Source organism: Narcine bancroftii, chromosome 8 (genome assembly GCF_036971445.1).
Source record: "Narcine bancroftii isolate sNarBan1 chromosome 8, sNarBan1.hap1, whole genome shotgun sequence".
In the NCBI taxonomy this organism is placed as follows: Eukaryota; Metazoa; Chordata; class Chondrichthyes; order Torpediniformes; family Narcinidae; genus Narcine; species Narcine bancroftii.
Window position 1 is genome coordinate 146,183,659 of NC_091476.1, and position 267,030 is coordinate 146,450,688.

The 267,030-nt window shown below is 42.1% G+C and overlaps 2 protein-coding genes and 1 long non-coding RNA gene across 8 annotated transcripts; 1 reads left to right on the forward strand and 2 right to left on the reverse strand.

The window, feature by feature from the left end:
* Positions 1-48,213: 48,213 nt before the first annotated feature.
* On the reverse strand, positions 48,214-200,068 carry ptafr (platelet-activating factor receptor). Of its 5 annotated transcripts, none has more exons than XR_011343450.1 (4): positions 196,395-196,615; positions 82,352-82,577; positions 52,262-52,380; positions 48,214-48,294 (listed from the first exon to the last, which is right to left on the reverse strand). XR_011343450.1 is itself a non-coding variant. In XM_069895186.1 (2 exons), exons 1-2 carry the CDS (start codon positions 199,800-199,802, stop codon positions 183,817-183,819), a joined length of 1,239 nt encoding a protein of 412 aa, XP_069751287.1. In that variant the 5' UTR covers positions 199,803-200,068; the 3' UTR covers positions 179,838-183,816. The 5 variants fall into 5 exon arrangements, 3 of the variants coding, with proteins under 3 accessions (XP_069751287.1, XP_069751289.1, XP_069751288.1); XR_011343451.1 differs by lacking the exon at positions 196,395-196,615 and adding an exon at positions 166,171-166,254; XM_069895186.1 differs by lacking the exons at positions 48,214-48,294; positions 52,262-52,380; positions 82,352-82,577; positions 196,395-196,615 and adding exons at positions 179,838-184,935; positions 199,683-200,068.
* Positions 167,672-172,339, forward strand: LOC138741319 (uncharacterized). 2 transcript variants are annotated; one of them, XR_011343453.1, is made up of 4 exons: positions 167,672-167,858; positions 169,540-169,682; positions 169,755-169,898; positions 171,132-172,339. It is a non-coding gene; the product is annotated as an uncharacterized lncRNA (long non-coding RNA). The 2 variants fall into 2 exon arrangements; XR_011343452.1 differs by lacking the exon at positions 171,132-172,339 and having other exon boundaries at positions 169,755-169,920.
* Positions 200,069-208,445: 8,377 nt separating the features above from the next.
* dnajc8 (DnaJ (Hsp40) homolog, subfamily C, member 8) lies at positions 208,446-250,430 on the reverse strand. Its single transcript, XM_069895189.1, has 9 exons — positions 250,230-250,430; positions 238,935-239,036; positions 230,216-230,272; positions 227,495-227,561; positions 226,545-226,639; positions 218,912-218,983; positions 214,953-215,044; positions 213,239-213,314; positions 208,446-209,613 (listed from the first exon to the last, which is right to left on the reverse strand). The coding sequence occupies exons 1-9, from the start codon at positions 250,317-250,319 to the stop codon at positions 209,494-209,496; spliced, it is 771 nt and encodes a 256-aa protein (XP_069751290.1). The 5' UTR covers positions 250,320-250,430; the 3' UTR covers positions 208,446-209,493.
* Between the last annotated feature and the right edge of the window lie 16,600 nt (positions 250,431-267,030).

Below are 267,030 nucleotides of genomic sequence, written 5' to 3' on the forward strand. Positions count from 1 at the left end.
AAGGAAGTAGAAAAGTGATGGATGCGAGAAAATCTGTCATGAAGGCCGAGCCACTTCAATTGTTATAGCATTGACAAAGGCAAAGAGGCAAACCTTGCCGAAGAATTTTTACTTCAAGGATTCGGGGAAGCTACATTGGGTGGAAAGTCATGAGGTTCTGAAAGCCATCCTTAATGCAATGAATTTAACTTATTTACAATTATCTTTGGTTGTAAAGAATAGATTTACCATTGATGACGTCGAGAAGCTTCACTTTGAGTTTCTCACTGAATGCATTCATTGTTAGTAACTAGTGATCACCAGTGACTTTCTTGACAGCTGACACTACAGTGACTTTTTTTTAAATGTTAGATTCCATTGGAGAATGTCTGGAAGATTCCCATATAAACATCTCACTCACAGGATCAATGAACGAACAGCTCCAGGCGAAGCTGCATAGTGGTGGATTTTCAATGCATTAACTTGATCTTCCAGGTTGGCAGAAGGCTTTCAAACGGGCAGGACTAAATGCAGAAAAGTATCCCATCCATTACTGCATGTAATCAAATACTGCGATTTAGTTATGAGTTACAAATTAATGGGCAATGCAAAATGCATTCTGTATGCCTGTCCAGGAGGAACAAGTAACAACCAATCTAAACAATCCCTTAATTATAAAATTCTCATCATTGTTTCCTCTTTGTAAACTTCACTAGGCCTATGCAAGACCCTCTAACTTCTTCATTCACCCCAAGATTCCTTGCTGCCCCACAAGTGCAGTGCCCCAAGTTCTAGAGTTCCCCGTCTTATATCCCATTTGAAATTATTTCACACATGAGAAGGAATATCTTCTGTTTTAGCAGGAATAAATTACTTTTTGAAATGTTTCCAAAGCAGATGTTATATTGGTTATGATTAAAACACATGCTTGGCAGCAAATGAGAGATATTTATGAAAGCTATATGTTTGTCTGCTTTAAAAAACCCCAACTGTGATTATCTAAAAAAGATTATAGGAATGTAAGTAGGTAACTGGGGAAGTGGTGGGGAGAGTGATGTTGGGAGTGATTTCTCAATGCTATTCAACTTAATGCAGGCACAAAATGAATTTACCCTCTTGTTCCAGACATCCTGACTCCCATGAAAACATTATGAGCCACTGCCTAACTTGTTTGGAGTGAAGGTATTTTTATTGAAGCCAAAAGCAGATAAACACTCAAATGAAAACACTCAGCAGAAGAGATATAGGAGCATCAGAGCCAGAACCACCAGGCTGAGAACTATGGGCAGAGAGAATGCTGAACGACTGAATGAACTGCTCATACTAACCACCCCATCTTTGTCCTGCATATGTATCATTTGTCTGTATGTGTGTATGTCTGGTTGTATGTCTGCTGCTTCAATGGGTTGTACTGGTACAATCGGGTGATAATAAACTTGAACTTGAACTGGAAGAATTTGTTGGAGATTGACAATATGATCAAAAGACAAAAGCTTCAAGGATGCTTCTAATAATTCCATCCAGCTGCTGATCAACTTTTCCATTGTTCTAGGTCTGAAGACTTTCGTATTTTACTCTAATAGTTTTTGTTACTTGGTAGGAAATGTGCTTTGTTGCTTTGATTCTGGGGTGGATCCGCTGTCAATTCTATTTGTATGTGTACAGCTGGGCCGCCCCTTGCTGATTGTACCTGTGGCTTCTCCCCCTCGATTCCCCTAATAAAGGTGGCAATGCCATAAATCCTTCCCAAGAACAAACTCAGGTCTTGGGTCATCAACATGAGATGCGCCTTCTGTTTATGATAATAAAAGCTGATCAGTCAAGTAACTTCTAGTCTTTGGAATTATTATTGATAGCATCAGATACATTGCGTTTTTGTTCTTCATTCGTTTAGGAATCATTTGGGCTTTTGCTACTGATACGGTATTTTGGTTTCCAATGTGAATTTCAGCCCCTCAAAAGTAGTATCCTTGTAGACCCCATAAATTTAACATTAAAAACTGGTCTAGAAAATTCGACTTTTACACAGATATATACGGTAATTATAAAAAGAAAATTGTTCATCAGCCTTATGGGCAGCAGTGACACACAGACAATGCTTCTGCTTCAGAGTCCCAGTGACCTTGTGACAATGCAGAGATTGCATGCTAGAAAATGGGAAATGGAACCTTGTCCATCGCAGGCACTGACATCCCTTCCAGCGAAGTCATTTTACGTGAGGTGTGCCTCGAGAAGGCACCCAGCAGCACAAAAGACCCCCATCAGCCTGACCATGCTTTTTTTCTGGTTACTATCTTCAGGAAGAAGGTTCAGATGTCCAGCATCTCCAGGTTCAAGAACAATGTTTTGCCAACAGGTTCAGATGATACACGGAGATTCAAGAATCTGTCCTTGACTCTCCCACCCTTGGGAAACTACCTTCTAACTCTACTCTGTCCATGCCTTTGAACATTTGAAATGTTTCAATGAGATTCCCCCACCCACCCTCCCACCTTCATATGTTTCTAAGGGGTCTGGAAAGGGTGGACATTCAGAGAATAAGGCTTCAGGTGATACAGAGAGGTTCAAGAGGTTCAATGTTTTGCCAATAGCTTTGAATGATACAGGGAGGTTGAAGAGTCTGTTTTAATGTATTAAAAACGTAATAAGACCAGAAGACTGTAAGACATAGGAGCAGAAGTAGGCTATTCAGCCCATTGAGTCTGCCCCGCCATTTAATCATAACCATAAGGGCAGAACCTCAGGATTGAAGGGTGTCCACTTGGAACTGAGATGCAGAGGAATGTCTTCAGCCAGAGGATGGTGAATCTGTTGAATTTGTTACCACAGGTGGTGGTTGAGGCCAGATAATTGGGTGTATTTGAGACAGAGATTGATAGGTTCTTGGTCAGCCAGGGCATCAAAGGTTATGGAGAGAAGGCTGGGCAGTGGGGCTGAGTGGGAGAAATGGATCAGCTCATGATGAAATGGCAGGGCCAACTCGATGGGCTGAATGGCCTATCTCTGCTCTTGTGTCTTCTGGACTTTTTACATTTTTAATGTATTATGACATAACAATAAAAGAACCTTTGAACCAAGTTGGTGTTGGCATTACTCAATATTAGAATTTTGTGTATTATTGAATGCCCAGCTGTGAAGTTTACTGTGGGGGGGTGGGGTGGGGGGAGGGGTCTTCTCAACCCAGCGCTCCAGTAAAATTCATGGGAACCCAAGCATTTCGGCACTCTGCTGCAAAAAGCTGGAGGTTTCCACAATGGACTCCTACCTGTCTCAGATTTTGGCTGACATTCTTCAAGAAGCGTTGCACAGATGGTCATGCCAGTTTTAGAAAGGAGTGACATTTTTGGTATCTCTTCTCTCAGTTGGAAGGAAGGAATGCCATGGTATTATTTCCAGGGCACAATCTAAGATTTATCTAGCCACTGCTGTGAACAATGAGATGCCGGAGGAACTCAACAGATCGTGCAGCATCCGTGGATTGAAATGGTCAGTCAATATTTCGAGTCGGAACTATTCACATAGATTCAACAGGAGGTCCCTGACCTAAAGTCTTAAACAGATGCTGCCCTCCAGCTTCTCATCGCTTGCTCAACATTCAGGCTTTATAAAGCACTGGCAAGACCTCACGGAGTATTGTGAATGGTATTGGGCTCTTAATTTAAGAAAGGATGCTCTGACATTGGAGAAGGTTCAGAGGAGGTTCATAAGGATGATTCCAGGAATGAAAGGATTATCTAGGCCTGTAGTCGTTGGAATTTAGGAAAATGAGGGGACGATATCATTGAAACACATTGAATGTTGAAAGGCATGGATAGAGTAGATGTAGAAAGGTGGTTTCTCATAGTGGGAGAGTCTAGGACAATAGGGCACAACTTCAGGATTGAAGGGCGTTCACATGGAACATGGATGTTGAGGAATTTCTTCAGTCAGAAGGTGGTAAATCTGTGGAATTTGTTGCCACAGGCGGGTGCGGGCCAGGTCATTGGGTATATTTAAGGCAGAGAATAATACATTCTTGATTAGCCAGGGCATCAAAGGTTATGGGGAGAAAACCAGGCAGTGGGCCGAGTGGGAGAATGTTGAGCTCATGATTGAATAGCGGGATGGAAACGATAGGCTGAATGGCTTATTTCTGTTCCTATGTCTTATGCTCCTATTATTCCTGCATCTGCAGTTTGTGTTCTCTTTATTTGTTAGGTGTGTGAGCGAGCTGCATGTGCACAGCTTGCCTGTTGAAGTTTCCCGGTCTATCAGGCCCACAGACCATGCCACAGCAGTAACCATTCTCAGCTCTTGTCTGCTTTGACGCATAGATTATCTCACAAGATGGAAAGGGCTATATTGGCAACTAGGCTCAGTGCTAGCTGTGCCTGTTGGCCACATTGATGGATCTCAGACACTTGCTGCGGCCAAAGGCCTTTACACAATTTCAACTTGTCTCTTACGAGAGACGTTTGAATAGAGTAAGAATAAACTTAAAAAATTATTGAGGATTCAACTCCATAAGAACAATGAACTGTAGGGGTTTGACGCTGAAGCTCTGAGATTCCCAATACCGACAGGGAAAAATTCCGACAATTCCTTTCGGAGCAGAGACATTTCTCAGGAAATTCCAGCTCATTGGAACTTCCTTTTGAAAACATATTCCTGAGGCTGATTTGAGGGCATCAAAAAAACTGTTAAATATTGTGCTAGAATTTAACAGGTTATATTTTTAAACCAAATTGTATCCCAGAAATTAAATTTAAATTAAAATTAATATTAAACTCCTTACAGACAATGCCGGATGCGAACCCTTGTCGCTGGGGCTGTAATCGTTTTGCGCTAACTGCTAGGCTAACCATTCTGCCCAATCACAAAGCGAAAAGAATGCAACATGAAACACTCTGGAAAACCTCCACTCAAAATACACAAAATAAAATGTGACAAGGTCACTTCTTGGATTTAAACATTTCTTAAGATGGTAGGAGAGAACTCACCTCATTTTGAAACATAGCACAAAGAATGAAGTATTGTGAAAGGTTTTAAGTATATTTGAGCTGACCTTCAGTTGGATTAATTTAACCTGTTCATGAAAAAACTTAGTTGTTTGAAACTGCAGAACAGTAGTGCATAAGGCTAAGCAATTTTTATAATATCCAATTTTGCATAAATATGGTGATTATGTGCTGGATAAAATACAACTCTTTCTGTCAAAATGAGTGTGAAATTATGCACCATCATAAATATCAGGTTCGATTGATAAATAAATAGGCATAAAATATATCCCACAAATGGTGAATCTATCAGATGCTTCTAATAGGAAAATAAAGACAAGAATAACAATACATGTGGCAAAATGTGGGACATCAGGTCCACATTTAATATTATGCAAAGAAGATTCCTCTTCCTTCTCAAAGAGACAGCATGGTTGGTGTAGCAGTTAGCGCAACGCCGTTGTCTGTAAGGAGTTGGTACGTTCTCCCCGTGTCTGTGTGGATTTTCTCCAGGAGCTCCGGTTTCTTCCCATCGTTCAAAACATATCAAGGGTGTAGGGTTTATTGGGTGCAAATTGGGCAGCAAGTGCTTGTGGGCCAAAATGGCCTGTTACCGTGCTGTATGTCTAAATTTAAAATTAAAATTTAAATTTAAAAATATAAATTTAATGTAATTTTTTAAAGATTGGGTAAGGACTTGGCCCCTTGTGTAAATGTTAATCCGTTTTCCAAACAACAGTGCATACTTATTGCATTGAATTAAATAAAACATTTTATCTGAAAGCTACTTAAGAACATGAAGTACTATCAAAGACTGGGAGAGGAAAAAATGTTTTAATACAATACCTTTGTGGTAATATAAGAAACTGCAGATGCTAGAATGGGAAGGAAAAAGCAAACTGCTGGAAGAACAACGAAAGACATCATCTATAGGGAGGAAGGGAGAGAGGGGATGGGGGAGGGGAGGTGGGAGGGGAGGTGGGAGGGGAGAAGCAATAAGGGATAAGGGGTAGAGCATAGGGAGTGGGGCATAGGAGGTGGGGTAGCGATAGGGGTGTGAAAAGAGAGGAGGGGAGGGGAAGAATGTAGGTGAGAGGCGGAGGAGAAGGTTGTGGGAAGGGACGGGGAGGATTTAGGTGGGAGGGGGAGAGGTTAAGGGGTAAATGGGTAGGGGTAGGGGTGGCAGAGGGAGATAGGAATGGGTGTGGTGAGAGAGGAGGGGTGGTGGTAGGGAAGGGAGGAGAGGGTAGATGGGGGGAGTGGGGAGAGGGTAAGGGGTCACGGGTAAGGGGAACAATGTTGATGATTCTGCTCAAAGCCTGCATCAGGAATGAGAGTAAAAATGCTGGAGGATCTCAGCAGGTTTCACAGTGTCCATAGGAGGTAAAGATACATATAACCAATGTTTCGGGACTGAGCCCTTCTTCGAGTAAAAAGCAAGCAGGCACCTGAATTAAAAGGGCAGGGGGAGGAGCACAGACCAAGAGACAAAAGGTGATAATTGGACATGGAGAGAGAAGGCCAGAGAATTGATTGGGTGAAAGGGATATTGGCTCTGTGAATCCAGAATTGGGGGAAAGGAGACAAAGGGAAAGGGGAAGAGAGAAAGACTGAGCTAGAGGAAAGGAGACATAGGGAAATATGGGGGGGGGGGGGGAAGAAAGGGAGCAAATATAAAGAGGAGAAGGGGGATGGGGGTGAGGGTGAGAAGGCCAGTAAGTGATTGATGGACTGAATAGGGCTGAATGATGATAAACAGGCTGACTGATTATCTTTGTGGTCATATTTATTATTGCACCTGACTGGCATCACGGTCAGGTGTCACTCACTGAAAAAGTCTGACTTTTAAACGTAATTGAACTTAGGTTTAATCAACTCTTGGGCGGGAATGTTGCTTGTAGCGAATGTGGTTCAGTGTAAACATTCATAAGGCCAGCGCAAGGGGGGATGCAATTCAGAGCAATTTGTGATGAAGAATTATGGTGATATGACGATTTGATATTTTGAGCACATTGGCCGATTCAAGTCACTTGAACCACAAGAGAGCCACTAGACTCTTCCAGCAGGGGATGGAGAGGTGATGTGAATTGTTTCAATGATCTCACTTGCAAAGATAGGTCATTGAATGTATGCATCCAACACCATCACCATCCAACAGCTAATTACACCAGCAGGGAGATCCTCAACCAGGCATCAAAGGCTTAAAGTACCTCACCAGAATTCAGTGATACTTAGATCTGCACCCATGGACCTTGGTGAAGGGCTCCTACCTTCATGAAGTGTTTAAGTCCGAACATTGGTTAAGTATTTTTACCTTTGCTTTATAAAGTACACTGCTTGACCTGTTGAGTTTCTCCAACATTGCGCTTTTACTCCATATACTAGTTATCTTCCATCTCCACTCTCAACTATCTCCTGATAGTTGGTGCTGAGTTCCTCCAGCAATTTTTTTTAAAGCACTACTAAAGAGCTGATGCTTTCCTGCCACTTTACTCCCTCAGTTACATTGAGCTTTTCCTCTACTTGTCTTTGGCTTGGCTTCGCGGACGAAGATTTATGGAGGGGGTAAAAGTCCACGTCAGCTGCAGGCTCGATTGTGGCTGACATGTCCGATGCGGAACAGGCAGACACGGTTGCAGGGTAAAATTGGTGGGTTGGGTGTTGGGTTTTTCCTCCTTTGTCTTTCGTCAGTGAGGTGGGCTCTGCGGTCTTCTTCAAAGGAGGTTGCTGCCCGCCGAACTGTGAGGCGCCAAGATCCATGGTTTGAGGCAAGATCAGCCCATTGGCGGTGGTCAATGGGGCAGGCACCAAGAGATTTCTTTAGGCAGTCCTTGTACCTTTTCTTTGGTGCACCTCTGTCACGGTGGCAGGTGGAGAGCTCGCCATAGAACACGATCTTGGGAAGGCGACGGTCCTCCATTCTGGAGACGTGACCCACCCAGCGCAGCTGGATCTTCAGCAGCGTGGACTCTACTTGTAATGCAGTTTCTTTAATACCTGGTTTTTGCCTTCATCCCTGTGCCATCAGGTTCAGGAACAGCTGCTAACTATCCACCATCAGACTCGTCAATGACAAACTCAGAGACTCATTTAAGAACTCTTACCTGTGTAATTTCTTGATGTTCTTTTTGTTCCCTCTTTATTGCACAGTCAGTTTGTTTCGAGTTCTTTGTTTGAGTGTGGTAGGTTTGGTTTGGTTCTTTGTTTTGTTCTTTGTTGAGTGTAGTAGGTTTGGTTTGGTTCTTTGTTTTGTTCTTGGTTTGGTTATATGTATAACGCTGTGTGCAGTTTATTTTTTGCACTATTAATTAATGGTCATTCTGCCTCGCCCAGAGGAAAAAAGAATCTCAGGGTTGTATGTGATGTCAGGTAGGTACTCTGATAATAAGTCTGAAATCTGAAAAAATCTGAGGCCCAAAATGTTGGTTTTGTACCTTTGGCTTTGCTACATGAAGTACACTGTTTGACCTCCTGAGTTTCTCTAGCATTGTGTTTTTACTTTGACGATGGTGACTGCAGACTTTCGTGTTTTAATTCTGCACCTATGGAGACAAGCGTAGAAGACAATGGGTTAATTTGAGAAGGGTTATGCAAATAGCTGTGTCTATGTGCTAAATTTCTTCAGCTCTGTAACTCCCTGTTAACAAATTGAAATTTTTATATAGAATCTTATTGCAGCTGGTCGCTGACAACACTTCAGTGTTATTTCATCTTATTTTGGGATTCCTAAATCCACATGGTGCTTTACAGCACCAAAATATTCCAAGAAGACATTCAGATCAGAAAAATCAGTGAAGGTACCATTAAGAACTAATCAGTATTACTTCTGATATGTTATTGTACCAGACTCTATTGCTTGTCTAGAGTTTACTCTTTCACTGAAGGATATTCTTTGAGTTTGTTACTTGATTTTGCCTGCAGCAACAGTAAAGAGCTTACGTTGGTAATAGAGGAAGGAGCAACAGAACAACAACACAGTAAAAAGACAAATTCAACTTCACAGAGTTCATTGATATCTTTCTGGAGCCATTGACCTGCCTTTGCTTAAGCACTTCCAAAGCATAATCTCACTAACACCACCCAATTGCTGGAGAAAAGCGAATTGAACTTCACTCAGAAATTTGCCACCAACTTAACAGAATCCATTACTCTATTCAGAAATATTTCATTCTGGGTTGGCACCTCCTGGCTCCTGCTTCCCCAAACCCAGGTAAAGTTATTTTGCAAGCCTTAGGTGCTCAATTTTTGGCAATTAATCCCTGGCATGCTGCATAGTAACAGGCCCTATTGACCCTTGAGTCCGTGCCACCCAATTACACCCATTTGACCTAGAACATCTGTTCGATTCGAAGGGAGGGAGGAAACCCAATCAGCCAGAGGAAACCCACGCAGACACAGGGAGAACATCTAAACTCCTGACAGACAGCATCAGATTTGAACCCCAGTCACTGGTGCTGTAACAGCATTGCACTAACTGCTAAACTAAGCATGCCGCCCTTAATGTTGTATATTAATGATTTAGATTATGGAATGAATGGCTTGATTATGGAATGAATGTAGTGCGTCGTAATCCCTGCTAGGTTGATGAGCTTCTTATAGCAAAGTCACTTATGATGAGAAAGCCTTAAGGGCTCTAATTAATTTAGCTTTTGGACAGTTGTAATTCACACTGCAGACTAGTAGGTGAACCAAGATGTACACGCTAGGCACCACCTGTGTCTCCCATCTGACACAATGGCCTGGAGCATTGCTTCCTACCTCACTGAGAAAGACTGCAGAATCCTAATAGTTTGTTTTGCAATGACAATTATGCTTGATTGCTCACTAAATTACAACTCATAACCGTATTTTTTATTCATTTAATGATGTAGACTGATGCTGGTTGAATCCTAATCAGCTACATGTTCATCTAACTACTTGTGGCAAGACTGATTCTGGAGAAAGCCAAATGCACTTCATCAGGAAATGATTGGAACAAAGTTTTGCATAAAGTAAGCAGGAGATTAACTTGACATGAATACTCATTCCAAAGGATCATCGCATGGCAGCCTAATGGGTTTCCGTAGGGGAACTCGAGAGACTTTGTTCATGTTGGCAGATGTCTCCAGGAGAAGGAAATCCTGCCTGACCCACAGGAAAAAGAACCTCAGGGTGTATGTGATGTCATGCAACATACTCTGGGCGGCATGGTTGACACCAACGATTGGGACCGGGGTTTAAATTTTTCACTGTCTGTAAGGTGTTTGTATGTTCTCCCCGTGTCTGTGTGGGTTTTCCCTGGGGATTCCCAACATTCAAAATGTATCGGGAATGTAGGTTAATTGGGTGTAAATTGGGTGGCACGATCTCATGGACCGAAATGGCCTGTTACCATGCTGTATGTCTAAATATTTTTTAAATCTGAACTTTGAAAGATAGATTTAAAGTGATGAGGGTCAGGAGGAAATGAAACTCAAACATCTGTAGACACTGTGATTGTAGAAACAACACAGGAATGCTGGAGCAATAATTACATGATCCTCAACCACTATTCCCACACTTTCTTTTACACCCAGATGACCTGACTGTCTTTGGCCCCATGCGTGGCAGCTGTCATATCGTCAGGAAATGCTGCCAAGAGTCAGCCACCATATCCTTCCCAGAGGAATACGCAAGGGGCAATGAGAGTAGGGGGGTGGGTGGAAGAGAAGCAGAGGATCAAAGCAGAGATGTCATGTTCCTCCAATAAACATTTAGCATATTAACCAAATGTCCACATATACATGCTTAGGGTGTGCCTGCAAAGGTAGTCACATTAAAATCCTGTCCTCATCCTCTCTTTAATCTGCCTGGAATAGAAAATATGTCTTATGAGGCAAGGTTAGCAGAGCTAGGGCTTTTCTCTTTGAAGCGAAGAAGGATAAGAGGAGACTTATTAGAGATCTACAGGATTCTGAGAGGCATAGACAGTCAGCACCTTTATCCCAGGGCAGGAATAGCAAACACCAGAGGACATCTGTACAAAGTGTAGGGAGGAAAGCTTAGGGGAGACATCAGGGGTAAGTTTTTTACGCAGAGTTGTTGGTGCCTACAGTGCATTGTTAGATGTGGTGGTGGAGACTGGAACAATAGAAGCAGTTAGGAAACTCTTAGACAGACACATGGACCAAAGGGAAAATTGAAGGTTCTGAGGTAGGGAGGATCTACTCTTTTTGGCATATATAGGTCAGAACAACATCATGGGCCAAAGGGCCTGTACAGTGCTATTACGTTCTATGTTCTACCTCCCTCGTGAACCTCCTCTCCCTTCTTCCAGTGAACCTTCTTGCTGCAATATTGAACAGATCCACACAGAAGCAGCCTGAACATTTATCAGAACTTGTGGAACTCCAGACCACAGAGAATTGCTGAGGTCGGCTCATTAGATATATTCATTATTCTCCTTCACTGAGCATGTTGTTTCTCTTCCTGGCATCTAAAAGAAGAAGCATTCGGGTAGTATCTCTCTGAGTTGGTTATTTCATACATTAAACCTCTGTTCCTCAGGATGGTAAAGGGATGGTTCTGGTGGACTCTGGTGTATTTTTGCCTTTCAAGTTCCCTGCCCATTGATTTTAAACTGCAGGCACATAACGGCACAATCAAGGAATTTTTTCCACTACACGGGAAGTCTAAAAAGGAACATGCAGGAATTTTAAGTCAATTCCTGCACCACAATTTATCCTGCAGGAGCCCTGCAACTTTTTGGAGGAAGCCTGCAGTGTAAATCATGCCGGAAAAATTCATTATCGGTCATCCTCTCTACTCCACGGGACTGTTGCACTCAGGTACTTGCAGTCTAAAATGCGCCCAGTATGAATGACCACATGGGCAGTAATTATGTTAATTTTTTCCATGATTTTCTTGACATTGCAGTCAAGAAACCATAATAGATGCAAAGGGACATAAAGTGAAAATGTCTCCTTCAGGAAGAGATTATTTGCTTCAGATACAGAAGGAATTTGTTCAGCCCAAAGAGTCTTTGCCAGCTGTCAAATACTTCTATCAGTTTCAGCAAAACCACTAAGCTCCATGGAGTTCAACAGGAAAGTCTGCGAAACCTGGTGTTCTTCTGCAATACACAAAAGTGCTGGGGAAACTCAGCATGTCTCGATGAAGGTCTCAAGCTTGAAACATTGATTACCCTTTACTTCCTATAGACGCTGCCTGACCTGCTGAGTTTCTCCAGCACTTTTGTGTATTTCATTATTTCCCTGTAATCTATTCTTTCTCAGGGGCCACCTACCAACCAACCACACCGCCACCCAATCCCTCCCGTCAAGTCCCTGCTCATTATTTAAAGAGGGTGTGCAAAATCATTGAGGACCCCTTCCATCTTTCAGCTGCTCCCATCGGGAGCCAGCACCACCAGGCTGAGGAACAGTGAGACTGCTGAACAACCAAAGGAACTATTCTCACTAACCATCCAGTCTCTCATATTTCCCAAACAATATTTATTTATTTATTTATTTTTCTATTTGCACGTTTGTCCTGAGTAGGCATTGCTTGTCTGTATGTGTGTCAAGTCTGGTTGTGTGTCTGCATTTTTTTTGCACTGAGGACCGGAGAACGCTGTTTAGTCAGGTTGTATTTGTGCATTCGGATGACAATAAACTTCAACTTGAGGTCCTGACCCAGTTTAACACAGCAGTGTAATCTGAAGATACAGGACAGTAATGAAAGGACATTAAATGCATCCAATCTCTGAATTTCGATAACCCATATGGGAAAAGAATTGGGCCATGCATTGCACATCTGGAAAATTGTTGTCCAACTGCCAAGAGTCAATCCTGCTTGCTTAACACATCCCAGAGTCCACTACCCAATAGAACCCTGTTCCCAAAACAGCCCTCGACATTTTAACAGCCACCCATGCATATGTAATAGATTTCAAATATCTCTGACACTCAGAGACATGTAAACACTATTAAAATTGTAGAAAAATATTGAATAAAATAGCAATTATAAATTAAAAGATAAATCTATTTAGAGGCAATGGACACAAGTCACTTTATCTTTTTGCACTAATTTTTCTTTAGTTTATATTTACGGGACTGTAATTTATAGCAAGTTTGCACCTGTAATGCACAATACTGCTGCAGGAAAACAATAAAGTTCGTGATACGTTCATGATAATGAACCTGATTGGAATTCTGAAACACAAAGTATTAACATAATTAAAGGCAAGATATAAAAACAAAACAATCCAACACAATTAAGTTCTCTTTTTCTCTGCCTTCTGAACTAATGCCCTTCAATCTTCAGTGAAATACATTATGACATTGGTTCTGCACTAGGTTTGATGGTGCAACATCCAAGAGGGATTTGCAGTAACAATGAGTGGTAATTCTACCTGGCCCACAGGTGAAGAATCTCAGGGTTGTATGTGATGTCATGTATGTACCTTGACAATAAATCTGAAATCTCCCCACAGTATCGCTGAGGGACTTCACAGAACTGGTTTCCATCATAAGTGTGATCTGATTCAGCTTCTTGAACATTTCAGAAACTCCCTGACTTACTTTTGATTGATCAACTCAATGCCTTATCCAGTGACTCAGGTTGAAGAGTGACAAGGTCAGCTTTTTGACATTTTTTCAGATCAGAACTGAGAACCAAAATTAAAAATGAATTTAAGTTTCAGCTCGAGAAATCTTCATAGGAATGAACACTAAATTTAGCATAAGGGAATGTTTAAAATTAAGCCAAGAAATTCAGACAACTTTTTTTTTAACTGGTACTAAACAGTTGCCTAATGTCTGGGATTCTTCTTGCTGAAATTTAGAAGAATGAGAGGGGATCTTATAGAAACATATAAAATTATGAAAGGTAGGGGAGACCAGAACTAGAGGACATAACCTCAAGATTCAGGTTGGTAAATTTAGGACAGAGATGAGATGGAACTGCTTTTCCCAGAGGGTGGTGAGTCTGTGGAATTTGCTGTCCATTGAAGCAGTGGAGGTGACCTCAGTTAATATACTTTAGACAAGGTTGCATAGATTTTTACATAGTGAGGGAATTAAGGGATTATTGGGGAAAGGCAGGTAGGTGGAAATGAACCTATCCATCAGATTAGCCATGTTCACATTGAATGGTGGAGCAGGCTTGAAGGGCTGGATGGCCGAATCCTGCTCCTATTTCTTAAGCTCTTATGCTCTTAATGCAAGGTTGAGTCAAGAGGACTGCAAAGAGCACATTTAGAATGAAGGCCCTTCAGAAGATAAGTTGGTCGTTTGTGATTGAGAATGAAAATGACATGGGATGGGAGTATTGGGTATTGCCCTGTAATTAATTTCACTTGAGAGTTTTATACCAGAATGCTTTCCAGTGTTGAGAAAGATTCTGCTGGAAATTTAAGGGTTAAATTTCTAAACCACTAAAAGGCTTGAATTTGATCAGCTCGTCAAATAATGCCAAGGTTTTACTTTTTCAGAAATGTGTATAGAACTTTCTGAACCAATGAGTTTATGTGAATGTAATCTTTTATTCTGATATGTGGATCCTAGGACCAGCCTGAAACACACAATGATCTCAGTCCACCAAAAGGTTTCTCCTATGGCTTGGACAAATTTTTTAGCCATTGCAGATCCATAAACCAGAAGATAACCATATCTGTCAACTAGGAGACAATGAAACAGGGAGGCTGTTAAGATCATTTACTTTGGAGACAGCATTTTTGAGCCTCTCTCCATTAAACAGTGAAGTCTTATCTCCGACTCATAAATCAAATTGCGTCAATGTTGTACAGCAGTGAGTTTTAACCCCTTCATCTAGACCCTGGAGTTTTCACATTTAAATTAGAATTCTGCTGGTGGAATCTCTCGTGTTGACAAGCAATGGGAGGCATGTGCCAAAAAGTGATGCACGCATTGGGGGTTTGAGAAGTAATTTGCAGAACAAAACACAGCTCAATGTAAGCAAAGGTAGGTCTTTCCTGATGTGTCTGATGTGACAGAGATGTCACTAGTCAAAGCCAGCTGCATGTCAATGTTTAACAGTAATGACAGATTAATTTATTTCAGATATGAGTACGTGCACAAGGCATTGTAAATACTTAACGCAATCTTGTGCACCTGAAATATTTTATGACAGATACACAGGAAATGTCGTCTTTTAACATTGTTTGGGTAGGTTTTTTTGAACCCAGCCACTTCTCATACCAAGGAAAAGTAATATGAAACACAATCAATTTAAAAATAACACCAAGTGACAAGTGATGAGCCAGGAAAAGCATTGGCACAAATCTCTTTTTATTAGAAGTTTTATTTGTGGTTTATCTTCTTTACAAAACCATATTTCTTTTGCAATTCCGTCATGGCCTAGAAAACAAAGATAAGAATTCATCATGGAAATTATGTATAAAAGAAATAATAGATCTGAGTGGATACAAAATTGTATGAAGTGACAGATAATGAGTCTTTGATCCCAGACAGCATTTATTATGCTACATTTTCCTAATAAAGATAAAATAGCATTCTTGCAATTCCAGCACTGGGCAAATGAATTATAATGTGTTAATTTATTAATTATTCACCTTTTTTTGCCATAACTTGATTGGAGAGATTAAAATTGAGACAGAAAGCTCTCCTTTAATTGAAACCAGGAAGAATATCAAGAAAAAGCATCATTTATGTGTGAAAAGAAAAAAGTGTGTATCATGGCTAATGTGATTTATGGTGTGAAAAATAAAAAATTTTAAAAAAAAAGAAAAAGCATCATTATGTATTTTCACAGGATATGTAAACAAAGCTCACCCAGCTATATGTAACACGACTGAATGCACTCAGAAATGTGAGGAGTACAAACCCGCTTTTAATAGCTTAAGAACAATGGCCAGTAGGCACAATACTCTTCAGGTGAATCTGAGATACGGCGGGCAAACCAGAGTTTATATTGAGGTAAGTGAGGGTGGAGCCAGGGGAGGTGCCAGCCATCTGAACAATGCTTTTTCTTTGGCTTGGCTACGCGGATGAAGATTTATGGAGGGGGTAAAAGTCCACGTCAGCTGCAGGCTCGTTTGTGGCTGACAAGTCCGATGCGGGACAGGCAGTCATGGTTGCAGCGGTTGCAGGGGAAAATTGGTTGGTTGGGGTTGGGTGTTGGGTTTTTCCTCCTTTGTCTTTTGTCAGTGAGGTGGGCTCTGTGGTCTTCTTCAAAGGAGGTTGCTGCCTGCCGAACTGTGAGGTGCCAAGATGCACGGTTTGAGGCGATATCAGCCCACTGGCGGTGGTCAATGTGGCAGGCACCAAGAGATTTCTTTAGGCAGTCCTTGTGCCTCTTCTTTGGTGCACCTCTGTCACGGTGGCCAGTGGAGAGCTCGCCATATAACACGATCTTGGGAAGGCGATGGTCCTCCATTCTGGAGACGTGACCTACCCAGCGCAGTTGGATCTTCAGCAGCGTGGATTCGATACTGTCGGCCTCTGCCATCTCGAGTACTTCGATGTTAGGGATAAAGTCGCTCCAATGAATGTTGAGGATGGAGCAGAGACAACACTGGTGGAAGCATTCTAGGAGCCGTAGGTGATGCCGGTAGAGGACCCATCATTCGGAGCCGAACAGGAGTGTGGATATGACAACGGCTCTGTATACGCTTATCTTTGTGAGGTTTTTCAGTTGGTTGTTTTTCCAGACTCTTTTGTGTAGTCTCAATGCATAGAAAGTGAATTCCCATTCACTGCATTCGCCCCTTCCTTCAGAATTGAGCCTGTGGATGAAAAAAAAAAACTAATACTTTATGAATATTTACAAGTTAAGTCTGTCAGGGGGTCTGGAAATTCTGGTCGAGCGCGGCAGTACTGGAGGACTTTGGGCTTCCCGAACTTCCTGGACCCTTTGTAGTACTGGGTCAGTGGGTCTCGAGGGTTCCAGCTCAGGTCATGGAGTGAACTGGTCCACTTCCTGAGCACTGTCCTCCAGGATCCTGAGTGGGGAACTCAGGAGTTCCTGGCACACTTGAGGCATTGGACCCTCAGTTCTGGCAGGTGCCAGGTCTCTGATTGAGATGGTGTACTCTCTACTATCAGGGTATGCTACGTAGGCTAATGTTGGGTTGGCATGCAGCAGGGAGTCTGTCTTGCTCCTCCTCATGGAGCAATTTCACCCTTTCCACCAGGGGCTCGGTCTTGATTCTCCTCACGCACTTCTTGAGAAGGACTGGACCAGGACATGTGAGCCAGGCTGGGAGTGTAGTCCCAGATTCCGATCTTCTGTCGAATGTAAACATGAGCTCATGAGGAGTAGCATTGGTCACAGTGCAGAGTAGTGACCGAATTGAGTGGAGCACGATGGGGAGGGCATCCTGCCAGCACAAGTCTGGAAGGCCTTTTTGCTTCAGGGAAAGTTTGACAGCCTTACAGATCGTGGCACTTTTTCAACCTGCCAGTTCCCTCGGGGGTTGTAACTGGTAGTCCTGCTGGATGCGATGTCCCTCATCAGCAGGTATGGACACAGCTCATCGCTCATGAAGCCTGAGCCCTGGTCACTATGAATATAGCCAGAATACCTGAACGGGGTGAAAATAGAGTCTAGGGCCTTCATAACGGATGAGGCAGACGTGTCTAAGCATGGGATGGCAAACGGGAAGCAGGTGTACTTGTCGATGACCAAGAGAAAGTAGATGTTCCCATTTGTGGAGGGGAGAGGTCCCTTAAAATCGACACTGAGCCATTTGAAGGGCCTGGATGATTTAATCAGGTGCACTTCCGCGGAGTGAATAATGTGCGGCTTGCACTCAGGGCAGACGTGGCATGAGCTGATCATTTCCCTGACATCTTCTATTGAGTAGGGCAAGTTGCAGGATTTGACAAAATGAGCCATGTGGGTGGCCCTATATGGCCTGCAGTGTGTGGAGGCATAACATCTGGATGGTCGTTAAGGGCCCCTGGCCTGTAGAGCCCCAGGACCCTCCTGAAGCCTATTCATGAGCCCTACCTGTGTTGTAAGCTAATAAAAGCGTTTGTTCTCCCTCCAGTCGAGTGTGAACTTTTATCTATGCCACAATTTTATTAGCTTACAAACAAGGATGAAGGTGTTACTCAAGCCCAGTAGGCTGTTAATAGACCTCCAGTTCCCCGACGTGGCTGAAGAGTTTGCATATTGGCTAGACTTCTTCCAGGCCTACCTTAACATGACCAGGGACATCTTCCATACAAATGAGTTCATCTCAAGGGTATGGCCGTAAGGATATACAGTCGTCCGAGACTGCCCGATGTACGAGGCCACTGTTGAGGTGCTGAAGGCCCGCTACACAAAGGCCCCAAACGAGGTCCTAGCGAGGCACCAGCTCACCCTACGCTACCAAAGGCCCGGAGAGTCGATTGATAACTACCTGTTGGATCTGCGGACATTGGCTAAGGAGTGCAGGAAGATTAACAGATCCAGGACACTCTGGTTGCAGGGGTCTGCTCGAGGTACGTGAGGCAGCAACTACTTGAGTTTGGAAGGAAGGACCTCGCTACCCACAGTGAGCTGGCCAAATCTCAAAAATGATGACCTCGAGGCCAGCAAACTCTCTCTCTCGGGTGAGCACCTCCAAGGACCGACTGTCCCCACTCTAACAGCTGCCGTTTCTCGAGCCCGGGACAGCAAGGGAAGTGGCAAGGGACAGCACCCCCGTGCCCGCTGCCTGGCCAAAGACTCAGCGTGCTCCAGCTGAGGGAAGAAGGGACATTGGGCGAGGGTCTGCTGCGCAAAGGGAGGTCCAGGGAAGTCCATGGCCTGTATCGCTCTAGATCCAATTCCAGCCCCAAGCCATCTGCCCCATACTTGCCCGAGATCACCTGCTGTGCAACCCGCCACCTATGGAAACGGCGCGAAAAGGCTCAGTGGCCATCTTGCAGTGGCCCGATTTAGAATTCGGCACCATCATCATCGTCAGAGGAACAAGGAGGGCGGCCATCTTGTTGCGCCACGAGGTCGGCGCCATCTTACCTGCGCAGGTCGACTCAGAACAGAGGAGGCCATTCGAGGGAAGAACACGGCATCTCCAGCAACCTGGCATCACTGGTCCTAGACCAGAAAAGACCTCACCAGCTCAGCAACTCGTTGGTGACGGTGAAGGTAAACAGACATTCGACCAAGTGCTTGATTGACACAGGCTCCACGGAAAGTTTCATCGACTCACGGACTGTGCAAAAATATACCTTAAAAATGGACCCGCCTAAACCCCTCGGAAGCCTATTTGTGAACCCTACCTGTGTTGTAAGCTAATAAAATTGTGGTGTAGATAAAAGCTCACACTTGACTGGAGGGAGAACAAACATTTTTATTAGCTTATAACACAGGTAGGGCTCACAAATAGGCTTCAGAGGGGTTCTGGATTTAGACAGGGAACCAGGGTTATATACGGGCCCCAGGGGGAGGTGCTGGGAGGCAGGATCAGTCATTAGCACATACTTCTAGTGAATCCCAGTTCATTACAGTTAACACAGTCTCTGATGACAATGTACCCTTTGGGGCCGACTCAAGAGAAGTGCCGATCTCCGTTGACCATCTGAGTTGAAGACGTCTTGTGTGGCCGTCAGGTAGGTCTGGAAGCACTCCAGCCAGTAGGCGAATTCCTCTGAGCCCTCAGGGGACAGAGGGTCGATCTGGAGCATGCCTGGCTTTAACAGGGCTTCCATCCTGCTTCAAATGCACTCAGAGACAAATGAGGAGTACAAACTCGCTTTTAATAGCTTACAATCAATGGCCAATAGACACAATAGTCCTCAGATGAATCTGAGGGAAAACCAGGGTTTATATTGGGGTAGGTGAGGGTGGAGCCAGGGGAGGAGCCAGCCATCTGAACAACACACAGACAGTGAATTCCAGTTCACTGCACTCTAAACCACCATTCTTTGTGCAAATGGAATTTTCTTTCAGAATGCTGTTATTTTCGACTCATTGCGGCAAATTACTGCCTTGTGTTTGTTGACAATGAAATTACTGACCTGTCTCAGAGCAATTCTTACAGTCGAGATCTTCAAATTTTGATATACATTAAGATTTCTGTACAATGACATTAAACTTAATACCTCTGAATTTCTGCACAGTGCCTGTCTTTATATTGCATTCTTACTGAGGGCATTTAAATTTAAATTTAGACATACAGAACGGTAACAGGCCATTTCAGCCCACAAGTCCATTCTGCCCAATTTACACCCAATTTAAAACCCCTGGTTTGTTTTGTACGGTGGGAGGAAACCAGAGCCATGGGGAAAACCCATGCAGATGTTGGGAGAATGTACAAATTCCTTACAGAAAGCGCAGGGTTCGAACCCCGATCCCAATCGCTGGTGCTGTAAAGGCATTGTGCTAACTTCTACACCAACTGTATTGATAACTGGAACTCTCTACCCTGGAGGGTTGTTGAGGCTAATCGGGGGGTGGCCAACAATTTAATTTTTTATTTAGACATACAGCATGGTAACAGGCCATTTCAGCCCATGAGTACATACCGGGGGTATAGGTTAATTGGGTGACGTGGACTCGTGGGCCGAAATGGCCTGTTTCCATGATGTATGTCTAAATTAAAAATTAAAAGTTTGGCCACACCTGGGTTAGATCACTGGGGCTATTTAAAGAAGAAGTGGATACATGTTTGAAGATCAGGGATTCACTCATATTCCTTTACAATAAATGAAGAGGCAGTTCTGCCCACTAAGGCTATGTTGGCTCTCAAAGTAATCCCATCAATCCCATTTGTCCATCTCTATGTCCATCACCTTCCTCTTTCTTAAATTCTCCTAAGACCCATCTGCACCAGAGATTATTTATGGTAGCTATTTAACCAACCAACACCCACAACTTGGGTGTTGGAGGAGAAAAAAAACAGAGCACCAGGAGAAACTGGCGAGTTCACAGAGTGAGCCTTCAAACTACACTCAGTAAGCACTGGAGGTCAGGATTGTACCAAGGTTGGCTGGAGATATTAGGCGGCAACGCTATATGCTGAACCATGCTGAGTTCAGTTGAGATTCAATGAACGCTCAACATCATGCCAGTACTGACCGCATAGAGGAATAGAGACCTTGGCAAGGTGCCTGAAGGTCTTCAGAGCGTGTGTAAGTTGACTTGATCAAGACTTCATACATTGCAATAAGAGAAATGGAAATTAATGCTGGCAGCTTTAAGTGCAATTATAAGCAGACTTGTTTCCTCTCTAAACTGTTCTCAAACTCGACCAGATTGCGATGAGCTACATTTATTACAAAGTGGCGATTGGCCTTCTCTTAAAATCAAACATTCTTTGAAGGATGGCCAACTCTCAAGGGTGTTAAGCAACCTATATTGCAGAGACTGGGTTCTGTCAGATAGTTACTCAAGCAAGCTGTCAAAATCATTTGGCAGAATGCCTGATCAGGAGAAGATTCAAACAAGCACAAAGATCTGGCCCAGCTGGCTCTTAACGAAAAGCAAGAACATTAGCCCTACTGCATACCACTCCCAAGTCAACTGCAGCAGGGCTGAGACTACTACTCATTTTCTCCTGCAGTACAAGTTTGCCGAGGGCCTGGAAAGAGATGCGAAGATTGAATCCAAACTGCTGTATAACGCAGGATCCAGTGGTTACAGGCTCTTCCCAGGGACATACCACGGTTACCGCAGGCCAAGAGAAGATGGAAGGATTCAAAAGGTCAAGTAATATCCCTGGAGGGAACAGGACAGACATTTTTTGGTTGGGATAAAGGGTCCATACCCGAAACATTGACTCACCATTTCTCTCCATGGATGCTCAACAGGACCTGTTGAGTCCCTCCAGCTCCTCTTTGTTTTCTACTGCAAGACTGTTATCTCAATAAAAGGTGTCCTTGAATCCGCCTGGGACTGAATTGTCTTGCTTCTCCAGGAGCAGTACATGATTGAATGCCACACACAAGCATGCTCTAAGATCCAAGAATGCAGAAGTTGCATGCAGCTGTTTCAAACACTCATTGGGGAAGGGCCACAGTTCGCAGTCCTCATCCCTTCCACATGCAGGGCATCGAACCCAAGTATTTAAGGGGAAATTAATGTAAATGCCATGATATGGCTTGCATTGAAAATAGTCACTTATCCATATTTAAAATGATTTGCATTTGCACGCAAAATTATATTTTTACAAAAAGTTCTCGTGAATTTTACAAACATATTCTCTTATCTGGTATATCCAGGTATACCATTAAAATATAATTATAATCAAGTATTATGCATTATTTTTATATTTTTGGAATAAAAAAACCCTGTCATCCATAATTCAAGCCATAGGCAGGCTCAACCAACCAGTGGAAAATAAATAGGTAAAAAATACGTGTTGAAAACTGGTGCACCTCATCATTAGTTCAACAATCATGTAACAAGCAACCAGAGATTTCACTTATCCGGCATCTAGCAATCCCCAGTTACCAGGGGATGACTTTATGAATATGGATATATATTGCATTGTAAAATCTGTACCCTCAAACTATTCCTTTGTATGGAGACACCAATATTATTAAATGAATGATCACTCAATTAACCATCTGAGGGCATCCCTGGCCATTATCAGTAAATATCATTAACACAGATGATCAGATTTATCAGATTGATAACCCTGTTAGGGTTAAGGTTAGGGTTAGGGTTAGGGTTAGGGTTAGGGTTAGGGACTGGCCCTGTATGAAAAGCTTGTAGTGTAAACTATTTAACGGGAATCTAAGATCATGAAAGATGCAATACAACTTGGATTAAAGCAGAAACTCAGCAAGTCAGGCAGCATCTGTGAAGAGAGAAACAGTCAATGCATATAATTCAGAACCAGGAAGGAAAAAAAAACAAATAAATTAGTTTAAATTTACGGCAAAGATGGGAATAGGGGAATGATTAGGATAAAGGAGGTATTTGTGAATATCTCTGCAAGGTAATCAACCTGAAATTTAACATAAGATTCCAAATTGCTCCTTGCCTTCAGACTTGGCACCTTGTAGCCTTGGGACCTCAACATTGATTTCCAACAATTGTCACGCACATCATTCCACCATTTCTCCAGCTCCTCTGGGGCTTCAGGTTTCCAAACCCTGACCCTCAGCCTAACCCCAATGCATAGCACTGGAGAAGGCTGTTTCATCGACTTGTACTTATACAATCAGATGACAATAAACTACACTCGACTTGACCTGGTCCCATAACAAATTGTGCTCCTCCCCTCACAGTAGCCCTTTCTTGGTAGATCAGCAGGGAAGAAGTTCAAGTGCAATTCTTCCTCAGGAGTTTGCGGAGGAGCTAGTGGAGTTGTTCAAGTGAACCGGTACGTACTTGAAGGGCCGACATGGCCTGTTTCCGTGCTGTAAATGGTTATATGGTTATAACACTGTTTCAAGTAATTTTAAATTTTAATTTTAAATTTAGATTTGTATTTTTATTAAATTTAGACAGCAAGTCATAAAATTCATTTTTTTTTGGCGGAATCTCAGCGCAAACATTCATATAAACCACCTTACAAGAATAAATAAAACCAGTGCATGAAACCTCAAAGTAAGGCAGTGTCTTTGATTCATTGATTATTTAGGATTCTCATGGCAGTGGGGAAGGAGCTGTCCTTGTGTCACTGAGTGCTCCTCATTAGGCTCCTTTGTCTTTTTCCTGACGGTAGCAGGTAGCAGAGTGTGAAGAGGGCCTTGAGGATAGACCTGTCTCTTTAGATGTCTTCGATGGAGTGATGTGGTGACATGCTGAATCTGCTCAATTAATCTACAACACCCAACCCCCCATCCCCCCACCCCCATGTTTTTTAGAAGGTGAAAAGAAACCGGAGCTCCAAGATAAAACCCATGCAGACATGAGGAGAACTTTCAATCTCCTTACAGACCACGCCAGATTCGAATCCGGGTCATTGGTGCTGTAACAACAATGCGCTAATCGTTATGCTAACCATGTCTTAGAGTATTTCACAGATCTTTTACATGGCAACGATTGTAAACACAAAACTTTAATGCAGGTGAAATCCTATTTATGCCTGGTTCCAATAAGTTAAACTGAGCCAAGGTAAACAAAAACCCCAAGACAGGATTTGTAATCATTTGAAATGAACTCCCAATGCAAAGAGAACCGAGGACCAACCTGGGTTTAACAGATTAACAATTTAAAGCTAGATCTGAATAATATATTAGAATTTGTACATTGTTAAATCTGATCATAGATTTGGTGAATTTATTAAAAGGGACATGAATAGGCTGCAAACACACCAAATGTCAGGTCTAATACTTGTCAAAAGAAGGATCAGGAATTCATCAGTACAACTAACTGTAAGTCATGCTTGATGCACCATCAATAACTTCAAAGACGAGAGGTTGTAGAGAAACTGAGAGGCTTTTATTCACAACAGAATGGATGTCCATCCATGCTGGTCGACTGCCCTGGACTAAGGAGCGGGCTCTTGCAGAGTTGACTTTATGGAGGGGTCAGTGGGAGGAGCCTCAGTCACAGACAGTAAGGGGCATGTCCTAGTACATCCAAACATATATACAACATATTCAAACATATATACAGCACATCCAATCATATATACAGGTAGTTTACCACATTCACTCCTTGTTTTTAAAAAGAGTCTGGCGGGGTGAAGTGAATTAAAAGTTCTTACAAATTTAATCTTTTGGGTGGTCTGGTTTGCTGCTGTGACCATTATAGTACCAGCTGCACTGCAGGTGTTGAGTCTTGGTTGGTCTGGGACACCTGTATGTTACTATCAGCGATGGCTCAGTGAATATATGGTGCCAGATCTGACATGTCATCCACTGGGGCAGGGGTAGCATGCCATGACACTCGTGCATCGTGAATAGTGGTAGATGAAGGGAGTGTGGGGTTGTCGGTAATGGTCTCGGGGCCTCCTGAGGGTGCCAGATCCCGAATGGAGACCGTGCCCTCATGTCCATTGGGGTACGCCATGTAGGCATATCGGGGATTGATGTGAAGATGGACCCTTTCAACCAGTGGGACAGAGATTGCTCCTCATGTGCTTTCAAAGCAGTCTGGCCCTGGGTACATCAACCAGGATGGCAGTGTGGTCCCTGAAGAGGACTTTCTAAGGAAGGAAAAAACATTTTCATGTGGAGTGGCATTGGTGGTGGTACACAGGAGTGATCTGACTGAGTGGAGCACCTCAGGGAGGACATCTTGCCAGCAGGAGACTGGAAGGCCTCTAGACACCCGGGGAAGGAGGATGGCCTTCCAGACTGTAGCATTCTCCCTTTCCATCTCCCCATTCCCTCGGGGGTTGTAGCTGATGGTTCTGCTCATGGTGATCCCTCTGGCCAGAAGGTACTGTTGCAGCTCATCATTCATAAAAGAGGACCCCTAATCACTGTGGATTAGAGGTACCCAAACAGGATGAAGAGATTGCACAGGGCCTTGATAACTGTGGCAGTGGTCATGTCCAGGCAAGTGATGGTGAATGGGAAACATGATGTTGAAGAAGTACTCATTGAGGGTAGAGGAAGGGAGGGGTCCCTTGAAATCGACACTCAAGGCGTTCAAAGGGGCGGGTGGCCTTTATCAGGTGCACTCTGTCTGGTCAACAGAAGTGCGGTTTGCACTCCACACAGACCTGGCAACTTCTGGTTATAGTCGTGATCTCTTCAATGGAGTAAGGTAAGTTGGGGGCTTTGATAAAGTGGTAGAACCCGGTGACCCTGGGCTGGCAGAGATCATTGTGGAGGGTCTGTAACCAGTCTGTGCACTGGCACATTATCGTACTGGTACAAGATATCATAATTGTAGGTGGAAAGTTTGATTCTCTACCTCAATATCTTGTCATTTTTATGATTTTACCTGCTGCTGGTTGTTGAACATGAAAGTGACTGCACGTTGGTCAGTCAGCAAGGTAAATCATTTGCCAGCAAGGTAGTGCTTCCAGTGCCGTACCACCTGGGCCTGGGCCTCCTTTTCGACAGAGGTGTGTCAGATTTTGGGGCCCTGGAGGGTGCAGGAGAAGAGAAGGAGAGGGAGAGGGGAAGAAGATGGAGAGGAAAGAAGAGGGAGGGAGAGTTGTCTAGGAAAGGGGTAGGATATAGGGAGAGGGTGAGGGGAAGAGGAGAGGGAGAGGGGAAGAAGAGGAAAGGAGAGGGAGGGAGAGTTGTTGAGAAATGGGGAGGGATATAGGGAGAGGGTGAGGAGAATAGGAGGAAAGGAGAAGGAGGGAGAGTTGTCCGGGCCCCAGACAGTCAGAGTCACTACATAGTGGTCACAGATATCTGCCATTTGGGTCTTTAAGACCAATAAGACCTTGTGGTTTACTGGCCTTACCACGAGGGAGTAATGCTGCACCGTGTCAGGTTGGATGAAGCCCTCCATGCTCCCACTGTCAAACAGGCATTTCATCAAATGACCGTTTACCCTGATGACCATCATTGATTTGTGAGTTGGTGAGGGCTCCCCTGGTCTAGCCTGACAGTGTCCAGTGTTGGATTCCGTAGATACAGTGGAATGTTCAGGTATTTGGTTCCAACGTGGCGGCCCCCCACGGCCCGCACACGGTGCTGAGTTCAGAGGGTGTCCTGGATTTACACACTTTAGCATAGTGTCCTTTCTTCCCACAGTTAACGCAAACTGCATCTTTCACTGGGCAGCATTTTCTTGGGTCTTTTAGCAGGCCGCAGAAGTAGCACTATGGGTTCTCGTGGAGTACAGTGGCTGTGATTGGGTCACTGTCAGGTTGTGGCAGTGAGCCGCAGGCTTGCAGCCCTCCCACTTCCCAAGATGGCAGCGCCCACATTAATCATGAGGTGGCCATGTTATCTGTTGAGTACACATCCATGTTTTGGAGGGCCACCTCTAGAGTCTCTGCTAGCTTGACGGCCTTTGGCAGATTGAGCTCACCCTGCTCCAACAGTCTCTGCCGGATGTAGCTGGATCTTATGCCTGCGACATAGACAACTCTGATCAGGTCCTCCGTGTTCACCGCACCCATCCGAGAGCTCGCAGGCCCCGAAGGTGCTCAACTCCCCGGGTTAATGCTTACAGGTAGCCAAGAGGTACCTAGCAAAGACCTCATTTACCTTCCTCCACTACTGACTTTTCAGTTTGTCCATTGCTGCTGGGTATATCTGGCCATCCCTGATCATCGAATATTCCAGGGGACTGCAGCGGGAAGACAGTACTTGCAGCCTATCATCCTCTGATCAGACCTGCAGGAGGCCTGCAGGAATGCTTCGAAGCAACACAGCCAGAGTTCAAAGCTGTTGGATGCGTCAGGTGATTGTGGGTCGAGGTCCAGCTATTCTGGCTTCAGGATCTGCTCCATTACCAAAAAACTGTTGTGAATACAATTGATGCACCATCAATAACTTCAAAGACTAGAAGTTGTAGAGAAACTGATAGGTTTTATTCACAGCAGAATGGATGTCTGTCCGTGCTGGCCGACTGCCTTGGACTGAGGAGGGAACTGTGGCCCAGTCATCTTTATTCAGGGATTAGTGGGAGGAGCCTCAGGCACAGTCAGCAAAGGGCATCCAAACAGATACACACCAAATCCAAATGTATATACAGTGGTTTACCACAATGCTGTTGCAATAATTTGCTGTCGGTTGAAAGGTTGATATCTGTCTGCAATGTCAGTGTTTACCCTCCATGGCATTCTTTTCCGGTCACAAATCAAGCATGTTCTGAGTGTAATTGAATGTTACGTAGGTAGTAAATTACATGGAGTGTGTGTGTGGGCAACGGAAAATTCTCCATTCTGCCAGGAGGAATGCTTAATGGAACTGAGGAAAGTACAGTATAAACAGTCCAAATTGGAATAATTAGACAAATGAAACACCTTTGGGATTTTGCATGAATTGCAATATTGCTGCAAGTGGAATGTAACTGAGACCAACGAAAGCACATAAATGCTGAAGAGGTAGCAGGACCTCTTCAAAGGCATCCCTTGGGAGTCCTTAGTGTCTGTTGTAGTAGAAGCCACTTTAATCATATTGATCAAAGGAGTTATTTTATAATCCCTACACCAAAGCATGAAAGTATTGCCTGGGAGTTGAAGAAATGGTTAAGTGAATGTTTTAATGTTCAAAGTTAGAGATCATTTTTACACATTTATTGAATTGTCAATGTTGTGCATAAGGTTTATTTTTGCATGGGGAATATCTTCTATTGCTTCTACTAAATGTTAATTTGTTAAGTACGTTAGTTTCAATTCACAATATTTACCAAATTCTACAGCATCAAAATGTTCAATGAAGTTTAAACATCAATATTAACTCCTCACCTCCTTGCCAATTTAGCATGGGCAGGATATGGTTAAAACTGAGTAAAACACAAAAGTCTGCAGACACCATGGATGAAGTAAAAATGGAGAAACTCAGCAAGTCAAACTGTGTCTTTTATATAGCAAAGATAAAGATACATAACCAACGTTTCAGGCTTGAGCCCTTCATCAAAGAGTGAGTGAAATATAGGCAGGTTCATGAACAAATTGGTGTGGGAGAGGGGCAGGGGAGAAGCAGAGTCCCACATGCAGGAGATTAATAGATGGATAAGGGAGGGAGGGCACAACAGCAAACAATGGGGAAGGAGTATGGCTCTGTGAATGGAGTGGGAAGGGGTGGAGAAAAGGAGAAAGGGGATCAACAATTTTAAATCAGGACTGGCAAGGTCACCACCTCAAGCTGCTAGAATGCTCCATAAATGTGCAGGTTGATACCTAATGGATGTTCGACCCTTGATCTGCTATTTGAAGCTGAGCAAAAGAGAGAAACAATATTCCCTGAAGTAAAACCTGCCCAAAACAACTCAAAGATTAGTGGCAGATACACTATAAGAATTTTATTTCAGAAGTTCTTTTGCTTTGTAGAGCTAAGCAGCATGGTTGGAGCAGCAGATAGCACAATGCTTTTACAGAGCCAGCGATTGGGACCGGACCTGGGTTTCAATCCCGTGCTATCTATAAGAAGCTTGTACATTCTCCCCGTGTCTGTGTGGTTTTTGGGCTGTGGTATCCTCCCACCCTTCAAAAACGTGCCTGGGGTGTAGGTTAATGGGGTGTAAATTGGTCAGCAGGGACTCATAGGGCTGAATTCACCTGTTACGGTACTGTATGTCTAAATTAATTTTTAATTAAAAAATTAATGAAGAGGATGAGCCTCCTAACCAGAATTATTCTCACTGAGATGCAGCACATATCCAACATCAATAGACGGACTACACAACAATACAATTGCCAGTAAAGCACGTTGGAACATTCAGAAATAGTGAAAAGCATGAAATGAATGGCTTTTCCATTTGTCCAGACCTATAATTAAACAATACCCATGAGCGGATATCAAAATGACACAGGTAGATCTTGCAGAGAAATCAGATGTGTGTCATCTACTCATTGAATTGTGCTTGGTTCCCACAACTGCTATTTAGTTCAGGATTTGAGAGGTTCTGAGCACTCTTTGCCCTCAATTTTCCTGGGAGCAAAGGAGATCAAGATTAAGAGGAGATTGGTTAAACACACATGGGAACTGCAGATGCTGGAATCTGAAGCCAAACACAATGTGTTGGAAGAAATCAATGGGTCAAGCAACATCCATGGGAGAAACAGAATGGTTAAAGTTTCGAGACAAAACTCTTCTTGAGGACAGAGGTAACCTAATCAACATTAACGACAAGGCTATCGTGCCAGACTGGAGCTGCTCTTGGCAATCAATAAACACATCTTGAGCTGAATGAGCAATGCTGGAAATACTCAGCAGGTCAGAGAGCATCTGTAAAGATTTTTTTAAAACGTACATTAGGTGGCATGGTGTTTTTCAATTCTGGCGCTGTTATAAGGTGTTTTTATGTCATCTGTGTGGGTTTCCTCTAGGTTTCCTCCCTCATTCCAGAGAGGTACAGGTTGGTAGGTTAATTGGTCTCATGGATAATAATTAGGTGCCACAGGCTCGTGGGCTGGAAGGGCTTGTTACTGTGTTGTATCTCCAAATTAAATTAATTAAATTTCAGGTCAGTGACCTTCCATCACATGCAGAATCATGTATGCATATTTAAGCTGCCCTCAAGATACAGCCAAACTGAACATGGAGTTGCACACCAAAGCATCATGCCACAAAAGTTCTTTAAGGCATAAAGTGAAAATCTAATATGACACAAAATTATTCCACATCCCTAAGTGTTTTTATTACCCTGACTCCTTGTTTTGTTGCAATTGTTCTGATTTAAATTGTATTTTGTGCTGAGCACTTAAAAACCAATCTAATAACTGCAGTGTGATGGTGAAAAATTGGCCATGCAAAATATAAAAGCTAATGTAAGTTTCTATTTTCAACTCAGTTGATTATACCAGAGTATATTAAACAATCTAACAGCACAAGATTGACAATTTATGCTAAAAATCATAACACCATACATAAATTCACTGCACCATTTAGCTCAATGGCCTATGACTGATTAGTGTTATTGTGATTTAGGGTTGCCACGGTAACTGCCGCTTTCTGTACGGATGGAGCAATCCATGGAACTGTACAGTTATAAGCAGTGTCGTTGTGTTTATTAGGATAATTCACATGCTGCTAAAGATACATCCTAAAATAACTTTAATATAATAAAATACCATTCTGAGCCATTTGATTGCAGTTTTAGATGATGTAAATATTGTGTGGCTTCCTCTGTCTGTCATAGGGTGCAGATCAGTCTGTAAGGGTTAAAATGGAAGTTGCAAGGATAGTCTGCAACTGCTACAAGGTCCCTTCCACTGCATAACAACAGGAGGACACTTAGGTCTCCACAGACTCAGCTGGGAAGAGAGCAATTAAGATTGAGAAAGTTTGGAAATGAAAGAAAGAAAAGGTAGAATAATGAAACAAAATGGAAGAAAAATATAAAAAGGAAAAGAAAGCTCCTCAGCCCTTTCCCGCTCCAATCGTAAAGCTATTCCCTTCCCTATCACATCTCAGCATCTTTCTCTTCCACCCTATCACTCATATCCACTGACCTGTTGGGCTGTACTCCTCCCCCTGTGCCTTCCTGCCTCCCCCACCTTTTTATTTAGGTGCCTGCCTGCTTTCTGTTCATACCTTGACAAAGGGCTCAGGCCCAAAACCTTGGTTACCCTTTACTTCCTATAGATGTGGCGTGACCTGCTATATTTCTCCAGGATTAGCACGGTTGACTTCTGGCAGTCAAGGGAACACCTTTATAGTGCCAGGGCTTGGGACCAGGGTTCAAATCCCGCATTGACTGTAAGGAGTCTGCACATTCTCCCCGTGTCTGTGTGGATTTTCCCTGGGGTCTCCAGTTTCCTCCCACCATTCGAAACATACTGAGGTTGAAGGTTAACTAGGTGTAAATTGGGTGGCATGGACTCGTGGGCTGAAATGGCCTGATGCAATGCTGTATGTCTAAATTTAAATTAAAGATTGTATTAACAAAAATGTGTATGGTGTGCGAATAATTGGCAAAGCACCTTTCACAATATTGCACTACCATCAATGAAGTCAGATATTACAGGCAGAAAGGGTTTAGACCATGTTCCATGAGGAAGCTGAACATCACCAGATGAAGTCATTATGATTAAGGCATCCAGCAGCATTGGGATAAACACAAATCCTTACACGGATTTAATCAATAGATACTTTTTGAACTGGAGTATGCATTTTCCACAGCGTTGATCAAAAGGCATTTTTTTGTGAAGCCTTTGTTCTGGCTCTGATCTTTGTTGAAAGATTGATAGATCATTCGCCATCTGATTGTACCTGATGAATGAGCAGCTGGAGGGAGGTAGGTCTGAAAGGAAAGATCGAATATAATTGGTGAAGGTTCAGTCAAGTTCATTGACATCTGATTGCGCAAGCTCAACCCGACAAATATAGCGTTCTCCAGTCCTCGGTGCAAAATATGCAGTCACACAACCAGACATAACACACATACAATCAATCAATACATATGCAGGACTAGCAAGTATTCATAAATACAAATAAATAAATAAATATGAGTCTCAATTGGTTAGCGTGAGTAGTTCCTTTGGTTGTTCATCATGCTCACTGCCCATGGAAAGAAACTGTTCCTGGTGCTGGCTCCGATACTCCTGTATCTCTTGCCCAATGGGAGTAGTTGAAAGATTTTGCATGCCCTCTTCAGAGAACGATCCCACCAGATCATGGCTGGGTAGCACAGTTGGCGTAGCGGTTAGCACAAAGCCTTTACACCATCAGCAATTAGGTCCAGGGTTCGAATCCCACGCTGTCTGTAAGGACGTTTTTCCCGGTGTCTGTGTGGATTTTCCATGGGAGCTCCGGTTTCCTCCCACCCTTCAAAATGTATCAGGGGTGTAGGTTTATTGGGTGTAATTTGGGTGGCACGAGCTCATGGGCCAAAATGGCCTGTCACTGTGCTGTGTGTCTATATTTAAAATTTAAATAAATTTAAACTTAAATTTAAAAATCACATTAATGGAGATTCCTCTCTGCCCTGTGGATCGATCTACCTTCCTACTCCCTACAGAAATCGTACCATACTGTGATGCAGCCATTCAGGATGCTCTCAATAGAACTCCTGTAAAAAGTTGACTTAATAGTGGCCAGCAGCCTTGCCTGCTTCAGTCTTCTCAGCAAGTGCAGTTGCTGTTGCAATGGGGAAGGGTGGGAAATTGTGACAGATATAGGCCGCCTGCTCATAGCCTGATATTGTGCATCAACAAGAGATTGACTGGGGGTACAAGCAGATGACTGATAGCCAATCAATCTTGTATCAGCCTCCGTCCCGTACTTGTAAAGGTTTTCTATTCAGAATTCGCTATTAGCTCTTCCTCAGTTTTGCGATGTCTCATAAATACAAGCAACATTTAATAAAGCCAAACTTTCATAGAGTTGTTTTGTCAGGCTCAGTTTCCTCAAAAAGTGATTGTAATTCAAGCAATGACCTCATCCTCTAACAGCGACTCGCCACACTGAATTCAGAGGACAGATTCAAGCCACCGTTGAATTTCTGACAGCAACGAAACCAGCAAAATAGCTGTCATTTGGGGGAGAGAGACTCCAGTGATCCTCTCCGTCACTCTTATGTTCTGGTGGATTGACCTCCAATCCATTTCTCAGCAGCAACTGTACCACACTGTGATAAAATCGGCCAGGATGCTCTCGATAGAGCTCCTGTAGAAGGATGACATAATGGTGACTGGTGGCCTTGCCCATTTCAGTCTTCTCATGAAGAGCAGTCATCTGACAAGTGCACTTTCCTGACAAGTTGGGAGATGTTGAGTGTCCACGATAGGTCATTAGTTAAGTGAATTCCAGGGAACTTGGTGTTTTCCACTCTCTCTACTATAGAGTTGTTGATGTGTAGTGGCGGGTAGTTATTCCTGGTCCTCCTAAAGTCAATGATTATCTCCTTCGTCTTGTCCACGTTGAGAGTCAGGTTGTTGCTTTCACACTATATCATGATACACCATGACTGGTGAAGTTAACATGAACTTTGAGATTTTTGATGCATGGGCAGTTTAATGCAAAATCCTTAAACTGTTATCCAGCACCTTCGTGAGCTGCATTGTTTGCCATTTTCTCCACTGCACTCCAAAGAAAATAGCCTGAAATGCTGCAAACCTCACACATTTCTGAAGTGAACCTGTTGTAATATTCCTGAAAATTTTTACCTCAGGTGAAATGACCCTGTGTTAATTTTTAATGGTGCATCAGTCTATTTTAAAGGAACAGTGGTAAAGCATGAAAGTCTGCAGATGCCGTGACTGAAGTAAAAACACAATGCTGGAGAAGCTCTGCAGGTCAAACAGTGCGCTTTATGTAGCAATGATACAGATACATAGTCAATGTTTCAGGCTTGAGCTCTTCATCAAGGTATGAGTAAAATGGTTTGGGCTCCTGTCCACGTTTTGCTCATACCTCGATGAAAGGCTCAAGCCTGTTTCTCCAGCATTGTGTTTAAACTAACTGTATGGTTCTGAACATTAACTTATTCAATGTACTCAATGCTTTCTTTGGGAAAGTAAATAAAAATGTAAAAATGTACAAATAGAAAAGGAAATAAAAGTTATGACTCTTTCATTTGCTTCCCTATCTCTTACTGAAAGGGGTGTTGGGCTATACTAAAGGAAATTTTGTGTATTCTTTCATTTTCTGTTTAATTACATGACAAAAACAAATCTTGAATCATTTCCATTTCAATGTAATCATAACCAATCATATTTTATGCTTATCTCTTTATATAGCAAATTGTTTGTGCCTAGAAATTCTAACCTGATTGGTGACATTAAATGTGTCGGATTCTGCATCAGGTTCATGGTCAACATCACTGAACCTAGTTCATTCGTTAAGATTTATTTAAATTGTTGAATTTAAATTCATCAGGCTGCAACACTGTGATTTAAATTCATGCCTCCAAATATAATTTAACAAACCACTCAGATCCCATGCCCCAATAAATGACCAATGTAACCTCAAGGGCAGCATACTGGAAGTTCCCATGTGTGCATATCCTCACATGAGGTGAATATATAAATACCACTTACTGAAGGTGAAGGGATCAACTGGAGCAGAAACTTCCCAATGGGCCATTTGGTAGAATGATTTCATGATTAAACTTTCAAGCCTTGTTGGTGGTGTCCAACATAGCTTCTTTTACCTTGTAAATTTTTCCCCTTTGTTTCTAAATGCTCTACAACCCTCTTTATTTTGCTTCTTTATTAATTTGTAGGTAAAGGTTGTTAGTGACAAAATCATTTATTGGCCATCCCTAATTACCCTTCAGAAGGTGATTTACATTCTTGAACCATTGCAGCCCTTCTGTGCCTCCAGTATTGTTGAGTAAGTGCTATTTGATAAACACTATTGACCACATTTTCCATATCTTTGCAGGGGTTTGAGAGTAGATTGATTAGATTTGTCCTAGATTTACTTGACAAGATCTACCTTGTCAATGTTCTGCATATTCAGAGTTGTAAATGTCCTGAAACAGCCGGGCAAGACATGAGGCTAGGAATGGAGCAGTGGTCTTCAATACTACTGCCTGATCCCTTTGCTTATTTACCTTCTGTGCTCCTGTTAATTTCAGTGAAATATGGTAGGCTGCAAATGTTGTGATTGCACTAAAAACACCAAAATGCTGGAGGAACTCAGCTGGTCTTTTCTATAGGAGACAAAAGGTGCTTTTAAATTGCCACACCTGGGTAGCCCTCCTGGGACCCAGGTGTGTTAAATGGGTGAAAGATGCTCCCAGCACATTTCAAGCTGGGGCTGGATCACTCCAGTACATTCACCAACTCGATGATTTAAGGGTGATCCCGCCCCCATGATGACGTGATGACACACTTACCGGAGGTGCTACCTGAAGTGACAATTCGAGGTTGAAATGGCGACCGGGAATGGGAGCGATCCCCAGATATTGGATAACTAGCTCCTCTGTGCTGCATACAGCATGCAATGGAGGTGAACACGACTCTCTGGCAAACACAGTCATTGCAGCAACTGCTGGAGGTAAGAAAAGCACATTGCAATAGATGGCTGGATGATGATGCTGAGGATAGGCTTGCTGCCATAGGCAAACGGAGATGCAGGCAGCTGGCTTATGAAAGGTCCCTTCACCTCCTGTTGCACACCGGAGAGAGGAGGAAAGTAGACAGAGTACTGGGGTTAGTACAGTGGGGGACTCTTGAGTTAAAATGTAATGATGTGGAGTGGTGAGCTCATTTTCGAATGTCAAAGACCACCTTTAATATCCTATGTGACCTCCTCAAGTCAGATTTGAGGCCTTAGGTTATGAACTTTCGAAGAACTCTGGAACCTCCTGTTTGACCTGCCATTGCCCTGTGGTGGTATGCCACCCCATGTGAATATCGTGCCATCAGTGTTGTTTTCAGTGTAGGTTTAACCACTGCGTGGATAGTCATGGCAGAGATGATGCCATGCCCTGGGATGGACCCTTATGAAATGTTACATTCAGCTACCAAATGGGACATACCTGCAGGAGCCTATTAATGGGTTTGCCAAGAAAGGATGCCCAATGTGTGCTGGGGCTATCGACGGCACACATATTCCCATCATGGCCCCAAAAGAGCATGAGTCATCATACTATAATGGTAAGGGGTGGCACTTGATAATTCTGAAAGCTGTTGTGGATCACAAAGGATGGTAAGAGAGTTATCCACTCTCCTTTGTCTGCCTGCGGAGGTACAAACCCAGGGGGTTGTTACTCATTGCATTGCACTGTTTCCTTTCATAGAACTGTTTGTGGGATGGCCTGGCCGCACGCACAATGCTCGGGTGTTAGCTCGACCTGAAGACCCAAAAAACCTGCCCACTGTGTGGCTTAAACTATCAAAAGAGATGAGATAAAGTTTAAACTTTGGATGATTACAACACGTTTAAACCATGTTGTAAGGTCCCGTTCACTGACCTGCTCACAGTTTCTCCTCTACAATTGAACTTGGCACCCGGTGACGCAAACATGCAAGCCCTGACATCACGAGAATAACCGGGTTGGCCATTTTCGCTTTCAAGCCACGGGAGGACATTACCTAGGTAAGTTTTAATGGGTTCCCTGACTACCTCAAAGGTTGGGCAAGGACCCGGTTGATTTCTCATGTTAATAACCATGCCAGACCCTTTCAAACTGCCTTGTGAATGGGACACTAACCGGGCAAAATTTCCTGGTTAACCCCATTTTACAGAGCAGTTTGAAAGCACCTAAAGATACAATGCCAACATTTCAGGCCTGACCCTTCTTCAAGGAAAAAAAGCCCTTTTCCTTGAAGAAGGCCTCAGACCTCAGCAATATATCTTTGTATCCTGTTAATTTCAGAGCTTCTTCCCTGTGATGTTCACGATTGAGGATGACCAGAAAGCAGTTTTCTTGTCCATATTTGGCCTGATGCCGTGGAATCAGGCATCAATGTCAGGGTCTCCTTCCCATTTGCATAACATTGTATTCCCAACTTTTCTGGGTTCTATTGGAGGAAAGAAAGATTCTGGGGGTCGGGGAGGGGATGACTGTCTCAATTTTGACACTAGTCACTTGATCTAGGGTGCATGTAGGCCTATCCAGGTAAATTTAAATTAGACTTACAGCACAGTAACAGACCCTTTTGGCCCAGGAGCCCACACTATCAGTTTCACCCAATTGACCTGCAACCCCCCCCACCAGTATGTTTTGAACGGAGGGAGGAAACCAGAGCCCCCAGAGAAAACCCACACAGGCACAGAGTGAACATGCAAACTCCTGGCAAGCAGTGTGGGATTCGAGTCCGTTCCCAATCGCTGGCGCTGTAACAGTTACGCTGGGCTGCCCGTGAAATGTAGACTGATTCCACTGATGAACCATAGTGAACCAGATGAGGTTTCACCATAATCTGAAGGTTTCGTCGTCATCGTTGCTGAGAATGATTTTCTTGTTTCAAAGTACAAACTCCTTACAGTCAGAGCTGGGTTCGAACCCAGGTCGCTGGCAGTGTAATAGACTTGCACTAACTGCTATGCTAACTGTGCCGGTCTTTCCAAAATTTTCCATTTTGCTTTAAATTCACAACATCGACCAGTATTCTGCTGGTCAGGTCCAGGAAACTTCCTGTGCAGTTGTGGCCCTGGTGTTCTGAAGGTTGGATAATCATTGATGGGAACACAATTGAATGACAGCTCATTATCTAAACATGCTGAGCCATTCAATAAGCATTACAGCAGGTGTTTATCTTTCTCTTTGTCCTCAAAAGGAGATTTCTATTAATAGAATCTGATTTTTCCTTCCAAACTCGACAGTTTCTAAAGTTACTTCAGAATCAGAATCAGGTTTATTGTCATGAATGAGTCATGAAATGTTTGTTTTGTGGCATTACAGATGAAAATTGCTATAAAATTTTAAAAAACTACCAAAAAGGGAAAAATAGTGAAGTAGTGTCTGTGGTTCATTGCCCAATCGGATATCTGATGGTGGATAGGAAGATGCTGTTCTTGTACTATTGAGTGTGTGTCTTCAGGCGCCTGTACCTCCTTCCTAATGGTGTGAAGAGGGCATGGACTAGGTGGTGAGGGTCTTTGATGATGGAGGTTGCTTTCTTGAGACACCACCTCTTGTAGATGTCCTTAATGGAGTGAAGACTGATGCCCATGATAGTGCTGTCTGAGTTTACAACCCACTGAAACTTTTTCCAGTCCTTCAGATGAATCAAACTTTTTCCGAATCAAATGGTCTTTGCTCCTTCATCCGACACCAGTTGACTCCCATTCCTATTGCACTAACTCCCAGGGAACAAGGTTGCCATCATGTGGCAAGATGTCAGCAGGGGATCAAAGCCCAACTATCTGGTTCAATTTAACTTGTTTGATGGATCAATCACATTTGTAATTCTGCCTGGATGTTTTGTATTGATTTTCTGTCACTGTGGTATGGATATGCATTCAGATTCCAGGTTTGTCCTTAGTTTAAAAGGCCAAAATATGTAGTTATTGATGAAGCTGAAGTCTAGTCCTCAATCCACACTGTCAGATCGCTGGACAGGGCTTTTTTGATTGCCAATAAACACGGGCGCAGCATCACAACCATCAATAATCTGCGAACTTCATTGAAATTTTATTGCAATTGGTTTGGATAGAATTATATCACAAAGTTGCTATGTAAAGAATCCGAGTGAAAACAAAGAAATGCTGGAGGAACTCAGCAGGTCTCACAGCGTCCATAGGAGGTAAAGATATATTACCGACATTTTGGGCCTGAGCCCTACCTCACAGCAAGAATCCTATACCAACTGAAATCGATCAGTAACTGCAAGAAATGCACACAGCTGGTGAACAAAATTTCAGAGTGAGAATTATGTAGAGAGACTGCTGAGCAACTCAGTGAACTGCTCATACTAACAGCCAAGAATCGACTATTTATTAAACAATATTTATTTATTTTAGTATGTGGGCATTGAAATTTGTGCTATCCAACCCCCATAGGGATTGGTAGATGCCAAATAAGTGTATTTTCTGACTGCTTGAGATTCACTCTTACAATGCCTAACTAATAGACCTGCATTCAGAATGAACAGTTTAAAAGACAAAAGCACAGTACTGTACTTACACTGAGAAAACTTCATTTCATGAATATATAAACGTTAAAGCAGTTTATTTTATTTTCTTTATTTTCTGTCACAGTCTTCGAAAACATTTAGCTGTTGCTGCATCTACAGGTTCCTCCCTTCCATGGAGCTGCCTGTAGCATTTCCCCCCCCCCCCCCCCCAAGTTTACATATAAAGCCTCTGACCAGGGTGACTCTTACTAAGCATGAATAAGGAGACTCTTTAAGAGAATCACTCCAATGGCGAGCAGGATCAACCAGCTCTTCATCCTGGGCGACGCCATTGCTGTTTCACACAACTTTATTCAAACAGCTGCTATGAGCATCCAAGGCCCTCCGCTGGCTGAATATTTGCTCTCATCTTCACCAAAGGTTTATGTGTTACTTCAGAGAACATTGACTTTTACAATTTTACTTTCTTTTTAAATCTTTTTATTAAATTTCAGATTAACAGACATAAGAATGATACCAAGAGTTCAGGATTGCATTAACAATGGTGAACATACACCAACAAAGACATCGAGCAACAGATGTAAGCTGAGCCTTCCAATCTTGTAAAGGCCAAACATGAAACATGAAAAGGAATCAAATGTTATTACAAAACTATCTCCTTAACTAAGAAACAAAACAAAAAAATGAAACAAAAGCGGTTAAACAATTATTTTGTGGTTAATTCTGCTCCTCTACACTCACAAAAAAAATGTTGGAAAGGATTTGGAAAGTATCAACTTACATCATACGACAATGTTCAATACATGGCCTCCATGTTTCTTCAAGTTTACCACTTCTAATCTTTTTCTAAATTTAAACATGCTATAGTTTGGGGAAACCATTGAAACGTAGTAGATGGTTGATAATCAATAATCACAAAAGTCTGGAGCTCTGAAACTATCAAGTTTTTATTAACTAAAGACTGAAAGATGGAGACCCTATTGATGATGCTGAAAGGGACCCGGAGGAAGTGGTAGAGGCGGCCGTCTGCCTCAAACGCCGTATACTGGGTGGATCAGGAACTGGTGATCCACTAACTTCAAGTCAATCGTGGAGAATACCTGATATTGTGCAACCTGGATGACCATATCGGATATACGGGGAAGGGGGTAAGCATCTAGCTGCATGCACCAGTTGATGGTCTATGATCATCCTATTCCAATCTTGTTCTTTACCACGACCACCTGGGCCCTCCAAGTGCTATAACAGGCCTCGATGATGCCCTTACCCAATATGCGCTGAACGTCCACCTTAATGAATGCCCTGTCAGCTGCATGTTACCGTCTACTGCTGGTGGCCACTGGCTTGCAATTGGGGATGAGGTTGGCGAATTGGGAAGGGAGGATCGAGAGATCACACGTCACTTTCGGGGGGCTGTCTGTCAACTGTTCATTGCAGATAGTAAGGGGGAGAGGGGCCAATCGAAGCGCAGAATGACTTTCTTTTTTTTTTGAAGACTTTATTTAAAATTTTATAACATGAATACAATAAAGAATTACATTTAAAGAAAAATAGAAAAAAATTAAAAAAGGTATGATTACAATATTACATCAGAAAACTACACAAAATAATCCCCCACCCCCCGTTAATTGTAACACAATATTAATAGTCTAACTTAAAATTAGTCCAACCCTCCCCCCCCCCAAAATAAAGAGTGAAGAGTTAATAAAATTGACAATATTATATATGGAAAAAAAATACCCACTTACAAAAAAAAGAGATAAAACTTAACCTAAAAAAAAATTCTAACAACAACAAAAAAAAATTGTCAATACTAAAATATCACACTTAAACATATATTTAAATCAAACTTAAATGGATATAATTAGCAAACGGAGTCCACTTTAACTTATAAAAAGACATCTTATCCTGAATTGAAAAAGATATCCTTTCCATAGTCAAACAAAATTTCATTTCCAAATACCACTTATCTAAAGTTAGTATATTTCTACCTTTCCAAGTAAGTGCTATGCATTCCTTAGCCACAACTAAAGCTAAATAAATAAATGAAATCTGAAAATCCTCTAAACCTAAATCGATTAATGATTGCATGTTCCCTAATAAAAATATATCGGGATCTAATACAAGATGGATATTATATAAACTGTTAAAAACAGATTGAATACCTTTCCAAAACTGTTGCAATCGATCACAAAGCCAAACAGTATGCAAAAAAGTATTGGCCGACTGATCACATCGAAAACAAGAATCCAACTTACTAAAACCAAATTTTTTTAATTTCTCCGGCATTAAATATAGCTGATGAATAAAATTATAATTAATCATCGTTAGTCTAGCATTAATTAATTTCCGAATACTATTCTGACAAATTTCCATCCAAACTTCTTCAGCTATTTTATGTCCTAAATCTTTTTCCCATTTCAACTTATCTTTATCCCAGTATTTTGTACTATCAATTTCTTGTAAAATACAATACAAATCAGATATATATCCCTTTTTTGGTATTGAAAGTACATATTCTTCAAAACTAGATTCAGGCAATAAAATCATATGTCGACCACATAACTGTTTTACAAAAGATCTTAATTGATAATATACAAATATAGAATTGCACTAATACCATATTTCCTTTGTAATTCGTCAAAGGAACAAAAACAACCCTCAGAAAAACAATCAGATAAATTTTTTATTCCCTTCTTTTCCCATTGTTTCAAAGTGGCATTGGAAACCGTAAAAGGAACAAGTTGATTATTATATAATGGCATTCTTCCAGAATATATATTTTTAAGTCCCAATTTTTTTAAGTTTACTTGTCCATAAATTCAATAAATGTTTCAATATTGGCACATCGTAAGTTTGTAATAAATTTTTATTCCATCGAAACAAAAACTCATGAGGAAATTTTTCTAAAATAACCGCCATTTCTATCTTTACCCAGCTAGGTGGGTCGTCCATATTCATTAATGCACTAAGAAATTTGAATTGAGCTGCTTCATAATAATGCTGAAAATTCGGTAATCTTAAACCTCCAAATTGAAAATCCCACATCAATTTTCTCATTGCTACTCTCGGAAATTTTCCCTTCCATAAGAATTCTCTAATCACTTTATATAAGTGCTTAAAAAAACTTTTTTAAAAAAAAATAAGGAATTGATTGAAACAAATATTGTATTCTAGGAAAAATATTCATTTTTATGGTATTAATCCTCCCTAGTAAACCCAAAGGTAGATCCCTCCACCTAATCAAATCTAATTTAATCCTTTTTATTAAAGGAAAATAATTAATTGAATATAATTCTTGAAATTCCATATTAACATTAATTCCTAAATATTTAATTTGTGTAGTCCACTTCAAATTTGTAATATTTTTATATACTGAATAATCACCTTTACAAATTGGCAAAATTTCACTTTTAGCCCAATTTACTTTGTAACCAGACAATTGGCCATAAATTTCTAAACATTCTTGAATTGCAGGTAAAGAAATATCCGGATCCACCAAATATAATAAAACATCATCAGCAAATAAATTAATCTAATATTCCTCATTCAGAACGCTCATACCTTTAACATTTTCATTTTGACGTATTAATTGTGCTAAAGGTTCAATAACTATAGCAAATAAAGCAGGTGACAACGGACATCCTTGTCTAGTGGATCTTGTCAAACTAAAAGATTCTGAAATTTGGCCATTAACAGCAATTATAGCCTTCGGGCTATTATATAAAGCCTTTATCAACCCAATAAATGAAGAACCAAAACAAAATTTCTCAAGTACTTTGAACAGAAACTTCCATTCCACTCTATCAAAAGCCTTTTCTGCATCCAATGAAACCACTATTGGATAATTCAACTGAAATTTAGATTTATTTATCAAGGTTATTAACCATAAAATATTATCTGACGCATACCTGTTTTTTATAAATCCCGTTTGATCACCATGTATAATTTTAGGCAGATATTGAGCTAATCTATTAGCCATAATTTTAGCTACAATTTTATAATCTACATTTAACAACAAAATTGGTCTATAAGAAGAAACCTGTAAAGGGTCTTTATCTTTTTTTGGTATAACCGTAATTATTGCGTTAGATCAAGACTCAGGTAATTAAAAAGTATTGTAAGTTTGTTGTAATACATCCTTATAAATAGAAGATACATCAGCATAAAAAACTTTATAAAACTCTATAGAAAACCCATCTTCACCAGGTGCCTTTCCGTTCGGCATGTCTCTTATTGCCCTTTCTATTTCATCTTCTGTAAAAGGTTTATCTAACTCTTGTCTGTCTTCTTGATTCAATTGTGGCAAGTTAATATTTTCCAAGAAAGAATCTATTGCGTCTCCAGTTGCCTCTTTACATTCCAAAGTATACAATTGTTTATAGAAATTACAAAATTCCTCATTAATCTCCTTTTGATTAAAAGTAATACCTGATTTCTTTCTAATCACTGGTATAATCCTAGATAATTGTTCCTTTTTTAATTGCCATGACAAAACTTTATGAGCTTTCTCACCCCATTCATAAAACTTATGCTTAGTTCGATTCATTCAAACCGATATGTTTGTAATTCATTATATTTAAATTTTAAATAAGTTAACTGATTCTTTTGCGTTTCGGTAGCATGTTTTTAAAATTCTTTTTCAGTAGCAGTTATCTTTTCCTCTAAGTCTTCAATCTCTTTAATTCTCTCCTTCTTTACTTTAGAGGCATAACTAATAATTTGGCTTCGCAAAAAAGCTTTCATTGCATCCCATAAAACAAAATGACTAGAAACAGAATTACAGTTAATACCAATAAAAATTTCAATTTGCTGTTTTAAAAAACTAATAAATTCTGGTTTTTGCAATAGCATAGTATTAAATCTCCATCTTGAAGCTTTCTGGACATCTTGTGAACTCAAATATTCTAATAATAATAGTGAATGATCCGAAACCAATCTAGCCTTATACTCCACAGATGTAACCCTATCCTGCAAGTGTGCTGATATTAAAAAATAATCAATTCTAGAAAAAGAATTATGTCGCGAGGAATAAAAAGAAAAATCTTTCTCTGTAGGATTAACTCTTCGCCAAATATCAATTAAATTCAAATCTGCCATCATATTAGTCACTTGGATTGCCATCTTAGACTTCTTTATTACTCTTGGGTACTTGTCCAATAAAGGCTCCAACACCACATTCAAATCTCCCCCAATCATCACATTAGAGTTCGATTGTCCAAGTAATAAAGACATATCCACAACAAAAGCTGTATCTTCAACATTAGGAGCATAAACATCAAGCAAAGTCCATGCCTCATTAAAGATTGTACAATTTAATTTTAATAATCTTCCACCATTTTTCTCTTCATTCTGTAACTGAAATGGTAGATTCTTATGTACCAAAATTGCCACACCTTTTGCCTTAGAATTAAACGAAGAATAAAAAACTTGCCCAACCCATTCACGTTTGAGTTTCAAATGTTCCTTATCTGTTAAATGAGTTTCCTGTAAAAAAGCAACATCAACTTTTAATTTTTTTAAATAAGCAAGTACTTTCTTACGCTTAATAGGATTATTTAAACCCTGAACATTAAGAGAAGCAAACTTCAATTTAGACATTTATTACACTCAATAAAACACAACAACAAAAATCAACAAAAAAAGGAAAAAGAGAGAAAAAAAAGAAGAAAAAACATAAACCCTCCAAAAAAAGAAAAGAAGAAAAAAAACCCTTAATTCCTCTTTGAAATTACAACCAAAAACTAAAAAAACTTTAAAAAGTTATATATAATTTTTTTTTTAATTATTTAAAAAAGATAATAAAAAAAAGCTTCACTCCCTAACCAAAAGATTTAAAAGAAAAAAAACAGGTCAGAGGTCACAATTACCTCTTCCTGTTTAAACTGCCTAATGCGGTAACTCCCCCAAAATATTGGGTGTGAGATAACTCACATGCAGCTGATGACTTCTGGAAATTGGTGCCCACCCAGTTCCCTCTCCCAACTCCCATCACTATTTGAAATCTTCTCAACAAAAAATAATTTTAAAAAATTTTTTTATTTTTTTTTAATCAACTTTGCCATTGCGACCACCATTTCTTCCATTTCTTCCAGAAATCAGATTCCCTTCTTGCAGCTCTGCCCTCTTTGGAGACCGTGGAATTGCATAATTGGTAAAGACTGAGCAAAATCCATAGCTTCTTTAGGATTATCAAAGAACTTTGGTTGATATCCATCCTGAAAAATCTTCAGTACCGCAGAGTATCTAAATGTTGCCTTATATCCTTTTTTCCACAATAATTCTTTCACAGAATTAAATTCACGTTGTTGAAACATAATTTCCTGACTCAAATCCGGATAGAAGAAAACACGATTACTCTGAACCATCAAAGGAGATCTGTTTTGCTGTGCATTTCTAATAGCCATACGTAAAATAGTCTCTCTATCACAGTAATTTAAACAGCAAACCAGAACAGGTCTTGGATTCTGTCCTGAGAAAGGTCTCCTTCTCAAAGCTCTATGAGCCCATTCAAATATTAAACCTTCAGGAAACTTATCTTGTCCCAACACTTGTGGAATCATTCAGTGAAAAAATTTCTTGGATCTGGCCCTTCTATGTCTTCTGGCAAGCCGACAATTTTCACATTATTCTGTCTGGATTGGTTCTCCAAATAATCAACCTTTTTTGCTAAATTTTTATTCTGAATCTGTAGCATTTCAATTGTTTTATTCACATCTTGCAATTGATCTTGTACATCAGATAATCCTTGATCACACATCTCAAGTCTTTCAATAGTTTCGACTTTAAAAGTTCCATAATCAGCCATCTGTTGAGTATTGACATCCACCAATGCATTAATCTTAGAAGTAAGATTATTCATAGAATCACCTAAATGCATCATTGAAGAAAATATCTTATGTTCAAGACTCTTGAAAAGTATATCAACATCAGTAGATCCAGACATGGTGGGATCCTGCTGTTCTTGTGGAATCAGAGGACTTTCTATCCCTTCTTTTAATTTAGTAGCTTTTCTTGCAGTTTGACTCCATGTAAGAGCCCCTGCCACAGACCCCCCAGAAGTGTCAGGAGGCTGGTGATCAGAGTTATCTTTGATCCAAACCTCCTTTAAAAGCTTCGTTACGTCAATATCTGGAAGAGCTGTTGTAACTGGTGGTGTAGCAGTCAAATGACAACTCTTTAACTCTCCAACTGGTGGCGCCCCAGCTAATTCAGCAGTCAAAGTCTCAGTAACAGCACTCACAGTAGACGTTGTTTGAAATACTGGCACCCGGCCAACCCTTTGTTCTAAAGGCTGCTGAGAACGACCTTCAGAAAGACCTTCGGATTCAGAGCGGAATTCCAATGCCAAATTCTTCGCTTCTTTTCCTGGATCCATTTCATGCTGAGTCGTGGCTTTTTGTAAACAAGCAGGCTCAGAAAATTTCGGAAAATATAATTTTTTAACAATCTGTTGATGTTTCCTTTTACTTTTTTTTAACAAATGTACCATTAGGTATTAATTCAACACCTCATACTATTTATAAACTTTTTAAAAAGTTTTAACGGGCACTTAAAGACAAAATAATAAGTTAGAGTCAGGAGAGGACTGGAAGGCACGTCTGTTCCTTACGCCATCTTGCCACGCCCCCCCAGAATGACTTTCTGAAGTTGGTACTGGAAATCCAGCCCCAGTAGCAAAGGGGTCGCAGAGTTGTGACATAACAGGCAGTCTGAAGTGTTTGTACACTATGCCTCCAATAGTGAGGATCACTATGCAGGACCCCAGACTGGCTGCCATGTATAATTTGGTCACGAGTGATGGTTGGTGGGCCGAACTTTAAGTGATTGTCATTTAGCAGTATTGGAGTTGATGAAGCTTTCTCTACTTCCACTATTGAATAAACAGTTGATATCGCGCCTTTTTACTTGGACGTCCATCATGGACCTGGTGAGTTCATGCAGTGTCTCATGGTTCAAGGTGATGGAAGCCAGTACGGATTCTTTGTCTGAGTCTGATGGGTGCTCCTGCGCCCAATGGCTGCCCTTGGGTCCCAAGATGGCTGGCCTTAACCCCTTGTAGTATTGTATGCCTGGGAAGATGGCATTTGGTGCACAGTCCAAAATGGCGGCCCACATGATTTGCACATGGTGTCGCTAGTGTGCAAGGAAGATGATGCCAATTGTGCTCCCTGTCTGTAAGCGACGCTGCTAGATTTTGCGGATGGTTTGGACTAGCAAACTTTGGCGTAATTCCCCTTTATCCAGCACCTGGAGAACACCACATCCTTGGCAGGGTAGCGTTTCCTCAGATGCTGACCCTGCCTACAACAGCAGCTGAGGTCAGATCACTAGATCTGGTGTAGGGGAACAGTCTCTCATGGGACAGGACGATGCCCTATCCCAAGATAGAAGCACCCGCAGTGACCAAGCAACTGAGTAGCCATCTGAGTTCTGGAGGGCCTCCTCCAGTGTCTCTGTAAATTCAACTGCCCTTTGCAGATCGAGAACCTTTTGCTCCAATAGCCGTTGCCGTATGTACCCGGAGTGGATACACATGACATACGTGTCTCTGATGACGTCCTCTGCATTCTGGGCAGCTGACACAGCCTTACAGTCACACACTCTGCATAGGATGCGGGAGGCCCACAGGTACTTGGCCCTTGACTCACCAGGTTGCTGTAACCTTCCTGTGATACTGGGCCTTGAGGATCTCCATAGATGCTTGGTACGAGCTGGCATCACTGATCATCGGGAGCACTCGGGGCCGGTCACACAAGAGGAGTAGTCTCAGTCGGTTAGCGACCATGGTGGTGGCATCCGTGGCCACCGCCAGGAAGTTTTCAAAGCAGCGTAGCCAAAATTCATATGTTGTTTGGGGTGTCTGGTGATACAAGCTTCTCAGATTTCTGGTACTATTACAAGCTTTTTAAAAAAATTTTAGTTAATAAAATTGATGTACCATCAATAATCACAAAAGGCCGATATTGTGAAACTGTCAGTCTTTTATTAACTAATGACAGGAAAACCCATCAACCTCACTGACTGATCAAAGCAGAGAAAGGGGAAGCATGCAAGGGGCTATGGGTAGGATCGGTCTCAGGAGGTGTGTCCAGATGGCAGCAGCCAATAATGGCATAACATTGATTTACCACAGTGGTTTAGGGTCTTTCCATTTGAGTAAAACTGATCTCCTGGCTATTAGAGTAACAAATACAACACACAACAAGCTGAAGCAGATAAGTGGCCAGAGTCCAAAACTGGTCGTTCCAAAAGTGCAGTCATAGGATGAAATTGTAGGTCAATGAACAAAACTGCTGAAATAATATCAAAAATATCTTACCAATAATTTTTCAGGGAAAGGCAGGACCAAAACATATGTATCCGGGATTTTAGGGGCTTCATTCACCTTTGCACTCACTAAATTGAATAAACAAATGATGAATCCAATAGTTAGACATTCATTACAAATATGGTTTCAATTTTGTAAATTTTTTGGATTGAACAAATTTATCTTGTCAAGTCCTATTTATCCAATCTTTTCTTCCAACCACCTAGAATTGATCGAGCTTTTTTTTTATGGAATACGAAGGGAATAGTATGTTTTAGTGATTTATTTATGGGTAACTGCCTCGTCTTTTGAGCAGTTGTCAAATAGATATAATTTGCCGAGATCACATTTTTTCGGGCACCTACAGATTAGGAGCTTTTTAAATGTTACTTTTCTGATACCACATCAGACTGAAGTTACCAAGCCCCCAGGGAAAACCCACACAGACACGGGGAGAACATAAAACTCCTTATGTGGGACTCGAACCCTGGACCCGATCGCTGGCGCTGTAACAGCATAGCGCAAACTGCTGCACTAACCATGTCGCCCCAACGCTAACAATGTAGCAAGTCATCCCTTTCTAGCAAAGCATGCTAAACACATCTTCCCATGAAAGAATAACAGTAAAAAGAGCACCTGGAAATCATTTGAGCCTGGAAACAATACAGGGAAGATCAAAGGAAAAGATCCATGTGCCAGAGTTGAATTATTAAGAGGAATTTTCAAATTTAAAAACTAGAGAGAAGAGGCCACAGAAAAAAAAGGATAACTAACATTAATTAATTCAAACTTCTAAAATGGGTTAAGGAATGCAGGAAAGATTTGAGAATTATAACTTTGGGACCAATGTCAGAATTACCTTTTATCATGAGGAGTGTTGGGATTATGGATTGGTGGGCAGCTTCAAAACAGAAGGAAACCATTTGACTTCCATTCTCCTGAGGACCTGCAATATTTTCCCCTTGCAGATTACTTCAAATTCTCTTTTGAAAGTTATTTTTGAATCTGCTCCCAGTATCATTCTAGACAAAACAATCAGCATTTTGCTCTTTTCCTTCACGATGCTTCCATTCCTTTTTCCAGCTATTGTCAATCCAAAATAAAGCAGAAAAATCACTGGAAATGCATAGCGTATCAGGCAGGATCAAAGGTGCATCTGCCTATCTTGATGAAGGGTTCCAGCCCGAAATATCGACCACTCTTCTTTTTTTATTCTCGACCACTCTTCTTCTCCCACTGATGCTGCTCGACCCATCGAGTTCCTTCTGCAGAGTGTGTGTGCTGCTCCGGATTCCAACATCTGCAGTGTCTCTCTGGCATCAACAGAGAGTTCATGTATCAGGCCAACAAAATATCAAGTGACAAAAGGTCGCCAAACCCGAAACATCAACTTGATTTCTCCTCCCCTGATCTGCTGAGAGTTTGCAGCCTTCTGAAGTGGTTTTCTGGACTATTTTAGAGAGTAATGACAATCAACCACAAAGCCACATCCGAGGCAATGGCCAGAGTAGAAGCACCCTCCACAGAAGGACATCAGTGGGCTTCCCCTTGGGTCAATACACCTGCAAAACCCTTCTTATTTATTTCAGATTTCTAACATCTTCAGTACTTTGTGTTTGTCATTAAGATATGTTTTGCTGCCCTGACCCATCTAGCCCCAGTGATGGGTTTTCCCTTATTATATGACTGAATCTGTTCATGATTTGGAGCACACCTACAAAACCATCCATGAACACCCTAGTTTCTTCAGTATCTCCATATAATGTCATCTGGACCTAGTTCCATTCCCCAGGCTTAACTGGAGATTACAAGGGCTTCTTTCTTGATTTTGTACTCTATGCCTCTATTGACTTTGAGCAACATTTTGAACATCCACCAATTGGTTGAAGACTTGGAACCAAATGAATTCCTAAACATTTTTAAAATTTATTCATTTATGGGATGAGACACTTGCTGGTTAGACTGTCTTCCTACTGAGTGGTTTGCTGGATGATTTATGAGGGCATTGAACAGCCAATCACATTGCAAGACATGACAGAGTAGATATAGAGAGGTTGTTTCCCATGGTGGGAGCATCTAGGACAAGCGGCCACAACTTCAGGATAGAAGGGCGTGCACTTAGAACAGAAATAGATAGGATTTTCTTCAGCCAGAGGGCAGTGAATTTCTGTAATTTGTTGCCATAACCTATTGTGGAGGTCAGGCCATTGGGTGTATTTAAGGCAAAGATCAATAGATTCTTCATTACCTGGAGCATCAAAGGTTTTGAGGAGAAAGGGCGGCATGGTTGACATTGCGGTTAGTGCAATGCCTTTACAGCACCGGTGATCGAGACCAGATCCGATTCAAATCTGCTACCTATAAGGGGTTTATACATTCTCCTCATGTCTGCGTGATTTTTCTCCGGGAGCTCCGGTTTCCTCCCACCCTTCAAAAATGTACTGGGCTGTAGGTTCATGTGGTGTAAATTGAGCAGCATGGACTCATGGCCTGTTACAGTGCTGTCTGTCTAAGTTTTAAAAAAATTAAAAGCCGGGCAGTGGTGCTGAGTAGAAAAATGAATCAGCTCATGATTGAATGGCAGGGCAGACTCGATGGGCTGAATAGCCTATTTCTGCACCTATGTCTTATGGTCTGATGGTCAAAGTCGCAGTCAGACCCAAGAGGGTGTATCGTCCTCTGAAAGATATCAATGATCTTTTTATGCAGATGCCCCTGAACTCTATTCTTATTCTTGCATGTAATTAATATTTCCATACACTACAGCTGGAAAATTTACCTCCCTACCTCCTTCATTTTTAACCAGGAATTTAAATTTGATGATATTGGAAGGTGCTCAAGGAGAGAGACAGGAGTTGGAGACAAGTTGGACATTTCCTGCTCCTCCTTCGTATGCTTTATCTCTATTACTTTAACTGATATTACATTCTCTCCTTCCCTCGCTTTAAATCATGCATCTAAAAATGCACGAGTAACTTTACATTCCCATTCCTTCCCTCCACAGAAGATGAGGGAGAGTTTTTAGTTCCTTGATCTAACACCAGATTTCTCAGACACGCACGTCTCCAGCATGTGAAGGAGCAATTAGCTCCAGACTCTCTATAAAGCTGGCAAAGTACTAAATTGCTATGTCAGATTTTTTTTGGTTTCCTGTCCACAGGGTATTTCTACACACTGGGGCGATTTTTAGAAAATAATTTTATGGAAATGGAAATTTTTCCACCATGCTGTTACAATGGGAATGTAATGGAGTGTCCTAGCTGAGTTATAAAAGGTTTCAGCTTATATAAAACATACTGATGTAAGTGAATTCCAAGCTTAATATATAATTTCCTAATGTGAAGCAGTTCTAACCCTACAGCACAGTTGGCATAGCAGTCAGCGCAATGCCTTTACAGCGTCAGTGATTGGGTCCGGACCTGGGTTCAAATCCCACGCTATCTGTAGGGAGTTTATACGTGTCTGCGTGGGCTTTCTCTGGCGGCTCCAGTTTCCCCCCCAACCTTCAAAATGTATTTGGAGTGTAGGTTAATTTGGTGACATGAACTCATAGAGCCAAATTGCATGTTACAGTGCTGTATGTCTAAATTTAGTTTTAAATTTTAAAATATGAGAAGATGCTGATTTTGACTTCTAATCTTTGAATATTACATTATGCACCACAGCAGGCCACTCACCTTGGTGTTCCACTCATTAGCTCAAGAGAATGCTTGTCTTCTAAGCACTTAGTAAAGCTGAGAGTGAAATGTACCAGATGTGGAGGGAATGGGTGACCTTCCTTGGCACTGCCATTTCTTTATGCAGCTATTGCAAATCTTAGTGAATTCTAACAGTGACAATCCAAGCACTTCCCTTTTGTAGTGCAATTGCATTGCTGTAGATCGATGGACGCTCAAGTTTATTCTCTGGTCTTTTCAAATACTTCTGTCTGCAGACAACGGTTGACCTTTCAATTGCCAAAATTAGTCAAAATGTTCAAATTGACCTTCACTTTTGTCTCGTGAAATCTGTGCCCATGATAATCTTTGGAATTATATTTTTGCCCTTTAGGTTTACCGGTAATTTTGTTTATCTGAGAGATGGCTAAGTTGTTCCAGGATCGACAGCTAGCATTGTTCACCATACTTCTTGTTATCCTGCATGCGGGATGTGTGAATATGCCAACTTCCACAATGCTGGAATGAGAAAATAAATTGCAGTTTTTGAAGATTATCGGCTTTGCTTTTCTGAGACAAACCTCATGGGTTCATTTCCAGAAAAGACTGAGTAATAACCTATTCCAAATCTATCTATTTTTATAGCAATAAATATAGAAGAAACTTCACAGGGTTCAAAGTAAAGAAATATTCCTCATATCTTCAGGCAACGTAGATGAGTTTGGGAGACAAATGTGCCTTCGAATGGGTGATCAATCAATTTAAACACATATATCAATTCTCTGTCAGAGATATTAACACACGACTATTCCAATCAGAATTCTATCAGCTATTCATTTTAAACTCAGCACTGAGCAGCCTTGTGCACTCCCTCTTTCCTGTAAGGCAGACAGTGCCTTTCCATCCAAAGGGAGACGAAATTAGCAGGAAAAATTATGGATTTAAATGGGTTCTGGGCACAGTATTGAATAACAAGTAATTGGGGGACTGTTTGGAACAATAGAGTTTAAAAGTTGCAAATTGATGTGGACAAGGATATTTTTCAGCAACAAAAAATAATTTATGCTCATAAACAAAGAAATTGGAAGCAGAATGGGGATTGGGCATGCAAAACTATCCTTGTAATTCATGGTGATCTAGTGTAAGCTCATTTAGGAACCACTGAGGACCAGGACTCTTAAGACTGAGCATCAGGTTAGAAATTCGAAGTAATCTAAAAGATTGTCTACATTTGAACTGAAACAATGTACTCCCCAAAAAGGGAAAAGGTGGTTCACCCATGCAGGATACTGACTTGAAGCAGATGTAAACAGCCATGAAAGTGTTGTTTTGAGGACTGATTTACATCTTGCCAAAAAAAAATTCATCATTGAGAATCAGTCCTCAATTGTTCAACACACAGCACAACAGACTGTGGAGCATTTAACACATTGTTTTCTAAATATGGCAACACAAGAATATTTGATATCCATTAATTATTGGAGTATAGAAGACTGAGAGGGAATCTCATTTCGAAGGCTGAAAAAATTGGACAGAGTAGATGTGAATAAGATGTTTCCCTTGGTGGGTGAATCTAAGCCAAGAGGGCAGTCTTAGAATTCGAAGGTACCTATTTAAAACAGAGATGAGGAGAAATTTCTTTAGCCAAAGGGTCATGAATTTGTGGAATTTGTTGCCATATAAAGCTGTGGAGACCTGATCACGGTGGGGGGGAGTTTAAGGGGGAGATTGATAGGTATCTAATTAGTTAGGGTAACAAGGGATATGGGGAAAAGGCAACAATTTGGAACTAGATATGAGAACAGTTTACCTCAAGGTGGATTTGTGGAAAAGACTCAGTGGGTCAAATGTACCTTTAACTTGTGACCAGATTAATTATATATTTAAATATATAATGAATGTCTGTGAATATTTATCTTTTGTAGTAGTTTCTCTTTTTCAACTTAATTTACACTATTGAAGTTGGTTTTTTAAATTGCAGCAAGTAAGAATTTCAGTGCATGTGGTACATTTTTAAAATTTTTGTCATTAATTTATGATGAGGCAAAACTTTGGGATTGAACAGAGATGAGGATGAATTTATTTAGCCAGAGGGTGGTAAATCTGTGGAATTTGGTGAATTGTGGAGTCATTTGGCTGTATTTAAGGCAGAGATTGATAGGTTCTTGATTAGGTAATGGGTCTGAATGTGAAAATGGTTCAGCTAATGATTAAATGGCAGGGGAGACTCGATGAGCTGAATGGCCTATTTCTGCTCCTATGCCTTATGGTCTTATTAAGAACAGAGGATATGATGACACTATGCTTTCCCTCAGGCCTGCTCCAGGGCTCACGGCTAATCCTGTCATCCATGCCTTCCCACTTAACCCATAAATCCATTGATCCCTTCAGTATCAAAATCTATTGACTTCAGCCTTGGATACAGTCAAAACCTGAGCAATCACAACCCTCTGCAATAATTTCCAGACATCAGCCACCCTTTCAATTTCACCTCTCCACAGCCAACCATCCCAAAAATTGGTCAGTTTATTCACACTTTCAGTTCCCAGGAATCAATCTTCAATCCACAGCACTAACTTTATCCCAATCCCACCTGCTCAAATTTTCCTTTGTGACCCTTTGTTTGACATCCTATTGAAAGCCTTCTGACAGCCCAAAAGTAATCCATTTAGTAGTTCTCTGTTACTGCACCTCAGGCTCCTGTGGAAGTTTATTCTTTCTCATGTTCCCTGGCTGATTTCAAGTCAAGTCAGGTCAGGTTGATTGTCATCTAATTATACAAGTGCAACCTGAAAAAGCTGAGTTCTCTGGTCCTCGGTGCAAAGACATGCAGACATACAACCAAACATAACACACTTACAGAAAAATAAAAAATATGCAGGACTATCATTCTATCTATAATAAATAAATACATAAATATTGTTTTGTACAAATGAGAGTCTCAGATAGTTACTGTAAACAGTTCTTTTGATCGTTCTGCATACTCACTGCCCTTGGGAAGAAGCTGCTCCTCAGCCTGGTGGTGCTGGCTCTGATACTCCTGTATCACTTCTCTGATAGGAGCAGCTGAAAGAAGCTGTGTGCAGGGTAGAAGGGGGTTCTCAATGATTTTGCGCATCCTCTTCAAACAGGGATCCCAGTAGATCATGTTGATGGGGAGGAGGCGAAGGGAGACTCATGTGATCATCTCTTGTGGTTCTGTGGATTGACCTCTGGTCCATTTCTCTGCAGCATCCATAACACACTGTGATGCAGCCGGCCAGGACATTCTCGATAGACCTCCTGTAGAAGGTTGACATAATGGTGACCAATAGCCTTGCCCACCTTAGCCTTCTCAGGAAGCGCAGTTGCTGTTGCGCCTTCTAACAAGTGAGGAGATGTTGATCCTCCACGATAGGTCACGAGTTAAGTGAAATCCAAGGAACTTGGTTCTTTCCACTCTCTCTATTACAGAATTGTTGATGTGTCATGGAGGGTGGTCATTCCTGGTCCTCCTGAAGTCCACGATCATCTCCATCTTGTCCACGTTGAGGCTCAGGTTATTACTCTCACACCATTTCACAAGAGTTTCCACCTCTTCTCTGTAGCAACTCATCATTGTTGCTTTGGCCAAATACTGTTGGAACATCTGCCAACGATGACACTGTTGGAGCTAGATCTGGCGATATAGTCGTGGGTCAGTAGCGTGAACAGGAGCGGGCTGAGCACACATCCCTGAGGTGCGCCATTGCTCAGCGTGACAGTACTCAATATTCTGCTACTGACCTGGACAGACTGTGGTCTTTCTGTTAGCAAGTCCAGGAGCCAATTACAGAGACAAATGTTGAGTCCCAGTGAGGATAACTTCTCCACCAGCCTCTGAGGAATAATCGTATTAAATGCTGAGCTGAAATCAATGAACAGCAGCCTGGCATATGAGGTGTCATTCTCCAGGTGGGCCAGGATGAAGTGAAGTGACAAGGCTATAACTGTGGAATGGTTTCTTCTAGAGGCAAATTGAAATGGATCCAGCATCTCTGGGAGGTGTGCTTTGAAGTATTCCATCACCAGACGTTTGAAGCATTTCATAATGGTGGAGGTCAGTGGCACAGGGTGGTAGTCATTGAGGCCCTCTTGGGTACTGGGATGATGGTGGCTGTCTTGAACCCTATGAGAATGATGGACTGCTGCAGTGAGATGTTGAAGATGTCCTTGAAGACCTCCGTCAATTAGTCTGCACAGTCCTTTAGTACTCGACCAGGTATGTTATCTGGTCCCGGTTCCTTGTGTGAGTTCACCTTAGTTAGGGTTCTCCTCATCTCAGCTGTGGCTACACGGGTGGTCATTAATCAGGGGATATGGAGCTTTCTTTGGCTTGTCATCCTGTTGTTCTTATCAAACTGTGGATAGGTGTTCAGTCTGTCCGGAAGGGTGATGTCGTTGTCTTTAACTCACAAGGTTGACTTGAGATCCATTATAGTCTTGATCTCTTGCCATGTACACCTCGTGTTGCCGACCTGTGGATTTTCTGTGCATACCCTCGCTTTGCCTTCCAGATTCCACAGGAGAGTTCATCCCTGGCTAATCTTATTGCCATTCTATCCCCTGTCCTGAAGGCAGCATCACAAGCTCTGAGAAAGGCCCGGACATCTGCATCCAAACATGGTTTCTGGTTAGCCCTGATTGTGAAGCATTTGATCTCGATGACGTCCTCAATGCACTTGCTGATGTAGCCAGTCATTGAGCTCGTGTACTCCTCTATGTTTACATGTCCTTTGAAAGTGGCCGCCTCCCTGAAACAGCTCCAGTCCATGGAATCAAACCAGCCATGCAGCACTGCTATGGCCCCACTACCACCCCCCCCCCACACCCCTCCCCCACCTTATCGGCCATGTCCTATTCTCCCTGCGAACTGACCTAGTTTGCTTTTGCAGTGGTCTGTATGTCAAGGTTAGCAGAAAAAATGTGTGATCTGAGTACCAAGGTGGGGGCAAGGTGCAGCCTTCTATGCACCAAGAACATTGGTGTACACCTGATCCAGGATGTTCTCTATTCTGGTGGCAAAGATCACACGCAGTTGAAACCATGGTAAGACCATTTTCAGGTTGGCATGATTGAAGTCACCAGCAACAATCATGGCACCATTAGGATGGGAAGTCTGGGCTTCACAGATGGCACCGTAAAGCTCCTTCATGGCTTCATCCTCATTAGCCAAAGAATGGCCGAGAATTCTCTGGGCAGGTAGAAGGGTCTGCATTTAATCAGGAACTGCATGGTTCTCATTGATGTAAATGCACAATCCCCCTCCTCAAGTCTTACCAGAAGCAGCAGCGTCTCTGCCTGCCCTGAAGGAGATGAGGCTGGATCACTGAGGCTGGAATGGGGTCCTGGTGCCACATTTCTGTAATTACCAGAGCACAGCAGCCCTGCAGTTCTCTCTGGTTCAGATGCAGCCTCAGGTAATCCATTTTCTTTTCCACTGATCTGAAGGGGCTAACTCTCAGTCAAACCTGGATGCTGCTCCATTTTCCACACTTCTGCTTCCACACTTCCAATGGCCTCCCATGCATTTCCCATTATCCGCTCCACAGTTTGCAGCAGTCTGCATTCCCTGCTTCAGTTGGTTTAAACCGCACAGAATCTTACCAATCCGATCTGCTAATTTGAAAGTCTGCTTCACGTTTTGTATTTTGACGAGTTTCCTGATCATAGACACAAATAGTGGGTTGGGAATTTCACCGTTGTAAGGAGCCGATTTAGTCCACTTATATTAAACAAGGTTTCTCACATGGTTAGCTTTCTCACATATTTCAAGATTCAAGATTCTTAAGGCTAGAAATAGGAAGTTAATGCAGCTAAATTTGTGGCTAAAGAGAAGGTGCAGGTGGGAGGCTTCACGTTTCTGGACAATTGGGCTCTGTTTCAGGGAAGATGGGACCTGTTCTGATAGGACGGTTTGCACCTGAACTGGAGGGGGAACTAACATCCTTGCAGGTAGGTTTGCTAGTGCTGCTTCAGGTGGGGTTTATACTAGATTGGCAGGGGGATGGCAACCAGTGTGTTAGAGCAGAGAGTGAGGTGGAGGAGGATAAAAGTAATGCAAGGACTACATGTATAGACAGAAATCAAAGGTTTGTACATGATAGAAATGTTCTCAGATGCATTTATTTCAATGCAAGGAGTATTGTTGGAAAGGAAGACGAGCTTAGAGCATGGCACATGGGATTACGACATTATTGCTATTCCTGAGAATTGGTTGCAGGAGGGGCAGGACTGGCAGTTCATTGTTCCTGGGGTTCTGTTGTTTCAAACATGATAGAGGGGGAGGGATGAAAGGGGGAGGAGTGGCATTTCTAGACAGAGAAAATATCATAGCTTGCTTGGATGGGACAGCCCAGAGGGCTCATCTACAGAGGCCTTATGGGCGGAGCTGAGGAATGGGAAAGGTGTGACCACACACATAGGGTTGTATTAAAGACCGCCCAATAGTCAGAGAGAATTGGAAGAGCAAATCCATAGAGAGATAGCAGACTGATGCAAGAAACAGAAAGTTGTAATAGTAGGACTGGGACTCCCATACTGTAAAAAGGCTGGATTACTTGTGTTCAGGAAAATATGTACCAATGAGAGAGGATGCAATATTTGACCTTCTATTAGGGAACCAGAGGTCAAATGACAGAAGTATGTGTAGGCAAACATTTTGAGTCCACTGACCATAATGTTATTAACTTCAAGTTAATTATGGATAAGCATAGGTCTTCGAGTTGAGATTCTAAATTGGAGAAAAGGCAATTTTGTGAAAATGAGAAAGGATCTAGGAAGAGTGGATTGGGAAAACTTGTTTTCTGGCAAGGATGTGTTCAGTAAGTGGAAAGTCTTCAAAGGAGATATTTTGAGAGTGCAGAGTTTATATGTTCCTGTCAGGATTAAAGGCAAAGTTAACAGGCAGAGGGAACGTTGGTTTTCAAGGGATATTGGTGATCTGGTAAAGAAGAAGAGAGAAGTGTATTACAAGTACAGTAAGTCCCTGACTTATGATCGTAATGTGAACCAAAGAATTGGTCATACCTCAGAATGGTCGTAAGTTAGAATTGTGCCCAAGAACGTGGAGTACCGAAGTCTTAAAGCAAACTTTTTAATTAAATCTTTTTTTTCATCATAGATGAAAGCTTCCTGAATTTGTCGATCAACCTTGGCATATCTTTCCACATTCAGGTTCATGCTTACTTTTGTTAATTGGCCTTCTGGGGTCCAGGGGCTTGGTGTGGCCATCTTGATTTATGTGAGCATGTACAAGTCTTCGTCTGGCGCATGCGCGAGCCTTCAGTGGGTTTGGTCAGTTCATGCACAAAAGTTAAGTGCCCTTATGATATTGAAATTACATCCTTAGCTCTCATGCATCTGCCAACTGAACTCCAATATATGAACCCACCGCGCATGCGCCTACTGAAGACTTGCGCATGCACACAGGAATCAAGGGACCCCAGAAGCTGACTAACAAAGTAAATAAGCATATTTTAGCTCTTATATGCCCTGTATCCCTGTAATAGTTTGCGGAAGACATAAATTGAGTAAATTTTATATTTTATATAGTTTTTTTACAATTCGATCAGAGGTGCTGATGGTCATAAGTCACATAGGTCCTAAGTCAGGGTCTACCTGTATAGACAATAAGAAGCAAATGAGGTACTGGAAGAGAATAGAAAATGTAAGAAAATACTTAAGGAAATCAAGAAGGCAAAAAGAAGACATGAGGTTGCTTTGGCAGATAATGTGAAGGTCAAAGTAATGTTAAGAATAAAAGGATAGTAAGGGACAAAATTGGTCCCCTAGAAGATCAGAGTGGTCATTTATGTGTGCAGCCTAACGAGATGGGGGAGATCTTAAACAGCTTTTTTTGCATCAGTATTAACTCAGGAGACTGGCAAAGTGTATAAGGAAGGGAAACAAGCAGTAGTGTCATGGAACATATAGAGATTAAAGAGGAGAAGGTGCTTGTTGCCTTACAGCAAATAAAGGTAGATAAATCCCCTTGACATGATATTCTCTTTGATTTTGAGAGAGATTAGTGTGGAAATGACAGGGGCCTTGGCAGGGTGAAAGGGGAAAGATTTAGGAGGAACACTAGGGTGAACTTCTTCACTCAGAGAGTGGTGGGAGGGTGGAACGAGCTGCCATCTGATGTGGTAAATGCAGGCTCACTCTTAAGTTTTAAGAATAAATTGGACAGATATATGTACGGGAGAGGTCTGAAGGGTTATGAATGGGTGCAGGTCACTGGGACTAGCATAATGATATTTCGGCACAGACTAGAAAGGTCAGATGGCTTGTTTTCTGTGGTGTAGTGATCTATGGTTCTATTCAAAATTCCCTTATTGTCATGTAATAAAACAAGTGTAATATTACAGGAAAGTTGCTTTAGTCTGCTGTAAGGCAAACAGATTCACCATCCGCAGAAGTTGCCAGGCGCCTCTTACAGTCAGAGAAAGAGAAGCAAAATTGAGTCCCCCAGAATCATCGTGTCTGGATTCACCCCCAGCATTCCGGCAGCCTCTGCAGCCACATAGTCCAAACCATTGGCAACCTGAGCTCCAGATCCGAAACTCCAACAGCCTTCAGCACCCTTGGCAGTCTGTCACATCCCATTCCCAACACGTGGTACCATTTCAGCCAGTCTCAAGCCAGTCTCCACCAGTTGCTAGAGGGCAACAGCCTGCATGGATTCATCGCCTTGAGTCACCAACAGCACACAGCTGCCTGTGTATTCTTCAGCTGCAAAGCCCCTCCACCACTGTAGTCACCATCCGTCTCTTCTGCTTAATCCTTCTGAAACTGTGGGGGTGGGGAGGTGGTCTCGCCAGTTTCAGGTACTATGCATCAGTCTTTTATTCCCCAGAGTCTGCAACCCCTCGAGGCTGCTGCTAATCACAAGCGCTGTGTGTTGGGTTATATTATATATAAATATGTTTTTAGAAGAGATAGATTGTGGGGGAGTTTAGAGAGTAGATCACTTCACAAAATAACACCACAACTTATTTAAAATGCAAAATCTTTGCTGAAAGTGAGACATTGAGACACTAAACCTTTGCAAAACCTATAAAAACTACTTTGGAAATGCTTTGCTAAGGAACTTCAAAGCAGGTGCAAATGAAACATCCCACATTCAGAGACTGGGCCTGGAGAGAGAGAGGAGAGAGAGAGAGAGAGAGAGAGAGAGAGAGAGAGAGAGAGAGAGAGAGAGAGAGAGAGAGAGAGAGGAGAGGGAGAGAGAGAGAGAACTCAGTTCTGCAGTGGCTTTTGGAAGCTTGTTTGAAACCCCATTTTGGAAGATGGATTGTGAGTTCTGAGTTCAGCCTGTTCAAAATCCTTGTGGTTCATACAAGAATAAATGGCTGGCTAGAGTGTTTCTCCTGAAATAAGGGAAATGAGAAGAACTCTGCGGTGACCTGGAAGAAGAGGTTATCATTTGGAAAACCCTAATGGGGCAAGTTTTTTCCGCAAGCCACTGAAGTGACTGATGGAAGCAAATCAGCTTGTGTGTGTCCAACGAGGAAAGAATCTCTCTCTGAAACCAACAAGAACCTTCCTGAGCAGTAACCTTTAAGCACCAGAGCCTGGCGAAAATTCATAAATGTTAAAGTCTGTGCACAGCAGAATGAATTGCCTGATACCAGTGAACTTGGAGGAGTGAGAAGTGAGATTGGACTGTGAATCAAAGAAATTTCCTGAACATGCACACATTGCATACACGTGCGCTTAGAATTAGAAGGGGGTTAAGTTAGGTTAAGTTAAGATAATAGTGATAAGATAAAGTTTGATCCTGTTTTTTTGTTTAAAGATAATTAAAAGCAACTTTTGTTTAAGTAACCATTTGTCTTGGTGAATTTCTGTTGCTGCTGGGTTTTGGGGTCCTCTGGGCTCATAACAATTGCCATCTTGGACCCAGACTCCACGGTCGCAGCATTTTAAAATAAACCACAGTCGTCTCCTATAACGGAGCTCCAGCAGGGCCGCCAGTTTAGAGTAATAATTAGAAATTTCTCGTTTAATGCAAGTAATCCTGACAATTCGGATTCAGGTAAACTCGAAAATAAATAAAAAAGACAAATCATAGAAAATATGAAACCAGCAACAAAAGGGTAAAGTTTATTGTTTTAAAAAAAAAACTCCTATTAGAGCTTTGTCACATTGAGAGATTCCCTGAAGCTTATATCCAGATAAGTGAATATAGTACACAGCATGTTTGCATCATAAGATCACAGTGGGTCTTGCATTGCTTAATTCAAATGCATTTCAATGTAACATAATATTTAAATTAAGCATTTTCATACTTTCCTACTGCATTTTATTTCAGTTTGTGAAACCAGCCAGGCAATCACAGAGTGCAGAAGACAGCTGGAGAACTGGTGAGGGGATTTGGGAAAAAAAGAACATAAGAACAGCAAGGAGGGGTCATGGGCCTGCTCAGTCATTCATTTGGAATATGGCTGCTCCATGTTACAACTCTGATCTCCAGCCTTAAATCAGCATCCCTCAATAATGCTTTGCATACCAAAATCTCATTTTTGAAAAAGGTTGTACAGTCCTCCACCCCAGCAGCTGTTTTGGGCGCAAGAGCGCTCTATTTCTGCTCTCCCAAGCAGAAATTTAGTGCTCTCTCTCTCTCTCTCTCCCCCAAAACAGCTGCTGAGACTGAGGATCACACAAGGCTTTCTGGAGTTATGTTTTGAGCTGTCCCACACTAGAGAGGGTGGGGTTCACCCCCATCCATCTGATCATCACCTCCATTAGGTCTCCTCCTAAGCATCTCTGTAGGGGAGAATACGTGACCATCAGGGATAATTGATTAATCCTTTAAATACCCCACTCAATTTCAAGAATCTGCAGGGCATACATTTGGAGACCAAGAGATCTTTTCTGATGTCCACCGCAGTCACTCTAAGTCCCAGAGTAATTGTCATTGTTTTGTATTCTAGCTTCTTCAACGTGAAGGTTAATCCACTCTACAATCTCCTTGAGCCATTTTACATCGATGTCAAAAGTTCAAAGTTCAGATTTATTGACAAAATAATGTTAATTTATCCCACAACCATGAATGCAATAACAGGCTGAGTAAATGGGCAAATGTTCCAATAATCTTCATCTCAGTTTCAAAAGGCAAAACTTCTAAGATGGTTGCTTCACTTCTGTAGAAATATTCAAAGGAAATTTTCTTGAAATGCCAAATAATTCCTTAAAGGGATGTGAAGCTGAACTTATAAAGTTCATTGTCTAGTATACTGAGAAACCTTGTTTAGTGAGAAGTTCATACATACTACAATAAGTAAGACACTGCAGAGAGGAACAGATGTACTTAGAGAGATGCAGATTTCAGATTTATTGTCAGAGTACAGAGAAGATATCACATATAACCCTAAGATTCTTTTCCTGTGGGGGAGCCAGAATTGCCACTTATTGGTAGTGCAAAGAACAACTAAACACAGCATATACATGTGAGCATATAAATAACTGTAAATAGATAACGAATGGAAACAAACTGCAATGCAGAGAAAATTTTAAAAATCAATAAAATGCGCAAGTAAGAGTCCTTAAATGAGTCTCTGATTGAGTTTGTAATTAAGGAGTCTGATGGTGGAGGGTGAGCAGCTGTTCCTGAACCTTGTTGTGCACGTCTTGTGGCACCTATACCTCTTTCCTGATGGCAGCAGCGAAAACAGAGCATGTGTCGGGTGGTATGGTCCTTAACAATTGCTGCTGCTCTCTGACAGAGAGGGTTTTGCCTGTGCTTTTCTGAGCTGTGTACACTACCTATTACAGGGCTTTGCACTCAGGAGTATTGGTGTCCGCATACCAGACCTTGATGCAGCCGGTCAGCACACTTTCCACCACACATCTATAAATATTTTCAAGGGTTTCAAGTTCATACCAATCCTCCAACTCCTAAGGAAGTAGAGGCACTGACATGTTTCCTTCATGATGCCATTAGAGTGTTGGGTCCAGGAAAGATCCTCTGAGATAGTCATTCCCAAGAACTTAAACCCTCTCACCCTCTCCACCTCTGATCCCTTAATGGTCACTTGATTGTACACCTCTGGTTTTCCCATCCTAAAGTCAACAATTATCTCCTTGGTTTTGAGTGTGAAGGTGTTGGTGCACATTAAGGATGAAGACTGCACTCCACTGTGAAAGTCAACCCTAGTTATTGTTCAGTCTTTGACTTGCTAACTTTAAACCCTGGTAGTGACTTGGTGAGTGAATTAAAAACAAGGATTGTGTAACATCTATCTCACTTGCTATCTCTCCCTTGTTCAATTACCTATTTAGGGTGATAGACATTGATTAACTTTTCAGAAGGTCAAGGCCACTTCAAGAGGTGAATTCTCTGATTATATCATAGGTAAACACCGTGCAGTGTTATGCGACTCAAAACAGTCTTTAGGGAAATTCCACTGAATTGATAATACTTGCACCCAGCGGGATGCTGAAATGATCAGACAGAAGGGGTGAAAATTTGGGTTAAAAAATATTTGTGTTCTCAAACATAAAGACTCACCAGAGGATTGTAAAGCACGGACAAACATTCCTTTTTTTTCGCCTGTGTGGATCAATAATGATCTAATTTACTGGTTCATTTAGTGTAAATGATAACACAGCCTGGTAACAGGCTTGGGACAGATGGTACATAACATAACAAGACAGCCGGACCCGGCGCTGGTACGCGCCGTCTTAGTGAGTAACACAGAGGACATGCTGGTTATAGCACTCAATATTAGCAGGAGACTGCCACTATTCATTTGTTCATTAGCTGCGGCTTTGCAGAACTGTATACCTGCAGGCAATAGATGGCTGTTCAGGGAATCTTCAAGGACAACCATAAAATGATTTACTACTTTTCTACTCAATCTATTCTACTTGGTCATTTAAACCTTTCCACAGAAATATGTTGCTGCTTCCTTGCCATACCTTATGCCTTATTGTAGTTTTCTCCCAGTAGATTTTCCTTGGCTTTTCATCTTGCTGCTTGGCAGCTTTTGGAGAACAAAGTGATTGGGAGTAAGCCAGGTGTGTCAACATTCTGCAGAAGCTTAGAATTAATTTTAAAAAATCCTCCTCCTCTATTTCTGCTAGACCCTATGGTGTAGAGACAAGAATTTATACAATGGAAGAAATAAATCAGAACAGATGGGACAGCAGGGTGCAAATTCAGGCCATGCTCTCAGCTCTCTTCAAGTTTCCTCCTGGTTCCTGTACAATACTCTCTCAGCTGAGTGTTCAAATCCCACTCTGGGCTGGCAAAGCAGAGCTGCACTGAGCAACCACTGCTTCGTTGAAGAACCTCTCCTTCCGACGACATGCTAAATTGATGCTCTGTCTCTTCTCGGAGCAGGACATAAAGTGAAAGTGCTGAGGAGATTTACAGTGATGCTGCCAGGACTGGATAATTGTGTCCATGATGAAAGACAGAGTGAAACACGACAGTCTGCAGTCACTGTGATTGTAGTAAAAAACACACAGGAATGCTGGAGGAACTCAGCAGGTCCGTAGGAGGAAAAGATGTATTACCAACTGTTACGTCTCTGTGTTGCTTGGGAGGCTTCTTAAATAACTTAGAGATGCAAGATTCAAATAACAAAAGAGACTTTACTTACTGATGCCTTCCTTCATCTCAGGTAACAGTTCACACACTCACATACACATATACATACACCCCACAGTGGGGCACTACAGTTACAACAATGAGAAGAGTGTATTCTTATGTGGTTACAAAATAGTTCACATTATCCTGACTATATAACACCGATGTTTTGGACCTGAGGCCTTTCTCAAGGTGACCTTGATGAAAGACCTCAAGGACAAAAGAGATTGATGCACCATCAATAACTCCAAAAGACTGAAGGTGAACAAAAGAACAAAAGCACATCCATGCTGCACTGGGCAGGGGCTGTGGACCATTCTGGAGCCTGAGGGAGGAGCCACAGGCACAGTCAGCTAATGGGTGTGCCCAAACAAACAAACATATATATACGGTGTTTTACCACAGAGATAAAGGACTGATTTAACATAGTTGCATAAATTATGAGAGGGTAAAGACAAAAATAATCCTTTTCCTTCATGAAGAGGCCAATAAGTCATTTATTGTAATCTGATTGTTCAAGTACAACCTAAGGAAACAAGTGTTCTCCAGTTCTCAGTACAAAACACGCAGACAGACAGACAAACAATGCATACACAGGACAAGTATTTCATCTATACAAAAATAAATAAATAAATAGATTTTGTTTATGAATATGAGAGTTTCTGATGGTAAATGTGAGCAGTTTCTCTGGTCGTTCAGTATTCTCACTGCCCGAGGGAAGAAGACATAATTCAGTAACAGGGGAGTGAAGATTAAAATTGATTGGGAAAAAGATTAGAATGGAACTGAGAAAAAAAATATAATTTCATTCCTTGAGTGGTGGAGTAATGGAATGTACTGTTTAAAGCAGTGGTTTTCAAACTGCCCCCCTAGACTCACATTCCACCTTAAGCAATCCATATGCCATAAGTGTGATTAATGAGGGATTACTTAAGGTGGAATGTGAGTGGGAAAAGAAGGTTGAGAACCTCTGCTCCAGACCCAATGATTACTGAAATATTTTGCTTGAGAAAAATTGTCACTGGCCCATTTTCTTTAGTTATGAAACTGTGCACGTATCGAGTCAATTAGTACGATTAAAACAGTGGTTTTCAAATTTTTCTTCCAACTCACATACCACCTTAAGTAATCCCTTACTAATCACAAAGCACCTATGGCATAGGGGTTGGTTAAGGTGGAATGTGAGTTTAGGGGGACAGCTTGAAAACCACTGGTTTAACAGAATGAAGCAGAAACTTCCACTGCATTTGAAAAGTGCCTGGTAGAGTTCAGGACCTCAGGCCGAGACAAGGCCAAATGAGCCAAGGTCTCCCTTGCATGTAAATTGGTTCATGCCAGCATATTCAAGTCCTTTCCCACACCAGTCGCACTGTCTTCTCCCCCACAACCCCCCACCCCCAGCTCCACCCACCCACTTCTGTCAGATAGAAGAAGCATGAGCTTGAAAAAATGAATCACCACAGATTCAAGGATAATTTTATTCCTGCTGTTATCAGACTTGTAAACGCAAATACCCTTGTGCCTGCATTATTTGACCTATTTTACCACTACTCCCTACACCATTTATTAATTTGTTTATTTATTATTATTATTCCTCTAGCTGTTTGAGTTGATTTGCTTGGATAGTGTGAAAAATTGTTTTTTATTATCTCAGTGCATGTGACAATAAACAATTCAATTCAATGTACACATTGATCCAGATAAGTAACCAGTGGAATAAAACTTCAAGATTTTCTGATCTTAAAAGGAAAATCACAACACTCTATTAAGGAGGAGAAATTCTCTGGAAAATATTCATGCTTTAAATCCATCTTTCATGCCTCTGTTACATTCCCATCACTGGGAACTTGCTACATGCAAATTCACTACCACATTAGCTATAAGTGTGCTGACCAGTTACATCACAGTCTGGGATGGGGACACCAATACCCCTGAGAGTAAAGCCCTGCATAAAGTAGTGGACCCAGCCCATCACAGGCAAAACGCTTCTCACTATTGAGTACATCATCAGGGAACACTGCTGTTGGAGGGCAGCAACAATCATCAAAGACCCACAACGCCCAGCACATGCTCTGCTCTCGCTGCTGCCACCAGGAAAGAGATATAGGTGCAACAAGCTTCACACCACCAGGTATAGGAACAGCTCCACCATCAGACACCTCAATGACAAACTCAATCATTTAAGGACTGCCCCCCTAGACTCACATTCCACCTTAAGCAATCTATATGCCATAAGTGTGATTAATAAGGGATTACTTAAGGTGGAATATGAGTGGGACTCACATTTAAGGACTCTTACTCCTATTGATTTTCATTTTTGTTCTTTCTGTATTGCACAGTTCTTTGTTTACATGTTTACACTGTGTACAGTTTTCATTTGCACTATCAATCAGCGGTAATTCTGCCTCACCCACAGTAAAAAAGAATCTCAGCATTGTAAGTGATGTCATGTATGTACTCTGACAATAAATCTGAAATCAGAATCTGAAGTGTGATGGATTAATTGGCGGTGAATTGATCCTGTAACCACAAAACGCACCTTTGTTTTGTGTGATATTGTCCTTGCAAACATTCCTGTGCATCAAATTGCTTATTATTTCATAATATCCCAGGGCAATTAAAGCATTAAACACCAGAAGCCATGATACCTGTTCAGCTTCAGCAGGTAAGAATTTTGGTACAAATTTACTGTGACAGATTATGTTATGTTTTATATGGCATATAGATATGTTTTAAAGGAAATAAATTGTGGGTTTTTTTAGTGTAGGTCACAAACAAATACAAACACTTCAAAACAGATCTCATTTAAAATGTTAAGAGCTTGGCTCAAGCCAGACAGTCCAGGCTCCGAGTGCCTTTGCAAAAACTTTAAAGAATGCCTATAGAGACTTCACAATTAGGTGTTAATTGGACATGCTGTGGAGTAATGGATTATTATCTTGGAAAGCAACAGATGAACGGACTCAGAAGATTGGGTCTGGTGCCGCAGTCTGTCTGAATACTGTTTGCTGCTCTAAGAGGGTCATGTGGTTTTCTCTGAAAGAGAGAAAGAGAAGAAAAAATCAGTTCTACAGTTCGGCGGCAGCAGCTGGGACTGGAACAGGACAAGGTGGCAAGCTTTTTTTTTTTTTTTTTAATTTTTTATTTTTCACACCATAAATCACAATAGCCATGATATACACTTTTTCTTTTCCACACATTTACAGTGACTTTTTCTCCCTCCCCCCTCCCTCCTCCCAAGCCACCCCCCCATCCCCCCCCTCTCATCCATTTTAGTTATACAATCTAGGTTGCATTAATTCAGTTAGACAATGTTGTCATTCAACAAAAATACACCAGAAATTCTACTGAGTCCATTCTTTTCTTTTCTTCTCCTTCCATCAACTTAGGTAATGTTTGTTCCCGGTAGGTTTTCGCTATTGTATTTAATGTAAGGCTCCCATACTTGTTCGAATATTTCAATATTATTTCTTAAACTATATGTTATTTTTTCTAATGGAATACATTTATTCATTTCTATATACCATTGTTGTATTTTCAAATTATCTTCCAATTTCCAGGTTGACATAATACATTTTTTTGCTACAGCTAGGGCTATCTTAACAAATCTTTTTTGTGCATCCTCCAAGTCAATTCCAAATTCTTTATTTTTTATGTTACTTAGGAGAAAGATCTCTGGATTCTTTGGTATATTGTTTTCTGTTATTTTATTTAATATCTGATTGAGATCATCCCAAAATTTTTCTACTCTCTCACATGTCCAGATTGCATGAATTGTTGTTCCCCTTTCTTTTTTACATCGAAAACTTCTATCAGATACTGTTGGGTCCCATTTATTTAACTTTTGCGGTGTAATGTATAGTCTGTGTAACCAATTATATTGTATCATACGCAGCCTCGTATTTATTGTATTTCTCATCGTTCCAGAGCATAACTTCTCCCATGTTTCCTTTTTTATCTTTATATTTAAATCTTGTTCCCATTTTTGTTTAGTTTTACCATTTGTTTCCTCATTTTCCTTTTCTTGCAGTTTAATATACATATTTTTTATAAATCTTTTGATTAACATTGTATCTGTAATCACATATTCAAGGTTACTTCCCTCTGGTAAACTCAAGTTGCTTCCTAATTTATCTTTCAAGTAGGATCTCAGTTGGTAATATGCCAGCGCTGTATCTCCCGTTATATTGTACTTATCTCTCATTTGTTCAAAGGATAAGAATCTACTTCCTGAAAAACAATTTTCTATTCTTTTAATCCCTTTTTTTTCCCATTTTCTAAAGGCAAGGTTGTCTATTGTAAAAGGGAGTAGCTTATTTTGCGTCAATATTAGTTTTGGTATTTGGTAATTTATTTTATTTCTTTCTACATGAATCTTCTTCCATATATTGAGGAGATGGTGTAATACTGGAGAAGTTCTATGTTGTACCAATTTTTCGTCCCATTTATATAATATGTGTTCAGGTATCTTTTCCCCTATTTTATCTAATTCTAGTCTCGTCCAGTCTGGTTTTTCCCTTGTTTGATAAAAATCTGATAGGTACCTTAATTGTGCGGCTCTATAATAATTTTTGAAGTTTGGCAATTGTAAGCCTCCTTGTTTATACCATTCTGTTCATTTGTCTAGTGCTATCCTCGGTTTCCCCCCTCTCCATAAAAATCTCCTTATTATTTTCTTTAACTCTTTGAAGAATTTTTCTGTCAGTTGTATTGGCAATGCCTGAAGTAAGTATAGTATCCTTGGAAAAATGTTCATTTTAATACAGTTTATCCTTCCTATCAGTGTTAGTGGTAGCTCTTTCCAATGCTCTAAATCGTCCTGTAATTTTTTCATTAGTGGATTGTAATTGAGTTTATATAATTGGCCTAGATTTTTGTTTATTTGCACACCTAGGTATCTTATTGCCTGCGTTTGCCATCTGAATGGGGATTCCTCCTTAAATTTTGAGAAATCCGCGTTATTCATAGGCATTGCTTCACTTTTATTTACGTTTATCTTGTATCCCGACACTTCTCCATATTCCTTCAATTTCTTATATAGTTCTTTTATTGATAGTTCTGGTTCTGTTAAGTACACTATCACATCATCCGCAAACAGACTGATTTTATATTCCCTGTCTTTTATTTTTATTCCTTTTATATTATTATCTCTTCTTATCGATTCTGCTAGTGGTTCTATAGCTAGCGCAAACAATAATGGTGATAGTGGGCATCCCTGCCGCGTTGACCTGCTTAAGTTAAATTGCTTTGATACATGTCCATTTACTGTCACTTTCGCTAACGGTCCCTTATATAATGCTTTAATCCAATTAATATACTTCTCCGGTAAACTGAATTTTTGCAATACTTTGAACAAGTAATTCCATTCTACTCTGTCGAAGGCCTTCTCTGCGTCTAAAGCAACTGCTACTGCCGGTGCTTTATTTCCTTCTACTGCATGAATTAAGTTAATAAATTTACAAATATTGTCTGTTGTGCGTCTTTTTTTGATAAATCCAGTTTGGTCTAAATTTACCATTTTCGGTACCTGTTCTGCTAATCTGTTCGCTAATAGTTTAGCTATTATCTTATAATCTGTGTTTAGCAGAGATATTGGTCTATATGACGCTGGTGAGAGTGGATCTTTCCCTTGTTTTAGTATCACTGTAATTATTGCTGTTTTACATGAATCTGGTAAGTTTTGTGTCTCATCAATCTGGTTGATTACATCCAGGAGGGGCGGTATTATTAGGTCTTTAAATGTTTTGTAGAATTCTATTGGGAGTCCATCCTCTCCTGGTGTCTTATTATTTGGTAAATTTTTTATTATCTCTTGTATTTCTACTGTTCCAAATGGTTCTGTTAATTTATTTTGTTCCTCTATTTGTAGTTTTGGTAGTTCAATTTTAGTCAAAAATTCATCTATTTTCCCTTCTTTCCCTTCGTTTTCGGTTCGGTATAATTGTTCATAGAATTCTCTGAAGTTTTCCTTAATTTCTTTTGGATTATATGTAATTTGTTTGTCTTTTTTCCTTGTTGCCAATACCATTTTCTTAGTTTGCTCTGTCTTAAGCTGCCATGCTAGGATTTTGTGTGTTTTTTCCCCTAGTTCATAATATTTCTGTTTTGTCTTCATTATATTCTTCTCCACCTTATATGTTTGTAATGTTTCATATTTTATTTTTTTATCCGCCAATTCTCTTCTTTTGGTTGTATCTTCCTTTATTGCTAATTTTTTTTCTATGTTTATTATTTCCCTTTCCAACTGCTCTGTTTCCTGATTATAGTCCTTCTTCATCTTGGTTGCATAACTTATTATTTGCCCTCTAATGAATGCTTTCATTGCGTCCCATAGTATAAACTTATCTTCCACTGATTCCGTATTTACTTCAAAGTACATTTTTAATTGTTTTTCAATAAATTCTCTAAAATCCTGTCTTTTAAGTAGCATGGGGTTTAATCTCCATCTATACATTCTTGGAGGGATGTCTTCTAGCTCTATTGCCAATAACAGGGGTGAGTGGTCCGATAATAGTCTAGCTTTATATTCCGTTTTCCTAACTCTCCCTTGTATGTGGGCTGATAACAGGAATAGGTCTATCCTTGAGTATGTTTTATGTCTAGTCGAGTAGTATGAGTATTCCTTTTCTTTTGGGTTTTGTTTCCTCCATATGTCCACAAGTTTCATTTCTTGCATTGATTTAATTATAAATTTGGTTACTTTGTTCTTCCTGTTAATTTTTTTCCCCGTTTTATCCATATTTGGATCCAAATTCAGATTGAAATCCCCTCCTATTAGTATGTTCCCTTGCGTATTAGCTACCTTCAAAAAGATATCTTGCATAAACTTTTGATCTTCTTCGTTAGGTGAATATATATTAAGTAGATTCCAAAGCTCCGAATATATCTGACATTTTATCATAACATATCTCCCTGCTGGATCTATTATTTCCTCTTCTATTTTAAATGGCACATTTTTGCTAATTAATATAGCCACTCCTCTTGCTTTTGAATTATACGATGCTGCTGTTACATGTCCTACCCAATCTCTCTTTAATTTCTTGTGCTCCAATTCAGTTAAGTGTGTTTCTTGGACAAATGCTATATCTATTTTTTCCTTTTTCAGTAAATTTAGTAGTTTCTTCCTTTTAATTTGGTTATGTATTCCATTAATATTTAGAGTCATATAGTTCAGCGTAGCCATTTTATATTTTGTTTATCTTCTCTTTCCGTTTTTCCATCATTACCTTTCCTCCTTTTCCATTTCTGTTTTCTTATTTTCAACTCTTTACCAGACAACATTCCTACAACATCCAACAAGGTGGCAAGCTTGTGGAAAAATGCCATTTTGAAGATGAGTTGTGAGCTCTTAGTTCAGCCTGGTCAAAGCCCTTGTGGTCCGTACAAGAGGAGATGGCTGGCTGCATAATGTTTCACTTGAAATAAGGGAAATAGGAAAGGAACTCTGTCGTGACCTGAAAGAAAGAAGTTATCAGCTGGAAAACCCTGATGGGGCAAGTTTCTTCTTCAAAACACTGAAGTGGCTAATCGGAAGGAATCAGTTGTGGGTGTCAAATGAGCAGCAAATCTCTTTCTGAAAACCAACAAGAACCTTCCTGTATGGTAACCATTTACGTTTCAAGCACCAAAACTTGGTGAAGATGCATAAATGTTAAATTCTGTGCATAGTATAAGAATTGCCTGATACTGGTGAACTTGGAGGAATGAGAAGTGAGATTGGACTGTAAATCAAAGAACTTTTCTGAACTTACACACACATTACATACTCGTGCACTTAGAATTAGAAGGGGGTTAAGTTAATAGTAATAAGTTAAAGTTTGATCCTGTTTTTATGTTTAAAGATAATTAAAAGTAACTTTTGTTTAATAACCATTTGTCTTGGTGAATTTCTATTGCTCCTGGGTTTTGGAGTCCTCTGAGCCCATAACAGTACATGGTACAATGTATATGAGAATAAATTCATTCTAATTATCTTTTACAGAACTACAATGTTTGCATTATGATTGCTTTTCAAATATCCTGGGCAACAGAGCTGGAGCTGCAGCCAATATTTTATTTCAGGAATCTGGTCAGGTATTATATGAGGTCTTGTTTTGCTTGGAACACAGCATCCATTTAAATCCTATTTATACTGTAGCTCAATTGGTTGTGACCTTCCTCCTGGATGACATTAGGAGAAATGTCTTCTTGTCTTCTTCTCAGATGTAGGGTGGGAGCTGCATGGAGGGATGGGTGTCCAGATTATTGGAAAGATTATGTTTAATTTTTGTTCTTGCCATGGGTCTGCTGTGACGCAATATCATTTAGCTCAGGGGCTTCTACAATGTTCCTTTTCATTGTTACCCAACAGGCAAGGAGCCATTGGACACACAGCGAGGGAAATGGTGGGGATACAGTAGGGAGACACTGGGGAGGCAATGGAGAGACAGTGGGGAGATGGTGGGGAGATAGTGGGGAGACAGTGGGGAGATGGTGGGGAGATGGTAGGGAAACAGTAGGGAGTCAGTGGGAGAGGGTGGGGAGAGGGTGGAGAAAGGGTGTAAAGAGGGTGGGGAGATGGTGGGGGGATGGTGGGGAAATGGTGGGGAGAGGATGACGAGACTGTGGGGAGATGGAGGGGTCATAGTGGTCTAACTAACAAATTTTCCATCTGTAATGTCTGGGTCTCCAGGCAAAACATTGAGTAAATTATTTATTGTGAAGTGCGCCGAGGTACTGATCAAGGCAAGTCATCCTGTACATTGTACTACAGGGAATGCATGAATAAAAGAGTCTTACAATTTTCTTAAAATGCAGGGAATAGTGCTGTTAAATAGTGCAAAGCTTCAGCTTATACTAATGGGGGGTTCATTCAAGAGTCTGATAACAGAAGGAAAGAAACTGTGGTTTGATCTGGAGGTGCAGGGTTTAAAACACATCTATATTCTGCCAAAAAGGAGGATAAAGAAGAGAATGTGGCTGAGGTGGATGTGTCCTTTAATATGTTGGCTACTTTCCCAAGGCAGTGGGACATGAAGCAAAGACTGCACAGAAAATACATTTGCCCCAGCCTGTATTGGTGACAAATCTGCCGAAACTGCAAATTCAAGCCCTGCTATAGGACATTAGGGACACTTCTTTGTTGGTAGTCTCCCGCCACACATACCCCAATGTACTGCAACACGTCTTCCTTAACAGACTAACAGTGACCCCAGATTAATTTGTTCTGATCTCATTTGTTCTTTCTGAGATCTCAATGTGCAGGAGAGCAACCTAATCCCTCCATGATCCCTCCAAGTTCAATTAATGCCTGCAAAATTCTGGAGGATTTACTCAAGATTATTATACGCTTTATCAATGTAATTTTTTTCTTTCCATTTTGTAATGCGTATTAAATTTATTTAGTCAAGAAATACAAAATATATGGGATCATACTGAGTTACTGACTTATTAAGAAAAACAATTGCACAATAGTTTTAATTTTAATTAAAGTTCCACAAAAAAAGATATTTTTTTTTGGGAAATATACTCTATGAGTCATTAAATTATTTTTACATTATGTTTAAAAGAAAGAATGTTAATCACTGGGGTGGATATATATCTTGTACTCAGCAATAAAATGGGATATACTGCAATTAAAAATGTGGAAGAGCAAATTTTCAGCTTTCTCTGAGAAAAAGGCTGTATCATTTTCATAACATGTAAGGAGGCCATTTGACCCATCAAATTTTGACTGTCTCTTTGTCTAATCCTTTCAATCCCATTATTTTTTTGTAACCAATTCTCTCCCACAAGCACCCTCACCACCACCACACCTACGTGAAGGGGTCATTTACAGATGCCATTCATGCCATTCATCCAATTAGTGCATCTTTGGGAGGTGGGTAGAAACTAAAGTGCTCAGTGGAAACCCAATTATTCAAAAGGAGAACATGCAAAGTTTACACAAAGATCACCAAAAGTCAGGTTCAAGCCTGGGTCGCCGAGCTACAAGGTAGCAGCTCTTTGAGTTGCACCATTTTGCCAGCTTTTTACAAATGGTCATATGATTCCTGAATGAAGCTCACACTGGTAAAATTGTATACTTAATTAACTAATCTAATCTAATCAAAGGGAGTTGACCGGCCGCATCACAGACTGGTAATGGGGACACCAATACCCCTGAGGGCAAAGCCCCACAAAAGGTAGTGGACACAGCCCAGGACATCACAGGCAAAACTCTCCCCACCATCGAGAACATCTGCAGAGAACGCTGCCATCGAAGAGCAGCAGCAATCATCAAGGATCCGCACCATCCAGCACATGCTCTGTCCTCGCTACCATCAGGAAAGAGGTCGAGGTACCCCAAGACTTGCACCACCAGGTTCAGGGACAGCTGCTCCCCCTCCATCATCAGACTCTTCAACCACAAGCTCATTTAAAGATACTTAAATGTGGAAGATCTCTGAAATGCATTTATTTCAATGCAAGGAGTGTGGTAAACAAGGTGGATAAACTAATGATATGGATTGACACGTGGTATTATGATGTGATGGCAAAATTGGTTTAAGGAAGGTTGCGATTGGCAGTTAAATATTCCAGGATTTCGCTGCTTTAGACATGACAGAATTGGCGGGACGAGGGGGAAGATGTGGCGTTGCTTGTCAGGGAAGATATTACAGCGGTGCTGAGACAAGATAGACTGGAGGACTCATCGCAGGAGGCTCTATGGGTTAAACTAAAAAATAAGAAAGGTGAGGCAACAAATATAGGGGTATATTATAGGCCTCCAAAGGAGGATAGGGAACTGGAAGGGCAAATGTGCAGGGAAATAGCTGAGATGTGTAGTAGAAATCGGGTTGTGATAGTTGGGGATTTCAATTTTCCTAACATTGATTGGGAAACACAATCAGTGAGAGGGCAGGATGGCTTAGACTTTGTACAATGTGTTCAGGATTGCTTTTTACAGCAGAATGTTGAGATGCCTACTAGAGGGGAGGCAGTGTTAGATCTGTTGTTAGGGAACTTAATAGGGCAGGTGAAGGAAGTGTGCATTGGTGAGAACTTTGGATCCAGTGATCATGGGTCCATTAGCTTCAACTTAAAAATGGAAAGGGATAGGTCAGATTTGAGGTTGTAGGTCTTCGAGTGGGGAAAGGCCAGATTTGAAAAAAATGAGAAGGAATTTGCAGAAAATTGTATGGTCTGATCTTTTTTCTGGAAAGGATGTAGAGGAGATTTGGAGGGTATTTAAAGAAGAGATATTGAGAGTACAGGATCTTTATGTGCCAGTCAGATCAAAAGGCAAGTCCAAAAGTTCAAGGGAACTGTGGTTTTCTGGAAAAATTAGGAAGTTGGTTCAGGATAAGAGGGGGGCATTGCTAAATTTAAGAAGCAAAAAATGGATAAGATATATGATTATTACGTAGATGCAGAAAAAACCTTAAGAAGAAAAATAGAAAGGCAAAAAGAAGGTATGAGGTGTCAATAGCTGATAAGGTAAAAGTGAATTCTAAGGGTTTTTACAGATATGTAAATAGTTAAAGGAAGGTTAAGGATAGAATAGGACCGCTGGAAAATGGGAGTGGTGAACTGTGCGAGGAACCTTATCAGATGGCAAAGATATTAAATGATTCTTTCTCATCTGTGTTCACGAAGGAAAAAGACATTGGATTATGTGAGATAAGTGAGGCAAATGGCTTAGTTATGGAAAAGATAGGGATTAGTAAAGAGAGGGTTTTGGAGGTTCTAGGGTCAGTAAAAGTGGATAAGTCTCGTGGTCCTGATGGGATTTTCCCCAGGACGTTAAGGGAGGTCAGGGAGCAAATAGCAGAGGCACTGACAGTGATTTTTCAATGATCACTGGAGGAGGGTGTGGTGCCACGGGATTGGAAGGTTGCTAATGTAGTTCCATTGTTTAAAAAAGGCACTAGGTGTCAGTCAAGTATTTATAGGCCTGTAAGTTTGACTTCGGTGGTAGGGAAACTTCTGGAGGGTATTCTTAGAGATGGTGTGTATAAATATCTGGATAGGCAGGGATTGATCAAAAGCACCCAGCATGGGTTTGTGAAGAGGAAGTCATGTTTGACAAACCTTATTGAGTTTTTCGAAGAAGTGACAAGAAAGGTGGATGAAGGTAGGGCAGTTGATGTAGTCTATCTGGATTTTAATAAAGTTTTGATAAGGTTCCACATGAAAGGTTAGTAATGAAAGGTTCAGTCACTAGGATTAATAGAAAAATAGTAAGATGGGTTCAGAGGTGGCTGGAGGAGAGACAGCAGAGGGTCATGGTGGACAACTGTCTATCAGGATGGAAGCCTGTGATGAGTGGCGGATCTCAAGGATCGATGCTAGGTCCCCTGTTGTTCATAATTTATATTAATGATTTAGATGATGGGGTGGTTAACTGGGTAAGTAAATACGCAGACGATACAAAAATAGGGGGAGTGGTGGATAGCGAGGAAGGTTTTCAGGGATTACAGAGGGATTTGGTTTGTCTGGAAAATAGGGCTGAAAGATGGCAGATGGAATTTAATGTAAAGAAGTGTGAGGTGCTTCATTTCGGAAAAAAATAATCAAAATAAGACATATGTAGTAAAGGGGAGGACATTGGAGAATGCACAAGAACAAAGATCTTGGAGTTATGGTGCAGTAGTCCTTGAAGGTGGATTCCCATGTTGACAGGGTGGTTAAGAAGGCATTTGGTATGCTAGCCTTCATAAATCATAGCATAGAGTATAGGAGCTGGGAAGTGATGCTGCGACTGTTTAAGGCGTTGGTGAGGTCATGTTTGGAGTATTGTGTTGAGTTCTGGTCTCCAAATTATACGAAGGATACAGATAAGGTGGAGAGGGTACAGAGAAGATTTACAAAGATGTTGCCTGGCTTAAAATACCTAGAGTACAGAGAAAGATTGAAGAGGTTAGAACTTTATTCATTGGAACAGAGACAGTTGAGAGGGGATTTGATAGAGGTGTTTAAAATTATAAAGAGAATAGATAAACTAGATGCAAGTAGACTCTTCCCCCTGAGAGCAGGGGAGGTTGAAACAAGAGGACCCAAGTTGAAAAATTTAGGAGAAACATTAGAGGATACTTATTCACTCAGAGAGTGGTGGCTGAATGGAATAATCTTCCGGAGGAAATAGTTGAGGCAGAGTCAATTCTTTCATTTAAGAGGAGGCTGGATATATACATGGATAGGAGGAAGTTGGAGGGTTATGGGTGGAGAATAGTCAGGGGGAGTGAACCAGCATGGACTTGAAGGACCGAGATGACCTGTTTCTATGCCATAAACTGTTATATGGTTATATGGTTACTTGTGCACTTTACTGATTTTTTAATCTCTGTATTGGACAGTCAGTTGTTAACATTTCTTCATTTGTTTACATGTGTATGTTACATAGAGTTTTTGTTTTGCACTACCAATAAGTGGTCATTCTGCCTCGCCTGCAGGAAAAAGAATCTTAGGGTTGTATGTGATGTCATGTATGTAATCTGACAATAAATTTGAAACCTGAATCTAATCCCTCTCTGTACCTCTGCTTGTTTCTCTGCAGTGAGTTACATATATATGGAATTTTTAGCAGGAGTTCTCGCTAAACCAGGTTTCTTGCTGCACCTCAGTACACTTGACAATGAACCTGTCAAATTCAGTCCCACACTCCTTTAAGGGAATTGTTTGGCGTTGCAAGTAAATTCCTTCTGATTTTTGTTTTACAGAAGTAAAATGACCATCTTAGAAGCTTTACTTCCAGAAACTGTGATAAAGATTAATGGAACATTTACCCATTTACTCAGCAGTCCCACCATTATGATTGCCTGTTATTGCATTCATGTTTGTGGGATAAATCAATATTATTTCAAGTGAAATTAAGTTAAATATGATTTAAACTACTGCAAAATGTTGCACTTCAAATCTATTCAACAAATGATGCGTTTATTTCCATTTTGTGTCATACCTCTTGCTTATAAACTATACAAATGCACTGGGGGTATTGAAGGGAATGACAAGACAGTGATGCACCCTTCTCTTGACTTTACATTGACTTACATCTGATGGATAGATGAGGGGATTAATTTCATTGTCATGGACATTGAACTCCATAAAAAGACAGCCCCAGAGCTGAATAAACCTCCTTACAAATTAGTTTTTTTTTATTTTGTTGTTTATCCTCAGGAAGTCAACTCTGCCAAAAAAATATTCACATCCCATGAATGAATAAAAATGAGACTGCACAGACAGAACTCTGGCACGTGAAGTAAAATGTGCAGTAACGCAAGGTTACCCATTTTGGTCAGAAGACTAGAACAGTAAATGTTGGCAGGGAGAGGTTGTATGTTGACACGTACAGAGGTCTGAGTGTAGCTGCACATCAAACACAGGGAGTCATTGCTATTGTAAAGTGAAGGAGGCTTAAGGGGCTGTATCACCAACTCCTTGCGGTATTTCTTATTGCTCTCATTTATTCCCCACAACGGATGCCAGAGATAAGTGGCGCTGCTCCTTCATTTAGGGTGAAGGCATCCCAGTATTGCTACAGGACTCCTTCCACCCTGCACACAGCATCTTTCAGCTGCCCCCATCAGGGAAGAGATACAGGAGGATCGGAGCCAGCACCACCCAGGCTGAGGAGCAGCTTCTTCCCAGGGGCAGTGAGAATGCAGAACGATTAAAGGTACTGCTCACACTGACCATCTGGGACTCTCATATTCATGAAACAATATTTATTTATTTGTATAGATGAATACTTGTCCTGTATATGAATTTTGTCTGTACATGTATTACGTCTGATTGTGTGTCCATGTGTTTTGCCCCAAGAACCATAAAACGCAGTTTTGTCGGGATGTACTTGTGCGATCAAATGACAATAAACTTGACTTGAGTTAATCCATTGGAGATGAGGGAATAGCAAGAACATCCTAGTTACGGTGGGTGATGTGGAAGAAAATCTGGACGTGATACTCTGATGTAGCATCTGAAATTCACTGATAGAAAGAGAAAACAAAAGAGAATTCCAGGTCTGGTAGTATCCATGAAAAGAGAAACAGAGTTAATATTTCAAGGCAAAGACCCTTCACTGAGAGTAATTCTTTTTAATTTAGATTATAATCCTACATCTTTGTCTCCCTTGTTTGAGTAACAGGTGAGAAATGCAGAGAGTTTGGTCTCAGATTTCCACGTACTGCAGGGGCTTGATGAGATTCAGATTTGTGGTTTGACTAAGACATGGATCAAGGTAAACATGGCTTTTATCCGTGACAGTCTGTTTTCAACTTGACTATAAGCAACCTGTCAACCTTAACATGGCACATCCGCTAGCAAGTAAAAGACATACATCTCACATATCCAGTGGCGGATTAACTACCACCCAGGCCCCTAGGCTGAGTTTTAGTAAGGCCCCCCCTAGGGTCGCCATCATGGGGGGGGGCGTCATTTGCAGGCCATGCCCCAACTCACCTCCTTCAACGCTCTCTCTCTCCATCACATTCACTTGGAGTTGCGCATGCCACACCTTGTTGGCTGGTTTAGTGGAATCTTTACAGACTCTGTAAACTTTATGACAAGTCGGTGCGTTGCGGTGGTAAATTTAATTTTGGAAGAAAATAGGGAGGGAGGGGGGAAATTACTTTTAATGCTTATGCGATTTAAATGGAAGCTTCAGCTATTTAGAAGGAAGCTCTTATCGTAAGATGATTTTATATGGGATGTGGGACATGTCAGTTTCAATTTTTAAATCTGTTGAATGCGTTTCCACTCCTTTTGTGTTAGATTTTCCTGCTCATGGGTGAGTTAATTCTAAATGCACTCCCGCTCTCCTCCCCTCATCTTCACTCTCTCTCATTGACACCATTGTTCTCCATGGACACTCCCCAAGCCACGAGGCCTCTCCAGTTTTTCACAGGCAGCTGACCTGTGTTCCCCCTCCCTGCCCACCCATCGACCACTCTGCTCGGATCCACCACGACGAGCCGAGAACCTCTGACACCCCCCTCCCACTTCCAGCTGCCAATTGAAGAGCAGAGGATCCTCAACACAAACCGCAGCGCAGGGAAGACCTTTCAGCCTGCCATATTCATTGCTGTCTGAAGACCATGTTCTGCACTGCATGGTCTTCCATCCTATGCCATAGAATAGATGCTCTGTGGTTAGTAAGGGATTATTTAAGGAGGTACGTGAATAGAAAAATAGAGAACCACTGATTTAAATCTGACACGGAGAAGGATCCTGCCTCCACCAGCTTGACCAGAAGCCAACGGTGGAGAACCTTCCAGCATAGTTCTCTTTTCCACCCTGTTTACACTGTCAATGGCCCGGGAGGCAATAGCCCAGTGTGGGGAGGGATTGGGGAGATTGTGGGGTGCCTTTTTGCCGGTAGTAATTAGTAAATGCACGTGTGATGAGCTGAGCTCTACAGCAGGAGGCAAACGCCGCAGATCTCAGCTCAGACTTGCACGCGCTTGCATTGATTAAGCGAGTAGAGGAGAAGTACGACTCTACTAATATGTATAACATTGTACTTGGTACTAATACATAACATAACATGCATAATAAAAATATCATGAAGACAAGTTTATATGAATCAATTATAACAGACCTTTTATTCCATATGAGAGAATCATTAAACCATAACACTACTTCAGCATATAAAACAGACATAATAGAACCATAGATAGAACCATTAAACCATAGAATGAACACTACAGCACAGAAAGGCCATGATAGAACCATGAGGGCAACAAAAGCATGGGGACACCAGCAGTGGTCAGTGAGCAAGCCACACACAATTTGATTTGAAATACCCCTGCCTTTCAACCATTGCAATTTGCAAACTCTAGGCACAATACAATTTCCAAAAACTGTTCTCTCGTTCATAATTTAAACAACATGAATAAAATAATTAAAGTGATCACTTACTCCACTCTTGTGACTGGCATTCTGGCAGTCCAATTGAATCAGTTGTCCCCAACTTTTCCATGAGCGACGCTGGTGCATGCGTGCAGGAGGCGGACACCACAGATCTCAGGCTCAGACTTCCTCGCGCTTTTTTCAAACACGCAGCATGAGCATTGATTGACGGGTAGCAATGGGACTGGCAGAGCCCAAGACCCCGCCGCTGATTAGGTGAACGTGGCTTCTGCAACTGCAAGGCAGGGAGAAGTACGACTACACTAATATAATGTTGTACTTAGAACTACATAACATAACATGCATAATAAAATATCATGAAGACAAGTTTATATGAATCAATTTTAACAGACCTTTTATTTCATATTATTGTCCATCATAACTCAGTTACATCACGCTGTTTCTTTGCCGCCCAGATTATTTAGATGTTGATGAGGTGGTCACTTGGTTTATGGAGAAGCGAATGATTTGTTGTTGGGGCAGGAGGCATTGGGCATATGCTGGAATATTACAAGGAATAGTTTAGGAGCCCAGGACACCTCACATCCCAACAAGCATGACATGACCCAGGCTGGCAGCTGAGGCAGCGAACTACCTATGTAACCTATCCCAGAAGTGGCACAGGTAGTTCGGCTTGGGTCGTGTGGTGCTCGTCAGGACTCCTCCCCCTCCCCCCTCCCCCCCCAATGCTACACTTTCCCAACCACTAAGCTATTAGATTTTTAATGTCACTCCAACCGAATTGACGTTAAAAATCTAATAGTTTGGTGATGGGAGGAACTGAGGAAGGTGAAGGATTGGGGAGTGAGTGTCAGCCTCCCAGTGGGGTTGAGTTTTTAAAGCAGCTCGCCCAGAGCACCCGGAGCCCAAGTCGAGGCGGCCAGTTAGTTAAGTGATTAGTGACACTCTTGTGTGCACGGCGTCACTTGGCTGGGTCACTGTGTGATAATGAGAGGTCACCTCTCCGTGAGGTGGCCTGTCAGTCAATTTCAGTAGTGCCCACCAGAGGGCCACTAATTACTTAAGTGTCTCCCTCCGGGTGCTCTCTGGGGTGAGGCAAGCTGTTTATCAACCCGGTCACCCTCAATTCCACCACCTTCCCACCAAATTATTAGATTTTTAACATCAAATGCAGTCAGAATTGGATATTAAATATCTAATAGTATGATGGGAAGGTGGAGGTTTGTTCATTCCAAATAATCGCACACACGGGACATGTAACACACGCCGCAATTCGCAAAAAAATGCAAATCTTCATCATGCTGCCGCTGGCTCCCAGAAACTGGCAATGGCGCAACGACGACTCTTGCCATGTCCACACTACCGTTGCCCTCTCCCATGCAGGCGCTTACCCATGGGCCCCTTTGCTCTGTGGGCCCCAAGGCTTCAGCTTACTCAATCTAATGGTTAATTCACCACTGCAAATATTTGTGGAAGAGCTGATTCAAAATTCATTCATTATCATGGACAGAAAATCCAATATTGCACGAAATTGCCTTCAGTCTACTGTAAGACAGTCAAAGATTCGCCATCAGCAGAAATTGCCAGGCACCCCTTACGGTCAGAGAGAAAGAAGCAAAAGTGAGTCCTTCCAGAGTCACCTAGTGTCCGTGGATTCACCTCCAGCTCTCCCGCAGCCTTCACACCCACACAGACTTCAGTCCAAACCATCAGCAACCTGAGCTCCAGACCCAAACTTCTGGCACGATCAGGAAGCCTAAACTCCCTCTCACATTCCGGTTCCAATACCTGGTACCCCTTCAGCCAGTCTCCAGTAGTCCGCAGTCTGGTGTGAGTCCCTTGAGCACAGTCACCGGCAGCCCAATGCCTGCATGGGTTCCTCATCATGCGTCACCAACAGCCCACTGCCTGGCCACCCAGCACAAGTTATGTCTAAAGATGCAAGGTTCATGTTAAATCTACAAGAGTTTAATAATGAGTGGTATAGATAGGGTGGACAGCCATCACCTTTTTCCCAGGGCAGGAAGAACAAACACCAGAGGACATACAGTATGTACAAAGTGAAGGGAGGGAGGATTAGGGGAGACATCAGGAGTAAGTTTTTCACACAGAGAATTGTGGGTACCTGGAATGCCTTGTCAGGGATAATGATGGAGAATGAAACTCTTAAGAGACTCTTTGACAGGCACATGGATGAAAAAAAAATAGAGGGTTACAGGTTGGGGAGGGTTTAGTGTTTGTTTAAGGAATTATATGGGTTGGCATAACATCGAGGGCCAAAGGACCTGTACTGTGTGGTAGTATTCTATATTCTATGTTCTATCTACCCATCTTCAAATACATCTTGCTTTGGAAAATTATGAAATAGCTTTATAATAAAATGAACAATTCTACAATCTCAGCAATCCACCTAATAACAAGTTTTGTTGAGTCTTTTGCTGAATAGTGTGATACAGTAAGACCCCTGTTATCCAAAATTCAAGCAACCAATAGCCTCAAGCAACTGGCAAAAAAAAAATCAAGAAAAATTAATAAATGTTTAAAAATTTATAATAAACAAAAATATAAATTTAAAATTGTAAAAGTAAATGTTCTCTGAACTAACACAAAAACCTTTAGTGAAGATGGGAGCAAATATTCAGCCAGCGGATTGATTTGAACAGGCTTTGCTCAGAGCAGCTGTTTGGATAAAGTTGTTTTTGAATAAAATGGTGTTGCCCAGGATGAAGAGCTAGTTTATGCCACTCGCCGTTGGGGTGACTTTCTTTATCTTTATTCGTATAGTTAAGTATATTTATAAAGTTTTATTTTTAAATTTCGGTGAGGGTGGATTAATTATCTATAATGTTATTGTTCATCTTTTGGGCAACTCCATGGAGGGGGAGGAACCTGCAGATGCAGCGACAGTTAAATGTTTTCAAAGAATGTTACTCAAAACAAAGTAAAATGCTTTAAGGTTTATATATTCATACAAGTGAAGTTTGGCCTGGAAGTCAGCCTGAAGAAAACTGAGGTCCTCCATCAGCCAGCTCCCCACCATGACTACCAGCCCCCCCACATCTCCATCGGGCACACAAAACTCAAAACGGTCAACCAGTTTACCTATCTCGGCTGCACCATTTCATCAGATGCAAGGATCGACAATGAGATAGACAACAGACTCGCCAAGGCAAATAGCGCCTTTGGAAGACTACACAAAAGAGTCTGGAAAAACAACCAACTGAAAAACCTCACAAAGATAAGCGTATACAGAGCCGTTGTCATACCCACACTCCTGTTCGGCTCCGAATCATGGGTCCTCTACCGGCACCACCTACGGCTCCTAGAACGCTTCCACCAGCGTTGTCTCCGCTCCATCCTCAACATCCATTGGAGCGCTCACACCCCTAACGTCGAGGTACTCGAGATGGCAGAGGTCGACAGCATCGAGTCCACGCTGCTGAAGATCCAGCTGCGCTGGATGGGTCACGTCTCCAGAATGGAGGACCATCGCCTTCCCAAGATCGTATTATATGGCGAGCTCTCCACTGGCCACCGTGACAGAGGTGCACCAAAGAAAAGGTACAAGGACTGCCTAAAGAAATCTCTTGGTGCCTGCCACATTGACCACCGCCAGTGGGCTGATAACGCCTCAAACCGTGCATCTTGGCGCCTCACAGTTTGGCGGGCAGCAGCCTCCTTTGAAGAAGACCGCAGAGCCCACCTCACTGACAAAAGGCAAAGGAGGAAAAACCCAACACCCAACCCCAACCAACCAATTTTCCCTTGCAACCGCTGCAATCGTGTCTGCCTGTCCCGCATCGGACTGGTCAGCCACAAACGAGCCTGCAGCTGACGTGGACTTTTTTACCCCCTCCATAAATCTTCGTCCGCGAAGCCAAGCCAAAGAAGAAGAAGAATAATATTTTTGTCTTTCGTCTTCTGAACTGTTTATTCTTAAAACAGGTGTATTGGTTAGACATCGTAAGAGTGAGTCTCAAGCAACTGGAGAACTCGTTCATCCAGCATCTAACAATCCCCATAGGTGTCGAATACCATGGGTTTTACTGTACATTACTGAAGAATGCTGCAGTTGAAAACCATGGTGCAATCTAGTGTGACTCTGCACAGAAAATAATGCCACGGTGATACACCATGTAGTAACCATTCCACCTATTTTTTCTCCATTTAGTGCTCGCTATAGTGTAGTTAAAAGCATGTGACTGATAGTGAGTCTGACCTCTGTATGAGATACAATGGATCGATAAAGAATACACAAGCTAGTAATCCCAAAAGGATAAGATATATTTTTCCTTTTCACTCAGCCAGATTAATGAAGAAAGAAAATGTCATTCTGATCTTTGCTGATTTAGACCCTGACATTGAAATACAAAAAAGCAAGACTCATGAGATATGCATTCAAATCCCTCCAACCTAAGTTTAAATCAATTAAATAAATAAACTGAGAGCAAACAGCTGGCAGTGCTACCTTATTATCAAAAAAATAAATCTGATCTTTTAGAGAGATCTGCTGCTTTACCTGGTCTGTTGTAGATTCCACACCTAGATGGTGGGTTGTAACACATGCAAATATGTATGACATCATTTGTAATTCTGTGCATACCCTTGTTAGGTAAAAGGCACCTCAGTAAAATCTTTGCATAAATTAAGTACTCAGTCTGACCTCCTCATAAGAGACATAAGAATTAGAAGCAGGAGTCAGCCATCTGACCCGTTGAGCCTGCTCCGAGATCTAGCTGTGGACTCAGCTCCATGTACCCACTTGTTCCCCATGACCCTTAATTCCCCAATTCTTCAAAATTCTAACTGCATCATAAACACATTTATATCTTACATACTTTGGTCTAAAGTTCATAGGGGACTTCTTTAAACCTTAAGAAATCACTGCATACCGGAAGTTTACTGTGGACTATTATCCGAGATGTTCACCTTCTTCAATATGTGTGGCTTTCCCTCTACTGCCATCATCTCAGCCCTCACCTGTATCCCCTCTATTTCCTGCACATCTACTGTGGTCCCCTCCAGCCCGAGGGCAGGATTCCACTGGTCCTCACCTACCACTTCATCAGCCACTGCAACCAACATATTATCCTCCCCAATTTCTGCCACCTACAAAGTAATCCCACCACCAGGCACATCTTCTCCTCTCCTCCCCTCTCCTTCAGCAGGGACCGCTCCCTCCATGACTCCTTTGTCCCCTTGGCATCTCTCCCTGTGACTGCAGGAAATGCTCCACTTGTGCCCACATCTCTTCCCTCACCACCATTCAGAGCCCCAAAGCTTCACTTCAAAATCAGCAAGAGTCATCAACTGCATCTAGTACTCCCTCTCCTCGACATCGGAGAGACTAACGCAGACTGGGAGATTGCTTCATTGAGCATCTTTGCTCTGTCTGTATTAGGTGGGACCTCCCAGTAGCCAACCATCATTTTAATTTCCCCACACCAATCCCATGCCAACATGACTGTCCATGTCCTCAGGCACTGCCAAACTGAGGCCACCCACAAATTGAAGGAGCAACACCTAATATTCTATCTGGGCACTCTCCAACCAGACAGTATTAACATTGACCTCCAGTTTCCATCTCCTGTCTCTCTCTTTTCTAAACCCTTTCTCTCCTTTGCTCCAACTCTTCACCCCCTCCTTCTCCATTCAGAGAGCTATCCCCTCCCCCATCATCTCAGCGAAAATGGTGGTGTCACTATAACTGCTGTAACACCAGCACTGCTGCTAGTACGGACCAGCGGAGAGCGAAGAGCGGAATCATAGCTCTTCCATGGGGTCCAACTGCCCAGTCTGACAAAGCATCAGCGCTGTACAGGCTTTAAGCAGCCCGTTAAAGGAGCTGATGGTAGTTTATTTTAAAATCCCACGACCACAGCATCTGCGCCCAAGATGGCAGCACTTATGATCGGTAACAGACACGAGGGTTGGAGTCCCCAGGGAAGCAGAGGACTGTTGCAGGGCACCAGAAAAACAGGTAGACCACCCCCCACCTCTCATCTGAGAAGGAGAAACAGAGGATATGACCCTCAGGACGGTGACCACTGTGGCGAACCAGTGAGGGGCTCTGAGGCTGAAGAACACCCAGGCAGCTGGCTGTTGGTGACTTGAGGCGAGGAACCCATGTAGGCTACGGGCTGCAGGCGACTGCAGACGAGGTATTCACACTGGGATATGGACTGGTGGAGACTGGCTCAAGACTGGCTGAAGTGGTACCAGGTATCAGAACTGGGATGCAAGAGGGTGCTGAGGGCGCTGAAAGGTTCCTGACCATGTTGGAGGTTCAGATCTGGAGCTCAGGCTGCTGATGGCTTGGACTGGACTCTGTATGGAGCACTGGGGACATGGACAGTCAGTGACTCTGGGGAGAACTCTTTTTTGCTTCTCTTTCTCTGACTGTAGGAGACACTTCAGGCAATTTCTGCCAATGCCAAATCTGCCTTATGGCAGATGAAAGCAAATTTTGTGTAATATTGCACTGCTTTTAATTACATGATAATAAATTGAATCTAGAATTTTGCTTTTTCCTCTCCTGTCCTGCTATCCATGTCCACCTGTCTGTTGGCCTGTGCTCCTGCCCCTGCCCCTTCTTTCCTCCTCCCCCCACCTCTTCATTCAGGTGCCTGCCTGCTGCTCATACCTTGACAAAGGGCTCAGGCCTGAAACATTGGGGTTTTTTTTAGGCATGTATCGCAATAACAGGCCATTTCGGCCCATGAGTCCGTGCTGCCCAATTTACACCCAAATAGCCTACACTCCCGGCATTTTTTGAACAGTGGGAGGAAACTGGAGCCACCGAGGAAAACCCACGTAGACACGGGGAGAATGTACAAACTCCTTACAGACCAGGATTCGAACCCTGGTCCCAGTCATTGGTGGTGTAAGGGTGCCAACCATGCTGCCCAATGAATTTATGTATCTTTCCTTCCTTTTGGACATTGAATTTCTCCAGCATTTTTGCATATTAAAATATTTTACTGTGGTTGGCTCTTAACGTCTTGGTTCAGTTCCAAAGGAAATTAAAAGAGGCTAGCTATTCTAATCTTATTGGCAACATATAAGAATGAATTAAACAGCCTTCACCCTCAGGGAAAGTTTTACAAGAGATTCTCTCATCATTGATGAGATTATCAACCAAAAATAGAATCATTGCCTCTACACTTTACCAATCCCACCCTAGTTACTGCAGTATTGGTAGGATGGGAGATGCCTCATCAGGTATTATATCAGAAGGACGTAATCAAGGCAGCAACAGTATAATTGCTCAGCAGGGTGTTCTAATTCACAGATTTTGTTCAAGTTGACATATATAATTAATATATAATTAATATGTAAAATATATATATAATTTTCTCTTGCAGTTTTATTGTTGCAGATAATTACATTACCATTCACTGGGGTAGGCACCTGCCTACATTTTGTTCATACCTCGAGGAAGGGGTCAAGCCTGAAACTTTTTTTAAATTTAATTTAGACATACAGCACCCAATGGGTCCCTACCACCCAAATGACCTACAATCCACAGTACATTTTGAACGGTGGGAAGAAACCAGAGCTCTCCCGTGCAGGCTCGGGGAGAAGGTATAAAGTCCTTACACACAGCGCAGGATTCAAACCCCAGTCACGATCGTTGCCACTGTAAAGGCATTTCCCTAACCACTATACTATGCCGCCCCTGTGCTAACTGGGCCCCCCCCCCCCCACTTTGTTGCTTTAAGTTGGTTTTGAAACATTGGTTATGTATCCTTGTCTTTGCTACATAAAGTACACTGTTTGACTTGGTGAGTTTCTCCAGCCTTGTGTTTTAACTCTTATTCACTAGCAGCCAATTAGCCTATGAACCAGTCGTGGCTTTAGGTTCTGGCAGGAAACAGGGGAACAAGGGGAAACGCGTGCAGAACACAGTCAAGCTCCACAGAGACCGTAGCGGAGGTCAGGATTGATCCTGAGTCATGAAAGAGTGAGTAAGCTGCATTCCTGCTGCACCACTGTACAGCCTAATAAATTACGCTGTCGGTTGTCTTTATCTGCTGATATAAAAGTTCTCCATCAATGCAGGTAGATAGCCTAACTTAAAGGAAACCATCTTCACTCCCACAACTTTCCCTCTGGCCATGCATCAACCATGTGTTCTGCCATAGGATGTCTTCTCTGTGCTCTCTGGATGATTCACTGACGGCCTGTTGTGCGCAGAACAAAGAAGTTTGACGGGTCCCAAGAACAGTGAGTCTGAACACATGTAGGGAAGTCACAGCAGGGATAAAAGATACACACAAACACACACACTCGTCAGATTGTACATCAGATGTAACAACTATCCAACTATCCAATACTCACCCGCAGAGAGATATCTTTACGATCAAGTAATAAAATATGATGCCCGCCATCCTGTGATACAGTGCTCTTAGCTAAACTGACTGAGGGACAATGATTTCCAGACACACAGTACTACAGCTCCCTACCCTTTGTCAGTGCGCACCTTACCACACCTCTCCATTGTTCCCAACGTGGGGTGAAGCAGGGGGTCGTTCCGAGGTAAGAAGAAAAGAAACTGAAGGTCTATACTTGGTGGGTTTTATGGTGCCATTGGCTGGAAAGTGTGGCCCAAGTATTGATGAGGTCATTAAAGGGACCAATGACTAGGTGTGCGCAAACCTTTGGGTGGAGCTTGACTTGGACTTTCAACTAGGTACCTGCCAATAGGGACACATGAAACACGCAATCTTCCATATTACAAGACTCAACTAAATAATTCAGGTATATAAGCAATAGAGGAAGTCCCAGGTTGCAACAGGGTTCTGTTCTGTTTTAATTTTTAATTTAGGCATACAGCACAGTAACAGGCCCTTTTGGCCAATGAGCCCATGCCACCCAATTACTCTGCAACCCCGAGAAGTTTAGAAGGGTGGAAGGAAAGCGGAGCATCTGGAGGAAAACCATGCAGATATGAGGAGAACATACAGACTCCTTACAGAAAGTGCCGGATCTCAAATGTTCTTGAGAACTGGTTATAATCTAAACAGTTTGAAGTCATATAAGGACAAAAGCAGTGTGTGGGAGAGGATCAGTGAATCAGAGGTGATGGGAGAGGGTGTCAGAGCAGGAGGAGCAGTCGCCAGCCAGCCTCACTGACTCCAAGATCGAGTGAGCGAGACCGTTCATTGCTCCCAGCAGAGACCCCAGCCCCCAACTGCTGTGGCTTGAGGGAGTTGGGGAGAGAAGTGATGCTCTGGTCCCATCCAACAGAAGATGCCTGGAGCCCCGGGAGAAGTTGGCAAATCCATCCCTTCCATCCCTCCTGTCTCCCAGATGCTTGTCCTTATAGTACCTGTAACCCAGGGAGGACCTGTGAGGAGAAAACCTTAGTGAACCTGGCCCTCCACAAATCAAAGTAGAAGAGCTATTAGTGAGTCTTACAGAATGATAAATTGCAGAAGTTACACACCAGAGGAAATGCTGACCACCTTGTTTGGTGTCCAATTGAACCTGCACCTTAGGTTGTGAGCCCTGTTTTATTGCTTAACACAAGGAGCGCAGGTAATGAGCTAGAGCCTACCCGGCACGGTTGGGGTAGCGATTAACGCAACGCATTTTCAGCGCCAGCGATCGGGACAGGGGTTCAGATCTTATACTGTCTGTAAGCAGTTGGTACATTCTCCCCATGGTGGTTTCCTCCCACCATTCGAAATGTACTGGGGGTGTAGGTTAATTGGGTGCAAATTGGGCGGCATGGACTCATGGGCTGAAATAGTTTGTTACCGTGCTGTATGTCTAAATTTAAAATTTAAATTTTAAATTATTCTCAACAGGAGCCATACGGGCCCCCATGGGAGCCACAGCACATTTAAGGGGAGCCACTGACTGAAATCATAATTTTTTTAATGTTTTGTTTGTAATCAATAGAAGAGAAGTACAGAAGAAACCAAGAAAATGACTACTTCACAGGGAAGGGGACCCATAAACTTTGATCAGAATCCTAAGGGGGTCGTAGCCTCAAAAAGGTTGAGAATGTCTGAGGCAGTGCTAGCCAACCCATTGCAAATTCCACAAAGAAACCAAGATTATTGTTAAGAGAGCAAATGTAACAAATTGTTCAATGATAATTTCAACTGTTCTTTTCTAGGCTGTCTCCTGGCATTATGAAAGTGAATATGTCAATAATTTCAGAGTTAAATGGCAATCACAGAATTTGACCTTTTCTTCTTATTAACATAATACTTGAGTAAATTTCAATGGTTTGGATGCATCAGCCATCAGCTTCATTTCTCAATATATATCACACATGTTGTTGGCTCACAGCAGTAGTAAATGAATATGAGTAAAAAGGTCATTTCTCTTTAAAGGGGAAACAAAAGGGCGGCACGGTTGGCTTAGCAGTTAGTGCATCCCCTTTACAATGTCAGCGTTCGGGACCGGGATTCGAATCCCATGCCGTCTGGAAGGAGTTTGAACATTCTCCCTGTGTCTGCATGGGTTTTCCCCAGGGGCTCTGGTTTCCTCCCACTGTTTGAACCGTACTGGGGGTGTAGGTTAATTGGGTGTCATTTGGGCAGCAAGGACCCAAATGTTACTGCGCTCTATGTCTACATTTAAATTTATTGCACGAGCTGAATTGAGAAGCTGCTTTGTTTGGAGGCTTTGTCTAATCCTCAAATCAAAAAAATACAAGTGAAGCCATCAGCAGAAATTCAATTTCCCCATCCCACAAGAGACCCTCTTTCAGGCTGGACGGAGATAAACTGAACCACATCGCATTTAAAGGGATACCTATAAGGAGCTCCAAAGTGTGGGAAGCAGGGTGGTGAGCATCTTGGATATTTATGTATAACCAGTGAGATCAAGGTCAAGGTCAAGTTTATTGTCATCTGATTGCACAAGTACAGCTTATTGTTCTCCTGTCCTCGGAACAAAACATGCAGACACACAAAATCCCTGTTATCCGGAATTCAAGCAACCGGTAAAAGAAAATGTGGAAATAAATGTTTAAAAATACAGAAATTTTAAATTGGCACATCCCTCTGTAATGGGCAATCTCAAGCCACTGGCAAATTCACTTATTCTGAATCTGGGGGCTTTACTGTATTTAATCAGAATTAACTCCTCTTGATCAGGAGGTGATGAGAGGAAAGATGGGATCCTGGAAAGGCCAACAATGGGCATGCTCCTGGCAGGATCCCAAACACTGGAATTTTGATCCAATGTTAAGACCATAAGATGTAGGAGAAGAAATAGGCCATTTGGCCCATCGAGTCCACTCTGCCATTCCATCATGAGCTGATCCATGCTCCCACTCACGACCTCTCCCCATCCTTCTCCTCATAAGATTTCTACTCAGAAACTTGACTATTCAGATTCATATCAATCTCTGCCACCCAACGACCTGGCCTCCATAACTGCCTGTGGCAGAAAATTACAGAGGTCATCCATGCTCTGGCTAAACAAATTCTGTTTTAAAAGGGTGCCCTTCAATTCTGAAGTTGTACCCTCTTAACATTGACTCCCCTATCATGGGAAACAACTTTGCCACATGTATTCTGTCTAGACCTTTCAACATTCAAAATACTTCCATGAAGTCCCCGCACCCCCCCCCCCCCCCACCCACACCATTTTTCTGAACTCCAAGGAGCACAGTCAAAGAGCCATCAAATGTTTCTCATTTACTGATCCCTTCATTCCAGGAGTCATTCTTGCAAACCTTCTCTGAACCCTCTCTAATGCCAGTACATCCTTTCTTAAATCAGGAGCCCAAAGCTGTGTCCTGTACTCTAAATGAAACCTCACCAGTGCTCAAGTTTGTTACATTATTGCTTTATACATTCATGGAGATGTACATGGAGATTGGATTTGGATTAATTCTTTAATTTTTTTTGGGCTTGTGGCTGGCGGTTACCATAAAGGTTAACACAACACTATTATAACACCTGTGTTCAAATCCAGCACTGTCTGAAATAAGTTTCTATTTTCTTCCCGTGAGCATGTGGGTTTTCTCCGGGTAATCTGGTTTCCTCCCGCATTCCCACGAGGTTGGTAGATTAATTGGGTGTACTGGGCTTTCGTGTGTGCTGCATGGTTAAAAAAAATTTAAATTTAAACTTCTAGATTTGACTTAAAATTAGAAATAACAGATTGATTCAAATCTTTGAAACACAGGCCTCATTTTCAACAGCACAGCATGTTCAAAATGGAATGCAAGCAACGCTTGGTTTTAAATGTAACTTTTTAAAATTTAGATATACATACAGCAGGATAACATGCCCTTCTGCCCCACTAGCCCGTGCCGCCCAAATACTCCATTTAACCGACAACCCCCATATGTTTTGAAAAGTGAAAGGAAACCAGAGCACCCGAAGGAAACCCACGCAGACACAGGGAGAATGTACAGTCAGCGCCAGATTCGAATCCGCGTCACTGGCACTGCAATAGTGTTGCTCTAACCGCTACACTAACTACACAGCAAACAAAGACATCTTTCTTACTCCAGAAGTGTTGAGCTTGCAAATCTAGTAATAGCCTGTTACCTACATTCTGATTATTTTACCTTGTCATTTGTCAGTCACTAACATTTCACTGAACATTTCAATGATGGATATAAACACTTTAGCATTGCCAGGACTTTTATCTATGAGGAACAACTGGAAAGATTAGGTTGTTTTCCAAGGAACTGAAGGGAGAATGAAGTAAAATTCTGAGTGACTAAGATAAGGGGAAATAGGAAGATATGTTTCCTTTATCTTGAGGCTCAGAATGTGGGATACATAGATTGGAAATATTTACTGGAAGGATTAGAGGGGGGAAATATTAACATAGAGTCTGGTTGGGCTCCAGAATTTGAAATAGTGGTGAAAAAAGAAAGCGGTGAGACCTGTGGAGAAATGGAGCTGATGGTGGAACTGGGATTAGGCTGAGAAGCTCTTTTTTTGGACACAGTTAGTGAAGTGGTTAGCGTGAAGCCAGTGACCCAGGTTCAAACCTTGCGCTGTCTGTATGGAGTTTGTATGTTCTCCATGTGACTTCCATAGGTTTCCTTTGGATACTCTGATCTGAAAAGATTTTGCAATGTGTGTTATATATATTATATTATTGTGAATAAAATTTAATTTGGACAAAAAATGCACACCATCTGCTCCCAGGCATTGAGGGTCTGAGATTGGTGTGGAAGCCCGCCAAGCAATATACGGTATACTGTTGGGGACACATTAATGGAACAGTGATATAAACAGTTAATGCTACAGGTGCAGCAGAACACAAAAATGAATATAACATTGGGAATGTTAAATGACTCAATATTGTTTTAATTTGTGTTCTTTGAATATGACAATACAAATTTTAAAAGATGGGTCTGTGCGTAGAAGAAAGACACTTATTCCACCTTTCCCCAGCTGGATTACTAAATACTCGGTTTTTAAAAAGCATTAAAGTAGTTAAATAACAGTGATTTATTATGGCAAATAACGTGAAAAAATCTAAACATCAACTTCAGGAAAGATTACCATACAAAAGTGCAGAAGAACTGAGGCCTACCTGCATAGATGAATCCATGGAATTGTCGTTGAGAGTCTCCAAGCCTCAGAGGACTCCAGCCTGTTTGGGTTTGATCTCAACGCCAATCCTGCCTCCGCAAGATGGCGCCGACATTTTGGTGAGTTTGGCTGTTGCCGACCCGCATTCACGTGAAGCCGTGCACACGGGCGGCATGGCCAACAAGGGGACCCGCAAACCCGTGACCTTGCTGGGTGGCCCGGGGACATACAGTGTAGCGTCAGAGGATCCTCCTGCACGTCCAGCAGCTTTGCCTGGCTTGCGTAGGGCATCCTGGGTCCGAGAATTGCTGGACAAAGTATGGGCTGTCGGGGAGCCCTAAACGCCGACATCCTGAAGAGGTCGGGATGCCGGCGTCAGGTGTCCAGATCCACAGCCGTTCAGCTAAAGGATTTATGATGACTGAGGAAGAAGAGGAACTTACCTTATTGGAATTTGTTCAGGAGGAGGACCCTGTACGTAAAGGAGGTAGAACTCAAAAAGTGGAGTTGGAAACTGAAATGGATTCAGTGTTCTCTGTTTGGAAGGGATTGCTTGTCAAATGGACAACATGTCAAAACAAATATCAACTCAGATGAATCAAGGATTTATGGAGATGAAAATAAAAATGAATGCCTTGTTTGATGAAATGTGAACTATGAAACAGGAAATGACTGTAGTTAAGAGTGATATTAATAGTTGTATAAAATCAGTCGATACTGTGCAAGATAATTTTAAGAAAATTGAAACAGCCTTTTCTGAGTGTCAAAATCAGGTGGAACGTAATAGAGAAAAAATGGAAAAAGTGGGAGGTTCTTTTGTAGATTGGGGGATTCAAAGAAGAGACTTATTGAAGAAGATTGATTCGTTGGAAAATCAAAGCCGAAGGAATAATGTGAAAATAGTTGGTTTTCCAGAAGGCATTGAAAGTTCCGATCCATAAAAAATTTTTAAGCATTGGATCCCAGAGGTGCTAAGTAAAGAGTTTTTTCCTAAAGGCTTGGAATTGGATCGGGTTAATCGAGCTCTGAGAAGAAAACCACTTCCAGGGGAAACACTGAAGGCAGACTTGGTTCGTTGTTTAAAATACCAAGACAGAGAAATGATTCTATATATGGCGGTACAAAAAGCATGGCAGAGTCAGTCCCCATTAATGGTTCAAAATAATAGTGTTTTTTTATGCCGATTTGAGCCAAGAGGTTATTAGAAGACAACGAGAATTTAATACGGCTAATGATGTTTTGTGGCAAAAGGGCTACAAGTTTGCTTTTTGTTATCCTGCAATTTTGAAGGATTTTTATGGAAATTTTCAATCTCAATTCTTTAAGAATGATCATGATGCTTTGGTTTTTGCTAATTCTTTGCCGGAACTGCAAAGAAATGGGCGTTCTCCCCTGTTGTCTCCTAAGAGGAGGGTAAATGGAAATGGAAATGGGTATGGAAAGAATGGAAAGCATGGAAAGAATGGAAAGAAAGAAGAGTTGACACAAAGTCTTTTTGATGTTGAAGATCCGGAACAGTCGTTGGGCTTGGAATCATTGGGTTGAATATATGGACTATATTTGATTGAGTTTAATTAAATAATAAATATGTATCTAGCTGGAGGGGGTGGATGACACTGAAAACATTGATAATCATCTGCCACGAGTGGATTTTTAGGGTATCTTCTTTTAATTCTAAGGCAAGAGGAGTAGCAATTTTGATTCATAAAAAATTACCATCTGAATTGGAATCTTCAGAGGGGCACGCTGGCAGAGTTTTAAGAGTGAACTGTAAAATTTTTGTGTCAACTCTTCTTTCTTTCCATTTTTTCCTGCAGAATTGGCACCATTCAAATTCGAATGGGCTGGAGTCCTCTGAGGCTTGGAGACTCCCAACGATGATTCTGTGGATTCAGCTATGCAGGTAGGCCTCAATTCTTCTGCACTTTTGTATGGTAACTTTTTCTGAAGTTGAGGTTTAACTTTTTTCACATTAGATGCCATAATAAATCACTGTTATTTAAACAACTGTAAATATTACTTTTAACCACTTTTATGCTTTTTTAAAACCGTGTATTTAGTAATCTAGCTGGGGAAATGTGGAATACACATCTTTCTTCTACGCCATCTTGCCACGCCCCCATATGATTTCTCTAATGTATTTGGAGAAGTGTTAAATCAAGTTACTGAAGATCAGAAGTTACCAGAATCATGTTCAAGTGCTTTAATAACTGTTATTCCAAAAAAAGGTAGAGATCCATTAAAAGTGTCTTCATATAGACCTATTTCTTTATTAAATGTAGATTATAAAATTATAGCGAAAGTATTAGCTAATAGACTTGCTAAATATTTACCCAAATTGGTACATATTGATAAAACAGGATTTATTAAGAATAGAAATGCATCAGTCAATATATTTCGATTAATTACTTTGGTCAATGCATACTGAAAGCAACCTAACCATTAGATGGTTGCATTAGATGCAGAAAAAAACTTTTGATAGGGTGGAGTGGGATTTTTTATTTAAAGTGTTAGAGAAATTTAAATTTGGCCCTTTTTTTATTGGTTGGGTAAAGGCTTTAAATACAAACCCGATTGCTAGGGTGGTGACAAATGGACAGATTTCTTTACCTTTTAAATTGACTCATCCAACTCGGCTGGGCTGTCCATTGTCACCAGCCTTATTTGCATTGGTCATTGAACCGTTAGTTCAGGCTATTAGACAAAATGAAGAAATTAGAGGGATGAGGGTTAAGAATGAAGAATATAAAATTAACTTATTTGCAGACGATGTGTTGGTATACTTGACGGAACCTGAATGATCGTTGAAACAATTGCAAGAGTGTTTGTCGAAATTTGGAGAATTATTGGGATATAAAGTTAATTGGGATAAAAGTGAAATTTTTATCAATCCTGTTGGATTGGGAGATTATTCTGAATTTAAAACTATTACAAAATTAAGGTGGACAAGTAAAATTAAATATTTAGGTGTGTTTATGGATACTAATTATCAATCATTATATCAATTAAGTTATGTGCCTATATTAAGAAGGATTAAAGCAGATTTGATTAAGTGGAAAGATCTTCCATTAACTTTGATTGGTCGGGTTAATTGTATTAAAATTAATATTTTTTCTTGAATTAAATATTTATTTCAGGCAATACCTTGTTTACTTCAAAAGGGTTTTTTTTTCAAGATTTGAATAAAGCAGTGCGAGAGTTTTTATGGAAAGGTAAATTAGCTCGAATGGCATTGCATAGACTTACATGGAAGTATGCAATGGGCAGACTACAGTTACCACATTTTCAAAATTATTATGAAGCGGCCCAGTTGAAGTTTGTTAGTAGATTGATGGATTTAGATCAGCCTCCTAGCTGGGCTGAAGTGGAGATGGCATGTATTTCTAGGGTTGAGATACATGAATTTATATTTCATTGGAATTTGCTTTTATTACAGCAATATGATATGCCGATATTGAAACATTTGTTAAGGATTTGGATTAAAAAAAACAGGGTGTTAGGGTCGAAAGATAAATTATCAATTCTAACTCCATTGTATAATAATCAGCTTATTCCTTTTTCAATGCTTAATACTCATTTAAAGATTTGGGATTCTAAAGGTATAAAGACAATACAAGATTGTTTTGAAGAGGGGAAATTTCTTTCTTTTAATTAATTGAGAGAAAGATTTGATATATCTGTAAATTCTTTGTTTGTGTATTATCAACTTAGAGCTTTGATAAAAAATAATTATGGTAGAGAGATGATTTTACTTATTTTGTCAAGATTTGAATATTTGATTTCCTCTATACCGAAAAAGGATTATATTTCAGTTATGTATAATTTGTTACAAGATAGTATAGATAAGTCAGATTGGGAGAATCTAAGCTTAAATGGGAGAGTGATTTAGTATTTATTTTTCTCAAAGATGATTGGGAGACTATGTGTCAGGACATGTAATTAAATTGACTAATGTAAGATATGGAATGGTTAATTATAATTTTTTACATCAATTATATTTGACCCTGGAAAAGCTAAAAAAAATATGGGTTAAGTAATTCAGATTTGTGTTTTAGATGTGGCATGTATTGGAACTTTTCTACATGCCGTTTGGACTTGTGTTAAAGTTCAATCGTTTTGGCAAGAAATTAAAGTAGTTTTGGAAAAATTATATAATTTTATATAATCATTAGATCCAATGATTTTTCTGTTGGGAAATTTGTATTCATTAAGGGGAATGGGATTGGACAAAATTCAAATTGCTTTTGAACGTTTGGTGTTATCAGTAGCATGTAAATGCGTTGCTAGTACCTGGAAAGATGATACTGAGATTAATATATTACGCTGGCACAATGAATTGAAAATATGTTGTTATGGAAAAAAATTACTTATAATTCACATGATAATTATTCTTATTTTTGTTAGTAAGTGGTCTCCGTATTTGAAATATATGCATTTAGATATACTTTGAAATGTTATTAACATTAATAATATTTTCTTTTTATATATATCTATATAGATATATATAGATATATATAGATATATATATCTATATATAGATATATATATATAATCTTTTTTTTTGCTCCCCTTCAGGAAGCTGGCTGAAAGGGTGGGAGGGTAGGGTGGGTGTTTTTTTTTATATATATCTCTGTAAAATCTTTTTTTGATTATTACTATACTGTATGTCATGTTTTTTCTATCTTTTAAATAAAGTTTGAAAAGAAAACAAATTTTAAAAGATGTTGTGCTGTATAAATCTATTTTTTATTGTGAATAAAGTTTATTTTGAAGTAAACTTGGGTGGCACAGTTAGCACAGCACCAGTCACCCAGGTTCAAGTTCAGTGCTATCTGGAAGGAGTTTGACCATTCTCCCCGTGTCTGCACGGATTTCCTCCAAGTGCTCCAATTTCCTCCCACCCTTCAAAATGTACCAGAGTCATAGGTTAATTTGGATGTAATTGGGTGGCATGGGTTTAAATGGCTAGAATCAGCTTCTACGGTGTGGTAAATAAAATTTTAAAATTTACATTTTTTTTAAAATACACACAACTTGATGAAGGACCTCATGTTTGTTAAACTTTCACCAATTCTCTGTTGAGTTCAGTTGAAACATTGTTGATGCATTCAGCCAAATCGAACATGGACAAGCACACTCAAAGCACAGATTTGTCTGCAATATTTTAAATATTCTGAACAGAGCACTGGGAAAATAGAGAGCAATTGTCCATCTACTTGTGTTAGATGAAGAGCTGTCATATTAATGGTGCACTGAGATCTATTTGGGCTTGTTAATTTAGTTCAGGAGTATATTAATTGTATATCATGTACCAAAGTGGAGTTGTTTTTATTAATAATTCCTGCTTCAGCTGGAGCTGGCCAGACAGTCAGACATCGGTCTCCTTTTAAGTTTTTTATTGATAAGCTTTCTGTTGGAAAGTGCACAGATAACACTTAATCAGAGAGAGAAACTGAATCATGTGGTTTTCTTTCAAAACTCAGATCAGTTGGCATCCTCCTCCAGTAATCGTTCTCTGATCTACATCCATTCAAGATGCCTCATTTCATTTATACCTGGTTTTAAGACAGAATCCTGCTCTGGAGGGATTAATACGCCTATCTAGCACTGATTAAAATATCATTGTCATACAATTGTACAGCGCCATCACCGCAATCCTTGAAACACCCTCAAACGAGCTCCTGCTGTGAAAATGTCTTGCTGTTCTGCTGCCTCTTTCAAAGCACTGCAAGACTGTCATTTTTGTTTGCAAATTTTAGCTGTGTCTCATTAATAAAATTACATTTTATTAAATATTCATCTATTGCTACTAGTAACAAAGGATTTTATTAACTGCTCGTAGACGAGCCGTGCTCACTGTACCAAGTATAATGTGATTTTAATGGACTGGCTCTTTATTTTGGAACTAGCCCCTCCATACTAGACACTCGGATCAATGTAAGCTAATGTCCTGGCACAGAGTTCAATTATAGCATTCTAGTCAATTGAGAACTAGGTTCCCAATATTGACCAGCACTCAAACCTGGCTCTAAAAGTGATAAGAAAGAGAAGGAGGAGTTGTAACTTAGTCTTTCTTTGCCCACGCTGGATTTCCATCAGATCAAGGCTCATCTTTTACCCTCCTGCCACATTCCTGCACCGACCTCATGTCCCCTGGTTCTTTTAATATGTAATAACCTATCAGTCATTGCCAACGCAGCCTCCACAACGTGTTCCTGATTAATATGGCTGCGAGCAAGTGACGAGTGGTGCTATTCAAGCATAAATTATTTTTGAATGTTTTAATTTAATTTTTATATTATAATATTTTTGAACATTCATGGAACTGACAGAGTCTGTATTTATCCACCCCCCCCCCACCCTCATACACTGAAAGTATCATCAATTAAATGACCTTGATAGCAAAATGAAAAACAACCCATATATTCTCCCCCCTCCTCTTTTCCTCTCCCAAGTTATCTTTACCCCCCCCTACCACAGGCACCAATAGCTTTGTTATTGGTGCCATTCCCCCTGCCATTTTGAGACTTGCCCAATGCACACATCTACCACTTGTACCTCCCTCCCTTTCTTTGAGCTCCCCATATTCATTCTTACTTCTAATATACATTTAACTTTAAACATTAACATTATGGGAAAAAAGCACGTATCCCCCTTGTATTCCTCACAATTACAATATTTAGTCCATCTTTCCCCTGATTCCCTCTTTCTCCCTTATTTACATTTAATCCCAAAGCGGTGGCAGGGTTTTTACAAAGTCCATTGCCTCCCTTAAAAAACTTTCTTTCCCCTCCCGCCCTTACTGGCTTCAGTGTTGCCGGGAGAATGAGGAGAAACTCAATTCCTTTTTGTTTAAGGCTCTTTTTTCAGGGTCAAATTCCCTCCTGCATTTCAATAGCACCGTGCTTTTGTCTGGGTAGAATAAAACCTTCTCCCCCCCTCATATTCCACCGGAACCCCCCCCCCCTTCCCTTGCCTTTGCATCTGCTGACATGCCTGTAAAATCCTCTCTCTATCCTGATAGCGAAGGAGCCTTACCAGGACAGAACGTAGCCGTTGGTTTGCCCTGGGTGGGGGACATGAAAGACCGGTGGGCCCATTCTATTTCCAGGTTATTTCCAATTTGTTCCCTCCCCAGTGTATCTGCGATACACTTTTTCAGGAAACTCACCATGTCTCTCCCCACCTTACCCTCCTTCACCCCTATAATTTTAACCATATTCCTCCTGCTAATGTTTTCTGAGGTATCTATTTTCTCCCTAACCTGATCCCTTTCTCATGTATCCATTTCATTCTCTCTCTTATCCAATCTTTCTTCCATTCTCTCAATTCTCTCGTTCATTTCAGATACCCTTTCTGTCAGGTTTTTCATCCTTTCTTTGATTGCCCCCTGCCCTGCCACCAGTATCTTCAAAGTTTTTTTTATCTGCCAATCACCTCTAATGTCTCTAGCAAAGGGCATCAGGGCCTCTGCCCCCTTTATCTGAGTTTTACCTTCCTGTAATGTCCTTCTTTTACTCCCTTGTTCTTCCTCCTCCTCCACCTCGCTTTCTGACTCCAGGCTGTCCTGCCACATTTTCCCGCCAAATCCCCTCTGGCTGTGCTGCTCCTGGAGCCCTCCAGGCCCAACACCTCAAATGCCCTCTAGTGCCTTGGATCCAACCTCTTCATGCCACCTTACCTGGTAAGTCCTTGTCTTCAACTTTACTTTTTCTTACAGCCTTTGGGGTCTTTCTCCTGCCAACTCCACCTCATCTTGGATCCCCCAACCTTGGGTCCCTGACTCTCCCACGCCCATCAGTGCTCCTTTCGCTGCCCGTGCCACCATCCACTTCTCCTTGGTTTGCTTCCCCCAACTTCGAGCCCCCAAACTGTCCACACCCGACAGTGTGCCCACTGCCACCAGCATCACTGTCGACCTCGGGCCTCCGCCTCTGTCTCTCCCATGCCCGACAGGGCTCTCACCGCTGCCCACATTGCCGTCAGCTCCTCTTCAGTTCATTTCCTCTGACCTTGGGTTCCTGAACCATCCATGCCTGACAGCCTCCCATTGCCACCTACCTCGCCGTCAGCTCCTTGGTTAAGTTCCCCTAACCTTGGGTCCCTGAACCATCCTTGCCTAATAGCTCTCCCATCACCGCCCATGTCACCATCGACCTGGCCTCAGCTTGACCCCTGCAGCCTCAGGCCTCTATCTCTCCCGTGCCTAACAGTACTCTCATCACTTCTGTCATGTCCTTCCCCCAGCCCCCTCGAGATCCAACCTTATTGGGGCCATCCTGTCTCGTCCTCCTCGGGAAGCTTCAGGACTCCATTGACACTGCCACTGCTGCCAATGTTCCACTAGGCCCCGGGTCAGCCTCTCCACCTCCACCACATGGTGAGTCTCTTCTTCCATCCTGTCTTGGTTCTTTTTCACATCTTTTTTCTTTCCCTTCTCACTCTTTCTTCTTTTCGTATTCCTGGTTGTCTCCCTTCTTTTTGGGGCCTTTTTATTTTAGGGGATATTCTTGTATCTATCTTTTATTCTATTTTCCTCGGGGAGCTCTTGGGTCACCCTACAAGCCCCTCGCTGCCATCTTGGATCTCCTCAAGCATGAATTTATCTGAAAAATTAACCAATTCTTAAAATAGCAGATCACTTTAAGGAGGCATGGTACAATATTGCCTGCAAATTGGAGGAACAACACCTCATTCCCAGTCTGGGCACCTCCAAATGGATGTCATTAACATTGACTTCTCTGGTTTCTGTTAAATACTCCTCCCCCCCCCCCCCCACCCCATTTCCCATCTCTCTCTCTCGCTCTCTCTTTTCCCCTTTCCCTCTGTGTCACAGAGCCAAAATCGATTCTCACCTCTCCTCTTATCATATCCACTTAACACTACTTGTTGGTCTGGACTCCTCCCTCTACCAATCTTCATTCTTTATTCTGATTTCTTCCTGTTCTTTGCTTATACCTTGAAGAAGGGTTCAGGCCCAAAATGTCGGTAATATATCTTTACCTTCTATGGATGCTGCGAGACCAGCTGAGTTCCTCCCATGTTTTTGTGTATATTTAAGGTACAATATTTACTCTCCTCAATGTTGGAAAGGAAAAATAAGTCAAAGATTGAATAATGCATTATTAATAATTAGAACCTACTATTTCAATGTACTCATGTTAAGTTTGCTTTATGTACCAAATGCAAAATTTTTGCAATGAAATGCAACTTGACCTTACTATTCATTCAGGACTAGAAGGATGCGATACGTAGTCCACTAAAGATGATGGCTAAAGGGTGCAGACTGAATATTTCTGAAACATCCTTACATTTCAGTCAATCTTGATTTACACTTTTACATTCCCCTGTCTGTTCAAACAATAAGAACAGCTTTTACCTTCAAGGGCAATCTGCCTGTTTGATTTGTGGTGTGTGCATTGTGAAAACCTTTGCTGACACCCCCATGGAGTTGGTATGGTAGCTCCGTTTATTTTTATTTCTTCAATTTTCAAGATCTGAGCTTTGGTGCAAGGCCAGCATTTATTCCCCATCCCTACTGCCACTGGGTAGGCGATGGTAAGCCACCTCCTTACAGCAGGTCTAGAGAAGGAGCCCCCACCATGCTCTCGCAGAAATGGTTCCAGGATTTAGATCCAGCAGTGATGAAGGAACAGTAATATTTCACAATGCGAGAGTAGCCTGGAGAGGAATCAGCAAGTCAAAATGCTCCAATGTGCCCAAATAACACAATTTGGGCAGGGCAATTAGTGTAGCAGTTAGTGCAAAGCTCTTACAGTGCCAGCGATCGGGACTGGGGTTTGAATCTGGCACTGTCTTTAAGGAGTGTGAATGTTCTCGCCGTGTCTGCATGAATTTTCCTCCCACTCTTTAAAACATACAGAGGTTTGTAGGTCAATTGGGAGTAATAAGATTATCCAAAAGGGATTGTTACTGTGGTGTATGTCTAAATTTAACACACATAAAACATTACGCCATATTTCAGGCCCTTCTGCCCTTCAGCCCATGATGCTGTAAACCTAAATAAACCTACTCCACAAAAATTTAATTCTTTTCACACCCATAACCCTTTATATTTTATACAGCACTGTTACGCTGACCGCTGGTGCACCACAGGGCTGTATGATCAGCCCACTCTTATTCACACTACTGGCTAATGCCAGATCCAGCTCCGACTGTGACATCAAGTTTGCAGATGAGAAAACAGTAGTCGGCCTAATCAGCAACAACAATGAGTCACTCTACAGAGAAGAGGTGGAAAATCTCATGAGATGGTGAGAGAATAACAAACTGAGTCTCAACGTGGCCAAGATGAAGGAGATGATCATGGAATTCAGGAGGACCAGGAATGACCACCCTCCACTACACATTAACAACTCTGTAGTAGAAAGAGTGGAGAGCACCAAATTCCTTGGAGTTCACTTAATTAGCGACCTATCTTGGACACTCAACACTGTTAGGTCTGCTTTGTTCATGAATGAGTGAGACAAACACCAGACTGAGTCGAAATCAGGGTTCTTTGTTCTTTATTACCGGATTGTAACACTTGCAACTAACCATGTTAGTCGGAGAATGCATTCTGCCGTTATCAGCAAAATGGTGATTTTTTATACCCTTGGATACGTGCTTAGAACATCATCATATCATTACTTGTCCAATGACTAAAACTGTTGCTATCCTTTCCCTGCTAGCTTCCTGCCTCTCAATCCATCAATGTCTCTCTTATCTTGTAAGTACAAGGATGCATTCACATCTTGTTACAGCCCTGTACAGGGTAACTCCTTACACATTCCCATCTCATGATGTTTTACCTTACAACACCCTCCTCACTTGTCAGGAAGGCACAAGCAGTGAGTGCACTTCCTAAAAAGGCTGCTGGCCTCCATCACGTCAACCTTCTACAGAAGCTTTATCAAGAATGTCCTGGCTGGCTTCACTACAGTGTGGCATGATTGCAATATCAGAGGTAAGAAAGAGCTTCTTCCCACAGGCAGTGAGAATGCTGAACGACCAAAGGAGCTGCTCACACTGACCATCAGAGACGCTCATATTCATGAAAAAAGATGTACAAATTTATTCGTATATATGAATATTTGTCCTGCATATGTATTTTTATGTGTGTTATGTCTGCGTGTTTTGCACTAAGATCCAGAGAACGCTGTTTCGTCAGTGTGATCAGGTGATGAACTTGACTTGACTTGATTATGTGCCTGTCCCAGAGACCTTTGAGTGTCCCTATTGTGCCAGCCTCCACCGCCACCCCTGGCAATGCATTCCTGGTACCCACCACTCTCTGTGTTAAAACATTACCTCTTACATCTCCCCTAAACTTTCCTCCACTCACCTGAAGCCGATGTCCTCTGGTATTTGCTATTGTCACCCAGGAAAAAGGTCCTGGCTGTCCATTCTATCTGTGCCCCTGATAATCTTTCACACCTCTGTGAAGTCAGCTCTTATCCTTCACCCCTCCTGTTTCCATTCTTGGTGGGTGTTTGAGAGAGTGACTGGAGTGGCCTTGGTGTGTCCTGCAGGTGGTACACACTTCAACAGTGCACTTGTAGAGTGTGGAATAATTGCAGTAAGTAACTAGCAGCTTGCTTTCTTCTGCTTGCTGTCTAACTTCCCAGGTACTGTTGGAGCTACATGTACACTAGCAATAAAAATTCCACACATCATGTCATAATTTAAAATCAGGTGTCTGGATTAGTTGCCTAGTGGTTTAACATTGCACCATCACCACCATACCCAGCAGTTTTGTGACACATTCATGACTATTTCTATTTCTAAGCCCTTTCATACTTGCAAGGGATCCCAGGAATTAACGGCCAATTGGCTTAAAAGGGTCTAGTGTGAAAGGAAAATCTTCTCAATGCCAGCATGGGATGATGTCATCTCATGCTGGGGATAGACTGCCTCAGCCCCTGGGGCATTCCCTGGCGTCTGGAGATGCTAGCATTACAATCAGGCAAGTGTAGAATGGGCAAGTGCATTCTGGGGTAGAAATGACCCAAGTTTTTGCATGTGCAGGAATATGAAGGAATAAAAGATTAAAATGAAGGTATAAACTTTGCAAAGGGAAAGTCACAGTGAGAGAGAGAGAGAGAGAGAGAGAGAGGTAGAGAGAGAGAGAGAGAGAGAGAGAGAGAGAGAGAGAGAGAGAGAAGAAATAAATTATAAATAGCAATAGCGGACAATTTTTAAACAGCATGGGAAAATTGGTAGTACTATAGCGCATAATTTATAAAGACCATGGGAAAAAGTGATGGCAGACCTGACTTCCCAGAATGCCATGTGGCAGAGAAACCCCTCCGTGGGTGCTCCATGCATGCAGCCATGCACACAGCCGCACGGAATACTGAGAGGGCAGGCCTGCCATTGGTTTTTCCCACCGTATTTATAAATTGACCGCAATAGCACTACCAACTTACCCATGCTGTTTAAATTGTACGCGATAGCACAACCAACTTTCCCATGCTGTTTAAATTCTACACAATAGCGCTACCAACTTTTCCACACTGTTTAAATTGTACATGATAGCGTTACCAACTTTCCCATGCTGTTTAAGTTGTACGCGATAGCACAACCAACTTTCCCGTGCTTGTTAAATATTGTCCACTATTGCTATTTATTACTGGCACTTTCCCACAGTCCCTTATAAAGGTTTATATAGGTCGACAAAACAGCATAAAGCTTAATTGTGTTATAATTAATTTTGTTCAAATATAAGATCATAATACATTGATCAGGATTTAGGGCAGGTCCACCATCGCTCAATGTGACATGATGTCACCGGTAGAAGATAGAACAGTCCTAACCCCTGGGATGGCTCTTGCAAGTGTGAATGCGTGCAGTGTCTCAGTTAAAAGTGGTCAAGTGTGAACAGCAAAAACGCCATTCCTATCCTGGGACACTGAATCTAAAAGGGGCTTGAGTTACATTGTTTACACACAGAAACAGGGTGCTTGGTGTAATTGCAATTGATTATTTACCACAAGGCTCCTCCAACCAAGATTCAGTTCACCGTATCAAACATCTCACTGTATTAACTCTTCTCACCCTCTTATGGAAAGCTCTCGATCACTATTGCACTCTTCGTGTTCCTCTCACACATTGTACAGCCAACAAAGTATTTTGTTTGGTCTGAACTAATGTTGAGCCCTTAGGTTACAGACAGCGGAGGGCTGCACATTTGCAAGGAAACAAGGCAAACTCCCCTGCACTTTTTCACAGTGATGCCCCTGAGATCTTGAGTGGACTCCTGAAAAAAAATTGGATTTCAACTTTTGCAATGGTGACTGAACAATGAAAGATATGTTGTTAGTTATAATGATTTTGGGGACATTATTTCATTCTTTCATGTGGTTAACCAGCTGCCTCAATATTGCTATTGCGTACAATTTTAAAAGTCCCATATGGAAGGAACTTCCACGTTCCAACCACATTCTGGGTAAAGAGTTTTCATCTGAATGTCCAAATTGATATGACTATCTTTGCAGTTTGATGCAGTAAATGGTGAATGATATTCTCAGCGAGAAGAGGATTCAGGAATTTTTCTTATTTTATCTTTACATCAGGAAAACTTTCTCCCAACGTTGGTGGCATTGCAACGTTGGATAGTTTCCACCTGTTATATTTAATTTAAACCTTTTGGCAGTAATGCTGCAGTTATAATAATTCACAGGATTTGGATCAGACTTCACAATTCACCCTGGAAATTTGAGAATCTGATTTCAATTTGAAAAAATGAGAATGAATGCAAACGTGAATGGGCTCTTTTAACAATCCAACTGCTTCAACAGTAGCCCAAATCCTTACTCAGGTCTGACTTACTCCACAACCACATCAACGTGGCAGAGTGGAGTAGAGGTAGTACTGTTACCTTAAGCTGCTGATGTCCAGAGCTGTCTCTGTGGAGTTTGTACTTCTCCCTGGCGCTCCAGCTTCACAAGATCACAAGATAAAGGAACAGAAGAGGCCACTAGGTCTGTTCCGTAAATCTACACTAAACTACTCTACACTAGTTCCAATTTCCAGCCTTTTCCCCATATCCCTTGATGACTTCACTAATGAGATACTTGTCTATTTCTTGTTTAAATACTCCCAATGATCTGGCTTCCACTGCTGTATGTGGCAGTGAGTTCCACAGATCCATGACCCTCTGGATAAAGAAGTTCTTCCTAACCTCTAATTTTCAGACTGTGACCCCTTGCCCTCAATTCACCCACCAAGGGAAACATCTTACCTCCATCCACCCTATCTAAACCTTTCAAAATACAAAAAGCCTCTCTGAGATTTCCTCTCATTCTCCTATACTCCAATGAATACAACCCAAGAGCTGCCAAAAGCTCCTCGTACGTTAGCTCTTGCAATCCAGGAATCATCCTAGTAAATCTCCTCTGCACCCTCTCCAACAACCCTCATATTCTTTCTAAGATAAGGGACCCAAAACTGCACAGAGTACTCCAAATGAGGCCTCACCAGTGCCCCATAGAGTCTCATCAACACCTCTTTACTCTTGTACACTATTCCTCTTGAAATGAAGCCAACGTAGCATTCACTTTCTTCACTTCCAATTTCACCTAGTCATTAACTTTTAGGTTTCCCTGGACGATGACACCCAGGTCCCTTTGCATGTCTGAGGTCTGAATTTTCACCCCATCCAAATAGTATTCTGCCTGTTTATTTCCACTGCCAAAATGTAGAACTGTATATTTCTCTATGTTAAATCTCATCTGCCATAAGGGATTCCTCTCAGATCCTAAAGATACACAGGTTCGTAGGTTAACTAGTTGTTATAAATTGCCTCAAGTGTAAGTGGGTGGGAGAATAAAGGGAGCATTGATAGAACTGTGAAGAAAATAAAATTGAATTATTGTAAATAGATGCTTGACGGTCAGCATAGTCAGTGGGCTGAATGGTCTGCTACTGTGTTGTATGACTCAATTGTATTGTAGAACATTCTGGTGTGGCAGAGTGGGAGAATGGATTAAAAATTAATGAAACTTATAAGGTCATCTAAGGCTAGCTACAACATCATGGTTTGCAAGAAGGCACAATGTAAATGCTTTATAGAAGGAAACTCTCCCCCACCCCCATCCTGTGGAGAAGAAGCCCAGGAGACAGCCCAACAAGGAAGGTGACCATGGCAGTGGACCACTGAGGGGCTCAGCAGCTGAAGGACCCACAGAGGCTGCAGGCAGATGGCAGCTTGCGGTCAAGAGTTTGAACTGGAGCAAGGGCTGATGGTTTGAACAGGAGTCTGTGTGGCTGCAGATGCTGGAGGGGAATTCACAGACACACAGTGACTCGAAAGGGACTTCCTTTCACTTCTCTCTCTCTTACTGTAAGAGGTGGCAGGCAATGTGCATGGCAACTCTTTGTTTCCCTTATGGCAGATAAAAGCTGAAGTATATATTAAATTTTTATGCATTATTACATAATATGAAAAAACATTTAACCTTGAAGATATTAGTTAAATACAGACATGGACCAGAATAGAGACATTAGTGTCGCACAGCAGAACTGATGAAGAATTGTCTGCCACCTCTTATAAGAGAGAGAGTAGAATTCTGCTACACAGAATACAATCAGCACTGCAGAGCACGTCGAAAGAATCAAAGACTTGTTGATCCGAAACAAGGCTTTTATTAACAAAATAAATACATTATCTCATGTAGGTCGACCAATCCAGAATGATCTGAGCCTGGCTAGGAGCAACCCTTTAAGACCTGCCAATAGGCATGGCTACACTCTTAGCCAATCACAGCCATCCTATACGACAATATACACATATATACATCAGTGATAGAATCCGTACTATCACATTCACCCCTTCTTTCAGAACTGTCCCCGGGGTGAATGGAGAGGATGTAAAATAAAGGGGTGAGAGAGAAAGATTGGTGGGAGGTTAGGGGCTGTAATGGTCGGGGGGCCTGATCGTCCGGCACGACCGCTGTGGGGCTGGGATTGGGGCCGCTGGAGTAGTTTCGCTGGCAGGATTGTTGAGTGCGTACACCCCCTCGCTCAATTCCCCAACGGCAGGCTGGCCCAAGTTGTTGCCACTGCCGCTGGTGGGGTGGTGCTGATCCTTCTGTTCAAGCACGTGACCTAGGGGAGAAGGATTTGGAGGAGGTTGGATTGGAAGCGATGCCGGGTCCAATCCAGCTTGAGCTAGGTCCCTTACTGAGACCGTGTCCTCCCGCCCGTCCGGGTACTCAATATATGCATAATGCAGGTTTGAGTGGAGTAGCGTCACCCGGTCAACCAGAGGGTCGTTCTTTGAGTACCGGACGTGACGTCATAGGAGAACAGATCCAGGAACCGTGAGCCACGCCGGTGTGGTTGTTCCCGATTCGGATTTCCTCAGGAAAGAGAACATCCTTTCATGGGGGGGGTGGCGTTCGTTGCGATGGGTAGGAGGGAGCGGATGGAATGTAGAGCACTAGTGAGTATGTCCTGCCAGCAAGCGGTTGGGAGGCATTTGGACCGGAGGGAAAGCGTGACTGCTTTCCAGATGGTGGCATTCTCTCTTTCGACCTGCCCATTACCGCATGGATTATTGCTGGTGGTCCTGCTCGAAGCAATACCACGCTCCAGGAGGACCTGCCGCAGCTCAGCGCTCATAAACAAAGACCTGAAGTGCACTACGTGTGCGTAGTGACGTCACTGGAGCAGTCGGGCTGGAGCTGTCGGTGGCAAATGGCTGGGACTGCTACTTGCAGCCTGCTAGGGCCGTCGGGCTGCCAACGGTAAATGATGGGAGCTGCTGCTTGCAGTCGGCGGTGGGACAGTTGGTCGGGCAGTCATCAGCAATAGCGACGATGGGTTCCGGGTCGATAGCAGTGGTGGGTATCTGGTTGGAGGCGGTGGGTACCTGGTCGGTGGTGGCTGTAGCAGCGGCAGCAGGTACCTGGTTGGCAGCAGCAGTTGCTGAAGTCAGGGCCGGGGTCAGAGCTGGGGTAGTTGTCACCGGAGTCGAAGCTGAGGCGACTGTCACTGAGGTCGGAGCTGGGGCAGCCATCACTTGAGTCGAAGGTGGGGCGGCCCGTTATCGGGGTCGGGGCGGGGGCCTGGGTGGCCCTTGCTTCGAGTGGGTGGTCCAAGCGGGCCAACATCATCGCGGCAAAGGTGGAGTTTCCCTTCCACACCGCCGTGACGTCAGATGCTGCCGCGCGATTGAGCCCTTGCTCTCATTGGACGAGAACTCTGATGAAGAGAAGTTTGAATGAGAGGATGGTGGTTGGGCCTCACATGAGGCACTATGTTTGGCAACGGCCACTTTGGAGTGACAGACTACAGCAAAGTGGCCATTTTTAAGGCACATCTGGTACCTGGCTTTCCTTGCAGGACACTGGGACCTGCTGTGCTTGTCCTTCCTGCAGAAGTAGCACTTTGGGGTCGCATCAGGCAGGGTAGCAGCGGCAGCCAGGCCATTGGAGGGCCGTTGGGTAGTAGGGTTAAGAGCAGGCATCCTATTCACTTCATAGCATGGGTCCAGCCCTGAGAGTAAGAGTCCATACTTATGACTGCAGCCTCCATCGTCTCTGCAATCCAGGTCGCGTCCTCTAGGTTTTCACCCCATGCTCTAGCAGATGCTGCCTCACCTCATTCAATTGGACCCCGGCCACTTAAGCATCCCAAATGAGATCGTCGGTGGTCTCAGCTGCAGTTCTGTCTGTGCAGGCACATGCTCTGCCCAGTAACCGTAGTGCTTGGAGGTAAGCTCTACAGAACTCACCGGGCATTTGCCTCCTGGTCGCTAGCTTGTACCGGGTGTAGACCCTGTGCATAGGTCGCTCGTAGAGTCTTTTCAGCACCTTCATGGCTGCTGTGTAGGTGGCTGTATCCTGGATGCTCTTGTAGACCCTCAGGGGTGGCCGTCCTCCACCACGGCAGGGTCAGAGTGCTGTAGGTAAGCTTCAAAACACCTCATCCAGTGCTTGAAGTCATTCGGGGCAGTAGCTGACTGCGGGTCAATGTTGAAGCATTCCGGTCGCAGCAAAGGTTTTTGTTAATAAAATTGTAGTGCACGTCGAAATAATCAAAGACTTGTTGATCCGAACCGAGGCTTTTATTAACAAAAGACTGGAGCTTATCACATGAAGGTCGACCAGTCCAGAATGATCTGGGTCTGGCTAGGAGCAACCCTTTAAGACCTGCCATTGGGCGTGGCTATGCTCTCAGCCAATCACAGCCATCCTATACTACAATACACACATATATACATTAGTGATAGAATCCGTACTATCACATTCACCTCCTGTGGTTACATGGGAAAGTGCCATATAACTGGGAGGGGTGGGTGGGAAGGGACAAGTGAGAGTCAAGGTGAGAATGGCCCCTGCAGAAAGTAGAAGGGGCTGTAAGAGGGGAAGATATGACTAATGGTGGGATCCCACTGGAGCTGGTGGAAATGACAGAGGTTGAGTGAAATGCAAGGAACAACTCTCTCATTTCTGTCTGGGGAGGGTGAGAGGAGGGGGGAACACTTTGGGACAACAGCCAAATGACAGGAACATTGAATTATCCCTAGCTCTCTGTTCACTTTTTCCACCTCCCCTCATTACCAAGACTCATATTAAGCTTTTTATCTGCCCATCATCCTTTTCCTTATTTGTTTCCACCACTCACCTAAACACTCTTCCCTCCCTCTCCCCCAATAGGTTCTATCAGCCCATCATCTTTCCCCCAACTTAACCTGATTGCTCCTACAAGCTGGCTATAATCCCTCTACCTCTCAATTCTGATGTAGGTCGTGTCCCCAAATGTCAACCATCCCTTTCCCTCCACAGAAACTGCTTAACCAATTGAGTTCCTCCTGCAATTTGTTTTTTTTTTGCTTCAGATTCTGGCATCTGCAGCCTTTTGTGTCCTGACTTAAACACAAACAGCGCTGTTACAGCGCCAGTGATCGAGACTGGGGTTTGAATCCCGTGCTGTCTGTAAGGAGTTTGTATGTTCTCCCCGTGTGTGCGTGGATTTCCTCTGGGTTCTCCGGTTTCGTTTCACCATTCAAAAAGTTCCAGGGGTGGTAGGTCATTTGGGTGTAATTGGTCGCCACGAACTCTGTAACCATGCTCTAAGTCTAAATTTAAATTTTTAAATTTTTAATTAATTTTTTTTCAATTTATAAACTCTCTTTCTCTTTCCATCTGTGCTATCTAACCTGCTACATTTTAATTTATACTTAGAGAATGGTTATTTTCAACAAGTGCATAGGCATTTTTAGATGCGCCTTCTTCCCACTGCACCAGATCTCTGGAGCTCAGCCTCCTCCCCAACCCTCCCATCTCACCAGTCAGGAGATTTTTTTTTATTTAGACATACAGTATGGTAACAGGCCATACCAGCCCCTGAACCCGTGCTGTCCAATTACACGCAATTGACCAAAACCCCCAGTACATTTTCTTTCAGGGGTGGGAGGAAGCCTGAGTGCCCAGAGGAAACCCACACAGACACGGGGAGAATGGTCAAACTCCTTACAGACAGCGCCGATTCGAATCTGTATCTGCAATAGTGCCATGCTAACAGTAGTACACCAAAACAAAAACATTAACCTGACAAACTACAAGAGAAGGAAGTCAAAAGTAAAACACGAGAATCTGCAGACACCGTGGTTGAAGTAAAAGCACAAAGCTGGAGTAACTAAGCAGGTCAAATAGTATCCTTTATGTAGCAAAGTTACAAAACCAACATTTTGGGCTTGAGCCCTTCATCAAGGTATGAGTAGAATGTAGGCAGGTGCCCGAACAAAATGGTGGTGGGGAAGGGGTGGGGGGGAGGAACACAGGCAGGAGATAATAGGTGGATAAGGGAGGGAGGGCATACCAGCAAACGAGGAGGGAGGATAGTTCTATGAAAGGAGAGGGAGGGGGGTTGAAAAGCTAGGGGAAAGGGAAGAGCGAGAGAATGAGGAGTAGGCTGGCAGAAACTGGAGAAGTCGATGTTAATGTCATCCAGTTGGAGAGTGTCCATATGGAATTTGCTCCTCCAATTTATGGGTAGCCTTGGTGTGGTTAAACCACTGTAATGCCTTTGATTGGCTGCTGCTGGCTGGACACGATCCTACCCATAGCTCCTTGCACGTTCCCCATTCCACTCTATCTCGATCAGTCAATGAGGTTGATGGCTGTTCCAGTCTATAGTTAATAAAAGCCTGATAGTTTCACAACTCCAGTCTTTAGTGATTATTGATGGTGCATCACTTGGTTTAGCAATATATGAGACCATGGACAGACATGACAGCGCGGGAGTGTGGCGCAGAATTGAAATGGTTGGCCACGGGGAGACCCCTGTCACTGATGCAGACAGAGCGAGAGTGCTCAGTCAAGTGATTTCCCAGTCTGCACCCAGTCTCTCCAAAGTAGAGGTCACAATGGGAGCACTGGATGGTTATTCCCTGTTTATGTTTTAGTAGCTAGCGGAAGCTGAGCTGGATAATTCATGGCAATCCAAGATCAAAAAGGTCTTGTATCCCTGAACCTGCACGTTTTTATGCCTTGCTTTTTGTTGGAGCTTTCTCTCATAAATCTGTGTGAGATGCATTTTAGTTGATATTCTCAATACGGATCACTTTATCACACAGCCACTGACAAAAGCAATTATCCTATTCTCCTCCCACTCTCATAGATACCATAAATGTTTTTATTTTCATGTGAATTCTGCAGCTTTCAATTACTCTGTACCTTTACGATGTCCATGTAAGCTTGCAAATGTGTTTTACTGATAAAGAGGAGTCAAGAAAATAGCTAGAAAAATTGCACATCCTTGAATAATCCTTCCTGTCCAATGAAGAGTATAAATATAAAGCAGTCTTATTTCCTTAGTCCATGGGTAAAGAGAGAATCGGAGAGATTAATCCTCCTGAAAATATACTGAAGAAAAGCACTATTCATAATCACAGGCGGTTGAACCAAGCAGACAAACATGGTCAGTTAATATGCCAGTTAATATTTTCCTCTTTAAAATGCCGTTAGTTTGTCTAAGTTAGGATGGTACAAATTAGGTGCTCCTCATCAGCTGCTAACTTTAAGACAATTGTTTTGAGAAACTCAAAAGTCTGCAGGTGCTGTGATTGTAGTTAAAATGCAAAAATGCTGGAGGAAGGCAGCAGGTCTTACGCCTTGAAGAAGAGCTCAAGCCTGAAATGTTGGCTATACATCTTTACCTCCTATGGACGTTGTGAGACCTGCTGAGTTCCTCCAGAATTTCTGGGTTTTTTTAAAGTCTATTTCTTATCATTTTGTGTTCAGGTTAAATCGAAATAAGAAGCAACATCTCACTCATGAATCTGCAGGAGTCAACTACTGATCTGGTGTTCCTATTTGGCCTCCTCTACATCAGAGAGACTGGATGCAGTCCAGAAGATCACTTCACTGATCACTTTCACTCTGTCCAACGTTTTCAATTTTGCACCCCATTCCCACGCTGATATGTTTGTCTGCAGCCTCATGTACTATCAACCAAGGCCACCCGTAAATCGGAGGAGAACTTTTATTATTCCATCTGGACATGCTCCAACTAGACGGTATTAACCATCAACTTCTCTGGTTTTTATCAGGCCACTCCTCAGTCTCTCTTTCCCTATCCCTCTGTCTCCTTTCCTCTCGCTCTCCACCCCCTTCCCTCTCCAGCTATCACCTCCCCCCATCACTTCTCAGTTTTTTTTCTTTTGAGCCCTCCCTCACTTGTCCACCTATGGTGCCTTGCCTGTGGCCCTGTGCTCCTCCCACTGTCCCTCCCCCCACCATTTTATTCAGACACCTGCCTACATTTTGCTCATATCTTGATGAAGGGCTCAGGCCTGAAACGTTGATTATGTATCTTTATCCTTCTTACATAAAGAATCCTACATGACCTGCTGAGTTTCTCCAGCAATTCTAGGTAAAATACAATCACAGCATCTGCATTCTTTCTTATTTAACTGGATACTGGCATACCGGCAGCTCGCATAGATTTGATATTACATCAGAACCTTTGGCAAACCTCTATTTGAAATGTGGTGGAAAGTGTGCTGACCAACTGCATCACAGTTTGGTATGGGAGCACCAATACCTCTGAGCAGACACAGCCCAGGACATCACAGGCAAACCCTGCCCACCATGGAACTCTGCCATCGGAAAGCAGCAGCAATCATTAAGGATCCATCCACCCAGGACATGCTCTGTCCCCACTGCTGCCATGAGGAAGGATGGGTGCCACGGCATTCGTGCCACCAGGTTTAGGAACTGTTGCTACCCCTCCACCATCAGACTCCTCAACAACAAACTCAAAAATGAATTCAAACTTTGAACTTTGAAAATAATCATTACACAGTCTCACAAGCAGCACCTCAGACATGCTTTGACAAAGACTCCGCAGCAGATAAATTCTCATCTCTCTGCTTGTTCCTCTGGCTTGTCGAACCAAAGCACAAAATGCAATTAGCAGTGAAATGCCTCAGAATTGAAGGTTTCACCAGAGGCTGGAGGAGAAGCTGTCATCGCTGGGACTCAACACCCCTCTCTGTACCTAGATTCTGGACTTCCTGACAGAGAAAACATAGACTGCCCTGTCCCGGTCTGTAGAAGCATGTTGAGGACTGGCGCACCTCAGGTCTGTGTTCTCAACCCACTCCTATCCACGTTACTGATCCACTACTGCATCACCAGATCCAGCTCCAACAGTGTCATCAAGTTTGCAGATGATATGCCAGTGGTTGACCACATCAGCAATGATGAGTCACATGCCAGAGAAAAGGTGGAAAATCTCATGTAATCGTGTAATGGTGTGAGAATAACATCCTGAGTCTCAATGTGGACAAGACGAAGGGGAGGATTGTGGACTTCAGGAGGACTAGGAACGTCCACCCTCCACTACACATTAATAACTCAATAATGGAAAGAGTAGAGAGCACCAAGTTCCTTACAGTCCATTTGAATAGTGATCTACCCTGGATTCACAACATCTCCTCACTTGTGAGGAAGCTACAACAATGACCACTTCCTGAGAAGACTGAAGTGGGCAAGGCTACTGGCTATCGGCCACTATCCTATCAAATACCTACAGGAACTCCTTTGAGACCATCCCGACCAACTACATTACAGTGTGGTATAGTTGCTGTAGAGTATTGGATTGGAGGTCAATTGCAGGCAGAGGGGATCACTCTTCCTGTGATTCAATAGATAAGGTGAAAAGTGCTGTCAGTAGTCTATAGCATCATAATAGAAGCTATATTGCTGGGCAATGTATCTGGCAAGAAATAACAAGAGCTTGTACTATAATAATGCGGGCAATGTTACAGCTTTAACCTTCATTTGGGCTGGAAAAATCAAATCAGCAAGCGTATTCTTGAGAAAGTCATGGAATATATTTGAGATAATTTCTAAGAACACATAATTATGGACTCAATCAGGGAACAAGATATTTCAGATCTGGTGCTCTGTAATTTAATTGTGAAAGGATCCTCGAGGAAAGATGAATTACAACATTATAAAAATTCACATTCAGTTTGAAAGAGATAATTTAACTCCAAACTCAAATGTTAAACTTAAAAATATATGAAGAGTTATATTAAAAATTACGAGTTATGAAGGATATGGCAAATATTTAAGGAAATATTTAATGAATCTCAATTGAGAAAGAAAGTCTCCATGAATAAAGGGGTGAAATCAATGTGATCTTTAATGTTCTCTGGATTCTGAAAACCTTCCAGTAAATTAGAAAACAGCAAATGTATTCAGCATTGTCATTCAGGAAAGCAGGAAGAGTAAAAGTTAGAAAACACAAAGCCAGTTAACCCTCACATTGTTATTAGGAAAACAGTGGAATCCATGATTTTAAATTTCAATTTTATTTACAGCATGGTAGAAGCCAATTCCAGCAATTTAAACCCATGCTGCCCAATTCTTCTTTGGCTTGGCTTCGCGGACGAAGATTTATGGAGGGGGTAAAAGTCCACGTCAGCTGCAGGCTCGTTTGTGGCTGACAAGTCCGATGCGGGACAGGCAGACACGGTTGCTGTGGTTGCAGGGGAAAATTGGTGGGTTGGGGTTGGGTGTTGGGTTTTTCCTCCTTTGCCTTTTGTCAGTGAGGTGGGCTCTGCAGTCTTCTTCAAAGAAGGTTGCTGCCCGCCAATCTGTGAGGCGCCAAGATGCACGGTTTGAGGTGAGATCAGCCCACTGGCGGTGGTCAATGGGGCAGGCACCAAGAGATTTCTTTAAGCAGTCCTTGTACCTTTTCTTTGGTGCACCTCTGTCACAGTGGCCAGTGGAGAGCTCGCTATATAACACGATCTTGGGAAGGCGATGGTCCTCCATTCTGGAGACGTGACCCACCCAGCGCAGCTGGATCTTCAGCAGCATGGACTCGATGCTGTCGACCTCTGCCATCTCAAGTACTTTGACGTTAGGGATGAAAGCGCTCCAATGAATGTTGAGGATGGAGCGGAGACAACGCTGGTGGAAGCGTTCTAGGAGCCATAGGTTATGCCGGTAGAGGACCCATGATTCGGAGCCGAACAGGAGTGTGGGTATGACAACGGCTCTGTATACGCTTATCTTTGAGAGGTTTTTCAGTTGGTTGTTTTTCCAGACTCTTTTGTGTAGTCTTCCAAAGGCGCTATTTGCCTTGGCGAGTCTGTTGTCTATCTCGTTGTTGATCCTTACATCTGATGAAATGGTGCAGCCGAGGTAGGTAAACTGGTTGACCGTTTTGAGTTTTGTGTGCCTGATGGAGATGTGGGGGTGCTGGTAGTCATGGTGGAGAGCTGGCTGATGGAGGACTTCAGTTTTCTTCAGGCTGACTTCCAGGCCAAACATTTTGGCAGTTTCCGCAAAACAGGACGTCAAGCGCTGAAGAGCTGGCTCTGAATGGGCAACTAAAGCGGCATCGTCTGCAAAGAGTAGTTCACGGACAAGTTTCTCTTGTGTCTTAGTGTGAGCTTGCAGGCGCCTCAGATTGAAGAGACTGCCATCCGTGCGGTACCGGATGTAAACAGCATCTTCATTGTTGAGGTCTTTCATGGCTTGGTTCAGCATCATGCTGAAGAAGATTGAAAAGAGGGTTGGTGCGAGAACACAGCCTTGCTTCACGCCATTGTTAATGGAGAAGGGTTCAGAGAGCTCATTGCTGTATCTGACCCGACCTTGTTGGTTTTCGTGCAGTTGGGTAATCATGTTGAGGAACTTTGGGGGGCATCCGATGGGCTCTAGTATTTGCCAAAGCCCTTTCCTGCTCACGGTGTCATAGGCTTTGGTGAGGTCAACAAAGGTGATGTAGAGTCCTTTGTTTTGTTCTCTGCACTTTTCTTGGAGCTGTCTGAGGGCAAAGACCATGTCAGTAGTTCCTCTGTTTGCGCGAAAGCCGCACTGTGATTCTGGGAGAATATTCTTGGTGACACTAGGTATTATTCTATTTAGGAGAATCCTAGCGAAGATTTTGCCTGCAATGGAGAGCAGCGTGATTCCCCTGTAGTTTGAGCAGTCTGATATCTCGCCTTTGTTTTTGTACAGGGTGATGATGATGGCATCACGAAGATCCTGAGGCAGTTTTCCTTGGTCCCAACAAAGCTTGAAAAACTCATGTAGTTTGACATGCAGAGTTTTGCCGCCAGCCTTCGCGACCTCTGGGGGGATTCCATCCATACCTGCTGCTTTGCCACTTTTCAGTTGTTCGATTGCCTTATATGTCTCATCCTGGATGAGGACCTCATCCAGCTCTAGCCTTAGGGGCTGTTGAGGGAGCTGGAGCAGGGCGGAATCTTGGACTGAGCGTTTGGCACTGAAAAGAGATTGGAAGTGTTCTGACCATCGGTTGAGGATGGAGATCTTGTCGCTGAGGAGGACTTTGCCGTCTGAGCTGCGCAGCGGGCTTTGGACTTGGGGTGAGGGGCCGTACACAGCCTTTAGAGCCTCGTAGAAACCCCTGAAGTCGCCAATGTCCACGCTGAGCTGGGTTCGCTTGGCGAGGCTAGTCCACCACTCATTTTGGATCTCCCGGAGTTTGCACTGAAGATGACTGCATGCGCGACGGAAGGCTTGTTTCTTCTCTGGACAGGACGGCTTTGTAAGGTGAGCCTGGTGGGCATCTCGCTTCTTTGCCAGCAGCTTCGGGATTTCCTGGCTATTTTCATCAAACCAGTCCTTGTTTTTCCTGGAGGAGAAGCCCAGTACCTCTTCACTGGATTGCAGTATGGTAGTCTTCAACTGATCCCAGAGGGTTTCAGGGGACGGGTCTGTGAGGCGGATTGCATCGTCGAGCTTTGCTTTGAGGTTTGCCTGGAAGTTTCCTCTCGCTTCGTCTGACTGCAGGTTTCCAACATTGAACCTCTTTCTGGGGGCTTTACTGTTCCTGGGCTTTGGCTTGAAGTGAAGGTTGAGCTTGCAGCGAACCAGCCGGTGGTCAGTGTGGCATTCCACGCTGGGCATGACCCTGGTGTGGAGCACATCTCGTTTGTCACTTTCTCGCACCAGGATGTAGTCCAGGAGGTGCCAGTGTTTGGATCGGAGATGCATCCAGGTAGTCTTAAGGCTGTCCCTCTGCTGAACAAGGGTGTTTGTAATGACAAGCCGCTGTTCTGCGCAGAGCTCCAACAGGAGGCGCCCATTGTCGTTGCACTTGTCGACGTCATGCTTGCCCAGGATTCCTGGCGCGAGCGTTGAAGTCGCCAAGGATGACAACCTTGTCGGCTGTAGGGGTGCATTGGATGAGGTTGCACAGATCAGTGTAGAACTTGTCCTTTTCTGCTGGTTCCGCCTGGAGGGTTGGAGCATAGACACTGATGAGGGTGATGCGACGCTTGTTTTGAAGGGGGAGTCGCATGGACATGATTCGGTCCAAGTGGCCTGTCGGAAGGTTTTCGAGTTTGGAGGCAATGAAGTTCTTGACAATGAAGCCTACACCAGATAAGCGTCGTTCATCCGAAGGCTTGCCAGACCAGTAGAGTGTGTAGCCCGCGCCGCGTTCTTGGAGGCTGCCTACATCTGCCAGGCGGACTTCACTGAGAGCAGCTATGTCGATGTCAAGTCTGAGGAGTTCATGTGCAATGAGGGCAGACAGACGTTCAGGTCGGTGGCTGTCAGCCTTGTCTAGCATGGTTCTGATGTTCCAGCATGCTAGCTTGAGTTTGTGAGCATCTTTTGAGGGGGAGGACGTGGAGGGGGAGGACGTGGAGGGGGAGGACGTGGACCTGTCCTCGGGCCTGCGCAAAGGAGCTTTTAGGTGGAGTGCAGTGCGCGCAGTACTGGCCCCACCCTTTACACCCATGGTTCGTGTGCCGTGGCCAAGCAAGCTGGGACGTGGCAGTGAGGTCCTTGGGTCGTAGGTTTTATATCGGAGTGGCCTTCTCCTATGCAGGTTTCTTACCCGGGCTGGAGGGGTCTGCCTCCCCTCCTAGGTTGGTCCATACTGCCCGGACCGGGACCGAGGCCGCCGCTGCTCTCCCTGTGCCCTGACTGGGGCCGCCACCTCCAACTCTCTGCCCGGACCAGGGCCTCCGCCTGCCTCACTCGACCGAGGCCGGGGCCGCCGCCTCCCCCCTGCCCAATTACACTCAAATTAACCTACAACCCCTGTATGTTTGGGAGGGTGAGGAGAAACCCACTCAGACGCAGGGACAGCGTACAAACTCCTTACAGACTGTGCCATAAATGAACCTGGGCTGCTGGCACTGTAATGGCATTGCTCTGACCGCTGTGCCAACCGTGCTGACCAAAGGGGGCATTTTCAGTATCAATTTTGAAAGGGAAACTGTATTGCACAAAATTATCGAGGTTGAAACTAGCAAGGTGGATGGAATGGTACCAGTAGAGTGTGATAGTATAGATTCTATCACCAATGTGTATACACCAAAATTTTAGATGCACCTTCTTCCCACTGCACCAGATCTCTGGAGCTCAGCCTCCTCCCCAACCCTCCCATCTCATCAGTCAGGAGACTCCCCTAGCTTTCCAACCCCCTACAGATGGTAATGTAGGATGACTGTGATTGGCTGAGAGTGGCAGGTCTTAAAGGATTGCTCATGGCCAGACCAGGTCATTCTGGACTGGTCAACCTACTTGTCTTTTAGTTAATAAAAGCCTTGGTTTGGATCAACAAGTCTTTGGTTCTTTCGACACGCACTACATAGAGGTTTACAAAAGGTGTAAACAAAGGCACCCTATAAGATGGCGCTCCACATTGAGGTCTCATGGAGTTGAGGATATCCCAGCTAGAACACAGGAGAATGAGATATATGGCAAATGTATCTACTAGAAAGACTCAGGGATTATTGGTGAGCTGTCAGTTCTTGACAATAAGAACATAAAGAATGTCAGAATGTAAGAAAAAAGAGCAGGAATTGATCTGTCAAGCCTGGTCTATCATCGAAAAAGATCGTTATTGAATAAAATCAATGACTGAATCCTCGCAGCCCTCCAAGGTAGAGAATTCCAAAGATTCACAGCCATCTGAATCAGGAACTCTCTTCTCATCTATCAGTCTTCAATGGCCAACTCCTGATCCTGTGACAGTGACTCCGTGGCACCAGCGTCCAAGGACAATGACATTTCATGTGTTGTCCCTTTAAATGGTCAGCTTTCAGGAGAAACTAAATTAGTTAGAGTTGGTTGTTCTAGGTGTAAATAAGAAGTGTCATGGTCCAAGCCAGTGGTATAGAAAATGGCACAGCAGAGAAATTTTATGCATTGCATGGCTATTGTTATTTTTTTGAGCAGTTTCATGGTGCAGAAAAGGTATCAAGAAATTGAAAATACTACCAAGGTATGAGGGCCTACCTCTCCAAAGGCTGCAGACATGTGCACAAAATTGTTGGGCTTAAACTGAAGTCAAATTTCAACAGCACTTCCCAGAAGGATTCAGAGAGGAATATGAATGGGGTAGTGAGTGGAAGTGAAGAGCTGGCAGACTGAATGTGGGGAAATGTAAGATTATCTGCTTCAGATTACGAGTCTATTAAATAGCAGCAGCACTGAGTGAGCCATTGATCAATGGTTCAATAGCCCAGACCTTTCCCAAATGACTCTGGAAGATCGAGAAACACATTTTTGAAGATCAAGGCTGTATTCTTTAGTGCTCCATTTATCCTTTGATTGAATTTAAATTTTAAATTTAGACATACAGCACTCTTTCTGCCCATGAGACCATGCCACCCAATTGACCTACAACCCTTGGAACGTTTTGAATGGTAGGAGGAAACCAGAACTCCCAGGGAAAATCCACGCAGACATGGTGAAGATGTACAAACTCCTTTCAGACAGCGTGGCATTCAAACCCCGGTCACAAACTATTACACTAAATATGTCACCTTTTAAAATTTTAGACATACAGAATGGAAACAGGCCCTTTCAACTCACTAGTCTATGCTGCCCAATCTACAACTCCAGTATATTTCTTTGAATTCTTGGAAGAAACCGGAGCACCTGGAGGAAACCCATGCAGACATGGGGAAAACATACAACATCAGATTCGAACCCGAGTCCTGATCACTGGCACTCCAACGGCGTTGCGCTAACTGCTACACTAACCATGCTGCCCATAAAATATCACAAAATCACAAAATATAATGATCTTTTTATGAGAACTTGTGATGCACCAATTGGCTTCTACAATTCCAGCATTCCAAGAAAAAAAAAAGGAAGAAGGCCCTCCAGCAGCTATACTTCGTCAGGAGTTTGATTAGTTTCGGTATGTCAGAAAAGACTCTTGCAAATTCCTACAGGTGTACTGTGGAGAGTATTCTGATTTGTTGTGTCACTGTCTGGTATGAAGGTGCCAATGCACAGGACAGGATAAGGCTACAGAAGAGTTGTGAACTCAGCTAGCGCCCTCACAGGCATCAGTCTTCACTGCATTAATGATATCCACAAGAGGCAGTGTCTCAAGAAAGCAGTCTCTATCCTCAAGGACCCTCACCACCCAAGTCATGCTCTCTTCTCACTGCTGGCATCAGGAAGGAGGTACAGGAGCTAGAAAATGAACACCCAATGGCAATAAAACAGCTTCTTCCCCTCTGCCATTGGATTTCTGAATGGAAAATGAACGACAGGCATGACTTCACTTTCTCTTCTTTTGCACAAAGTTTTTAAATGTAATTTATAGCAATATTTGTACCTATAATGCTGCCACAAAACAACAAATTTTGTGGCATGTTCGTGACAATAAATTATGATTAAGAAGTATAAACTGAAAAACCATTTATTAGAATCAATTTGGAGAGATCATACTCATCTTTATTTAGAAAGACACAGATTCGTCAAGGACCAGCATCGTGGATTTGATTAGTGAAGATAATGAACAACTTATTTGCCTGACTTTTTTGAGGAGGTAACAACCATGAAAGTTGTGCATTTGAAGTAGTCCCCATGGAAGGCTGGTCAGAGAGGTAAAGGGCTTTGGATCAGAGTAAAACTAGTAACAGAATCCAAAATTGATTCAATGGCAGAAAGCAAAGGGAAGTAGTTCTGGGACTGGAAGTCTATTACCAGAGGTTTTCATAGGGTTTAATATTGATTATTTGTTGGTTGTAATTGCTCATCAATATTTTGATTTAAATGCAGGGGGAAGATGAAAAAAAATGACCATTGATGAACAGTGAGGAGGGAAGATTCAGACTGCAGTGAAATATGAATTTTCTCTCTCTCTCTCTCTCTCTCTCTCTCTCTCTCTCTCTCTCTCTCTCTCTCTTTCTCTCTCTTTCTCTCTCTCGGTTATGGGTTGAAGACCCACTTCAGGCACATTATAAACCATCCATGCTGATGATGCAGTGCAGTACAGAGTGAGCCATTTATCAAATGGTTCATTAGACCCTATCTCTCTCAAACGGTTCTGGAAGATCTAGTAACACATTTTTGAAGATCAAAGCCTTCTCCTGAGTGCCTTAGTGCCCCACTTATCCTTCGATTGACATCACAAAAAATAATGATCCCATTACAAGAACCTATAATGCAGAAATTGGCTTCTGCAATTCCGACATTACAAAAGGCACAGGTTGGGGAGAAGTGATATAAGCGCAAAGCTTTCTTTTTCTATCCCTTCCCACTTCCAACTCTTTCTGACCCTGATAACAAAACACAGTTCACATTACAGTAAAACTCCTGGTATCCAGCACTTAGGGGGATTGATAGATGCTGGATACATGGATCTTCCAGTTACTTGAGATTCCATATTGCGTGATTGGGGATCTAATGGCAGGGCATGCCAATTTTAAACTTTATATTTTTTATATATCTATTTTCTACAATTTTTTTTCTGGTTGCTTGAATTCTGGTTAAAAGAGTTATTCTATAGTAGTTATTTTTGTTTCTTTATTTGAAATTTAAACTAAAATCCTTCACCATGTTTCATTTTGGAATGTCCAACTACAGCAGAATAATGGCCTGCTCAACTTCTGACTATGAAGGGCACCTCTGCATTTCAACTTCAGCAAGTTTTGTTAAGGTACAACTCACTTTTGTAGCAGGGATCATCTTTTATTAGGATAGATATCTGACTGTAAAAGTTCCAGTTTCTGCAGGATTCCAACTTGCATTTCGACTTCAGCAAGTTTTGTTAAGGTACAACTCACTTTTGTAGCAGAGATCATCTTTTATTAGGATAGATATCTGACTGTAAAAGTTCCAGTTTCTGCAGGATTCCAACTTGCATTTCGACTTCAGCAAGTTTTGTTAAGGTACAACTCACTTTTGTAGCAGGGATCATCTTTTATTAGGATAGATATCTGACTGTAAAAGTTCCAGTTTCTGCAGGATTCCAACTTGCAGGCATTTGATCATAACCCCACAGATGGTAGCTGCATTCCATCTTTTAGAACCATAGAACCATAGAACATTACAGAGCAGAAACAGGCCCTTTGACCCTGCTAGTCTGTGCCAAAATTGAGCCCACATTCATCACTTCAGCTGGCAGCTCATTCCACATTCCCACCATTCTCTGTGTGAAGAAGTTCCCCCAAATGTTCTCCCTAAATTTTCCCCTTTCACGCTTAAACCACGTCCTCTGGTTTACATCTCACCTACCCTCAGTGGAAAAAAGCCTATCTACATTTACTCTGTCTAGACCCCTCATAATTTTAAATACCTCTGTCAAATCTTCCCTCATTCTTCTACGCTCCAGGGAATAAAGTCCTAACCTGTTTCTATCTTTCCCTGTAACTCTGTTCTGGAAGTCTGGGCAACATCCAAGTAAATCTTCTCTGCACCCTTTCAATCTTATTAATATCTTTCCTGTAGTTAGGTGACTCCAAATTGGGCCTCACCAATATCTTGTACCTTCTCTATTTATCTCCAAACAAGATACTTTTCCATTCTTTAAAACCTATGTGCTTTTTTTTAATAATTCAGAAGTATTGCAGGACAACAACCTTCTGTACCATGAAGACATTCCATTGTGCCACATTTGCGAAAACAACCTGTCTATGGTAATATTCACAGTTTCATTTGAGTGACTGCACCGGGAATTTTTGTAAACCCTGGTTGCATCTTTTAATTGTTCAGGCAGATGTATATTCTCCAGTGAGCAGCTGTTGCTACATCAGCAACTGCAGGCAGCAATATCGAAACATGGATCTAATGCCCCTTTGAAACATTACCTCTGCATCCGTGCACAGCCTTCTGGCAAGCAGACCAAATTGTCTGCAGACATTTCCCTACTAATGTGGAATGTATTTATGAGAGGAACTCCCACAATTGCCATTTTATTTTTCTGGTTAAAAGAATATGAATTTTCCTGTTTTACGAACAATTTAATTTTGTTGATCACAAAGGGCTGGCACAGTTGGCGTAGCGGTTACAGCATCAACGGCCAGGACCAGATTTCAAATTCTGCGCTGTCTGTAAGGAGCTTGTACGTCCTTCCTATGTCTGCATGGGTTTCCTCCGGGTGCTCCGGTTTCCTCCCATTGTTCAAAAAAACAGATTGTAGGTCAATTGCGTGTGATTGAGCGGCAAGAACCCATGGGCCAAAAGGGCCTGTTACTGTGCTGTATGTCTAAATTTAAATTAAAACATTAAAAAAGTCATTTCTCCTTTTGTGTTGCAGTTCATTACAATGTCTAGAATTATGTACTTTCAACCTTGCTGAAGCAATGCATCTGGCAGGTCTTCCCTTAGTTTGGTCACACGTGACAGTCTTTGAGCAAGTCACCAATAACTCTACATCATGGACACTCGTCGAAGGCTGGGAGATCACTTAGTTGAGCACCTTCGCTCTATCTGCTGCAACTCTCTCTGTAAAATAAGACATTTTTGTTTTCTCCTTGAAGTGGAGAAGGGGGCCTCATTGAACTTATAAGGATCACAGTAATTAGTGAGGATTTTTTCACATTAACAATGCTCCCAGCAGATTGCATTGAGTTAAGGTAAGAAGTAGGAAGTTTAAAAGGAATTTAAGGAAGATTTTCCTCATCCAGATTAACACACTACCTGGAGATGTGTTGGAGCGAAACACAAATATCTGCAGACACCGTGATTGTAGTAAAAACACTGGCTAGAGAAACTCAGGCGGCCTCACAGCATCCTTAGGAGGTAAAGATATATTATTGACTTTTCAGGCCTGAGCCCTTTAAGATATGAGCAAGGAACAGGAAGAAGTCAAAATAAAGAATGGTTCTTTGCTTGTAGCTTGAAGAAGGGCTCAGGCCTGAAACATCAGTAAGATATCTTTCTCTCCTCTGGGCACTGCGAGACCAGTTGAGTTTCTCCAGCATTTCTGTGTGGTTTTTTTTCTCTGAATTTAGATGAGAACTTGAAACACCAAGAAGCCATAAGTGGAGCATTGGAGAGTAGAGCTGGTGTAGATAGTGGCCAGAACAGAGACAGGGTGATCAGGGCCTGACTCCTTGCTGTATCATTCGAAGACTCCAAAGCACAAAGCAAAACCTAGCATTTCTTATAGCAGAACTCCTTCTATTCACATCACCCTGGGGATCTGAGCTTTGAAATGATAATTAAAATAGACTGTATATTAAAGGACAATGCTACTGGATCAGAGATGGAAGTGTGCCATTTCAAAGACAATCTATTTCAAAGGTACCCTCGAGCTGCAAGTTGAATGATTTCCTGCTGTATCTAGGTGCTCATAAAAGAGTCAAACCCAGCCACTAAACCATTCAGCAGCCGGTGTATCAGTGATAGAAGTTTGACCGGAGCTACAAGAATTTGACCAATGTCTAATCCCTGTGGGAGATTCATACTTGGAGCGAAAGCACAAACCCAGAATCTGTTCAAATCCTTGGAATTTATGAGCTGGAAGTTAATGCCGATATGTCTTTCATGTGCAATGAGATGTGATCTATGGCAGATCACCATCGATAGGGTAACAGAGATGGGACGGTCACTGCTCAGATAAAAAGGCTTTACAACCATTTATTCTGCTCTCTTTAATCAGGATTAACCACAAAAGCTTCCATTAGTTACTGTTCAGCCTTTAAGAAGGTAATGCTGAATTTTATTCATGCATGGGAATGAATTTTATTCATTTTTGATTGGATTCAAAGCTGGATGCACAGATTAAAAGATTACCGAACTTGAGTCTGATTTTACAGAGCAAACCCATGATAGGATTTAACTGACCTCTGTTGGTGAGATCCATCTGATGGTAGATGATTGATACTTTCCCCAGGAACATTGGGTCTACGAAGTTATACATGGATTAAATGTCAATGTTCTTAGATTATGCATTCAATCAGGATGGGAAATAAAAAGAAGAATCCAACCATTATTTAAAATAACCCTAAGATTCATCTTCCTGCAGGCTATGTAGAATTACCACTTATTGGTAGTGCAAAAAAACTGTACATAATGTGCACATATAAACACATAAAGAAATGTAAACAAATTGACTGTGCAATACAGAGAGAATTTTTTAAAAGTGCACGAGTCCCTGACTGAGTTTGTTGTTGAGGAGTCTGATGGTGGAGGGGTAGCAGCTATTTCTGAACCTGGTGGTGCCGGACTTGTGGCACCTACACCTCTTTCCTGATGGTAGCAGCAAGAACAGAGCGTTGTGTGGATCCTTGATGATTGCTGCTGGTCTCTGATGGCAACGTTCCCTTTAGATCTTCCCGATGGTGGGGAGAGTTTTGCCTGTGATGTTCTGGGCTGTGTCCACTATGTTTTGCAGCTTTTTATGCTCAGGCCTAATTGTGGTGGAACTTCATTGTGGTGGAACATGGAATTGGAGACACCTGTGCCTAGCAAACTCCAAAATACACCATTAGATATTCTACTTTAATGATATTGAATGTGGGATGTATTAGCCAGAACACCATTGAAAATAGCCCTGCTTTTGCTCTGAAGATCAAACTTCATACACCCATCTAATAGACCAGACTAAGACCTTGGTTTGATGTCCCGCTTCAGAGGTCAAATCTTCATCCACTCACCACTACACTGGAATGTCACCCTAGATTTTCAACTGTCTGTGGAGTTGGACTTCCAACAGCTCACCAGTGGCTGACACCGACATGCATGTCGGTCCCGTTATTGCATAATTATTTATTTTAGTCCTAAAAGTAATGAAAGTCAGATTACCAGAGTAAATTGGATTAATAGAAATAAAGATTCAAGACTTGATTCAGAAGTCCATCTATATATAGAAGAGCACAATGATCCACTGTGGTGTCAGGGTAGGACTTGTACTGGAAGATTGATGGAATACATTTTAGCAATTTAAAAACAAATAAGTAATAAAAGTTTCTCACATTAATTGCACTGAGCATCAACAGTGGTAACAAACTGCAAAAATGGAGGCAACGGTCTTAATTGTTTCTTAATTCAGTTTAAGTAGTATTATCAATCGCTGCAGGGTGTTCCTTCTGTACTCTGTGAGGTGCCTAAAGCTGTTTCATAATCACTTTGATGCATAAATTAGTGTCTCTGTATGTTTGTTACCAACTCAATTAATCAACTCCCCCTCCTTACCCCTGACTGTTACTTTAATAGGATTTTTTAAAATCCCATACATACGACGGACTCCCAACCAATCCTGCTGAGTTTACACACAAGCCTTTATTACAGCTCTGCATTCTGTTTGACATTCTTTGCTAGTGTCATTTATTTTAGATATTTGATAAATATTATGATTTAAAATTTACATTAAACATTGAATAAATCCATTTACAAGGACAGCTGATGGCCAAAGAAATACCACAATAGTCGATCTTTGCAAACTTTCACAACCAATGGTCAAAAACAATTCAAATTATTTTATCTCCTTAATCTAATAAAGTGGTCCACATCACGAGGCAGCAATGTTCAAAGTTCAAAGTTCACATTTATTCTCAGGGTACATACATGACATCACATGCAACCCTGAGATTATTTTCCTGAACTCAAGAAAAAGGTATGTGTATAAAGGAGAGAAATTAAAACAATCTGACAGTGCAAATGCTGGAAAAAAACGTGTAATGTAAGAGATTTCAAACAAAAAAAAAAATTGACGCTGATCAATATTGGATTTGAAGCTTGGCCAAAGAGGCAAGTTTTAAGAAGAACCTTAAGGTGAAAGACAGGCAGATTTAATGGGGGGAGGTCCAGAACTGAAGGCACGTCTGCAACAGGGTGTCATTCCACAAGGAGGCAGTAATGAGGCACGGCTGCTGCCTGCCACTTCATTTCAATCCTGCCCTCTAGTGCTATTGGTGGGAGTTTGCATGTCATCCTTGTGACCGCACAAGTCCCAATGTTCTAGCTTACCCCAATTTAGTAGGTTAAATGTGCCAATCAATACTTTAGTCGTGCCACTTTTCGCATAACATCAAAAACCTTGGCAAATTTCTACAGATGTGTAGTGCAAAGTGTGCTGACTGTCTGCATCATGGTCTGGTATGGAGCCACCAATACCCCTGAGTGTAAAGGCCTAGAAGAGATAGTGGACACAGCCCAGGACATCACAGGCAAAACCCTGCCCACTATCGAGAACATCTACAAGGAACACTGCCGTCAGAGAGCAGCAGCGATCATCAAGGAGCCACACCACCCAGCACACGCTCTGTTCTCGCTGCTGCCATCAGGAGAGAGGTATCGGTGCCACAAGACTCGCACCACCAGGTTCAGAAACAGCTGCTGCCCCTCCACCATCGGACTCCTCAACAACAAATTCAATCAGGGACTCACTTAAGGACTCTTTCTTTGTGCATTATATATTATTGAATAGCTATTTTCTGTATTGCACATTGTTTGATCTTCCTTCTTGTTTACATTTTTTCTTTTGTATATGTATCTTTTCTTGAATACAGTTTTTTTTTGCTACCACTATGTAGAAATTCTGCCTGGCCTTAAGGAAAAAGAATCTCATGTACGTACTTTGACAATAAATCTGAACTTTGAACTTAGCAGGTTGTCAATTGCCTCTCATGTGGACGTGTAGATTGTGGGAGGAGTAGTTGGGAGTGTGGGCCAAACAAAATGAGATGGGTGTAGATGTGTGCCTGCTGGTCAATGCAGACTTGATGGGCTGAAAGGCCTATTTCTTTGCTATTTAGCTCTATGATTCAATTGAAAATGATGGAGGACATTAATTAGGATCCAGGAATTTATACACCGATCATCCACCAATGCTAGCACAGCCTAAAATGCTTGATCCTTGACTGAAAAGGAACTAGAGAACAGGAAGTAGAGTTAGATTGAGATTGTGTGCCAGTAGCTCATTAACTTGGTGGAGGTTGTTTGCTGGCCAAGCCTCAGCTCTGTTGGATAAACAAATTCTACAAACAAAAAAATAAACTTTTATCTTTAAATCCAAACAGAGACCATCAAAAATGTTAGAATCCATTGCATGAAGATTCTGGATTAGTATTATCCCCCATCCCTGTCAGAAAATGCAAGGGTAGTGAGATACGGTATTATTGCTGCAGAACTTCCAATTATGTTGTGCTTTTATCCTTTCGCCATGGGGACAATCCAGCAACTGATAAATCTGCAGATTAGCCTCTGAATTTTCAAATTCTCTTCCATTTGGGAAAGTGGTCCAAAATATGAATAGCTTTGCAAAGATGGTAGCTGACTGAAAAGAAAGGAAGGGCTGTAGCTGGTTATAAAATAAACTCTGATTTGAAAAGTAATTTCACTGACTTCTGTTAAACTTGCTCACCTTTTCTTTCCCCTCCCCTTTCCAGTTTTCCAATTCTACCCCTCTCTCCCCTTACCCATCCAGCCATCCCTCCTTCCCCCCCCCCTTTGCTGTTGTCCCCTCCCTCCCCTCATCCACCTATCATCTTTTCCACCTCCTTCCCCCACCCCCCAGCTTTTAGTTCGGATACCTGGTGGCATTGTCTCATCTCTTGATGAAGAGCTCAAGCCCAAAACATCGGTTCTGTTTCTTTACCTTTGCTACATAAAGGATACAGTTTGACCTGCTGAGTTTCTCCAGTATTTTGTGTTTATTTTTACTTCAACCACAGTGTCTGCAGATTTTCGTGATTTATTTCCTTAAGCTTTCTATCAGATGAGTTTACAGACTCACTGCTTGTAGGGCTTGTTTATCCAACAGATCTGAGGCTTGACCAGCAATCAACCTCCACCAAGTTCATGAGCTGCTGGCACACAGCTGAGCAAACCAATGACGTCCGCAAGGTTCAATATCCACGTTTATATCCGTTGCAGTCAAATGTTGTTATTATCTAAATAAAATATTAGCCATATTTTTGAGCAGTTGCTCACGATAAATAGGTTGGGACTAAAGCCTTTGATGAGTGATGTCATATCACAGCCCCCCTGATCAGGAAGCAAGAGATGCGCAAGGGATATTCTGTGTCCATTTCTCCCAGATCTAGTAGAATTCTGGACAGTTGAAGTATTCGGGCCTGGATCAATGAAATACTTCAGCCTCATTGTGGTGTCCCCAGACACAATCTTACATTGCGATGCACAAACGTGCTGGAGAAACTCAGCAGGTCATGCAGCATCCACAGGAATAAAGGGTAACCAATGTTTCGGGCCTTCATCAGGGTTAACCAGTAAGAGGCCAGTGTCTGAATAAAAAGGAGGGGGAAGGAGGAGATGAGAGGTGGAAAGGAAGGAGGGAGAAAGGAAAGAAGGAAGGAAAAGCAGGAAGGAAGGAAGACAGGGAGGGGAAGGAGCATAGACTAACAGGTCATAGGAACTATAGAAGTGTGTAAAATGAGAATTTAGATCGGCTTATTTGTGCAATTTATATCTGAATTTATTTGTTCTCCACCTGTTAGCTGGTGGTCCTCCTGCTGTCCCCCTCCTCTCTCCTCCCCCTCCCTTTTTATTCAGGTGCCTGCCTGTTTTTCTCTTTACCTGACGAAGGGCTCAGGCCAGAAAACTTAGTTATTCTTTACTACCTCTGAATGCTGAATGACCTGTTGAGTTTCCCCAGCACATTTCTGTGTGGGACTCAACCCCAGCTTCTACAAACGTTCTTGTTTAACCACAATCCTACTTTTCTGCTTACCCCAGAGAGAGGTAAATCTGTAGGATTCTCTGCCCAGGGGAAAAGTAGAGGCTGCCTCTACTGGGTGTGGGGGTCCTTGAGGATAGAGGCTACTTTTTTGAGACACCACCTCTTGTAGATGTCCGTGTTGGCATTGGCTGAGTTCCTAACTCTTTGTGGTCTTTTTCTGTCCTGTACATTGGCACCTCCATACCAGACAGTGCTACAACCAGTCAAAATGTTCTCCACGGTACACCTGTATAAATTTGCAAGAGTCTTTAGTGACATACCAAATCTCCTCAAATTCCTCATGAAGTATAGCCACTGGCAAGCCTTCTTCATGATTGCATCAACAGGAAGGCCCGAGGATAGGTCTTCAGAGATGTTGACACCCAGGAATTTGACCCCACGATGAGGACTCTTTCATGTTCTCCTGGTTTCCCCTTCCTGAAGTCCAAAATGAGTTCTTTAGTTTTGCTGACATTGAGTGCAAGGTTGTTGTTGTGACACCACTCAACTAACTGCCCTATCTCCCTCCAGTACGCTTCCTCATTTCCATCTGTGATTCTGCTGACAACCATGATGTCATCAGCAAATTTGTAAATGGCATTTGAAATGTGGCAGGAATGTTCCACAGGTGGAGAACAAATAAATTCAGATATTAATTGCACAAATAAGCTGATCTAAATTCTCATTTTGCACACCTCTGCATTGCATTGCACTGCATATTCCTCAATCTTGCGGCACTTTCAAACCAGAACACCAAGTGAGTCCTGAGATCAAACTCGGTTTTGATGGATATGAGCCAAACTGAGCTCAATCTGTCAAGGTGGGGAATGGACAAGCGTGCAAGGTGGAGGAACTAGATCCGTATTGTCATAAACGTGGAAAAGTTGTTCAGTGTTAAGATGCAGAAAAGAGTAAATGATGAGTAGACTTGTCAGTGTAAATCCCTCATAAATCTGGCAAATATTACAAGTAAAATACTTATTATCAGTTTACGAATCCATTGATATAATCACAACTGTCTGTAATTTTATTCCGATCAGTAAGATTGATGGAATGAGCTTCTGAAATGCACCAAAGTACAATTGAATGTGGAATATTGCAGATGGTGGGCAGATTTTCAACCAACTTTTCCTCTGGGCTTCCAATCTAAATTGATTAAGTGCTGGTGATTTGTACTGAGCTTCTGTACCAGCTGTATGCAAGTAAATGGAATAGGGTGAGTCTTTCCCACCACTTCACTTTCTCTTGATGAGGACTATTTACCATTCACTTCACTCGATGGTAGGCCTGGAATATGGGCATGCAAATGAAGCTGATTCCAATTGTCTCAAATGCATTGAAGTGATTAATCTCTCTCTCTCTAAGTGGTTTTAATAATGGTAATGTGAAAGCTGGATGGTGGGTCAAAATCTAAAGTGACAGAAAAGATGTACAGTAAAATCCCCGTTATCCGGAATTCAAGCAACCGGCAGCCTCAAGCAACTGGCAACCTCAAGCAAACGGCAGCATCAAGCAATGGGCCAAAAAAAATCAAGGAAATAAATAGATAAATAAATAAATTGATTAATAAATAAGTAGTACAATAAATAAAAATTGAAATAAAAGTTTAAAATTGTAAAAGTAAATATTCTCTGAAGCAACACATAAACCTTTGGTGAAAATGGGAGCAAATATTCAGCCAGAGGAGGGCCTTGGTCATGCTTCACTCATAGCAGCTGTTTGAATTAAGTTGTGTAAAACAGCAATGGCGTCGCCCAGGATGAAGAGCTGGTTGATGCCGCTCACCATTGGCTGCCTGTTTAGTAAGAGTTTTAGTAAGAAGCTCACTCCTTGCTTAGTAAGAGTCTTTATTTTTATCAGTATATTATTAAATATGTTGGTAAGACTTTATCTCTAAAGACAGGGGAAGGGGGTTAATTATCTATAATGTTATTGTTCATATTTTGGCCAGCCCTATGGAGATGCAGCAACAGTTAAATGTTTTCAAAGAATGTGACCAAAAGATAAATGTCTTTAAAGTTTATATATATTCATGCAAGTGAAGTTTGTTCTGTATAAGTACAATATAGTATTTTTGCCTTTCATCTTAATGCAAGTGTATTATGTATAATGATATGGTATTGTATGTAGTGGACAGTACAGGCACGGGCTGACCCACCCTCCTGATGACATCCTCTCCTAGACTCCTCCCTGGACTCCTCCCCTGTGACCCAGGCCATAAAGGTTGAGTCTCCTCTTCCTCCCCTCATTTCCCTAGCTTGGACCCAGGCCAGCAGTGTGTAATAAAGCCTATCGTTCCCCTCAGTCTTTGTCTCTGTGATTATTGGGGCAACTGGTAGTGCCCAACAATAGGTATTTTAAGAGTGAGCCTCAAGCAACCAGGATATATGCATTTCCAGCCTATACCATTTCCTGTAGGTGCCGGATACCTGGGATTTTACTACTATTTACACGGAGCCTTTAAAAAGTTCACAAAGCAATGAAGTTGGTTTAATCTGTATGGAAAGAAACTAATTTCTGCACAGCAAGCTCCCACAAAGAGTTTATAAAGTGTTTTAAAATGATGGATGAGGGATGAATGTTGGTGGGATGCTGGAGAAACTTCTTTAAAGTGAGATCTTTTGGGTCATATGAAAGGGCAAACAGTACATCTGGTTTAACATCTCATCTGAAAGATGACACTGCAACTGACCTTCAGAAGAATCAGAAATTATTGTCTTGTATATATCACAAAATTCATTGTTTTGCAGCAGTATTACCAGCGCAAATGCTATAAATTACATTTATAAAAATAAATAAATTAATGCAAAAAGAAGAAAAAGTGAGCTTGTGTCTGTGGTTCATTGTCCATTTAGAAATCTGATGGTGGAGGGGAAATAAGCTGCTTTTCTAACATTGGGTGTTCGTCTTCAGGCTCCTGTACCTCCTCCCTGATGGTAGCAGTGTGAAGAGAGCATCGACTGGGTGGTGGGGGTCCTTGAGGATAGAGGTTGCTTTTTGAAGACACCGTCTCTTGTAGATGTCCTTGATGGAGTGAAGACTAACGCCATGATGGCACTGGCTGAATTCACAACTCTCTGTATCCTGTACCTGTCCTGCACCTCCTTACTGGACAGCGCTGAAACCAGTCAGAGTGCACCTGTAGAAATTTACAAGAGTCTTGGTGATGTACCAAATCTCCTCAAACTCCTAATGCAGTAGAGCCACTGATGTGCTTCTTCGTGATTGCAGTGACATGGAGGCCCTAGGATTGATCTTCAGAGATGTTGACACCCAGGAATTTGAAGTTCTTTACCCTTTCCACTGCTGACTCCTTGATAAGGACTGGTTTGTATTCTCCTGGTTCCTGAAGACCACAATCATTTCCTTAGTTTTGATGAAGGTGAGTTCCAGGTTGTTGTTGTGACACCACTTGACTAGCTGATCTATCTCACTCATATATGCTTCCTCATTGGGTATAAACCTATTTGTTTGCATTTTTTAATTCTAAAAAAATGTCAATACTATAAAATATTAAAATAATGTTTAAGGCTACAGCTATGTTTTGATAAATGGGGACTGGTTTTCCCCTCCTGACGTCCACAATTATTTCCTTAGGTTTGCTAACGTTGAGTGCAAGGTTGTAATAGGTTCACAATTGCTCTGAAGCAGGAGTTGAACCCATGTTGGTGAGAGTGTGTCCAAATGAACATGTGTCCAACACATTAACGTTTCCATCACCACATCCAATTCCATCTTAAATAAGGGTGAAACACAAAAGTCTGCAGATGCTGTGATTGTAGTAAAAACACACCAAAATCCTGGAAGAACTCAGCCAGTCTTTTTGACATCTATAGAGGAGGCATAGATACATTGCCAACGTTTTGGGCATGAGCCGTTCTTCAAGGAATAAGCAGAATAATTCAGAATCAGGAAGAATTCAGACACTTCTGGCTGGGGGGGGAATCCAGACCAACAAAAGGATAAGGGATGAGGTAAGAATTTATCATGTTTGTGTAAAAGGAGATGAAAGGGAGAGACAGTGGAAGGCGACAGGGGAAGAAATGAGAGGGGGGAGGTTTATCAAAAGAATTCGATATTAATGCCATCCGGTTGGAGGGTGCCCAGTTAGTGGTGTTGTTTCTCTAATTTGCGGGTGGTCTTAACCTTGGCAGTGCCTGAGACCATGGACAGACATGTCAGCAAAGGAATGAAATGGAGAATTAAAATTGGTGGTCATTGGCAGATCCACGCTATTGTGGCAGACAGAGCCGAAGTGCTCAGCAAAGTGATCTCCCAGTCTGCATCCAGTTTCTCTGATGTAGAGGAGACCACAATGGGAGCACTGGATGCAGTAGATGATCTCTGCAGATTCACAAGTGAAAGAGTCACACTTGGAAGGATTGTTTTGAGCCACAAATGGTGCAAGTTAAATATTTCCTGTGGTCACATGGGGAGGGAGGAGTGGACAAGTGATTCATGGAAGAAGCAGTCCCTACAGAAAGAGGAAAGGAGAAGGGAATATGTGTCTAGTAGTGGGATCATGTAGTAGGTGGCAGAAGTAGTGGATGAGGATGTGTTGGATGCAGAGGCTGGTGGGGTGGAGGGTGAGGACAAGAAGAATCCTGTCCATGTTGCATGTGGGAGTGTAGGGGAGCCTGAGCAGATGTGTGGGCAATAGAGGATATGCAGGTGAGTGCCAAGTTGATGGTGGTAGAAAAAAGGAGGAGGACAGCTTTGAAGTCCTCATCCTGGGTGCAGATGCAATGGAGATGGTGGAACTGAGACAATGGAATGGAATCATTGAAGAAGGGCTCATGCCCAAAACATCAACAATATATCTTTGTCCCCTATAGTAAAAACACATTTTAAATAACCACAGCATTCTTGCCTGATTCACAATGTCAAACACTTAACACATTGAGTGAAGGGAGTTCCCAACAGATTAGGACATGGGTGGCAGTGTCTTTGATGACATCAAGTTTATGGACATTAATCCAGAGGTTTAAATTTAAGGATGAACTCAAAGAAACCCAGATTCAAAATCAAATTTGCCATCCATTAGTATGTACCATTTGCTGAATAAACCCTTTGAGTAACACAGCAGAATTAAAACTATTGGGATCTACTGTAGCACAACTGGAAGCTACAGTAGCCGTTAACGATAGATCTTCGTCATCCCTGATGAAGGGATTCAGCATGAAACATTGACTATCTACTCCCTTCTATGGATGGTGTCTCTCCCATTGAGTTCAAGTTCAAGTTTATTATCAACTAATTGTACATATATATCCCAATGAAACAGAGTCTCCCTGGACCATGGAACATGCACAAAAACACACAACACACAGTGCGTAGAGATCACATAAATAATTAAAATAAATATAATTATAAATACAGTAAACCCCCTGGTGTCCAGCACCTATGGGGTTTGGTAAATGCCGGATAGGTGTATTTTCCGGTTGCTTGAGATTGAGTGTTGCATGATTGGTGGACTAACAGCGAGGCACGCCAGTTTTAACTTTCCACCTTTTTTACCTATTTATTTTTGACGATATTTTTGCCTGTTGCTTGAATTCCAGATAACAGGGGTTTCACTGTATTTTGGTTGTTTTTCACATTTACAGGATACTGCATTTTATGTGTTATGCTGCAGTTTTCCAGCATCTGCTGTCTCTTGTTCACCCTAACATTAGCTATTGCCTGCTAGGTGACTCAAAATAGTACAACAGGGCTTTCTTCTCAGAACTACTTGATGAATTAAACTCTAGTCTTTCCAACAGCTCTTTGGGATTGAAGGCAACTTGGTTCCACTCCAACCCCAAGCATTCTGAGGAGGCTGGAGAGGCCACATGGGGCCCATAAACTTTGCCAAAAGTTGGACAGCACATGCATGAAGTGTTAGGTAAATGGGTAGGTGAAGGCCTTTATAATTCTCTTGCCTTCCATGTGCCTCATCAAAAAGACCCCAGTTGTACACTGATGCTCCTTCTCCATGTAAGAATCCTATGACAGAATCCTAGAAATGTCTTCTACATCCCTCTAAAAATTGCTTCCCAAAGCTAACGGACTTGTTTTGAGATTCTCAATGTCAGAAGAAGCTGCCAACGGAAACAATACAAACGGTTATGATGTAGACGTTCAACAGTTGAACAGATGTATGGACGAGAAGATTTTGTTCACGTTCAAGTTTGTTTATTATTATCATCCAATTGTATAAGTACGACTGAATGAAACAGCGTTCTTCAGTCCTCAGTGTAAAAACATTCAAATACATATTTTGACAGAGCACACATTCTGAACTTACGAACAATTTATGTGCAGTATGTATATAAAAATAAATAAATATTGTTCGAGAAATAGTGGAGTCTCGGAGGGTTTGCATGAGCAGTTCATTCAGTTGTTCAGTATTCTCACAGCCCGTGGGAAGAAGCTGCTTCTCAGCCTGGTGATTCTGGCTCTGATACTCCTGTATCTCTTTCCCGACTGGAGTAGCTGAAAGATGCTGTGTGCGGGGTAGTGAGGGTCCTTAACGATTTATGCAAGCGCATTGTTTATTCAGACAACAATCCTGGTAGATCACGTCAATGGATGGCACTCCTATAGTCTTGTGGATTGGATCTCCAATCCAATGCTCCACAGCAACTACGATACACTATGATGCTCTGGATAGAACTCCTGTAGAAAGTTGACAGGATGTTGGCTGGTAGCCTTGCCCTCCTCAGTCTTCTCAGAAGTGTAGTCACTGTGGTCCCTTCCTGACAAGCGAGGAAATGTTGTGTCCAGGATAGTGGATTCTGAGGAAGTTGGTGGTCTCTACTCTCTCCACTACTGAGCTTTCAACATGTAGTGGAGGACGGTTGTTCCTATTCCTCCTGAAGTCCACAGTTATCTCCTTGTTCCTGTCCACATTGAGACTCAGGCTGTTATTCTCGCACCGTACCATGAGTATAGAGGGATATGGACCATTTGCAGGCAAATGGCACAATCCCAGAGTGCCAACTTGGTCAGCATGGATGAGTTGAGCCAAAGAACCAAGTTCCATACTTTTGACTTGGACAGCATGGTGTGCTCTTTGGAACCAGTTGAGCAGAAACAGAGCCCCAACACTAGGGATATTGACCTGGAAAAGGATTGACTTGCAGGCTTGCTTTGGTGACATTGCATTTGCCATTTGCAAGCGGCTCAACTCTCCGAAACACGCAGCAGAGCCAAGGGTTACTTATGGGCAGATCTTGAGCTTGGAACGGAGTTGAGAACTTGGCCTTCAAACATACCTATCCTTGGTCAGACAAATATTGTGCTGGCACAAAGAAAGCAGTGACATCTATTTCAGCTTTCACTGACAGGAGACTCCTGAGGTAAGGTTTGTGTATCGAATTTATATAAGATTGCCACTGTTCTCATGTACTACCTCATTTACACTTCAGTAGGCTGGCCACAAGTCATTCTACATGCCACATTGTCACCGTGAGAAAGTGGAAGGTCAAGCTACAAAGGCATCTTGGGTGTCAACTATTAGTTTTGCTGCTGTTACATTTTCTTCCACCTGACAGTGAAACCTTAATCTAATACAGTTCCTCCTTCTCCACTGTTATGCCTAGAAGCTCTTTGCCTTCTCTAATAGAACCTGAATATTATTAATTAAGTAGAGAAAATAGCAAGGATATGTAACACATGTTAAGGGATTGGGACTAGTGAAATCTCAGCATTAGCACTCACTTTGGGAGCTGCCTGGCTGCTCTCACACTGAAAATGCATCCACCGCCCACAAAATTATATAATTTTTCCCATTCACAGGGATAAAATCCCATCAAGAGAAGTGTTCAGGGCAAGAAATCTTAGGGTCCATTGATGCTGCAGGAAATCAGGATTAAATAAATAGTAAATATTCAAATCTGGGGTTAAACATGGATAATGATGTTTGTTCTTAGTGAGTCCTTACTCAGAGGCATCTTGTCTCTTTAGGTTTAGCTCCATATCTGCTCACTTCAAAGATAAGTTTCACATTGAACCAGCCATAGATTAATGAAATTGTTACAGCTCAGGAAGCCATTCAGCTCATCAAAACCATACTAGCTCCTAATTAATCAAGAGTGTAAAACACCAAAGTCTGCAGACACCGCGATTGAAGTAAAAGCTCAATGCTAGTGAAACTCAGCAAGTTAAACAGGGCCCTTTATGGAGCAAAGATAAAGATACATAACCAATGTTTCAGGCTTGAGCCCTTCATCAAGTTGAGCAAAATGTAGGCAGACATCTGAATAAAATGGTGAAGAGTAGGGGCAGGCAGGGCCAGATTAAATTAGTGCAGGGCCCGCAGCATATTTTATAAAGGGGCCCTAAATTTTAAAAATGCTCATAAATATTAAAACATCTCGTGGTTTAAAAGACAGATTGAAAGGGGCAAGTAGGACACCAACTGCCAGGGGAAGCTAAATTCAGAGGAGAGAGATGAACTCAAAGCAATAAATCATTGCAAATGCAGTCTCACGCATTTTATGAATAGATACAAACTTATGTGGGTGACTTGAGGAAATATGTCCTTCGGCTTTCTGGTGAATGAGAGAAAGTCTGCTTTGGTCTATTCTAAACATGGCAACCTTTTTAGCCCACTCTATGTTAATATATTCATAAGGCTGTAATTTAATCCAGAATTGTCCACATATGGCAAACTTCTATAGATGTGTGGTGGAAAGTGTGCTGACCAGCTGCATAACAGTCTGGTATGGCAGCATCAATACCTCTGAGTCGAAAGCCCTACAAAAGGTAGTTGATACAGCCCAGGACATCACAGTCACAACTGTCACCAGATGTAAAATCTACATGGAACGCTGTTGTCAGATACATACCACCTAGGATATTCTCTGTTCTCGCCGCTGCCATCAGAAAAGAGGTCTTGGTGCCACAAGACTCGCACCACCAGGTTCAGGAACAGCACTTCGCCTCCACCACCAGACTCCTCAACTACAAACTCAATCAGGGACTCATTTAAGGACTCTTAACTTTGCCCATTATTTACCATTGAATTTTCTGTATTGCACAGTTTGTTTGCACTTCCTTCTTGTTTACATTTCTCTGTAAACTTATCTTTTCTTGAGTATAGTTTTTATGTACTACTGAAAAGTAGAAATTCTGCCTGGCCCACTGGAAAAAGAAACTCAGGTTTGTATGTTGTTATGTCATAAAATCACAAGATCACAAGACAAAGGAACAGAACCAGACCACTGGGCCCATCGAGTCTGTTCTGTAAATCTACACTAAGCTACTCTACACTAGTTCCAATTTCCAGCCTTTTCCCCATATCCCTTGATGCCCTCACTGATGAGATACTTGTCTATTTCTTGTTTAAATACTCCCAGTGGCTTCCATTTAAATACTCCCAGTGATCCGGCTTCCATTTAAATACTCCCAGTGATCTGACAATAAAGCTTAACTTTGAAATTTGAACATAGCATACATTTTCTCTTGGCTCTCCACATCTCACTCACTCAGCTTCTTCATTTCTCTCTTGCTCATCTTCCCCTTCAATCCGTCTGTGACATCTGTCTCATTCACCCACTGCCCCAATACTGGTTACCAAGGAGGAACCAAGCAGCAGAGTTTTCAAACTGTAGTGTTTGCTGATTATGTGATTTTGAGTCAAAATGTTGATAAGTTCCAAGGAAATATTGGTCAAGCTGCATAGACACATAGAAAACATAGAAATTAATGGCTCAAGGAATTATTAGCAGACCCAGCAACTCATCTGTCCCTGCTGTTTTTGTCTGCAATTATGGACAATATTCAGCCATCCTTAAATAATATAATTGAAAATCTGCTCAAAGCAACAAATGAATCAAGAGCTTTTCGGAACCATAAATCAAATGTTTTGCATCACTCAGACTGAAATGGCTAGAAAATAGACTTTAAATCGATTAAATATATTCTGGTAAAGGCTTGTGAAAAATTTTTGGCTTCATTTTGCTTTCAGTTGCTGTGCCACCTGTTCATCCTTTCAGTCGTTGGTTTCACAGCTGATAGCCAATATTTACATGTTGTAAATCCTTTCCAATTGATGCCATGCATCTGTAATCTCTGTGTTTTTCAGAACGTTTCACTAATTTGTTTTTATATTATAGGGTCTCTGACGAGGCTGCCATCTATTTCCAAACATCTGTTCCATGTGATGTTGCAAATCTTAGCCAAGGCACATTAATATTGTCTGCAATGATTATATTGGATCTGCCCTCCTGTCAATTCCCCCAGATGGATTTGCTTGTAAAGATCGGTCATCAGGTACAAATGTTTCTGCTTGTAGAACATACTTAGTGTAAAAGCAATTCCAATCTTGACTTTAACTGATGACTCTATTTGGGATATGCCTGAGATCTCTCGTCCTCTGAGACGTGATTTCATTTGAAAGAGCAGGTTCAAGATTCCATTGATTGTCATGCACACAAAATGCACAGAAATCCTTTCTCTTTGTGGCACCCAATGAGGTAAAACACTGCCAGAATGTAGACGAAAGAGAAGCTCAAGCAAGTCCCGCAGAGACAATTGCCATATTTTTGCTGAATTAATGAGAGAATATAAAACATAGAACAAAGAACACTACAGCACAGTACAGGCCCTTTGGCCCTTGATGCTGTGCCGGCCCATATATTCCTTAAAAGAAAAGTACTAAATCCTCCCTAGCCACAACCCTCTATTTTTCTTCCATCTATACACCTGTCTAGGAGTCTCTTAAATGTCCCTATTGTTCCAATCTTCATCCCCCATCCCTGGCAAGGCATACCAGGCACTCATAACTCTCTGCATAAAATACTTACCCCCAATGTCTCCCCTAAACCCTTCACTTTGTATGAGCCATCAAGCTGTGGGAATACTGCAGCAGGTGGATTCCTTTCTCACTCCTATGAGGCAAGCTTAGCAGAGCTGGGACCTTTAACTTTGGAGCAAAAAAAGGATGAGAAAAGACTTAATAGAGCTCCACAAAATTATGAGAGGCATAGATAGGGTAGACAGCCAGTGCCTTTTTCCCAGGGTATGAATAGCAAACACCGGAGAACATGTGTACCACATGAAGGGAGGGAAGTTTAGGGGAGACATCATGGGTACTTTTTTTTAGTTGTGAGGGTCTGGAACTTCTTGCCAGGGATAGTGGTTGAGGCTGAAACATTTGGGGCTTTTAAGAGGCTCTTAAACAGGCACATGGATAGAAGAAAAAATAGAGTGTTACGAGGTAGGGAGGATTTAGTATTTTTCTAAGGCATATATGGGTCGGCACAACATTGAGGGCCGAAAGGCCTGTACGATGCTATCGTGCTCTATGCCCTGGGAGAAAGCTGATACAGGCATAATGGGCTGAATGCTCTTCTCTTATTCTCCATAATGACATCATTCCAAATTAGAGCTGACTCTAAATTTCCATTTAGCATCAGACTGTATCTGGCTGCTTCAAGCTATGGTTCTGTGGAGCCCATAGCGCAGGAGAGGGTATAGCTGTGTGCAGGTTAGCTCAGAAAGAACACGCTGTTCCCAGAAAGAACAACACAAACCCCAGTTGAGTGTAGTTAACACTGAGCTTTATTGGGCTCACAGCCCTACTTTTATTCTCAAGCTGAGGATGTGGTCAATGCCCGCCCCCTCAGCACTGAAATGGTGCATTTGTGATCCGCTTTCCTTGATAGTTAGGCTCCTTTAGTTGTGGCCAATTGGAGGGCAGCACTGCGGGCCTCGTGCAGCCTGCTGGATTGTTGCGTTCGTCCTTCATTTTATGAGGCCCCCCGAGGGGCCACAAGACATAGTAAAAATTCTGTTTAAGGTTTGACATCTGCAATTACACAATCAACCAATGCTGAAAATGAGTTCAAAATGGAGAAATTGTTTAATATTGTTACGTGTGGGAGTGGCGGTTAGAGTTACCCCTGTCTGCTCTACCAATCCAGTTCAAATCCTTATCACTGGTGCTGTCTGTGTGGAGCATAGACATTCTATCAATGGCAGCCTGAGTTTCCTCCAGGTGTCCTGCTTTGCTTTCACGAGCCAAAAGACTTGTGTGGGTCGATTAATTAACCACTCTAAATTACCCCTTTATGTAGGTGAGTGGCAGATTCTGTGGGGTGGGGGGGAGATGATAGAAATGGAGAGAGAATTAAATGAGATTACTGTCATTTTTTGTTAATTTACTGCACAGTAACAGCCCCTTTTGGCCCACGACTCAACGTCGCCCAGTTACTCCCAATTGACCCACAACCCCCAGCACGTTTGGAAGAAAGTACGAACTCCCTATAGACAGTGCGTGATTTGAACCTCAGCCCTGATTGCTGCCGCTGTAACAGCGTTGCACTAACCACTACAACCAAACGTCCCGTAAATGAGAACTTTACAATTCGGGCTTCTTGATGGGCTGTAGAACCTTGTTAGTGTGTGTGTGTGAGCGAATCCATACATATGAGTGTGTGCACACATTCCTTTACACATGTGCATGCATGTGCATGTGTTAAAGGAACATGTGCATGTTCCTTTGTGTGTGCAAGCCCATGTATGTTAACACACAGTTCTTTTTCAACTGACTAATGAATATTCAATCAGTAAGCCGGTTTCACCATTAAAGTTGACTGCTATTTCAGAAATAAAAGGGTTGAAGCTAAATGACTTTTTTTTTGCCTTTGAGAATCTATTAGTCTAATTGCATATGAGACACTTGGCTGCTTGTTTTCTTCAGCCAAAGATCCTTCAGTCCGACACCGCACTGACAACCTAATTTTCTTAATACCGACTACATAATGATGTTTGTTTAAAAACCAAGACATTTGATAAATGTTTATTCCTATAAATATGTCATTGCTTTGTTGTGTTACATAAGATTTTTCGAACTCAAATCAGTCAATCGAGAAATTTAGATGTAGGGATGGGCAATTAATCCAGAAACAATTGATCACATTAGATGAGATAAACTTAAATCTGGATCATTAGAATTCCTGAGGAGACATAGGACCTGATTCTGTTCTGCTCTTCCATGTGATCATGGCTGTTAGACATATTGCGTATATATTTTACTGTGATATTTAACCCTTCAACTCTATACTAGCCCACAGGGCAATCCCATTAACCTAGTTCCTCAGAATTAGGTTCATTATCAAAGTTTGTTGTTTTGAGGCTGGAGCAGTATTGGGCATTACACATGCAAAACTACTTTAAATTACTATTCTGTGAATCTAGAATTTAAAAAAATAATAATTAGTGCAAAAAAGAGAAAAAGTGAGGTGGGGTCCATAGGTTCACGGTTCAGAAGGAAGATGCTGTTTTTGTAATATCAGGTGTGTGTCTTCAGACTCATGTACCTTCTTCCTGATGTTTGCAATGAGAAGAGGACATGGCCTGGGTGGTGAGGGCCTTGGTGATAGAGGCTGATTTCTTGAGGCACTGGCTCTTGTAGATGTCCTTAATGGAGTGAAAATTCTCTCACATATACCTATTGACATCACTGATTTTCCAATGGCCTCCTACACTTTCACACTCAGCAGGTCACGCTGCATCTGTGGAAGAACTGACAGAGATGACATCCCAGGAAGTAGATGGGACTAGTTTGATTGGCATCGACACATTGGGCTAAAGGGCCTGTTTCCATGTCATCAATCTCTAAGACTCTTGAAGGTCCTGGCATCTTGCTGCATTTGTCCAGCACTGGAGTGCACATCAGTACACTTCTGCACTGAAACCCCAAACTCAATTGTATAACAAAGGGGAAATGAAAACTCTTCAGCACACACTCTATCCTTATGGATCTCAAACTTAACACAATTCATTGATCCAATATCAACAGGTTTCAGTGAGAGATAGTTCCCCAATTCTATGTGTTCTGAGTGAAGAGTCTTACCCATCCTCTCACCTGAATGAAATAGTTAAATTTTAATTTTTTTTAATTTAGACACACAGCGCACTATGCCAACAGTGCCATCCCTTTAAATTTCTGACTTTAAAAACTTTGGAGATCCTTGAGGTTCACAAAGACGCGGTCTAAATGAAAAATCCTTTTTATCTTTTAAACCTATGTTGGAACAATATGGTCACTCTAACTCTCTTGACTGATATAAATGGTCACTCAGGTGAGAGTGTTTGATTTAAGAACCCAGTATAATTTACCACATATGGTAGATGGAGATGAGAGGAGCAGGGGATCCTAAGGGAATTGTAATGTGTATTACCTTCAAAGCCCTTCCAAACATCATAATAGCAAACACTTTGGGGAAAAAAAAATCACTTAAATGAAGCCAAAATTACACTCTATCGCAATTCAAAACAAAGTAAAATATTCAACCAAGAGATTAACCCTATTATTGATTTGGACTCTTAAGTAAAGGCTTCACCTGTTAGAGGACCCAGAAATTGTTCTGAACAACTGGTCATACTTGGACAAATTTAATGAATTGGCTCTTTTACTACAAAAGCAGCTGATTGCACCCTGACTAATAATATTTCTTCTAGTTGTTTCAAATCACCAAAAGCTAAATCAAGTTGATTGACAGCTGGCAGATCCATGGACCAATGAGGACAAAGACTCTATTCAAGACTCAGGAGAACAATAATTGCAGGAAAGTGCTTGATTTACTTTAAATGATAATGGTTTTAATATTTTAGTTCTCCATGGTGCATTTGATTGAATTATTTATGAAGATATGCTTAGAAGATAGTTAAGTCTGTTTGAATAGCAGATCGGGGTGCTTTTACTAAAGTTGTTGGATCACAGTCCCTGATCTCAGTGTGGCGTTTGCACATTGCTCATGTGACCACATAGTTTTCTCTGGGTTGGTAGATTAATTGGCCAGTGGAAGTTACCCTGTGTATGCCTGTGGTGCACTTTGGGGCAATGTGATATAGAGATGAAGTATGGTAGAGGTCCCTTCTGGCCCATGTGCCAATGCCAACTAATTACATCGATTAGAGATGAAGTATGGTATAGATATAGAGATGAAGTATGGTAGAGGTCCCTTCTGGCCCATGTGCCAATGCCAACTAATTACATCGATTAACCCACTAACCTGTACACGTTTGGAGAGTGGGAAGAAACCAGAGTCCAGAGGAGACCCATGCAGTCATGGGGAGACCCACAGAGAGTGACAATTCGAACCTGGCTCACTGGTGCTGTAATAGTTTGACACAAACCACCACTCTAATCATGCCCCAGATTGTTGGAGAATACAATTGGATTAGTGTCAGAGGGAAAGGAAAAGATGGGCTGGAGAGCCTGTTTCTGTGACTCTATGAAAGATCTCTATTAGTACAAATGCTTTGACAGTGATAGGTAGCCATCATCTTCCAGAGGCAGGGCATGTATCACCTGAGCCCCATTCACCACTCAGTGCAGTGCTCTGGATGCCTGCAGGGTGTAGGGTATTGGCTTGTTCACCCCCTGTGCCTGAATATAAATGGAAGTATGCTCAGACACTTGGGGAGGTGGGATGGAAGAATGACTGGGGAGAAGGGGCAAGGTGGGAGAATCCAGCCAGCAACTGCATCAGGCAAAGCGATCTTCTCAATCAGTCAAATTAATTCCAGGAATGAAAGGGTTAGTATATCAGGAATGTTTGTCAGCTCTTGGACTGTACTCACTGGATTACAGAAGGATGAGAGAGCATCTCATAGAGGCATTTCGAATGCTGAAAGGCCTGGACAGAGTAGATGTGGCAAGGATGTTTTCCATGGTAGGGGAGGTGAGGACAAGAGGGATAAAAGGGCATCAATTTAAAATAGAGATGCGGAAAAATTTCTTCTGTCAGAGAGTCGTGAATCTGTGGAATTTGATGCCACAGGCAGCTGTGGAAGCGGGGTCATTGGGTGTATTTAACGCAAAGATTGGCAGGTATTTAATTAATTAGGGAATCAAAGTTATGGGGAGAAAGCCATGGAGTGGGGCAGAGCAGGTGGATAGATCAGTGGCCTACTTCTGCTACTATATCTTGTAAAATAAAATCTATTTATTTATTTTGGGTCACTATGTGTATGTGATGGTTGTGTGCAGACTCTTCCATGTGTCTGTGTGTGTACACTATGGTCCAGAAATACGTTGCTTCATCTGGTTGGACGTGAATATGTACAATCAGATGACAATGAACTTGAACTTGGACTTGAAACGATGCTTGAAATTAGCAGCCCAGAAAGAACATGGTGAACGGTGAACTGGTGAACTACCACAAGCAGTCGCCTCAAGAAAATTTTGGGTTGAGTCCAAACTGAAGCAGGTGGTAAAAGATAGAAATGAACAGCTTGAATCTGGCCTGTGTTGGACAGAAGACCGCATGAAAAAGTCTTTCCTGAAATTTGGCAGCAGCTGGCATTAGTTCATCATCTACACAGGGAGACTTCAACAAAGGGCACGGAGCATAGAAACGATACGGTGAATATGTGAGCAAGCTCCAATAAGATCTGGCATTTTTTAAAATTTACATTTAAATTTAGAGACATACAGCTCGATAACAGGCCTTTTCAGCCCACAAGCCTGTGCCGTGCAATTACACCCAATTGACCTAAAACCCCTGGTATGTTTTGAACGGTGGATGGAAACCCATGCAGGCACGGAGAGAACGTACAAACTCCTTACAGACAGAGCCAGACTCGAACCCTGGTTGCTGGCGCTGTAACAGTTAACTGCTACAGTAACCATGCCACTCTTTTGTGAGGCTTGGGGCCAGAACATCACAAAAGGAATGCCTGACAGTGCAAACAAAATGGGGAAAATATCTATGTGGCCACCATAGTTATCGGGATTTTATTTTGTTGCTATTTGGGAAGATTGTCATTTCAATAGATTCTACAGCACTTCACAGCATGCTGATGGAGAGTTACTGCTGTAAGGTGCAGCAAACTCCCACTGTCAGCAAGTGATGATGCCAAGGAAGGTCCTATTATGTGATGCTTGCTATATGGGCTGAGGTTGCTACGGAAATAAATTTTTGAAATAAACCAGTGTTCGCTCTCCAGCACCTCTGCCAGTCTGTGCCATGGAGCCTTGTCATCAAATCACAGAAATTCCAGAGGAACTCAGCCATTCTCATAAGGCCTTTATATAGTGGGGAATAAAGCGAATGTAAAGGTGGATAGTCTCTGCCTTTACATCGCTTCACTTACCTTCAAGAAAGCTCCGAGGGTGGATTCAGCAGTTGAACTCCGATCTGCCTGGGGGGGGGGAGGGGGAGGGGGGTACACTCAGAGGTGGAGCAACTCTCTTTCCCTTCTCACGGTCATCACAGTGACAGGCAGAGCTACTGCACCACTCACTCCAGACTCTGCTGAGTTAAAAGCAACACTGGAGCTGCCTTGTAAGCCTTCTCCTCAAAAAAGGTACATTAAACTTCTTTTCTTTTCATTGAGCTGCCTTCAAGGTAGCTTTACACCATAAAACCAACGTTTCAGGCCTGAGCCCTTCCTCAAGGTATGTATGAAATAAGACAGGTGTTTGAATTAAAGGGAAGATCGTGAGGGGAAGGAGTGTTAATTGGATGTGATAAGAGGAAAGATGAGAATCAATTTTGTTTCTTTGAAAGGAGACAGATGGAAAGGGGAAGAGAGAGAGAAGGCCCTTTTATAGTGAAAATTAGCGATTTGTAAAGACAGGTTTCTTCTGCCTTTAAATTGCTCCACTTACCTCCATAAAATGTCCAACAGAGGATTGGCTGGTCCAACTTACTCCACGTTCCCTCCACCTAGGGGAGGGTAGTGTCAGAGGTGGATCAAAGTCACTCCACCTCCTGCGTAAAAGGATTGCGCTGAATGTGGCTCCAAAGTGGAGGGCTGATGACATTGCAATGACACCATCAGCCCACGATCCAAGACCATGAACTTTAAAGAACCCATATGGTCAAAAAAGGCAATTACATTGCACAGAAGATCTGCCTGAGTCCTAAGACTGCTTGTACAGATCTCCACTAGCACTCTTACCTGCTCTTCAGTGGCCACTTTGAGTATAGGCCGCTCTCCCTTCCCAGAGCATGTGTTTTACATCACAATGGCGGGCAACACTTCTGCACTACTCACCCCACCTCCTTCAGCTTCGGAAGCCAACTCGCGAACCACCCTTGCATAAAAGCCTAAAAGGTAAATCCAACTGGGGAAGTTGGTTTGAATGCCATCTGGTTTGAGGGTGCCCAGGGTGTTGTTCCTCCAATTTGTGGGCAGTGCGTAAGACCATAGACAGACATGGACAAGGGAATGGGATGGGGAATTGAAATGGCCACCACTGTGATCCTTATACCCGATGAGATCAGAGAGAGTAGTTGGCCTTCAGAGTAACACACAGTCAATCGTGCTGTTGGCTTCCTCAAGTTTCTGACCTCAAGCTGCAGGATAGGGTGTAAGTCTACAGAATTTGCTGGGAGGTTGTTATGAGCAGCCCTTTTGGCACTGAACCAATCTCTGCTTGGAAGTTCCCCAACAACCTTCAAAAGTATGGAGCACTCATCCAGGAACAGTGAACCTTGGTGCAGACACAGGGAATCTTTCCTGTCAACAGAAATCACCTCATGCCAATTATTTGCATCCATCACTGCAGCAGGTAGTGTACTTGGGATTGAGATGGCAACATTCTGGCTAACAGACTCCCCTCACCCACCCAGATAGGGGTCTTTGAAGGCCAGATAACACCCATAAAACAACAAACTTCACCATGGCCGAATACAGTACAGCGTGCACTTTAAAAAAAAAACAATAATATTTTAAGGGCAGAACATTTGGCTGGATGCCCTGAGAAGGTGGTTGGCAGGATGAAAGTAATCTTTCGACCAACCATTTCGATCTAAAGAGGGTGCACAAGGATTATGACTCAGTGTGCAAACAGCGACCCCATGTGTCCACTGGTGGTCACTGCGGAGGCAATCCTGAAAGGCTTTTTGGTTACAGTATGGGTGAAGAGAGGAGAGGGTGGCATGTTCAACTCTGTATGATGCTTCATTCTGAATTTTGAGCTGCAGAGAAATTTGAGTGTCCTGTGTGCACTAGGTAAAGGTGAGTCCACAGCTGAGCCAAATAATTGGAACCGAACTAAATGTTGGTGTGCCCATACTTGGTGTATGGTGCACAGTTCTGGACAGGAAAAGTATCATTACATGAGAAAGGGCACAGAAAAATGTTACCATAAATGGAGGGCTTGAATTGGGTTGGAAAGGATGGGACTTTTCTCCCTAGGGCTTAAAAGTCTGAAGGTGGAAATTATCTTTGGCTTGGCTTCGCGGACGAAGATTTATGGAGGGGGTAAAAAGTCCACGTCAGCTGCAGGCTCGTTTGTGGCTGACCAGTCCGATGCGGGACAGGCAGACACGATTGCAGCGGTTGCAAGGGAAAATTGGTTGGTTGGGGTTGGGTGTTGGGTTTTTCCTCCTTTGCCTTTTGTCAGTGAGGTGGGCTCTGCGGTCTTCTTCAAAGGAGGCTGCTGCCCGACAAACTGTGAGGCGCCAAGATGCACGGTTTGAGGCGTTATCAGCCCACTGGCGGTGGTCAATGTGGCAGGCACCAAGAGATTTCTTTAGGCAGTCCTTGTACCTTTTCTTTGGTGCACCTCTGTCACGGTGGCCAGTGGAGAGCTCGCCATATAATACGATCTTGGGAAGGCGATGGTCCTCCATTCTGGAGACGTGACCCATCCAGCGCAGCTGGATCTTCAGCAGCGTGGACTCGATGCTGTCGACCTCTGCCATCTCGAGTACCTCGACGTTAGGGGTGTGAGCGCTCCAATGGATGTTGAGGATGGAGCGGAGACAACGCTGGTGGAAGCGTTCTAGGAGCCGTAGGTGGTGCCGGTAGAGGACCCATGATTCGGAGCCGAACAGGAGTGTGGGTATGACAACGGCTCTGTATACGCTTATCTTTGTGAGGTTTTTCAGTTGGTTGTTTTTCCAGACTCTTTTGTGTAGTCTTCCAAAGGCGCTATTTGCCTTGGCGAGTCTGTTGTCTATCTCATTGTCGATCCTTGCATCTGATGAAATGGTGCAGCCGAGATAGGTAAACTGGTTGACCGTTTTGAGTTTTGTGTGCCCGATGGAGATGTGGGGGGGCTGGTAGTCATGGTGGGGAGCTGGCTGATGGAGGACCTCAGTTTTCTTCAGGCTGACTTCCAGGCCAAACATTTTGGCAGTTTCCGCAAAGCAGGACGTCAAGCGCTGAAGAGCTGGCTCTGAATGGGCAACTAAAGCGGCATCATCTGCAAAGAGTAGTTCACGGACAAGTTTCTCTTGTGTCTTGGTGTGAGCTTGCAGGCGCCTCAGATTGAAGAGACTGCCATCCGTGCGGTACCGGATGTAAACAGCGTCTTCATTGTTGGGGTCTTTCATGGCTTGGTTCAGCATCATGCTGAAGAAGATTGAAAAGAGGGTTGGTGCGAGAACACAGCCTTGCTTCACGCCATTGTTAATGGAGAAGGGTTCAGAGAGCTCATTGCTGTATCTGACCCGACCTTGTTGGTTTTCGTGCAGTTGGATAATCATGTTGAGGAACTTTGGGGGACATCCGATGCGCTCTAGTATTTGCCAAAGCCCTTTCCTGAAAAAAAAAGGTGGAAATTATAGAGGTTTATAAAATCACGAGGGGCATTTGTTCTTTAAATATACAGCATGGTAACAGGCCCTCTCGGCCCATGAGCCCGTGCTTCCCAATCGCAACCAATTAAGCCCACGGAGCGTTTCGAATGGTGGGACAAAACCGGAGCACCCCAAGGAAACCCATGCAGACACGGGGATAACTTAGAGACAGTACAGGATTCGAAACCCAGTCCCAATCGCTGCATCATCGTTGCGCTAACTGTGCCACATTGTTAAGGTAAATAGAGTCTTTTTCACCCAGGTAGGGGAATCTAAAATTAGAGAGCATAGATTCAAGGTGTGAGAAGAAAGTTTTAAAGGGGAACTGAGGTGTACCTTTTTCACACAGCTGTACAAAGACAGGCCTGAGGAAGTGGTGGAAGACAGAGTTAAAGGAATTTAAATAGGAAAGGTTAGATCATGATAATGTTTGTTATACATTGCACTAAATCTTACTTGCTGCGGCTAAACAGGTACTTTGTAAAAGAAAAGTTAATACCAAACTTTTTTTTAATTTTGTGAAGGGAGGGGAGTTTAGGGGAGATATCATGGGTAGATTTTTTAACAGAGTTGTGGTTGCCTGAAATGCCTTGCCAGGGTTGGTGGTGGAGGCTGGAACATTAGGGCATTTAAGAGACCTTTAGGCACATGGATAATAGAAAAAGAGAGGGTTACAAGGTGGGAAGGGTTTCGTTTTTTATTGGTAGGAATATATAGGTTGGCACAACATCGAGGGCTAAAAGGCCTGTAGTGTGCTGTAGTGTTCTATACTCTATGTAAAACAACAAAAACCATATTAAATATTTAATTGAATTATAAAGATGATAAATAAACAAAACAAAAGATAGATACTATCTAGGGATCTAGGCCGAATGCAGTCAAATGAGACAAGTTGGACCGAATAGCCAAAAGGCAACAGCTGTGAAAGGTTATTGGGAGGAGGCAGATTGCAGAGTTCAGATTACCATCAGTTGACTCATGTTCCACTGGATGACGGACCAGGCTCAGGAATCAGAGGCGTCTACTCCTGCTCCTCATTTGTAGGTCTGAATATTTTGAACCCTGATATGGTGTCTTTAGAAACTGTTAAAACAGCTGGAAAACAGTCCTATTCTCTATTGGTTCATGTTATGCTCAGTAACATACTCGACTCAATAAATTAATAAATGCAGATTGGATATTCAAGACTGTGGCTGACATTCTCCAAGCATTTGGCGGAGGTTAACTTCAAACATCACAAACCTCATAATTATATTGATTATTATGGATATTATATGAGATCTAATTATTATGCAATTATCATGTACTGTTTTTAGATAGGGAAGAATTCACTTACTATTAGAAACATCCATTCATCTGTCATTAAAACTGTAAATATAAAGCACCAATCATAATTGTAATATGCAAATATCTGTGTGATGATTGACAGAACAGTGGCTGATAAAAGGGCAAGGATTCTGTAAGTGTCTACCTCAGCAATCTCAGTTGCCTAGAGTAAGAACACACCATTCATCTTGAACTCTGATAGTAACTTGAAATTGTCTTACAAAGCTGATTCCATCTGTGTGTTCCCTGACTTCTATTAAACGTGTAACTGATTTTTCAGATTTATAGCTTCTGAGTAAGCACACTTAAGATGAATCCATATAAGAAAAATTGCAGTTGTACCAGTTTTAGATTCAAAGTCAAAGACAGGAAAAGTGTGGGAGAGATTACAAAACCTTTCAATGCTGCTTGTAAAACTAAAATATTAATGCTCCAATGGTTAGAGACAGGGCGTGGTGATAAAAAGCTACGAGCTCAGGAGGAAATCACTAGACTGATATTATCTGCTTCATAAAAAGACAACTGCTAGATCTGGGGAGTTATAAGAATCATTTGCAGTTATTAGGCTTGTGCAACCTGCCTTCTATCCCACTTCATGGATCTTCTTAATCCCAAACATCCTTAAAATAAGAACCATCATGAGCATTGACCTCCCATCCATTGAAGGATTCTACATGCTGATCCTTCGTGGACTTTGGGGCAACGTTCTGGAATTGTGGTCGCAACCTCTATGCAAGCACCTTCAGCGCATCTTGAAGGTGATTTACCATTGCTTCTTCGAGAGTAGTCAGGGATGTGAAACAAATAAAAAGCCTTGTGCATTTTTCATGCATTAATGAAAATGTTTTTATTACTGGCCCATACCAATTGGATGTGATCACTTCATTCTTTGTTGCAATAGAATGACCACTTTGCTGCCATGATCAACATTCTTCTCTCATATCCAATTAACATCAGAACTCTCAGTTTAAAAAAAATCATCTGCACAATCGCCAGAAAATTGCTTTCAATCATGATGTCTGCAGACTTTTGTGTTTTACTTCTGCCTACTGGAAAATTCTGCGAAATATCTTTGAGGGATGCCTACCCTGAAGAAGTTCTCCTTTGCTCTCCAAAGGAAGTTCTATGGGATTCTTTCTCAGTAGGAAATTTTCCCAGGAATCCTCCCGTGAACCTGCGGTGTGAAAGGGTTGGCCCGGGAATTTTAATAAGGTCATAGGTAGAACCGCAGCCCCAGGAAATTTTCCCGGAGCACCCTCTCCCTGTAATATGAAAAGGCAAATGGCCAAGCTTGTAACATCAGCACTTGAGTGCTGCACTGAGTAGGAAATTAAAATTAAAAAATACCTACTTCCTGACAACAGTGGGCCACTTCAGTATGTCGTGATGCCAGTACAATGTGGGATGAATGGCCATCCTTATTAACCATAATCCCTCACGCAGCTGTATTTCCCAGAGCGGTTCCAGCTGCATGAAGGATTATGGGAAAAGAAGTCGCCTTTTCATCCAGCATTATGCTCCCATCACAATGTGCCGAAGCCGGTGGGGAGGGTGGGAGCTAACCCCATACTGAAACATCTGATTAAAATCTGGCACGAGATCAATGAGTGTATTGGAGATAAAGTGGAGATATCACCTAAGGCGTCACTGACTAACAACGAATTAATGCCATGAACATGGGCAATAAAATCCTGGAGATTTGGCATCGGCAGTTGATCTGATGCATTAAGGACTGCTACAAGGGGAGGCAGCTTATGTCCTTTGAGCAGCCAAAAGATAAATACGATTTGTTTTATGGGACCTTTTATTGTTTCCTCCAGTTAAGATCATTCCCAAGGGAATGACCCCGCCTACACCTAATGAAGTTGAGAGTCTGCTTCAACTGGGAAATGCACCCAAATTTATTTCAAGAATGTGCTCAGTACTCCAAAGTGAAAGCCCCAAGCAAGGACTGGACCAGTCAAAAGAGAGATGGGAGTCAGACCTTGGCAACACAATTGATGAGAGATGTTGGCTGGATTGGTGTTGAGACAGTGTGACAACAGTTATTAATTTGAGATACAGACTGGTTCAATACAACTTTCTGCACCAGCTCTACCTCACACCTCAAAATATTCACAAGGCAAAACTGGAGGTGCCAGAGATATGTTTCATGTGTGGAGTGTTCACGCAACTTGGACCTGCGCAAAGGTAGCCCATTTTGGCAGGATTTGATTGATATACTAACCAGGATAACAGAAGTAACCTTTCCATCGGACCTAACGTTGTATCTGCTGGAGAACCTTATGGACATAAGCTACAAATTAACCAAATTCCAAATTCAATTCATATTTATCTTTTTCTCCATAGCAAAAAAAATTGGAAATCTGACTCCACTCTTCCTATCAGTAGGTGGACTACTGAGATGCACAGCTGTATCCCCATGGAAAAACATCACGTATAATCTTAGAAACCAACATAGCACCTTTATTAAAATATGGCAGCCATATTTGATGAACATGGAAGTCCTACTGTAGCCACATCCCAACAAAAATTACCAATAGATGGATTAACAAAAGAAATTATATGGCTCCATGACCTCCATGGTCACTCGTCAGAAGCACTGACACCAAACCCAGCCACTTTCTTTCTTGTTTTTTCAAGGGGGCAGGAGAAGGAGAGGGAGAAACACCACATTTATGTAGATTGTTGGGGGATATCTGTGTATTTTGTAAGTCTATGATATTATCTCTTTATTGATGGAAAACAAAAAATAAAATATTCAAAAAAATAATAAAATTAAACCATTCACGCACAGACACTTAGAAAAGACTTGAAAAACTGTGCAATCAAAACACCATTGACATTAAGATTCTCTATATAGCACACAACAATGTTGAGGAAGAATTTCAGGACATGCAAGTGCTGAACTAAAATGTCAAACTAATCATATTTCAAAGATTCTCAAAATTGGCTCAATATGGAGAGAGCACTAAACTGTCTTAAGATGCTTTCTTTCGAATGAGATGTTAGAGTTAAGGTATCGAGAGGGTGCTGAGGGCAAGGAGGGCTCCTAAAGGGACTTGGGTACTGTTGTGTGTGGAGGAAACGTGTCCTCCCTGCCTGTCTGGAATGTGTGTATTGCGAATGGTCACATATCCTCCCCGTCTGGAACTTATTCAGAAGTCACATCACCTGTTAATCAAGGTTGAACTCCGGCCACCCATTAGTGCACACCTTGCTATTGGCTAATTTAAATCACCTAGGATCATTATTGGCTAGAAGCACAGATTAGCACTGTATATAGTACCAGCACACAGCTCATTCTTTCTCTCTGCCTTGTGGTCCAAGCCCCGGACATCACTCCATGCCAGGTCACTACTGTGAACGTCGCTGGTAGGGTCACGTGTCAGGCGTGCACTACACTGAAGCTAAGCTGTAGTATTGCAATAGATCAATACTTGCAATAGAGTTGTACCTTCATTGATCAGGGAACCAGGAGCATGTGTAAGACTCCCTGTTTATATAGGTTTACTGTTGTCGGAGTCCAACTTATGTTCAAGATCAACATCTATATTGTCATTTAAGTGAAACAGTGTGTGTAGTGTGTGAGCGGGGTCGAATATTGCTTTACTACTGTCAGAGTCTAATTGATGCCTGAGGTGAATGTCTGTATCGCTGCTTATGTGAATTAGTAAATGCGTACTATTTAACATTCTCCCCTGTTTTTTTTACTGAGGGTTACACGTGATTGTAACTCTTCTCTCTGTCAACCCACCAAACCTGATACTCTTCTCAACACAACAGGTACTGAAGGCTTCCTGATAGTGTCGGTGCTTTGGATCTGGAGCTGAACTGAGCAGGGGTCTGGGAGGCTGAAAAAGCTGTGGATATGCTGGAGGGGAATCCAAAGAGACTTGGTGACTCTGAAGGGACTCTCTTTTGCTTTATTTCTCTCATGCGGTAAGGAGCATTGATTAATACTCGTAGAAACTCTTTCTCTGTCTTACAGCAGGCAAAAGCTAAAGTATATCATGTATGTTACATTTTAAGGTGTGATTACCTGACAATAAGATGGACTTTGGGGAAAACTTTCATGAGCACCTGAGCTGGGTTGTGTAACTGGGAGAAATCTCTGGATGTGTCATCAAAATACGTTTTTGCTATTTTTATTATTGTTAACAACCCAGGCTTGAGGACAAAGGCTTCCAAGATCAAGGTCACATTCTTACCCTGGGATGTCCTGAATCACTCTGCAGCCAAAGAGAATTTCCCTTGACGTGAAGTCGTGGAGCAACTCAATGCTTAAACAAGCCTTTCACCCCATGAGTTCATGCCGACCTATTTCACCAATCCCAATGTTTATCCACCCCACATTCTCTTTGGTATAAATTCTAGGGACAGTTTACCCAACAAGCCTACATCCCTTTGATACCAGGCTTTTATTACCAATGTCATTTCCTTTTAGATGATTTGGCAAGTATCTTTTTGCTTGGCTTGGCTTCGCGGACGAAGATTTATAGAGGGGGTAAATGTCCACGTCAGCTGCAGGCTCGTTTGTGGCTGACAAGTCCGATGTGGGACAGGCAGACACGGTTGCAGCGGTTGCAGGGGAAAATTGGTTGGTTGGGGTTGGGCGTAGGGTTTTTCCTCCTTTGTCTTTTGTCAGTGAGGTGGGCTCTGCGGTCTTCTTCAAAGGAGGTTGCTGCCCGCCAAACTGTGAGGTGCCAAGATGCACAGTTTGAGGCGATATCAGCCCACTGGCGGTGGTCAATGTGGCAGGCACCAAGAGATTTCTTTAGGCAGTCCTTGTACCTTTTCTTTGGTGCACCTCTGTCTCGGTGGCCAGTGGAGAGCTCGCCATATAACACGATCTTGGGAAGGTGATGGTCCTCCATTCTGGAGACGTGACCCACCCAACGCAGCTGGATCTTCAGCAACGTGGACTCGATGCTGTCGGCCTCTGCCATCTCGAGTACTTCGATGTTAGGGATGAAGGTGCTCCAATGAATGTTGAGGATGGAGAGGAGACAACGCTGGTGGAAGCGTTCTAGGAGCCGTAGGTGATGCCGGTAGAGTACCCATGATTCGCAGCCGAACAGGAGTATGGGTATGACAACGGCTCTGTATACGCTTATCTTTGTGAGGATTTTCAGTTGGTTGTTTTTCCAGACTCTTTTGTGTAGTCTTCCAAAGGCGCTATTTGCCTTGGCGAGTCTGTTGTCTATCTCGTTGTCGATCCTTGCATCTGATGAAATGTTGCAGCCGAGATAGGTAAACTGGTTGACCGTTTTGAGTTTTGTGTGCCCGATGGAGATGTGTGGGGGATGGTAGTCATGGTGGGGAGCTGGTTGATGGAGGACCTCCGTTTTCTTCAGGCTGACTTCCAGGCCAAACATTTTGGCAGTTTCCGCAAAACAGGACGTCAAGCGCTGAAGAGCTGGCTCTGAATGGGCAACTAAAGCGGCATCGTCTGCAAAGAGTAGTTCACGGACAATTTTCTCTTGTGTCTTGGTGTGAGCTTCCAGGCGCCTCAGATTGAAGTATCTATGACACCAACAATAATCAACAATTGCTATCACTCCAGATGCTCCACCAATGACTGTGCTGCCATGACCTATTTAAAATGTAAGGTCTGGAATTCCTGATCAAAACCATCCACCTTTCAATATTTAATTTTTTTATGCATTGATTTGTTGATAGCCTCTGATTTATTTGTTGTTCTTGTTTTATATTGTCAGGGAAACATTCAAAGACTTTGCAAGGTTTGAAAGTCAACTAAAACTAAGCGGTATGACTCAATCCACCATCAGATTTTTTCTACTGTGGGTGGGGCTTGTTTGACTTCCTGCCCCTACACCACAGTTCAATGTCAAGCACAGGGCACCAAACAATTTTTTTTGTTTGGAGGGGAGTAGGTTTCTATTGGTCAGCACAATATCGAGGGCTGGAGGGCATGTCCTGTGCTGTAATGATCTGTTCTATGTTCTAACCACAAGAGCAGATCTGTTCACACCACAGTTGAAGTTAGTGGGCATCAAATCCCATTTTTCTTTTCATTTGGGACTTTCTGACATTTTACATATTTCTAACGTCAACATCCATGGTTGATGCTGCGTGCAATTATATTTTATTTCATTCATTCATTCTTAAATGTATTTACTTTTAAATTTAGTCATACAGAACAACAACTTACACCCAATTAACCTACAACCCCTGGTAAGTTGCAAAGGGTGGGAGGAAAATGGAACCCTCGGGGAAATCCCACACAAACTCCTTACAGACAGCGTGGCATTTGAACCCTGGTCCTAATCGCTAGCATTGAAAAGGTGTTGAGCTAACTGCTATGCCAACCATACCACCCATATTCATTTTGCAAAGCTGATATTTATTGCTCGGTCCCAATTGTCCCTGAGTCTATTCAGAATGAACCACATTTTAAATTAAGACAACTTTGATTTCTGCCCAATGTCCCACCCTTTACTGTTTTCAGGAACTCTGCCTGTTTCACTTCTGCAACTCTCCAGATTTCATGAACCACAGCAACATTTAGAAAAGTCAGAGACCACTCACAATAAAAGGAGCCTGTTCACATATTTAGGCAGAGATTAAACTCACTGCATGCAAGTGAAACATGGAAGTCTGCAGTTGCAGTAAAAACACAAAAATGCTGGAGGAACTCAGCCGGTCCGGCAGCGTCCACAGGAGGTAAAGATATATCATCAAAGTTTCAGGCCTGAGGCCTTCTTCAAGGTCAAAACCACTATTGAGAATATCTCTGCCATCAGAGAGCAGCAGTAATCATCAAAGACCCATACCACCCAGCACATGCTCTGATCTCACTGCTGCCATCAGGAAAGAGGTCTAGGTGTCACAAGACTCGCACCACCAGGTTCAGGAACAGCTGCCACCCCTCCACCATCAGACTCCTCAACAACAGACTCAATCAGAGATGCATTTAAGGACACTTAGAAACATATAAACATAGAAACATAGAAGATAGGAGCAGGAGTAGGTCATTCGATCCTTCGAGCCTGCTCCGCTATTCAACGAGATCATGGCTGATCTTAAAGTTCAGTACCCCATCCCCGCCTTCTCTCCGTAACCTTTAATACCCTTATACTGAAGAAATAGATCTAATTCCCTCTTAAATATATTTAATGAACCTGCCTCCACTGCCCTCTGTGGCAATGAATTCCACAGATTCACCACCCTCTGGGTATAGAAATTCCTCCTCATCTCGGTCCTAAATGGTTTGCCTATTATCCTCAAACCATGGCCCCGGGCTCTGGATTTTCCCATCATTGGAAACATCCCATCTGCCTCCATTCTGTCCAGTCCTGCCAGAATTTTATATGTCTCTATGAGATCCCCTCTCAATCTTCTAAACTCCAGCGAGTACAATCCCAATTTGCGCAATCTTTCCTCATAAGTCATTCCTGCCATTCCAGGTATCAGCCTGGTGAATCGCCTCTGCACTCCCTCCATTGCAAGAACATCCTTCCTCAGATCAGGTGACCAAAACTGCACACAATGCTCCAGGTGGGGTCTCACCAAGGCCATGTACAGCTGCGGTAAGGTATCCTTGTTCCTAGACTCAAACCCTCTTAATATGAAGGCCAACATACCATTTGCCTTTTTAACCGCCTGCTGTACCTGCATGCTCACCTTCAGAGACTGGTGTACAAGTACCCCTAGGTCTCTCTGCACTTCCCCATCTCTTAATCTATTGCCATTCAAATAGTAATCTGCCCTCCGGCTTGTATTACCAAAGTGGATAACCTCATATTTATAGTGGATAACCTCACATTTATGCACTTACTTGTGAACTTCATTGATTTTCTTTTTTTATTTATTCTGTATTGCAGTCAGTTTGTTACATTGGTTATCAGTTTACAGTCCATTATTTGTTTACATGTATACACAGTATAGTTTTTTTTGCACTACCAATTAGTAGTAATTCTGCCTTGGCTGCAGGAAAGAGAATCTCAGGGTTGTATGTGATGTCATGTATGTACTCTGACAATAAATCTGAAATCTCAAACCTGAAGACTGAAAAGCAGGCAAGCATCTGAATTAAAAGGCCTTGGGGAGAAGGAAAGAAAGACAGGGGAAGGAGTACATGCCTACCTTGAAGAAAGGCTCAGGCCTGAAATAGCCGTTTTACCTCCTATGGATGCTATGAGACCTGCTGTGTTTCACCAGTATTTCCGTGCTTTTGTATGCAATAAGACAGGCTGCAGTCTGAGGAAGGTTGGGGGAGGAGGGGGGACAGGCTTTTGCCATCATTGGCACAAAGTCTTTCTTGCAACAAATTGGAATTTAAAGTGAACAGATAAACTAAGCCCACCTCGTGCAGAAGTTAAAGGCAGGTGCAGCGTTCAAATCCCAGGACACACTGGCAGAGGGTGGTGGTTCCCAAAAGATAGAGGACAAGCTGCAGACATTGTGACTGTAGTTAAAAACACTGAAATGCTGGAGGAACTCAGCTGGAGACAAAGATATATTGCCAACGTTTCGGGCCTGAGCCCTTTTTTTAATATTTTATTTAAAATGTTCTACATACATGTAGTAGATTAATTTTATAATCAAATTTCAAAAAAGAAATCAAACTATAAACCACATCAATGACAGTATATATTCCCCTCCCCCAAACCTCCCACCCGCAAAACAATTAATATAAAAGATACAATATAGTTATGTAAGAAAAAAAGAAACTTTGAGGATTGCACAGAGGGATGCCGTCTAACACATAGGATTAAACAGAGCTCTTTCATACAATTCAGAGGAGATATTCAGAGGTCCAGAGGGTACAGGAAGCACAACATTACAAATTTAAACCTAATATTTGAGCATAAGGATGCCAAATTTGCAAAAACATAGCATATTTATTTCGCAAATTAAAGGTAATTATTTTTTTTTCCAAAGGAATACAGCTTTGAATTTCGACATTCCATCTTGCCATACCCAAATGCATCTCTGATTTCCAAGTAACTACAATACATTTCCTTACCACTGTTAATGCAACTTTAAGAAATTCCAATTGATATATAGGTATTGGCAATTTTAGTTTAGGTCTTTTTCCTTCAATATTTCTCCATAACAATAAATCTGGATTTTGTGGTCTTACCTTGTGTCAAGGCCAAGTTGAATGCAAACAAGTTCCTACATTCTCACCACACCTAAAACATTGATCTGATAAGTCTGATTTCAATCTATTCAATTACTGTAAGATATAACTGATGTCAAAAATTATACTGAACTAATCTATACCTTACATCAATAGTGTTAGTCATACAATCTCTACAAAGATCTGCCTTGTCATTTGAAATATTCAAATCTAGTTCCCACCTCAGCCCTTCAAGTGAAAATAAGAAAAGCCAGAAGCAGGATATATCAGAAAGTCTCAGAATTCAAACATTGGGGGAGGAAACCAGGCCAACGAAAGGTGTTAACTGGATGTGATGAGGGATTAGGTAGAATTTATCATGTCTGTGTGAAAGGAGACTGGGAAAGGTGAGACGATGGGGGGAATCAGTGGGTGGGGATTTAACGAATGCCAGAAAATCCGATATTAATACTATCTGGTTGGAGGTAGCCCAATCAGAAGATGAGGTGTTGTTACTCCAATTTACAGGTAGTCTCAATCTGGTAGTGCATGAGACTATGGACAGATAAATCACAAGAGAATGTGATGGAGAATTGAAATGGGTGACCACTGGGAGATCCATGCTATTGCGATGGAAAGAGCTGAAGTTCTGAACAAAGCAATCTCCCAGGCTGCATCCAGTCTCTCCAATGTAGAGGAGACCACAGCAGGAGCACTGGATGCAGTAGGTGACCCCTGCAGATTCACATGTGAAATGTTGCTTCACTTGGAAGAATTGTTTGGGGTCCCAAATGGTGCAGAGGGAGGAGGTGTGGGCTCAAGTGGAGCATCTCCTGCAGTCACATGGGTAGGCAATTGGTGGGGAGGAAGGAGTGGACAAGGGAGTCAGAGAGGGAATGGCCCCTGAGAAATATGTGTTTAGTGGTGGGATCACATAGTAGGTGGCAGAAATGGCAAAGGAGGATGTGTTGGATGTGGAAGCTGGTAGGAGAGGACAAGAGGAATCCTGCCCTTGTTGTATGTGGGAGCAGAGGGGACCAGGGCAGATGTGTGGGTAATGGAGTATATGCAGTTGAGTGCCAAGTTGATGGTGGTACAGGGAAAGCCAAATTGTTTGAAAATCATCTCTGATGATCTGGCATGGAAGTCCTCATCCTGGGTGCAGATGCAACGGAAAAGGAGGAATTGAGAGTGGAATGGAATCCTTACAGGGCACAGGGTGGGAAGACATATAGTTGAGGTCGCTGTGTGAGTTGATGGGTTTGGAGAAGATGTCTGTTTTGGTGGGATCCTGTTGGAGGGGTATGTAAGAGAAGGTGACTGAGAATTGTTGTCTGGCTTCGGTCAGATAGAGGTCAGTGTGCCAGACCACAAAAGTGCTACCATTGTCTACAGGTTTGATGGTGAGGTTCTGATTGATGCAGAGAGAGTGGAGGGCCAGGCGTTCCAAGGGGGTGAGACTGGAATGAGTGAGGGGAGTAATGAAGTCATTACAGTTGATGTCACAATGGCAGTTGGAAATATAAAGGTCCAGAGCAGGTAGAAGATTGGAAGGAGGTGATCAGGAGGAGGAAGATGTTTTAAAGCTGGAAAAGGGATCTGTACTGGAATCATGGTTGTGGAAGTCATGGAGATGGAGCTGACAGATGAAGAGTTCGACATCATGGTGCGTGCAGAATTCATTAAGGTGTGGACAAAGGGGGACGAAGGTGAGGCCTCTACTGAGGACAGAGCATTCAGTCTCTGAGAGGGGATGGTTGGAGGGGATGGCCAGGCAGGGAGGTTCAATGGGGTGGAGGGGAGGGAAGGAGGATGGGGTGGATCAGGAGGTGGAGGGTAGGAAGTGTCCAAAGGAGGATGGGGAGGATTGGGAAAGTCAGAGGGTGGAGAGGGAGAGGCCCATGCACTCCCAGAGCCAGGGTGGGAGTTTGCGACAGAGGCTTGGTCCTGTAAGTCGCAGGGGCCAAGGTGGAAAGCAATGTCTGAAGCCCAATTTTATCAGTCGCCAAGTTCAGGGTGAAAGTTTGTGTCGGAGGCTCGATCGTGTAGGTCCAGAGAAACAGCTTGTATCTCGCAAGCAAATCATGAATTTTTTGTTGATTCCTGAAGATGTTCTTTTTTTACCTCTGTGAATCAGGGGAATGTTTTTGGAATCTCCCTGCAGAGTGACTAACGTTATTCATCCATGACACAGAGTCAATGACACTGAATGAAGCCAGCCTCCACTTCCTCTTGAACTTTGAGTGCTCGCTCAACAAATTTCATGCAGCAATCTTCCTGAAACAGGAAGATGGTAATGACTCCATGAACTCCTTCAGAAATTAGAACTTAGGGTAGATAAATAAGGAAATAAATCGAGGGCACTCAAGATTCAAGATTCCTTTATTATCATTTAATCATACAAAACATACATTACATGAAATTTCCTTCTGGTTGTCGTAAGGCAGAAAAGTATTTTTTTTAGATTGACTGTGTGATTTTACTGGTCTGAAGAATGTCTGACATCTCAGCATTGGTCATTCACACATGAACAACCGAAACTCCAAATCTCCGTTTCTTTATGCGAGTTTCAACAACGTACTGGAAGTGCAGAAAGTAAAGAGGCAGGACTTGCAACACCACTGCGGCCATGTCCTATTCATTCGCCCATTGATCATGGAATACCTGCAGTTCACTTTAGACGGCAGGAGTTCTGGGAAATTGACAAGGGGTCTAGGAGGTAAAATGTCGGAAAGAGAAAGGCCCTCCCCCATTCCAACTTTTCATACAGCATGCATTCCGAGAAAATGGGAATATTTTCCTGGAATGTAGCGGCTGCATAAAAAAAAACATAAAAGAGTCACCATAGTTATTGCCCGATGTTCCTTACAAAAAGGGAGAAGGAGAAGCAAAATAGAGTCCCATCAGAGTCACCTAGTGTCCATGGATTTGCCTCCCGCAGCCTCTGCAACCACAAAGACTCCTGTTGGATCCATTAGCAACCCGAGCTCCAGATCTAAACCTCCAACACGATCAGGAAGCTTTAACCATCCGAGGCCCTTCCGGAGCTCTTCTTGCCCTCAGTACCCCCATGAAACCCAGATCTTTGAGTCCCTCAACCACAGGTCACTGCCCGCCTGGAGTCTGTGTGGGTTCTTCTGCTGCTGAGCCCCTCACTGGTCCATCGCCATGGTCACTGCCCTGTAGGCTCGTAACCTCTGCTTCTGCTCAAAAGGTGGGGGGATGTTCTCCCTGTTCTGGTGCCCTGCGCTGGTCGCGTGCCCCCCCCCCCAGAGTCTGCAATCCTTGAGGCCACTGACAAGCATAGTTAATGTTATTGTGAAAACGCATCAGAATATAGCAATGTGTAGTACTTGATGCTGAAACTTCTCTAATCTTATGCATACATAGGAGAAGAAATGAAGGGAGTATTGGCTGTCCGAAGATTAGAGTTTGAACTTTATGGACACCTAGCAGTGGGAAGTGAAAGATTCCGGCCCTTAATAATGTGATGAGAAGGCATCACACACAGTGACATGGCACTGAATTCTCAGGTGAGAGGTGTTGGCAAGACCATGATCTCTGCACTGTGTCACATTTCTTGATTGATTTTTTTTCTCGTATAGGTGGCTGACCCAATGTCACAAAGGGCACCTACAAATGTATGGTGCACTGTAGAGAACATGAGGTGAATTGAGTGTGCGACATCCTTGGACGACAGGAGAGAGTGCATGAAAGGATTCTGTTGATGTAGTTGGACAAAAGCTGCGGTAATATAAATGTGTATGAATAGAGACTGATTTAATTGTGAATTATTTCCTTTTGGTTGAGATGTGGCTGTGGACATTTAAACTTTTGATGATTCACTGGTGTGCTGCAGTATATAGGTAAGGCCAGGATAAGGCCAGGCCAGGTTAGAGTCGAGATAAGCCAGGCCACGCAATGCTAAGCTAAGATAGGCTAGGCCAGGCTAGGCTGCACCTCTGCTTCATTCATAGGCCACTCTAAGACGTCACCTCCTATTCCCACACACAATGCAGTTACATCAGCATAGAACATAGAATACTATTGTATAGTACAGGCCCTTCCACCCTTGATGTTGTGACAACCTATATAGTCCTTAGAAAAATGTATTAAACCCTCCCTTTGGCCATACCCTCTATTTTACTTCTATCCATGTGCCTGTTAAGAGTCTCTTAAATGGCCCTAATATTTCAGCCACCATCCCTGGCAAGGCATTCTAGGCACTCACTACTCTGTGTAAAGAAAACTTACTCCTGATGTCTCCCCTAAATTTCCCTCCCTTACCTACGTACATGTGTCCTCTGATGTTTGCTGATCCTGCCGTAGGAAAGAGATGCTGGCTGTCCACCCTATCTATGCCTCTCATAACCTTGTAGACCTCTATTAAATCTCCTCTTATCCTTTTACACTCCAAAGAGACAAATCCCAGCTCTACTAACTTTGCCTCATATTTACCAATCCAGGTAACATCCTGGTAAATCTCCTCTGCACACTCTCCATGGCTTCCACATCCTTCCTATAATAAGGTGACCAGAACTGAACACAATATTCTCTCACCAAAGATTTGTAGAGTTGCAACATGACCTCTCTATTCTTGATCTTAATCCCATTATTAATGAAGTCCAGCATCCTGTAGATCTTCATAATTATCCTATCAACCTGTGTGAGAATGTTCCAGATTTTTACTTTGGTCCAACTCCTGCCTGCCTTATGATGATCCCCTTGAACAAGATTCCCTGATCAGAGGAATTCGTTTTTGCATACAGTCTTAGTACCATATCAATCACAGCAATAAGATGCAGTCTATGTTCTAAATTTAACAATGAGGCCAGGATTATTTTGAGAATGTTTTTGCTGCCCCCCCCCCACCCCTCCCCCACACTTCCAGAGTGAATCTGGTGAGGTGGGATTTTCACTGATTTAACTCAGTGGATTAATATGTGATGGTGCAAGAGGTTTAACTGCATTTCCCATTGCAGGTTGGTGAGAGCATTTACCACTCCAATTGCTGGCTCAGGCCCCCAGTGGAAGAATTGTTTAACCTCAAATCTCAGGACAAGTACCTCTGAGAGAAGTGTGGCTTCCAGTGGTACATGTGGGCTCCATGCACAGCTGACTGGGCCAATGGGATCTAATGCTTGCTGGGAGAGGATCCCCTGTGGAAATCCTCTCACTCCATGTAGTATTATAAATAAAACATGTATATACAAACAAAAGGATGTACTCTACTTTAAAGAGTCTACCTAATTCTACAATAATGGTTAGAACATAAGAAATAGGAGCAGGAGTAGGCCTTCCGGGCCATTGAGCCTGCTCTGCCATTCAATCTAATTATGATTGATCTGATGATAGGCTCATCTCCACCTACCTGGCTTTTCTTTTAATTACCCTACTATGTAAAAATTTATCCAACTTTTTCTTAAGGATATTTATTGAGGTGGCTTCTACTACTTCAATGGGAAGCAAATTCCACAGATTCACCATCCTCTGGGAAAAGCAATTCCACCTGTTACAGAGTTCTGGGTTGTGTATTGGCCTATGTTGTGTGGTTTTATATTAAAAAGTGAGTTTGCCTGAGAGAGCCAAGGTGAAGGTGGACTGCTGAGAGAGTGGGAGACGAACTGAGCATGTGCAGAAAATTATCTAAAAATTTCTGGACTTGGACGATAAACAACCACTGGGGGTGCTGTGGAGTGGAAGAAGGCCCAGAGCATGAGTTATGATCTGGAGGACAGTTTAGAATGTTGGGATTTCAAAAAGGATGAACATTCCGAAGGCAGCCAGAAGGATCCGGACCAAGCCAGTGGTTCCTCTCTCTGCAAGCAACAAGACAACTTTGAATTTTGTGCTCTCTCTCTCTCTTGCAAAGATCTTTTGGCTTCAGTTTACCAAACAAATTGAATTTTGTTTATGATCTTTCCTTCGGTTGAGAACGAAGATTTGTGAGTCTTGTGTGTTTTGTGCTTGTTTTGTGTCTAAGTTTTTCTGTGGGCTGGTTTGAAATATAACTTAGACTTTAATTACTTGTGTTATATTTAGGCTGGGGAATTTATTAGTTTTACACTGTTATAGAGATTTGCATAGTAACCAGTGGGCATTGTTATAAAAGGGGTGGATTTTGAATTAAAGTATGAAGGTGAATTTTTTGTTAATAAAGTAATTGTTCATCTTTAACCCTGTGTGATATGCCTTCTTTGTGGTTGCTGGTTTGATCTTGTAACACACCTCATCTCCATCCTAATAGACAACTCTCCTGGTCTTCCTCCAGAAATAACATACAATTTCTCATGTCCCTTCAATGGACAGCCTGGTTATTGGTTTAATCTTCTGTGAAAGATCAATTAGAAAAGGTGTCCAATATGTGTAAAGTTATTTTTAAGTTGTATAGAGTAATGTCATGTTTGGAAAGTATCAGGTTCGGTGAGTTCACAGAGAGACAAGACTGGACACTAGCGTTACAATCAAGGGAAATAGATAAAGACAAATCTTTTTTTTCCCATTTTAATTTAGATTTATAAACATCCATCTTAAGCATTTTATTCTGCAATAAAGCATACGTCTCAGATATAATTATATAATAACTGAGAATTCCATCTATAAATAAACTTATCCATCCTATTCTAATCAATCTGAGATAATTCAATATTAGCCCATATCAAAAGTTTATCCACTTCAAACATCCTGTTAATAAATTTCAACTGTGTCGATTCATAATAATTCTGAAAAGAAGGACATTGCAACCCTCCTAATGCATACTTCCAGGTTAATTTCTGAAATAACACCCTTGCCATTTTAGCTTTCCACAAAAACTTCCTCACCAAAGCATTCATATCTTTGAAAAACTTTTGAGGAATCTTGCAAGGAATAGATTGAAAAAAGATATTGAATACAGGGAAAGATATTCATTTTAACACAATTAACACATCCTATTAATGTTATAGGTAGATCTTTCCACCAATTTAAATCATATTTAATTTTAGACAATAAAGGTAAACAATTCAGTTCAAATAAGTGATTATAATTACTATCTATTATAATACATAAATATTTAATCTGGTCAGACCACTTAAATTTCACAATATGCCTGCAAAGTGAATAATTCACCAAAGGGATAATTTCACTTTAAGTGAGGATAGTATGACTAAAATTGTTAATGTAAGGTGTAGATTGGTTCATTTTAATTTTCATCATCTGTTATACTTAACTCTGGAGAAATTAAGGAACTATTCCTTCTGATTTATGTTTTAGATGTCATAAGGAAGTTGGGTTCCTTTTTACATTCTACTTGGTGATGCGAGACGGTGAGACCTTTTTGGTATAGAATTAAGGATCTTTTAGAAGCTATTTTCAAATTAAATATTCCACTTGATCCTTTCATATTTTTATTGGGCTATATTAAGAAACTGAGCTTGGAGTTAAAATTGAATAAATTTCAATTTGCTTTTTTGAGATTAGCTTTAGCAGTGGCTAGGAAATGTTTGGCAATTACTTGGAAAAATTAGACTAATTTGAGTATTCAACGGTGGCATTTTGAAATGAGATCTTGTAGTCCATTGGAAAAGATAACATATCATTTATGGAATAACTATTTTTTTGTTAAAACTATGGGATATATGCAGCTGAATCATTATTTTTTTCCCACGCATTGGTGGTGGTGCCCCAAACAATGGCAAATAATTGATAGGTGCTGTGTTAATTGATCTCTTCCTTTCGCTTTCTTCTTTTCTTTCTTTGGGGTAGTTAAAAGGGGATTGGGAGGGTAGAGTGGGTTAGGGTAGAGGGTGGGGGTTGTAAAGGGTTAAAATGTTATGTATTTGTTTATTTTTTATTGTATGATTTATTATGATTATTAAATAAAAGTTTCCCAAAAAAAGTGTTAAATTCAAGGTTACTTTATTGAACACACAGGAGACAAACGGGGAGGACATCAAATGATACCTAATTATCTACTACTTAACAACTATATAGACTTTCTCATTGGACCCAGGTTGGACTCCAATACCAGTGGCCACCTATCTTCTACACGCTCTTGCATGTGTATACACTTCACACTCAAGTACTTCCAAACACTCTCCTGCTCCCCTGTACCAATGCGGATGCGGCTCTCTGCAAGCACTGATCTATTGCAGTACTACAGCTCAACTTAAGTGAACCTGCAACTCCTTCTATGATGTCCACATTAGGGACCTGACATGGAGCGATGTCCAGGACCTGGACCAAGAAGAAGAGAGAGAAAAATGCTGCATGCATCAATCTTTATACTGTTCTGAGCTGGGCCTCTGGCTAATGATGACACTGAATCATTTAAATGAGCCAACAGTAAGCTATAGCACGAGATGTGACTTCTGAATAAGTTTCAGACAGGGAGGTCACGTGACCCTCCACAATCCACATATAATTGGTAGCGAGGAAAAAAATGAATTTTCACACCGGTGAAAGCAAAACCTATCCCAGTCATCAGTGCTTGCTTAAAATGACCAATTGTGAGAGCAAGTCTCCATCACCATCCTTTCGGTCAGTGTGTTCCAGATTAAGAAACTAAAACATCTCTTCCTAGGATCCCCTCGAAACCTCTTACTCTAAACATAAAACTTTCAGTTTCGACACATTTCGAGGCCTTCAATGTTTCTCTATTTAATGTGCATTCTGCAAGTTGCTCAGCCAAGCTGCACAGCAAGACAATGTACGTTACAAGCCAGGCTGGGGGTGGCCTCCACTCTCGGACCAACAAAGAAGTGTGACTTGGATCCTCGAGCCTGGACTAGAGGCAGTGCAGCTGCCAAGGGTACGGGGGCAGATGGTGGCAGCTTCAGAGGGGGCCTGTGGTCCACAATTTTTAGTGCTTCCTATCCTCTCCTTTTTCTTGGAGAGACAACAGTCTATCCAAGCCAACTATTCTATGTTATTGTTTGTTAGTGTCACCATTTCTATGGTCATCACATTCATAAATCCCCCTTGAGTCCAAACTCCTTCCCTGAGATGAAATGTCAAAAATATCACATCTTTAAAGCTTTCAAACAATATTATCTAAGGATAAAAGGGCATCCATTTAAAATAGAGATATGGAAAAATTTCTTTAGCCATAGGGTTGTGAGTCCATGGAACTTGTTGCCACAGTCAGCTGTGGAATTGAGGTCATTGGGTGTATTTAAGGCAGGGATTGATAAGTATTTGATTAGACAGGGCATCAAGGGTTATGGGGAGAAAGCCAGAGAGTGAGGCTGAGTGGGAGGATGGATGAGCTCATGATTAGAATGGCAGAACAGCCTCGATGGGCCATTGGGCTACTTCTGCTCCTATATCTTGTGATCTTGTTTCAGTGGAATTGTCTCAATATGGTTTTCTCTCTGGGGAGATCACGGTGACACAGTGCTGTGTTAGCAACCAAGGAAACAGATCCAGATGATTCACTTGATAATAATCCAGAGCTCTGGCAAATGTTAAATTTAGTTAATTATCTGGAATTAAAAGAAAATCAATTGGTCTCAGAGACAAAGATTACAAAACTATTGAGCTGTCATTAAAAAGTAATTGTGCTTACCAATAGTGAAGGAAATCCAGAATATGGGTGACTTCCATCTTACAGAAATGTGGCCAACTCTTCAAATTATTTTTCATGTGGCCCAACATGACACATTATTCATGGACAATGAACGGCCATATCTTCAGAAGTTTTCAAAAATTCACCCAGTGTTCCTAACCATTCAGCAACAACATGCAATGGTGACCCTGCCCAGGTTATGTTAAATAATTCTGCCCCCTCAAGGTGACATATCTGACCCTGGTGTGTCCCAAACAAGGTGGGAAAATCACCGGCAAGTTCAGTTACCTGGATGGGCTGGAAGTGTTTTCCGAGAAGCTTCAGAGGCTAAGGAATGATTATAAAATGATGAGGAGCAAAGATAAAATGTTTAACATCTTTTTCCCAATGTAGGTGAGTTTAAAACTGGAGAGCACAGATTTAAGATGAGAAGAGAAAGGTTTAAAAGTTAATCTGAGGGACATCTTTTTCACACAAAGGCCGGTGGTTACATGGAACAAGGTGTAAGTGGAAGCGGTCGAGCTAGGTTCAATCACAATGTTTAAAAGTTATTTAGACAAGTACAGCAAAATCCCCATTATCCGGAATTCAAGCAACTGGCAGCCTCAAGCAACCAGCAAAAAATATGGGGGAAAATATATAAGTTAAAAAATACGGTAGTTTAAAATTGGCACCCCCTCCCCCAAACCAGTGTTCAGTTTACCAATCATACAACACACGATCTCAAGCAACTTGAAAATTCACGAATCCAGAATCTACCATGCCCCATAGGTGCTGAATACTAGGGGTTTTACTGTACTTGGATGGGGAAGGTATAGAGGACTAAAGGCCAAATGGTACTATTATAAGCCTAGAAGTCTCCAAAACCCAGCAGCAATAGAAATTCACCAAGAAAAATGGTTTCTTAAACGAAAGATGCTTTTAATTTCCTTTAAACATAAAAACAGAATCAAACTTTAACTTATTACTATTAACTTAACCTAACTTAACTCCCTTCTAATTCTAAGTGCTCATGTATGTAATGTGTGTGTGTAAGTTCAGAAAAGTTATTTGATTCACAGTCCAATCTCACTTCTCACTTCTCCAAGTTCACCAGTATCAGGGAATTCTTATACTGTGCACAGAATTCAACATTTATGAATCTCCACCAAGCTCCAGTACTTAAAGTTAAATGATTACCACTCAGGAAGATTCTTGTAGGTTTCAGAGAGACATTTGTTGCTCGTTGGACACACACAAACTGATTTCCTCCATTCAGCCACTTTAGTGTCTTGCTGAGAAATTTGCCCCATCATGGGTTTTCCAAATGATAACCTCTTCTTCCAGGTCACCATCTGGCTTCAACAAAGATCTTGCATTTTAAATGAGATGTGAGTGTAGGTATCTGTTTGTGAAGTGACTTATACCTAACCCCCACCCTCTATCTCTTTTAAAAAACATATTTATATATAATTTAATATAACCTATAACAGTACAGGCTTATCAAGACAACTTGGACAGCATGGACAAGATGGGCTAAAGGGCCTGTTTCCATACTGCAAAACTTTATAACTCCATGATCAGTTGACCAATCAACACTTTGAGTGATATTATCGCAGATTAGGAATTGGAATCAGTCAGACTTCCTGTGATTATTGTGACACAGCAGGACAGCTGTAAACATGTACACAACACCTTGCAAATTCTACTCATTCATTCTCCAATGAGAGCAGGCCTCCACTCCTGAAATTGATCATGTTTCTGCCTGCAAACCTCCTACAGAAAACCACCTTCCACATTGCTGTCCACTACCTGTATGTGTTCAAATCTGGGCGTTGTCTGTGAGGAGTTTGTACATTCTCCATGTGTCTGCATGGGGTTTTTTTTCCAGCTGCTCCAGCTTCCACCCACCCTTCAAAATGTACATGAGTTATAGGTTCATTGGAATATTTGGCCGGCATAGGCTCGTGGGTTAGAAGGGCCTGTTATTGTGCCGTATGTCCAAAAAAAAATGAGCTGCTTGGCTTTAAGCATTAATGCACATATTTTAACCCATTTTGCCCTCCCCTTAATTCACTAATACAACGTGACACAGGCCCTTCCATCGGCAGAGTCGTTTTTAGTCTCATCTCATGCATCTCCTGCTAGATTCTGCCACACTCCTCCACATTTAGAACCAGCAATTAATCTGTCAATGTGGATGTTTTTTTAAGAGGGTAAGAATTGTGAATAAAAAGCAGCACTCGACAGAAACCATTGCTTTCCAGGGGGAAGGCACAATCTCCTACGTCAGAGATGACGAAAGTCACGCGTGATCCCTGATCACTGGAGCTGCGTTAAATAAAGGTGCTGGAAACTATGTGTCTTGCCTTCTTCTCTCTTCGAGGACCCCCACCAGCCAGGCCATGCCCTCTTCTCACTGCTGCCATTGGGAAGGAGGCACAGGAGCCTGAAGATGAACATCCAAAGGTACAGAAACAGCTTCTTCCCCTCCGCCATTATATTTCTGAACAGATGGTGAACTACAGACACTACCTCACTTTCTCTAATTTTTGCACTAATTTATTTATTTTTAAATGTAAAACCCCATGGTATCCAGAATTCAAGCAACTGGGGGAAAAATATTAAGGAAAATAAATTTTAAAAATTAATATAAATAAGAATAAAATCATAGGTTAAAAAAATACTTAAGTTTAAAATTGTAAAAGTAAATGTCTTCTGAAGTAACATCTAAACCTTTGGTGAAGATGGGAGCAAATATTCAGCCAGCGGAGGGCCTTGGTCGTGCTTTGCTTGTAGCAGCTGTTTGAATAAAGTTGTGTGAAACAGCAATGTTGTTACCCAGGATGAAGAACTGTTGGGGTGACTCTCTTAAAGGGTCTCTTTATCCCTGCTTAGTAAGAGTCACCCTGGTCAGAGGCTTTATCTATAAACTGTAATGTTATTATTCTTTCAGGCAGCCCTGTGGAGGAGGAGGAACCTGCAGATTCAACAACAGTAAAATGTTTTCAAAGAATGTGACTCAAAATAAAGTGAAATGCTTTAAAGTTTAGATATTCATGCAAGTGAAGTTTGTTCAGCGTAAGTACATGTATTTTTGTCTTTTAAACTGTTTATTCTTATTCTTAGTTAGGCATTGTAAGAGTAAGTCTCAAGCGACCAGAAAATGCACTTATCTGGCATCTACCAATCCCCATAGATGCTGGATACCAGGGATTTTACTGTATTTGCACTGTAATGCTGCCATAAAACAACAAATTTTATGACATGTTCATGACAATGAATTCTGTTTATTTTAAATGTTAAATTATAATCAGATCTGCAGTTTTTAATCTGATTGGCAAAATGTTGTTGAAGATTTTATTCTTCAAATCTTTGGCTCAGATTTTCCAAGTAAGTGGCTCTCCATAGATAGGGTCACTGTGTGGAAACGGGCTCTTCAGCCCAACTTGCCTATGCTGACCAAAATCTCCCATTGATGTAATCCCATCTGCCCACTTTTGACCCACTTCCTTCTAAACCCATCCTATCCATGCATGTGTCCTTTTTATCTTGAATGTTGCAATAGTACTTCCCATTGCATACACCCACCACTCTCTGTGTAAAGAAGCTACCCCTCAGGTACCTGTCAAATCCACCCACCACCCCCCCCCCCCCATCCCCATCTCCCTTTAAACACATGTCTACTAGTTACCAATTCCCCTCCTCTGGGCAAAAGACTCTACGTGTTCACCCGATCTTAATGCTGAATGACCAAAGGAACTGCTCACACTAACCATCTAAGACACTCACATTTATAAAACAATATTTACTTATTTATACAGATTAAATACTTATCCTGAATATGTATTATGTCTGTATGTGTATTATGTCTGTGTGTTTTGCCCCGAGGACAGGAGAACACTGTTTTGTCAGATTGTACTTGTACGATCAGATGACAATAAACTTGACTCTATTCCTTTCATAATTTTGTATGCCTCTATGGGATCCTACAAAGCTTCATTGAGCTCCTGTTTTTTTGGGGGGTGGGTTACATTTCATGAGATATCATTAGGTTCCCCTTTCCCCAAAGAAACTGCAGTCTTGCAGTGGGATTTCCCTCCGGTGTGGCACCATTGAAGCCATCAGGATGAGTGCAGAATTCCACAGACAATGAACCAAGAAATATAAAGCACTAAATTTATTTGACAGTTCAAATGTTTTACAGAAATGAAAGAAAAATTGGATTGAAGTAGGTGAAATACCATAAATAAACTTAAAAAAAAACATATCATCATTTTTATTGTTGAACAGTTTTCAAATCTTATTCCAAGGAAAGGCAATCCACAAGCATAAGATTGTTTTTTTTTATACCAGAAAGACTGTTAACTGTTATTTAATTCTTTTAAAATTGTGAGTGATATTTTGAAACACAATACACAAATGTGCTGGAGAAATTCACCAGGTCATGCTGCATCTATAGGAAGTAAAGGGTAACCAACGTTTCCAGGCCTAAGCCCTTTGTCAAGGTATAAGCAGAAAGCAGGCAAGTGTCTGAATAAAAAGGTAGGGGGAGGAAGGGGGGAGGAGAGGTGAGGAGGGAGGAAGGGATAGGGTGAGGAGTGCAGGCTAACAAATGAAAGATGATGTGAATATGGGTGGGAGAGTGGAATAGAAAAATGCTGCAAAGTGATAGAGAGAGGGGTTAGCTCTCTGAATAGAGAGGGAATGGAAGGGGGTAGGAAGCTGGAGAAAAGGAGACAGAAGGTTAGGGAGACTTAGGGGATGGAGTTAGTCTTTACTCCTATGGATGCTGCATGACCTGCTGAGTTTCTCCAATATTGTTGTGAATTGAACTACATTCACAGTATCTCCAATTTAATAGTGATGTTTTGAAGCCCAGAAATTCAGCCTCACTACTGGTCTTGCACTAATGATGAGCAATAACTGTTGACGGATCAGCAAAGACGATAAACACATCGTAAAATGCAGGAGGAACTCAATCGAGACACCTGCCTGCTTTTTGGTCATACCCTGAAGAATGGCTCAGGCCCAAAATGTCAGTGATATGTCTTCACCCTTCACCTCCTTTGCATACTGCGAGACTGGCTGTGTTCCTCCAGCATTTACTGAGTGTGTTTTACTACAATGATCACATTTACAGATTTGAAAGAGTATATTCTGGAAGCAAACACTATCTCATCACCTAAAACTACCTTTGACGTTTAAACGCACGTATGCAGATGTCAGAGGTTTACAAAAGTAGCAAGAGTGAAATCTTCACAGGTTAGCTCTGCAACATTTCAACAATAAAACTATTACCTAAATACCTGCAGATAAAATAAATGACTTTAATAATTTGGTTTAAAAAATGTAATGTGAAATTTGTATAAATATAAACAATAATATTGACAGTTTAAGCACTGAAAACTTTGTTTTACTTTCTGTTTATATGAAGAATCAGGATAAGAATCAAACTGTTTGTTATGCTTCTGTTCTTAATAGTTCATGTAATATCTTCACAGCAGTAATGCACAAAGCTAATCCTTTGAGTTAGTGCCTTATACCTGAACATATAACCCACAGTCACCACACTGCTGTAGAAAATCAATACTCTTCATAGACTTTCCTGACGCAATCTTGATCACAATGGGAGCTAGACCATATTCAGAGAGGCATTTCAAACGAAGAAACCAGAAGTGCACAGAGTGAGAAGGATAAACATAATAGAAATTCTCTAATGGGGAGGGGCAGAAATACACCAAGGTTATTTGTGCAAACTAATAGCATCTGCCCACTTCTCCACTTCCATTGAACACAACACGGATTGACTTCAAATACAGAGTCCACTTGTTCCTTAATAAAATGAGAGATCAAGTGGCCTGCGACCATACTTGATGGAATACAGAGGGATGAGAGGAGATCTAATAAAATCAAATAAAACTATGAAAGAAATAGACAGAGGCAGGAAACAACTTTCCACTGGGAGGTGAGCCCAGGACTAGGAGACATAGACTCAAGATTCGGGGGGAGAACCAGTAGATTCAGGGCAGAGATGAGGAGGAACTGCTTTTCCCAGAGAGGAGTAAATCTCTGGAATTCTCCGCACAAGAAAACAGTGGAAACTGCCTCGTTAAATATATTTGAGACACAGTTAGAAAGATTTTTACAGAGTAGGGAAATTAAGAGTCATGGAGAAAAGATGGGTAGGAGAAGCCAAATCCACAGCCAGATCAGCCATGATCTTATTAAATGGGAGAGAAGACTTGATGGGCCAGATGGCCTCCTCTGCTCCTATTTCTTCTGTCTTTATGTTCATTTATTTTCAATTTAAATTTTGTTTTAATTTGTAAAATTTTATTTACAACACCATTTCCAGCCAGTTAAACCCATGCCACCCAATTACACTTAAATTAAACTACAACTCTGTACGTTTTTGGGAAATGTAGGGGGAAACTTGAGCACCTGGGGGGAAAAAAACCACACAGACACGGTGAGAACATATAAACTCCTTACAGATAGCAAGGGATTCAAATCCGGGTCACCGGCGCTCTAACAGCATTGTGTTAACCACCACGTTAACCATTCCACCACGATGTTTATTGTACATTGCTCAAGGAGCATTAAACTGCCAAGTTATTTTTCCAATAACTTCTTATTGGAGTACCAGGCAACAATGAACTTCAAAGGTTTTGTCTTCTTTTCAGTGTTTCTTTCAACCAAACTTCTCCCTTGAGGATCTGTGGTCTGGAAAATGGTACAGTGGATCATTCTTATTTGATTATTTTAATCTCAGCATGGGATTGGGAATTATTTCTGTGAGCATTCCTCACCTTTGGTGCCCTTCAGGCATGGAAACCCCTACATCTCTTCTCCTCCATAGCTCAGGACCTATTTGGTTCCCGTGGCTAAGTGTAAGGTATTCAGTGCGAAGGAGATGCACCAGGGATGGTCTGCTTAGTCTTGCACTGAGCCACTTAGTTACACTCTCTCTGCATTCTTCTCCCATTTTATAATCCCAACATGTGCCATATGACTCCTCCTCTTGCTCTCATTGATAGGAGTCAAAGCTCCTGATGTTTGCATCTCTCTCCCACCGTGAAAAAAAAAGTGGTGCTGCCAGAGCTACTGTAACAGCAGTGCCTTCGCTCGTGTGGATCCATGGTGGATACACAGCTCTCCCCCACAGGGTCCAACCGCCCAGTCCGACTGCATTGGCTCTGTTCAGGGTTTAAGCAGTCTGTTAAAGGAGCAAATGGTGGTTTATTTTAAAATCTAGGGCCCGAGATGGTGGCACTTCTGATCAGCAGCGGCCACAAGAGGCTGCAGACTCCGCAGGGAAGCAGAGGACTAGCTCAGGGCACCAGGAAGTTGAGAGACCACCCTCCTTTTGAGTAGAAGCAGAGGAAATGACCCTAAGGGACGGTGGACCAGCAGGGGGTTCTGCAGCTGAAGAAACCACAAGCGGCAGGCTGCTGGTGACTGGAGGCAAGGAAGGCACGCAGGCAGCAGCAGTAAAGAGTCTCGCAACCGGCTGCGGACTGCTGAAGACGGTACCAGGTATTGGAACTGGGATGTGAGAGAGTGCCAGACGCTTCCTGATTGTGTCAGACTTTTTGCAACTGGAGCTCGGGTTGCTGATGGTTTGAACTAAAGGCTGTGTGGTTGCGGTGGCTACAGGAGCGCTGGAGGCAAATCCGTGGACACTCAGTAACTCTGTGGGGGGTCTCTCATTTGCTTTTCCTTCTCTGATTGTAAGGGATGCTGGGCAATTTCTGCTGATAGCAAATCTTTGTCTGCCTTATGGTAGACTAAAGGAAATGTTAAGTAATATCACATTTTCTGTCTTATTATATGACAATAAAATAATCTTGAATAAATCCGTACACCCTCCCAATTGTCTATCCATGTTCAAAAACATGCTCAAAATTATTGTGGATAGCAAGATCACCACATCGAATCAGATCAGAACTGCTAAATTAACACAAAGCTTACTCAATAAATGTGAGTCATTGTTATAATTGAAAGGTAATATTGAAAAGTTATACTTGATAAATCATAACAGAATATTCTTCCGTAGTACTGGAGTTTCCTCTTAATGCACGTGAAGGCCACATTTGCTAACAGTTTAAGTCTAAAATTTCTGCATTTGCCCAGTTTTACATTTATTCCATATTGGTGGGGCTCATTTCTCCCAGATTGGTCTCATAAGAGATGGTCTGACTCCCTTTATGAGTAGACCTCCAATGTCTGATGCTGTGAGAGAAGAATTTCCTGAACTTTTGAGTCAGGAAGCAATAAATGATGGGATCTAGCGCACAATTCAGACCCATCAAACAGAGCGTAATCTGGTGAGCATTATTCACTCGCCGGCGGAAGGTGCAGTCTTCCTCCCTCCACAGCTTCAGGACAGTAAGGGTCCAGGGCCCCTGAACCAAGTGATGAGGAACGAAACAAATGAGGAAGACCACAATAACTGCGCACACCATGCGGAAGGCTTGCTTTCGGATCTTCTTGCTCTTCCTCGGTTGTGCGGCCTGGGCCGAGAGTTGGCAAAGGATGGACAGGTTGCAGATGACAACAACTAAGAAAGCAACAAAGAAAGTTCCAATCAGGATGAAATTAATGATGACCACAGATCTGGATCCTTCGCTGCTGTACCCCTCAAAGCATTGGGTAACCTTGCCAACTTTGTTTGTTCCCGGCAGAATCAGGAAAGGCAATGAACTGGCCAGAATTATAATCCAGATCAATGCTGAAATAATGCAGCCCCGTTTTCTGCCTGTGTTCTGAATCGTTTCTATTGGAAATGCCACAGCACAGTACCTATTGTAACTTATCATTGCCAGAAAAGCAATGGAGCAGTAGGTGTTGATAAAAAATAGACATCCAGCTAATTGGCAAAAAAAATTAGAAAATATCCAATTGCCTTTCTGAATATAATAAACTACCCATAAGGGAAGGGTCATGGTAAATAGAAGGTCAGCCACACTCAGATTTACCATGAAGATTTTAATCTCATTCATATGTCTGTTAGGGGTCAGATATTTAAAAATCCACAGCATGTAGCAGTTCTCCAGGAGCCCCAGAACAAATACAGCAGTGTAGACGATTGGGAAGAGTGTGTATCTGAACACCGCATCAGTCTGGCAGGTCTTGTTCCCCTCAACCGCTAGGTCAGTGGCATTGGAGAAAGGGAGATGGTTGTCAGGTAAAGTCACCATTGAGCTGTTCAGAATCCAAATCTTGCAGCCAGCACTCAGGAGTGACAATAATGTGCAAACCTGGGGAAACAAGAAATCAGAAATTGGCCATTTCAGGGATCACTATTAGGTGCAACTATTAATTACATTGAACAATGATTTGCTTTCTGAACACTTTTGGGTGTATTTTATCAACTTTGAGCTTCTGATCATGAAAATCGTTCTAAGGTTTTCCTACCATGTTCTGTTTTTTAGATATAACCCATCTTTGTGATTTCCTGTCACATGTTAAATCGACTTCAAGCTACAAAACCACAAAGTGCAACATCTGAACCCTTACAAATTTGTAGTGAAGTTGATTTTTGAGCATTTGGTGATATTAGATATCAAGTTAATAACATGGTAGAAAAATGTGAGTAAATCAACAATTATTGTAGGTGGCCACAGTTATAAATTATTTTGAGTCAGGTTATTGGCAGAGAGCGGGAGGTTTGAGCTAGTGGAGCTATTCTAGTGAACCGGTGTGGACTCGAAAGGCCAACATGGCCTGTTTCCACACCGTAAATGGTTATATGGTTATATGTCATTGAAAATTCTTTTTTTTGCATTTGCACTTGGACGTCTTCCCTGCTGATCTTGGTGCAGCCAGTGACAAAAGTGGTGAAAAGACACTGCGACCATGAAAAAGCAGTATTGGGGCAACTGGAATCCATCAGTGCTGGCCGACTATTGATGGACACTGACACAAGAGGCATCAGATGCTGAGTACAAACAAAAATTAGCAGCAAATCAGATGAACTAATGCAATGTGTCAGCATCAATGAGCAATTAAACATGCTAAATTTTCTAAAAGTTATTTCAATGTTTCTCCTACTTGATACAGCAAATCTGAAATTATCTTTGTGTTCACCTTGAATAATGCCCAAATTTTCTTCGGGAAGCAAACTTTATTTAAAAAAAGTGTTGTCACTTCATCAAGGACAGCAGAGCCACATAGTACCTGCTCCAGAAATTGCAGTGGTTTTATTTAAATGATGGACCCTGTGATTGCTGGGTATAAAACACAGTGGTAAAATCACTGGACAACATTGGAAGTCTGGAAATCCAAGTTCATGTGAAAAAGCGCTTTGCAGCTGTAGAATGTAAAGTTTGGTAATTGTGAGAGATAAGTAAAACTGATATAAAAATATGAAAGATGAGGAAACTAGTATGGATATGTGTAATGAATAAAGCCAGTATGAATAGGATAAGAATAGATATTAGAATGTAGGAAGTAAAGTTAGTTTGAATAAGATAAGGGTCTTCTAGCCTTAGACAGAATTAGCAAGTTCTGCATATAAGGTTGTAGCCCTGAGAGTCGGGAAGGTGTGAATTAGAACAAAGACAGGTTTGTGAATAAGGACAATGAGGATAATGACAGATGAGACACCGGACAATGGCATGAAGGGACACCGACAGGATACCCCCTGGTCCTCCAAGTTCACAGAAACAGCACTTAGGCAGACAGGATTGCCTAATGCCAAACTCATCCAGGAGGCAGAAGAATGTAAGGGGGAGGGTATTTCTATACTGAAATCAACTGTATAAAAGTTGGGTGAGCCCCAGTGTATGTGTGTATTCCCAGGGTAAGGGGAAAGCACCCAACTTTGCATTGTTGTATAATAAATGTTCTTTGTTCTCAATTTTTGTCTCAAGCAATTTCTGTGAAGGTACTTCTGTTTCTCACAGTAATGAAATAAGGCAGGAATGAAAAATTACTATCAACGGTCCCAGTCTTGAAACTACTGGGTTGCTTTCCTTTCATTCATCAAGGGGAAATTTACCATTTTTCCCTGGCTGCCGAAATGTGACTTGCAGACACATAACAATGCAGTTAGTTCTTAATAGTCCCCAAGACTAGCACCACCATGTTCATGAACCGCTGCTACCCCTCCACTTAGTGTTCCCACTTTCAGCTGTTCTATTCCGCTACAGTATTAGGAAATCATCATGAGTCAGAAAACAAAAGTCCTTTAAGACACTGTGATTGTAGTAAAAACACCAAAATGCTGGAGTAACTAAGCCAGTCTTGCGGCATATTGCCGACATTTCGGACCTGAATCCTTCTTCAAAGAATAAACAAAGTCATGAAATCTCAGAATAGAGACAATGCTGGGTGGGGGAGGGGTCCAGATCAACAAAAAGTGTTAATTGGATAAGGAGAGAGGTGAGAATTGATTTTGTCTGTGTGAAAGCAGAAGAAAATGGGAGAGAGCGAGACAGAACTGGGGGAAGGTGATGGGGAAAGAAGTGCAGGGGGAGGTGGTTTGAATGAAAGCCAGAGAAGTCAATATTAATGCCATCTGGAAGGAGGGTGCCCAGACAGAAGATGAGGTGTAGTTCTTCCAATTTGCAGGTGGTCTCCGTCTGGCAATGCTTAAGAGTTCAATCAAGGTTCAGATTGGTGGAGCAGCTCCCATGGACTGATTATTTCTACCCACAGATGCTGTCAGACTTTCTGATTCTCTCCAGCAATTCTTTGCCTGACCAAGATTCCAGTATCAGCAGCTTTGGTTCTCCTCATAATCTAATTCTCGTGTGTTCTTTTGTTCTTAAAAATACTGTCTCCCAGAGTTAATCCCATCTATACAAAGGCAGAGTAGATTTATTACAAACACAGCATCCAAATTCATGTGGCATGCTTCCAATGCTCTAACCTCTCCAGATCAAAGGGTTTATATGTCCATGGTTTAAAAAGTAAAAATAAAAAGCTGGAGAAACTCAATAGGTCAAACAGTATATTTTATATAGCAAAGATAAAGATACATCACCAACATTTCTGGCTTGACCCCTTCGTTAAGGCATGATGAAAATGTAGGCAAGTCGCATGTACTTTGTATAGCAAAGGTAGATATATCCCCAACATTTTGGGCCTGAGTCTGAAATAGGGAGCCTGCCTACATTTTGCTCATACCTGAATGAAGGGCAACAGATACCAGCAGAGGAAGACAAGATCAAGGAAATTAAGAACATTGCCTGTTCTGGCATTAAATTGTGGCTATGAATTTAGTGGCTTGAGGTTAAGGTTTAATGTACTATGGGGGGGGGGGGGGGGGGAAATAACTTCCCTCTATGCATTTCACAATTGGAGAAGTTCAGTACCAGAGGACAAGGGCCAGTCTCAGTCAGACATGAGAAATCAGCCTGACAGGTTAAGATAACAACATTTGTGACAATGAAACTTCAGTGCAGGGTTTCGTGTCACACAAGACAAAAATTACAGGGTATATAGCATTAAAGAGAAAAGTACAGTGCATCCATCTTTTATAATGGGAGATCCACTCAAGAGTCTCATAACAACAGGAAAGAAATTGTCCTTGAATCTGGAGCATGTGCTTTTAAACTCAAGTATCTTCTGCCCGAAGGTGGTGGGGGATGGAGGAGGAGAAGAGTGCGACCAAGGTGGAATGCGTCCTTTAATATATTGTCTTCTCTTCCAAAGCAGTGGAAGGTGAAGACAGAGTCTATGAAATCTGCTCCCCCATTAGCACACCACATGCACAGAAAAGAAACTCCAAAACTTTTCCCAACTTACAGCCTGCCCCAACTATCCCTTTTATTTGATCATATTAAAGAAAACATCAATTATGTCTGATACTGCATGAAGATATGATCTACAAAGGCGCCAGAGTTAATGGTTAGCGCTTCACCTTTACAGCGCCAGCGATTGGGACCGGGGCTTTGTGAGAGATGAGTAAAACTGATATAAAAATATGAAGATGAGGAAACTAATATAGATCTATGGGTAAATGAATGAAGCCAGTATGAACAGGATAAGAAATGGATATTAGAATGTAGGAAGTAGAGTTTAGACTGAATAAGATAAGGGTCTTCTAGCCCTAGATAGAATTAGCAGGTTTTGCATATGTAATTAGTAAGCCCTAGACAGTATTAGCAAGTTCTACATATGAAGAGGCTGTAGCCCTGAGAGTTGAGAAGGTGTAAATTAGAACAAAGACATTTGTGAATAAGGACAATGAGGATAATGACATGATGAGACACCGACAGGACAGGATACCCCTTGGACCTCCAAGTTCACAGAAACAGCACGGAGGCAGGCAGGATTGCCTAATGCCAAACCTATCCAGGAGGCAGAAGAATGTAAGGGGGAGGGTATTCCTATACTGAAATAAACTATATAAAAGTTGGGTGGGCCCCAGTGTATGTGTGTATTCCCAGGGTAAGGGGAAGCACCCAACTTTGCATTGTTGTATAATAAATGTTCTTTGTTCTCAATTTTTGTCTCGAGCAATTTCTGTGAAGGTACTTCTGTTTCTAACAAATGGGGACTCGTCCGGGATCCCACTCACTCCACTGACAGAGTGCACGACGACGGGGGTAGGTGCACCTCAGCTGATTCAGCTGGACTAACGGATGAAGGGTGACTGGTCAGTGGATGAAGCGAGTGATATCCAAGAAGAGGCATTGAGAACAAACAACGAGAGGACGTTAAGGAAGCGCGCTAGAACTAGCTACTGGACCTCGGTAAGAGAAATTTTACTTACCTGTTAGTATGGGAGGTGTGAGTAGTAAGGAAGAGAGTCCTAGTGAAGGATGAGAGGATCAGATAACCAAGCAAAGTCGGTTAGGATTAATGTTATCTGATTGGGGTGCGGGGAGAACCCGTGGGAAGGACAAACTGACCATGGTCAGGTATTGTTGTTTGGAATGGGTTAAAAGCCCGATTAAGGGGAGCTCTGTATATTGGCCAAAGCTCAGATCGGAGGATGACTGGATGTGTCAAGCATTGAACATCTGGCTCTATCAAAACCAAAGAGATAATCTTGAGAGCAGGGAATATACAGCCTGCTGGCTCAGGGGATCGTTTGATCAACTGGTTTTGAATGAAAAGGAATGCAAGGACAAGAGAGATGAGGAACCTTTTGTCCCTGAACCACAAGGATGGGATGTGTTACATTCCCTTCCTCTACCTTATGTTCCTCCTATGCCGGCTCCTATCTTCCCCCCCCCCCCCCCCTATGCTCTACCCTTCTGCACCTTCCCCTCCTCCCCCACAGCTAGAGAAAAGAGAAGAAAGTAGGAGTGGTATGATGACCCTTCACAAAGTACTCAATTACCACCTCTATTGACAAGAGAGGGAGGAGACTTTAATTCAGAGCAGTGTGAGACCCTCCGGGAAGAAAGAGCAGAACCCTTTGATTAATTTCCTAGAGAGCAGGAACCTAGACATAATAAGCCAGAAACTAACTGGATGAGACCTTTACGGGAAGTTCCCATGGGAGGGGGTCTCGGTTTTGTAAATGTACCCCTGACTAGTCCAGAGATGTGTAATTTTAAGAGAGAATGCCCAATGCAAGCCAGGGAGACGCGACCTTACGCACTGATGTGTTGGAATCTAGGGGTTAATTAATCATAGAAAATATGTAGAATATATGCTTATGTACTATTCAGTTTGTATACATGAATCCAGTACTATGTAGCAATTTAATATTTAAGGTAAAGAGTAATGTAAGTAAGGGGCAGCCACAGGATGTAGCAAAGTTGGCTGATTACAGTAGGTTTAGAATTGCCTGCTCCCAAAATACAAAAGAGAGAATATGTATGAAACAATTTAGTAGGAAGGTTAAGGCAAAAGGAGGTGATGATTAGCACAGGAGTCGATGGCCAGACAAGAACAAGGAGAATCCTGACAGAGACTGTCAGAATCAAAGAGAATGGAAACTAACTCAGTAAGAAGGCTAAGACAGAAGGAGGTGTTGAGTAGAACAGAAGAACATGGCCAGATGAGAACAAAGAAATAATTAGAAATATCTGGGATATGAATTGATTTCTGATCAAAAGAACAGGATATTCTGACCTTGAGGATTAAAAAAAGATGGGAGCTCTACACCCCAGATAACTGCAGAGCAGGAAATTACTTGTGATAAATCTCATGCAAGAAATCTAGCAAAGAAAGCCAACTTTTGTTCGGTATAAGGTTGAGCTATATAAACTGTAGAGACTGGACAGTAGAGGTCAGTCTTGGGGAATAGCTCACTGTGCAGGTGACCTATGAACTAACGACTGAACCAGAGCTCTGTTAAGCTTTATTCTTATGCTGTGTAATAAACTGATTCTCCATTTAACGAACATGCTGGACTCAGACGACACATAGACTAAATTAAGGGTAGGGTAAAGCCAGAGTCTGGCAGATGGAAGCAGATTATGAATGGGGGGGGTCACGGTTCTCAGTCAATACACACCGTGGGGCTGCACGGAGAACCATTGGTAAATTTAAGCATAGGACCCCACAGTGACAAGATGACCTTTTTAGTAGATTCTGGGGCAGCCCGGTCTAGTACCTTACAACCACTCGAGCGTGTTAAGATAGAGGGGACAGTGATGATTTCGGGAGTAGGAGGAAGAGACTTTACAGTCCCTGTATTAAGAGACGTAAGAATACAAATGGGAGAAAAGGTAATAACAGAGGATATTTTACTAGTTCCCCAAACTGGAGTTTGTTTGTTAGGACGAGATTTACAGGACCAATTGGCTATTGGAACCAGACCACAGGAATCAGGTATCAGGGTTCAATTGTATGTATTAAACGAGGAAGATCGAGAACTAATAAATCCTGGAGTATGGGCAGAAAGAGGCAATAGAGGAGTGTTAGATATTCCTCCCCTGCAAGTTACTTTAAAAGATTCTGAACAAGTAATTAGATGAAAACAGTATCCAATTCCTATGGCTGGCCGAAAGGGGCTGCAGCCAGTAATTGACCAGTTGATGAAAGATGGGATACTCGAACCTTGTATGTCACCTTTTAATACCCCAATTTTACCTGTCCAAAAACCAGACGGTACCTATCGATTAGTGGAGGATTTGAGGAGCTGAACAAAATTATTCTCACCCGTCACCCAGTTGTACCTAATCCCTATACAATAATGGGTAAAATTGATCCCCATAGTAAATGGTTTAGTGTGATTGACCTCAAAGATGCTTTCTGGACCTGTCCGTTAGCAACAGAGAGCAGAGACATGTTTGCCTTTGAATGGGAAAATCCTTTTACTGGACGTAAGAATCAATACCGGTGGACGGTCCTTCCCCAGGGCTTTACAGAATCGCCAAATTTATTCGGCCAGGTCTTAGAACAAATACTAGATGAGGCTCCTCGGAGAGAGAATTGTCAGTTGATACAATATGTTGATGCTTTGTTAATTACGAGAAAAACTTACGAATTTTCTGGAGAATAAGGGTCTCAGGGTGAGCGAATCCAAATTACAATTTGTTCAATCAGAAGTTAAATACTTAGGTCATCTGGTAAGTCAGGAAACTAGGAAAATAAATTCAGAGAGGATACGTGGTATTTTACAGATCCCCCCCCCCCCTCCAAAGAATGCCCAAGAACTTGGGAAATTCCTTGGTTTAGTGGGATACTGTAGAATCTGGATTGAAAATTATTCTAGCCTGGTCAGATTTCTCTATGGTAAACTCATGAAGCTGTTGTCTGGACAGAGGAAGAGATTAAAGATTTTAACTTGCTGAAACAGCACCTTATTTGTGCCCCAGAGTTGGCTTTACCCAACCTAAATAAGCCATTTGACCTATATACCAATGCGAAAGGAGGTGTAGCCACCGGAGTACTAACACAAGAGAGGTCAGGCTGTAGACAGCCAGTTGCTTTTCTGTCAAAAGTTTTAGACCCTGTTTGTCGTGGTTGGCCAGAATGTGTGCAAGCCATCGCAGCCACTGCTATTTTAGTTGAGGAAGGACGAAAGATTATGTTTGGTATCCCGATGATAGTTCACACCCCTCACACAGTCCGCAATATTCTCTTACAACGTGCTGGAAGGTGGCTCACAGACTCTAGAATTTTAAAATATGAAGCGATCCTAATGGATAGGGATGATTTGACCCTGATTACGAATAAAGAACACAATCCAGCAGCTTTCTTGGTTTCTCCAAATTCTGACAATACCATAAATGAGTTAAAGTATGTATGTTTAGAGGTAATAGATTTACAGACCAAAATTAGAGAGGATTTAAGTGATGAACCTTTACAGGAGGGTGAAAGGTGGTTTATTGATGGATCTTCTCGTTGCATTGATGGCACTCGCTATAGCGGGTATAGTGTAGTGGATGGGAAAGAAGGAGTGGTGATTGAAGCCAGTCACCGTCCCGGTCATTGGTCAGCACAATCTTGTGAATTGTATGCCCACTGTAGAGCTCTCCAGGGTCTAGAGAACAAGGTGGGCACGATCTACACAGACTCAGAGTATGCTTTTGGTGTAGTGCACACCTTTGGGAAGATCTGGAAAGAGCGGAGAATGATAACTGGAAAAGGACAAAAGTTGATCCATGAAAACTTAATTGTCCAATCTCTAGATGCTCTTACATTACCTGAGGAAATAGCTGTAGTTCATGTACGGAGCCATCAAAGTGGTGACAGTCCTGAAGCACAGGGGAACAGACAGGCAGATGCAGCTGCCAAACAGGCTGCACTCACGGAGAAAATAGACATGCAGCTGTTACTACCCACCCCTGGAGTATCCTATTCATTCTATTAAACCTGGTGATTGGGTATAGTAAAAGCATGGCAAGATCACCAACTAAAACCTGTCTGGGATGGCCCCTATTGTGTACTTTCGATTACAGACACTGCCGTGCGAACGAAAGAAAAGGGATGGAGCCACATCCAACAAATTAAACGAGCTGCTGAACCACGGACTAAAGACATTGATAATCTACCCTCCACCAGGCGTGCTGTCCTTCATCCTTCTGATCTGAAAGTTACACTACGCCGGGAAAAAGTGCTGTAATGTTGTTTTTACCATTTACTGTATTGTTTACTTGTTGGTTCCCAATTTTTGGGACATCACTAAATTACTCACAATGTATTAAGTCCTCCTGGAATAGGGGCAGTAGAGGTGACAATTATTTCACAGATATAAAGTATAGTCATAGTGGGGTATGGGTTAATATAGGATCCCAATATGGACCAGGGGAACAGAACGGCTCAAGAGGAGTAGATTTGATTTGTATTTTGGCCTCTACAGGTATGAAAGAGAGGAGTTTTAAAGGGATAGCACAAAGGAGATGGTGGGATAAAGACAGACAGAATGGTAGTCAGGATTGTACATGTGGCAGAAATAGTGTTAATACATATGCTAATGTTCACAGACAGGCTGCAACTCACAGGCTCATTGATACTTATGCTAATGTTCACAGATAAGCTGCAACTCACAGATTAAGTGACAAGAAAGTCCCCTCCCCAACTTGGTCTCCTGTAAAGCATCCTTTGGGTTACACAGACATTCGGAATGTTAAAAAAACCACCACTGTAAGGGGAGTTCCAGCTGTAAACGAAGTAAGCTGCTCCAGAATACTAAAGCTACTTGGCATTTAAATCGTTTAATCAGACTCCAGGCAGCCTTGGAGATCATCACCGAACAGATAGCAATGGCCCTGAATTTATGGGCTGAAGAAAGACGAAAGATACGAGTCACAGTTCAACAAAACCGCCTGGCTCTCGATTACTCGTTGGCTGCTGAAGGCAGCGTTTGTGAAAGACTGGTTAAGGACAATGCTCACAACGGTCAGGCGGTTAAAGACACTTCTTCAGGAGTTCGAAAATATTCCCATGCCCAGGTTCAGACATGGCAACCTTGGTCCGGTGTGGGATGAACTAGACTTTTTATTGGTAACTGGAGTCTGATACCCACAGCCCTTATAGCAGCTGGACTCACTATTCTGGCCATTATGGTGCTCCCCTGCCTAAAGACTTGTGTGCAGTATTTAATTCATCGAACCCCTCGTCAGAACACTATAACCCAAAGGATGTATGTTTCCCAAATTCTGTCTAATGATACTGAGACTGCAGTTCGTTTACTGACCAGCTGGGAAAAAGTCCAAGTTTGCAAGTAATACATTTCAGTTGAGAGATCAGTAATACTGATCTAAAAGAAAAGTGAGGATTGTAAGAGATCAGTAACACTGATCTAAAAGAAAAGTGAGGATTGAGAGAGATGAGTAAAACTGATATAAAAATATGAAGATGTGGAAACTAATATAGATATATGGGTAAATGAATGAAACCAGTATGAACAGGATAAGAAATGGATATTAGAATGTAGGAAGTAGAGTTTAGTCTGAATATGATAAGGGTCTTCTAGCCCTAGATAGAATTAGCAGGTTTTGCATATGTAATTAGTAAGCCCTAGACAGCAAGTTCTACATATGAAGAGGTTGTAAATTAGAACAAAGACAGGTTTGTGAATAAATACAAATGAGGATAATGACAGATGAGACACCGACAGGACAGGATACCCCCTGGACCTCCAAGTTCACAGAAACAGCACAGAGTTAGGCAGGATTGCCTAATGCCAAACCTATCCAGGAGGCAGAAGAATGTAAGGGGGAGGGTATTCCTATACTGAAATAAACTGTATAAAAGTTGGGTGAGCCCAAGTGTATGTGTGTATTCCCAGGGTAAGGGGAAGCACCCAACTTTGCATTGTTGTATAATAAATGTTCTTTGTTCTCAATTTTTGTCTCGAGCAATTTCTGTGAAGGTACTTCTGTTTCTAACAGCTTGAATCCTACACTGTAAGGAGTTTGTATGTTCTCCCCATATCTGTGTGGGCTTTCCCCGGGGACTCCTGTTTTGTAGGTTAATTTGGTGTAAATTGGGCGGCACAGACAAATGGGTTGAAATGACTTGTTACCGTGTGGCAAGTCTAAATCTAAATGTTTTTAAAATGTGCATGTAACAGAAATCTTACAGCATAAGCCTGGTTTCTGGGGTGTGATTCATGCCAGCGATCACCTAAATCAGAGACAAGAGCGCTGCCTGAACCATAGCTGGCCACACCCATACTCCCCACCACCCCCCCGCCCCCCAGCAATATAAGAATCCTTATTGTTTAATTGAATGCAGGCATCACTCTCCCATTCTAATCACTCACTAGGCATCTGACTGTTCACACACCACTGATAGCCGAAGGATTCCCAAACACAGCTGCATCTCTCCAATGTTCTTTTGCAAACGAAATGCCAGTAATATTTCCTGGTGAATGTTGCGCCCTGACATTGTCTCTCCAATGTTCTTTTGCAAACGAAATGCCAGTAATATTTCCTGGTGAATATTGTGCCCTGACATGTGTTTCCAGGGGAAAACATTACTTTTCTTCTCCCCACCCCCCCCCCACCCTCAGGATGGAGAGCTGCTTAATAAGAAAAAAAAACCTGCTTTTTACAGATACAACAACAGACTTCAGTGTCCCCATTGTGCTAGATTTTGCACTTCCAGACTGGAACTAAAAAGTACCTTCGTGTTCACATATGAACTACACAACAAGGTGTCTTCTTCGAACTGAAGGACAACCAATACAACTATCCAAAAATTGGACATCTTATTCTCGATTAACATTACAGCATGTCATGCTCGCAATAGCATCCATCTTGCTTTTCCATAAAATGGTGCTGCTTTTTCACATTAACAATAAAAGTATTTGTTGAGCAACAACACTAAATAAACATGAAAAGAAATGGTAAGTACTCACAATCTCACAGGAGCCTGCCAGAACTTGTGCTAGTTATCTCCCAATCTTAATCATTTCAGCAATCAGAAAAATATTTTCCGCAATGTAGTGTTGTAATCATTCAAGTTGTGCAAATTAAATGGTTTCCCTATGACATATCATTTAGTAATGTGTAAAGCACAATTTCTTCTCTTGTAAAAATGACTTCTGAAGAGGAAGTAACACAGCAGGATATTGTGGTTTTAAAAGCCCACCTCACTGACAAAAGGCAAAGGAGGAAAAACCCAACACCCAACCCCAACCAACCAATTTTCCCCTGCAACCACTGCAACCGTGTCTGCCTGTCCCGCATCGGACTTGTCAGCCACAAACGAGCCTGCAGCTGACGTGGACATTTACCCCCTCCATAAATCTTCGTCCGCGAAGCCAAGCCAAAGAAGAAGAAAGAAAAGTCTTGTACTTTAAAACTGAGAAATGTTGCCATAATTTTACTGCTTTAAAAATGTGGATATAGCTTTAAAATAATGGAGTATTGTGTGTAGTTCTGTTTGCTGGAAATGGTGCAGAACAGATTCACAAGGATATGGCTGGGATTGGAGAGTATGAGTTACAAAGAGTTTGAGTTATAAAGATGAGACTTTTCTTCCTGGAGTGCAGGAGGATGAGGGGGGACCTATTAAAGAGATACGTAAAATCAAGAGAGCTATGGATAAGGTGAATGATCATTCTTTTTTCTCGGGTAGGGAGTCTAAAGGTGTAGATCATATGTTTAAGACAAGAGGTGGAGATTAAAAGGGCTCTGAGGGGCATACAGAGGCTGGTGGGTATTTGAACATAAGGGCCTAAGAAATAGGAGCAGGAGTCGGCCATCTGGCCCATTGAGCCTGCTTTGTCATTCAATAAGATCATGGCTGATCTGATGATAGGCTCAACTCCACCTACCTGCCTTTTCCCCATATCCCTTAATTCCACTACCATTTAAAAATCTACCCAACCTTACCTGAAGTATATTTACTGAGGTCGCCTCCACTGCTTTAATGGGGAGAGAATTCCACAGATTCATCACCCTCTTGGAAAAGCAGTTCCTCCTCGTCTCCATCCCAAATCTACTATCTTGAATCTTGAGGCTGTGTCCCCTCTATAGATGACACTTTCTTTATTCTAATATATCCTAATTTCAAAGTATCATCTTCTAAACACATAACCTACGACATTCCAAATTTTGATCTCTTTAATCCAATAAATCAAACTCTGTGGCTGCTATTTAATGTAGTTTTAATTCGTTGATAAAATGGATAAACATTTTGCACAGCCTCACATTAAGATTTTCATAATGATGAATAACAAACAAAGCATATACTGTATGATAGAGATATAAAACACATAAAGAAGCTCACACTTTAAAGAGATACATAACGATATTTAAAGAGACAAAAAAATTCAAAGAAAAATTTCTTGTGCTCACACCTTGACATCCTGAAGAATAATGAGCAAGTCATTAGTCTGGCAGATATTATGACATTACATTATAGTCACTATGTTAACACTACAAACAATAGTCTCTTAAAGAGAGGCACAAAATTAATTAAGAGTTGTTTTTTTTAAAAACACCTAATTTTGGTCTCCCTCACCAATGAAACAACTTATCTACCTCAATTATACCTTATTTGGAACAATCTGTCAGAAGTGAGATAGGTACAATTTCTTTGTTAAAAAGACACTTAGAACGGGCACACAGATAGGAAGGCTTCAGAGGGACAAGGGCAAATGGGAGAAACTCAGCTGGTCAGCTTGGAATTAATTGGGCTGAAGAACCTGTTCTGTGCTGTGGAACTCGATGACACTCTGACCCTAATCACCATATGAACATAAAGGTGCCTGAAATACCATTTATAAAGACACCGTTGAACTTAGAGGAGTTCAAAATCCTGCTCCAAACACGTTCAAAGTTTTACTCTCAGAGGAAATGAGGCCAAAACCCGGTTCATTTCAAGATTTTTCATAATGTGCTGCAATTCTTCCTGTTGTGAAATCTTTTACCATGATCAGCAGCCACTTGTATACGAAAGCAAAAAATGCAAGAAATGTTCAGTTCGCCAGGCAGTGCTACTTGCCTAACACTTGTTTTATCGTTAACTACTTCCAGTTCTAACAAAATGTCATTAAACCTGGAACCTGACTTCCTGTTCCTCATCCACAGTTACTCCCCGACTTGTTGAGCTTCTCCATCTTTCTTTCAATGGAAGAATTGACAAGGTTTCAACTTGTCTCGCTCCTTACGCTATGGCTCTTCAACTTTTGATGATACTGTGCAGAGCTTGGGACAGAGCATTATGACAGGACAGGTCATGCCTATGTACAAGTTGGAAACTTTCTGCAGTGCTGGATGTTGAAGAGTGACCCAATTCAAGGATATAAAATTATGATGTGTAGATGGAGTTGGTAGCCAAGAGTGTTTTACTCAGAATGGAAATGATAATTGTTAGAGGATATTGATTCAACTCTTTGGACTCTGTCTTCAGAGACTACCAACAAGCTCATATACTCCATGCCTCTGTTTCCTGGGACTAGCTTTATACCCAACCACCAGATGGTTCATACTGGTGTTTCTACTGTAGTTTACCCATGGATGAAAGTCCAAAGTATACTGTTTATTATGAAAGTGTGGTGGTGTGAGCAGTGAGAGAGACACAACCACCACGTTGAGGGTCGTTAACGACTGTTTTTATTCATATTCAGCGCGCCGCTATAAGGGCAGCACGAGCTCAGTCACCTGGTGCATTGTGACATCATCATCGCTGCCCAGGGTGCGCACTGGAAGGGATGCTGGAGTCAGAAAGAAACCTCTAATGACGCCATTTCCCCATGGCTGCCCTGCCATGTGGCGATACAAATGGGAGCGGTTCGGCAAGAGGATGTGCGCCGCTACACAACCTCCCCCACCCCCCGAGAACCGGCTATGCGCCCTGTTGCATTGGCGGCCAGCTCCGGCGCAGCCGTCTGCACCGGCTGTGATGTCCAGGTGAGTCGCCTTCAGGCAGTCCACCATAAAAAGTTCCTCCCGCCTCCCAATGTCTAGGGTGAAGGTTCCTCCAGTTTGGTGCAAGACTTTGTTTGGGCCCTCATACGGTCACTGCAGCGGTGCACCCTTTGCATGAAAAGGAACAGAGCCCAATCGAGTTCTTTGGGGAGGTGGATTGGCCGGGAGTCGTGTCGTGTTGGGGGTGAGGGAGCCCAGTCTCTTGTGAAGGCCCGCAGGCAGGTTTGCGTCGGTGGCTGCGGTGTCAGGGTCTGACCCGAAAAACTCACCCGGTAGGGAAAGCGGTGCGCCGCCGCCGAGGCTTGTAGTTCCTCCTTGGGTGCCGTCCTAATCCCGAGGAGGACCCAGGGTAGCTCGTCCACCCAATCTGATCCAGAGAGCCTGGTCATGAGCGATGCCTTCAGGTGCCTGTGGAACTTCTCCACCAACCCATTGGACTGTGGGTGGTATGCCGTGGTGTGGTGGAGCTATCTGGGTCCACAGGACGGACATGAACTGCGTGCCCGTCACTGGTGTTGTGTGCCGTGACTCCAAATCAGGCGATCCACTGGTTGACCAGAGTCCTGGCGCATGTCTCTGCAGAGGCTTCCTTGGTCAGGGTAGCCTCCAGCCACCTTATGGCGATGTCAACCACAGTGAGCAGTTAACGAGCCTCCCTTGACACCTGCAGGGGTCCATCAATATTGACGTGGATGTGTTAGAACCTGCGAGCCGCCAAGTCAAAGTTCTGTTAGGGAGCCTGCGTGTGATGGTGGACTTTGGTGGTCTGGCACCTGGTGCAGTTCTTGGCAAGTTCCACCACCTCTCTCTTGAGCCCATGCCACACGAACCGCTCTGCGACCATACACACAGTCGTCTTCACTGCTGGGTGAGCGAGGTCATGGACTAGACTGAAGACCCTCGCTCTCCAGTGTGGTGGGACTACCGGACCCGGCGTACCTGTTGACACATCGCAGAGCAGTGTGTCTGGGCTGCTAGGCAACTGGACGTCTTAGAGTTTGAAGCCAGAGATGGCAGTCTGCAAGGCCTGCATCTCCGCATCGTTCTTCTGGGCCTTGGCCAGTTGAACATAATCTAGGCCGGGGGCGAGAGTGTTGATGGCGGGTCGTGAGAGTGCATCCACCACCACCCCTGTGTCGGATATCGGTCGTGAACTCCGACATGAACGAGAGATGGAGCTGTTGTCTGGTGGACCACGGATCCTTGGCCATTGCCAATGCCTGGGTGAGGGGCTTGTGATCCGTGAAGACTGTGAATGGCCTGCCCTCGAGGAAGTAGCGAAAGTGGCAGATGGCCAAGTACAACGCCAGGAGCTCCCAGTCGAAGGCGCGATATTTGAGTTCTCGTGGGCGCAGCTGCTTGCTGAAAAAGGCCAGCAGGTGCCAGAGTCCATCAAGTCACTGTTCCAGGACCCTCCCCTACTGCCGTAGCAGAGGCCTCCACGGAAAGCGCCATGTACGCCTCTGGCCGTGGGTGCACTAGTAGTGTCGCATTAGCTAGGGCCTCCTTCATCACGAAGAAAGCCTTATTTGCCTCTTCTGGCCAGAATAGAGTATTTTCCCAAAAGGGGTGATAATGGCCATCAGCGCAAACAATGGACACATGGTGCGAGCAGCTCCGGGGATGAAATGATGGTAAAAGTTCACCATCTCCACGAACTCCTGCAGGCTTTTTAGAGTGGGGGATTTGGGGAAACGTTGGACGGCCGCCACCTTCTCCGGTGCTGATGTGGCCCCAGCCACCGATATGGTGTGCCCCAAGAACTCGAGGGTCTCCTTGCTGAACTTGGATTTGGCCGCATTGACAGTGAGGCCAAAATCCGCCAGGAAAGCAAAGAGAGTGCGGAGGAGGGCCTTGTGTTCATCACGGCTGCGACTGGCAATAAGTATATCGTCCAGGTAAATGAACACAAAGTCCAAATCCCTCCCTACCGCAACCATGAAGCTCGGGAAAGTTTGGGTCACGTTCTTTAGTCCGAATGGCATACGCAGGAACTCGAAGAGGCCAAAAGGGGTGATAATGGCCGTCTTACCCACATTGTCTGGATGGACTGGGATTTGATGGCATCCCCGCACGAGGACCACCTTGGAGAAGATCAGTGCGCCGTGGAGGTTGGCAGAGAAATCCTGTATGTAGGACACCTATTACCTGTCGGGGCTGGTTGCCAGTAGTCCCCGCATGGTCTCCAGCCCCCAAACGATTTTGGAACCATATGGAGTGGTGATGCCCAGGCACTGTCCAAGCGCCGGATGATTCTAAGTTCTTGGAGTCTGGAAAACTCCTCCTTTGCTTGCTGGAGCTTCTCAGGTGCAGCTGTCTGAGCCTTGTGTGCAGTAGGGGGCCTTGAATGGCAATGTGGTGGAAGACTCCATGCTGGGGCACAGCGGCATTGAAATGTGGCTCTAGGATGGCGGGGAACTCGTGGAGGATGTCGGCGAATTCATCTCTGGTGGCGATTTCGGGCCAACAGGCATTTGCTGTGTCCAGTCATGTGGAGTGGAATGTTTGAGCATTGACAGCCTCTTGCTCTTCATGTCGAACAGGAGACCGTGAGCCCTCAGGAAGTCGGCCCCAACAGTGCAGTGCCCACGGAGGCTGGGACGAACCTCAAGTGGAACTTCTCTCTCTCTATCTGGATCTGTGCCCTGTGGGTGCCATTGGTTCTGATGGTGAAGCCGTTGGCTGCCCGCAAGGTTGGACCACGAGATTAGGTGTTAGTCTCTAATGCAGTGGGGGGAGGGGGGAGGATGCTCAGCTCAGTCCGTGTCCACCAGGAATCGGTGGCTGATGGACCTGTCCATCACATGAAGGAGACGGTTTGTGCGGCCAGCCGTCGCAGCCATTAACGGTGGCTGGCCTGGTCATTTCCCTGAAACCCTGCAGGGTTGGCGGCACTTATGGGCTTGTGCTCCCTAGCGCTGGTGGTAAAAGCACCAGGATGGCTGGCACCCCTTTGGCCTGGTCTTGGGGGTGGGCGGCAGTCTGCTAGTTCCCAGACATGCCACCAAGTTGAGGACTGCCTCATTCTCCCTCTTCATGAGCCAGAGGGTGTCCGCACGGGCTTCTGCCTTTCTCGGGTCAGAGATGTCCTCATCCATAAGGTGCAGCCGAATGTCCTCTGGCATTTGCTCTCGGAATATTTGGTGGAAGAGAAAACAAAGCTTGTGGTCTTCCGCCAGGGCCAGCATCTCATCCATCAGCACTGAAGGACTACGGTCTCCAAGCCCATCCAGGTGTAGGAGCCTGGAAGCCCATTGCTGTGGGGGTGAGCCCAAAAGTTCCCAGCAGCAGATTTTAAAGGGCGGTGTAGTTGCCCACAGCAAGTGATGTTGTCATTCACCCTCGCTGCCATATCTTGGTCAAGAATGCTCACAACGTGGTACAAAAATCATGGCGTCTGCGGTGATGTTGCGGAGTTGAAACTGTGCTTCTGCCTGCCTGAACCACATTCTCAGTTGGTGGGTCTCAAAGGGGGGGGGGGGGAACTTGATGGAGACAGCGTTAAGCTCTACCAAATCCATGATGTTCAGGAGTCCAGAAATTTGTCTGTGATGGTGTGAGCAGTGAGAGAGACACATTCACCACGTTGAGGGTCGTTAACGACTGTTGTTATTCAAATTCAGCGCGTCCCTTCAAGGGCAGCACGAGCTCAGTCACCTGGTGCATTGTGATGTCATAATCACTGCACTGGAAGGGATGCTGGAGTCTGAGAGAAACCTCTAACGATGTCATTTCCCCATGGCTGTCCCGCCACGTGGCGATACAAGCGGGGCCGGTTCGCCATGAGGATGTGCGCCGCCACCAAAGGTTAAAAATGCCCAGAGTCCAAAGAGTTAAACCAAGAGGGAGAAATTTAAAAGAGATTGCTGTGGGAAGTTTTTAAAAACACAAGGTGGTAGGTGCTTGGAATGGTCTGCTAGGAGAGGCACATGAAATGGCAAGGGGTGGAAGGATAGGGATCATGTGCATTCATTTAAATCAACGTCATGACTGGCACAGATATCGTAGCCCAAATGACCTGTTCCTGATTATGATGTCTCATTCTATGTTCGAGAGACAGGAATAAAGTTCAAATTTATTGGCAGAGTACATGTATGATGTCATTTTTTTTGTAGGCCAGGCAAAATTTCTGATTATTGAAAACTGAACTGGATTCAAGAATTGCAAGTGAGAGAAAGAAATAAAACCATCTGACTGCAAATGCAGAAAAATAAATAGGAACAAGATTGCATCTTGATGGTTCATCTCCTTAATTCCATCAAAACTGCTTTGAATATGTTATCACCACATGACCACAGATGTGTTTCATGCTGTTACAATCCACACGGGCCTGCTATTTTACTAAGTTAAATTTAGACACGCAGCACTGTAGCAGGCTGAATGGTGGGAGGAAAACAGAGCACCTGGAGGAAACCCACACAGACACAGGAAGAACATAGACAGGGCCAGATTCAAAACTGAGTCACTGGCATTATAACAGCATTGCACTATCTACTACGCTAACTGTGCTGCCTGACCATCTTCTGAGTCAAAGTGTTGGATGCAATAAACAAGAGTGCCAGGACCACCCAATGATTTAACTATAAAGGGAATTAATTTATTGTCATATACATTGTACAAATGCCTTGAAATCCTTTCTTGCTGCAGCCAAACAGGTACTTTATGGAAAAAGGCTGCATTAGCACATATCATTTGAATTAAAAAGCAATAAAAAGACAGGTGATAAATATTCAGTTATCCTATTGCAAGAAGAAAAATAGTGCAGAGAGTCTCTTTGTGATGTCGAAGCAATCCATGATTAGTTTACCAAGGAGGTTCAAGGGGCTGATTGGGTTAGGGTTTTTTTTCTTGAACCTACAGGTGCTGGTCTTCAGGCTTCTGTATCTTCTGCCTGCAAGTAAGAAGAGGTTGTGACTAGGGTGATTTGGGTCCTTTATCATGTTGGCTGCCTTCTTGGGAAGCACCTCACATAGATGTCTTGAGTGGATGGGAGCTCAGAACCAGTAATGGACCTGGCTACGTTCGCTACCTTCTGGAGCCTTCTGCGCTCCAGGCTGATCGAATTTCCAAACCAAGCTGTGATGCAGTCAGTCATTATAATTTCCACAGTGCCCCTGTAGAAGTTTGAAAGAGTATCCAACAAGCCAAATACCCTTAGACTCCTTAGAAAGTAGAGGTGTTAGTGTGCCTTCTCACAGATGCCTCAATGTGCTGGCTCCAGGAGAGATCTTCTGAAATATGGATGCCAAGGAACTTGAAGGTACTTTGGATGAGCTGATAAGGCCTTAAAACAAATGGATCCCACACACGTTGTCCAGCAGTAAGAGTCCCTCAGGCACTGAGTTCATAGCCTTGGACATTAATGTCATTGCTTTCAATGCAGGCAATAACCACTCCCTATTCACTTGCCTCTTCAGGGCATTCTTCATTAATGTCTAATGCTAACATTGGAAGGACAATATTCCAACCTGTAATCATGACTGCTAATGCCAGATACCTCCCCTAAATGTAGAATCCTGATAACTATAGTTTCCTCAACCTCTCCCCTTGCTCCCTGTATTGCTGATCCACTCAATTACATTTAAAATCTAGCATACAACGTGGTAACAGGCCCTATCAGCCCACAGGCCCATGCCACCCAACCAGACCCAAATACCTCCGCTAAATGTAGAATCCTGATAACTATAGTTTCCTCAACCTTTCCCCTTGCTCCCTGTATTGCTGATCCACTCAATTACATTTAAAATCTAGCATACAATGTGGTAACAGGCCCATGCCACCCAACCAGACCCAAATGACCTACAACCTCTGATCGTTTTATTTTTGAAGGGTGGGAAGAATCCCACGCAGACACAGGGAGAATGTACAAACTCCTTAGACAGAGCTAGATTTGAGCCCAGGTTTTTGGCACTGAAACAGCATTGCATTAACCGTGCCTTAGCTCTGGCTGTTATCTTTAGCTTTGTCTCCCATCATGCACCAGAACTGGTTAGAGGTGGAGGCCCTCTGAACTACCCACCTTCTCTTTTTTATCTGTCAGTTATCCATTTCCTCTGCCTGTTCAGATGATGAACCCATGAGAATGACGGATTGCTCAACTTCATTGACGATATCTCATGTGGTTCCAGCTCCATACTCAGACCCCTTCACCTGTAGAGTCCAGAGCCTCGGAGGCATCAGATTTCATAAGTCTGATGTCACCTGCCTTGACTCCATTAAATAAAATTATTCAACAAACAAATTAATGGTATTAAAATACTATTAGTATTACCAAACTGTTTAATTCTGTGCAGTAATGTTCTTTGGTTCTATGGTAAGCCATAGATGGCACATTTTATGTACATGTCAATCATGGAATCTTGGATCTTGATGTGCCAACTTTAAATTGATTGTTATTTCCAAAGCAAGCCCAGAGCATTTTACAACTGTTTAACTACAGAGCCACTGACCAAGAGCTGGATAGTGGAATTGGAACAAGATAATTTTTGGTCAGCATTCTTCTATGGTCCTGTGAGAATTGTTCACCATTCTTTATTACACAAAAATGGTTCTGTCGTGGAGAGCACAGATCATTGGATTGCCAATAAGGACAACCTATCTTGGATCTACAACCCACAATCCATCATCGTCAAAAAGGCAGAGCAATGCCTACACTTCTCAGGAAGTTGAGGAGGGCAAGGCTACCAGTCCCCATCTTGACATTTTACAGTAGAAATGACAGTGTGCATCATGTGTAGGACATTAGCTGCAAAGCATCAGACTGCACATTAATACAAAGGATCATCAAAATGGCCGAGATCACTGGGTTCTCCCCTTCCTCTATTGACATTTACTGGGAGTGTTGCTTAAATAGGCCTCAAAGTGGAACCTTTCCATCAATCACACAGTATCTTTGACCCATTACTATCAAGAAGAGGGTAAAGGAGCATCAAAATTAGAACCACCAGTCTGGGAAGTAGCTTCTTCCTGCAGGCTGATAAACCATATCCTGTAACCATAAATATCCCAAAATATTGATATTTATCTTAAATTATATCTATAAGAACATGCGATTGTGTGCATCGTGGTCCAGAGAAATGCTGTTTTGTCTGGTTGTACATGTAGTCAAATAGTAAATATGAATTAGCAAATGTATAATGTCAACCTGGAAATCAGAATATAGCCTGAGAGTACAGCAATGGTACATAGAAATGAATAAATGTATTCCATTGGAAAAAATAACAAATAATTTTAAAAAATAAAGTCACATTATTTGAACAAATTTGGGAACCATACGTGGAACACAACAGAGAGGTCCTACCGCGGACCTCCACCCCCTAAAATGATAGATTGAGAAGACGACGAAATGAACTGACCCAGTGTGTAAAAGTAGATGACACAATTTTCTTGTTTATTTTGTGTGATTACGTTGTTTAATGGGTTTAATGCATCGTATATGTTGAACATTTAGTGGGTGGGGAGGAGGGTGGGAAGGAGGGAGGGAAGGGAGGGGGTAAAAGGGGAGAAAATGACACTCTGTATATTCAAGAGAGAAATGTTTATGTGTATTTTGGTCAATATGGTTCATCGTGTGAAAAATGAAAATTTTTAAAAAGATAGTAAACATGAACATTCTACTTTGGTAGCCAAATCAGATCTAAAGTCTACACAAGAACATTTCATTCTAATTTTAAACCAAGACACTTGAAACAACTTTCCCGGCACGTCAGAATTGTGTAAGCTGTCTCTCCTTTATTTTCTGGTAAGGGTCATGATAAAAAGCCTTCCCCTGAGACTTCACACTCTAGGCTGTTCAATCTTCAGAATTTAGAAAAATGTAGCCCACATTAAACCATTTTTGTATTCCATTACACCAGAATTATCAATCATGTGCCCAATCATTCTGAGTATAGTAGAATGCTTCCATGTTGAAAAGAACCATAGGAGATGGCACTACAGGGCAATGACCACAGCAGCAGACAAGCGAGAGACTCAGCAGCTGAAGGACCAACAGAGCTACAGGAAACTTGCGGACATAGGACCCATTCAGGGTGCGAGCTGCTAGAGATTGGCTCACAGGAACTGAGATTCAAGAGGGTGCTGAGGGCAAGAAGGGCTCCCAAAGGGCTATGGGCTCTAAAATCTTCCTGACTGTGTTATTGTGTCAGAGATTTGGATCTGGAGTTCAGATTACCAATAGTTTGAACTAGATTCTGTACTGCTGCAGAAGCGCTGGAGGCAAATCCACACTCAATGCTTCTGAAGCTCTTTTGTTTCTCTTTCTCCTATTGTTCAGTTCCTGGGCAATGGTCATGGCGACTCTTTGTTTGCCTTACTTTTTTTACTTATTATTACATAACAATAAAAACAATCATTGAACCTACCAATCTTGATTCAAAAATCTTACCTCTGACGTCTCTATTTTCCTCTGTCACCTTAAACAGATGTCCTCTAGTATTGGCCATTGAGTTTTTAAAAAAAAATCATACATCTCTTTCTACTACACATCTTAAAAACCAGCACCCAACTTCACATCTCCTTTGGAAACATATACAGGCATATAACATTTTGTTTGATAACATTTGGATGATTTCCTACATTAATCATGAATAGAGGCATCATATTTAGGTCTTGGTTTTGAACATTTATAGTGTGGAAACCGGTTTAGAAAATAGGTATCCTGATATATTGAGATAGGAAAGTGATTTCATTCTAAATAAGATGTGGTTCACTCTGTGCTTGCAATCCATTGGGATTCTGAAATAGAAAAAAGTGAAAAGCAAGAGGAAAATGGCTATTTTGGCTCCAGTCTTTTAAGTTCAGTTAATGCAACTGATACTTGACTGTACAAATTTCCAACAATAAAACAGCAATAAATGCTAACAACTTGGCTTCCAGTCAAATGATAAAAATGAAACTTAAGCAAAGGGTAACTGACAGGAGAGAAAACCTGCATATTACAGACTGTTCTTGATAGGAGAATAGTGAGAAGGCATAATTCTTTTGGACAGATAAGGGATTTAAATTTTTTTAAAAATCACACATCTTCACAGTTCTGGATGTAGAAAATCTGCATTTATTTAGCACCCGCAAGTGAATAAAAACATACCAAAACATTCCAAATCAACTTAGGTTAATCTAATGTGATTAGATCACCCTTGTAAGGTTATGGGTGTGTTTTTTTTAATTGGGTACTACAATAGTTTAAAAGGAGAAAAATATGAAATGGAGATTTAGAGGTGAAGCTAGCCTGCGTTACAATGACAATTCCATCAATAATCACTGTCTAAATCCATGATTCTCAATCTTTTTTCTTTCCACTCACACACCTCCTTAAGTAATCCTATGCCATAGGGGTTCTGTGGTTAGTAAGAGATTACTTAAGGTGGTGTATGAGTGGAAAGTTAAAGGTTGAAAACTGCTGGTCTAGACTTCTTGTGGCCACTTAGCAAGGCACTGGAGAAACACAACTACACCTGTTCCAAAATTTGTCAACACCTACAGATAATGAGCAAGACCAGCCAAAATATTCCCTCCATCTGCCATTTCCCTCCACATTTTCTTTCCATCTACCTCTATTTTTCATCATGATGAGTTAAAGTTTTAAAATGTTATTTAACCTTAATATTCTGCATTAAAGCCAAATTAGGGTGAAAATCCAGTACAAAGTTCATCACTTTCATAAACAAAAGGCAGCCTTAATTATTTCCAAACACTTTTAATGAGCTTTGATGACTAAAGATAGACAAATTGTTCATCACAGTACAAAAAGGGTACAAAACGTTAAATTACAGGGCTTAAAAATTAAAGGTTTTGAAAAGATACAAGGCCATTATTAACCTCTTTTATACTGTACATTTACATCATGTTGTTGTGGAAACAAGGAGCAGTAAAGCCCTGCTGTGCAGATTATCAGGGATGAAAGTCGATAGTAGTTATGGCTACAACATTTAGGAATCAGTAGAATGGATAGGAAAACAAACCTATCTGCTGCTAAATTGCAAATAACACTCCTAAGCGAAGAACGTGTTCTGGAGTAAACATTGCTAGAGTCATTTGAGTTTGTAATTTCCTATTTTTATGTAAAAAGATAGAGCATTCTTATCGTTGTTCCATTTTGACTTTGGGGGGCTTGAGAAAGCTCCTCTGTTTTTTTTCTTTCTTGCTCTTTTTATTGGCTTGGAAGTTCCTCCAGCTGTCAACACGGCCATCTCGGCTCTCCTGTCATAACAGATGCAGAACTATTAACAATCAAGCAATAAAAAGTGAATCATGCTAATCTTCATCATTACTCACCCTCATCAGTAAGTGTACAAACTACATGTTTTTTAAAACCAAAAATAGACTATTCACAATTCATTTTCAAAAAAAGAAACATCCGTAGTGTCAGTCCTATCTATACCTTCCCATCAATGTACATGGTTATATTTGTTCTCTAAATAGTTACTACCACCGTGCCACCTTGTTGTTAAAAGTTGATGAAGAATGCTCAAACTTCTGTTTCAGAGAGAATGGCAGTGTGAAAGGAAGTGACAAACACCTTTGGGTCTGTATTCTGGTTTTGGAAAAGTCCATGGGTGTTTTGCTCTGTCAGTAACATGTGTGATATCTGACATTGGAGACATTGGGAAAGGACAAAATTGATCTGTGTTTATTTAAAAATAAACAAGAATACAAGTGCTCCTCGATTTAAGATGGGGTTACATTCTGGCAAACACATCGTAAGTCCAAAAAAAAATACCGCATCTACCATTTTTTAATAATTAAATTTTGAATACCTTTATTGCACACTGAAAAAAACCATTAACATACACAACTGAAAGCAGGCAGAATGTTTGAGGCAGTGAACTAAAATTAATAGCTGATGGTGAGGATGGTGGATTACCATGTATTGCAAGTGCAGGAACAGATCAGAATTCAAAATTGAAAGTACAAATTCAAACCATAACTTTGGAAAAATCATGTAGGATCATCGTAAGTAGGGGAGCACCTGTACTTCTGGGAGATGAGTTTGAAAACAGCTCTGAATGCAACCATTAATCTTGAAGGATGATCTCACAACAGAACCAACAGTAATTTACCTGTAACCATTGTGGTTTTCAAAAGTTTTTTTTAAATAAAAGCCTTGGTCACAACAGATCACACACCTTCTGAAATTTACCGACTTTGATAGTTTATTTTTTTTGCGGGAGGGGGGTAATGGAGGGAACAGTGCAATGTTTAAAAACAAAAAATACACTGAAAGGCACTCAAATATGAACAGCTGTGTTTCACTTTTTACAATGGTGATTTGTTGAATTAGATTGCCTTACCAAGACAAGCTAGATGTACATTTGAAACTTATTTCAACTGCACAAATTTCCCAGGGTTTGTAAAGAATAGTAACAAGTTTCACTGAATTGTAAACTTACTTGAGACTGTTCGGATAATAATGACAAATCTGCCAAATAGGAAATGCTTTGCAGAGCAAAACTTGGAACAAATTGTTATAAAGCAGGACCTTGCATCGAGCTATCCAATAAAACATTCTTGGAGGTACCAAATGATCAAAACCTGCGCAAGAGTGGATGGGAAAGACCAAGGTTGGGAAAGCATTCAGGGGTACGTGGCCCCTTTGCACACTAAAAAAGTCAGGCTGACCACAGACAGAGGCTGACTGGTGAGCCAAGGGATGGGAGCATGAACGTGGGTCGTGAGGCTGGGAGGCGACCATGGGCCGGTGAAGGGAGGGGGAGCGCCAATCAATGCCTTAACACCCAAAAAACTGGGACAAACAATCAGGCCAGACTCTGCTGACTACAATTGTCCAAAGGATACATTGGCTTCTGCCCAGGTTGTCAATGAAAAGCACGCAAATCCTCTTGTCCATAGTCAATTTGAATACAAGAACATTACCGAGCCTCAAAATCCTGGCCAGGACAGACAAGTTGGAAGAGAAAATTCAATGCCAATTCACTTTCAGAGACCAAAATAAAGGGAAAGGAAACTCAGGTTTATTAGGGATGGGAGAAACAAGGTGAAGAAATTAAACTTCATTCTCCTAGAATGGATAATCATCTTTGATGATCATAGATTGCTTGGTAATAGATGCGCTGCATCTTTTAGAAAATGAAATTGGTTTTTTTTGTGACCTTTCAATCTGAATAACCTGCATAGTCAGTGCATCAGGGTAGCTGTTGAGTAGCTTCTATTCCAGTTCTATGGTTTTCTGCTGTGGAACCAGGGCAAGCTCTCCAAGCTCCGCCACAGGTCAGGCAGGAAGTTTCGATGCTACAACTGTTAATTACATGAAATGTTCTCCTTCGCTGAGATTCCGTGTTCTCCACAGTGGACAAGTTCTCAACCCAAACCTGAATGTCCCTCCATTTTGTGCAACCACAGACCAGGGATTCACATGAGTCAGTTGAATATTCCATCTTTTAAGAGGCCTTGTGAACATCTTTTAACATCATCTATCCCCGCGCAAAACTCCATAAATGGATAGCTGTTTTGCGGTTTTGATATTAGTAACATGAATTATGTGCCCAGATGAGTACAATTAGTGCCATGGTGCTAAGAATATTGGACTGAGGAGCAGTCTGATCTTGGTTCACTGGCCTGCCAGTGCATTGAGGATTTTGTGACTATAGATAGCATTGATGGTTCCTCTCCAAAGCTTTACATATCATATCTCAGGGGCATACCAAGGAGAAGGATCACTTGCCAGAAGCTTTGTGCCGGGTTTGAATGTTAACTTTTAAACACTCCTTCTCAAACACCTAAAGACTGCATTAAAGGACTGAAAACTTTGTCAATATTGGTCTTCGTTGAGAGGGAGCTCCCAATTTTAGACAGGAGAATAAGGAAAATGTTTGATGTTTTAGAAATGTTGTCTTATAAAGTGTTCAAAACAAGAAAGCAGAAATGGATAAGAAGGAAAGGTGATGATGAGGAAACGGAAAGAAAAGATAAACAAAGTATGAAATGGCTACGTTGAACTATATGACTTTAAATATTAACAGAATACATAACCAAATCAAAAGGAAGAAACTGCTAAATTTACTGAAAAAAGAAAAAATTGATATAGCATTCGTGCAAGAAACACATTTAACTGAAATGGAGAGGGAGCTCCCAAAATATGGAAAGTAGTGCATGTTTTTGAGGATCACATCACGGTGCAATATTGCAAGGGCTTGAGCACAAGAGTTTCTATTCAAAACTGCAAAGCGCTTTTTCACATGCTTCAATGAATACCAACGATGACACACAACTCCGTCTTCAAGCATGTGCATGATAGTGTTTTCCATCTGTCCTCCAGATTAACTCGATGGTAACTAGAAGCTCATTTGAGGAAGGGTGGCATATCATGGTGAAGTTGGTTGTGAAATAATGAGTCATTCTTTCTCAAGATAGCTTTTGGAGAAGCAGAGCCATATCCATATTACCATGCAACTTCCAAAGATTATTCTCACTTACATTGATATTAAGGGCTCCAACTTTTCATGGAAAATCTAGCCCAATGAAATGTGTGAGTATTAAATACACACAACATATAAATTAAACTTTTTAAAAATTCATATAGAAGAAAATTTGTACTTTCAACCTATTGAGCATTTTAATAATAGTCTAGTTCTATAATTTTACATCTAATTTTCCATCTGAAATAGATCAATTTTAAGAGATATTATAAAAATATATTTTTTTTTAAAAGCATAATTCACTGGATAGTTCAATGGGGAGTTAGTTAATAGAATAAATTACCTTTCCAAAAGCGGTTTTCAGTAAAGGGCATAGACTACACTACCATTTATTGTTGAATAAACCTTTCAAGCTATAAACACAAAAATGGTAACCCAATCTCACAAACCTCAAAATTTTTCTGCCACTCTTTGTCACGTTTGGCTTTCTCTTCCTGCTCAATTTCTTCTTCTCTTTGTCGTTTCCTAGATTCAGAAACACAATTAGGAAAATCATTCAAAATATTATTCAACTGTTGATGCTGGAGAGCATCAAATGAATTGCAGTCTTCAATCAACTGTGAAATGTAAGGTAGGAACTTGATGAGGGCTGCATAAATGAGGGTATTAGAGAAACAATTGAGATAAATAATCTTCCCTTGGAATGTATTCATGTTTATAAATTTTTAAGGGTACAATAATGGCAATTTGGAGTCTTGGGGAAAAAAAAACCAAAATGAATGTTTTTCATGTTGCATATTAGTTATTTGGATTATGGAATGAATGGCTTTGTGGCCAAGTTTGGAGATGATACAAAGGTAGGTGGAGGAGCAGTAGTGTTGAGGAAACAGAGGCTGCAGATACAGTCATGCACTTTGGTAGAAAAGAATAAACATTAGAATGGGGAAAAAAGTGAAAATACCCACATGCAAAGGGACCTGGAAGTCCTTGTGCAGGATAGCCTGAAGTAACCCTACAGGTTGAAACAGTGGTGAAGGCAAATGCAATGATGGGATTCATTTCAAAAGGAATAGAATACAAGGGATGTGACGCTGAGGCTCTAGAAGGCACTGGTGAGAGATCCCACTTGATATTGTCAGCAGTTTTAGGCTCCTCATTTTAAGAAAAGATGTGCTGACATTGGAGAGGATTCAAAAGGAGGTTCATCAGGATGATTTTGGAAATGAAAGGGTTATCATGAGGAGCATTTAATAGTTCTTGGCCTATATTCGTTGGAATTTAGGAAAATGTCATTGAAACATTTTGACTGTCAAATGCCTTTCAACATTCAATGTGAAAAGGTTGTTTCCCCACGGGGAGAGTTGAGAACAAAAAGGCACAACTTCAGAATTGCAGGGTGTCGGCTTAGAAAAGATGCAGAGGAATTTCCTCAGTCAGAGGGTGGTAAATCTGTGAAATTTGTTGCCGCAGGTGGTATGGAGGCCAGGTTATTGGGTGTATTTAAGGCAGAGATTGATAGTTTCTTGATTAGCCCAGGGCATCAAAAGTTACGGGGAAGGCTGGGCAGTGGGACTGAGTGGGGAAATGGATCAGTTCATGATTAAGTGGTGGGGCATACTTCTGCTCCTATTTCTGCTCCTATGTGTTTGGTCTTATGGAATCAGTATTGAGAAATACTCAAAAACATGAAATGCAAGTTTTAACAGCATCTCATTAACATAGCAAAAGATTCCAAGGCACTTCACGGTAACCAAAAAATTTGATAATCAATGGTATAAACCATGATTTAGGATCCAACTCTTTGGACCGGATCGAAGGTGCATCTTAAAAAAAAGGGAGATTTTTTTTTAAAAATAGTTAAGGGCCTGGGCAAACCTGGAAATGAACTGATGAAATAGAAAAAGATGGGCAATAGGATCAAAATAAAATAAAGATTAGAATTTACGGGGTTTCTAGGGTTGTAAGAGGTGACAAATGGGGATGCTGCAGTACCAGATGGCTCTACAACTCAGGACAGAAAAGCAGATATGTTGCAAAAACAATGAAACACTGATAGCTAAATTCTGAGTTGAGAGTCAACAGCTTATTTCTCAACTGTGCATTTCCTGGTTACTCTGAGCTCAACTGACATTGAGGACAATAAGGTTCAAAGAAATTCCATACCTCTCATGCATATCTTTGGCTTCTCGCTCCTTCCTTTTAATTTCCAACTCAGCGAACAGCTTCATTGTTTGTTTGTGCACTGATTGCTTGAACTGGTAGATTGAAAGGAAAAAAAAAATATATTGAATTCCACCACTTCCTGACAAGATGAACGTTCCTAAATTCATCAAGTTATTGTTCGGCGCAATCTGGACATGTGAGAGAGTAGAAAAATTTTGGGATGATCTCAATCAGATATTAAATAAAATAACAGAAAACAATATACCAAAGAATCCAGAGATCTTTCTCCTAAGTAACATAAAAAATAAAGAATTTGGAATTGACTTGGAAGATGCACAAAAAAGATTTGTCAAGATAGCCCTAGCCGTAGCAAAAAAATGTATTATGTCAACCTGGAAATTGGAAGATAATTTGAAAATACAACAATGGTATATAGAAATGAATAAATGTATTCCATTAGAAAAAATAACATATAGTTTAAGAAATAATATTGAAATATTCGAACAAGTATGGGAGCCTTACATTAAATACAATAGCGAAAACCTACCGGGAACAAACATTACCTAAGTTGATGGAAGGAGAAGAAAAGAAAAGAATGGACTCAGTAGAATTTCTGGTGTATTTTTGTTGAATGACAACATTGTCTAACTGAATTAATGCAACCTAGATTGTATACCTAAAATGGATGAGAGGTGGGGGGTGGGGGGGTGGCTTGGGAGGAGGGAGGGGGGAGGGAGAAAAAGTCACTGTAAATGTGTGGAAAAGAAAAAGTGTATATCATGGCTATTGTGATTTATGGTGTGAAAAATAAAAAATTAAAATAATTTAAAAAAAAAAAAAGTTATTGTTCGGCATATTTTGCCATACTGACAGCAACCATGACACTCATTTGTGGATTCCATCTGCTTACATGAGACAAATTCAACCAGCAACAAAGAATACTGTTCCTCATGAAGATGTTTTAAAACACTGGTTAATCTTACAGCTCGATGATGAAACCCAGTTCACAAACATGGCCTCAAACTATCTAAGGGAAAGAAAATTTGGAGTTCAAGACCTCAAACCTTTTCTTAGAGCTCAAGGTTTAATGTAATAACCTTCAATCTTACCACTTCTTGGTCCCTCCCCAGCCGCCTCTCCCCTTTTTCTTCTTGCTATCTCCTCTTCCCACTTTAGTCTCTATGGAGTCCTTCACCAAAATGTTGAATTTTTTTTTCCATGGATGCTGCCTAAACCAGTGAGCTTCTTCAGTTTTTGACTGTTCATTCAAAATTCCAGCATCTGCAGTTCTGGTGTTTCTCACGTAATAATCCATACCCATTGTGTCTTTGGAAGGTATTGTCCACCTTCAGTAAGGATCTCAAAGCAACAGAAAGATACCACCACTGACAGGTCTCTGCAAAATCCTCCCAAGTTCTCTGGCAGGATAAGTGAATAAATCTCAGCTTCCTTTACCTGACCAACATTCTCAAGGCTCCAATCAGATACTGGAAACACTCACCTTTGCCAGGAGAATAAAGAAGGCATTTTTAAAATATGCTCTTGGAACTTGATTGAAACAAAGATTCAACAACATCAACTCTTGGGAGTCCCTGACCCATAGCCACTCAAAATGAGGGGAAAAGGAGGTACAGGAACATCAGACTCAGGACTGCCTGGCTGGGAAATATCTTCTTCCCACTGGCTGTGAGATTGATGAACAGAATCCTATACATCATCCCAAAATATTTATATTTTTTATTTAAAATCACAGTAAAACCCCTAATATCTGACACCTATGTAGATGCCGGATGTGTATATTTTCCAGTTAATCTTACATTACCCAACTAAAACTTATTCACTGCCTCATGATCCACTGATTTCTGCTCACCAGACAAATTTAATATACGGATTTCTCTGCTGGTTGCTTGAATTCTGGGTACCTGGGGTTTTATCTTTATATAAATGTGATTATTATGTATTGTACGTATGTGCGTGCACCACGATCAGGAGAAACACTGTCTCGTCGGTTTGTACACATACAGATGATAATAAACTTGAAATATCCAGGAGACTACTGGGAGTATCATGTTTCTTCATTCGGGATGCACAAAGGCAAAGTAAGTAAGAGATGCATCAACTCCCATACTACCCACTCCCTGGTGCATCTACCACCTCCTGCCTGAAAGGAGGCAGAGTCCACCCTCTGACTGAGGTGGATGCAAATGGTCTTCGACCAATTTCTCACCTAAAAAAAATTACAGAAATCATTACTATTTTCAAATAAGATTCCACAATTTTGGAAAGCCTACAAGAGGCCAGATCAGTCAGCTCACTTCTACTCATCTTAGTTATTGAACTTCATGACAGGGTGTAGGCAAGAGAATAGGGTAGAGGGGGAAAAATACATCAGCTGTGATTCAAATGGCAGAGCAGGCTCGATGAGCTGAACAGTCTCATCCTACTTCTACTTCTTCAGGATTTATGGTTATAGATATACACCTACTTACCATGGGGCTCCATTCTGGGACTCACATCGTTAGTTGAAACAATAGCACCCTCTACCTTTTTTATTTAAATTTCATTTAAATGCTGAAAACCTTTTACACAATGCACACTACCGTTTTTTTAAATTTAAATTTTATTTAAATGCTAAAAACTCAGATGTGTGGGCAGCTGGGGAGAGGATTCAGTCGGAAGCTCAGATCTGACAGTGGCTGAGGAGAGGACCTGTGGTCAGGAGCTTAGACATGCGGGTGGTTGGGGAACGCATCACTGCGTCAGGGAAACGTCGCAACTCGAAAGGGAGGTACAGATTCAGCCCATCGTAACTTTGAAATATTGTAAGTCAGAATATCGTAAGTCGGGGGGGGGGGGTGTATAGTCTTTTTATATCACACATGAACATGATTGGATGTTCAGTTAAAACAGAAAGTCAGATATTTTCAATGACACAGTTCCAAATATTCTTTTGCTCACCAACAGTTCCAAATATTCTTTTGCTCACCAACAGTTCCAAATATTCTTTTGCTCACCAACAGTTCCAAATATTCTTTTGCTCACCAACAGTTCCAAATATTCTTTTGCTCACCAACAGTTCCAAATATTCTTTTGCTCACCAACAGTTCCAAATATTCTTTTGCTCACCAACAGTTCCAAATATTCTTTTGCTCACCAACAGTTCCAAATATTCTTTTGCTCACCAACAGTTCCAAATATTCTTTTGCTCACCAACAGTTCCAAATATTCTTTTGCTCACCAACAGTTCCAAATATTCTTTTGCTCACCAACAGTTCCAAATATTCTTTTGCTCACCAACAGTTCCAAATATTCTTTTGCTCACCAACAGTTCCAAATATTCTTTTGCTCACCAACAGTTCCAAATATTCTTTGACTAACCAACAGTTCCAAATATTCTTTGACTAACCAACAGTTCCAAATATTCTTTGACTAACCAACAGTTCCAAATATTCTTTTACTAACCAACAGTTAAGGGTTGAATTAAACTTACTCATATTAAAAATAAATTAAGAGGATTTTTGCAGAAAATGCATGAAAATGTTTTACAGAAAGGATTTTCAAAATTTTATCCTTGGGTCTTCTTAAAAGCAACAAAGTTTGCTTTTAAGAATATATTTCACTTCATTTAATAAAGCTGCAACACTTGTTTCACAAAAAAAAACTAACAAACAATTCCACAAAATATACGTTTCATACATGGAAATACAGAAGCTTCTCCGACCCAAAGATAAATGGCTGAAAATAAGCAGCTGCTCATTTTGGCTAGCTCTCAAGAAGGCCTCTGCAACATCGCTGCCAAGTGTTCAGTCTTTTTATGTACCCAATTTTACTCTTTCAACACTAAAGACACACAATACTCAAAGGCTAAAATTATTCACTATCACTACCCAAACCTTCAGTTTAAATGCAAGACACATAATGTACAAAATCCGATCATCCACCATAATTGATACATTTACCATTTCAGGATCATCTTCTTCCAGAAAAGATTGCTTGCCATCTTTCTTTAATGCCTTCCTTTTTTCTTTCATCTAAAATTTAAAAAACAAATCACATTATGCAGGATTTGCTTCTGAAAAATTATTTTGGATTACACTGCAGTTGAAATTTTGTTAGGTAAATTTTTTACATTCCCCAAGGGCCTCTGTGGTTCATCAGAACACGGAGCTGATAGATGAGGAATAATTTAATCAGGAGCTTGGTCTGTGACAAGTTGACAATATTGAATCAAGGTACTAAACAGAGCGTTAGTAATTCTGGCAGTCACCCCACATGAACGGGAAACACAGCAAAATTAATTTTAAAAGTTACTATCCACTGAAGACCTCCATAACATGAGATAGGTAACATTTACTATAGTGGGAGAGATCTAGATAAGGACAGAATGTAGGAGGTCATGGTTGAGGATAAGTTCTCAAGTTCCACACTGATGAATAGGGAAACCAAACTACCATTATAGCAAGGGGTAGAAGAGAAGGCAATTGTGGAAGGTGATCCTGCCAAAGGAGCAGCAGAGAATGAAAAATGCTCTCCTGAACAAAGTAGCATACATTTGTTACCAATGAAACTATATCACTCTTCACAAGACAGCTTTCAATAGGAGAAAGAAGGAAAAAAATCCAAGTGATATCTCAACAAGCCAATTGAATGTCAGTAAGTTTTTTGATAAGCAATGTACAATGAGGTTGATAAGTAACCAAGTTCAATTTTATTATTCATCATACAATTGTAAAGTACAACTGGACGAAACAGCATTCTTCAGTCCTCAGTGTAAAAACATACAAACTCAAAGACACATAGCACACACATTTACAAGTGATCTATAAGCAGTACATATGTAAATAAATAAATATTGTTAAATAATAGTAGATTCTCTGAGGAATGAGTAGTGCATCAGTCATCCAGCATTCTCACTGCCATGGGAGAAGCTGTTTCTCAGCCTGGTGGCTCTGGCTCTGATCCTCATGTATCTCTTTCCTGACAGGAGCAGCTGTAAGATGCTGTGTGCAGGGTGGTAGAGGTCTTTAACGATTTTGTGCGCCTGCTTCAGACAACGATCCTGGCAGATCACATCGATGGGGGAGAGATTGCCAGTGATCCTCTCTGCCACTCTGGATTGACCTCCAATCCACTGCTCTACACCAACAATATCACACCATAATGCAGCAAGCCAGGATGCTCTCAATAAAGTTCCTGTAGAAGGTTGGCATGATGGTGGCCAGTGGCCTTGCCTACCTCAATCTTCTCAGGAAGTGTGCTTGCTGTTCCGCCTTCCTGACAAGGATTGGTCACTATTTAAGTGGACTCCAAGGAACTTGGTACTCTCTATTCTCTCCATTATAGTTATTGATGTGTAGTGGAGGATGGCCATCCCTGGTCCTGAAATCCATAATCATCTCCTTTGTCTTATCCACACTGAAACTCAGGTTGTTATTCTTGCATTATAACATGAGATTTTCCACCACTTCTCTGAAGTGTGACTCATTGTTGCTGGTGATGTGTCATCTGCAAACGATGTCACTGTTGGAGCTGCACCTGACATTGCAGTCGTGGGTCAGTAGCACGAACAGGAGTAGGCTGAGAACACAGCCCTGAAGTGCAACAGTGGTCAGCTTGATGGTGCTCAATGTTCTGCTATCAACCTGTGTAATCACAGTGGAAGTGAAAAATACACATCAGATGTACATGCTTCCACTGATAGGGAATATAAATGAACAAATTTAATATAGTATGCTTGGTTAAATTAGAATAGATAAATGGATAGTGACACACATTTATCCATAGCATGAACAGACTCAGTAGAACTGGGAACGAAACATGACAGTTAAAACTGCACATTGAGGTGACAAGACTCGATGCATGCTTTGGCAGAAGACTGGACAAGCTAGCAGAAGCTGATAAATTCAAAGTTCCAGCAGACTCCAATGTACAAATATGCGAGGAAAGAGGAAGGAAGCCGTTAATTTCAACTCCCCAAGATGGATTATTGGATGGGAATCACCACAGGTACTAAAAGCATGTCTTAATATTCTATCCTCAGAAAAAAAACTTGTAAAACTTTAACCAAATATTATTGAGAATCAGAGCCTATGTGAAGATTGTATAAGAAAATATTAAAGTCAACTGTTGAGAGTCAAGGAAAATTCTGCAGGCCTACCAACGATATCTAACTTGCTATTTAATTTTCCCCAAAAGCTTTGGTACAGATCCTAATTCATGAGCAAAAACAAAACTGCATTTGGACCAAGACCAACAATTTATATGGCCTTAAAATATTCCTCTGGTGCTTTGGATAGTTCTGAGAATAGGAATGAAACTGAAGGACAAATTCCTGGTGCCCCTTTCAGTTCGTGAATGCAAGAGAGCTATCTAGTGGCCAAATAGGGAACTGTTGACTATAATTTCAAAGTGGGAAAGGTACAAAAAATAACAAGTAAAAACAATGCTGAAGAAACTCAGCAGGACTAACCTTTATATAGCAACAGTAAAAATACATAACCAATGTTTTGGGCTTGTTATGTCTGTTATGTACTTTTAATGTTGCTTAATAAAGGACACTGTTTGACTGGCTGAGTTTCTCCAACATTGTGCTTTTACTTCAACCATGATGTCTACAGATTTTCATGGTTTCACTTCAAAAATAACGTCTTGCTCAGAGATATACAACTATTTTCCCCTCATTCTCTGACCTATCAATGGCTATTATCTTCTCTTTCAGTTTTATGACCTTATCGTTCCGAGATGCATTGGCAGTGATTCCCTGAGGTTGGCTCATCTGGCAGAAAATCCTAGTAACAGTGCAATATCAGGACAAGAAGTTGGCCATTTTAGGACTAAGTTGAGGAGGATTGTAAATCTTTGCAATTCTCCATTCAAGACTGTGATCAGCAGGGTTTTTGGACATGCAAGAAAAGGGATCTTCCAATCTCATTGTGTCACAATGCAGGCTCGAGGTGCCTTGTGACCTGCTCCTCCAAATTATTTTGCTCTTTTACCTGGTCTCTGGGCAATCTACACTGCAGCTAACCGTCTGTTAATTTAGTTGAAGAAACCAATAAGTGATCACATACTCCCCTGATAGCCACGTGTGGCACTGGATACACCATTTCTCTATTCTGTTAAATTAATCTATTGATTGGAAAACAGTATACAAGTTTCACCTCTGATAAAGCTTTATACTTTACAAATTATAAAAGGATTGGGTCACAAAATCTATTAAAACAGATGGAGATAAATTATATTTTTGAAATAGAATCTATTGAACTGCTATATCACACAAGTCAGCTCTTGTTAGTTTTAATGAGGTTAAACAGCAGAAGAGAAACATCTGGCATGAATTTAACATTCAAATAACTAAAAATACACATTTATAGAAAAGTTCCAATTTCACATTTTAAAATAGTTTGACAATGCTTTATGGCTTACCGAATCAACACATTGTAATGACTGCCATTTTGAATCTGAGTTTTTTTTTTAATTTGAATTACCTGACAAATCTGCCAAAGGTTCCTCCAGTACTGCTCGCGCAAAAATCATTTAGAGTTCAAACATAGAGGATTTGGATATTAACTCATCCCTCTCTCTACAATCATTCCCACCAAACAAAAAAAATCCCAACTGAAATGAAACAGATTTTATTGACACATTTTAGATCCCAGCTCAGTGGTATTTTTGGTCTCTTAACAACCATCCAAATTAAAGAAAGGGAGATTCAATATCCAAAATAGAGCAAGTTAAAGAATTTAATTAAATAGACAAGTTTTTACAATGTCGAAAATGGATAAATACTTCAGTCATTCAGTGCATTTGAAAATAGTGCCACAATTCTAATCCTGTATAGGAAAAATGTAGGGCTGTGGAGAAGAGTTTAACCCAATGACAACATTCAGCTTAATTCATTGTTACGTGATCTATTGCTGTAAGACTTTCAAGTGCCAGGAACTCCAACTGTTATCATCAGTGGATATTTTACTACCAGTACTTCACTCCAGTTGTCCTTCCAAAAATAGGTTCTTGCACATAATGAATAATATCTTGCTACGCTGCAAGTTGTATGAGGGCAGCAAGTCTTGTGCTAGACAAATGGTCATTTCAGGTCAGCAAGGATACAAAGTTTTAGTAGCAACCTTCTATCCATCTACTTGCAGAGTTGTAACAAAATCCAGTTCTTGGTGGAGGTAATGGACTGTCACTTGATGCCTCCCACAAACAAGATGCAATTAAAATCCAAAAGAACTACAATGAATTTGCCTATGTGAACGGATATGCAAAAACAGAAGTTACATTCACACCACAACCTATTATATTGACAGGTACTGACTCACAGCTTTCAGCTTAAAACAGTAAAGAAGAAGTGGAATAAAGAGGGTGAATACAGAAGATGGTGGTTACATGGAACAAGCTGCCAAAAAGAGAAAGCTGTAGATGGAACAATTAAGATATTCAAACAGACATTTGAACAGGTCTATGGATAGCGAAGGTTCAGACATTTTGAGGCCAAATGCAGGCTAATGGGACAAACTCCAAGAAGCAACTTAGTCAAGTTGATCCAAAGAGCCCATTTCCTCTATGACTCTAAATGACATGGTTATTAAATAAATTGCATTTAAAATACATTTTTAAAATTAAATACAGTATAAATGATTATTCAAAATAGTTGGGACCATTTCAGATGACTGCATTTTTTGGCTAACTCGTCATTTTTTAAAAACAGAGCAGTAGTAACAGCAAATCACTTGTATCTGTGTTTATACAACAACAAACAAGGGAAGGTTTTTTAAACATTAAAATAATGTTTAATTCTCACTAAAAAAATTGCTGGCCACCACTGATCCCCAACATGCTCCCAATGCCGATCACAGAGACCTCCCAATAGCTGACGCCAATCACAGAGACTTCCCAATAGCTGACGCCAATCACAGAGACTTCCCAATAGCTGACGCCAATCACAGAGACTTCCCAATAGCTGACGCCAATCAGAGACTTCCCAATAGCTGACGCCAATCAGAGACTTCCCAATAGCTGACGCCAATCACAGAGACTTCCCAATAGCTGACGCCAATCACAGAGACTTCCCAATAGCTGACGCCAATCACAGAGACTTCCCAATAGCTGACGCCAATCACAGAGACTTCCCAATAGCTGACGCCAATCAGAGACTTCCCAATAGCTGACGCCAATCAGAGACTTCCCAATAGCTGACGCTAATCACAGAGACTTCCCAATAGCTGACGCCAATCACAGAGACTTCCCAATAGCTGACGCCAATCACAGAGACTTCCCAATAGCTGACGCCAATCACAGAGACTTCCCAATAGCTGACGCCAATCACAGAGACTTCCCAATAGCTGACACCGATCAGCCGCTGATCCCCGGGGAGGCTTCCTACGACAATGGAGCACTCACTGGCGAGTCGGCAGGCTCCTATCTCCCTGTGGACTCATTCCGGCAGGGGCTGTTCCAGCTTCGCATCCTGGTTCTCGATGTTGGAGCACAATTCAGATCCAGTCTTCACCCGCGCACACTCCCCCTCCCAACCAGTGCTGATGATCACTGACACTTCCCCACCGAATTCCCACTCCTGCCCAGGAAACTACTCTCCTTGATGGCATCAGGATAAGGGATTCTTCCGACCGCCTGTGACTGGGAGACGGTGGCATGCAGTTTGAGAGGGAGAGTTGGAGAGAAAAGTCAATAGGGGTAGGTAAAGAAGAAGTGGAAAGAGAGAGGGGAAGGAGTTACCTGAAATCATTCTAACTTCTTGTCAGATGAATTTGTTTTTCAACCTGTGAGGTCAGTTTGGCTCCAAAATAATTTTGGATAAATGAGGATTTTGGATAATCTGAGTTGTACTCTAACTATATACAATAGATTTTAATTTTTTCAGTACCCTCAAATAGCAGAAAATACACGATCTAAATTTCATTTTTAATTAGAATTTATTAAAATAAATATTTGATCTCTAGTAATTAAAGATGAACCCTCTGATCAATGAAGCATGCTGTATGGAGCAGCAACTTTTTTGTTCCTTTCAATTTTGCCACTCCGCTTCTTATAAATCCTGTTTTCTGAATGTCATAATACAATTTTTAATTTCCTCTAATAGCTGCTCATCCATTACACCTTTCCCAAATGCACTGTAATTATACTTATTGACAACATGGAAAAAGTAACCATCAAATCAAGTTCTATTTAATCAAACAGGAGGAATCAGACCAGACTGCATAAAACACAGGTTGCAGTTTCTGGTCGTACTATCAAATGGCAAGAACAAATTACTATACCAAATAATGTACAGACCAATGACATACTCTAAATAATCCAACTCCAAAATGCTGATGACTACATTTCATTCAAGTACACTTCTATTTTACCATTTAATCGAGAAGGCAGACATGCCAAGTTTCAGCCATCGCCAATACAATAATGAAATTTTATAAAACACAACTGTCCAGCCTGTTGCATCACAGTGTGGTGTGGTTGCTGTAGAGAAATGGATCAGAGGTCAATTCACAGGACCATAAGAGCGACAGAGAGGATCACTGGTGTCTCTCTCCTCCCCATCAGCATGGCCTAGTGGAATCTTACAGCTGCTCCCATCGGGAAAGAGATACAGGACTATCAGAGCCAGTATCACCAGGCTAAGAAACAGCTTCGACCCACGGACACTTAGACTGCTCAACAGCTGGATGAACTACTCAGACTAACCCTCTGAGACCCTATTATTTATTAAACCATATTTATTTTTATGTATGTACTCAAGAGAGATGAAAATATATAGTGTGCCGTACCAGTAAAAAAAAAGCCCAGGCAATTAATACAAATGGATGAAACTATCACTGTTAGGCATGTATCTCCTTATGTATGGCTTGTCTGTATGTGGATTATGTCCAGATGTGTGTTTGCATGTTTTTGCACCTGGGACCGGACAACGCTGTTTTATTTCAGATTGCACTTGCACAATCAGATGATAATAAACTTGAACTAAATGTACTCAAGAGAGATGAAAATATATAGTGTGCCGTACCAGTAAAAAAAAAGCCCAGGCAATTAATACAAATGGATGAAACTATCACTGTTAGGCATGTATCTCCTTATGTATGGCTTGTCTGTATGTGGATTATGTCCAGATGTGTGTTTGCATGTTTTTGCACCTGGGACCGGACAACGCTGTTTTATTTCAGATTGCACTTGCACAATCAGATGATAATAAACTTGAACTAAATGTACTCAAGAGAGATGAAAATATATAGTGTGCCGTACCAGTTAAAAAAAAACCCAGGTAATTAATACAAATGGATGAAACTATCACTGTTAGGCATGTATCTCTATACAGTTAAGAAATTTAAGTTACTTTCACTTTTGCGTTGTCAGCAAAATAATTCCATTTCCATAACAAAAAAGTAGACATGAAGTGAAATATATGATAGAAGTTATCCAAAAAAGCAGCGAGAGGACACAATGGTATTGAGTGCCTACATTCAAATCCTTCTATCAATGGATAAACTTTTGATCAGAGGAATTTGTCATCAAGAAATGCACCAGACACACTTAACACTCTAATTTAAGACAAGAGATTAGATTATATCTTACATTGTGTTCTATTGTTTCTCTTGCTGCCTGGATGACATCAATGGCTCGTTTCTTCTGTTCTGGTTCCATTAACATCTTATGTGCTTTGTCAACAGCTATGAAATACCAAAAATAAAGTCAGAATTTAATTTCAGAGCATGCAAATCAAATTTATAACTTGCAACCTGTGCCCTAAACAAAAAAATACTTCAGGCTCTGCTTGAGAAAATCCAAAACTGACGATGAAATTAGCTGATCTCAATTAGAACCAAGTTCTGTGCTGTGGTCCAAATGTGCTGAGTAGCTGTCAAACTACAGCAAACCCCCACCCCGTGTCCAGCAACTATGTGGATTGGGAGATGCCGGATAAGTGAATTTTCCAGTTGCTTGAGATTGTGTTGTGTGGTTTGTAAACTGACCACTAATTTTAAACTTTTTTATTTTTTTAACTATTTATTTTCTGCAATTTTTTTCCGGTTGCTTGAGGTTGCTGGTTGCTTGAATTCCAGATATCAGGGATTTCACTGCAATTGCTCTTCATTGGCAAACGTACCTACCACGTACCTTCAAGCAAAAATTATCAACAAGCAATCTTCAGATCCCCATCTCATATTTTCAACTTCTAGTTCGAAAGCAACAAGGCAAATTTTGTCCCTACTAGAACAGAAGTTATCCTCCAAGCCTTGAGCAACTATGTATCTTTCAAATCAACATCACTAAAATATGTATCAATGTGGAAGCTTTCTGGCCATTTAATTACAGGACATCACATCCAAGGCCAATCCAATCCTTGCCTAACATCCATCTACGTACCAAAAACATTTTCTTCCAACTAAATTTCAACCCATGAAGCAAAACTAATTTTAATAGTGATTTTCATCTATTTATGAGGTTCCTCAAATACTGTATATGCAATTTTTTTTTAAACTACTGCAATCAGTTTTCTTCTTATCAAAGAGGTGTTTCCTTACCTTCAAAAGCCTTCTGTGCTCGTTCAGGATCATCTTGATTTTTGTCTGGGTGGACCAAGATTGAAAGCTGGAATAATGAAGAACACTTCTTATGAGACATGCATAATTAAAGATATATTAATAATTCACGAGTGCAACAACTTCTACATAGGGACAGAAGAAAGTGTAAAATATCTTTTTGAACTCTCTTTTCTTTTGCCTTCTTCAGCTTTCAAATCTTTCTATTTTTCAATTCCTAATGCAATTCTTCAGTAACCTAAACTTTAAATGTTAAAAATCTACTTGTTGTTGCCTCTCCAAAGATGAAAACAAAACCGTTGTTTTCCTTTGGTATGTTCAATTTGGATAAAACCATAAGGGCTGCAAGCCACTTCCACATGACTTGTTCCCAACCATAAATTTGGATTCAGATTAAGGCTTCCAAACAAACCTTAGTTCAGGTCTATTTAGAGACATGGTGGAACTAGTTGTTGGAAACAAGGATCATGTATGCCGAGAGGACAAATGGCATCCAAAAGTAATAATTCACAATTATTGAGGCCAAATGCTATAATTATATAAAGATAGTGCTAAATAAAATCAGTGGGGTTCCCATTAGATCACATCTGGAGGACTTCAAGCAGTCTAGGTAGCATACATCTTAGGAAAGATACATTGACCTTGGAGGGAGTGCAGCATACATATATATTATATATCTCTAGAGATATCTCTATATATATCTATATATATATAGATATATATCTATATATATATAGATATATATACACAGAATGATAGTTAGACTTCCAATTTAAAATTACAGAATTACACAAAATAATTATATTCCCCTGAAACTACACGATTTTGCAGTGATTGGATTTAAAATTTCAAGAAATAGAGGGACACTATTAAAGGAAAACAGTTTTTAAAAAAAAACAGATGGGTCACGCAGTCTGGAAAACAGGAATAACATTTAGAACCAAGACATTTGGGAATACAGTCAGGAAACACTTCTACGTGGATAGAATCGTAGAATGGCTTATTTATTCATTTTTAATCTACTTCATAACATTACAAGTAAAGATTGTAAAAGCAACACAGTTAGTGAAGCAGTTAGAGCAACACTATTACAGTGCCAGTGATCCAGGTTTGAATCTGGCTACTCCTAGTGTCTGTGTGGGTTTCCTCTGGGAGTCTCCCACCCTTTAAAATGTATTGGGGTTGTAGTTTAATTAGGGTACTTGGGCCAGAAGGGCCTGTAATCGTGCTAAATGTCTAAATTTTTTAAATTTGGAGAAAAATCAATATATGGAATTGGGTAATAAACCAACCATGATCTCATTCAATGGCAGCACTAGTTCAAGGGCTAAAATATTTTACATATATTCCTAAATATGCAGCAACTGCAAAATTAACCGCACTGTGCAAAATACAATGTGTTGACAGAGCTTAAAGCTTTGCACATTAATTCTAACCTTCAATAAAGGTTAGCTATTACATCAAGTCAATTATTAACCCTAGAAATTATTCTACAATGATCATTTTTTGGTACAATACTGAAAAACAAGACTAGAAGACCCCACGTCAGATGCATGGCATGCTCCAGGTTTGCTGAAATGTTAGAACAGCACTAAAGGAGATCACAAATGTGTTCAGATTCAGCAGGTTTAAGAAGAAGAAAAAAAAAATCAGCTGGAATTCTTGCTACAGATCACTATCCGGTGATCAAAACATACACGTGGATTTTGGGTGAGGATAGCCTGACGATACTCACTGTCTAGGCTCACAGCTGAAGATTGGCCACTTGGGTGAGATACCGGAAACATAGTATAGAGAACCATACCCCAGCATGAGTCAGCACCTTGAGGAGGGGAGAAAATTTGGGAAAAAAAGGTGTAGATTTTCATAGGCTGGTAAAGGAAATGCTCTGTCTTGTGCATGATATGGCCCCAGTGAATCAAATTAAAAGCATTGGCAACTGCTTTAACATGATTAAAACGGTTTTTAAAATCTAATAAAATTAAAGAAAATTTTAAATTCTATGGTTTTACAATTAAGAGCAATCATTCAGCATTTAGTAAATGTCAATTCCTGTTAAGTGAATAACTAGTTTCCCCAGAAGTGAAACATTAATAAATCAGTCACAGAATTTCTGTACATTTTCACTATTTCCTAAATCCCTTGTCAGACCAATTTTCTCCTGAAGGTGTTGACTCATGCTGGTTGCAGAGGCACCGGCAGTCCTCAGGTACCTAACCCATGAAACGAGTCTTGACATCAGCAGGCTTTTCTCCCTGCGGGGCCATCGTCATCAAACTTGATCTCGATTCCATTTGATGTCCCCATCAGGAGTGCCAAATCCCGCAATATTGTCCACACTGGGGAAGCAGTCTGTACTATGGTGGTTTGCTGGGTGGCGTGTGGAGAGAAGCTTTAAATGCAATTTCCATCAAATTACCACAACTTGGTTTGGAATGCTTGTTGAAATAGATATCATGCAATGTATTACACTGAACACTACATAACCTGATTCTGATCAAGGTAAAATGCATAGCATTTCATCAGAAAATGTATTCACTTAACAAGAATTTTCAAACAAAACTTAGTTAATAAAACATTATGGATGTAAATAAGAAAATGTTTTGGAATTTTTCATTTTATTCACTCACTTAAATGGAGTTGACTGTACCTAAGATCAGTTGCTATCTTAGACTGTAGCATGGCAAACAGAGATGTTTCTACCTGTCTGAACCTCTTCTTCAGCTCTTCATCTGTTGCTTCAGGGTCTATCTGCAATACCTGTAAAGCAAAATGCAAGTTAATTAAATTCTATATTGCACAAGAATGGTGATACATTTCCAAGCCTCGATGGTTTGTGGTTCTGAAATCATCTTGCAGGTTGTGGTCTTTCCATGCTTTTGCTGCCCTGGTCTTTCTCACTAATAAATATGATAGGTTTGAAAGGTGCCTTCTAGGGGAGTCTTGGCAAATTGCTGCAGTGCATCTTGTATATAGTGCAAACTGTACAGATGGCCTAGAGCAGGGGTTGCCAACCTTTTTATTCCTCTGTACACCTTGGGCATTTTTATAGGTTCCCATGTACCCCTAAAAATTAAGGATAAAAAAAACACGACATTGTGCAATCTGACTGCAGATTACATCACCATATATTAAACAGTAGTGGTTATTCTCTTAGAGTACAAATGTATCCCAGGTTGGGAACCCCTGGCCTAGGGTAAGGACAGAATAACAACCTGGAAAGGATATATGTTAAAAAATTTCTGCATGGAACCAAATTGACCTCACAGGTTTTTAAAAAAATCATCCGACATGAAATTAGAACGATTATCCTCGTTTCAGGTAATTCCCTCCCCTCTCTCTTTCCACTTCTTCTTTACCTTCATCTATCGACTTTTCTCTCCAACTCTCCCTCTTAAACTGCATGTCTCTGTCTCCCAGCTGCAAGCGCCCAGAAGAATCCTTTGTCCTAGTGTCAAAGAGAGCGGGCTCCTGGCAGTAGTGGGGCCTCGGTGGGAAGGTGTCGGTGATCCGCAGTGGCCAGCATTTTTTTGGTGAGAATTATAATTATTTTAATGGTTAAAAAGCCTTCTTTGTTGTTGTTTAAACACTGTTAAAAGTGAATTGCTGTTGCTACTGGGCTGTTTTTTTTTAAATGACCAGTTATCCAGAAAAAAACATTTTTCTGAGATAGGCCTAATCCAACCATTTTGGATAACTGGAGTTGCACTGTATCTTAATCAGTGGAAGGTCACAAAGATCAGTGCTTAGATTTCGGCTACATACAGTCAATGTCAATGAGTCAGTCAACCAGCTTAGGCTATTATAATAAATCTTTTTTGTGCTTCATCCAAATAGAGGCCTAGTTCTTTACTTATATTAGTTAGAAGAAAGATCTCTGGATTTTTTTGGCATGTTGCTTTTTGTGATTTTATTTAATACCTGATTTAGATCTTCCCAAAACTTTTCCACTTTCTCACATGCCCAAATTGCATGTACTGTTGTTCCTGTTTCCTTCTTACAGCGAAAACATCTATCTGATACTGTTGGGTCACATTTATTTAACTTTTGGGGCGTGGTGTAAAGCCTGTGTAACCAATTATATTGTACCATGCGTAACCTCGTGTCTATTGTATTTCTCATAGTTCCGGAGCATAGCTTTTCCCCATTTTTCATTTTTTAATCTTTATGTTTAGATCTTGTTCCCACTTTTGTTTGGGTTTACAGCTTATTTCATTGTTCTCTTTCTCTTGCAGTTTGATGTACATGTTTGTTATAAATCTTTTAATTATCATTGTGTCTGTAATCACATATTCAAAGTTGCTTCCTTCTGGTAACCTCAGCCTGCTTCCCAATTTGTCCTTCAAGTAGGTTTTAAGTTGGTGGTATGCAAACGTTGTACCGTGAGTTATACCATATTTGTATTTCATTTGTTCAAAAGATAATAAATTATTTTCCAAAAAAAAAACAATTTTCTATTCTTTCGATCCCTTTTCTCTCCCATTCTCTAAAGGAAAGGTTATCAATTGCAAAAGGGATTAGTTGATTTTGCGTCAATAATAATTTTGGTAGATGGTAATTTGGTTTTTTCCTTTCTCCGTGAATCTTCTTCCAAATGTTGAGCAGATGGTGCAGTACTGGTGACTTCCTATGTTGCACCAGCTTTTCATCCCACTTATATAATATAGTAGTATATGTTCTGGTACCTTCTCCCCTATTTTATCTAGCTCGATTCTGATCCAATCTGGTTTTTCCCTTGTTTGATAAAAATCTGATATCTTAATTGTGCTGCTCTATAATAATTCTTAAAGTTTGGTAGCTGCAAACCACCTTGTTTGTACCATTCTGTTAATTTATCTAGCACTATCCTCAGTTTCCCCCCTTTCCATAAGAATTTCCTTATTATTTTCTTTAGCTCATTGAAGAATTTCTCTGTTAAGGGAATTAGTAATGATTGAAATAGGTATTGTATCCTTGGGAAGATATTCATTTTAATGCAATTTACCCTTCCTATCGGTGTTAGTGGTAAATCTTTCCAATGTTCTAAGTCATCTTGTAATTTCTTCATTAATGGCTGATAATTTAGTTTGTATAGATGGCCTAGATTATTACCTAGTTGTATATCTAGGTATCGGATTGCTTGTGGTTGCCATTTAAATAGTGATTCTTTCTTAAACTTTGTGAAATCCGCATTATTCATTGGAATCGCTTCACTTTTATTTGCGTTGATCTTGTACCCCGATACTTCTCCATATTCCTTCAATTTCTATGTAATTCTTTTATTGATAATTCTGGTTCTGTTAAGTATACTATGACATCATCTGCAAATAGACTGATTTTGTATTCCTTCTATTTTATTTTTAATCCTTTTTATTTTATTTTCTGTTCTTATCAGTTCTGCTAAAGTTCTATAGCTAATGCGAAGAGTGAGGGAGATAGTGGACATCCCTGCCTAGTTGACCTGCTTAATTTAAATTGGTTTGATATATATCCATTTACTATCAACTTTTCGCCAATGGTCCCTTATATAATGCTTTAATCCAATTAATATATTTCTCTGGTAGGTTGAAACTCTGCAGTACTTTGAATAAATAATTCCATTCTACTCCGACAAAGGCTTTCTCTGCGTCTAAAGCAACCGCCACTGTTGACGTCTTATTTCCTTGTACTTCATGAATTAAGTTAATGAACTTACATATATTGTCCGTTGTTTGTCTTTTCTTAATGCATCCAGTTTGATCTAGTTTTACTATTTTTGGTACACAGTCGGCCAATCTGTTTGCTAATAGTTTTGCTATCATCTTATAATCTGAGTTAAGTAGAGATATTGGTCTATACGATGCTGGTGTTAGTGGATCCTTCCCCGTCTTTGGTATTATTGCAATTATTGCTGTTTTACATGAATCTGGCATATTTTGTGTCTTTTCAATCTGGTTCATTACTTCCAGAAGAGGAGGGATTAATAAGTCTTTAAATGTTTTATAGAATTCTATTGGGAGTTCGTCCTCTCCCAGTGTTTTATTTTTTCGGTAGCTTTTTTAATATATCCTGTATTTCCTCTATTTCAAATGGTTTTATCAATTTGTTTTGCTCCTCTTCTTGCAATTTCAATAGTTCAATTTTACTAAAAACTCATCTACTTTCCCTTTGTTCTCAGTTCAATATAATTGCTCGTAGAATTCCTTGAAGTTTTCATTGATCTCCGTTGGGTTATATGTAATTTGTTTGTCCTTTTTCCTTGATGCCAATACCGATCTTTTAGTTTGTTCTGCAATGCTAGTATTTTGTGCGTTTTTTCTCCTAGTTCATAATACTTCTGCTTTGTCTTCATTATGTTCTTCTCCACTTTGTATGTTTGCAGTGTTTTGTATTTTATTCTTTTGTCTGCCAATTCTCTTCTTTTTGTTGTATCTTCCCTTGTTGCTAGTTCTTTTTCTGTACTTACTATTTCCCTTTCCAGCTGTTCTCTTTCTCGATTGTAGTTCTTCTTCATCTTAGTTACATAACTTATTATCTGCCCTCTGATGAAAGCTTTCATTGCATCCAATAATAAATTTATCTTTCACAGATTCCGTATTATTTCAAAGTACATTTTAATTTGGCGCTCAATTAATTCTCTAAAATCCTGTCTTTTAAGTAGCATGGAGTTAAATCTCCATCTATACGTTCTTGGTGGGATGTCCTCCAGTTCTATTGCTAATAACAGGGGTCAGTGATCCGATAATAATCTAGCTTTATATTCCGTTTTCCTAACTCTCCTTTGGATGTGGGCTGACAACAGGAACAGGTCAATCCTTGAGTATGTTTTATGTCTACTCGAATAATATGAGTATTCCTTCTCCTTTAGGTGTTGTCTCCTCCATATATCCTTAAGTTGCATTTCCTGCATCGATTTAACCATAAATTTGGCTACTTTGTTCTTTTTGCTAGTCTTTTGTCCAGTTTTATCCATCTTTGAGTCCAAATTAAGGTTAAAGTCCCCTCCTATCAGTATATTCCCCTGCGTATCTACAATCTTCAAGATGATATCTTGCATAAACTTTTGATCCTCTTCATTAGGTGCATATACATTGAGCAAATTCCAAAATTTTGAATATATCTGACATTATCATTACATACCTCCCTGCTGGATCTATTATTTCCTCCTCTATTTTGATTGGTACATTTTTATTGATTAATATAGCTATTCCTCTGGCTTTTGAGTTATATGATGCTGTCATTACATGCCCTACCCAGTCCCTCCTTAATATCTTATGTTCTACTTCAGTTAGATGTGTTTCCTGCACGAATGCTATATCATTTTTTTTCTTTTTTCAGTAAATTTAACAGCCTCTTCCTTTTGATTTGGTTATGTATTCTGTTAATATTTATAGTCATATAGTTCACATGGCCATTTCATACTTTGTTTACCTCTCATTTCCACTTCCTCATCACCACCTTTCCCCTCTTCCCCATTTCCATTTCTCAGTTTTCTTTTTTTGAACGCACTGTATGATAACACTTCTAAAACATAAAATATTTCCACTATTCCCACATTTAAAATTCCCTTAACCCCAAATGTCCCCCCCCTCTCCGAGTTGTCCCTTGCCGGGCAACCACAACTCCCCTCTCCATTTGGATTGCGAACCTGCTCACAAGCGTGAACTGATTTCGCAGTGACTGTTCTTTTCTCCCACCTAACCTCCTCCAGAAAACTTTTATCTTCACATAATAACAAAGCTCACCCTCTTTTTTTCCTTCCCTCACTGCCTTTCTTCCCTTTCCTTTCCCTCCTTTAGCTCTTACTTATACATTATTTTTTCTTCTTTATATGTAGTTCGTCATTCTTTGTTCTTGTTACATCTCTTCAACCCTCTTTCTGTCTTGCAGACGTTCTGCAAATTCTCGTGCTTTCTCCAGATCCGAGAACAGTCTGTTTTGCTGCCCCGGGATAACTATTTTAAGCACCGCTGGATATCTTAACATAAATTTATAGCCTTTCTTCCCGAGGATCAATGTTGCTGCGTTAAACTCCTTCCTCTTCTTCAGGAGCTCAAAACTTTTGTCTGGGTGGAAAAAAAGTTTTAACCTTTGTATTCCAGTGGTTTTTTGTCTTGTCTCATTTTTTTCATTGCCTTCTCCAATATATTTTCTCTTGTTGTATATCTCAGGAATTTTACTAAAACGGTTCTTGGTTTTTGTTGTGATTGTGGTTTTGGGGCTAATGTTCTGTGTGCTCTTTCTATTTTCATTCCTTCCTGGCATTCCCAGGACCCTGGGGATCTATTCTTTTATAATTTTTTTCATATCTTTGCCTTCTTCATCTTCCTTAAGGCCCACTATCTTTATATTGTTTCTCCTACTATAGTTTTCCATTATATCCATCTTTTGAGCTAACAACTCCTGTGTTTAACTTTATCACTTTCCTCCAATTTTCTTTAAGTTGTTCACTTCCATTTCTACCACCGTTACACGTTCTTCCACATTTTCCCTACATGTTATGACCAGCTCTATTCTACTCACTTTTTCTTCTGTACTTTTCATTTTTCTTTTTATTTCACTAAATTCTAGTGTCAGCCATTCTTTTAATGCTTTCATTTGTTCTTGAAAATTTTTTTTATCTATGTACTGTCCATTCATTTTACCTCCTATTCCTCTGTGCAGAGCTTGATGTTCTCCTTCTTCTGTGTCTGCTCTTGGGTTTGTGTTTTCTATTTCTCTTCCTTGTATCTGTGTCTCTTCTGACTTTCTTGTTGAGCTGCTTGTCTGTTTGTTGGGTATTTTTTGTTTCCATGGTGTCTTGATGTTGGTCCTCTTCTGGGTCGGTTATCTGTTGTGTCTCTAGTTTCTTTTTTTTCATTCTCACCCCTCTCATTCCTGTTATTTTCTGTATCTTCCAGCTGGGAGCCCTGCTGTTGGGTCTCTCTCAGCTGTTCGTGCTGTGGAGTTTCACTCCACAGCTGGTTCCCCCTCCCGTTAGTGTTTTCTTTGTCATACGCAGTTGAGCACCTCTGTTTGGCTCCGTGAGCCATCTTTGCAGTCCTGTGTTCGATGGGTCATGACCCTGCGGGTTCTCCACTGACCTCAGGGAGTGGGCTCCTGTTTCCACGGCAGGTCCCTGCTTCTTCGTACAGGTAAGGCCTTCACCCTTCTCTCCCGTCGTCTTTCTTCTTTTCTTCTCGTTATTTTTGGCTTTTCTTTCTTAGGTGCCATTTTTTCCCCACAACTTTTTTTTTATTTGTTGTGATTTGTGTGTCTGGGGCTTTGTTTTTTCTTCACTTTTTTCCTTCTTTTCTGGAGAGGGCTGGTATTCTCCTACCAGCCACTACTCCATCACGTGACTCCTCGACACTCAGTATCTCTGAGGGGACTCTCTTTTGCTTTATTTCTCTGACTTCAGGCAATTTCTGGCAATGGCATATCATCTACCTTACAGCAGACAAAAGCAATTTCATGTAGAATTAGAATTTATTGTCTTGATGCAGCAGCATCAAAGAGAGAGAGAGAGAGAGAGAGAGAGAGAGATATAGAGATAGATATATAGAGATATATATATATAGATATATCTATATAGAGATATATATATAGATATATCTCTATATCGATATATATATAGATATATCTCTATATCTATATAGAGATATATATAGATATATATCTATATAGAGATATATATAGATATATATCTATATAGAGATATATATAGATATATATCTATATATCTATATATAGATATATATCTATAAATATATATATAAAGAAATAAAAATAGTAGTGGATGGTTTATGAAAATGTTGCCTGGATTGCAGTATCTTGTATACAGAGAAAGACTGAGTTGACTGGGACTTTATTCATTGGAGTGTAGAAGGTAGAGAGGGGATTTGATAGAGGTATTTAAAATAGGTAGAGTAGATGTGAATAGGCTCTTTCCCCTGAGGGTAGGGGAGATTGGAACAAGGGGTCATAAGTTAAGGGTGAGGGGACAAAACTTTAGGAGTAATACAAGAAGAAGCTTCTTCACTCAGAGAGTGGTGGCTGAGTGGAATGATCTTCCGGAAGAGGTCGTTGTGGCAGGGTCAAATCTGTCATTTAAGAGGAAGTTAGACGAGTACATGGATGTGAGGGGGCTGGAGGTTATGGGCAAGGGAGTGGGTAGGTGGAACTAATGGAGTTTCATGTAAATCGGTGCGGACTAGAAGGGCCAATATGGCCTGTTTCCGTACTGTAAATTGTTATATGTTATATGTTAATTGATTATTCAAGAATCTGACGCCAGCAGGGAAGAAGCTGTCGTTGTGCCATTGTGCGCTCATCTTTAGGTTCCTGCACCTTTTTTCCCCGATAGTAGCAGAGTAAAGAGGGAAGGGGTCTTTGAGGATAGAGGCTGATTTTTTTTTTAAAAAAAAAAGACACTGCCTCAAGGATGTCCCCAATGGATTGAAGTCTGGTGCCTGTGATGTCACAGGCTGAGTTAACAACCCTCGAGTTTATTCTCATCTTGAGAGTTGGCACCTCCATATCAGGCAGTGATGCAACCAGCCAGAATGCTCTCCACGGTACATCTTTAGAGGTCTTCAAAAGGCTTTGGTGACATACCGAATCGCCTCAGACACCTCACAAAGTAAAGGAGCTGGCGAGCCTTCTTTGTGATTCAACATGGAGGCTCCAGGACAGATCCTCAGAGATGTTGACACCCAGGAATCTGAAGTTCCTGACCCTCTCCACTACTGAGCCCTCAATGAGGGCTTCCTTCTGAAGCCCACATCTCCTTGGTTTTGCTAACGTTGAATGCAAGGTTGTTAACATTACACCATTCAACTTCCTCATCATCGTTTGTGATTCTGCCGACAACTGTGATGTCATCAGCACTAAATTGAATCTTGAAATACAAGACCAAAGAAGATTTGCCACCATTACAAATGTCATTGAAGAGGTCATAATCATTAGCGTGCAGCACTTTGCATCCATTTAACAAAGGATACAGTTGATTTGGTGTGGGTGTACAACTTTTCATCAGACTGATAAGAACATCCTGTGAAGACTGATGTCCAGAAAAATGAGGGAAGATTACTGACAGGTCAAAAATTATTTAATAACTCAATCAGCATTTATTTCTTCGTACATATGGCAAGGAAAACAACCTCGTTTAAACAAAGCTCGTCTTCAAAAAACAAAAGGAATGGAGGACTATCACTTCCATATTTAGTTTCTATCAATGTGCAGTTACTATATGCAATTTGCTCCTTTTGTTACATTTTGAAAAATTAATTGACCGTCCTTCTTAGGTTGAAATGGAATTGAATTTGGCAGATTTAGGGTCCTTTTTACTCTTTTCCAAATTGACAGACAATATGTCTTTTGAAAAGAACAAGGAGGGGCTGCCCTTTATTGATGTAGTCAAATAGGATGTCACGGTCGACACGTCAAATGTCTAGACATCAACAAAAGTTGAAAATGCACTTACTTCAAATGGGTTTAGGTTGATGTACGTGGATCCAGGTCTTGTAAGCCTTTCAATTTGTTGTTTTGGTGTTAAAACGGAGTCCCTCTTTTCAATTTGCTTAACCTGTAAGAAGGCAAACCCTGTATTTACCAAGGATGTTTCAGTAAATCAGTTATAAATATTTTATGAATCCAAGATAAAACATTTTTAATTAAGAAGCAACCCAGATTATTTTCAAGTCACATATAAGTGTACATACAAGGTAAACTGTTTCTAAACAAATATCTGATAAATATAGACTATCAGATTCTGTCATATGAAAAATACAAAGAAAAATTTGATGGTGAATTGGTGAAAAGTAAAATCCCTCCTATATATGAAGTTCTTTTCCCTCATTATTTAAAAAAATTGTACAAAAATGCAAGCATTTATCACGCAAGTTATGATGCTTTGCTGAAGCACGCACATAATCCCAACCAAAATTTTCATACCAAATAAACAAAATCAGTGTTAATAAATTGTAGTGAATCTGCTCGGAGTCCCACTGTTAGTCCAATATTTCAAATTGTTCAACCTCTCATTTCATGATAGATTTTGATTACAGAGCAAAGAAGGCTCAAGACAACCATGTGTCCAAGAATCTGGCTAAAATTGCATTAAGCAGAATCAACATGAATGGAAAAATACAGATGAGCCTCTCTTAAAGATAGCATGATGACAATTATTTTGTCCTGAAATTGCTCGACAAATGCCAACCAAATTGTCCTGAGTCATACAAACATTTCAAATTGGAATTGTGAAAAGCTGCAGACTAACTGCTCTCATTACCCACACACTAACTGTGGTGAATCTGTGCTGTCAGTCTCTCTCTCTGTGCTTAGCCTGCTTTAATGACACTGGATGTGTATTATCTCTACCACTAAAGACACTCCCCTTGGGTATAACTGTGTATGCACTCATTGTCTTTCATTATTGTACCACTAGTTTCTGCTAATAAAAGCCATGATGACTGGTTAACTACACAGCCTTCATCTTCTTCATTAACTGGCACTTCACTAACACACACCAGTGGTATGGCAGCATTAATTTGACACAGACTTAGTATCTGAATTACAATCAGAAACTTACCAAATCTCACCACGGCAGCAAAATTCAAATTCAATAAATACCAGTATGTAAAAGTAGAAGACACAAATTTCTTGTTTATTTTCATTGTGTGATGACATTGTTTAATGGGTTTAATGTATCATATATGTTGAACGTTGAGGTGGGGTGAAGGAGAGAGGGAAGGGAGGGGGGAAAGGGGAGAAAATGACACTGTATATTCAAGAGGGAAATGTTTGTGTGTGTTTTGGTCAGTATGGTTCATAGTGTGAAAATTTTTTTTTTTTTTAAATTTTATGATGAATCTACCAGTTTTTTTTTAATATAAGAAGCTCCTTCCCCCCCCCAACCACCACCTCAATTCCTTCAAGGTAAGAAATCTGCCATCTTACACAACCACACAAATACAAGATGTGGTGAAATCCAAAATAGCTGAGCAAAGCATTTCATTCAAAGAACTAAAGAGATGGACAAGAAATGTTAGCATTGCTAAACAAAACCCACACCCAGTAGATTTAGGAAAAAACACCAGAGTGCTTGAAAACTAGTTGATGAATGATTTACATTCTTAAAGTACTTGGGTAACATAACAGCAATAAAGTATCTAAATAAGCACAGACCTTAATGGGGTTCACAGTGTGCATTTAGGGTGAGAGGAGATGAACACATGCAAGATAAAATTTAATTACATATTTTTGATGGTTAGTACTATTCAAATTAATCGCAAAACACATCTTTCATTCTTGCAAGATCTTATTTCAGGTTTGCTCTGCAATAACTTTAGAACATTGCAGCACAGAAACAGGCCCTTCTAGTCTATGTCAATTCATCTCACTGCCTATTCCCCCCCCCCCCCCCGCCACAACCCAGTTCATAGCCCTCCATACTCCTCCCAGGTTAAAATTGAGCCTGCATTCACCACTTTAGCGGACAGCTCATTCCACACTCCCACCGCTCTCTATGAAGAAGTTTCCTCTTATGTTCCCCCTAAACCTTTCCCCTTTCATCCTTAACCCATGTCCTCTGGTTTGTATCTCACCTACCCTCAATGGAAAAAGCCTATCTATATTTACTATGTCGATACCCCTCAATTTTAAATACTTTTGTCAAATCTCCCCTCATTCTTCTATTCTCTCAGTTCCTGAAGTCCCGGCAACATCCTAGTAAATCTTCTCTGCACTCTTTTTCCTATAGTCTTCTTTTCTTTGGCTTGGCTTCGCAGACGAAGATTTATGGAGGGGTAATGTCCACGTCAGCTGCAGGCTCGTTTGTGGCTGACAAGTCTGATGCGGGACAGGCAGACACGGTTGCAGCGGTTGCAAGGGAAAATTGGTTGGTTGGGGTTGGGCGTAGGGTTTTTCCTCCTTTGTCTTTTGTCAGTGAGGTGGGCTCTGCGGTCTTCTTCAAAGGAGGTTGCTGCCCGCCGAACTGTGAGGCGCCAAGATGCACGGTTTGAGGCAATATCAGCCCACTGGCGGTGGTCAATGTGGCAGGCACCAAGAGATTTCTTTAGGCAGTCCTTGTACCTCTTCTTTGGTGCACCTCTGTCTCGGTGGCCAGTGGAGAGCTTGCCATCTTGGGAAGGCGATGGTCCTCCATTCTGGAGACGTGACCTACCCAGCGCAGTTGGATCTTCAGCAGCGTGGATTTGATGTTGTCGGCCTCTGCCATCTCGAGTACTTCGATGTTGGAGATGAAGTCGCTCCAATGAATGTTGAGGATGGAGCGGAGACAACGCTGGTGGAAGCGTTCTAGGAGCCGTAGGTGATGCCAGTAGAGGACCCATGATTCGCAGCCGAACAGGAGTGTGGGTATGACAATGGCTCTGTATACGCTAATCTTTGTGAGGTTTTTCAGTTGACTGTTTTTCCAGACACTTTTGTGTAGTCTTCCAAAGGCACTATTTGCCTTGGCGAGTCTGTTGTCTATCTCGTTGTCGATCCTTGCATCCGATGAAATGGTGCAGCCAAGATAGGTAAACTGGTTGACCGTTTTGAGTTTTGTGTGCCCGATGGAGATGTGGGAGGGCTGGTAGTCATGGTGGGGAGCTAGCTGATGGAGGACCTCAGTTTTCTTCAGGCTGACTTCCAGGCCAAACATTTTGGCAGTTTCCGCAAAACAGGACGTCAAGCACTGAAGAGCTGGCTCTGAATGGGCAACTAAAGCGGCATCGTCTGCAAAGAGTAGTTCATGGACAAGTTTCTCTTGTGTCTTGGTGTGAGCTTGCAGGTGCCTCAGATTGAAGAAACTGCCATCCATGCGGTACCGGATGTAAACAGCGTCTTCATTGTTGAGGTCTTTCATGGCTTGTTTCAGCATCATGCCGAAGAAGATTGAAAAGAGGGTTGGTGCGAGAACGCCGCCTTGCTTCACGCCATTGTTAATGGAGAAGGGTTCAGAGAGCTCATTGCTGTATCTGACCCGACCTTGTTGGTTTTCTTGCAGTTGGATAACCATGTTGAGGAACTTTGGGGGGTATCTGAGGCACTCTAGTATTTGGCAAAGCCCTTTCCTACTCACGGTGTCGAAGGCTTTGGTGAGGTCAACAAAGGTGATGTAGAGTCCTTTGTTTTCCTATAGTAAGGTGACCAAAAGGCACACAATACTCCAAATTTGGCCTCACCAATGCCTTATACAACTTTACCACAACATCCCAACTCCTACACTCAATATTTTGATTTATGAAGGACAATATGCCAAAAAAAACTCTTTACAACCCTATCTACCTGTGACACCACTTTCAGGGAATTATGTATCTGTATTCCCAGATCCCTCTGTTCTACTACACTCCACACTACCCTACCATTTACCATTATTTACTTTATTAAGATATACAGCACGGTAACAGGCCATTACGGCGAATGAGTCCATGCCACCTAATTACCCCCAATTGACTACACCTCCAGTAAGTTTTTGAAACCAGAGCCCCCAGAGAAAACCCATGCAGACACTGGGAGAACGTACAAACTAATTACAAACAGCATGGGATTCGAACCAGTCACAATCACTAGCGCTGTAAAGGCGTTGGACTAACAGCTATGTCCTTCCAAAATACAACTCCTCACACTTGTCTGCATTAAATTCCATCTGCTATTTTCAGCCCACTTTTTCTGCTGCTCCAGATCACAGACAGACAAAGGAACAGAACCAGGCCACTTGGCCCATCAAGTCTGCTCCATAAATCTACACTAAGCTACTCTACACTAGTTCCAATTTTTGGCCTTTTCCCCATAATCCCTTGATGCGCTCACTAATGAGATATTTGTCTTTCTTTTTTAAAATACTCCCACCGATCTGGCTTCCACTGCAGTATGCCGCAGTGAGTTCCACAGATCCACGACCCTCTGGCTAAAGAAGTTCTTCCTGATCTCTTTTATATGGATAACCTCTAATTTTCAGACTATGAATAGTATTCTGCCTGTTTCTCTCTGCAAGCTTTGACAACCTTTCCTGCTGTCCAGGATGCCTTCAATCTTATTGTCATCTGCAAACTTGCTGATCCAATTTACCCTAAATGTGATTACAAAAGGATTAGACTTTGTGAGCAGTGTATTCTTAGGGAGCTGGCCATTTCGCACATACAAGTGAAAATGCTCCTGTTTTTAAATTACAATTGTCCTGACATTATGAGAAAAGATGCAAGCTGATCTATCCACTCATCAGTCAGTACTGTCACAAATCAACTACAAAAAATACAGGATTATAAGGCATGAATTATTTGGAACCTGGGAAGGTTGACTCAAATAGGAATCAAAGTTCCGGATTCAAGCTCCAAACAAAAAAATGTTTCAGCATCCATAATTTTGGATGATAAATTCATACCCAAACTGCTATTCAGCAGAAAAGATCCCAGTATGCTACAAACATCAAACATTCCATAAAACTAAACAAATGAGTCATTTGTACATCTTTGCTAACCAGCTTCTCCTTCTGGATTCGCAAGAGTCCAACTGTTCAACTCTCATTCAATGATTGTGAATGCTATTTTATGCATGCTGGGAATGCAATGAAGGATAAGTAATCACAGTTTTTATTATCATGGGTGGGTGCATGGGAGCGGAAAAAAATGGAGGTGCATTGATGTCAACCATTGCATCCACCATCAACTTCATCTGGTTAAAAAAAAATCCATCTTGCTAAAAACAGATCATATTTCTTGACAGGAGTAAAAGCACAATGCAGGAGAAACTCACCAGGTCAATAGTGTCAATAGCAAAAATAAACATACATAACCAATGATTTGGGCTTGAGCCCTTCATCAAGGTATGGAAAAATGTCAGCAGGCACCTGAACAAAATGGTGGTGCGGGGGGGGGGGGGGGGGGGGAGGGGGAGGAGCATTGTCTTCGAAGCATTGGTATCGACACACATTACTTACTTCAGTTTGCAAAGAAAATGCTTTGCCATACTTTTGATGCAGATATTATGGATTCAAATCCAAGTGATGCAATCAAATAGGGATCCTATCAAAGGCCCTTTCCCAAATTAGCCCAGAAAAAAAAAGTTTTATTGAGTGCAGTGATAGGAAATACATTAAGGAGCAGAGTAGTTTGAAATAAATCTTCAATTTTATCCATCAAAATATTCAGTAAAAGTTATACAATTCTTTACTTTGCCTTAATTATCCCTCTGGAAACAAGGACAAGAGCTGATGCCTTTCTCATGTCTCAACCATTTGCCTCCTATACAATGTCAGTAACACCTTTCAGCAAACAATGAGGAGGTGACAAGGTTCAGTGAGACAGGCAGAATCCATGGAAAGAAATGGACAATCCATGGTGGTATGTCATTAGGCAGGCGAACCGGCCCCGCTTGTCACACATGCGGCGAGGCAGCCGGCCATAATGTCATCATCGGGGATTTCCTCCCGACCTTGGCACCGGGCTCAGAAGCCTGCGTTTGGTGACCCACATGAAGCCCCGGTGACATTGGGACCCCCCAGCGCGTTTCTCAGCCAGGTCCAGGCTGAGAGTACAAGACCAGCCAGGCAACCTGCAATAAATTAGTTTTTCTCACTGAATTCAACCCGTCTTGGTTGTGCGATCCTTCAGTTAGCAGTGTTCCCACCGCTACAATTGGTGACCCAGACAGGTTCAAACGTCTTTGAACCCGACATGAACGACCCTTCGATCAACGCTATACCCATCAAGCTTCCTGACTTCTGGGTTTAGGAGTCGGAGACCTGGTTCAGCCACGCAGAGGCTCAGTTTCATCTCCGCCAGATTTCATCGGATTCGACCAAGTTTTACCATGTGGTCGTTGCCCTGGACCAGGCCACTGCCAAACGAGTGCTACACCTCATTCAGCACCCACCAGCGGAAAATAAGTACGGGACAGTCAAGCAGGTGCTCACCGACTCCTCCAGGCACCAGCGTGCCGCTCAGATGCTGCACCTCAATGCTTTGGGGGACAGAACTCCAATCAAGTTGATGTACGAGATGCTCGTGCTCATGGGCAATCTTTCTCGACCATCTACCTGAAGACATCCGGCAGTTACTGTCCCAGGAGAGCTTAGTCAAACCTAGGAAGGTCGCTCAAAAGGCCCAGGATCTATGGCTCGAACGATTCCCAGAGGGCTCAGCAGTCCAGCAGGTTATGAGTCACAGACATGACCACACCAAGCCTTCCTCTAGCGCTGCGGTGGAACACCCGGCCCCTGCAGGGGCCTCAAAGAGCATAGCCAGAAGCAAGCCATCCACTTCAGGCCTCTGCTTCTTCCACCAGTGCTGGGAATCCAAGGCTCGGAAGTGTCATCAGCCCTGCTCGTTCTAGGGAAATGAGCAGGCCACCCACTGTTAATGGCTGCGGCGGCTGGCCAAGAACACAGCCTTCTCTACCTGCAGGATTCAGTCAGCAGCCGACGCTTCCTCGTCGACACCGGGGCCCAGATCAGCATCATCCCAGCCACAGCCATCGAGTCCCGGAATCGGCCTCAAGGACTTCCCCTCTGTGCAGCCAATTTGACAGAGATCCAAACGTATGGAGACAAGACCATCCACTTCCAGATCAGCCAGCAAGTTCTCGTGGAGGTTCACCATTTTGTCCCTCTCAACCGCCATTCTGAGTGTTGACTTCCTCCTCACCCACGGACTCCTGGTCGACATTTGAGGTAGGCAACTGGTAGATGCCTGTACCTTCCAATCCGTTCGCCTCAACGCCTCCCGCACAGGGCAGCCACAGATGGCCACGGTCAGCACGCCCAAGGACGAGTTTCAGCGTATCCTGGACGAGTTACCATCCCTCCTCAAGCTGCAGTTCTCCGCCGCCTCACCACGCCACGGGGTGTTTCATTACATCCCCACCTAAGGCCCGCCAGTCCATGCCAGGGCACACTGGTTCCTGCCGGATAAGCTCCAAAGGAAGAGTTCTCGCATCTGCAGGAGCTGGGGATCATTTGATGCTCTGACAGTCCTTGGGCCTCACCAATTCACCAGGTTCCGAAAGCCTCCGGCGGCAGGCGCTCCTGCGAAGATTATTGATGGCTTAACGACGCGACAGTACTGCTGACCATTACCCGATCCCTCACATCCAGGACTTTACGGCCAACTTGCATGGTGTGAGGGTATTCTCCAAGGTCGACCTGGTGCGCGGGTATCACCAAATCCCAGTGCACCCCGAGGACATACCCAAAACGGCCTTCGGCTTGTTCAAGTTCCTACGCATGTCATTCAGGCTCAAGAATGCCACCCAGACCTTCCAGCACCTTATTGACACAGTGAGCTGGGATTTGAATTTCATATTCATTTACCTGCATTACATCCTTGTCGCCAGCAGAGATGGGCACAACACAAGTCTCCCGACTGGCCGACTTCGACCTAACGATCAATCCAGAAAGAGTCCATGCAGTTCCTGGGCCATACCATCCTGGCCGAAGGAGCCAAACCTGCTGTTACGAAGGTCACTGCCGTCAGGGAGTTCCCACGCCCAGACAACCTCAAGGGGATACAGGAGTTCGCGGGTATGGTCAATTTCTATAACTGCTTCATTTCAAGCGCTGCGCGCATCATGCAGCCGCTCTTCGCCCTCATCGCGGCCAAAGACAAGACACTCGCCTGGACTTCAGAGGCCAGCAGGGCATTCGAAGCCACAAAAGATGCCCTCGCGAAGGCTACCCTGCTCGTCCACCCATACACTGACCTGCATATGGCGCTCTCCATCGATGCCTCTGCCACAACTATCGGCACCGTCCTGGAACAGCAGGTGAATGGACAGTGTAAACCACTGGCATTCTTTAGCCGACTTCTTCGCCTGCCAGAGCGCAAATATAGAGCTTTCGATCGAGAGTTATTGTGCATGTACCTGGTGGTGTGCCATTTCTGCTATTTTTTGGAGGGGAAGCCTTTCACCATCTTTACTGACCACAAACCCCTCAGGTGCTCGCTATGGCAAGAGATCCCTGGTCGCCCCGCCAACAACGTCACCTCTCCTTCGTGTCGGAGTTGACCACCGACATTCGGCACAAGGCGAGGAAAGTCAACGTGGTCGCCGACGCACTGTTACGACTGGCCATTTGCGCGCTGACACCTGGCCTTGACTTCGACCAACTCGCCCAGGACCAGAAGTCCGATGAGGAGACGTTGGCCTTCAGGACTGCCAACACGGGCCTACGGTTCCAGGACCTCCCAACTCCTCACAGTTCCCCAGCAGTGGCGCAGGCAAGTCCTCCACCATATCCATTACCTTTCCCACCCTTCCATCAGGTACACAGTCCGTATGGTGGCAGAACATTTCATCTGGCACGGGCTTTGGAAGCAGATTGCAGACTGGGCCAGAGCCTGCACCCATTGCCAGCTTTCCAAGGTACACAGGCACACCAGAGCACCCATACAAGATTTCGAACACGTCCGGGAATGGTTCAGCCACATACATGTGGACATTGTCAGACCCTTACCCGTTTCCCGAGGTAACCGTTACCTTTTCACAGTGGTAGACTGCCCCGAGACGATCCCGATGCCAGATGCCTCCACGGACTCCTGCTCCCGAGCGCTTTTGAATGGTTAGGAGTGTAGCTGCCGCTACAAATCAACATTTCAGGTTAGGACCCTGTCTCAAGACTGCTTTTCAATAATTTTTCACTTCAGATCCTTTTTCTTCAATACTGGCTTCCAATTGTCCTCAACATCTGGTTAACACAACACTGTTACAGTACCAACAACCCAGATTCGATTCTGACACTATAAGGAGTTTGACCGTTCTCCCCATGTTTGTTTGGATTTCTTATAGGCACTCCAGTTTCCTCCCACCCTCCAAAACGTATGGGAAGGGGGGGGGGTTTTGTAGGTCAAATGTGTGTAATTGCGGGCCAAAGGCTCATGAGTTGGAAGGGCCTGTTACCATTCTATACGACTAAATTTAAAAACTTAAAATTTTTAATTTAGTACTTCAAGCCTTAAGGAGAGAGTTGTAATCACTAGTAGTTCAAGCTATTTCACATCAACACAAGTTTGAAATAGGACAACAGAGTTATAGTCACACAACATACTTAACAACTTTAAAATACTCCATAGAAATTCAAGGCCAAAGAAGAATACAATTATCAGTGTTGAAAGGTTCCGATGAAGTGGTTTGGACCAGAAATGTTAATTGCTTCATTTTCTGTTGATGCTGCTTGACCCAAAGAATATACACAGCCTTTTATTTTGCTTTAATAATCATTGCAGGAAGAAACATTTCTACATTAAACAAGATTATTAAGAGCCAAGTTATCTATTTCAGCTATATAGTAAGAAGAATAAATATCAGTCAGAACTTGAGTGACATCTCTCATCAACCCAACAGCAGTTCCATGAACTCTTACATCTGTCCAAGACCTCATCTAATGCTTTGGTCTTTCTTCCAAGGGCATTTTGCCCTTAAGTAACATTTCATTAGTACACCATAAAGAACAAAACAGAAAACTATTTATCTTTATAGGTGATGTAAGCAAAGTTCCAACAGTCAGTCACAAAACAGCATCTTGTCCCCCCCACCCCCGAGGTAGTATTTCTAATTTCCTTTTAAAATACACAGAAATGTTGGAGGAACACAGCCAGTCTAAAGGAGTAAAGATATATTACCAATCTTTCAGGCTTGACCCCTTCAAGGTAGAAGCAGAAAGCAGGCAGTCACCCAAATCAAGACAGAGAAAGGTAGAAGAATGGGAGGCAGAGATTCAATAAAAAGGTGCCAATTGGATACAATATGAGGAAAGGTGAGAATTGATTTTGGCTCCATGAATGGAGGCATAGGGAAAAGGGACAAGAGTGAGAGACAGAACTACAGGAAAGGAGACAGGAGAAGAAAGTTGGAGGGAGGGATTAAAACAAAAATCAGAGAAGTCAATGATAATGCCATTTGGTTACCAGACAGAAGATGAGGTGGTGTTCCTTCCATTTATGAGTGGTCTAAGAATGGCAGTATAGGAGACCATGGACAGACAGGGAAGTGAAATGGGTGGCCACTGTAAGATCCATGCTATTGCAGCAAACTGAGCCAAGGTGTTCAACAAAGTAATCTTCTAATGTAGGCCCAGTCTCTCCAATGAAGAGGAGACCACAAAGGGATTGTTTCAAATCATTTCTAATTCCTTTGCTCTCTTAGCTTGGATAGAAAGTTATAAAGTCACAATAATTCAAAGCAGAAGTCATTCAACCTATCACAGATACACTGGATTAGTACTACATGTACTTTTCCATTCCTTTTCTCCTGCATCTTTGTAGAGGGTGCAGGAATCCAGAGTAAAAGCATTTGTGCACAAGAAGGGTTTACAGGCCAAGTCAACCAATGCAACAAAACCCAGAGAAGGTCCACCTCACTGTAAATTCAGTGGAGAAAGGCAGAAGGGTGGGATCTTCTCACACCAACACATGAGAGGATAACACCACCATACCATTCCAAGTCAAGGTGCAGGCAGGATGGAGCTTGGTGGTCCCATCACGGGACATACTCCCACCGCCGCGTCACCGGGGAGAGGGTGGGGTTCATGTTGCCGCCACCGCCACATCCCCGGGGAGGGGGTGGGGGTTCACGGTCACCACGTCCCGTCACCGGGGGAGCGGGGGGGGGGGGTTCATGCTGCCAGCACCCCATTTCCCCGAACAACCGATCCCCGATCCGGGGGTTGTTCCCACCAACCAATCGCGGCCTCGGCCCCAACTTCACAGACCTCGGCTGCACAAGGCGCATGGTACAGCCGGTTGCCGTGCAGATAGCCCGCCTTCCCGGCCGCTCTTACCTCGGTGAGAAACAGCTTGAAAGCTTCCTCTCCGGTGGAATCCGCGGCGGGCGCCGGACCGCCCGATGCTGTTGCGCTCCCCGTCGCCATCTTGCCTGCTCCCGCTGCACCACGTGATCCGTGCTGCCAACCTTTGAACCCGCGCTGATGGACAAATCAGCTGCGAGACCTGGTCTCTGGTCAACTTGGCTCTTCTGCATCGGGGCCTCCAAATGAAATTTAAATTTCACGTTCAGATTTATTGAGAGAACATACTTGAACCAATCACAGGAAGAAAGCATGCAAGTCCCTCTACTTCCTCAGGAGCTTGCAGAGGTTTGGTATGTCAAAGAAACCCTGGCAAATTTCGACAGCGGTTTGGTGGAAAGTGTGGATCAAGGTCTGGGAAAAACACACCACTGCCCCCCAAGCATAAAGCCCTGCAAAAAAGGTAGTGGACACAGCCCAGGACATCACAGGCAAAACCCTCCCCACTTTCGAGAACATCTACAGGGAACGGTGCCATCGGAGCGCAGCAGCGATCATCAAGGATCCGCACCACCCAGCACGCCCTGTTCTCGCTGCTGCCATCAGGAGAGAGGTCTAGGACAGTCAAACTGTGTGGATGTGCCTTTGTTCTTTAGTGAATAAAAGCCTATTGGTTTCTCAACCTCAGTCTTTGAATAATTGATGGTGCATCAATTTTATTCACTAAATTGTTTTGTAATTGGAATAGATCCTGAAGCCAGAAAAGCTGGAAATCAACCCTCAATCACCTGAGGCATCCACCAACTTTGAACTCTGCTTTAAAACATTCCTTCAAGACTCGCACCACCAGGTTCAGAAGCAGCTGCTCCCCCTCCACCATCAGACTCCTCAACCACAAACTCATTTAAGGACTCTTACTTGTGCACTTTATTGATTTTTTTTATTCTCCCTGTATTACACACTTTGTTTTCATAGTTATCTGTTTACAGTTCTTTTATTTGTTTACATGTAAACAGTGTGTACAGTTTTTTTTTGCACTAACTAACTGATAATACCATCTCACCCACAGGAAAAAGAATCTCAGGGTTGTATGTGATGTCATGCATGTTTTCTGAAATCTGTCAATGACATCACACACAACCCTAAGATTCTTTTTCCTGCAGGCGAGATGGAATTATCACTTAGTACAAAAAAACTGTACCAATGAACATATGTAAACAAATAAATGTAAACAAACTGACTGCAAAACAAAAAAAATGGAATAAAGTTCAAAAGCAAGAGCCCTTGAATAAGTCCCTGATTGCATTTGTTGTTGAGGAGTCTGATGGTGGAGGGGTAGCAGCTGTTCCTGAACCTGGTGATGGAAGTCTTGTGGAATTCCACCTCATTTGTGATGGCAGCGCGGAGAACAGATCGTGTGCTGGGTGGTGTGGATCCTTGATGATTGCTTCTGCTCTCTAATGGCAGTGTTTCATGTTGACTTCCTTGATGGTGGGGGTAGTTTTGCCTGTGATGTCCTGGATGGTGTCCACCACCATTTGCTGAGCTTTCTACTCAGTGTTATTAGTGCTCCTATACCAGTCTGTGATAGAACCATAGAACACTACAACTCAGAAACAGGCCTCCTCAGCCCATACAGTCTGTGCCGAGCCATCTTTTTCTGCCTAATCCCTGTGGTAAACCACTGTTGTATATATTGGTCTGGTCAGGCTCACCCATTGGCCTGCTGTACCTGTGGCCCCCTCCAGCAAGCTCCTGTATAAAAATGACTGTTCAACATCCCCATCTTCTGTGCAGGACAGTCAAACTGTGTGGATGTGCCTTTGTTCTTTAGTGAATAAAAGCCTATTGGTTTCTCAACCTCAGTCTTTGAATAATTGATGGTGCATCAATTTTATTCACTAAATTGTTTTGTAATTGGAATAGATCCTGAAGCCAGAAAAGCTGGAAATCAACCCTCAATCACCTGAGGCATCCACCAACTTTGAACTCTGCTTTAAAACATTCCTTCAGCCATCGTACGGTCAGAGACCAATAAATTGGAGGTACTACACTCCCGAGTCGGCACCCTGGTGATCTCCATGATCAGGGATGACATGTCGTACCAGGAGACCATGGACATTCTTCAAGGCCAGTACCTGCGGAATAGCAACGTTGTCTACACCTGGCATCTTCTAGTGACCCACAAACAGCGACGTGGTGAGTCGAACGCTGCGAACCCTCAGAAGGGCCTTTGATGTTAAGGGCTGTGACTGCTGCTGAGTACACTGAGGACCTGATCAGGGATGCCTAAGTCGCTGGGATCAGGTCGAACTACATCCACCAGAGACTTTGGAACAAGGGGAACTCAGTCTGCATAGAGCAGTTGAACTGGCAGGTATGCTGGAGCTGACCCTCCCAAATATGGAGGCCTACTCAACAGATAACACAACCACCTCATGGTTACCACAGGTGCCACCGTCTTGGGATGTGCTGCCATCCCTTCACTCCACTAACGAGTCATCTATGGCAGCACTGCTCAGCAAACACCTCCCACCACTTTTACCTGGTTCTGTTGGCGACCTGACCACAGCCGCGGTACGCTGGGGGCATCCGAAGTGCAATTCCTGCAGTCTGGGCAAGCACCAGAGGAAACTCTGCCCAGCAAATTAACGGGCCCCATCCACTCCTCATTGTCTCTAACCGGCAATTTTCAAAACAACCGCTGTGCTCCACCCACCCCCAGCACCCCCCCCCCATCATAAATGGCTAACAACCAAGTCGCCCATCACACATGGCTGCGGGTTCTCCACCCCTTAAAATCACCCCTCTACCATTGTTCGCCAATCTCACCCCAGACTGTAAACCCATCGCCACTAAAAGTAAACAATACAGTACTGGGGACAGGGCCTTTATTCGGGCAAAGGTACAGTGTTTACTTAAGGAGGGGATCATTGAAGCCAGCACCAGCCCTTGGAGAGTGCAGGTGGAGGTAGTGAGGAATGGAGAAAAGAACAGGATTGTCATTGTCTACAGTCAGACCATCAACAGGTACACACAATTAGATGCGTACCCCCTCCACCATATAGCCAATATTGTGAACCAAATTGCACAGTATCGGTCTTTTCTAACATCAACCTGAAGTTGACATATCACATATCACTAGCTCCCTATCTGCCCAGAGGACTACCAATACACTGGGTTTGAGGTGAAAGGCTGCCTCTACCATTTCCTACCGGTCCTGTTCGGCATTACAAACGGCGTCTCAGTCTTCCGATGGAAGATGGACCGTGTGTGAACCAATACAAGCTGCAGGCCACTTTCCCAATGTCACCATCTTCAGCCACAACCTGTGGGACCATGACAGAAATTCCCCCAGACTGCCAAGCTCCTCAACCTCACGTATAATAAGGCCATGTGCATATTTCATACAACACCCCTTGCCATCCTCAGCTTTGACGTTGAGAACGGAGTCATTGGCCCTGGTCCTGTCTGCATGTGGCTGCTTCTGGAACTCTCACTCCCTCACAGCCTTAAGCCCTGAAAAGATGTCTTGGCTTCTCTTATTATGTCCAATGGGTCCCTAATTTTGCAGGCAAGGCCCCATCCCCTCGTCAAATCCACATCGTTCCCTCTGATGGCAGAGGTTCATGCGGCCTTCAACCACATCCAGGCAGACATTGCCAAGGCCACGATGCACGCTGTGGTTGAATCCATCCCATTTCAGCTGGAAAGTGAAACATCAAACTTTGCCCTGGCGGCCACCCTTAACCAGGCAGTCAGGCCAGTGACTTTCTTTACTCATACCCTAAAGGGCCCCAAAATTTGACACTCCCTGGTCGAGAAGGAGGCCCAAGCCATTGTCGAGGCAGTGTGCCACTGGTGCCATTACCTAGCTGGTAAACGATTTACCCTGCTAACTGACCAATATGCAGTTGCGTTCGTGCTTAACAATCAGCAGCAGGACAAAACTAAAAATGGCAAGATACTGAGGTGGAGAATTGAACTGTCAACTTACAATTACGATATCTTGTACCGGCCAGGGAAACTTAATGAGCCACCAGATGCCCTGTCCTGCAGGACCTGTGCCAGTGTGCAGATTGACTCCTTAAAAACCCTCCATAATGATGTCTGCCACCCCGGAGTTACCATGTTCTTCCACTTCATCAAAACCCACAACCTGCTACACTCCATCAGAGATCAGATCCAATGACCAGGAAAGGCTAGGTCTGCGCTGAGGGCAAACCACACTTCTACCAGCTAGACAGGGCACAGTTCACAAAAGCCACCCACCCCTTTGAGCACCTCAGTGTTGACTTTAATGGACGCCTGCTCTCCACAGACCACAACGTGTATTTCCTCAATGTAATTAACAAATACGCCCATTTCCCATTTACCATCCCCTGCTCTGACATGACAGTCATCAAGGTACTGTACATCTCTTCACTCTATTCGACTTTCCCACCTATCTCCACAGTGGCGTTTATGAGTGACGAGCTGCGCCAGTGCCTGTTGGCCACGAGCAAGACCACTAGCTACAACCCCAAGGGGAACAGGCAAGTGGAAAGGGAGAATGTCATGGTCTGGAAAGACGACCTCCTGGCCTTGCAATCTAAGGGCCTCCCAGACTCCCGTTGGCAAATGGTTCTCCCGGAGGCGCTCCACTCTATCAAGTCCCTGCAATGTACTGCCACAAATGCCACAGCACATGGATGCACGTTTTCCTTTCCCAGGAAATCTGTGACAGCAACCACGATTCCGGCATGGCTGACATCCCCAGGGCCGGTCCAACTCCAGAAGCTTGTGAGGAGGCATATCTGACCCCCTGGTCGAAAGGGTCATCTCCATGCCAACCCCCAATATGCCGATATGGTGTATCCTGATGGACACGAGAACACTGTCTCTGTAACCATATAACCACTTACAGCACAGAACAGTCCAGTTCGGCCCTACTAGTCCATGCCGTAGCAAATCCGCACCCTCCTAGTCCCACTGACCAGCACCCGGTCCATACCCCTCTAGTCCCCTCCTATCCATGTAACGATCCAGTCTTCCTTAAATGTAACCAATGATCCCGCCTCGACCACGTCTGCTGGAAGCTCATTCCACATCCCCACCACCCTCTGCGTAAAGAAATTTCCCCTCATGTTCCCCTTATAATTTTCCCCCTTCAATCTTAAACCATGTCCTCTAGTTTGAATCTCCCCCTTTCTTAATTGAAAAAGCCTATCCACATTTACTCTGTCTGTCCCTTTTAAAATCTTAAACACCTCTATCAAGTCCCCTCTCAATCTTCTATGCTCCAGAGAAAAAAGCCCCAGTCTGCACAACCTTTCCCTGTAACTCAGACCCTGAAATCCTGTCAACAGACTCGTGAACCTTCTCTGCACTCTATTTTGTTTATATCTTTCCAATAATTTGGTGACCAAAACTGTACACAGTATTCCAAATTTGGCCTCACCAATGCCGAATGACCAGACCACCTGAGAGACTTAATTTGTGACTTTGTAAACACCACAGGACTATTTTTTAAAGTGAGAGGTGAGTTGTGGTAAACCACAGTATTTGTCTGGTTGGGCACACCCATTGGTTGGCTGTGCCTGTGGCCCCTCCCCACAGGCTCCTGTATAAAGGTGACTGTTCCACAGCCCCCTCCTCAGTGCATGACAGTTGAGCAGTATAGATGTGCTTTTGTTCTTTAGTGAATAAAAGCCTATTGGTTTCTCAACCTCATTCTTTGAGTAATTGATGGTATATCAGTCCCACAGTCCATAGCCCTCCATACCTCCATGTACCTGTCCAAATTCTTCTTAAATGTTAAAATTGAGCCTGCATTAACCACCTCAGCTGGCAGCTCATTCCACACCCCCATCACTCTCTGTATGAAGAAGTGTCCCCTCATTTTCCCCTAGACATTTCCCCTTTCACTCTTAACCCACGTCCTCTGGTTTTTCATTCAATGGAAAAAAACCTCTCTACATTTACTCTGTCTATCCCCCTCATCATTTTAAACACCTCTATCAAATTTCCCCTCATTCTATCCTCTCAGACACAACCTCACTTTCTCTTCTCTTTGCACTAATTTATTTATTTTGTAAATGTAATTTGTAGCTTTAAAATTTGCACCAGTAATCCTGCCACAGAACAACAAATTCCGTGACATGTTCATGAAAATAAATTCTGGTTCTGATTTAATCCTCCAACTTTTGTGTCTGAAATCAAAGTATTCATTGACTATTCAGCTACAACTTCAGAGCCAAGTAACTGAAATATCCAGCATAGAGATTTTAAACATTTCTCATTGGAATTCTAAACAATTCGTCTTGTCCTGGTGATGCCAACAGTCTCTACCTTCCAGTACTCTCAGAATTATACGCTTCCGTTACCATATATGCACATGTAATAGTCGAATTTTGTGGACCAATTTTTTGGTTAAAATTTAGGGGGTTGACTATTACACAAATACTACTTTCAACTGCAGTAAGTACTTGTGTCGTTTGAGGCATCAAGAGCTCGGATGGCCGGGTCTGGGTGTAACTCTCTGTTTGGAGCATTGGGAGCTTGGATGCGCAGGAGGCTGGGGCCTAGGCTAAAGTCCACGGTCGGGGTTTTTAAGAGCTCCATTGGGCAGGTAGCCTGTGCATCTGGACCTTGGATGGGTGGGCAGCTCGGGCGTGAGCGAGAGTCCATGGTTGGGCGTCGGGAGCTTGGATGGCTGGATCTCCAGAGCCTATGCAAGAGTGGACGGTTGGGGCAATGGGAACTCCAGTGGGCTGGCGGCTGATGCATCAGGAGCTCAGATGAGTGGCAGCCAGGGCCTGGGCAAGAGTCCATGGTCAGGGTGTTGGGACCATGGATGGGAGGGCAGTCAGGGCCTAGGTGAAAGTCCACGGTTGGGGTGTCGGGAACTCAGATGGGCCAGCAGCTGGAGCCTTGGCAAAAGTTCTTGGCCAGGCCATTGGGAGTTTGGATGAGTGGGTGGTCAGGAACAAAAATAGGGGCGAGTGACTTTTATACGGTATCGACTATTACAGTAAGAAGAAGCCTGTTCATCTAAATGTTCATTTAGATGAAAATGTGAACATGCCAGCTCTCAATCAGGAGACTCACCACTTCTACTATCTCAGCCATTCTAGCATAGCCTTGCAGCCTTGGAATTTTTTTCCCACCATATGTTTTTCTATTTCCTCCTTGAAGGCCATCACAATGAAGCCAGCCTCGAGCCCATATTTACAAACTGTTGGTATTAAAATTTAAATGATTCTCAAGCATTCCCTTGACCTCCACACCAGATAGTGGTGCACCCAGTCAGAATGCTCTCTACATTACACCTGTAGAAATTTCAAAGAGTCTTTGTGACATACTGAATCTCCTCAAGCTCCTCACATAATAAAGGTAAAGATTCCATTATTGTCATGTAATATGAAATTTAGAATGTAACATACATGAAACTCTTTAACTTTTGTCTACCGTAAGGCAGACAGAGTGTCGCCACTTTGTCTAGCGCCCCTCAACTCCTGGCAGCCTTTCTTCATGACATGGAGGCCCCTGGTTAGATCTTCAGAGATGAAGAAACCCAGGAATTTGAAGTTCTTTACCCTTTCCACTGCTGACTCCTCAATGAAGACCCCTCCTGGCTTCCCCCTCCTCGTCCACAATCAGTTCCTTTGTTTTTCTAACAATGAGTGCAAGGTTGTTGCTGTGACACCACCCAACCAGTTCATCTATCTCACTCACAGCATATTCTATGACTTCAAAATTACCACATTAATACTGACCCTAAAAATAACAATTGGACTAAAGTTTTGGATGAAATACAGTTTTTTTTTGTCAGAGTGGTGATGAAAAAATGATCATGTCACGAGTTCTTTCTATGACACAGGTAATTGTCCTCCATCGCCACTAAATTAGACAGCTTACCTTGGTCCTGTTTGTAAGGATAAAGATGGTTTACTCTTGGAACTTTAATTCAGGGATAAAGAGGCAAACAAGAAGGACATAAACAAGAAAGTCTGCAGACCCTGTGGTCAAGTGCAATACACTCTTGACAAAGGGCTCAGACCCAAAACGTTGGTTACTTTCTTAACTGATCAAATATAAAGTGTATGACAAATAATGTGAGTACAACACAACTTTATTAGCTTTGCAAAGCAGGTGCCTGGTTACAAGAAAGTCCATTCGCAGATGGGCTCAGGCCTCCTTATATGGTTTAGCTTCCCATTCTACAGCCTGTTCGCAACTATTCACGTGACCTGTAAACTGCAGACTGCAATAAAACATCTAGCACTAGTTTTGAGAATAGCATGGCCTTTGTTCTCATGTCTTGCAGCTACGCCACTAAAAGAAAACAATTTCTTTAACACGCTCTAGCATTTTCCAATTAAAATATTATTTTTAAGCCTTTTCTTGCTGCTGAATTTGATAGAAAGAAAGGAAGCAAATAAAGCAAATCTATACAATCTATGCTACAACCTATAAACCAGCACATTTGTGCATTGAACAGGAAAGCATATTTCCTTCAGCAGAGAGGTGAGTAACTATGTGAGTGATATAATGGTTTAGATGCTGAACCAAGCCATGAAAGACCCCAACAATGAAGACGCTGTTTACATCCGGTACCGCACGGATGGCAGTCTCTTCAATCTGAGGCGCCTGCAAGCTCACACCAAGACACAAGAGAAACTTGTCCGTGAACTACTCTTTGCAGACGATGCCGCTTTAGTTGCCCATTCAGAGCCAGCTCTTCAGCGCTTGACGTCCTGCTTTGCGGAAACTGCCAAAATGTTTGGCCTGGAAGTCAGCCTGAAGAAAACTGAGGTCCTCCATCAGCCAGCTCCCCACCATGACTACCAGCCCCCCCACATCTCCATCGGGCACACAAAACTCAAAACGGTCAACCAGTTTACCTATCTCGGCTGCACCATTTCATCAGATGCAAGGATCGACAATGAGATAGACAACAGACTCGCCAAGGCAAATAGCGCCTTTGGAAGACTACACAAAAGAGTCTGGAAAAACAACCAACTGAAAAACCTCACAAAGATAAGCGTATACAGAGCCGTTGTCATACCCACACTCCTGTTCGGCTCCGAATCATGGGTCCTCTACCAGCATCACCTACGGCTCCTAGAATGCTTCCACCAGCGTTGTCTCCGCTCCATCCTCAACATCCATTGGAGCGCTTTCATCCCTAACGTCGAAGTACTCGAGATGGCAGAGGTCGACAACATCGAGTCCACGCTGCTGAATATCCAGCTGCGCTGGATGGGTCACGTCTCCAGAATGGAGGACCATCGCCTTCCCAAGATCGTGTTATATGGCGAGCTCTCCACTGGCCACCGTGACAGAGGTGCACCAAAGAAAAGGTACAAGGACTGCCTAAAGAAATCTCTTGGTGCCTGCCACATTGACCACCGCCAATGGGCTGATAACGCCTCAAACCGTGCATCTTGGCGCCTCACAGTTTGGCGGGCAGCAACCTCCTTTGAAGAAGACCGCAGAGCCCACCTCACTGACAAAAGGCAAAGGAGGAAAACCCAACACCCAACCCCAACCAACCAATTTTCCCTTGCAACCGCTGCAACCGTGTCTGCCTGTCCCGCATCGGACTTGTCAGCCACAAACGAGCCTGCAGCTGACGTGGACTTTTTACCCCCTCCATAAATCTTCGTCCGCGAAGCCAAGCCAAAGAAAGAAAAAATAATAGAGGAGAAATTAGGAAAATAATTTTAGTCCTCATGGTGGTGGAGTTCTAGAATTATTGGCTTGAAAGAGTGGTAGATGTCGTATGCATATTCATAATGCTATTGACTAAAAGCCGGAAGGTGAGATTAACTATGCTTGATGTTTTTGTCCAGCATAATTAGCTGCATTCTGAAAGGCTGTTCGTGGAACTTATGACATTCCTGTTCCATAAACTGAAGAATTTTCAAATCAAATTTTACTTCTCCCTGTTCTGCGTCAGTGACTTTCAAACCCTTTCCCACCCAGAAAACACCTTATGGATTTATTTATTTACTGTGAACAAAATATTGCAAACCCATGTCCCGCCAATGTTTTGGGGAGGAGAGGAGATGGTTGGTGAGCCTGAGACCCATCCTATCGAACCTGTTTTATTTAACCTTGACTCTTTTCTCCCCGGTCAAATCCCTCCCCACCTACAGCTACAATACCTCACATGCCCTCCATCTTTTCAATGACTTCAGATTCCCTGAACTGGACCGCCTCATCTTCATGATGGATGTCCAATCCCGTTATACCTCAATCGCCCATACAGAATGTCTTAAAGCACTTCGCTTCTTTCTCGATCAGAGAACTGATCAGTCACTCTCTACCACCACTCTTCTCCACTGGCAGGACTTGTTCTCACTTTAAACAACTTCTCCTTTAACTCATCTCATTTCCTCCAAATCAAAGGAGCAGCCATGGATACCCGCAAGGGTCCCAGCTATGCCTGCCTGTCATGGGCTTTGTGGAGCAATCCATGCTGCAAGCCTACACAGGGAAGACCCCCCCACCACCAAACTCTTCTCTCAACTACATCAGGGCTGCCTCATGCACCCATGATGAGCTTGTTAACTTCATCCAACTCAAACTCACATGGTCCATCTCCGACAACTCTCTCCCCTTCTAGGATGTTTCTTTGCTACATCTGTTACCAAGATGAGGTCTTCCAGTCCAGATATTCTGAAATGTCTGTTTTCTTCCACAAATGTGGCTTCCCCTCCACCACTATCAACTCAGACCTCACCCATATCTCCTCCATTTCCCACTCATCTGCCCTGGCCCCCTCTGTCCCCAGATGCAACAAACATTGAATCCCCCTTATTTTCACCTACCATCCCACCAGCTTCCACATCCAACATATTATCCTCTGGAATTTTTGGCCCTTACAACAGGATCCCACCACCAGACACATCTTCCCCTCTCCTCCCCCTCTGCCTTTCATAGGGACCACTCCCTCCATGAATCCTTTGTGCATTTATCCCTCCCCACCAATCACCCCTCCGGCACCTTCCCCTTTGGCTGCAGGAGGTGCCACACTTGCGCCCGGACCTCCTCTCTCACCATAGTCCGAGGCCCCAAACAGGCCTTTCAAGTGAAGCAGCACTTCACTTTTGTATCTGCAGGACTGATTTACTACATTCAGTGCTCCCTTTGTGGCCTTCTCTACATCGGAGAGACTGGGCACAGACTGAGAGATCGCTTCGCTGTGCACCTTTGTTCTGTCTGCACCAATGGCAGAGACCTCCCAGTAGCCAACCATTTCAGTTCTGTGTCACGCTCTCATACTCGCATGTCTGTCCATGGCCTCATGTACTATCCGACCAAGACACCAGCAAACTAGAGGAACACCTCCTGATTTTTCCGTCTGGGCACTGTCCAGCCAGATGGCATTAACATCGACTTCTGGTTTCTGCTAACCTGCTTTCCTCTTCCCCTTCTCCCCTTCCCTTCCCCTTTCCAGTTCTCCTCCCACCCTTCCTCCTCCCTTCACCCAGCCATTCCTCCTCCCCTTGCTCACTGCTGACCTCTCCATCCCTTCTCCACCTACTGCTTTTGCGACCACCCCTCCCCCCCCACACTTTTTTTGTCCAGGTGCCTACCCACATTTTCCCATACCTTGATGAAGGGCTCAAGTTCACAGTGTCAGTCATGTACTTTTACCTTTGCTATATAAAGTTCACTGTTTGACCTGCTGAGTTTCTCCAGCTTTGTGTTTTTACTTCATCCACAGTGACTACAGATTTTTGTGTTTTACTCCAGTCTACCACTGGGATATTTTTATTTAGTTTTGGTGGAAAACGTGTTGAGAATTTTTTTTTCTTTGTCAGAAAATTTACAACTTAGTTTTGCATATTAGTTGTTTAATGCACCTGTAATATTTGGCATTGGTACAGACCTCGTATAGCAAATCCACAGAACACCAATGACAAATTATTTTCTATATAGTAGTACTGTGTTGCTTGATAGATCTGGAAGTCTTTTATTTTTGATACTTACAAGGGTTGTGTGAGCAGTCATATTAAGGTTAACAGTCACACCAGACTTGGAACCTCTATCTAATTAACTATAAGCATAGTTATGGAAAAGAAACCAAGAAAAAAATGTCAATATTCAGCCAAAAGGCTCAGCTTGACCTGAAAATTCATCTTTGATATTCCTGCAATTCTTGGTGTGGCCACAAGATGGCACTATTCAATATTACTTTATTATCATGTAATAAAACAGCCTTAGTCTACCGCAAGGCAGACAATGATTCACATTCAGTAAAAATTACCTGGCGCCCCTTACAGCCAGAGAAAGAGAAGTAAAAGAGAGTCCTCCAGAGTCACTGAGTTTCCGTGGATTTACCTCCAGAACTCCTATAACCACACAGCCTTCAGTCCAAACCATCAGCCACCCAAGGTCCAGATGTACACCTCTGACAAGATCAGGAAGCCTACACTACCCTCTCACATCCTGGTTCCTATACTTGGTACCCCTTCAGCCAGTCTCGAGCCAGTCTCCAGCAGTCTGCACCCTAGTGTGGGTTCCTTGCCTTGAGTTGCCAATAGCCCGCCGCCTGTCTGTTCTTCAGCCTCAGAGCCCCACACTGGTCTGCTGCTAGCATCACTGTCCTATGGGTTGTCTCCTCTATTTCTACTTCTCATATGGGGGATAGTCTCTCCGTTTTCTGGTTTCCTGCGCCACCCAGAATCTGCAACCCCTCATGGCTGCTGCCAATCATAGACGCCGTCATCTTGGACCTGACCTCACAGTCGCAGGATTCTATGGTAAAGCAGAGTTGGTTCCTATAACAGAAGCCAACGGCAGTTGGACTGTGCAATTGGGCCCCATGAGGGAGGGCTGAGAGTTTGCTCCCCACTCTCCACGGGTCTGCAACAGTGGCAGTGTTGCTGTTACAACACTTCCAAATACATTTCAATATTCTATTTTCATTTTTAATATTGCATATTACCATATCTTCTTGACAACACTATAGCATAGCATAGGCTCTTCAGCCTTCAGTGTTATGCCAATTTAATTTAATTTAAACATACAGCAAAGTAACAGGCCATGTCAACTCATAACTCCTTGCTGCCCAGTTTTCTCCAAATTAACTTACATCCCCAGTATGTTTTGAATGATTGGAGAAAACTGGAGCTTACAGACAGCACAGGATTTGAATCCTTGCCCTGATTACTGGTGCTGTAAAGGCATTGCACTAACCGTTACACCAATCGCACTGCCCTATATATTCCTACCAAAAAATATAAAACCCTTTCTACCTCTTAATCCTCTTTTTTTTAAAACCCATGTGCCTGACGTACGATCTCTTAAATTCCCCTAAATTCAGCCTCCATCACCATCCCTGGAAAGACATTCTAGGCACCCACAAATCTCTAGTTAAAAAACTTACCCCTGGTACCTTCCCTAAACTTCCATCCCTTCACTTTTTACAGAAGTCTTCTGGTGTTTGCTACACCTGCACTGGGAAAAAGGTGTTGGCTGTCTACCTTATAGAATGAGAGTTGTTGGGGAAAAACCACTTCACCCTACTAACACGGCAGACTGAGGGAAGCAGAGAGTTGACTGGCCATCAGAAGGGGACTGAGCGAACAGTGGGGCAGAAGGGTGGAGCCTGGGGATGATGGGCAGGTAGATTCTGATTTCAGAGTACATATATGACATCACACAACCTTGAGATTTTTTTCCTGCAGGCATGGCAGAATTACCACTAATTGGTAGTGCAAAACAAACTGTACACAATGTAAACATGTAAACAAACAAAGAACTGTGAGCAGATAATGAATCTAAACAAACTGACTGTACAATACTGATAGAACAAAAGGAAAATCAATGAAGTGCACAAGTAAGAGTCCTTAACTGAATCTCTATTTGAGTTTGTCAATGAGGAGTCTGATGATGGAGGAGTAGCAGCTGTTCCTGAACATGGAGGTGTGAGTATTTTGGTACCTATACCTCTTTCCTGATGGCAACAGAGAGAAGGGAGCATGTGCTGGGTGGAGTGGCTCCTTGATGATTGTTGCTGCTCTCTGACAGCAGATGTATTGTAGATGTACTCAGTAGTGGGGAAGATTTTGCCTATGATGTCCTGGGCTGTGTCTACTACCTTTTGGAGGGCTTTACACTCAGGGATATCGGTGTCCCCATACCAGATCATGATGTATCATACTTTCCACCACTGTAGATATTTGCCAGGGTTTCTGGTGTCATACCAGACATCTGCAAACTCCTGAGGAAGTAAAGGCACTGATGTGCTTTCTTCATAATGCTATTGGTGTGTTGGATCCAGGAGATATCCTCTGAGATAGTGACTCCCAAGAACTAAAAATTTCTCACCCTCACCACTTCTGTTCCCCCAATGATTGTATTCCTCTGGCTTTCCTTTCCTGAAGTCTATAATCAGCTCCTTAGTTTTTGTGACATTGACTGAAAGGTTGTTGTTGCTGCACCATTCAGTCAAGTTTTCAATCTGACTCATCACCTTCCTTTACACAACTCACTACCGTGGTATCACTGGCAAATTTGTAGATGATGTTATTGTCGTACCGAGCCACTCAGTCATAGATGTAAAGTGAGTAAAGCAAGGGGCTATGAACGCAGTCCTGTGGTGCTCCGATACTGATGGAGATTGTGAAGGAGATATTCTTACCAATCTTACATATGTGACATCACCTACAACCCTGAGATTCTTTTTTTCTGTGGGCAAGGCAGAATGACAACTTATTGGCAGTGCAAAAAAACTGTACACAGCATATACATGTAAACAAATAAAGAACTGCTCTTTCAAGCAAATCCGGTTTTCATCCCGAAGCCTTTTGACTCAAAAGTTTCTTCTTTTATTTGGAAGAACAAAAACTCTGAAATTAGTAAATTTCATTCACAAAAATTGAAAAAAAGATGTAGGGAAGGTCCTACCTTATTTTTAGATTTTATTATTGGGCTGTTAATATTCATTACCTAACTTTTTAGATTTTTAATCTGACAAATTGGATTGCCCGTTATAGAGATTTAGAATTGAAATCTATACAGCTGTATTCAGTGGCCTCTTTATTGGGTACTTCTCCCATTTAGCTTTTACAAGATCAATAAGGATATATTTAATCCAATACTCAAACATATATTGTGAATCTCGTTCCAAATTAGGATTTTAAAAAATCTAATAAACTTTGTTATCTCTCATAATCATTTTTTTTGACCATCAATAATTGGTCAATCCTTCTCTATATGGAAAATCAAAGATATTATTTCTTTTGCAAATTTATTTGAGGAAGGTTATTTATTGTCTTTTGAATAGCTGGCAAGTAAATATGACTTAGCAAATATTCATTTTTTTAAATATTTACAGATTAGAAATTTCTTAAATACCATATTACCAGACTTTCCATTTGTATATCCACCAGATCTAGTTAATAATATTTTTAATTGAATCCTTCTCAAAAAGGATTAATTGGAATTACATATGATAGATTATTGAAATTCAATCCAGTACTTCATGACAAGATTAAAAATTCTTGGGAATTGGAACTTGCAAGACCCTTATTGGAGGATCTATGGGACAAGATTCTTAAACTGGTGAATACATCTTCAATATGAGCCTGACATTCATTAATCCAATTCAAGGTGGTGCATCATGTTCACGTGTCCAAAGTTAAACTGGCTGGTATTTATTCTAATATAAACCCTACTTGTGACAGATGCAAATCTGATATTGCTACATTGACACATATGTTTTGGTCTTGTCCATCTTCAGAAATCTAATGGAAAGAAATGTTTAATATCTTTTCATGTGTATTTCAGATGGTGCTACGACCCAATCCAACATCTACTCTTTTTGGGGTTATTGAACCAGACATAGAGAGTTCTTCTGTACTGTGCAACAGGTAATGGCCTTCTCTACATTGTTGGCTAGAAGATCCATCTGATTCAAATGGAAAGACTCGAGACCTCCAACAGTGTTTCAGTGGTTCTCTCATATTATGTCCTGATTTAGTTTAGAAAATAAAATTGATATCATGTATTTGATTCATTAGTGAAATCTGAAGATACTTGGCAACCTTTTGTGTCTTATTTTCATTTGATGTAAATGTTTTTAATGTGAGATAGGGTCTTACCTTTGTTTTTTTAATTCACAGTTTAAATCAAAAGGTACAAAATAGATGAAACCCTCAGGATAAGCTGCTCAGATGATATTGTATTTTCAGTTTTGTTCCTTTTTCTTCATTGTATTGTATTTATTATAAAAACCAATGAAAAAGATTGAAGAAGACATGTAGGATGCATGACCTGCAGATGATGGACATGTAGGAGGCAGGGCCTAGGAATTATGGGCATATAGGAGGAAGGGCCTGGGGATGATGACAGAGAGTGGGTGTGGCCTGGGGATGATGGACGGTTAGGGGATGTGGCATGGGGATAGTGGACAGGTAAGATGTGAGGAAGATGGGCGTGGCCTGTATATGATGGACGTAAGGGGCATGGTCTTGGGAAGATGGGCATGTAGGAGGCGGGCCTGGGGATTCTGGGCGTGGCCTGGAGGCGGTTGACATGTAGGGGTGCGGCCAAGAGATGATGGACATGTAGGGGGTGTAGCCTGAAAATGATGGACATGTAAGGGGGTGTGACCTGAAGACGGTCAACCAGTTTACCTATCTCGGCTGCACCATTTCATCAGATGCAAGGATCGACAATGAGATAGACAACAGACTCGCCAAGGCAAATAGCGCCTTTGGAAGACTACACAAAAGAGTCTGGAAAAACAACCAACTGAAAAACCTCACAAAGATAAGCGTATACAGAGCCGTTGTCATACCCACACTCCTGTTCGTCTCCGAATCATGGGTCCTCT

What these genes read in the sequence shown, in the direction of transcription:
- ptafr (XM_069895186.1), bottom strand. Translation starts at nt 199,802, where the DNA reads ATGACCAGGCTCTCTGGATCAGATTGGGTGGACGAGCTACCCTGGGTC. An exon ending in CGCACCGCTTTCCCTACCGG is followed by an intron (nt 184,936 to 199,682) that starts GTGAGTTTTTCG and finishes TTGTTTCCCCAG; the next exon opens with GTTTGCACATTATTGTCACT.
- dnajc8 (XM_069895189.1), bottom strand. Translation starts at nt 250,319, where the DNA reads ATGGCGACGGGGAGCGCAACAGCATCGGGCGGTCCGGCGCCCGCCGCG. An exon ending in AAGAAGATGATCCTGAAATG is followed by an intron (nt 215,045 to 218,911) that starts GTAAATGTATCA and finishes TCAATCTACCAG; the next exon opens with TTCAAGCAATCAGTGCACAA. An exon ending in GCCAAAGATATGCATGAGAG is followed by an intron (nt 213,315 to 214,952) that starts GTATGGAATTTC and finishes TTCTGAATCTAG; the next exon opens with GAAACGACAAAGAGAAGAAG.